The sequence below is a fragment of the Sceloporus occidentalis genome, unplaced genomic scaffold (genome assembly GCF_023333645.1).
Source record: "Sceloporus occidentalis isolate IW3139 unplaced genomic scaffold, rSceOcc1.0.p SCAF_2, whole genome shotgun sequence".
NCBI lineage: Eukaryota > Metazoa > Chordata > Lepidosauria > Squamata > Phrynosomatidae > Sceloporus > Sceloporus occidentalis.
Window position 1 is genome coordinate 75,973,513 of NW_028316982.1, and position 239,840 is coordinate 76,213,352.

At 40.2% G+C, this 239,840-nt stretch overlaps 3 protein-coding genes across 6 annotated transcripts; 2 read left to right on the forward strand and 1 right to left on the reverse strand.

Annotated features, from left to right (window-relative positions):
- The first annotated feature begins 40,747 nt into the window (after nucleotides 1-40,747).
- Nucleotides 40,748-109,833, forward strand: INPP5F (inositol polyphosphate-5-phosphatase F). Its single transcript, XM_089510047.1, has 20 exons — nucleotides 40,748-40,924; nucleotides 55,508-55,588; nucleotides 80,520-80,656; nucleotides 83,004-83,132; nucleotides 84,091-84,258; nucleotides 84,451-84,507; nucleotides 85,330-85,528; nucleotides 87,790-87,969; nucleotides 89,439-89,506; nucleotides 91,030-91,154; nucleotides 91,548-91,625; nucleotides 92,014-92,134; nucleotides 94,734-94,862; nucleotides 95,640-95,757; nucleotides 102,163-102,361; nucleotides 103,398-103,469; nucleotides 103,624-103,697; nucleotides 104,466-104,594; nucleotides 106,185-106,272; nucleotides 107,210-109,833. Exons 1-20 carry the CDS (start codon nucleotides 40,828-40,830, stop codon nucleotides 108,357-108,359), a joined length of 3,399 nt encoding a protein of 1,132 aa, XP_089366173.1. The 5' UTR covers nucleotides 40,748-40,827; the 3' UTR covers nucleotides 108,360-109,833.
- A 1,327-nt stretch (nucleotides 109,834-111,160) lies between these two features.
- On the reverse strand, nucleotides 111,161-138,738 carry MCMBP (minichromosome maintenance complex binding protein). 3 transcript variants are annotated; one of them, XR_016280065.1, is made up of 17 exons: nucleotides 138,105-138,738; nucleotides 136,038-136,123; nucleotides 133,634-133,774; nucleotides 131,592-131,633; nucleotides 130,090-130,191; nucleotides 128,865-128,994; nucleotides 126,343-126,494; nucleotides 124,847-124,947; nucleotides 121,421-121,596; nucleotides 120,191-120,314; nucleotides 118,497-118,614; nucleotides 116,878-117,043; nucleotides 114,745-114,878; nucleotides 114,081-114,245; nucleotides 113,280-113,368; nucleotides 113,014-113,144; nucleotides 111,446-111,530 (listed from the first exon to the last, which is right to left on the reverse strand). XR_016280065.1 is itself a non-coding variant. In XM_089510050.1 (16 exons), the coding sequence occupies exons 1-16, from the start codon at nucleotides 138,370-138,372 to the stop codon at nucleotides 111,404-111,406; spliced, it is 2,121 nt and encodes a 706-aa protein (XP_089366176.1). In that variant the 5' UTR covers nucleotides 138,373-138,734; the 3' UTR covers nucleotides 111,161-111,403. The 3 variants fall into 3 exon arrangements, 1 of the variants encoding a protein (XP_089366176.1); XR_016280066.1 differs by having other exon boundaries at nucleotides 111,464-111,530; nucleotides 113,062-113,144; XM_089510050.1 differs by lacking the exon at nucleotides 113,014-113,144 and having other exon boundaries at nucleotides 111,161-111,530; nucleotides 138,105-138,734.
- On the forward strand, nucleotides 138,725-180,470 carry SEC23IP (SEC23 interacting protein). 2 transcript variants are annotated; one of them, XM_089510049.1, is made up of 19 exons: nucleotides 138,725-139,000; nucleotides 142,998-143,533; nucleotides 144,642-144,843; nucleotides 146,861-147,054; nucleotides 148,072-148,161; nucleotides 149,766-149,886; nucleotides 150,260-150,349; nucleotides 151,574-151,715; nucleotides 155,878-156,086; nucleotides 156,195-156,316; nucleotides 157,022-157,192; nucleotides 158,644-158,739; nucleotides 159,703-159,918; nucleotides 161,719-161,874; nucleotides 163,160-163,262; nucleotides 164,882-165,067; nucleotides 166,206-166,365; nucleotides 171,663-171,771; nucleotides 178,234-180,470. In XM_089510049.1, exons 1-18 carry the CDS (start codon nucleotides 138,820-138,822, stop codon nucleotides 171,742-171,744), a joined length of 3,057 nt encoding a protein of 1,018 aa, XP_089366175.1. In that variant the 5' UTR covers nucleotides 138,725-138,819; the 3' UTR covers nucleotides 171,745-171,771; nucleotides 178,234-180,470. The 2 variants fall into 2 exon arrangements, with proteins under 2 accessions (XP_089366175.1, XP_089366174.1); XM_089510048.1 differs by having other exon boundaries at nucleotides 138,727-139,000; nucleotides 178,206-180,470.
- The last annotated feature ends 59,370 nt before the right edge of the window (nucleotides 180,471-239,840 follow it).

The following is a 239,840-nucleotide window of genomic DNA, read 5'->3' on the forward strand; positions in this document are numbered from 1 at the left end:
TTTATTTTAGTTTCACTTTGAGAATCAACAAGGTTATATTCAGAGCACTACACTTTCTTTGGCAATATGTCCATCATTCCAATATAAATGTCTCTACATAGTTTTTGTATGAACTCACCAGTCACATACTCCTGCAGATTCCATTTTGATTGAAGACATACAGCTGACACCAGGCAATAAGAATACTTATTTAAAAAGAGAGTCAGCCATAGTGACTTCCTGTATTCAAGATATAAACAGAAGCACTCTCACTTTCTCTTTCTGACTTAACAGGCTTTTTTTTAATGTTATGCTAAAATAATTTGTCCTGGGCTAATGAAGATAACAATCACTGTGTTGCTACTGTCTCTGAAACTTAGATGCCCAATGAAGCAACAGCTATTTGTTCACTAATTCTTGGCACAGGCCATAATGACCAGTTTAGTTCAATCAAAACTGAGTGCTATGTGGGTCACTAACAGTATTGACTCATAGCCCTCTTGCTGCTCACCATGGGACTCTATCTAGGTGTCTGTTTACTGGAAGAATGGAAGCTGTTGACAGAATGAATTCCCCCTTCCACCAGCAGCCCCTCTAGACCAGGATGGGAGACATGCCAAGAACAAAGAGAGCAAGAGAAAACCATGCTGTGAGAGTAGGAGTCTGTTCACAACATACTGGCTTTAGCCCAATGTGTGTTTGTGTCATTGTATGGCCTCACCTGATGGTACTTGATGCAATGGACTCAATGGAGTTGGGTTCCCTCTGTCTATTCTGTTCTTGTGTAAGAAAGAAAATTCTTGTTGAGCTTCCTGAATGACAAATCCTCTAAGCCAATATTACACAAAGTGGTGTCTCTTGACTGGTGCCAGTCTCCAAATTATTTCTGTGCTGGCCTGGCAAATATCCAAGAAAACAAAGCAGCTGTGGTCAGTGGGCACAGATTTAGTAACAGTCCCTAGAACATTGGGGAAAAAGAATCATTGCCAGTCCTCACACATCAGATGGCCTGAGACGCACTGCTGAAAAGCTTCAGTGCCACCCCACAAAATGTAGGGTGTAAACATGGAAAATGCCTCTGGAAAATGCATTTAGGAATTTTATTTAAAAGTAAAGGTGAATGTTGAGCTGATTTAAAAAGCTGTCCTGTGGAGTGTGCTATATGAAGCTTTCTTGCTTTCAGCGTTGCTCATTCTTGGGTTGAAATAAACCCAATATAATTCACCACATTTTCCATTTATTAAGCACTAAATTATGCACTTAGATTTGGGAGTAGAAGAATTAAAGACAACAGCTAGAGATATTTTAAAACCATGCTGTGTGGGGATATATAACTCTCCCACGAAGGCTATGCATTAATGTGTGCTTTCAAAGACAAAGGATTTTTAAAAGTGTGTAAATTTTAGTCATTTTTCTTGGTTACCTGGCAATGTCTTTACAGTGTTTGTAACTTTTGTCTACTACATTTCATGTAGTCCCTTCAGATTGGTTCTGACTTATGATAACCCTAAGGTGAGTTTATCACAGGATGAGAGGACTTATCTTTGCCTTCCTATTATATAAAAAAAAAAACCAATTAAATGGAAGAATCCTTCTCACAAATACTACAATAGAGAACAATTTTCTTTGTAACTGACATTAAGACTCCAAAATAATAGGTTTTATTTTATTTTAAAAGGCTATATGGTGTCCTGCAGCAATTTTTCAAGTTGGTTCATATCCATCAACAAACGACAATTATAAAAACAATAAAACAACAAAGTGTAGCAGTAAAACAATAAAGGGTCATCAGAAAATTCAGTTGCTTTGCCAGGGGCTTTGTCTGTTCTGACAGCCAACTGATCCTTGCCTGAAAGGGGTAAGATGAACTTCTGTTGTTCAGCAGACATGCTTGTGTTTTAAAAAAATCACAGGATGAGAAGGACATGCAGGATTGCAGAATTTCATTGGCAGAGATGCATAAGCATGTGATGGTAGAGAGATAACTCTGAAGAAGCAATGACTGTATGCTTTGATCTGTTAACTCAATTGCTTGGAGCAGTTACCCTGATTGACTCTCCAAGCTGAGGCAAGCTGGAGATCTAATCTATTTGGTCAAACATTTACAGTTTTTGACTATTTGTTGATGAATGAATGAATCAGGCTTGAACAAGCAATTCTAATGGGAGGTGGGGAGGTGTCATTTGTACCTAATCTCCAAAAGCATGAGGGATGGGGCTGTAACAAGATATGAGCAAACTAACTGGTGTATAGGTTGGCTGCTTGCACCCAGGATATTTTTTAACAAGGGACTGTGTTTCTTATACAACAAACCCCACAGGCCCAATCTTACTGCTACAATTTGGAATCAGCCTTTTCTTGTCTTCAGCAGCTTCTATAGCAGGTAAGCATTATGTGGAACAATCCACCTCACAGATAGGATTCTGGCTTGTGTTGTTTTTCTTTCCTGTGCTTGATACAGAATTCCTGAAAGCTATCGCAAGCTTTCGCTTCAGCTGTGTTCTTATCAGCAATGATAACAATGGTGCTGTACAGAACGGTGCAAAGCGCCAGCCTGCACACATACTAGGGTTGCCTTGGGGCATCCTTTCCAGACACCTCACAACCCTAGTACGTTGCCGTGGCATTGTAATGGCGGTGCCCTTTCTACATGGGCGTTGCCATTACGACGTCACGGCTGCACCGCCTCCAAATGGGGCGGTGCGGACGTGACGTCTTGGTGCCACTGAAGGGCGCTTGTGCATGAAGCCCCACGGACACCCCTTTCCAGGCTGCGGGGAAGCGGCATTTTTCCGCTTCCCCACGGCCTGGAAAAGTGGTGGATTGGGGCCTCGGGGCTGCCACTGTGGCAGCTGAGGCCCCAATCCGTTGGGGGAAGGGGTGGGTGCAGACCGCCCCAAAGGGGCTGTCTGTATCCCGCCAAAGCCAGTGTAGTGTAATGGTTTCAGTGTTGGACTGCTCAGTTATGGAAACCCACTGGGTGAACATGGGTAAGCCATTTTCTCTCAGCCTCTGAACAAATCTTGCCAATAAAACCCCATGATAGGTCCACCTTAGGGTCACCAAAAGTTGAACATGATGTGAAGGTACGCAACAACAATACACCAGAAACCAGATAGCTCCTCTTTAGCAGAAGCAGGATTGCGAAAATCCGTTCCTGTCCTGTGCCATTGAAGAAGGAAGTTTGGGGACAGAGGGCTTGAAGGTTTTTGGTGGGGGGTATACTTTTGGGATACAGAAATAGAAGAATTCAGAACAATTCATGTCATTGACAGGATTGAAAGAGATGGTGGTGTTGGTCATAATTATGCTAGAAATCACATTACTGCAATACCATTATTAGGCCAAACAGTGGGGTCATAAAAATGTTGATGTACTCAACATCTCCAGAAATCTTTGTTAAGGAAGATGCTACAAAAAAGTGGAGGGGGAATAAGTAGTGACAAGAGAGGCTGATGATGCTGAAGCTCAGGTGTCTGGGTGACTCTTGAGAGGAAAGGAATAAGAGGTCAATATCCATTCAAATTAAACTCAGGTGGAGTTTGTTTCAGGTTGCATCTGGAGCTGCTCCTGGACCTGATAGGATAAAGAAAGGAAACACATTCCTCATTTTTATGTATCCAAATCCAACTATTACCATACTTTCCCACTGTCCCAATTTGGCAAGAACAACCCCTATTGATCCTCTGTCATCCTACTTTTTCAGCTGTTTAAAAAAAAATCCTGGTTTTTTTCTCCTCCTACTTCCCTCTTCATCTTACCGCTGTTGATGCAAACAGTTTGCATTCATTTAATTCAGTGTGGGAGAGGAATCTTGCCTTTCCCAGTATAGTCAAGAAAAGCAAACCACTATAGCCTCTCCTAGCTTATCTGTTCATTCTCATTAATAACTTTTACCATCTTGACCACACTGTGATGTTGCTTGGTCATGTTATGTCCCAGTTTTCACCTGAAATATTGGATGTTATTGGAAATATTAGAACTGAATTTATGTTAGTTGAAGCACAGAGCCTCTTTTATTCCATGAACATTTTACATTTTAATATAGTTTTAAAATCCTAGAAATAGAACGTGGTCAGTGGAGCATAATAGTCCTGCTTGCAGCTGATTTCTAGATATGGGCTTAGAGAATTTCAGAGGAGGTGTTTTAACTGCATTAATCTTTGCTGCAAGAGCCAGCGTGGTTAGTGATTTGAGCATTGGACTACAGCCCTAGAGATCAGGATTCAATTCCCAGCTCAGGCATGGAAACTCCTTGGGTGACCCTGGGTAAGTCACACACTCTCAGCCCCAGAGGACACCATGATAGGCTCGCTTTAGGATCGCCATAAGTCGGAAATGACTTGAAAGCACACAACAACAGATCTCTGGTGTATTCTTGAGGGTAGCATTATGGAGGAGATAAGATTGGCTAAAAACCAGACCCACCCTGAACTACAGCACTGTAACATTTTGAATTTCTTAACTGATTTTTATAGGTAGTCCTCACATCCTCAGGGGAAGGAGGAAAAAAGTTACCAAACATAAAGTTCAAGCTTTATCTATGTTTTTTCTGCCTCTCTGCAGCTGGGAGGATCTTTTGTGGTTGGAAAATGACTGGTCAAGTTGCTTCAGCTTCCTTGTTGTTGTTTTTAATTGCAGCAAGCTGAACATTCCTCATCCTGTTCCCACTCTTAATTTGCCACTCCCAGGCTTCCTACCTTGTCCTGGACTTCAAGGGCTGTAACTCCTCTGCGTCAGTGTTTTGCGTGCTTTGGACACTCCACATGTGTATCTAAAAGCACCAAATAAAGACATAAATGCAAAATTGTACCTCAAGCAATATTCCATGTCCAAAATAATAAAAGGATTAAAAGCCATAATCTTGATCAGAACTCTGGTAAATTATTTAATGAACTCTGGCAAACTGGGGGGGGGGGGGGGGTCTTTTTTTTTTTTAAAGGAAAGAATGGGGATAATTTTTTTAAAAAATATTACAACAGGAAGCTGATGACTTAATAATGTAGATATAGGTCAAATAATACCTAGAGAGAATCTGTGGTGAGGTATGGTAATGTAATGCTACAGTTCTATGCATACTTGGGAATAAGATGAATTGAACTCAGTGGGGTTTACCTCTTGGAAGAGATCACAAGGGCTGTCCAGTTCAATCCCTGGGCATGCAGGATCCTATGCATGCATATATAGGATTACACTGTAGGTGGCTCAGATTACCACTTATGCCAGGTAAATCTGAAAACTAGGCTGGCAAATGTGCCAGTCAGTGGCCATGAGATAGTAAAGAAAAGTAATCTTGACTTCAGCAATAGAAGGTCATGCCCAAACTGGTAAAATTTGTGAAAATCCTGACAGCTAAATATAGCTATATGAACTAGGGATTAGAATGTGTCTCAACTGCCAGCAAACAGGCATGGGGGAAAAATCAGCATTGGAATGGGAGCAGTTTAAAAAGAAGCAAAAGTAAAGATTCAATTGATTTTTTTCTCTGGTGGAAAGATGTAACAGTAGCTCTCTTATATTTATGCACTAGGATTGGTGCCATGTAATCAATGTTAATAAAGGCAAAGATATGCACAATAAGAAACTAATGCTTCTGACTGTATATACTTAGAGATGTTGATTGGTTGCATTTGCTCAAGACATGGCTAATAGATGTATCTGAAAACATTAGCAGAGTAGGCAACTACAACCAGATGCAAAAAACAAAACAAAACAAAAATGTAAAAAGAGGCTATTTAACTCTGAGAGTGCATACACACACACTTTTTTATCCACTGATTAAAATATATGAAAATATCTTTATGGTTACAGTTCCAAAGAGCACATAATATCTTGACAAGGCTAAATAAATATGTCTCTGACTCATGTGGAATTAAATGTTAGCTCTGCAAACAAATACTGGTGCCTAGATACGGCAGCTGTAGGTGTAGGTGTGTGGGAAACATTTAAGATGCAACAGACACAAGATGCGACACATAAATGCAGAGACCTGGTTATTTGAAGGGAGGATATGGTACTTAGTTGGAATACAGCAGTTGACAGTACTAATTATATTAGTAGCAATTATATTGTTTACTGCATTAATACCTGGAAGTTTCAGGCCTTCTTTGTACCATGTTCTATAAAACTATCCATGATGTCAAAATCTTTTTATTTTACAGAAAAAGGCAGAACAAATATTTAGCACCAAACTGAGGCCTATAGTTCTGGAGGAATAAATACATATTGGTATCAGTAGGAGAAAGTCATCAAGAGCATTGAGTTGCAGTCCAAACTGATTGAAGTTTATAAACTTTTTAGTTTAACTGTGAAGAGACTGTTAGATATATTAACAACAGTGAAGTGTAGTATGTTAGGTTAATTTATACTATTGCCCTATCTAACCCACTACCAGTACTCTGTTATTTCGGGACTGTAACTCCTACAATTCCTGCAATATGTTGGCTAGAGCTGCTGGGACTTGGGAGTCCAAAAACATCTAGAGGACTGCATAATTCCTAGCCCTCAATGTGATGCTCTATTAAACTACCACCATTTTATAAAATTGTATTTTGCTTAATATGTCCCTCACTCACCTGATTAATGAAAGAATCTGTGCTAGATGCCACCTAAATAAATAATAATAAATAAATAAAGTTTTTATTTGTATACCGCCCTTCCTTCAGATCAGGGCGGTTTACAGCAATTTAAAATACAATACAATGTAATAAAAGCATAGCACAAGTACAAAAACAAAAAAACAAAAACAAAAGGCCCCAGGGTTAGCCAGTCCCATTGCCAGTGCGGCGGAGGAGGCTTATAGGACCTTATTCAGGGACCTACACCTTTGTTCCTTCAAAACTGGTTTTTATTGGGCTTTATAAGCAACAGCAACAGAACTGTTTAGAAGTACTACTGGATACTTTTAACATTTCAGGTATACTTGAGTTAACAGAGTAGATGTGTCCCTGGGCATGACTTCTTCAACAGAAAATTTGGTTCCAGAGGCAGAAATAACATGGAACGAATAGGTATAGTTTCCTAAGGCACGGCACAGAGCGCCAAAAAGAGGTGCCGGGGAGGTGGCTCTCTTTGCTCTGCAGCAGCGCCGCAGCAACCAAACTGTGCGACACTGCTGCACAGCAAGAAAGGAGCACCCGGAAATGGCTCCTTTTTGCGGTGCAGCTATGCTGCTGCAAACCACCAGAGATGGCGCAATGGCAATGCAGCTGTGCAGCACTGTTTGGACACTGTGCTGCTGTGACGTCATAGCTGTGCACGTCATGTGGATGGTGCTACGCAGCTGTGACGTCCTCATCACATGTTAGTGTTCTGGGGCATGTGCACGTGCCGCCCCGAGGCAACCCTAGCACGTCGCCATGATGCCACAAAGGGACCATCTGTCCAGGGCCTAAGACACACACAAAAAAGGAGTTCAACATGTTTTAGCACTTTTTATCCAAAACCAACAATATGCACATGTGAAATTAAGCAACTAGGTCAAGTTAGCCTTCTATAAGTAGAGATAAACTTTTCGAATTTTCGAGAGACCACTTGAAAAGTTCTTCCTAAAAGCATCCAGCAATTATTTTATTCTTTAATTCACCTCCACTTCTTTTTAGATTTCCATTTTAGTGGCCAGGCTTTCAGATCTATGCTTCTTTGACAGGATGAAGTAGCTGGTAATGCAGTTTGTCTGCTTTCCCCTTTTCTCTGTGCTTTGGTATTCAGCATGGTTTGTAAAGGATTCTGGAGACAGCTCTTGTTTATCTTGCCAGTTGTAGGCAGGCACACACAGTTACATTAAGAGCAGCTGGAGCAGAATCTCTTTATTACCCAGCTCAAACGTTTATTGCATTGTTTACTGCAAACACACTGTTGTAATCTGACACCAAAAGCCTATGTTTCTCCAGCCCTCATTCATCATCCTCCCAATGCTGATGCTACTAAAAACTTTCAGAGAGTCAGAGGAACAGGAAGAAAAAGGGAGGCTGGGAGGACATTAAAAGATTTTGTAAAAAGAAGTTGCTTTGTCTGAGGCTTTGTTAACTGAAGGACCATTCAGACTACCTTTTGTACCAATTTGTAACCTGGATTAAAAATCGGAAGTTCCCATTGGCACTGGTTTAAACACATCAGAATTAGGGTCTTTCACACTTGATCCAGGGCAAATCCCCTTGGAGCGGTTTTTCTGAAAGTGGATTATTTCGCATGTCTTTTAAGAAAACCCGTTTCTTCCCTACTGCCAGCAAATGTGAACTTGGCCCCGGTTATGATCAGGTCAAGTACAGGGGAGGGATTTAGGGCAGAGGGAGGGCAGAGGGCAGAACATGCCTCCACTCTCGCAGGCAGCATTCTCTCTCTCTCTCTCTCTCTCTCTCTCTTTTGTAATTTTATTTTTCACAGATTATGCAAATGCTTGTTCTACAGGTTGATACATATTGATAGAATGTGTCTGCTTGTGCTACATTTCCTTTGCGTTTGCTTGTTGCTGGCATGTCACTTTGCAAGTGGCATTTTAAAAAAAATTATTTTTGTGTGTGTAATATGCGAATGCTACAATGCAAATGTTTCAAATGTTTCCCTTTCAATTTGGCAAATTGATACAATGTGTGAATGCTTGTGCTACATGTGTGTATGTAAGGAAAGGTGGCATTCTGGGGTGGCAGAGATGGCATTCAGGTGGTCTTCCCTGCAAGCGACATTTGTTGTTGTTGTTGTTATTATTTTTATTATTATTGTGACAGATTATGAGAATGCTTTGGGCTGGAAGGAAAGGGAAGGGAAGTGGTTCCAAAGAGGAGGAAATGCTGGTCTGGAAGCAAAGGGGAAGCTAGAGGCTGGTATTCAGAGGGAAGGTTGTGGAAACCCATGACTTTGGGGAGTCACACACTCTCAGCCTCAGGGGAAAGGCAATAGCAAATCTCCTCGGAACCAATCTTGCCAAGAAAACCCCAGGATGGGGTCGTTTTAGGGTTGCCATAATCTGTAATGACCCAAATACACACAACACACACACACACAAGATTTTTTAAAAGAATTGACATGTTGACAGAATATGCGTACACTGTCACCAGTTTTTAAAAAAAAAAAAAGGAGGGGGAAAAGCACCCATTCGGTTGGCCAGTGGCTGTAGGATATGTCACATTTGACAAAAGCGGAAGTGAATTTGATTGAGAACAAAGGAGGCTCCATTTTAAAGCGGTACTACAAATGTGAACTTCAGAGCGGCAAATTGCAACAATCAAGGTAAAGGGTAGTGGGCACTTGTAACTGAGCTGATTCTGTATGGGGGTAACTGGATCTACCCAGTTCTATCGAGAGCAAATGGGCTAGTGAGAATGGGGCCTGAGATATGCTTGTTGTGCCTTCAAGGATGTATAGAATAAAGTGTGTTTATTGCAAAAAAGTCTCCTTTTACTTTGTTTATTCATTAATTTCTGAAAAACTTTTAGAATATTGCAAAATATGAATACCTTTGCACTGGAAATGCAATTACAATCAGTTCAAATTAAATTCAGTTTAGGTGATCTCAAGCAGGCTTTGGGGTAATAAACATACAGCTGGCCTTCAATATACATGGGTTCTTTATCCAAGGATTCAATTACTTGAAAATGTTTTTTGAAAATATTAAAAAATTATATAAATTCCAAAAAACAAACCTTGATTTTGCCATTTTATATAAGCGACACCGTTTTACTAAGCCACTGTATTTAATGGTTGTTGAACATCCATGGATTTTGGTCCTGGAACCAAATCAAGGACTCACACAAGCAGTTCAGTAATAGAGGCAAGGTAATATTTTCAATTGAGCAGCACAAGGTAGACAGGTTTGATATTGCTTCTTGGTGGCTGGGTCAGTGATCTGGGTGCTCTCTTGGCACCCTCAGATGGGAGCTGAATAAGACATATGACTTAGGACTTCTAAATTACTGTCCATGCACAATACTGGAGTGCTGCAGTCTTTCAACCATGAAGAGCCTCAAGACATCTGGGAGGCTTTGAAGGGTGCTTAATCATTATGGGACTTCTAACATATAGATAGTAAGTGTAATACCATTGCTGTAGTGTAAATAAAATGTATCTTGTGCTAGGAAAATTTGATATTCCTGGGAAGCAAAAAGATCTTGTAGTCATGTCTACATGGAGCAAATGAACCAGTTTTCCCCGCACTCATGGAACCCTGTCTTCATGGCATTGGGCCAAAGCTCCAATTTGAGTACAGGCTGTTTTCCTGACATGAGCCAGTTCCATACTGAATCTGACCCATCTTTCCCTTCAACTGGATTAAAAAGGTTTACCTTTTGCTCTGCATTTTCCTGGGAAATCTGGGGAACTCCAGAGCAACACCAGGCAGCTGTTCATACATGTTCCACTGTTCTGCTGAGTGCTGCTGCTGTGAGTTGCACCCTCTCTGAGGTCACAACAAGGTGCCCCGCCGCTTCTGGGTGCCTAATTTTTGACCTCAGAAGGATCAGCTCATGCCTGTAACAGTGGGGACAGGTGGCACAGTGGGACGTGTGTATAGACAGTGCCTGGTGTTGCTTAGGAGTGCAGAGATAATGGAACTGGAAGCAGATGCAGGGCTAGAAAATTCCAGGAGCAGCCTGGAGTTTTCTGGCCATCTAGGCCCACCCTAATTGTGCCATTAAAATCTGATGGTCCTGTGTTTTGAGATGGTTGACTCCTACCTAGTGCTACCAGTAAAATGCATGGTGCAGCTATTCCATCTTTTCCCCTGAATGGATTGTTGTATGGTAAGAAGTTGAAAAACATGGACAAAGAGGAGACAAAGAGATTGGTAAATTCTGTATTTATACATTTAAAAAACTAGTTGGAAGCCACTGTGGTGTTTGAGTGTTGGACTACAACCCTGGAGAACAGGGTGCAAATCCCCACTTAGCCATGGATATCTACTATGTGATCTTGAGCATGTCATACTCTCTTGGTCTCAGAAGAAGGCATGGACAAACCCCTTCTGAACAAATCTTGCCATGGGAACCCCATTATAGGTTTGCCTAAAGGTCACTAGAAGCCAGAAATGGCTTGCACACAACAACAAAAACAAGAACAACAACTGGAATTATCCTAACAAAATTGTGGATAGAAATCCTGGCTGAGTTCATTGAAACCATCTCATTCCTTTCTATCCCTCATTTATAATGAGTCATGCCTTGAAAAGCCTTCTGGACTTTAGGTATGGGACAGTCACCCTCACAAATAAGAGCTTCCAATATATTGAAGGCTCCTAAGAGGCCAGAAATCCTTTTTGAGGCATTGAACTTTCAGAAAGCACATGGAAACAGGTGAGTAGCTTTTGACATAGAAAATTGAACAGATCCTTCACAATTATGTAGAAACATTTGGAGGGTATCCCAGGTACTCAGCAGTCTTTTAACAACCGGAACACTTCTGTGGGCAGGTACGTAAGTGGAGATTAAAATGTAACTCTAGATGTTGGCATCTTACTTGGAAAATTCTAACCTCGCCCAGTCTCCTTTCAGCTTGCCTCCACTAATGAGAATGACAATGCTTACATCATAGAGATAATGCGGCTTAATTGACACTTGGAAAAATGCTTTAAGATGAATGAATGAATGAATGAGTGCAAGATGCTGTAGAAGATAAGCCTTATTAATTCCCTCTAAAGTAACACCTACCCCTGGGGTCTAAACCCATCATATCTAAGGCAATGTTCCTTTGAATCCATTGGCCTAATAGGTTTCCTTGGGATACAATTATACAGTGTTATATTCTCCTGTTATCAGATTTCCTATCAGTGGAAACTCCCCAACCCTGAGCAGTCAGCATAGTGCATGCCATTAATACCCTGACAAAACAGTAATGGGAGGCAGAGACACTCATGTTGGAAGAAGTGTTCTTAATTGGTGGCTGCAGAAAAGAACAAAGTTGAGAAGACACTAGAAAATCTGCGTGATTGCACACTTTGCAACAATCATTGCTTTTTTCCCATTTGCTTGGTGCAGGAGCTACAGGAAATGTGTATGTTTTCATAGTTTGACAAATAGATACTATCAACCCTACAGCTATAGTATCATCTACTTTATACTCTTGCTAGGTTAGTGATATGACCCCCAGTGGCATCACTAGAGGGATGCGGGTGTGTGGCCTGCACTAGGTGGCACCCTAAGGGTGGGTGATACCACTGCTCTGCAAATATCTGTATTTTGACAGAAATGAGCTGTGGCATTCACCTGTTTCTGTTTAAAATACAGTAAGAGATGAAGTGAATGGGGTGAGGCTCAGTGGGAGGAGAAAGGAGAGGCTGCAGGTTGTTTTTTTAAAATAAAATTTCAATTTTAAATATATATATATTTAAAAAAATAATTGTTTTATGCTTTTAAAAATTTCTTTTAAAAAAATCACATTTTCCCAAATTTCGCTTTAACCACATGTAACTATGTATATGCAAATACACATGTGTGTATGATACTGTAATTTAAAGGTATAATTTTAATTTTGCTAGTTGTTTATGTCACAACTATTACCATTAGATTCATTAATATACGATTTATGAGTAATATTAGTACAGTGGACCCTTGTTATACGCTGGGGTTTGGTTCCAAGATCCCCTGTGTATAACAAAATCCATGTATGCTCAAGTCCCATTACATATAATGACATAGCAAAATGGTGTCCCTTATAACAAATGGAAAATCAAGGTAAATGTATACTTTTTTGGTACATTTTCAAACCGTGTATGTTTAAATCCGTGTATAAAAAATCCATGTATAAGAAGGGTCGACTGTACAAAAAACATGACTAAAGATTCTGTATATTTTTTATGGGAGGTGGTCAGGTGAGGGGGGGTGACACCATGAGTTACCATACTAGATGACGCCAACCCTAGTGACTACTACTGATGATCTCTATACTTAATTGCTGATATTCTGCCCTTTCTGCAAAATGTGTATTCAAAGTTATAAATTAAAACAAGAACATAATAGCTAAAAACATTAAAAAGTGAACATTAAAATAGAATCAAAAACAATTGAAAATGGTTCCATTTCAAATAATATCACATACTTTTAAAGGCCCTTTGTTTAATCATAGAATCATAGAATAATAGAGTTGGAAGAGACCGCAAGGGCCATCTAGTCCAACCCCCTGCCATGCAGAAAATCCAAATCAAATCATCCCCAATAGATGGCCATCTAGCCTCTGTTTAAAGACCTCCAAGGAGGTTTAAAAACCTTCTGTTTTAAAAGCCTGTTGGAATAAAAAAGTCTTTGCCTGATGATGGAAGGAGATCAAAGAGGGGGCTTTTCTGACCTCCCCAAGAAGAGAGTTCCAGAGTTAAGGGCAGCTACTGGGAAGGCCCTCTCTCATATTCCTTCCAACTGTCCCTGTTATGTGGAAACTAGAGACTAGATTGAAATGGATCTAGATAATCCATTTCATCCAGGACCCCCTGGAGCTGGGAGGCCACCACATACTCCAATACCTCTTCACTCCCAGATGGTATGTTGGCAGTAACATACTAGTAAAAATTTTAAAGTTGGCTAATCTCAGATTTTAAAAAATCACAAGCTTTGTTGTATCATTGGCGTAAACATATTAGCACAGCAAATTTTACATCTGTCTCACACCAAAAGTAAAATTTTCAAAATAAGTTATTTACAAAAAAAAAAAAAGCTTTAAATTAATTTTTAGTTGTTTTAAATTGGACATAGACCTTATAAATTCTTGAATTTTGACAAGTTGCCTGGGGGGGGACTACAATCAGTCTTTGGAAGCATGCACTCTTTTAGCTGGATAAAGTACTGTCCAGTCTTGGGAAATTTTAAAAGTAGACCCACTGAAATCAATGAAACTTAATTTAGCATGATGAATACTGCAGTCCTAACTAAACCATGTGCTGTATTTAGGGCTTTAGAATTAGAAACATTCCTTTGCTGGCAAAAATGCCCTTCTGCCAGCTGAAGATTTTTCCACCAGCTGAGTGCCAAAATCTGCCAGTTAAGAAAATGCTCTACTGGCAAAGACTGCTTGCAGAAGAGCCCCCCAAAAGGTAAGGGAAAAATTAAGGGAAGACCTGAGTTTTACCAGCTCCAAATCTCCTCCAGTCCAGGGATGTTTGTGTGTGCACCTCCAAGTCTCCTGTTGACTTATGCTGACCCCTTGAATTTCATATGGTTTTCTTAGGCGAGGAATACTCAGAAATGGTTTTACCAGTTCCTTCTTCTGAATTTAAGTTTGGTGTGAAGTTAGGCCAGGGTAAGGGAAGGTCTGAGTAATTTCCAACACTCCTAGGGTGGGAAGGGTTTGGATTCCACACAGCTTCAGCTAACCTTGTGTTGGCTCAGACGTTCTTGGTCATCCTGGCCGGTTAGGGTTTCATGAATCTAGTCTACTGACTGGCTGAAGCAAACTGAACACTTGATCTACCGAAAGATCAAATGTATGCAAGCCAATAAATTCTCAGGTGAGGATGTTGCTATTGGGAGGGCAAGCAGATTTTGGTGAATGTGAAATTAGCTGTGTCAGTGCTTGTACTTGTAGCTTTCCCTGGCAGGGTTCCTAGGGAAATTAAGCTGGAGTGTAAAGATTCTCTTAAAGAGTGCTGGATAAAGTTGATGACTATGAAGATTATCACACAGAGTAAGAAGGGATTGGTCCCATCCTTAACTCGTCCTTATTGCATCTGAGCTTATCCAGTCTTAGTCCTGTCCGTGGCCCTGTCATTGTATTAACATGAGTTTCCGTTAAAAGAAAATGATGGGGCCATGCCACTTCGGGGCGGGAGAAAGATGGGATAAGCACGACATTGCACAATTGCACAATACGAACATATCACAGATGTAATAATGACTGTGTTTTGTGATAATCTTCGTGTGATTGCATGGGAAGGACAGGACAGGGATGGGATAAGGACATCCCGTTCCCATGTGATAATCTCCTATGCTGTTCCCTGCACTATTTTTGCAATGGATTTATATTTAAGTATGATTCTCTCCAACATTTCACAGATAAAACTGGGACATGTGGCAAAGTCACATCAGAGTATGGTCAAGATGGCAAAGGTTATTAATGGAGAAGGAGTCTCCCTCTCAAAACAGCTGCTGGTTCCCTTTTTTTAAAAAAAAAACTAAAATGGCTTTAGCCATCCTAAGTTGTCCTCAGGTGTTTCTTAGTTATTCTGCTTAGTTTCCCTAACAAAGGAGATACCTGAAGGCTTTGCCATGGCCATTATAACAACAATACTTGGGACCTCTTAACCCTTTCCTGTCTAACTCCTAATCTTGCAACAATAGTCTGTATGTTTGTGTGGCTTCAGTTTGCCTGTCAAGCTTTGGTGACCCCATAAATTTCATAGGGGTTTCTTAGGCAAGGAATACTCGGAAGTTCTTTTGTCAGTTCCTTCCTCTGAAATATAGCCTACAGCACCTGGCATTCTTTGATGGTCTCCCATCCAAGTACTGCCCTGACCTTGCTTAGCATTATCTTATTTAGGGTATTTAGGCCAGACAACAATACCATAGCTAACAGTTTACAGGGAAATAGCAGTGTTCATCTGTTTAAGAATAAGAAAGAAAGGGGCAGGTCTAGTAGCATGTTTGAGACTAAATAATATATTTCAGCATAACCTTACATGTAATGAAATGAACTAGAATCAAACAAAGCTTATGCTGAAATGTATTAGTTAATCTCAGAGTTGCTTCTAGATTCATCTTCCTTGTTTTACTCTTATATTCACCAATTTCAGGAGCAACCATGTTGGTCATAAAACAAAAACATCATCTCCATAGGTATGAATACAGAAACTTTGCAAAGAGACTAAATGCATTCTACTGGTATGCCATGGGAGTGGGGGCAGGACTCATTTTTTCATTTACATACACTTCCAATAACATCTAAAGCAGAATGTAAATGCCAAGACCACAACATCATCAGCAAAGATAGTAAAATGCTAACAAATCACAGTGGAAAGACAGAAATGTTCAACACCTATTTTGTTTCAGGCTTCTCCCAAAAATAGAACTGGGTGCATCAGCAGAGAATTTGGCAAGGAATCCGTATTGCAAACCATGACTGATAAAGAGATACTCGGGAATCACTTAGTTAATCTAAATGAGCTCAAATCTACAGAACCAGATGAACTGCATCCCAAAATACTGAAGGAATGTGCTGATAGTACTCTCTGAAAAACTTGCCATCATTTTTTTTAGAAATCTTGGGGAATAGGTGAAGTGCCAGAGGACTGCCCCTCTCTTCAAAAAGGGTGAGGAGGAGGAGGAGGAGGAGGAGAAAGAGAAGAAGGGGAAGAAGGGCCAGGAAACTATAGGACAGTTAGCCTAATCTCAATACCAGGAAAAATATTACAACAGATTATACAGGAGTCTGCAAGTATCTTGATGACAAAACAGTGATTCATAGGAGCTAGAATGAGTCTGTTAAGAACAAATCTGCCAAACTGACCTTATAATTTCTTTTGATCAGTAAATGGCAAGAATGCAGTGGTTGTCATTTATCTGGATTTCAGCAACATATTTAATAAGGTTCCCCATGATACTTTGATCAACAAGTTGACTAAATATGGAATAAGTGGAAACACCATTAGATGGATCCATAATCCCATAATTGGTTGGAAAACTGTGTTCAAAAAGTTGTCATCACTGTCTGTGCTTAGAACTGGAAGAAGGCCTCAGGTGGAGTGCATCACAGGTTTTCCCTAGGGCCAATGTTTTTCAGTGATTTATATGATGGAGTGGAGAGAAGCTTTATCAAACTGTGGATTATACAAATCTGGGAGAGGTTGCTAACACATCAGAAGATAGGAACAAAATTCAAAAGGACTTTGATAAACTAGAAAACTAGGCTGAAATCAATGAAATGAAATTCACCTGAGACGAATTCAAAATTCTACATTTAGTCCACAAAAAATTGAAAAATTGGAACAAAATTCAAAAGGACTTTGATAAACTAGAAAGCTAGGATGGCATTAATAAATATAGGATGAAGGATACTTGCCTCAGTAGTACTACATGTGAAAATGACCTTGGAATTACTGTTGGTGATACATTGAACAGGAGCCAGCAGTATGGTGCTGCAGCAAAGAAAGCAAATATTATCTTAGACTGTATTAAAAGAACCATTATTTCCAAGTCAAGGGAAGTAACAGTCCCACTATATTTTGCACTGGCAGGCCTCATCTGGAGTACAGTATTCAGTTCTGGGTATTTCATTTTAATATGGATATAGACAACTTGAAACAGTTTCAGAGAAGGGCATGAGGATGATAGTTGGTATGGAGAACAAGACATAAGGAGAGGTTGAGGAAGCTGGGCATGTTGTGGAAAGAAGACTTGGGCAACATGATCACACTTTTTAAATACCTCCAGGGTTGCCACAGTGAGGAAGGTGCAGGCTTGTTCTCTGCTGCCTCAGAGGTAGAACTAGGTGTAATGGTTTTAAGCTACAAGAGGGTAGATTTTAATTTAACATTAGAACGAATTTTTTTGACAGTGAGAGTAGTTTGGCAAAGGAACAAATTGCCTTAAAAAGTGGTGGGTCTCCTTCTCTGAATGTCTTCAGAAAGAGGCTGGACAGCAACCTGCTGGGGATGCTCTAGAAGTTGAACCTTATGGTCCATGGGGCTCCTTCCAGCTCTATGATTCTGTGATCATCATTTTATTTTTGCTCTATTTTACAGTCTCTACCAGATGAAGAAGCCTATGAAGCTTCAACAGCAACAACAACATTTATTTGTACCTTGCTTTCCACCCAAAATTAGGACTCAAAGCATCTTTTTTTAGGATTATTCTTTTTTAGGATTATGCGTTTTGTGCTTCTTATTTGGCTGGCCCAAAGAAGATTTTACCACAAGATGAATGGAGAATTGTATACCTCCCCCACCACTGCAAATGTCTATATGTCTGTATTGAGCCAACAGGTAGACATTGCTACCTGGATAACAAGGATTCCTCCTAAATCTCATACTTCACTTTCAGTAGTATTCCTCCATTAAACAGTACATTGCTAATTTGTGTCATATTTCACGTTTTTGTTGTTTCTGTGGTGTTTTTTGGTGTAAAAACTGCTGAAAGAATCAAATAACCATGGCAACGCAAAGGTGAGTGCTGATCTGTCCCATGGGTCCTCTCTCATGGATGCTCTATCCTGCAGCATACAGACAGGCTCCACGACATCTGAGGCTTATTCACTTGGCACTGACTTATTCAGGAACTCTACCATTTGCAGATTTCCTGCATGATAGAATTTCTCTTCATTGGTAATGAGAAGACCTGAGAGTGGAGTAAAAAACATAAAAGACTGGAGCTGGTGACTCATGTCTGTGGAGCAATGACTCTGCTTTGGATTGTAGTCCAAATGGTAAAGGAACTATCCATGCTGCTGAATATTGCCTCCCAAATTGGTTCAGCACCCTGTATAGCTCCTTTAAAGATTAGATTATTATGTGGAGCTTTTTTTGGCCAAAAGGTTTGAGGCTGCCAGACTAAAGATCAAACTAAGTCCTGGAGTAAGGCCACAAAGTCAGTACTGGAATTGATTTTGTATCTCAAAGTCACCCCAGCCCTCACATCAGTACCTTGTATAAGATTTCAGGATTAGGGCAAATCTTTTTATTTTTATTTGCTTTCCCCTTACTGTTTTTTTAAAAAGAGGGACATTGTGAAAAAGGAAGGTAAATATTCTTTGCCTAAGAAAAACTTATGAAATTCATTGGGTTGCCATAAGTTGACAGGCAACCTGAAGGCCGTACACTGTTTCTCTCTCTCAAATAGTGGCTAGTCTATGGCTGATGTTGTAGTATTTCATTATATTCACCAGCAGAGGGCATTTAACTACCACTTATATTTAGAATAAGCCCCCCTTCTCTCTGTGTGTCTCTCCACCCTATTTTTAAGATTGCTCTTTCCTGAGTCGTCATCTTCCCCTTTTCTTGTATAGAAACAACTACTTCTTTGTAAAAAATGAAGCCATATGGTTTCATTATTTCATTATTAAATTATAGGAGAAAACATGCATTTCCTCCCCCGGCCTTGGGACATACAGAATTAAGAGTGCACATGATCTGTTAGACTGTTTCAAAGCTTTATATCCTGTGTAGTCCAAAGCAGCAAAATATTGATGCCTCAGTTCCTACTTGCATAAAAGGTTGCCTTCCACTTTCCACTGTAGCCACTCAAACTAATCTCCTCCTGCCCAAGATCCTATAATGTAACATGAGTTTGCATTCGTTTCCAAGAATGTATGATGTATGGTGAAGACACAGAGCAGTCAAAGACACCCAAAGAAGCTAAAGACATGTGGGTAATGCAGAGTCAGAATCCTTGGCTATTGTTCCTATCCAGGCATACTATGAGATAATAACCATGAAGCTAGCAAAAAGCAAACTTCAGTGTTAAGGCAAAAGCTGAAACTACTGAAAAATTCAAAACAAATGCAGTCTTGTTAAGCACTCTGTCAGCTGGTTCTGCTCACCTTGTCAGAAGTAAAATCTTGAATGAAGCTAAAAGAAAATTGGAAACATTTCAAAAACTGACATTTCAAACTTTGAAATTCAGATCTTGGGTTCATCATTTTACCTCAGCAGTACAAATGTGTTTTAGATGTTTGACTGACTGCCTTTTTTGCAGATAATCAAAAAGCCATACATTTTCAGCTGTTGGATACTTCTTGTTCATACACGTCAGCTTTCAAATACTGTCAACTATTAAATAGTACTGAATATCAGTTATTAAAAATTGTAAGACTGAAGTTGTCATATGCTGTCAGGTAACAAATAATGAAAGCAAATGTTAAATATCATATATTAAAGACAAGCAAAATTGTTGTTTGGGATCAAAACCAGATGGAGAATATTCAGTGAACATTCAACATCAAAATTTGCAGAAAAGAAGGTATGATGGCTGAGTCATTTCCATTTAGTCTACCTTGACTTCTGCAGTTCAGATTGCTTAGCATGAACGTCTCTAGGGATGTATTAGTCTTCCTTGTCTTTAAAAGATAATGCTTGAGCCATATAAGCTAGATCTGTTTTTCTTTTAAGTTCTTGAGATACATAGGAACTGTGACCTCAAAGAGCTCCAAACAAAATTTGGTGTGTGTATGTGTGTACAGGTATGATACTACTCACAGGGAAAAAAAGAGATGCTAATAAAATATATGCAAAATTAATCAGCATCCTACATGACAGTACCTATAGCAACACTGATATCACTGGTGGAAAGAATCTAAGTTTGTTTGTATTTATTTTTACTATCTCCCTTGACACCTCCCTCTTCTTCCCAGTAACTACTTGGGAATAAACATTCTCCTGTGGACTGTGACAAACCCACTCATTTCTAGGACTGCCTTAAAAATGATTTGGAGAAACACAACAACTAGAAATAATAATAATAATAATAATAATAATAATAATAATAATAATATATTTATATTTATATTCCGCTTTTTCACAGAGGAATTAAAGCGGATTCCAATAGTTTGATAACCACAAACCCAAGGGAACTGGCACATTCTAATATTCAAATAACTACTTCTATTCCATTTTACCAGCCTCACCCTTTCATTATTACTGTTTGATACCAATTTTCATCAAAAGGTTTGTGGGTAATATTGGTTATTCCAGCCCCGTGTTACAAAATCCAGTGAATTAGACCCCTGTTCTATTTGTAAAGGAAATAAAATAGGAGTCTAATTCATTAATCACTGTCACTGATTTGAATCTGGATTGCCAAAGTCATAATCTGAACTCTGTCATGTTGGCTATTGGGTCAGTTAACTTTAAATAAATTGTGTTGTACCAGACTTACTGAGGAGTGAGAAGGATGCTTCACAACAAATTTTAGAGAGAATACAAAGACTGATTATACTTCTGTAGCAGGGTAGCAGCATCTACCAAGGTCACTCGGACAAGAAGTTTTTTTTAAACTGATAAGTCCTTTTTGATAAATATAAAGCTATCTCCCTCTGCCAAGGTTGTAGGAATGACCTAAATGTAAAATAACATGCAAAGGCTGCAGGATACATTTTTAGCTTCCATGTGACAGCAATCAGTGATTCCAGTTTCATGAGTATAATAAAATAATTTCAGAGAGACCCACTGTTCTTTTAATCTTTCCAGTTACCTCTTGTGAGGACCAGAAACATTTAACTGAGAATGTGTTGTATCACTATACAGAAAATATTTAAAAATTGTCAGCTGATAGAAAAGCAACAAGGGATGAACCAGCAAGGACAGACGATGCTGGCTGATGCTGGCTTTGAACTTACATTGTAGATCTACTGTTCTGTACTTAGAATACAGTTTCCCAAGGTGCAGTTCTTAAAAGATGATGCAAAAACTGGATGTTTTAAGTCAGTCCTTTTCAACTAGCAGTACACTTTCCATTGGCAAAATACTGGTGTAGGTGTTCTACAGCAAGATTTCATAATAATTGCTAAGAATTCACTCTTCTTCTGTCTCCTGCCAATCTGTGGATTTCTGACATTTTAGTAATATCTTTGGACCAAAATGGAAGGTTTTGTTCTGTCATGGTGGTACACAATTCTTTGAAAGAGGGATTGGTGGGACATGTGGGTCTCCCAAACCTTTGCAAAACAGGTATGTGCTATATGGTACAGAACACATTTCCTGTGTGTTTTTGCATTACTAATTAAATAATCTTCAGATTTGTTTAAGCCTCTTCTAAAGCCAGTAACTTCTCCTTAAATCATTCCCTAACACTAATTGAAATTCCCCCAGTGCAGTGGAATTAACTGAACAAGTTTCAGTTGAAATACTCATTTATTAATTAAATCTATTTATTAAACCCTATGTAGAAGACTTACACTTGGGATTAAGTATAGACAGTTGATCCTTGTGTAGAAGCACTGAACCAATATTCAAATTCTAATTGCTGGAATTTATAATCCTTCCATGCAAGGATCCATTTTGATTAATGTCTTTATTTCAAATGATGATGATGATGATATAATCCCACCTTTCCCCAAGATTGAACCTTAAGGTGGCTTACACATAAAAAATAATAATATTAAAAACATACAATCAGTATTAAAACAGAATTAATCATATAAAAATATTACACTCTAAAAAGATTTTTGAAAGTTAAATAATACATTTTAAAAGAATACAACAATTACAGCCATTTTGTTAAAAGCTTTCAATTCTAAAAGCGTGTCCAACTAAAAAAGAAGGTTTTGCTTGCTGAAGGAAGGAAAGCAAAGAGGCAACCATGTCATCTTCTCTAGGGAGGGAGTTCAGAGTCTAAGGGCAGCCACTAAGAAGGTCCTCTCTTATGTTCCTACCAAGTGTACCTGTCCAGGTGGGGACTGAGGGAAGGACCTGAAGGAAAGACCTTCTGTGGATCTCAGGGCAAAATATAGGTGGCCCATTTTGTTGTTGCACTCGGAAACCTTTGTTAATCTACTGTAAGTCCCTCAGTGATTTGGCACTAGGTCCAGCACAGGAAAAATCTTAACATGCCAGCATAGCGTAGTGGTTTGAGCAGTGGACTATGGAGACCAGGGTTCAATTCTCGCTAGGCATGAAAACCACTGAGTCACTTTGAGCAAGTCACATGCTCTCAGCTTCAGGGAAGGCAATGGCAAACCTCCTCTGATCAAATCCTGCCAAATCCTACCTTAAATTGGAAATGGCTTGAAGGCACACATCACACAATATTAATTTCTCTCGCCTTTTAAAAATGTATCCCACTTTATCCCAGTATGGGACCCATGGCAACTCACAAAGTAAGTTAAAATGATAGTTAAAACAATGAATAATACAAAAAAGTAACTAAGCAGACAGTAATATTAAAACTGCTAATTAAAGCAGTTTAAAAAGGGAGTGAAAATAAAATGATTATGATAAAATTATAGCACACCGCAGATACAAGACCATCCGCAACAGACAGTTAACAGTCAAAGGCCTGAGTAAACAAAAATATCTTTGCCTATTAGCAGAGAGAAACCAGAGAGGGAACCAGGCTAGACTCATCTTGGAAGGGAATTCCACAATTGAGCACAGCCACCAAGAAGACCCTCTCCTGTGTCCTCCTTACTTGGGGCTGTGATGGTGGTGGAACTGAGATAAAGCCCTCCAGCAATGATCATAAGACTCTGGCAGGTTCATAAATGCAATCTGCATCTTATGCAAATGTGCTTGGGGGAAAGCCCCATTTTATTCAACATACCTATCTCCAAGTAAACAAGTTTAGGATTGCACCACTTGGGTGTAAAAGAGTATGCAGCCTAATCCTATTTATGCTTAGTAAGTTCAATGAGATGTATCCCTAGATTAGTGTGCATAGGGTGGAAGACTTTCATTTGACTTTAGATTTGCTACTTTAAGATTGGAATTTCTCTAATCTCAAGGACTCAGGAGTCAGAGTGAACATTAATTAAGCAACAGTACAGTGGACCACCCTGTAGATAGCAAAATCCATGGGTGCTCAAGTCTCATTGGATACAGTGGCATAGTAAAATTGTGTCTATTAAATAAAATGGGGGGGGGGGGTCAAGGTTTGCTTTTTAGAATACACACACACACACAAGCTGTTGATGCTTGAATCTGTGGATAAGAAAAGCTGTGGATATGGAGGGCTGACTATACATTCCTCCAGACATTTTGTCCTTGTTTCAGAATATGGCAGGAGAAGAAAGATGTGACTAGTTTACACATTCATTCCCAGAAATATAACAAGTTAGAAAAATATGTCATCTTATATATAGTTAAAATGACAAAATTGCCTGTGGACTGAGTAGAAAAGCAAGGAAGAATGCCAGAGAAAGGAAGGAAATGGATGGTCAGAATCTTGAGAATGCTGAACCTGTTATTCTTGCGGAGATTTTTGCAATGATTAGGTCATCTATCTTGTTGCTACCCACCAGCCAACAGCAGTGTAAACACCTAATAAAAGAGGTGTAATCATGCTTCAGCTTTTGGCAAGTCTTCTTCCCGTTTGTGAAAGATTGGTGCCAGCTCCTGCAGCCTTAAAACACTGTTTTTCTGCCAAGAAAAGGAAAACACACACATCATTTTCTCCTTATGCCCTGTTGTTTGACCCTGTGGTTCTTCTGCAAGAAGAGTGATTCACAGCTTAAGGGGCTGGAAACAATTTTATCAATCCTAACTGAACAGACTTAAACAATACAGTTCAAAGCAAATAACTGAAAAGATAAAGTAGCACCATCTCCCAAGGACAAGTTCAAACATAGCCTTATATTTGCTTGAATAGAAAGGGTAATCCAAAAAGCTATTCTGTGCCCCAACCCTCTCCAGCTGAATAGCTGTTATATGAGAGAAAATCCAATTTGGTGAAATAATGTGCCACTTCCATTCTGCTCTGTTTGTTGTGCCAACTCCCCAGGATAAGCTGCTCATGTGTTCTGTGTTGTTTATTTAACAGGGTGTTTTAGGTGAACACCCTCTGCGGAGATTAATTAGTTGCCTTGAAAGCATATTTCTCATTTTAGAAAGGGTTTTTTTTAATGTGATCAGATAGATCAGCTTTAGTTACTTTTCCCCACTGTCACCCTATTTCTAGAAAGAGAAGTAAAAGTATTCAACTGCTATGCTCTATTTGCCACAATCTCTTACCCCCCCCCCCTCGGGTTCTTCAATAGCTAGACTTCAATGTGTGTCTCTATAGTTTTTCTGGGTTATAAAGGCCATTACAAAAGTGGCACAGGTAGTAAGGTCTGGGTTCAAGAGAAAATAATAATAGTAGTGTTATTACAACTGGGATGTTTGTTGTTGTTATTTTATTAGATATTACATGATCCCCCTCCCCCCAACAAATGGGTATCTTGAACGTCTAATATTTTCCTGATGCCATCTTTATGGGTGCTTAGGGTTGTCAGATCTCAGGACACTGTTCTGAGGTCCCAATTTTCATGGGTTACTTCTGGAAACTAAGAACAGTGAAGGGGTTCAAATTCTCGAGTTTTCATGGGATTAATTTTGGATGACAGATAAGACTGAGCACAAATGCCCAGTCAGACAGAGAGCTTTCTAGCTATGTATATAGGTTGCAAATGCTGTTTGATTTAAATCAAGAGTTGCAATTGGCAAAGGCACTTAATTGCTAATCAGGAAAATGTGTTCTGTCTATATATGTATGTCGTTGTGAGCAATAGCTTTTGCTGCTTTTTCTACCTTTAAAACCCTATTCAGTTCAGAACCAGATTATCTGAAGGACCATATTATCCCATATAAACCTGATTGTGTTTTGAGATATTCTGGAGTGATTCTTCTCTCTGTCCTTCTACCCTAAGAGATATTGTTATTACAACTGTGATGTTTGCTTCATGGGAACACGGAGGAAGACCTTTTCCATGGCTGCTCCCAGGCTCTGGAACTGGCACCTTTCTTACCATCTTTCACCATCAAAGTGAAGGCCTTATTTTTTTGGCAGGCCTTTGAGACTTGCTTTTTAGGGGATGTGGGCTGTGTGATACCCAAAGCTTTTGGGAACCTGATTTAACCTGCATATTTTATATCAAAATGGCAATGAATGACATTTTTGGGTCCAAATATTGGCCCTAAACTGGCTGGTGTTTGGCTTAGCCCAGTAGCAGGCAGAAACTCTGTCGGTTTACTAGGCTAAGCACCTCAGTACACTCGCCAATCCCATGTGCCATGGGAGCTATTGAGCCCTCTCTCCTCATCCCGGACCCTCAGCGATTAGAACCAAGATCCGTCTAGGTGAAGTATCACCGTTAGTGAAGTCTAATCTCTATTCCAACCTCCCATCTTTGATTTCCTGAATCTTTTTGTGCATGTATGGTCACTTGCATGAATTATTTCTTATTTAAAAATGCGTCTGGGGTTCTGTGTGAATTTGGACCCTGTAAAGCTGGAATAGATTCCCCAAGGCTGTGTTACCCCAGCCAGTTAACACTCTCTATCTGAGCTGATTATAAATTTCCCTAAATAAAATATTCATTTTGGGCTGTCTTCCCTGCACCTTGAGCACATAGGGTAACATGCATATAAAATACTGGGTTTTTATTTGATGTCCTTTCTGTTTTAACTGTTATAATTTTAATTTTTTGATAGTTTGATTACTTTTAAACTTTGTATACTGGGAATTTTAACTATATTTGTTTTAGCCACTGAAAGCTGCCTTAGGTCCCAAACTGTGAAAACAGTGGTATATAATTAAAGTTACCAGTTCAGGATCATCCCAGGCCCTGAGGTTTCTGAGCCAAAACCTGAGACCTTGGGATTGCTCCTGGTGATGGCTTTAAATACTGTACAATAAGTACCACCTACAGTTACTCCCAATCTGTCATTCAAACACACACACACATAAGGAGAACATATGTTCCTATTTGGAAATAAGAACAGAAATTCGTAACCAAGGGGGCTGTTCTCAGATCAAGGTGAGGGGATTATTCTTTCTCACTTAGTTAAGGAGACAAGATTTAATCCAGCTTCCTTGTTTCTAGCCAGAAGGTGGACATGGTGCTGAGCAGAAGGTGAGCAGAATGAAGAATGAGACATACTCTTTCTGACATCCTATGCAATTTGCTCTGTGGTAAAGTAATCTGATAGGGATCTAGGACTGGAGGAAAACCTATAATATCTGAATGATGGAACCCCACCTTGTTTCTGCAATAGCATGAGAGGTACGAGGCAATGGCAACATCAGGACACTTGATTCCCTCTCACTATTCCTTTTGCCATCACAGTAAATGACATAACCTATCCAGCAGCCATTGAATGACGGTTTGCTCTAGCCCAGGGTTCTCTCTCTCTTCATGCAACATTAGATCACATTCTGGGTCACACCTTTCTCCCATTCAACTGTTACATGCTAGTTTGAGCCCTGTGCTTCAAGACTAAGTGCTCAGAAGCTGTCCATGTCTATCAACTTATGGTGACCACATGAATTTCATAGGAGTTTTCTTAGGCAAAGAATGCTCAGAAGTGGTTTGCCAGTTCCTTCCTTTGAAATATAACCTTTAGCACCTGTTATTCATTGTGGGCTCCCATCCAAGTACTAATCAGGGCTGATTCTGCTTAGCTTCCAAGATCAGATTGGATTTGGTGCCTTTGGGGTATTTACTTGTTCAGAATCTATTTGTTCCAACTCTTCACTTAGACTCCTACGGTGGTGCCATTCTTTGTTACTGCATTCTGATCTACACCTTTACCAGCAATTTGTTGTGCATGTTATTAGCAGGTGATAATGGTTATATCCATGCTGGAAAAAATGTTTAATTCCTAATGAATGCATTCTGAACTGTTAAAAGCAAAGGGGAGACTAAACATACCAGCAAAATATGCCGGCTTCCGGGCAGCTTGGGGGAAAGGCATCCGCATGGTGCAAGCCCTGACTCTGCCAGTGTCACCCCACCCACCCGACCACATGATTGGCAGCATTGCAGCAAAACACAGAAAAACTGCCACTGCCCCAGCAAAAGTGCCTTTTTCCCGGTGCAAAAAGGAGCAGCCTTCTGCTGCTTCTTTTTGCTCTTTATAATGCCAGATTGAGGCTGAAGCGTGCGATTGCCATGGCCTTGATCTGGCACTCAAGGGGACAGCCAGAAGCCGCTCCTTTGGGGTGGTCAGTTTCATGCCTTAGGCAGCCGGTATTTTGTGGCCATTTAACAACTTGAAAACAATGTAAGATCTCACTCCTGCTCAGTGATAATAATATTAAAACGCACAGCTGCATAGTTTAATAAGGATGCTTCGGTCTTCCCTGAAGGGAAAATATGCTTTTTGCTCATTTGCACATAATCTATTTAATTACATGCACCTTTCATATTTACATACTGACTAACACTGAAATTGAACTAGTTTACAGCCATCCATGGAAGGCCCCTTCTGCTTTCTTTTTGCCAATAGGCAAAGACCTTTCTATTCAAAGAGTGATTAATTGGTTGCAGGGAACCATTTTCTGCACAAAGTTAGGATGTAAAACAAAACCAATGATAATCCTGCCAAAGATAATTTAAAGAAGGATTTCCGTGTGTGTGTGTGTGTGAGCTAGCCATACAAACACTAGAACAACATCCATACCCTTAGGGCTAAAAGAAATAGTGACTTTTAGGAATCTGCCACAGAGGTCAGCTGTACTACTTTTGTTGTCTTAGATAGTGGCAACCTCCCCCAACAAAATTAATATAAGAATAGCAAAAAAATGAAAGTGCATAACAAAACTGATTTACATGAAATATGCAATCAACTAAATGGTATTTCTACTCATGAATAATGAAACATCTGAGGTATTTGATAATAGAAACAAAAAGAATCATGGAATGGTTGGAAGTGTCCTCCTGGGTCACTGAGTCCATACCCTGCTCTATGCAGGATCTCCAGCTATACTATCCCCAGCATGTAGCTGTCCAACCTCTTTTGAAAATATCCAGTAGAGACTCCACCGCCTCTCTAGGCAATTGGTTCCATTGCCAAACTGTTTTACTGTCAAAACGTTCCTTCTGATATTCAGTTGAAATCTACTCTTCTGTAACTTCAAACCATAAGACCTGGCCCTATCCTTTGGGGCCCCTTTTCTCTGTGATAGCCGTTGAGGTATTTAAAGACTGCAATCATGTCATCTCTCAGTCTTTCCTTCGCCAAGCTAAACTTGCTCAGCTCTTTCAACCTTTCCTCATATCTTTTATTCTCCATATCTCTTATTATCCTTGTTCCCCTTCTCTGAACCTGCTCCAACTTGTCTATGTCCTTTTTAAAGTGAGGTGCCCAGAAATGAATGCAGTACTCCAGATGAGACCTGACCAGTGCAGAATATAGTGGGGCTATTAATTCCCTTGATTTGGAAACTTAGGCGGGTTACAGACCGCCCGTTTGGGGCGGCCTGCACCTGCCCTTTCCCCGCTGTATCGGGGCCTCAGCTGACAGACTGGCAGCCTCCAAGGCCCCGATCCGCCGCTTTGTAGGCCGCGGGGAAGCGGCAAAAGGCCACTTCCCCGCGGCCTGGAAAGGGGTGTCCTTGGGGCTTCAAGCCCCAAGGACACCCCGCGATGGCGGGGAAGAGGAGAAAGGGGCCGCTTGGCTCCTTTCTCCTCTGTGTCGCTGGGCGCAGCCATCTAAAGGCTGCGCCTAGTGACGCAAACCCCAGAAGGAGCTCCGTTTTGGAGCTCCTTGCACCACGGAAAGGGCACTCGTTTGAGGCGGCGCAGTTGTGACGTCGTAATGGCGGCGGCTGTGTGGAACGGCCGCCGCCATTTTGTGCACGCTCCGTGCGTGCTAGGGTTGGGGGCATCCGGAAAGGACGCCCCTTTCTAACCCTAGTATGCGCGGAGCGTGTACTTATAGGCCCATATTTAACGGGCCTATGTTTCTATTAATGCAAACTAAAATAGCATTCACCTTCTTTTCTGGAGCATCACATTCATGTTCAATGGTCAACAATAATCCCAAGATCCTTTTTACATGTACAGTGCGCCCGCGTCATACATGGGTGCGCTTGATGCGGCTTTCAGCATACACTGAAAGCGACATGGGGAGGAAGGGGCAGCGTGTCCTATAGGGAGTAATGAGACATGCGCCTGTGGAGCGCATGCGCCGCTGTGCCACCACATGCACAAGCCCCATTCATTTAAATGGGGCTCAAGCATTCACAGAATTTGCTTTATGCAGGGGAGTCCAGAACGGATCCCATGCGTAAAGCAAGGGTGCACTGTAGTTTTGTGGCCTAAATGTAGAATTTTGTATTTGTCACTACTGAGTTTCATTTTAGGGGTTCAGTATCCAGAATTTAGAAATCCAAAAATACTCTAAAATCCAAAATTGTCCACATGGGTGGCTGAGATAGTGACACCTTTGCTTTCTGATGGTTCAGTGTACACAAATTTTCATTTTTTGCACAAAATTATTAAAAATATTTTGTAAAAATTATCTCCAGGGTATGTATATAAAGTATACATAAAACATAAATGAATTTCATGTTTTGACTTGAGTGCCATCTCCAAGATATCTCATTAAGTATATGCAGATACCCACCCACCCTCCAAAAAATCAAATCCCAAAAATGCCTGGTCCCAAGCATTTCAAATAAGAGAGTCTGAACCTGTATTCATTTCTGCCCAGACTTCTAGTTCACCTAGGTCAGGGTGACTACATGTCTTCCTTTTCCAGGACGTGTCCTATATTTCAACCTTCTGTCCAGGAGGAATTTCAAAATGGCCTCCATTTTGAACATGACTAAGAAGCATGAATTTATATTTATATTAGCATTTTTAGCTTTTATTTTGTAATGTGCTACATTTTGCAGTGCTTTGTTCTCCTTTGTGGTTAGGACATCTAGTCACCGTGATCTAGGTCCTTTACTAGTTACATTGAAATGTACGGTATATTATGGACATATATACATAGATTGCCTAAGGCTTGACTAACTAAAGTGGGGTTTCAAGTGAAGGAGCAACTCAAGAACTGACCATCTTGAGGGAAGAAGGTGAGAGAGTCATATAGGAAGAGTGGGAGGAAACTTTTATGTGACCACACACACACCTGGAAGGTCCTGTGGTCTCATGGCGTAGCTATTTAGATGCATGGACACACTGATCACCATGCACTGCAAATGGCAATTGGGCGAATGAGGAGAGTTCTAGAGATGCAGCATGTATAGGATAGAACCATGCAGGAAACTCTTACTGTCTAAAGCCCCTTGCCCTGATAGCCGATAGAAGAAGGGGGTATAAAGACAATAATTCACTGAGCAATATTTTCCAACATGAATAACAGTTTCTCTCAGGTCTAATTTGCAGTACAGATATAATGCAGTTTCACACCATTTTAACGACCATGGCTCAATACTATGGAATTCGGGGACTTGTAGATTTGTAATCAAAGAGCTAACTCCTGTGACTTTGTTTTTGCTTTCCTCTGTCTCATACACAGTGTCCTTCAGGCAGGTGTTCAAGTTAGAATACTGAGCCAGGATATAGAATAGACTCTCAGTGAAGGGCATTGTTGGACAAAGTGACCTGGCCTCTCAGTTTACCCGGTGGTTTTAGGTTTCTTGTAAAAAAAAGACTGCTGACTATTGAGAATAAGCCCTGGAGGGCAATGGACACCTAGAAGCATTTATAATTGTTATGGGCCAGCTGCCCAGTACTGTAAACTCATAAAAGAGATAGGAAAATTAACCACACTTGATAATAATGCACCATGATATCTATGACTGACTTATGAGTACCATGTACTTTTACATGCATTGAATAACACCCCCCCACCCACCCAATGAGATTCTACTGAGGCAAAACCATTTACTTTTAGAGGTAATTTAAGGGTATGTAGATTATTTAGTTTGTCGTCACATTTGGAGAGTGAACTGAACTAACCTTCCACTCTCTGGCAGCTGTTCCTACTGAATCCACAGAATGAAATTACTGTAGTTCCATAGTCTCTTCCATTGGTTCCATAAAGGGTTCCATAATTTTGTGACACTGGGAGTTGTGACTGCAAGATAAAATGGTGCTCTATACTGCTATACACTTATGTGAAAAAATATCTAGTTTTCAAGCTTCAAAGAAGTCTTTAGTGGGATTACCAGATTTATTGTATTGGCCCTGGTGCTATGTCTTTAAAGCAGCTGGGCATACAGAGGTACCCAAAATGAAAAATGTGTTATTTATACCATTTTTACTCTGCATTGTTCATCATAATTTAAAAGGGGACTGCAGTGAAGTTTGAAAATTAAGATAATAAAAACAGTTAATTGGTTTCAAAATTATAAAATCACAGCTTTTATTGGAATAAAAAGGTAAGAAGATTAATCTAAGGAGACTGAACATGTATGCCTGTTTATGAGAAAGTAAGCCCCATTGAATTAACTTCCCATCTGAAGAGACACACATAGAATGGTGCTGATAATCACTGAAGACTGGAGTTCTTTCACAGTACACAGTTATAGAGCTATAATTCCACTTTAATTGCCATGGTTCCATCCTATGGAATACTGGGATTTTCAGATTTTCAGATTAGGGAGGAGTACTTAGAATATTCAGTTAGAGAGCCCTAGTGCCTCACAATACGACAAATCCTATGAATCCATAGGATGCAGGATAGCATGCAGCCAAGTGGAATCAAGAAGCTATATTTGTGTAGTGTGAAAGAAAGGGTCCCAGGTTTTTTCCACCTCATAGAAACCATGAAAGCTGTTGGGTTTTGGTTTCAGCAAACAACCACAGCCTCAGAAAGGAATGCAAGATTGCCAGTCTGAAAAATGGAGAGGAGAGGATTCCTGTGCCTTTAGCAGTGGTATACAAAATTTAAGCAATGCTGCATGTTACCTAGTTGCATGATGAGTAACATTGGCTGGCATTCCCTCTTCTACACATAGGTCAGGCTGACCAAAACATGTTCTATTCAACACCACTTTAAAACAACAACCCAACTGCTTAAAGTTAAGCAGAAAGATTGTCAAAAGGAGGTAGAAATGAATGGTAAATGACTTGCCCTCTGCACTTCTTGTGTTACATCAGCCCACACATTTCCTTCTGGCCAGCAGCTGGCAATGAATCTTTTAAAAAATGCAAAATTCATTATATTGCAGACAGGACTGAGAAATCCTCCTGTGACGGTGAATTCAAGGACAAAATAGTCAATGAGAACAAATTCAGTGAGACTATCTGCATATGGAAAGAATAGCATGAAAACAGATTAGTGAAGGTCAAAATAAACCATGCCTTTGGATTTGTTCACATTACACACACACACACAAGATCATGTGCTGAACATGGAGTTGCTAGAGTTTTGGTGACAATGTCACCAGTTTTGTAAGTAAGACTCCTGTGAGAGTAATCATCTCTTTTTGTTTAAGGCATAGGAAATAAAGTTTAATCTTCAGGTTTGTAACAGCTGAAGTGGTAAGACATCCTCCACCTGTTCTTCCTCAGTAAGGAGGAAGGAAAAATAGATTAAAGAGATTGTTTCCTGTCTCCAGATAAGAAGAGCAAGAAGAATGGAATTAAAATGAAGATGGGAGAGAAAAGAAAGCTGCCTTAGTAAAATGCTACTAGCAGAGAGAGAAAGGGAAAAAAAGAAAAATAATTGCAACATTTTCTGCTGAATGATGATAATGTAATTAGATGGATCCTCATCACCAGGCAATGCACCAGCAAAACCATTATGAATACCAGCTCTGGAAGAACACCATATGCCAGGCTAGGCAGACACACTGGAACAACATTTAATATGAAGGATTAAAGGTGGTGGATAATGGAAAAGAGACAACTTTCAAGTGAAGACACAACAACTGCAGTTTATAACATGTAATATATAAATGTTACCCATGTATTCAAATCACAGGCTGTAATGTTTGGATTTTCACATACATATTATTGGGACAGAAAACAAATATTATGAAAGGGTTGCTTTTAGATTATTAATTTATATTTGTAATTTTTAAAAATATTTTTACGATTTTAATTGTACAATTTTAATTGTTGTATTTTATACATGTTGTTAGCTGCCTTGGGTCCCACTTTGGGAGAAAAGTGGGATAAAAATAAATAAATAAATAAATAAATATGTATGTATGAATGAATGAATTTTAAAAAGCTATTTGACAATAGGGCTTTTGGCAGAACATAGCTTGTTTTAAGTAGCAAGAATAAATGATGGCTTCTTTGATCTTATCATAATTACAGATACATTTGCTACTTTTGATCATTATTCTGAAGCACCAGTTTTAGTGCAGGAAAATATTTCCACTTAGTCTCCTTGTTAACACCGAACGTTACTGAGATAATGGAATAATAATAATAATAATAATAATAATAATAATAATAATAATAATATAGTGGTTTTCCCATGTAGAAAATACTTCTGCTCATAGAAACAGGGTCTCCCTCAATTCCTTAACTCCTCTCCATCCTTCTTGAAAAGATGCTCAACATAGGAAGGGAATCTTCTGCAACACCATGGCCTGTGTCCATGAGGTCTGTGTGTGTATATGTGGGTAGCAATCAGAGAAAATGATTAAATGGAAATGAAAATTGCATGCTCCAGCTTGTATAAGGTGACATCTTTTCTGCTGAGGCAAAGTGACGGATGGATACAAACTGGCATTCACAATTATAACCGAGAGGCTTTGGAAGATTAATATGACCTAGTCATTTTGTAATGAGAACATCTGTAAACTCTCATCTTTAAGGTCATGTAACAAGAAATGAGCTATTGTTTTGCAGGAAATCTTGTTCATACTGTTACCAGCCTGTATCTGAAACCAGTTACAAATAGGGCATTCTTTGTTTTTATGCAAATATGGCATGTTCAGGCAGGGTTATTTGATGTGGCCAGGATTCATCATTGTCAGCCTCCCACAGCCAGTTGCACTCATGAAATTCTGTAAACTCTGGTCTCTTCTCTGGATTTCGTCTGTGTATCTCAGGACTTGATGGCAATTTTGTTGACCTAAAATTGTATTATTGGAAATGTACATTTCTAGCTGCTGCTGACCCTGAAGTTGTTAGTTTTATTATGCAAGTAGTCTTTTGGGGTGGTCTTAGATAAGAATGAAAAGCAAGTTGTGTCAACAAACTTCACTTTTCCCTCTGAGCTTGCATTTGGAAAGAAAACCAGCAGCTCTATAAACTATAATATTAGAAGGACAGATTTCTTGGGCTACAGTTCCCATCATTGTTAGTCAGCCTGGCCATGCTGGCTGGGGATGATGGAAGAGGTAGTCAATTTTCCGTGACATCTGGAAAGCATCAAATTGGAAAAGGCTGTATCAAAATGAGAGTCCTTGAAAGAACTGAAGACAGTCATGTTGTAAGAATAGATGCAAGTCCTCTTTTGTCATTTCTTTTTGATGTACACATTTCTTTTGATGAAGTGTTTGTATGTTTTTTTTGGTAATGTTCAGTACAATCATCCACAACCTGGATTTGGCATTCATTTTTACCTTTTCCAAGTTACAAATGATTTGGTATAGAATAAAAATAGTAATTGGTTTCTTCCTAGATTGGTCAACAAGTTACATAGTGAAGACCTAGACCACCATTGTGCCTCGCAGACTGACTTTTATGCTAGCCCCACCTTGCTCCAAGGAGCTAGTGTAGTTAATACAGTTAGGAAAGACCTTGAATGGTTGGACAGATGGCACACAGGGATCTGGTAAATCTGTAGGTGAGTTCATAGTATATCAGTTATGATAGCCCTGTTTAATTATTTGAAGAAAATTAGCATGGTTTCTGCTGCTCCAAAGAATAGGACTTGGAACAATGGATGCAAGCTCCAAGAAAAGAGATTCCACCTAAATATTAAGAGGACCTTCCGGACAGTAAGAGCTGTTTGACATTGGAACACATTCTTTTGGAGTGTGGCAGGGTCATCTTCTTTGGAGGTTTTTAAACAGAAATAATAATAATAATAATAATAACAACAACAACAACAACAACATTTATTTGTATCCCGCCTCTTATGGAGAATCGAGGCGGTAACAACAGAAATCAAATACAATTAATACAAAAAAGTTATCAAAATATTCCCTCTATCCCCCAACCCTACAACCCTCCCCCCTCCTCAATTAAAATAAATAAAACTACAAATTAAAACGGAACAATAATATAATACATGCTAAAATAATAGCAGGAGCAGGTACTTTTTTGAGTGGGCAGTAATCCTATTCCAGTAGGAGATCAGTCTGGGAAGGCCTGTTGGAAGAGATTCGTTTTAATCGCTTTCTTAAAAGTGTTAAGAGATGTAATATGGAGGATCTCCTCTGGCAGGTCATTCCAAATTTTTGGAGCAGCAGCTGAGAAGGTCCTCTGGGAAGTCGCAACCCATCTGGTTTTCTTTGGTTGCAAGAGATTCTTCCCAGAGGACTTGAGTGTGCGGGAAGCTGGATGGCCATCTGTCAAGAGTGCTTTGATTGGGATTTCCTGCATGGCAGGGGGATGGACTGGATGGCCCTTGTGATCTCTTCCAACTCTATGATTCTATGAGTAACGGTTTCTAAACCCAAAAGTATATAACAATAAAAGTTACACACTCCTGTAGGCCGCTGAAAAAAGCACCTACTAAACCCCAAAATTTGATTTCTGTTTAAATGACACGTGAGCTTGCATCTGGTACTGATTAAATTTCTTCGATATCTCATAAAAAGTGCAGTAGATCCTGCAAGTCAAGCTGTAAAGCTGTTCCTTCTGTGCTTGTTGGAAGCATCTGAATGGCCACTAAATGGTTGGGGTGAATGGATGGAAACTGCATGTTGAATCCTAGACCAGACCAACCCTTTGTTTGAACACTAGAGCTATTGTTACATTCTTATGAGTACAATCTACAAAAGAGACATAGAAAAAAAATGAAAGAGAACAAGTGGAAGCAGGACAGCAAAGTCAACTCTTTTTTGTTTGTTTGTTTGTTTTCCAGAGTGGTGAAACACTTTGAAAAGGTCATGAAATATTTAATTTGAATATATATATATATATATATATATATGGAGAAAGAGAGAGAGAGACAGAGACAGAGACAGAGACAGAGAGACAGAGAATGAGAGAATACTGATATCAGTGGTTAATGTTCCTGTCTAGTTCATTTTCAGCAAACTCTAGGTTGGCATGCTCTGCACACTTTTATGCATCTCAAATACCCCATCTGTTTCATGGCACTTGCATCACTGTGATCATTGGAGTCATACTGATGTAAAATTGGCACTAAAGACTCAGGTTAGTTATAATGAAGATGTCTGCTGTGCATCCTAAAAATGTTTGGCTAGATTGCCTGTGTTAGTCCGTCTAATTTCATTGACAACTGTGTCCTTGAAAGTCTGCATAACATTATAGCATTAGATTTTGACTGCAGTCTGATGAATAAACATATGTTGGACTGGGCTGTACATAGCATATCCAAGAAACACTTAATTCAAAGCAGAGCACCAAAGTACAAGAATGAAATATTTTCAGATAACGTATGTGCAATATTGAAAGATCACAAGTTTGTCAACATTATGATCTGTCTATTGCTCTATTAGTGTGATGAGTTCGTGCTGGGAAGAGCTTTGAATTTGTTGCCAGTCACTATTTGTATAGTTTGGCTTTATTCTTTCAGCAAAAGGACTTTCAGCTGTCTGGGACATTTAATTTCGTGACCCTCTGCTATGCCACTGAAAGTATATTTTGATAAGTTGATTATATTATAGAAAAAGTGTATGATCTGAAGAGATGATGTTTGGGTGAAAGAGATTATTTTGTTGTTGTTAACTGTGTTTCTGGTCAGCATTCAAACGTTTTGGCACCCACTTGGCTGACAGGTTCTGCATAGCCAACTGCTCATGAATTATAAACCCAATGTGTTCCTGGGATATCTCTAGTGTCTCAGCAATTGTTTTAGCTGAGATTTGCCAATCTACCAAAATCAGGTTATAAACATGATCAACAATTTCAGGAAATGATATTGTTGAAGGTCTCCCAGATCTTGCTGCATCTTTGGTCTCAAAATCTCCAGCCTGAAAGATGACACATCACTTCTTCACAGCTGAGTATGATGGGAGCTGGTCACTCAGTGTTTGCATCATAGACTCATGTCGTTCCTTGGAGTTTGCTTCTGAGGAAAGAGGAACTTAATGATGTCCCAGAGTTCAGCATCTGAAAATTCCACACTTTTTGTTGACATAGTTGTATCAATGATCTGAAACAATTCAGAAAGTAGAGCTATGATCCTGCAAATTGGCAACCTACAAAAAAAATAACACTCTTTCTCGCTACAGAAACAAAATTCTGCTCAGATTTTGAGAAGTGAGTTGGGCTGAGAACTTTTCGGCATCCCTTCCTAGAAGTGTCACATGTTTACTCCCTTGAATCTTCAGACAGGCCATGGAAAGACAATACAGAGGTGCTTCTGGTCAAGAGTAAGCTGTACTGTATGGCAATATATTTTGAGAATGTGCTTGTTCCACCTAAATATATAGAAATGTCACATGATTAGTCCCTCCTGGAATCTGTGTTGTTTTTGTTGTGTGACTTTGAGTCATTTCTGACTTATAACAACCCTAAGGCTCTTGGGGTTTTCTTGGCAAGATTTGTTCAGAGGAGGTTTGCCATTGCCTTTCCCTAAGGCTGAGAGCATGTAACTTGTCCAAGATCACTCAATGGCTTTCATGACCAAGCTGGGAATCAAACCCTGTCTTCCAAATCCGTATTGCAGCGCTCAGTCCATTACACCATGCAGGCTATGCTATGAGGCAATGTGTCTTGAGAATGTGCTGGTTCCCAGGACTATTAATAATTTGAACCAAACATTTAACAGAAGTAGGAAAACCTCAGAGAGCCAATGTGGCACAGTGGATTGAATGTTGAACTGAGAGTCTAGAGACCAGGGTTTGATTCCCAGATTGGCCATGAAACCCAGTGGGTGATCTTGGGCAAGTCACAATCTCTCAGCCTCAGGGGAAGGCAATGGCAAACCTTCTCTGAACAAATCTAGCCAAGAAAACCCCATGATAGGGTTGCCATTAGTCAGAAATGACTTGAAGGCATACAACAACAACATCAGGAAAACCTCTGTATATGTTCTCTCTGCCAAAAAGTTTTGAAGGCATTATATGAATCCCTCTCCTCCCTATGTTATTCCCACAACAACCCTGTGAGGAAGGTGAGGCCGGATGTTAGTGGAGGGTGAAGGTCATCCATGGGGCCTCAAAGATGAATTAGGGGTGTAAGGACCTGTCTGACCTGTCTAGTTCTAATCTAACATTTTTTAAAAAATAAATGTTAATTAAAATAAACTCTATTAGCAAATGAGTTTGCAAAAAACTAACCTGACATTTTAACTGTTCCACCACACTTGGTCTTGCTAATGTAGGAGAAAAAAATGGAATCCCAAATGAATCATGCCAGAGAAAAGCAAAACAAGAAAAACAGATGTGAAGATGCAAAGGCAGCAACATCATTTTTTGGATGAATCAGTGTGATTTGCTTAGACCAATGGTCTCCCAGTGTGTTAACTCATGGAAGAGCCCTGGTGAGGCAGTGGTTGCATCCTTTCATAGGTTGCTAAAATGAGTACTTAGCTTGTTGGGGGCAATCAGCTTACACATTGTAAACCGCTTAGGGAGTGCTTAAGTGCACTGATAAGCGGTATAGAAATGTACTTGCTGTTGCTATTGCTGTCATGGTGTTTCCCATGCTATTGACCTATTAAACTATTAAACTGACTACATGCTGCTCTGCTTCTTCCTTCCACCAATCTTAGGGAAAATGTGGAACTCTTGGATGGTTGTGTGGAAGTGGTACTAGGATGGAAGAGGACCCAAAACCTAATAAGGCTCTGGTTTCACAGGCTAATACCTTTTAAATATCCTGTGGGACTCCCTCCTCTTTCGTGGCCAAGAGGTTGGGCTATGGGGCTTTTTACTGTTGGTTTATGTATATTTTTTAGTGTGTATTTTAACTGGATGTATTTTAACATGTTGTAAGCCGCCCTGATCGAAGGAAGGGCGGCATATAAATAAAAAGTTTATTTATTATTATTATTAAAAAATAATTTAAAATGTTTAATTTTTTAAAATTTTAAAATTTAATTTCTCTAAAAAACCCCCCTGGGGCCTCTACTTTCTCCTCCCACGGAGCCTTGTCCCACTCACAGCATCGCTTTGGCATTTTCAAGAGACACACAATATCACTCACACACACACAGCCAGAATGTATTTACACGCACATGGTTTCATGCGGTTTAAGTAAAAAATGACTAAGATGTGATGTTTTGAAAGGAAGATATAAAAGAATAAATGTTTAAAAGTTTAAAAAAATTTTTTTTAAAAATAAAATTTATAAAATTGTTTTTATAAATTTTAAATTTTAAAATTTATAAAACTATTTTCATAAAACCATTTAAAAATAAAATTAATTTTTAATGTTTTTAATTTTTAATTTTTTAAAAAGATATTTTAAAAATATTTCTTAATTTTTAATTTTTAATTTATTTTTCTAAAATTATTTTAATTAAATTATTTTTTTAGGTTTTTTAATTTGAAAATTATTCTTTCTTAAAATTAATTTGCAAAAATTATTTTTTAAATTTTTTCCCTAAAATTTAATTTTTTTAAAAAATTTAAAATTTATAAAATTATTTTAAAATTCAAAACACTGTTTTTATAAAATATTTTAAAAAATAAAATTCATGTTTTTAATTTTTTAATTTTAAAATTATTTTTTCTTAAAATTATTTTTCCTGAAAATTATATTTTATTTTTTAATTTCAAAATTATTCTTTCTTAAAAATTAAATTACAAAAATAAATTTTATTTTTATTTTTTTCCTAAACATTAATTTTTGTTTAAAATTATTTTTTAAATTATTTTAAATTTTTAAAATGTAAATAAATTTAAATTAAATAAAATGTAATTAATAATAAAAACCTTGGGTGGGAGCTCTCCCCCCTCCTCCCACTGAGCCCCTTCCAACTCACTCCATCTCTTCAGCCTCTTAAAGGGAAACGCCTCAACCCACAAACTGTTGCCTTTAAGAGATTTTGGACTTCATTTCCCAGAAGCCTCAGTCACGTTTGTTAATAGTCTGGGATTCTGGGAGCTGAAGTTCCCAATCTCCTTAAAGGGCCACGGTTTGGGGGACCACTGACGGACGCCATGACCAGGTCAAACGACTAAATGATGCGGCCCCTTTAAATTAGAAAAAAAATGGAAGAAGCCGCTTCGGCTTGACGTCACGCATAGGAACCCGCCTCTGCCGGAGGAGCACCAATGGGAGCGGCCGCCGGGCAGAGGAAGGCGGGGCGTTTAGCCGGAGGCGAGGAGTGTCGCGGGAGCGCGCGCGCGAGGCGCGCTCTGTCCATTCTCTGCCTTCCTCCTCGGAGCCGCATCCTGGAGGGTTTGTTTTGGCGGCGCTGCGTCGTCGGTTTCCGAGGCGGGCGGGCGCGCCAAACAAGGCAGGTCTCCGATGGAGCTTTTCCAAGCCAAGGACCATTACATCCTCCAGCGAGGCGAGCGGGCGCTTTGGTGCAGCCGCGCCGACGGCTCCTTCCACCTCAGACCCGGTGGGTGAGCCCCGGAGGGACGCGGAGGGAGAGGGCAGGGCAGGGCGGGAGGGCCCCTTCCCCGGACCCGTCCTCCGTGTCCCAGTCTCCTGCCCGCCACCACGTCCTCCATTTTGAGCAGGACTCAGCAGCAACGATTATACATTTCTAGGGAGTGTTCATGTTAATCTGTCCAGGTCCTCTATTTTCTCTGGAAGGTCCTACATTTTGTGGCGGTGGGGTCTTCAGGGAGACCAGATACATCTCCCATTTTCAGGACCTGTCCTCCATTTCATCCTGGAGGAATCCCAGAACGTCCTCCATTTTGAGCAGGACTAAGGAGCCACGGATTATTTATTCCTAGGAGTGTCTGTTTTAATTGGGTCAGGTCCTCCATTTGCTCTCGAAGGTCTGACATTTTGCAAGGGGGGGTTCTGCATTTCCAGGAGGGATTCCAAAACATCCTCCATTTTGAGCAGGACTAAGAGGCCATGACTTAATAGGAGCGTTTTGAGCTTTCCCCCCTCCTTGGGCCATGTCCTCCATTTTGTCTCGAAGGTCCTACAGTGGCTCCTTGCTGGGAGGAAGCTTGGATATGGGGAGTCTTGATCTCCCCTTTTGAGGCTGAGAGAGTGTGACTTGCCCAAGGTCCCCCAGCGGGGTTTCATTGCTGAGCTGGGATTCGAACCCTGGTCTCCCAGAGTCATAGTCCCAAGGTTCAAACTCTAGGCCACACTGACAGAAAATTCAGAAGAACTGTGATAGCTCAAGCAAACAACAACAACAGCCCAGTGTTTTAGTCCAGAAGGGCTATATGGTACATTACCAACTAACAATGTGCATAACATAATGCACCTGAGGATGTAGATTTAAGTCCAGGAAAGCTCATGCTGCCAACTTCTTTCTTTCAGTTAGTCTCAAAGGTGCTGCAAGGTCTCTCTACATATAATGTACCTTACAGCCTATACGGATTGGACTGTATCAACTATAGGATTGGAAGATGGCTGGCAGTGTCGCTGTCCAAAACTGATGGGGTCACAGGTCCTTCAAGTGTGAGTGGGGTTGCCACTCTTATTGTGAGTACATTTGAGCGTTGGACTAGGACTCTGGAAGACCAAGGTTCAAATCCACTCTTGCTCATGGAAACTCACTGGGTAACTTTGGGCAAGTCACACTCTCTCAGCCTCAGTTGATGGCAATGGCAAACCTCCTCTGAAGGAACTGTATAGGGTCACTATAAGTCCAAAATGACTTCAAGACAGACCAGACACAACACACACACACATGTGCCTTCAAGCTGACTTATGGTGCCCCATTGAATTCCATAGGATTTTCTTAGGCAAGACACACTCGGTTTGTTGTTGTTGCTGATTGCCTTCAAGTCGTTTCCAGTTTATGGTGATCCTAAGGTGAACCTATTGTTGGGTTTTCATGGCACATTTCTTGTTTCTTCATGGAGGGTTTGCCATTGCCTTCCCCTGAGGCTGGGGATTTGAACCCATGTCTTTATGATAGGGGACCCTGGCCAGAGAAGGTGTGGGGTAGTGGTTTGAGTGTTGGACTAGGACTCTGGAGAGAGCAGGGTTTGATTCCCAGTTCGGCCTTGGAAACCCTCTGGGTGACCTTGCACAAGTCACACTCTCTCAGCCTCAGAGGATGGCAAAGGCAAAACCCTCATAAAATCTGCCAAAAAGAAAAACCCTGTGATAGGTTTGCCTTGGAGTCACTATATGTCAGATGAACACACAGCAACAACAGCAACCGACAGTCCTAGAAAGGCATATCTGAGGTTGTTGTTGTGTGCCTTCAGTTCATATGGCAAACCTAAGGCAAACCTATTGTGGGTTTTTTTTTTGGCAACATACATTCAAACTAGGTTTGCCTGTTGCCTTCCTCTGAGGCTGAGAACATGTGACTTGCCCAAGGTCACCCAGTGGGTTTTGTGGCCAAACTGGGAATCAAATCCTGTTTTGGCAGGTGCCGCGTATTACAATGGATGGCACTGGTTTGAAGATTGGAAATCTTTTCCTTTTATATAAAGTGAATGAGATGCCGAGAATAAATAAACAATTAAAAAATCCTGTATTTCTGGAAGTGGGCCCTTCATAAAGACAGAAATGTAGGCATCGAACACTTTATGAATGTGGACAGTATGTTAAATGTACAGTGAACTACATGGCTAGATTAATTGAAGTTAACACTTCAGTTTGATATTTTAGTAGAACACAAACTTGTTAGTAATTACTTCCTGATTGTCAACCCTGTATGTCACGGATTTATTCTACTCATCACTGAAGGCGATGGGAGTTGTAATCAAATACATCTCAAGGGCACTGGTTGGGGAAGATTTGTCCCATCACATCCATCTGCTGGAGGAGCATTTTGTGTTCTGGGTGGCTAAAAGACCTGTTTTGTTCCTGTTGGAGGTCTTGTATTTTCCCTCCTTAAGCACTTTTTGAAGTGTACACAGTGTTTTGCAATGCAAGTCAGTGGGGTGAGTTTTGGTGCTGCTGATTATGAAGCAGCAGTGTCCATAGTTCACTCTCCCCCTTCGTGTAAAATGACACTGGTTTTGCATGCCTTTCATTGTCTGGAGTGCATTTCTCTCACAGAATATCCAGTGGCTTGCTTTGCCAGGTTATTGGAGGATGAATGAAGGTTGTTATCAGGTGCTTTGTAGCTACTGAGCCCAAAACTGGTGTGTCAGATGCTTTTTCAAAGTGTCCTTATGGGTAAAGGGTCAAGTATGCACTTCTACATCAGAAGGTGAAACACATACAGTGCGCCCGTGTTATATGTGCGTGCGCTATACGCGGCTTTGAGCATACGTTGAAAGCCGTGTGGGGCACAAGGAGCGGCGCGTCCCATTCAGATGAATGGGGCGTGTGCTGCCACGCCACATGCTGCCGCATGCACAAGCCCCATTCACTTGAAAGGGGCTTGAGCATGTGCAGTATTTGGCTTACGCGGGGGGTGGGGTCCAGAACAGATCCTCCGCGTAAGCCAAGGGCAGACTGTACTGAAATGACCATATATTCGTATTTCATGTTATCCCTGTGTCAATGAAAAGTTCTGCTCATGCTCATTTGTTGTTCAGATTTTGATAAACACACACATAGAATTCTGTATTTCTCACTGATCTCTGAGGATTAGTACAACAAGAACAAAGTTCCATATCTTTCTTGTAGCCTGAGCTCCTTTAATCATCTGAACCCATCTCTAATATTGACGGCAAGGGAGAAAGTATGGGAGAGTTCTTGTGGGAAAATTTCTTGGCTGGTCAGCAAAATTATCTGGAATTTGTGAACTACTTAAATGAGAACAAAGTAATAACTTGAGTTGTGTGATTTTATACCGTTCATCAAAGTTCATCATGTTGCCCAGAGTGATGGTTGAATAAAGCTGCAGAGGGATAGAGGCTCATTTTCTTATGTTTCCATTTTTCATATAATTGGTATGGGAATATAGCAAATAAAGTATACTGGTGTATCTGCACATTATTGTATAGAGACATTTTCTACAGCCTGCTGCCCTCCAGATGTCTTCCACTGTACCTCACATTATTTAATTTATGATTTCTCTCCCGTTTAGGAGAGAACACTCAGGGTAACTAATGCCATGAAAAACAAATTGACCAATAAAATCATTAAAATTACTAATAATAAATCAAAAGAAATGAAACAAATGCAATAAAACAAAGGTAGTCATTTTCATAACTTGCTCTGAGGAACTGGATTCAGAGGATTCAGAACTAGAGGAGCCTGCCCCAGAACTTGAGCAACTAGACACTTAAAGCTATCACAGATTTTCTGCGCATCTCAGTCAAAGCAGATAGATGGCAAGGACATGCCACTCTCACTTCTAGAATGATAGCAAGACAAACCAAAGTGTAGAAAATCCACTGCCTCTTGCAAAGGTTTAAATAGGAAATGAATTAAGGAGCCCTGGTGGCGCAGTGGTTAAATGCCTGTACTGCAGCCATTCACTCGAAACCACAAGGTTGCGAGTTCAAGACCAGCAAAAGGGCCCAAGCTCGACTCAGGCTTGCATCCTTCCGAGGTCGCTAAAATGAGTACCCAGACTGTTGGGGGCAAATTAGCTTACTTGCTAATTAGCTTACTTGCTGTTCACCGCTATGATCTTTGGAATAGCGGTATATAAAACAACAACAACAACAACAAAAAACAAATTAACCGTATAATAATAATAATAATAATAATAATAATATTTTATGGCATGAAACAAGCTTGATTCCTCCAGTCTATCTCTTTATTTGAGGGAGTTGCAGGTCCATTGCTGTTTGTCAATTAGTCTACATCTGTTAGGAGTCCACCAGTATGATCACTGAAGCCTGTACGTTTGTGGACAACGGGGTCGTCCTAACAGGCAAGCTGACATGAATATTCCCTTTAAGTAATCTCAAGTGTTGGAATTTCAGAATATTTGACACAGGACAATAAACATGCAGCTTTGTACTATTTTAGGCCATTTATTTACATTACCAAATAGCAGATTATACTTATATGCGCTGGAGGAGGAACACAGACTTTTTGGTCTCTAGACACATAATTTATACAGACAATTTGGACTGGCTTAATTCTGCCTCTAGGCTGCATCTGCATTGGAGAAATAATGCATTTGACAAAACACTTCATCTGTCATGGCTTAATTCTATGGCATTCTGGGGTTTGTAGTGGCAAAATATCTTACAAAACTACACATTCCAGAATTCCATAGCATTGAGCCTTGAAATTGGTGTCAAACTGCATTATTTCTTCAGTGTAGATGGAGCCTTAAACATCTGTCCATTAAGGAATAAAATCTCATCTGCTGAGGAGCTGTACCTCTCTGTGGAAGAACACATTTCTATAGGCATATCTGTATGTTTGTACATATAATAATATAGAGGCATCTGTTTTATATATATTTATAACAAGCATCCAACTGGATGAGAAATGCATATTTAATATAGCCTACTTAATATCTATAAATATATACCTACATTCCTCCCCCAATCTTGGGAAGGGTATGGTACTCAGCTGAAAACAGAAAACAGCCTACTACTACTACTACTACTACTACTTATTTATTGTATTTATACCCCTCTCTTTAGAAATGCTCTCAGAGCAGCTTATAAAATTGTTATTTAGACAGTTCCCTGCCCTCAGGCTTACAATCTAAGCCACTGTTTTCTGGATGTAGCTTTGTTACCTATGCCTGTATTGTGTTATTATCTGTTAACTTGGCTAAATACCTAGAACCATATTCAAGCCTGTATACTTCATGTAGCTTTTGACGTTAACACTTGAGTTCTACTCTTGTTAACCAGTCATTTCAAAGCATTATATGTCCAGCCTAAAACAGGTATGCCATGGTCAAGTAGCTATAAATCTATTAGCAGTTTGGGGTAGTTCTCATTGCAGACAAACTGTTCTACAAACTGGTTCATGCTCTCACTTATGCATTATTTGGATTCTTGACCCCAGAACTAGCTTTAATGTGTAGATCTGTCTTACCTTCAGCCTTGTTGATTGGGACCGCTGGCTTACAGTGATTGACTGTGGGATGTTTCAGACATCTTTACTCTAGCTCCCTTCCTTTTCAAATAACTTTCTAGACTGTACATGCATGAACTCAATGGCCTGACTCTTTCTCATCCTACTAGAGACTACTAGATGCAGGTTTCCTTTAAAGTTTTATTTCTACCCTTTTAAGCACAAAGGGGCAATCCATTCCACTATAAAAGAATAAAGTGACCGTACTGCCTAACACAAGGTTTCTCTCACTCTTACAATTAAGAGTGAGAGAAACCTTATTGAGGTGTTTTGTTTTACATCTTAAAATGCATATAGGTATCTTGCATTACAGTGCACCCTTGTTTTATGTGGGGGATCCGTTCCGCCCCCCCCCCGCGTAAAACAAAAATGCTTATGCTTGAGCCCCATTAGAAGTAAGGGGGCTTGTGGTTGCGGCAGCGCATGTGCACCATCAGGCACATAGCATTGTTTCTTCCAGCGCATGGTGCCGGGAAAAGCAGCACTACTTTCAGAGTATGCTGAAAGCAGCGTATAATGCTCCCGCGTATGGCGCGGGCGCACTGTATTTTATTTAATGGGTCCTTTTTTAGGACTCTGACAGGTGTACTGTTTTTGCTATCATGAAGCTTACTTCTGTGATAACTGAATCTGTTTTGGGACAAGTAACAAATCTATTTGTGTCACACTTAGTCATCTTCAAAGCTTCATGTCAAAAGAACAACTTGCTAAAATTGTTAGGGAGGTGTCATAAAATGGCATTACAAAAATGCCAGAGAGGAAAATAGTTTTATCTCAAAGCTACCAAAAGTATTAAGAGATCCATTTAACCAGTTTGTACTCTCTTACAGTTAAAAGTCATAATTTGGGAGGGATTTTGAGAAAGTGCCTAGGAGATGTGACTAAATGCTTAGGGCAGGGCCAAAGCAGAGGGAGTGCAGCCAGGTGTAGTTCTTACCTTTCCCACCAGGCATTCAAAACACAGTTCAGTTCTTCATCTGCCTGCTCTGGGATAAGCCTCAGGACAGAGCTTTCAGGCATGCAAAACACAGCTCAGTTTTATACATGTCTGCTTTGGAAAAATGCCCTGTGCTCAGCTTCTCAAACATAGCTTAGGACCCCAAAGCGTAGGTGATTGTCATGCAGCAGCTTCCAAAATTTCACACCAGAGTTGCTTGCTTTGTTATTGCCAGACAGAGCTCCCCATCTCTGTTATCTACAGGCTAATGCCAAAAGATTCTTATGAGCCAGTTAACTTGGACTGTATTCAGCTCAAGGGCAGAACATTCTCCATTATTAATATTGATGCTGTGAGGAGGAATTGATAGTAGCAGGAACCAGGAAATAGTTTTCAAGAAGCTGGGTGCTGGCTTCAGGTGTATTCAGATGCACTGTAAAGGCCAGTATAAAACATGTAGGTACAAATGTGTGGAAGGAGGTCATTTTACATGGTGTTAAGTTGTGGGCTGGTTGTTACTTTGCAGTTCAGAGGTTCTGTCCTGAATGCGATATATGTCTGGGTTTGCTAGATAACTGGAAGCTGGGAGGTAGGTAAAAATGAATGGGATTTCCTTTCATCCTCAGGCTGGGTAGTTTTGTGTACTGTATAACATAATTTTCCATGCCCCATTGTTGATGATCAGCCACTTTTTAGACTGGTAGCAAATTTCAGAAAAAGCTCATGGGATTGTAGTTATAAGCTTTCAGGCAAAATATCATTTTATTCAGGTGTTCAGGGAGGAAATAGTTAAAAATATTAGCAGCCAGGTTTCTGTGGGGCTTAAATAAGATTGAGAGAACATTTAGGACGCTGACTCAGAACATACCGCAAATGGCTGAAAACCTCTGAGGGGGAGTGCCTGTTTTCTGCCTCATTTTTGCTGTGGTTCAGTGATATGAGAATTGGGGGGTACTAGTCTCACACTGCATTTGGAATAGGAGCCAAGTATTCACACAGCCTAGGTGGGTGGTTTGCAGTCCACAATCTAGGATTTCTTGTAGGCTGTAGCATGTAGCTGCCTCTGGAGGGTTGACAAACAATGGCTAAAACAAAATGTGGTTGAACATTACACTTGAATGTGACCATAAAATTGATGAGACTTAACATCTTTCTTGTCAAAAGCATTTAAGTGCCTAACACTGGTTTGTATCGCCTCTGTTTCTGAGCAAGCAAACAGTATCAACAAAATCGTTCAGTTTGTCTAAAAGGTGATAAATGATATAACTGGAAGCAGAAAAAAATCACTGATGTGGAATGGTGGGATTTGCAATAATTTTATAGAAGCAAACAGTTATCCCTGATCTAGAGGTTCTCAAGGATATAAGGAGAGGTTTGCTGAATCAGACCAAAGGCTCATTTCAGAAAGCGCTGTGCTTACACAGGGGCCTATTGATTGCCTGGTGGAAGCCCACAAGAATGACACAAATACAGTAGCACCTTTCTCCCTATGTTCCCCAGGAACTGGTATATAGAACACATTGTCTTTGATACTGGGGGTAATGTTTAGGCATCATGAGTAGTCTTGGTAGCCTTATTTTGCACTTAAATCATTCCAACTCTGTTAATTCCCTGTAGCTATCCTCACCCTCAAAGCATTCAGCTTTACTGAATAAAGTTCTTGTACAAAGAAGAGGGAGAAAAATGCCTTCCTGCCCTCCTTTTCCACATCATGTATCATTTTATACATATTCATCTCCATATCACATCAGATTTCCTCAGTCTTTCCAAAAGTAGTAGGTTTTAATTTTATCTTGAAATAAGGTTTTCCTGTAATAAATACACATTTTATTTTATATATTCAGTTTAAATAATATGGCTGCGTGTTCCTAGAACTTTGATAGAGTAATCTCTTAAGAATAGTTACTTTGGAGCATTTGCTTTCCTTGAAATTCAAGGATATTTAAATTATTATTATTATTATTATTAAGCTTTATTTGTAAAGCGCTGTAAATTTACACAGCGCTGTACATACAATCTTTTTAATTGGACGGTTCCCTGCCCTCGGGCTTACAATCTAAATCACAACTAATTTCCTCCCAGGAATTTGTAACTGGTTTATTAGTAATTCACTAATTCAGATCCATTACTAGATGTAAGAGGGGGAAAAAGTAAATATGGCACAAGGCCATGCTGTATACTTTTGAGAATTTGGCACTGCATCTGTAGTAGTATGTGGCCTTGCCAGCTGCTTAATTTAGTGTTGAGAACATACTCTTATTATTGCTTTCTAATAGTTCAGTTTTTTAAAAAAACAGTGATTTATAAATAAAATAGCTAGTGGTGGATATCATCAAATTACTTGAAACCATGGATATGGAAAGTGACCTGAGGCTGTATGTGGACCTCACAGACATTTTTTCTTGAAACCCCACATTCCCTAGGGGCACAGTTAGGCTTTCCATATCCCGCCTGGGGGCGGGACTTTCCCAGTTTGGGGCGGGGACACACGGTCCTGCCCCGGTTTGGCCCCTCCCCCGGGACCTCCCCCCCCAGCAAGGCCCTAGAGGCAGCTCCAGCCCTCCCCATGGCTGTGTGCCACCCTCCCCGCCTCCCTGCCTGACTTAAGCCTAGAGAGCAGGTCTTAAAGACATCTGCCACTCAGAGCTATTGCCAGCCCACTTGGTATATATACCCTGCAAGAGGCATTACTTTCAGGTTACAGTGAGCAAAGAAAAAAAGGCCATCAATCGTTCCTGTTTCCCTGGGAGTCTAAATGCCTCCTCATCTTTTAAATGTCTACCACTCAGTATTGTTGTAATTCTTTATCACAGGGTCGTTTTTGAGGCCCTAAACACCTTTCCTTGTAATATGCAAATTTCTCCCGAAGCTGACCAATGGGAAAGAAGCAATCAGCCCCCCTCCACTTGGGTTGGTTTTCAATGGCTTGGAAGGAAGAGATTTTGCCTTGCAAGTTGCTGGTAAATAATAGAAGGCTTTGGGGTAGCAAAGGCTGCAGAAATAGTTTGACTCCCCCCTTAAACATCCATGGCTCAGTGCTATGGGATTCTGGGAATTGTAGTTTCTTGTGGCACCAGAGCTCTTTTGACAAAAGGAGACTGAATGGAGGCGTTGCCTGGCTGGGGGCAGAGCCTCTTGCCAGCAGTGAGAAGGCTGCGATGATGAGGAAAAGCAGGGGCTCCTCTGGTGGTCCTGGCCACTTCCCTTGGCTCCCTCCCTCCTCCTCCTCCTCCTCTCAGAGCTCATTCACACTCCCTGGCTTTTCTCTCTCCCCCCCCCCCCCCCCCACTCTGCACTTTGAGACCCCTTTAACTGCCAAAGCTCAATGCTCTGGAATTCTGGGGTCTGTGAGGCATTTGGCCTTCTCTGTCAGAGAGCTCTGGTGCCACAATAAACTACAATTCCCAGGATTCCATAGCACTGAGCCCTGGCAGTCCAAGCAGTGTGTTTTGGACACAGAGATCCTCCAAATGAATCCAGTCCCTAGCTTTTATATCTCTCACACACACTGCAGGAATAATAATAACCCACTTTGAGACTGCTTTAACTCAGTGCTAGGGAATCCTGGGAATGCGAGTGTTTGGGAGACATTGAGACTTCTCTGTCAGTGATGGCTCTGAGGCCACAATAGACTACAATTCCCAGGATTCCCCAGCACTGAGCAGTCTCAAACTGGACCATTTCCTCAGTGTGGATGCACCTGGGGAGGCATTCTGGGCACTGCAGTTCAACTACGTTTGGAGGGTTATGGGACTCCCTGTCAGAGATAGCTCTGGGGTCACAGTGTACTACAATTCTCAGCATTCCCCAGCACTAACCCAGGACAGTTAAGTCACTCTCAAACTGGATTATTTCCTCAGTGTGGATGCAGCTTTGGTGAGGAACTCTGGGCATTTCAGTCCAGCATTGTTTTATTTCTGCAGTGTATTTTGGACCAGAGACAAGGTGACCAGGCATCCTCCTCCTTTTCCAGGACATGCCCTCTTCTGTCAAATTTCAAAATGTCCTCCATTTGGATCATGGCTAAGAAGCATGGATTTATAAGTACATGGGTGTTTTTAGCTTTTATTTACATTTTTTTGCTTGGGTGCCCTACATTTTGGGGTGAGGGCATTGGTCACCTTGGTCAGAGAGCTTTCCAGGGGTTAACTGCCATTCTGCTGTGGTGCTGGAACAAACCACCATTCCCAGAATTCCATAGCATTCAGGCAAGACAGTTAAAGTGGTCTCAAACCAGATTATTTCTCCAGTGTAGATGCAGCCCAAGCCTTTTGCCTCTCTTATGCCTGAGATTTCAAAGCCCAGCCTTGGCACCACAACAAACTACAAATCCCAGGATTCCATAGGATGGAGTGATGAGAGTGAAAGCAGTGTGGCAGCAGCCTAAGTGTGCTTAATGCAGTTCTTAACATGGTGCACCTCTTGCCTACAGAGTCTCACAAGACTTTTTTGTTTAACAACTTGTACCCATTAACTCCATTTCATGTCTCCTTTATTTAGTGGGGAGGAATACGGACAAAACAAATCAAAATGAAGAAAAACCAAAGTCCCTTGACCAAAGGGTTTGGTTGTGGAATAAGCCTCTGAAATATGCAAGAGGCAATGTTAAAATAAAGCCATGTTCAATGCCCAAATGTGCTGTTTGGAATGGGGAGAGGGGGGTGGCCAGAAAGGGAAGTACATTTCCGTGATCTGTCTACGAATAATGTCAAAATGTCCTCCATTTTGATCATGCCTAAGAAACATGCATTTATATTAACATTTCTAAAAAAGCCTCAATTTTTTTGCGTGTCCTCCATTTTTTAAAATGTGTCCTACATTTGAAAATGTTGTCCTGCATTTGTCCTACATTTGTCCCGGTTTGGAGGTCCTCACTTATGGCAACCCTAGGCACAGTTTTGCTGTATTTTGCTTTCCATCACAGCTATTTTAGGCCCAGGAGAGGCCTTTATTTAATTGAAAAGTGAACCAGAAACTCAGTTTCAGTTTATGTTAGGATGTTCAGAGTTTTAGTTAATGTTTGATTTTTTTTAAAGTGTGCTGCTGGGTTTTTGTGTGTTTGTGCAGAACTCCGGGTCTTGTAGTGTATCGATGCAACTGCCAACTCTTGGCAGTTCTCATCTCAATTCAAAACCATAGTGAGGTAAGGTGGAAAAAGTTCACAAAAAATATTTTTTTAAGCTGAAAAAAATCTATTTTAGAATTTTATTATTTTATAAATTAGTAAGATAATGACTGCTTCAACAGATTGGTAAACTGGAATGAATAAATTAAAAATCATATCTTAGCAAGGAGAGAGATTGGCACTAGTGAGTCCCCCTGGATATAGTTGGGTTTCTTCTGCTATGGCTTTTTGACAGTAGTCTGTCTGTGATAAGCACTTAAAAGGAGGGAATTGGGTTGGTTTTCAGTAGTCTGGATTCAAAGGCCCCACTTTCCCAAATATTTTCCTAGAAGGAGAACAATTACCATATATACCTAACTTTAAGTCAATCTCATATATAAGTCAATGCAGGTTTTGGGGCCACAATTATAGATTTTGATATGACCCATGGATAAATTGAGGGTAAAATTTAGGGGCTTATATTAAAGGACTTAAAGGATGGAGCAAAGCAAAACAATGTCAAAGGACTTACAAAATTCTAGCAGACATAACTCTTTGTGCTCACTCTTAAGGCCAGATGGATGAGACAGTAGAGAGGGGTTGGTGCTTCCAGGACAGATTATGTTGTTGCCATTCACCAGGGGATGGTTCCTTCTTTTAAATAAGAGTTAAGATACAGTACTTACTTTGACTCATGGATAAGTTGACTTAGGTTTTTTGGCTCAATATTTTTGACTGAAATTTCTAGACTTATACATGAGTATAGACAGTATGCCAGATCTGGAACTGGTGAAGCATTTTCATCTCATTAAAAAGAATGGAGGGGGGAGGAGCACTAAGACATGCTCTCTTTGAAAAATCAATTTCCCCTCACTTTTCTGCCCTGTCCAGCATGAATCAGATAGGATTTAAGAAACATGAACGCAGTTTTGTTGGTACTTGCTATGTAGTGTTCTGTATGTGGATTCAGATGTAACCTCCCCTCCCTGACCATGCTTACTTTTCTGTTCCTATATAGCAGCATGATCTTTACTTATTGTATATACTCATGTATAAGTCTAGACATTTTAGTCAAAAAATTGCGCCCAGAAACCTGGGTCGACTTATCCGCAGGTCAATGTAAGTAAAATATTTTAACTCATATATATACACAAAAGGAACCATTCCCTGGTGAAAGGTGAGAGTTTAATCCCTTCTTGGAGCACCTAAAAGAAGCATCAACCCGTTCTACTATCTCATCCATCCAGGGTGAGCACAAACAGTTATGCCTGCTGGAATTTTGTATGTTCTTTGGCATCGTTTCCCTTTGCTTCATCCTTTACATCCTTTGTTACACGCTGCTAAGTTTCACCCTTGACTTATCCATGGATCTTATCAAAATCCATAATTTTGGGCCCAAAACCTGCCCTCGACTTATACATGAAGTCGACTTGTAGTCAAAAATATATGGTGGCATTTAATTCTTTTGGTGATCAGGGATTTTTTTAGGCAACTGATTGAAAACGTACTAGCATCATGGTTTGGATTTCTCCAAATGTCAGTGTGTGGTTTCTTTTCCTTTCTTTCTTTCTTTCTTTCTTTCTTTCTTTCTTTCTTTCTTTTTACTTTAGGGATTGGGAACCCATGGTCCTCTTAAGACATTGTTAAATTACAACACCCATTGTGTCTGACCAATAGCTGCATTGACTGAAGGTGATGGAAGTTGGTCCCACAGTATTTGGAGGGACAGAGGTTCCTCACCCCTACTGTAGTCACAAAAAAGGAACTTGTTGTTAGGGGGCACAGCCAGATATTTGAATTAAACCAAGGTCCTTAATGTTCTTAGCATGCTTCTGGTAGTATTGTGTTATTGCAAGATGTTTCCTCCATGGAATCTTGCTGCACTTTGGTCAGAGTAAATACTTCCTTATAATCATAAAAAAGGTGAAAAGCAGTCATACTTGAGAGGTTGTAATACTTTACAGGTGTGTTATCTGTATTCTGATTTCAAACTGTTTTAAGTACTGTAACTAAGATGCCCTTTTCCTGTTGTATAGTTGGAAGGTAGGAATGTGTGTATCAAGAAGTTAAAAAAAGTGTTGAATGAAACTTTAAGGTTACAACAAGTTATGAATTAGAGTCTTTGAAGATTATCCACCCCCCCACTCCCATGTTCTCTGCTGACTGACTTTTTGAGGAAAATGTTTTTAAAAGCAACTGTTCATTTCCTTTCTGATAAAGCACTCCAACTTTCTTGGTTGCTCACCAAATTAAAAATATGTGCCCTCTCTCATTTTGGCTGTGCTGACTGAACATCCAGATTCTTTATCAGTCTCTCTTTCTCTCCATTTTAATCAGAAAGAGGCTATAAGTTAGCATAATGGTTTCTGAAGCTTCCTATAGTGAGCACAGTGTCTCTGCAGGAGCAAATGTAGTCTGGTGCAGTCATAAAAACTGACCTATTTTGATCTTGATGCTTTTGAGTGGACTGTGACTTTGTCTTTTCTATTTTGAGACATTTTTAGGGAATGGATTATGATTGTCTTTGTAATGTTGTTTCTAGAATTACTTGGCTCAACAGGGTTTGAATTATGCATTTTAATTATTAAAAGAAAGTATATTAAAATAGCATAAGCCTTCACTTAAAATTCCTAAGTTCTTTAGGTGATTTTTTTCATTACATTCGTTTATTTAGCTGGTTTGAAAATGAGAGGAAAGTAACATTCAGAATATTTCTCAACAGTCACAAATTTCCCAAATCACTTGACAGGTGACCTACTTTCTTTAGACTCTTATAAACCCTGAGCGTTTTCTAAGAAAGGTATCATTTTCACAGTGTTTGCCAAATGTTGTAGTAGTGGATTCACCTGCTATGTGAAATTCTTTGTAAAAAATTTGTAATGTAGGAAGGAATTCAATCTCCATCATTGGCTGAGCTGGCTAGAACTAATGAGAGTTGTATTGTTCATCACTGATTAAAAATGGCTTGATAATTTTCATTCTGTTGTGTGTTATGTTTTTGTTAACAGCTACTGACCTCCTTCTGGCTTGGAATCCAGTTTGCCTGGGTTTGGTTGAGGGACTTATTGGAAAAGTTCAACTTCATACAGGTATGATTTACAATTATTATTATTATTTGCCTGTTGTGTTAGTTACTCCCACTATTGAATCTTCACTATCTACAACTGATAACACTGCGGTCTTGTTGTCAGCCTGATTGATGCGACTCTTCAGTTTGTCAAACTAGTAAATGTTGGTGTCTGAATTGGAACACACAGATAAATGATTCCATTTACATGTGCAGCAATTCATGCATTTTTGATAAATTGTGTTTTCATGACTTCAGTGAAAGATGATTCAGGGGAAAGAGGCAAAGGTATCTCCCTCTAAATAGAATTTCATTAAGATAGGTAAATAAAGTTGAGATGTATAAACTCAGCTGTTGGCATTATTCTCAAATATTAATGAGAAATTTCTTGTATCTGTGGAATTGATTTTGGTTTGTTAATAAAGATGCTGAATGCAATACCGCACATAAAAGGAGGAGAAACAAACCCACAGTGCTTAAGGAAAGTTCCAATTTTCTAGAGCTTTGATTGCCAACATTCTTCAAGACCTGCCTTCTCATCTGGTTTCCTCAAACACTGTCTGGCTCATGTTGATATAGGAAATGTAGGCAGGCTTGCTTCTATTAATGGAATAGTTTTGGAAGTCCTGCCAAAAAATCAGCTTGCACGCAATTAAATGTTTGAGAAGTGAAGTCAGCATGCCTTAAATTCCTCTTGGCTTCTGCTATGGCTTTATTTACTTTTAGAAAAATCATAATGGCTGTTAAAAAGCAGTACCGTATTTCTTTGTGAAGTGATTCTTCATGATTGTTAGAGATGGATTAAAAACAAGTAGTTGCCAGAATATGGTAAGTTCAAGATACCTGTATTTAATTAATAAAAGCTACATATCTCTTTGAGAAAAGTTCCTCTGATGCATTTTTTTTTAAAAAAAGATACAGCAGTGGTATTAACTTCTATTACTGAACAAGAATGGTTTTAAAGCATCAGGGTTAAACTGGTTTTCTGAAATTTTTACTTAATCACAACAAGGCCATACAGCTTCATTTCATACTAACACCTTTAGGTGCCAGTAGTCCACCTTTTTCCATTTGTTACTTGAGTACCCCTGCAAAAGAAAAGAATATTGATTTGCTGGCCTACACATGTATGCACTAATGTATGGGATAATAACATTGAAAATCTGATGCCTTCTGTGATGAGCAATTAGTTCAGTAAGTGCTTTCCTGTTGGGAGCTTGTTTCAAATAAACATGCTGTGGCGGGTTACATACCGCCATTAAAGTACGTGCAGAGCGCGTACTAGGGTTAGGGAGGTGCGGTGCTTCCACACCTCCCTAACCCTAATACGCGCTCTGCGCGTAAAAAATGATGGTGGTCGTTCCACACGGCCGCTGTCATGAGGGCATCACGGCCGCGCCGCCTCTACACGGGGCGGGGTGGACATGACGTCCTCGCTCTGCGCCAGGGCGCCTAGGGCGCCCTTAGCACGAACCAGGAAGGAGCTCCGTTTCAGAGCTCCTTCCTGGTTTGCAGCGCCGCTTTGCTTCGCTGGGTGCAGCCTTCAGACGGCTGCGCCCAGCGAAGCAAGGGAGAAAGGGGCCAAGCGGCCCCTTTCTCCTTCTCCCTGCCACCACGGGGTGTCCTTGGGGCTTGAAGTCCCAAGGACACCCCTTTTCAGGCTGCGGGGAAGCAGCATTTTGCCGCTTCCCTGCAGCCTGAAAAGCGGCGGATCAGGGCCTCAGCGGCTGCCGTTCTCACCGCTGAGGCCCCGATACACCGGGGAAAGGGGCAGGTACAGCCCGCCCCAAATAGGCGGTCTGTAACCCGCCATTGAAGGTTTCCAGTATTCCTCAGATAAATTCTCATGAGCATTCTTACAGATGGCTACAAACAGACTACTATTATATTCCTAAATGGTAGCCCTGTCAACCTGTTAGTGAGGCATATGATGAAATAGGAATATCAAAATACCAAAGACAGTGGGTTGCATTGACATAGGCAGTATGCTAACTGAATGACACTTTTGGGGTGGCTGCCTTGCTGAAGCCAATTCATAGAAACAATTTCCTGAAGGTCTTCTGGCTATTAGTATTTTAAGTGATTAGAAGAGGTTTCAGTCAGGAATTTGATGTGGCAAAGACCATTTGTGCATTTGCTGCAATCATATAGCTATGTAAATACTTTATGAGAACTATTGAATTGCCATTGTTAAAGACAAACTTATGCAGAAGGAAGAAAGATATTTTCTTTTTGAAACAGGCTTGAAAAACTAGAAAACACTGCATGTCAAATGATAAAGCTGTGCCTTAAAAAACCCACTAGATTTTTTAAGGTTGCTGTTTTGCAGTATCTCTTCCATTTGCTGCCAGAAGCAGTAGGATACATTGACAGCTGCTGTAACGAAGAGAACTGACACAATGAGAGAGACTTATATTTTGATTGTATGCTTTTATTATTTTTAGAAATATATTCTAATCTGTATAAAGAAGTTGAGTTGGCAGAGTATAAATATTTGAAATGTATCAATTGAGAAATTTATTCTAAAATTATACAATAATGTTGGATTTCAGTCCTTCTTTTCAGTATTGATACATACTGTTATCAAAGCATTGCTGGCAGATTATGCAAACACCTCAATCGAGAAGGTTTCTTTCCTTTGTCCCCATGTTTCATGGAGGAAAGAAGTAGTTTCATTATCATGAGCTCTTCATAGCTGCTTCTGCCAAAAGCTAGCTCATGGGAATGGATGAAATTCTCAGTGGAGAAGGAAGGAGAGATACTTTCCCCTCTTTTCTTACAGGGTGTTTGCAGGACAAGGAAGTGAGATACGGGTTACACTTTTTGCAATTACTCAACTTACAAGGGAAAAAAAACAATTTTTCAAGCTTGCTTCATCTTCAGTATGCTATCCCTTCAAATATTTAAACAATGGCTGTCATGTCACCTCTTAACCTTCTCTTCCTCAGCTAAACATGGCCAGCTCCCTAAGCTGCTCCTCACAGGGAATGGTTTATTTGTAAGAATAAAGTGATTTTAGAAGGAAGAATGATAGGCTTCTTCTCCAGTAATGTCCTCAGAGTTCTTCAAAGCTCTTTAAGAACAGTTACATAACACAGAATAGAAGTCATCAGAAGAAATCTCTTATCTGAAGTTATCAGATTAGTTGTGAGGGTAAAGCCATTCAACACATTGCACAAAAATAGATGAAAATGCTGTGCTGTATACATCTATGAGGATTAATTCTTACTTCCTTTGAATGAGGGGTTTTAGTGATGTCTTTTTCCTGGCATGTTAGATCTGCTACATGCTGGGAGTGTTTACATGCTGGCTGTGCTAAAATTATGACATCCACCTCCTCCACTCTGAAACAGAACAGTCCAAGATGCTGCGATGTTATTATTTATAAACATAGAATGGCCCTTATTTTAAAAAGCAAAAAATGTATAGTAATATACTGGTGGCAGTGTACTTGTTGAGGCTTCCTCCTTATCTTTTGTTTCTCAAATCCTAGTGTTAATAAGATAAACACAATGATTTTGTTTTGTCTTCCATTTAGTAGTTGATAACAAGTGAGTATAGATATTGTTTCTTCTGGATTTGTTTGTGATACATGCAAATATATTACATACCCATTCTCTTCTTAGCGATTTGGGTTGTTACTTCATAATGCATATTATCCTTCTTGGCTATCCATAATCTAACCTGGATGAACCCTCAGTTTTATGAGTGTGTTGAACACTTCTGTTAAACCCAGAACTGTTGAGATTAAGCTCTTAACATTGGATAAACAACTGCTGTTGGTTGATATCTAGCTGAATTAAATGTAGTGTCTGATTAAATTTTTATCAGTAGGCTCACTGTGATGTGTCCAAGTTAACAAGAATGCTGCAGCGCGACTCTTGAAAGTAGACTGGTAGTTATTGATTCTTTGAGGAGCTGAGCTGGAAACATTGTTTTATTTCCTTGCCACATGGAGCCCTTTGGTAATTTTGACTTAAACATGTTGTAGAGCTTTGGCACCATGCTTGGTACATTGATTAAGAACACAAGTCTTGAATAAATGAAAAGGCTTCTTGTCAGCCTGGAACTGCAGAAGAGAGAATTGCTTCCAGGACACGGAATGCACTTTATATTTGAGACCTTAATATCAGGGTGCTGCATCTGAAGAAGTGCATTTACATCCATGAAAACTCATGCAAAAATAAAAACCAGTTGGTCTTAAAAGGTTCTGTCACATTTTTTCCTCTCCCTTCCAATCTGTTCCCCTGTTTGTTATGAAAAACAGCTTGTCAATATGTTGAGGTCAATATAGAAGAGTGTGCCAGTAGAGCTACCTGTTTCACATAATTGTGAAGTGAGAATGCTGATGTTTGTTTTTAAAACTTGATGTTGGAACATCATACCATTTCCCCAGGTACTCAGTACACAATGTTTTTAGACCACTGCATTTTCTGTTGTTGCTTAGAGACTCATTATAACCAAATGATTTTGCTGATGTTCCATAGAATTTGTCTTCTCTTCCTTTCTTCAGTTTTGAATGGAAGCTATGGAGTATTGGGAAGTTCACAATGTTACTTGCCAGTTTCTTCAGAAAACCTTGAAAATTTACCAGCAGATCATGCAAAAAGTATACATAATAAAGAGGGGAGAGAGCTGCATTTCTCTTCACTGAAAGCTGTCCATGGACTTCACACATTCTTTCCTCTCTGGAATTTTTTTTTCTCAACACAATGTAATATGTTCAGTATTGGATAGAAGTGAGGTTTACCTTGCTGATACATTCAGAAGTATGTCTTTGTATTCCATTTATATAAACTTACAAAAAAGAGATAAAAGAGATTGCCTTTTGGCAAAAAAAGAAAAGAAAAGCTGAACTCAGTTGTATGTCTTGATGATAGGTATTTCTGCTTTAATATCTGTGATGTTTATCACACTATACTCTTAAAGTGCTACTATTCCACTTTGACTCCCCTAGCTGCCTCCTGTTGCATTCTGGGATTTGCAGTTTTAAGGAGGGGTATTTAGAATTCTCAGGCAGAGAACTTCTCCGCCTGAGAATTCTAAATACCCCTCCTTAAAACTGCCAATCCCAGAATGCAACAGGAGGCAGCTAGAGGAGTCAAAGTGGAATTGTAGCACTTTAAGAGTATAGTGTGATAAACATCTGTGTCTTCATTCTGTGTTTGAGGCAACTCTGCATTACACTATATGGCATTTGCATCTCAGTTATATCTGGTAGTTCTCTAAAGTATTTTAATATTTGATGCATTGACTTGTGTTTTCCAAAATTTATAGAAGCATTAACAGCCACATAACATGAGACACTGTTAGCTTATAACTCTTACAGATCTATATAGAATATGGAGATCTGTGTTCCAGTTGCCTCAGCTGCCTTGTTATTGGCACTGTAAAAAGTGTCAAGCAAGTCACGCTTAATTCCTTCTGTTTCACAGAAAACTGACATACACTTAATAGGAAGAATTGTCCCTTGTTGTAAGTGTCAGACCCAACTGGAAATCCCACTATATTTTGCAGTTGATAGCAAAGTGCTGGTGCTTTTGGTGCCAAAATATTTTCTGGTTGTTTTCGGCCATCCACAATTTTTTTTTCTTGGCAGCTTCAGAATCTGGCATTAGTTTTGGAAGCATATTGTATGTACAGCCTTGACTTTGGAACTGTGGTGGTAAACTGGCTATGCTTCAGCTATTGTTATCTGATTTTTGTTTTGGTTAAAAAATGATGAGCTTGTGTCATTTTTTGGCTGTTTTTTCTCTACTTACTTGTGTGTTATGCTTTCAGCATGGCTTCTTACTGTTCTCCCTAATACTTAATAAGAACACCTTTAATGGCATAGAATGCGTTATGCTGTGACTATGTTGACTTTTGTGAAGCCAGTTTTTGAATGCACCTTCCTTATGCCATTCATCATTAAAACTACATGAACACCTCTTCTTCTTGTTTTAACTATGACACTGTTTAAAGGTCCTACACAACTACCATTTTCTATAATTATTTAAATTGGCTTTTTGTTTTGTTTTGTTTACCATTAAGGGAGCCAGATTATATGATTGACTAGCATAGTGCAGAAATGTCTTCTCTTGAGCCAACAGGCAGCTGCAACATGCTTACCTACAGAGAGATAACAGGGAACTGTTTTTGAATACTCAACTTCACATTACTGTTTTTCATGGCTGTTTCAACGCTTCTACCAGTCTTCCACCTTGCTTGTGCAAAATTTATCCTGGATCATCTTTCACATTTTCCCTTTCTCTTTATTAATACCCGTCTACCCATATTTGTATGTCCTTCACTATTGTGCACAGGCCTTAGTGAGACCACATTGGCACCTGTCACATCTTTACTATTAGTCCAGTAAGGTCTTTGAGATGGAAGTTATTTCATGTACTATGGAGGAATGGCAGTTTTCTTGGAGACAGAGCTGGATTCCTGGTCATTCCAGGCCAAATCAAGTGGGTTGGGAATGTTCCCCTACCCTTGTGAAACAATTTCTTGAATCTTAGTGAAATCATAGTCTGTTTGGGATTGTTTCTTAATGAGAGCTTCAGTAGTTTATCTGTACACATTCTTAAAATAATACAAGGGGAAGAGTAGAGCAGTGCATGCTAACTATGCTCCTGACTAGAATATTGCTGTCCAGATTGGTCTGGAAGAGACTACATTTGTAGGGCTATAAACATAAAACCTCCCCTTTAGGCAGTTACCAAATATGTGGAAGTCTAGTGGTTGGAGCTGACAGTTGTCCCATTTCCACTGCATTCAGAGATGGCCATGAAGGCAAACAACTGAAGAAGGCTGCATTGTATACTCAGCTACGATGTACTAGATGTGTGCTGTTAGTTAAAACAAGGAAGTTTTGGTGGAAACAGTAAGGTGAGTAAGGTTTTTATCTTGTGTTTTGGCCCCATAATTGTTTGTTCTAGAAATTACAAAATAAACAAAATTGTTGTCACTTGTTGACATGAAAACAATTGTTGTCAATTGTTTGAATAGTGTATGCAAACAATTGCTATAACAGTAATGGTTTGCCTTGTTCTGCCCAGCATGATAGCTAGATTATAAACTTGTAATAGTTGCCTCTGAAAGGTGACTTCAGGTTTTACTGAAAACAAAATGTATACCCAGTGAATGCATATTGGCTTGTGGGGTGGAAAATAATTTCATTTTTTTATACTTTATATTGTGAAGGTAAAATGTGGCGTGCTTGAGTATGAGTAATATCAAGATTTAAATACACTAAAAAAGCTTTGCTACTTAAATTGAATGCTGATGTTTTTAAGATGGTGAAGGAAAAAACAGTGGGTCACTGAAGATGGATCTTATCTCCACATTGGCATGTCTTGATTGTTTGCTTGCATAGATGAAACATGTATCCCCACTAGTTTGGCTAGGCCACGCTATTTTGTGTGATGCAGTGTTCAGTTTCTGTGGCTTAGCTCTGTGGCTCAGCTATGCTAGTTTCAGCTAAAAAGCTGCATTCCTTCCTTTCCATGAAGCTCTTTACTAAAATTGTTTGGAGAATTGAACTGCAAAGTTATTAATATGCAGTCTCTACACCATCTTTCTAATTCTGGGGAAACAATTGAAGTCTTGAACTGGTTGGTCAGGTGAAACTGAATCCTCTTAGCAGAAAGACCTTTCTCTTGGTAGTGAGCTATATGACTCAGAGTTGGGCATTTAACCAGTCTAGGGACTTTATCACATGGGGAAAATCTGGGGGTTTAATGAGGCATATTTCTGGGACAGTAGTGTGAATGCAGCGAAGATTTTCACATGACATTGTGATTAGAGAGGACTTATCCTGGGAATAACCAGTATGACAGCCCTGGCCACCCCCTCACCTCCTCCTCTTTCTCTCTTAGTGACCCCCTCCTCCGCCTCCTGCTGGTCTCTTCCGCCGAGGCTGGCCTCCTTGCTTTTCCTATGGTACTATAATTTTATGCAGTGGTGTCACTGTGGTTGGTGTCACCCAGTGTGCATGTCTGGAAAGGGCTGGGGTGGGGATGGCAACTCTCTTCCTCCTGCTGCCTTTGTCGTGTGCATTCCAAATGGCTGGCCAGTGGTTGGCCAGTGGCTGGCCAGACAGCTATTGGAAGGCAGTGCTCTGCCCTCTGGACAGCCTGTTCAAGGTCTGGCACAGCTGTGGGGCGAGCAAGAAAGGTAGGTGACACCCTTTGTCACTAGCCCAGCAGCTGGACCATCCCATTGGGTGTATTGCCCACTGTCACCTGGTACGGTCTGCACCCCCCAGTGACACCCTTGCTTTGTGGCTTAGCGTATTTGCTTCCACATCTTGTTATTACTTTGCAGTGTACCAGTTCATTGTCAGCTTTTTACTTGTGTACCATATAAGAAATAACCTTTTAATGTTAAGTTTTTAATAATAGTTTGTGGAAGATTTTCAGTCTCTCTGCTTCTTTGTATTTGCTGTTCCTTTCTGGCTTTTTTATTCCTTGCTACCAGTTTAAGATTAGAAAGAGCAGGTCAGCAAACAGTGCCATGCATCCAGTTCCCCGGGGCCTACAAACTCATTAAGGCTAGAAGAAATAGGAGTGCAGCATATGGAGCAAGTAATTTGTCCTAATGCATATAGGTATGGAGGCTTTTGCACATCATCTCGGAGTAAAGTACATAGTTGACTTGGATTTATTTGTTGTGCTTAATAATATTGGAAGATACTGCACTGTTCTGCATTACAAATTGGTATTAAATCTTTGTTTTCATTCTGTGATACCACTTCAGTTGTGATGTTAGTGACTGCTTTATGCCATTAAAATGGTTGCTTCAGATGCAAGGAATGTAGTAACCACAGAAAAACAAAATGGTTAATACATGTTTTCTGTTCATTAGATGATTTATTGGCTTTATAGTATATACTGAGAAACAAACTTTAATAAATAACATTTCAATTTTTGTTTGCAGAACAGCTTTGTGCTGTTGTTTCAAGCAAGTACTTGGCTACAATTGAACTATCAGTGTAGCCTCTTAAATGATATATAAAGAGGGTTTTCAAAGTAGTAGTCATACCAAGGTAATTGCATTAAAACATTAATTTTGCTATGTTTTCCCAAATGTTTATAAAACAAAAGATCTCTGTCTATAGTTACCTGTACAAGGTAGTTTTCAAGCTAGTGTTGAAAACCCTCCCACCTTCTTTTGAGCTCTCTTTGAAAGTTGCTTGAAACTTCACAAAGGTGTAATTTGAGTTAAGGTTATGCTATACCATTTCATGCTTTGTGTAATTTTTAGGCACATCATTTCCCCAGTTGCTCTTCTCTTGTTCACTCCTTTCTTTTTTTATTTGTACTTGGAAGTAAAAAGGCAAAATGTTAATTCATCTAATTAAGTTTGAAGGGGGAAAGTATTGTTATAAAATGTATATATTACGGCTGTAAAATAATCTCTGAAGAAAACATAGTGGGAACTTATTTCTGAATATAAAAATTCATAGGATTGCATGGAAAGTCAAAATTAGAGAATTGTTAAGAGTATTTCAATACTGTTCCTGCCTTAACAATAAAGTCCATGTTTTACTGGAAAATTTGTGAAGAGTAGTACAGCTAGAATTCTGTGAGATCTTGTTATGAAAAGATTCCCTTTTCTTTCCTCCTCTCTGTCTTAACTCGATGTGTGTGTGTATGTATGAATTAGTTGTAAATCTTTCTTTAAGACCACACTTGCTTCCCTTTTAATTTAATGTTGCAGTTCTTTATGATGTTTTTGGCTTCAGTCCCTGTTTGCTATGATGAAGATAATCTTTTACTTTACAAACACCATATTTATATCAGATGAGTTCTCATGGCATATGTTCAAGAACTACAGACTCTGTACTGAAGGCATGACATAACAGTTTGGGTCAGGACCATATTGCTGTGTGCCTTCTAGTCATTTGCAACTCATGGGCGACCCTGTGATGGGGTTTTCTTGGCAAATTTCTTCATAGGGGGTTTGCTATTGCCATACTCTGAGGCTGAGAGAGAGTGACTTGTCCAAGGTTTCCCAGTGGGGTTACATGGCTGAGCCAGGATTCAAACCCTGGTCTCCAGAGTCATAGTCTTAAAGGCTGTAAGCCACTTAAAGGACCGCCTCTCTCCGTACAATCCGCCCCGCACACTCAGATCCACCGGGCAGCACTTGTTAAGAGTTCCGGAGGCTAGATTAGTTAATACCACCAGAAGGGCCTTTTCCACCTCGGCCCCTACCCTCTGGAACTCGCTGCCCATTGAGCTCCATTCTGCAACCTCCCTGGTCCAATTTAAGAAGGGGCTGAAAACGTTCTTCTTCAAGCAGGCTTACCCCTGATTCTTTGCCCTGAGAGCCCCCTCCCCCCCCCCCCCCTGTTAGTAGTTTGTGATTTGGCACAAGTTCTTTTATTGTCGCCTTCCAGCTTCAGTCGATCTTGGACGACACCGATTTTCTGGACCCATTTCAAACTGGCTTCCGGGCGGGCTATGGAGTTGAGACCGCCATGGTCGCCTTAGTTGAGGATCTCCGTCTGGGCATGGACAGGGGGAGCGTGTCCCTGTTAGTGCTCTTGGACATCTCAGCGGCCTTCGATACCATCGACCATGGTATCCTTCTGGGACGCCTGAGGGAGTTGGGAATTGGGGGCACTGCTTTGCAGTGGTTCCGTTCCTACCTCTCAGGTAGGTCCCAGATGGTGGAGCTGGGGGACTGTCGCTCCGACAGGAGGGCCCTGACATCTGGTGTCCCTCAGGGAGCGATTTTGTCCCCTATGCTATTCAACATTTACATGAAGCCGCTGGGAGAGATCATCCGGAGACATGGGGCGCGGTGTTATCAGTACGCTGATGACACCCAGATAATTTTCTCTATGTCTCCGACTGATGCAGTAACTAAGGATGGCATCTCTCCTCTAGATGCCTGCTTGGCGTCAGTAATGGGCTGGATGAGGGAGAACAAACTCAGTGTGAATCCAGGGAAAACAGAAGTACTGGTGATAGGTTCCCCGGTTTCTGGTGGTGAGATCTGTCACCCGGCCCTGAACGGGGTCACGCTCCCCCTGAAGGACTCGGTGCGCAGCTTGGGAGTACTCCTCGATTCGTCGCTCCAGCTGACTTCTCAGGTGGATGCGACGGTCAGGAGTGCCTGTTATCAGCTTCGGCTGATACGCCAGCTGCGTCCCTACCTGGACCGAAAGGACCTAGAATCTGTTGTACATGCTTTGGTAACCTCTCGATTGGATTTCTGCAACGCGCTCTACATGGGGCAACCCTTGTACCAAACTCGGAAGCTGCAATTAGTGCAGAATATGGCAGCCAGATTGGTCGCTGGTAGCTCCAGGTCGGACCATATAACACCTATCTTAAAAGACCTTCACTGGCTGCCTATTCGCTTCCGAGCTCAATACAAGGTGTTGGTTTTGACCTATAAAGCCCTAAATGGCTTGGGCCCAGGGTACTTGGAGGACCGCCTCTCCCCACATAATCCACCCCGCACACTCAGAACATCTGGGACTAAATTGTTGGAGGTCCCTAGGTCTAATCTTACTCGGACCACACAGAGGGCTTTTACTACTGCTGCCCCTTTACTTTGGAATAAGCTCCCTGCAGAGCTTCGCTCCGCCGCCTCATTAGCTGTTTTTAAAAAACAGCTGAAAACATATCTATTCCGGCTGGCCTTCCCACCTTAATTTGTTTGTCTATCTTTCCTGCCCCCTTTTTTCCTTTCTGACCCTGGATCGATGGAACGTTTTGCATTTTTCTTCTGCCCCTGATATATGTATCTCTTATTTTATTGTTTCCTGTTCCTGTTTTTGTAGTAATGGTTTTAATTGCTTATTGAATTTTTAACCTGTATTGTAATGTTTTTATAATTTTGTAAGCCGCCCTGATCATTTCTATGGAAGGGCGGGGTAGAAATAAAATTTATTATTATTATTATTATTATTATTATTATTATTATTGTTTTAATTGCATTGTTTTTAATCTATATTGGATGTATGTTGTTATTGTTGTTAACCGCCCTGATGTTTCGAAGGGTGGTATATAAATAAAGTTTTTATTATTTATTATAGTCATAGTCCAATGCTGAAACCGCTGCCTCATTCAGGGCCCTAGTATGAGAATTTAATTCTTTTCCTCCTGCTGTAGTCACAGATCACACTCCCATGCCTACCTAGTTGTAGCTGGGAGGGGGGATATGCTGTGGAATTACTGTATTTATGATTACTATATTTAAAGGGGCTTTCTAAAAGTAGTAACACTGCAGTATTTTCATGTATAGCTAGGAAGGTAATAAAGAATGTTTTTGATTTTAGCATATTAGAATATTATTTTAGTATTTTAGCATTTTAAACAAGTGGTGTTTTATCACTTGTTTTTGATTGTATATGTTGTAATGTACCACTCTTTGGTGAAAATGACATTATAAATAAACTATTATTATTATTAATGTCTAATTAAGTCAGACTCTTAGTAATCTGTCATGTAAACCATATGGCTGAAACCTCTAAAAGGATGTACAGTACTTCTCAAATTGTGACAGAATAGTGTTGTAGTAAATGAATTCTATCCAGTTAAGCATCTTTGGTAGTCATCTGGTTTAAGACAAGCCAAAGTGCACAAACCTTGGAAAAAATATTTGTGAGTTTATAAGGAGTTCAGTACAAAGCAAATGGTAATATTTAAAATAGGAGTGGGTAAACCTGTTCACTCCAACAACTGAATTGCAGTTTAGCAAAAGTGTAAAGGATTGTATTCCATCTATAGATAGAGAGGCATTGTAAAAAGAGCTTGTTTCAGTACTCTGCCTGGAAAGGTCTTTCTGCTGCTGGTTGGGGATAAGAGCTTTCCTCTGCTTGGAAGTGGGCAAGTCCTGGGGAAAAAGCTAGTAGATTGGATAGAGAACCCTTATGGGCAGCATTTAGCAGATCAGAGATTACTGTATGAAATCAGTGTGCTGGGCACCTGCTGTGCATTTTAATTTCTCTCTGTGCTGTTACTGCATGGCATTGTGTTTATTTATGAATCCATGGTGTTCCTCCCATCTGCAAATTAAAAGCCGCCTTCCATTTTTGAAAGGGAGTGAGATCCTGCTGGAGGAATTAGCAGATTCTGTTCTCCTGACTCCCATGCTGTTGTAATAATTGCTTCAACAGTCAAATACCTGTACAGTGGTGTGGGCCCTTGGTATTCACTGGGGTTTGGTTCCAAGACACCCCCCCCCATGGATACTAAAATCTGTGGATACTCAAGTCCCATTAAATAAAATGAGATAGTAAGATGGTGCTCCTTATTCCATGGAATGTCCCATAAAATAGCAAAACCAAGCTTTGCTTTTTGGAATTTATATATAGTTTTGAAAATATTCAAGCTGTGGATTCTTGAATTTCTGGGTAAAGTAGCTGTGGATATGGAGGGCCAACTGTAGTAGCTTTTTAGGAGACATGGAACTTCAGTAGAGAGAGGGATTTTAGAAATTCTTTCCTTTAACAGGGGCATTTAGCAGCAGAGAAGGGGCCGAGCATCCTGATCTTGGGTGGCTCCGCCCGCTTGGCTCCTGGTAGGCAGGTAGGAAAACAAAGAGACAAAGGTATGACCGGGGCCCTGGCCCCCCGCCCCTGCGGGCGGAGCTACCCAGGGACCTCAGTCTTCTTCCTGCCTTGCACCTGGTAGGACGTCTTTCATCCTTCTTTGGATTTTTTTTTCATCGCTGGCTCCCCAGACTCGCCTGGCTCCCTTTCCTTCTCTCTCCTTCTTTCACTCTCTCCAAAAAAAAAAAAAAAAAAAGAGAACACCTTCTTTCCTATCTTCTGTCCTTGTTTCATCTCAGCCTCCCACTCCCTCACCCCCCCCCTCCAATGGCTACCGATAGGGAGACCAGAGCCACAGGGGAGCTCGCTTCCACTCTGCCCGGGCCAGCCCCGGCTTTGCCGGCTGCTCGCCGAGCGGCATCACCAGCAGCGACCCTGCAAGTGGAAGCGCGTCCACAGCGGCCGGAGGAACCCCTCCCTTCCGCTGTTGGAACGAGGGACTCCCAGACGACCCGGGTTCAGGATGGGTGGTCTGAAGAGGGAGACCCCTCACCGGCGGACGGCGAGGAGGACGTGAGTAACTCCCCCCCACCGCCACAGTTATTGAGGTGGTTCAAGGCCTTCCTGCAGCAGGAGGCTTCCTCCACCACCGGGATACCCCAGGGACGGGACGAAGGCGCCGGCTCGCGCGCGCGCGAGGCCAGCGCTTCGGCTTGGGGGGCGGCTGCTTTCCCGGGAGGGGGGCCGCTCCTCATGTGGCCGGGGCCCATGCCCCCACAGGCCTTTCTTCCCGGCGACTCCGTTCCAGGGTGGGGGATGGCACCGGGCTTCCCCCTGGCCAGCGCGGGCCCCATACATGGGGCGCTTGAAGGCCGCCATGTTGACCGGCCGACGCTCCTCCCACTTCCGGATGACCCGGAAGTGCCCCACCGGCACCACGCGGCCGCTCATGGGCGCCGCCATCTTGGCCATGCGGCCGCCCATGGGCGCCGCCATCTTGGCCGCGCGGACGCCCATGGCCGCCGCCAGCCTCCCCAGCCGGAGGCCTATGCCCACCGGCTCCTTACCCGTGCGGAGATCGCACCAACCACAGCGGGGCGGGCAGGCATTTTCGCCAAAGAGGCCCCCGCCACCACCAGCCAACCCCAGCCCACAGGAGAGGGTCTAGGGCGAAAGGCTCCCAGAAAGCGGAGCTCCCCGACCAGGGATACAGCCACCACCGAGCCCTCCCCCAATCGGTCTCCTTTAAGCCAGACAGGAGCCGGCGAATCAGAGGGGGATGATGAAGGGGCCCCATGTTCCTCTGATTCTGAACGCTCTTATCTTCCACCTCCCAAGCGCACGCGATACACCAGGCCCTCTGGTCGCAAGCGCCCGCGCGATATGCTGCCCCCCGAGGATGAAACCTCGGACGACACTCATAACCTCTCAGGCTCGGAGGCAGAGGAGGGCGAGCTGTCGCATGATGAGACAGATAGCAAGTCAGACCCCCAATTGTCCTCTCGCCTATTTAGACAGGAGGACTATGTGACACTTATAAAAAAGACGACCAAGACCTTAGGCCTTGCCTCTCCTTCGGATCAGGCAGCTCCCAACCCCGACTCAGACCTCCCCAAGGTGAGCGAGGATTTGTTCCCAGTGCCGGTCTCGTCAGTCCAGCAAATCCCATGCCCTCAAAACATCATGCAGATTATTAGAGATGAGTGGTCTAAACCAGCTTCTGCCAGGTCCAACCACGGCATCACCCGCAAGTACTACGTACTTCAGCCAGCCGTCATGGACAGACTCAGGGTCCCATCCGTGGATGCCCCTGTGTCGGCACTCGTCTCATCAGCCGTTTTCAGCAGGGACGGTGAGGACACACTCAGAAACCCAGAGGACCGTAGGGCGGACGGAGCACTAAAAAAGGCCCATGAGGCCTTATCCATTGCCATAAGGGCCGCGACCACCGTCTCGATGGTTATGCGAGCCACCCTCCAGTGGTCCCGTCAACTCCTCGACCTTCTGCCCAACCCAGATACCAGGGTCAAACAGACAGTTAACAAAATTGCCAGAGCGGCGGCCTTTGCAGCCGACGGCACCTTAGATACCATCCAGCAGTGCGCTAGAGCCCAAGCAGCAGCCGTGGCAGTTCGCAGGCAGTTCTGGCTTAAGAGTTGGAATGTGGATTCGAAATCCAAGCAGAACTTGGCCTTTACCCCATTCCTTGGCTCCAAGCTGTTCGGAGAATCCTTAGAGCCAGTGCTAGTAGAGGGAAAGGACAAGAAGAAAGCCCTTCCCACCTCCAAAAAAAGGGACGATAAGAGGCAATACAGAAACCGCTCTTCCTTTCGCCCCTCCCAATCCTCCTACCCTTCTTCATCCAATTCCTTTCGAGCCAGGGAGTTCAGGCCCAACAGACCAGGTTGGGGGGACACAAGAGCCAACAAGCAGGCTAAGCCCTCTTTCTCCTCCAAGTAAGGAGCGGGGTCCAAACAACCCCGCAAAAACAACCCCCAATGACGGTGCTCCCCCAGTAGGGGGCAGGCTGCAGGGGTTCGGCCACATCTGGGAGACTACCACCTCGGACAAATGGGTCCTGGATACCATCCGTCAGGGCTACAAGATAACATTTCATCATACACCAACGGACAAGTTCATACCGTCTCCCAGATCAGCCGACCCCAACAAACACCGCCTCCTACTGGAGGCCATCCAGCGCCTGCTAGACATCAAGGCCATCGAACCCGTCCCGAGTCAAGAGAGGGGACTAGGTTGTTATTCCACCTTCTTCCTTGTTCCCAAGAAGAACGGTTCCTGGAGAGCCATCTTGAACCTCAGACGGGTCAACCGGTTCGTCCTAAAGAAAAAATTCAGGATGGAGACGCTCAAGTCTATCCTAGAAAGCCTCCAGCCCGGAGACTACCTCTCATCGCTGGATCTCCAGGATGCTTACTTACACATTTTGATCCACTCTTCCTCAAGAAGATTCCTCAGGTTCAGATACGGCAATCGCCATTACCAGTACAGAGCTCTCCCCTTCGGACTAGCATCTTCCCCCAGGGTGTTCACCAAAATCATGGTGGCACTGGTTGCCTTGTGGAGGGCCCAGCGTTTACACGTCTATCCCTACCTCGACGACCTTTTAATCAGGTCACCATCCAGACTTCAGGGGACTCAAGACATCTCTCGCATCCTCAGGTCGCTACGGGACCACGGCTTTCTCCTGAACCTACAAAAGAGTTCGCTGACCCCAAGCCAGCAGATCCACCACCTGGGAGCCATAATAGACACACACAAGGGGACGGTGCGCCTGCCTCCGGATCGCATCCAGGCCATTCAGGGGGCCATCTCAAAAGCCCTAGGCTCCACGCGGCCCAGCCTCCAGCTGCTGGCCCACCTCCAGGGTCTCATGATAGCATCTATCCAGTGCCTCCCCTGGGCGAGATTCCACTCCAGGCCACTACAATGGCTCCTTCTCCCACACCAACGAGCCATCACACTCAAGAGACACAAGACGATCCGCCTCTCCACCGAGGCAAGGCGGTCATTTCGCTGGTGGATGTCCGAATCAGTCCATCGAGGTCGCCAAATTTGGAGGCCCCCGAGTGTCCAGATTACAACGGATGCCAGCCTACACGGCTGGGGAGCAGTTTGCGGGACACAGCTGGCCCAGGGCAAATGGAGCCCAGAGGAATTAAATCACAGCATCAACTGGCTGGAGCTTCGTGCAATTCGCTTTGCTCTTCTGGCCTTCAGACAGTCGATCCGGCACAAGTCAGTCCTGATCAGGACCGACAACACCACAGCCAAGGCTCATGTCAACCGACAGGGGGGAACCAGATCCAGGTCTCTGATGGTCGAGGCTCAATCCCTGCTACGATGGGCGGAGACCAACCTCTTAGCCTTGGAGGCAGAATACCTTCAAGGATCCCTAAACTCAAAAGCCGACTGGCTGAGCAGAACGGACATAGATCAGGGAGAGTGGAGCCTCCACCCTCAGGTCTTCCAGATCATCACCGACAGACTCAGTCAACCAGTACTAGACCTGTTCGCTTCACCAGCCAACGCCAAGACTCACAGGTTTTTCTCCAGGTTCCTAACGGAAGGAGCCGAAGGAATGGACGCCCTCAACTGCCCTTGGCCGCCGGGCCTCCTCTACGCATTCCCTCCGACTCCTCTGCTGACCAAGCTCCTGGCCAGAATACGCAAGTCCAACTCACAGGTTATCCTGGTTGCTCCAGCATGGCCGCGGCGACCCTGGTTCTCAGAGATCCTAGACATGGCGTCTCAGAGCTTCGCCCTTCCACTCAGGCCAGACCTCCTCGCACAAGGCCAGATCCATCATCCGGACCCAGCCTGGCTGCGGCTTCACGCCTGGAAATTGAACGCCACATGCTGACCAGCTACGGCTACTCCCCAGAAGTGGTTGACTCCATTCTGGCATCGAGACGCCAATCTACAAATAGGATCTACGAATACACCTTCAGGACATTCAGGAGGTGGTGCAAGCGCAAGAACAAGGACTTCATCAAGGTTTCTGTTCCAACGGTGCTACAGTTCCTACACGAGGGGTTTCTCCAGGGCCTGAGGCCCAACACCATCAAGAGACAACTGCCAGCCATCACTTCCATCCTGCCCCATAAGGAAGCAGCCAGGATATCTCACCACCCTCATGTCCGCAGACTGCTAAAAGGGGTCGCCAACAAAGCGCCCCCGACCAAGCATAGGTTCCCCTCATGGGACCTTCATCAAGTCCTAAAGGCTTTGACCATCTCTCCTTTCGAGCCACTGAGAGAGGTGGCCCTCAAGTTCCTGACCTTCAAGACGCTCATGCTGACGGCACTAGCTTCGGCGAGGCGTGTGTCCGAGATCGGCGCCCTCTCCGTCCGCAAGGAACTGCTGATCATCAGGCCGGACTCCATTCTCCTGCGGCCGGATCCAACTTTTATCCCCAAAGTCAACTCCGTCTTCCACTCCACTCAGGACATTGTCCTCCCGTCCTTCTGTCCTCGTCCAACAACTGAGTTAGAAAAGCGTTGGCATACTCTAGATGTTCGCAGAGCCATAAAAGTTTACCTCAAGAGAACGGCCTCATTCAGAAAGTCTGAGGCGCTGTTCGTTTCCTTTCGACCTGGCTCAAAGGGCAAGAAAGTGTCAGTATCTACTTTGGCAAGGTGGATCAAGCAGTGCATAGTCCAGTGCTACAGCTCACTCAAACTACAGCCGCCGGGGGACATCACCGCTCACTCGACAAGGAGTGCAGCTACTTCAGCGGCCCTGTCTACCAACGCCCCGCTGGCTGAGATTTGCAGAGCAGCCACTTGGAAGTCCCCGTCTACCTTCACCAGACATTATAAGCTCGATCTCTTCCAATCGGCAGAGGCGGCCTTTGGCCGGAGGGTTTTACAACACATAGTGTCAGATCCGCCCTCCGCGCCAGCCAGCCCTCCCTAGTGTCTGGTCTGCTTTTGTAAATCCCAAGATCAGGATGCTCGGCCCCTTCTCTGCTGCTAAATGGAACGTTGGACTTACCTGAGAGACGTCCCTTTACAGCAGAGAAGGCCCGAGCATCCTCCCCACCCTATCTGCCTACTGGCGCGGGTGGGCGGGATCCAAGTTTCTCTACACCTCATTAGTTTCTGGGGTGTGTTAGGCTTGAAATCGACTGAGGTCCCTGGGTAGCTCCGCCCGCAGGGGCGGGGGGCCAGGGCCCCGGTCATACCTTTGTCTCTTTGTTTTCCTACCTGCCTACCAGGAGCCAAGCGGGCGGAGCCACCCAAGATCAGGATGCTCGGGCCTTCTCTGCTGTAAAGGGACGTCTCTCAGGTAAGTCCAACGTTCCATACTGTTGGTGAAGTCCAATTCCCTAGAAGTCTGGATCCAAGTCGTTGAATGTATGTGTCTCTCTGTCTTTCACTTTGCTGCCTAGGTCACCCAAGGATAACATTTCGAAGTGTTTTACCTCCAGGCTGACTTATTGTGTAAGCTCAGAATTGTATTCAGCACAGAAATGCAGAACTTGTTTTCTTTCTGTTTCTGAAAGGAAGCCACTGTTGATAATGACCAAAGCAAATATAATGATAGCATGAAAATAATGCTTTAACGGGACTGAATTTCGCTGTTCTGTGATTCTGTGCCAGATGTCTAATCTGAATGTCCTCTCTCTTGGGCTTTTGTTGTCCTCACATCCATATGTTCAGATAATTGTATATGTTGGTAGGACAACAAAGAAAATAAAGTCTATGTTTCCAAGAAAATAAAGCCCATTTAAAAACCTTTTAAATCAAAGTGAGTCAAGCTGCTGTACTTGAATAATAGCTTTTATTTTTGATGAAGCTGCTTTTTTGGGGGGGTCACATGTAATATGATTACACTGGTGAGGATTAATTTGAAGTATTGGTCTGTGATGTCAGAACATGTTCTTGTGTGCCTTCAAGTCCTTTCCAACTTACGGGAACCCTAAGGTGAATCACTCATGGGATTTTCTTGGCAAGATTTGTTCAGAAGAGGTTTGCCATTTCCTTCTCCAGAGGTTGAGAGCATGTGGCTTTCCCAAAATCAACCAGTGAGTTTCATGGCCAAATTACAGATTATGAAGTTGAGTTGCTGAAAAACTGCTGCTGATTTTTTTAAACAAGACATTCTGGCTTCTTGCTAGCACATTCATTTGATTTTTGTTTGTCTTGATTTTCCCTAGTATGGAACGTTGTTTGCACTTCCAGGCTGTGTTTTGACAATATTTTTATGTACTAATACTAAACTAGGGCCTGCCAACCAACCAGAAAAAAACTGGTTGGGTGAGTTCTATTTCCTCTTTGGTCTATTGTTATTAAAGAAAAGAAAAGAACTCTTCTCTCTCCTTCTCCACCAAATCACTTGAAATATGAATCTCCTTTGCTCCTCTTTTCTTCTCTCATAAAATCATACTGTGTAGCACCCAGGGCCTGCAGGAACAGCTGATATATCCAATAGAGGTGATACTTTTTAAAAGACTGTTGTTGGGACAGGGAAAAGAAAGAAAGGGTGTTTGCTGTGGTACTTAATTTGGAGAAAGAGGTGACTGATGACCCAAACAGGAAATGGGACTTGCATCATAATTGGTAGACAGACTGCAGGTTGTTATTTGAAGTGTTATTCCTCAACTCCTCAAAGCACTGCTGTTGTCCAGCCCAAGGTGAGCATACTGTTGCAGACAAGAAGATAAGAAACAACTAGCAAGAGCTATCTTAACACACAGAAATGACAAGAAAACATGTAAGAAATGGTATATATAAGTTTAATCTTGGCTGCATTATGTTGCCTAAAAGGTTAGTTCCGTAAAAGACTACAACAAATACATAGACAAAAAGCTGTTAAAGAAATAAATAAAAATTAAAATTAAAAAGAAGCAGTAGTAGAAGAAGAATGGCATTTACAGCCAATATGGATACAAATGAATAGTAATATAGCAGTACAGAACTAGGTGGCATACCACAAATTGGAAACAAAAAGAAAATGTGCATAGAGCACTACCAACAGTAATATTAATAATAGTTCTCTATGCATGTTTTCTTTCTTTCTTTCTTTCTTTTTTTTTTTTTTGTTCTAAGTTTTGGCATTTTTATGGTTTATGCACCTGTGGTTGAGACTCTTTATACATTTTCATCACTTTGAAACAAAGCTTTTTTTATTCAGTTTTAACAGTGTGTTTAAGCCCCTAACAGTGCAGTGCTATTGATTACAAACTTTGATTCTTCAGCTAACAGTGCAGTCCTGTGATTACTTATGTAGGAGTAAGCTTCATTGAACTTGGCAAGGATTGCTTCTGAATAAGCATGTTTAGAGTCAGGCTGTAAACCACTGAGCAACATTTAATAGGCTTTTCTTGCCATTCTAATGCAGCTTTTGCATTTGTAACAGGCTGATTGATCTTATAAAAATTACCTACCTTTCATAGTACTTGCTATCAGGTTTTAAGCCGTAGGAATCTATCATACAGATGAAGTACCAATCTCTGCACTTTTAAAAGCCAAGCATTATTATTACAGTATTTGTTTAATGATAAAGCACATTAAAAAAAAAGATAAAGCAAGTAGATAAGATCAAGGTAACATATTCTAAAAGGCTTTAATTAAAACATGTTGGGTTAAACCAGGGGTAGGCAACCTTTTTGAGCCGGGGGCCGGGTTGCTGTCCCTCAAACAACTGGGGGGCCGAAGCTGGGGGGTGGAGCTTCCACCCCCGGGGGCGGGGCCGCATGCCGGGGGTGGAGCCTCCACCCCCCAGGGGCGGGGCTTCCACCCCCAGGGGCAGGACTTCCACCCCCAGGGGCCAGGCCACCTCCTCTTTGCCGGCCCCTGACGGGGCCCCAGGCCCTGTCAGAGGCCAGGAAAGAGCCGGTGGGGACCGCCAGCGCTGGAGGCCTCCCCGTCTTTGCTGGCCCCTGACGCCAGGGGCCCGCTGCCGCTGTTGGAGCCCTCCTGGAGGGCCCCAGCGATGGCAACTGGCCTCCCAGGGGCCCGCTGCCGCCGGCGGAGCCCTCCTGGAGGCCCCAGCGAAGGCAACGGGCCTCTGGGAGGCCCACTGCTGTCGCAGGAGCCCTCCTGGAGGGCCCAAGGGACAGCAACTGGCCTCCCAGGGGCCCGCTGCCGCCGCCGGAGCCCTCCTGGACGACCCCAGCGAAGGCAACGGGCCTCCCAGGGGCCCGCTGCCGCCATCGGAGCCCTCCTGGAGGACCCCAGTGAAGGCAACAGGTCTCCCAGGGGCCCGCTGCCGCCATCGGAGCCCTCCTGGAGGACCCCAGTGAAGGCAACAGGTCTCCCAGGGGCCCGCTGCCTCCGCCAGAGCCCTCCTGGAGGACCCCAGCGAAGGCAACGGGCCTCCCAGGGGCCCGCTGCCGCCGTCGGAGCCCTCCTGGAGGACCCCAGCGAAGGCAACGGGCCTCCCAGGGGCCCCCTGCCACCGTCAGAGCCCTCCTGGAGGACCCCAGTGAAGGCAGCGGGCGTCCCAGAGGCCCGGTGCGGCCCCTGAAGCCCCGTTCCAGGGCCCCGGAGGCCGCAGCGGGCGTCCCAGAGGCCCGGTGCGGCCCCTGAAGCCCCGTTCCAGGGCCCCTGAAGCCCCGTTCCAGGGCTCCGGAGGCTGCAGCGGGCCTCTTAATGGGAGCCGCCATTTTGCCCTTCAAAATGGTGGCTGAAGCGGCCGAAATCGGCGGCGATTTCGGCGGCAGGAGGGACCGGGGGCCGGCGGAAAGGCGTCCGCGGGCCGGAGGTTGCCAACCCCTGGGTTAAACTATCTGGAATGCCAACTAAAATCTGACAAAGGACACTGATACTGATTGAGTTTCTGAATTGTCTTTTAGGGCAACCTAACATAGAGTACAGTTTAGCCATTTAACCTGAAGTAACCAAATTGTAAATGATTGTGGCAAGTCATGGCTTCTCAAGGAGATGATGCAGTTCACACAAATGTCCTCACATCCAAAAGCAGGGAGGAATCCAGGAGTGCCCAAATGTGTGAAGTTGTTGTTTTGGGAGAAATGTGGCTCTGTACAAAAAGGGCTGGACCCTTTTCTGAACATTGGCAGAAAACCAGGCAGTACTTTTATCAAGTTTGGACACTGAAATATGATTTGGCTGCAACTCTTACATTTCATGAACTCTTCTAATTTTTGCTAATAAGTTAACAGCATATTATTGAAATAAGTGGTCACTTGATCAGTCCTGTTCTGCACGTGGTGTATTTTGTTCTCTCTCTCACCCCTGCTACCTTGACATTCTCTGGGTGGAAACATAGAGGTAATTGACTACAGAATTTGGAAAAATATATTCATCATTTCCAAATATAATTGGAATACATAGTAATTTTCTTTCTAGCCCACAATACAGGGTGAAAGATCTAACAAATCACACTCGTGTACTTTAAAAACAAAAAATGATCATTACCCAGAAGATCTGCCTATCTGTGAGGGTGAGGGATGTGTGCAAAGCTGAATTTCCCCAGCATTTTTTCTCCTGCAGCCACACTAATAAATTCAGCTGAAAAACATACGCATCAGTAGGTGGTTGTAAGGAATCTAAATGGATGTGTCACAAGTTAAGTTAGTCTTACTGTGAACAGGAAGTTACTACCTGTAGGCCCAGTGTCAGTACAAGGAATGGTGGGGCAAACATTGGAGTCTCAAGAGAGTCTATTGTCACAGACACTGATAACAGTTTTAAACAAAAATACCTGTTGCTGGGTGATGAACTGAGTGTTTGTAGCAGCTACCTTCTCTTTTCTTCAAATGCTGCTGCCAGAAGCCTTCTGAATCTTTGGATAGCATTCAAAGGGCGCTACTTGGGAGTGGGCCCAAGAGGCTTTAAAAATAGAAAGGGTTAACAGGAAAGGAGGATGTATTAGTATTGTGGTCTTGCCATTGATGGGGTGCTGGTGAATGTCTTGCCCAAAATCCCTTCAAACCCGGCACCAGGTCTGTAAACATCTGGTTTACAGCAGAACACATGAAAATTGATATTAAAATATAAATTTGTATTCTTACAGAATAGCAACAGTTGTTTTTTCATCAAAGCATGAATGACTTAATAATGTCTTTTTTTTAAGAAATGAAAGTTTGCTATTTGCAAATAAAGCTGGAATGTTGTAATTCAGTTAGTAAACTATATAAAATGGCTTCCTGGTACTTTTAAATACTTGGTGTAGTTTTTAGTTTTCCCCTTTCAGTAATAATAAAATCTTGTAGCCAGTGTGTTGCTGCCTTTGAAAATGAATACATCTCCCACACCATCCATATTTTTCTCCTTGTTTTATCTTCCCTTGTAGAAATGACAGCATGTTCATCATCATCATCATCATCATCATCATAATAATAATAATAATAATTTTTATTTATATTTCCCGCTTTTCCCAAGGATCGAAGCTGAATTACATCTTTAAAATTATACAATACAGTTCAGAAAAAACTATCTAAAAATACTAACATTGAATTACACATTCCTATTCATAGTAGCAAAGCCTCATGTGCTCGCTCTTTAAATGGTTTTCTCTCTCTACTGCATTTCAGTACAGGTTCAGATGTACAATGTCTGCGGAGAAAAGGTGAAACAGAAAGACTTCATCATAGATTTTAACTTTGTCTATGAGAGAGGACAATTCTGCTATTTAGTTAGCCAGCAGCCTTTATGTTTAGTGTTTTGACTTAACACATGTGCTAATTACTCTCACCTTGGCCGATTTTCCATGTTGTCTAATTGTTCTGTAGAGCTAGAGTCATGTATATTTGTTGTTATTTTTATTGTTATGACCTGAGCTTGGTGTTGTTTAACATCTTTATGAGTGACTTAGATGGTACAATAAAAAGCATGCTTAATAAATTTGCACATAACACTAATCTGGGGAAATGGGGTAGCTAATACATCTGGAAAGGATATAACCAAATGTACTCAGCATTCTTTTTTTTTTCTTTTGATGAATGAATACATTTTGATTTTTTAAAAAATAGATTTGCCGTGGTGGCTGCTCCTGATTCGCCAAAAAATAGTGGTTGGAAAACTTCCAGGAGATCATGAAATATGTAAGGTGACAAAGATTGCAGCAGTACCACTCTCTGATGCAGAACCTCAGGATCTGGATCTGGAAGTAAGGTTAAGACCTGCTCAAAAATGTGTGTGTGTTTGTGTGCTTTCAAGTTACTGGCATTCAAGTTGCTGGCTTTTGGCGACCCCATGAATTTCATAGGTTTTTCTTAGGCAAGAAAAAAGAGGTGGTTTTACTATAAGTTTTCCTATTCTCTGTACCCAGCTCCTTACTCTGAAATATAGCCTACAGTACATGGCATTCATTGGTGATATCTCATAGAATCATATAATCGTAGAGTTGGAAGAGACCACAAGGGCCATCCAGTCCAACCCCCTGCCATGCAGGAATTCCCAATCAAAGCATACTTGACAGGTGGCCATCCAGCCTCTGCTTAAAGACCTCCAAAGAAAGAGACTCCACTACACTCCAAGGGAGTGTGTTCTACTGTACATCCAAGTACTAACCAGGGCTGACCCTCTTTAGCTCCAGAATGCACTATTGAGCATGTGTGAGAGCTGGTATTTATAGGGCATTAATTGTTCAGAATTTATTTGCCTTAGCCTATCACTGCAGATGCCATTCTTACTGCTTTCTGATCTGTGTGCCTTTAGTGTATTTAGGCCCTTGCTCAGAAATTGAGGAGTTGATAAAAGAAGGGCTTTTATGCACAGGAGCCTCTTGCTCCAGTATTAAACATTCAGCTTGCACTACTCCTTATATGGGTCTATTGTGCTAGAAACTAACAGCAAAATAGAGGGATATGTTTTGGGTTTTATAAATAAAGGTTGGAGATGATTGTCAATCATTGTAATTTGTCTCTTGCTGGAGTATGTGATTCTGAGTTTGATCCACTAAGAAATTTCTCATGCTTATACTTCTTCAGTAACAACTTTAACAGTTTTGTGGTCAAAGGTGGTCCTTAGAAGGTGATTTTGAGTAACCCTCCATTTCCACCCCTCTATTACACTATTATTGCATTGTTTATTGAATGTTCAAAAGACAAACATAATCTCACATTGTTGTTCTCTGACCATTTTCATTTTGTACAATATATGTGATGGGTTTCTATCGTGCCTCCTACCCTTGAGTAGAAGAGAGGGACCATAGGTCTTTACTAGCTGCTATTACAGTGTGCCTGCATCATACGTGGATACACCATATGATAGGGAGCCCGCGGAAGTACACAGGGCGCAAGGGTTGGCGCATCCCATTAAAAATAATGGGGTGTGCGCCACCCTGCCATGCACGAGCCCCATTGTTTTCAATGGGGCTTGAGATACGCATTTTTTAATGTGGGGAATCCCCCGCGTAAAAAAAGGGCACACTGTACTACCCTCATATCCTTTTCAGAAACACCTACAAAAGTCAGTAGCAGACACTTGTTGTTGAGGGCTTGTTTATCAGTCTCTGGCTTCCCTCTCCGTCAGATAGGGAGTAAGAGCTTTAAACACTTGCACACTGAGCACATGCATGCAAGAAGGTAGAAGAAGGAATCTTATAGGGAAACTTCATTCTAAGCAATTAACTGTCACATTGACATAAGTTATTACACACATGAAAAGCTTTCTCTTGTCAGATACAACATGGAAAGTTACAAAATTACCAGTTAGTCAGGGAAGGATAAAAAAGTTGGGAATCTGGAGACTTAGTCCAGCTTCCAGCTATGCTTCCCAAAGGATGGTGAGATAGCTGGCTCCGTTGTCTACTCCTCCATTAGTCCAAATAAAAATCCTCTTGCTCATGGTGCTGTGTTTTTATAACCTCTCACCTTTGAAGGATCTGGAAACATTCATAGTTTCTCATAAAGAGATAGTCCCTCTTTATAAGTCCTTATGATTGGGTGAGTCTTGTTTCTTTTGATACTCTGTTAATTCTGTGCAAGGTTATTCTTAAATTCTATGTGCTAACCCTTTGATTACCTGGAATTGAGCCCACACCACTACAAATACATTGCCCCAGATAACATCCCACAGACCAGAGGAAAGGGTATGGAGGGGAGGAATCTAATAGCATCTTTTACCGTCTAAGCATAAGGGGAAGCCTTGTTCTATTGGCTCTGTAATAGTATTTGATCACTCTTTTGTGGGATTTGTTCCACCTTTAATTAGATGCTTGTTCTCAAATGTTTCTTTCTGGTTTGTGCTATTGGTTATTACCATTGTAGGCTATGTTTACTGAATTGTGGTTTATTATTTTATTGTTAATGACTTTTAATCACAATCATGAAGTATATATGAAAGCCTAAAAATTTGAGAAAGTTCTTTATTTTCACACAGATGCAGATATTACTAACATTTATTTAAGCTCTTCGAAAAGATTAAATATATTTAACATTTACTTGAGAAGATTTTTTTATATAATGTCATTTATCTTTTATGTAATTAGTGTTTTCTGCATTTGTTTTCAGCTCTGCAAAAAGCATCATTTTGGAATATACAAACCAGAGAAGATCACACAGTCTCCAGATGACTCTAAATTTCTGCTCAAGACCTTCACTCAAATTAAATCAAATGTTTCTGCTTCTAATAAAAGGAAGGTGGGGATTACTTGTGGTATTTCAAAGGGTTTAGAATCTTTCATATGTGCTTTATGTTAGCCATGGTTTCCCTTTGCCAGACTCTCAACTGAGGCTAATCTTAAGCAAGTTCCAAACTATAATTTAGAACGCTAACTTGTTTCTATTAACTACAATTTAGAGTAACCATAGTTTAGGAATCAGATGACATGATAAATTAATCTTGAATTAAAATAGGAGCTTGCAGTTTTGCGACCTTTCCTGGAAATGGCAGGGCTCAATGGTTAATGGGCCGATTTACTTTGCATTGAAGCTGGGGTATGTCTTTCTTGACATGTAAAATATAACTACATTAGTTATATGCTCAGATTTCTGACTTAATTTAATATTTGGTTCAATAAGGATGTCTTGTTCTACTGTAATACCTGTCAATCAGATTAAGAGCAGCAAGATGTTATTTTAGGAATCTACTTTCATGGCTCATTCAGTTGTTTGACAGTATAGTTCTAATACTGAGGAAAGATGGGAAGATTACTTTTTTGAGGTGGACATGTAGCAGGAAAGTGGTGGTGAATTTTGGGATGGAGGCTGTTATGACACTCTAGGTAATTTCTGACAGCTCTGTCCCTTCTAAATGTGCTCCTTTGATGGGGCATTTGTATGCACAATTTGAGTTAGGGTTAGGATAAAGCGCCACTTTAGGGCCGGTCTGGCGGCGCTGCATTTAGACATACAAGCGAAGGTGCACATTTTTGGGGAAGAAATGGGAAAATCCAGCTCCTTTTTAGTCTAGCTTTTCCTCTCCTTAGGGCAGCTTGTGAGCAGTTTCTGGCCTACTTTAAGGCTTGCGTCATCTAAACACCCTGCCTGGAAGCTGGATGGAAACCTGCATATTTTGACTGACTGTTTTGCCCCAAAGTGACATTTCCCCACTTGGTCAACATTAATAATAGCAATTTTGGTATTCTGGTATTTGCAGGTTAAAGAAAGTAAAGAGAAGGAAAGACTGGAGAGGCGACTGCTAGAAGAACTCTTCAAAATGTTTATGGATTCAGAGTCCTTTTATTACAGTTTGACTTATGACCTAACGAATTCTGTGCAAAGGCAAAGTGCGTGTGAGAAGGCTACCTTGCCACTTTGGAAGAAGGTAGGAGTATGTATGTTACTTGTACTTTGAATGAATATTTAGATACATATGTGTATTTATTTGGCCTTTACACTTGTAAAACAATGCTAAATGTGCTTTAGAATGTATTCTGATAAAGGCAAGTTTAATAAGGAACAGTTTTGTTCAGTAGTTTTAAGGAAGAAAAGGGTTATGTTGCATTTTATTTTTCAGGTTGATGACAGATTCTTTTGGAACAAACACATGGTCGAAGACCTGATAAATATTGGGGTGAGTAATTTTTATATAGATATTAATTTTCTTTAGAATCCTGGTGTGTTCTACTTCACTCCTCTTCTACTTCCTTGTTAGTACATTATAATAATCTGTTTTGTTCTTTTCTGCAATCTTGTCGTGTTCCTCCAAGTTGTTTTTGACTTATGGTGATCTCATCACAGGGTTTTCTTGGCAAGATTTGTTCAGAGGAGTTTTGTCACTGCCTTCCTTCGAGGCTGAGAGAGTGTGGCTTACCCAAGTTCACATAAAGGGTATCCATGGCTGAATGGAGTTTTGAAACCTGGTCTTTAGTCATAGTCTAATGCTCAAACCACTACACCACACTGCCTTTCTGCAATCTACCACAGATACAATGGAAATTCTCTGCAAAACATGGCTTACAAATTAGAACCAGCCTTGTGAATGCATGTCCCTTGGTCCTCCCCCACTGATATGATTACCACCCTTTCTTTTCTGGTATGAACATGGGCTTTGTATTTCACATGTCAACAAGTGGCTAATTTCGGGTAGCAGAACATGTGTTCAGATTCTGTGGAAATTATTACAGTCTCTGCAGATGGCTCTAGGGAAAAGGTAGTAGGGATCCTGTTCAGTTGGGTCACTCCACTTAGCTTCCTGAGCTACTGGGTTAACCCAGGTAAATTGATTTAGTTGTTTTACTATCTTTAAATGCAATTTTTAAATGTTACAATGAGAATAGTGAATGAAGCTGATGTAGATATTTTGTGCTCTTCCTTTAACTATTGAAATTGCAAATTGCACTACCTTTTTACTGGTTTTGAAATATTTATTTATTTTTAAAATTTAATTTTGCAGAAATCTGAAGTGGACTTTTGGATTATCCCAGTAATCCAGGGATTTGTTCAGATTGAAGAGCTTGTAGTGAATTATAATGAAGCATCAGATGAGGAGAAAAGCAGTCCAGAGACACCACCTCAGGAGCCCATCTGTGTAGATGATATTCACCCAAGTTTTCTTGTGGCCCTTATCTCACGCCGCAGCCGACACAGAGCTGGTAAATGCATCCATCCTAATGAACTTAAAATAGCAGTAATAACACACCACAAAAATTTAACTTGTTGTTTTCTTGCTGAGAAGCAGAAATGTAAAAAAAAAAAAAATCTTCCACATGGGAGATGGTGTGCCATCTTCATGTTGTGGATTGAACAACTGGGGAGCTATTATAAGAGGTTGTGTTGCTTATTGCTGCGATAGGTTCCATGGGCTATTAAATAATGTAAAAGTATTGATCTGGTTAAGACTGTATGTAGTACTTGAGAAACTTGCACAAAAAGAGCAAGGAAATTCTTCAGAGATACTACTTCTGTTCAGATAATGTTCCTTTGCTCCAACCAACCATACCCAGAGAGCAAGATCCCACTCTCCTAATTGTTTTTTAATGGCATGGAAAAGTGAATCTTTATAATTCGAAGATGAAAAATAGCAAATACTATATTTTTATTGTCTTGTACACAGTAAGGTGTTAAGAACTTCCATTATCTGCAGTCTCAGTGAATTAAATCTCAGATATATTTAAAGGTCATTTCTTGTAAAACCAGTGTAGGAACAACTGAAGAATTTCTACTTAAGACAAAGCACTGCACTTTGTAGACTGGAAAGATAATTTAGCAAGAAAGAATGTGTCTCATTTTCTCTTGAGCGGTTTTGGCTTACTGTCTTTCTCCTGAAGCAGATGCCGCTTCTCTTTTTCTCTTGGCGATTCCAAGTGCTTGTGCCTCTGTCCAGGCCTTCAAGGTCACTTCAAGTCTTCCCATGTGAAATTGTTTAGGCTGTTAGGAGTTAGCTGTGTGCCCTTTACTGAGGAGTTCAGCCTTTTGTGTGGGCATCTGACCAAACAAGGTTATTTGGGACAAAAAAAGATAAAACACACTCACCCTGCCTTTACCCATGCTTCTTGCTTTTCACATGTTGCCTGCATTCATGCTGTGTGAGTTTTAGACATCTGTGCTGGCTTGGTGTGCTGAGCATTGCACTTGGTATATACTCATCTCTCTGGGGTCTGAAGCACTTGCCTTAGTATTGGTATTTATAGCAAGGCAAGCCATGCTTTGTTATTTCTGTGTCCGTGAAAACAATTCTCAAAGAAGATTCTTGTTTGTAAACCACTAGCTGCTTCCCCACAATGTTATGTAAGCGATTCACCTCTTCCAGTTTGGTCTGGAATCTTTTATTCTAGAAGTTGCCTTGGTACTAAGTCCAGTCTTTGCCATTTGGTTATATGGTTCTGGCTCTGATTTTGTTTCTAAGGTTTTAAGGATGGACATTTTACTCTAGTTTTTAAACTAGGATCTCATGTTGGTCTTGGTTACTCCAGGTTCAGACTGAGTGGGCATGTTGGGATGGTGACAGTCTGTTCTTATATATGGTTGTGTGCAGGTCCAGGGAGGATCTACAAAAATATGTGTCCCCATCCTAGTGCTGTGTAGGTATTTTTAGCTGCAGCACTTGAAATCTGATAAAGCTGGTGGAAAAGGTTCTGTCTGAAATATCTGAAATTCAATTCAATTTTCTTGAATTTGAGTAGGATTAACATTCTTTGTTTCAGAAGTTTGTTTCACAATTTTTAATTTTCTTAAATTTCCCAGTACTTCTGTCTGTTTTTGGGACAGTACTATATATGAATTATATTTTAAGCTACAGTGCTTACATTCTTCTGGTCCTTAGTTTCTTGGGCAAGGGATAAAATGTGCACTGCCCAAGCTATTAAATAGCCCTGAGCCCTACCAAACTTTTTGGATCACCATTTTCCTGCCTCCCTACCAAGAAACAGAAAAGAAAAAGAAAACCACCTTTTAAAGTAATGCTGTTCACTGAGCTTCCTTTAGCTATAGCTATAGAATCAGAAATAAGCCATGCTAAAAATAGTCTCCCCCCCGCCCCCACGAATTAGCTTAATTTATTTTTCTCTCAGTGGGAATATTTATTTTATAAATTTTATAATAAATTACATTTGATCCACAATGCCTTTTGAATGTACAAAACTGATACCTTTTATCTAAGTCCTTTAATCCTTCCCTTCTTCCCATCTAGTGCAAGGCAAATCTATTGGTAGCAGTTTCACTCTTAATTTTCAGAGTAGCTATGTTGGGCTATTACTCAGAACTTCATAATTTGAGGTTTAATTTCTTTTAGAAAATCTTTGGGCTGTCATGAAGTAATCTTGTTTAGCATTTGAGAATTTTGCGGATAAATACTATTTGAGGATTACCATTCAAATCCTACATCTTTTCTGAGATTTCTGTGCTCATTTTCTAGGGATGCGTTACAAACGAAGAGGTGTTGATAAAAATGGGAATGTGGCAAATTATGTGGAGACAGAACAACTGATTCATGTCCATAACCATACCCTGTCTTTCGTTCAGACAAGAGGCTCTGTGCCTGTGTTTTGGAGTCAGGTTGGTTATAGATACAATCCCCGGCCACGGCTTGACAAATGTAAGTCTTGATACAATATCAGTAGCTTTTGCTGTTATCGGATGGACTTAAATTTTATTGTTGACTTTGGGCTACATTTCATGCAGCACTAGAGCTGGTCATACAGATCCACTTTACACATGCTTGGAACAGTTACTACCACCTCCTTGATCAGTCCCCGTTGCTTCTAGTCATTGTATTCTCTGTCCATATGGTTCAGCGTTTAATGTGTTACCCAAATGCCACATATGTGTTGCACATAAAAACTGCAAAGCTGAATTATATGGATGGAAGTGTCATGCATTCTAAATGACTTGTTAGTAACCATGGTGTTCCTATCATGACAGGAAGAGTTTTAGCTGAAACACTTGACCCTGGTGTTGTGAAGTTAACAGCCTTCTGTGGAAGGAAATCGCCCTACAAACTAAATCTGTGATGTCATCTTTTAATTTAAATAAGAGACATTAGCATTCGCCTGTACTCCTGTTTCTATACTCTTCCATATTTGTAGTTTGTAATACACATCATTTCAATTCATTTAAGTTATAAACAGAGTCAAGTCTCATGTTGTCTCAACTGACAAGCCACTTGTTTTGTGGGAGATTACCTTTTTTTGGAGACAGACCAGTGGCCCATTTATTATGGTAAAATCAAATTTAACATACAGAAAATTTTGAATATTACTGTGGAGCTGGATTAGTTAAACCCTGTTCCGTGGGATCTTGTAGTTGACGTGAAGTGCTGGGATTGAAATCTATGCTGTCATTCAGAACTGACATTTTATTTCCCATAACACACAGTTTTGTAACCAAAGAATAGAAGAAGCTAATTACATTCTTCCATTTGCTGCATTTTGGTGTGCTTATATTCTTATAGGTATTTCTTAATATAGTGCAAGGATACAAGTGCACAGAGTTTTCTTTTAGATCAGTGTTTCTCAGGCTATCTCATGTCCATAATCCTCCCTCCAATATTTCAGGTGCCAGTATTGTATTTGTGGCATATTATTCCTGTTTCTACCACAATTACCTGTAAACCTGTTGCAAATTGGCAGCTAATAAGTACTACTATTTTAGATTATTAGGTGCATTTTATATTGCAGCTGAGTGTTGCCATTTCCACTTTACTGAAGATGCATTTTTATCAGCTGGGACAGTAGCAGGGAGCATCATTGTTTATAGAATCAGATGTGGAGCTCTATATGTATTGGAGCTGTGCATTGTCATAAGAACTTGTAGTAAGGTTCTTTAGAAGTTCTGGACTGGCATAGTGTGGGAAGTAGAAGTTCCCAAGGAAAGATGTCCTGATATTTAGTTATAATTTCATCAGAATTTCTTACCTCACTTAATAATAATTTGTTCTTTCTACTTAAAATTGCTTTCCAAAGAAATATGCACATGTATGGTACCACAGTAGTATTCCGATACTATACTTTTAAATGTGACCATTACATTCCCCAAGTGTTATTCAGTGTTTTCTGTGCTTTTCAGGTGAAAAGGAAACAGTCCCTTATTTCTCTGCACATTTTGAAGAACAATTAAAAATATATACAAAACAGGTGGGTTTTCCTTAATTCTTACAAGATTAAAGTTTGAAACCATGGTTACTTAAGGTGTAGGTTTTAATTTTTGAAAAAAAAAGTATATTGGAAACCCCTGACATGGCAATTAATGACACTGACAAGGCAATAGATTTGACAAGAATTGCCCAAAAAGTGCTCTTCAGTACATAGCAGTTGCATGCCCCAGAACATTTCATGTATTACTGCTGCTCAAGAGAGGTACAAGTGTCTGGGTGATTGTGTATGCCCATGTATGTATTTAGATGCATGTGCATACATGCTCTTTTTTGCTCAATCCTAAAAGTTTTAGCTATTATGTAGGAAAAAAGAGAACTATGTGATAGGTGTGAAGACTTTAATTGTATCCAGTGGTAGCTTTTAGAAAGTGTTCCTACTTATGCTAGGAAAGGCACCTGGATTTTGCCAACTTCCCCTGCCCCTACTGTAGCTCTCCACAATATATTTCGCATTGTGTAAGAAGATGTCTTCAATCCTTGGAGGCATCTAGAAGGGCTATCTCATGGTAAAAAAGTTAAAAAGGGTATGACATGCTGCTTTATGTGAAGAATGAACTTCTAACCTGAGAACATAGCAAACAAAAAAAATAACTTTGTTAAAATTTGGTATTCTTTTGTTATTTTTACAAACAAAGATACCTTGCCATACCAACCACCATTACAAATGTGCAAATTTTGGCTTAATGCCTTCTGATGGTATGCTCCTTTTACTCATACAAAATACCCCTACCCCACCGAAATGGCCATCTAACAGTTACGATGGTTCTTTATTCTGTTTTAGGAATGTGCTACACTGTATTGGCCAATGTACTCATTTTAGTTCTACTTTGTTTGATTTTATTTTAATGTTACTTATTTTAATGTTACTGCATTTTGCAAATAATTTGTTACTTACCATTTTTGTATTGTTTCATATTTAAAACGTATTAATAAGAATTACAATTAAAAGAGAAAAACAGGTAGAAGAGGGAAGCACACAAAGCACTAAAAGGCAGGGCCAAAAAAGAACGAACATCCAAATTACATCACAGTAATATGTGCAGCCTTAAGAAAAATGTGGGGACCCCCCCCCTCCCCCCAAAAAAAGTCTCAGCATGAGAGAGAACTTGTGGGACAGGATGGGAAACTGCAGTGGATAGAAAAGGAATACCCTGCCTCATGCAAGCAGAAATGTTTTCCCTTACAGAAAAACAATAATTGAATTTCCATACCGGAGTGTGGAATTATATGTCACAATAATATGATGGCACTGCAATGGAGACAACATACTGTTAACACTGATTGCAAAAAGATTTAGCAATTGCTTAGAAAGAGAAAACTGGGAACTAACAATGTTGGGCACTTGGATGAAACAAGAATCCTGAATTTCCCATACTTGAATCTTTTATGCAAACAAGTATATTTTGGTCCAAGACCGTAACTAAATTCATTCAACAAGTGCACAATTGTTTGCTTTCCTTTATTTTTATACATTTATCTTTTTATTCTACTCAATTCAAACAGATTATTATTAATTTGGTGGACCAGGCTGGACGAGAAAAAATTATTGGCGATGCATATCTTAAACAAGTTTTACTATACAACAATCCAAGCCTTACTTATGTTTCATTTGACTTCCATGAACACTGGTAAGACTGTCAAAAACTCTCTTGAGCAATTTAATATTCAAATCCTGAACCATAACATTCTGTTGTTGTTTTACATCTATCATATACAGTATGACAAATGTTCTTCAGTTCTTCTGTTGTTAGCTGCTTGTATTGGCAAAAGATTTCTTGGTTTTTGTAAAATGTCATTTTGAAAAAAAAGTCCTTATAAAATGTTTGAATAAGTGTGTTCTTTGTCTTTAAGACTAAGCTAATAAGAATTTGGAGCATCAGTTCCTAAATTTTGAGTGCCCCTCTCCCATTCTTCATGTGAATAAAAGTAGATATAATTTGATGTTACTTACTTTGCAACAGATGGTAAAAGGTACTTTGTAATAAAATTTCAGGAAGTTTTGTTTTCTTTGTACTTTTTAGCCGTGGGATGAAATTTGAAAATGTTCAGACGCTAACGGATGCTATTTCAGACATCATCACTGATGTGAAGTGGTGCTGGTTGGTATTAGCTTGATTTCCTTTCTCTGAAAACAGAAAATAGCTTGTCCCTTCTACATGTGTTGTAATGCTTATGTGAGTAGAGGGCCCCAGGGGGATGGGGCAAAAATGACATCTACTAAGTGCAGTATAACTTTTTACTATAATGTATGACGTAGTTATGTAACATGGACAATGTTTTATGCAGTAATTACTTTTTTTGTATAAGGATAAGATGAGAGATTATTTAACAATGTTAAGCACTGTCCCTTGACATGGAAAAACATTCCTGCACATTGCTGAATACAGGGAGACATGCTTGTTCTATTAAGAACAAATTTTCTTCTATAAGTAATATAGGAGAGTTGTATTGTAATGTTCCTAATCGTTTTACTTTGCTTGTTGGAAGGGTGGATCAGGCTGGTGTGATCTGTAAACAGGAAGGAATTTTCCGAGTTAACTGTATGGATTGCCTGGATCGGACTAATGTTGTCCAAGCTGCTATTGCCCGTGTAATTATGGAACAACAGGTATTATAGCTATTGCAACTTGAATAATTATAAACCCTTAATGATAACAATGTGAAATTTGCTTGATGATCCTTAACTGTATTAGGCTAGTATGGAAATGTCTATGTAGTTTATTCATGTTAAGTTGCTTTAGAATAATTTTGGTAATGCAAATCATGAGGTTAGTGGAGGACACATCGAAATGATTTCCTTTGTTTTGATTGAATTGGTAATGTTTAGATGCAAGTTTTAAAGTTAAATTCTCAAATTCCTCCTACTCTTATTAGTAGCTTTGATTTAGAAGAATGACTTATGACCAAAACAGATGGCCCTAAAGGGCTGCCTTTTTGTGCGCTGGATTGGGGCGGCGGTAACTGCACGCTGTGGTCCCGATCCAGCATTTTTCTGCCCTGAAAAGAAGTGGCAAAATGCCACTCCTTTTTGGGGTAGGAAAAGGGTGTCCTTACCATCACCACTGTGGCGTTTTGGCACGTGTAAATGAAACACTGTGAAGCCGCTGCATGTGCAGCTAGCCGGGTGGCTTCCTGGCAGCATGGGGGGCATCAGAGCATGTGGCATCTAAACACTACACTCAGATGCCGCCTCCCCCATAACCTGGTTCTTACTGCTGGTCTGTTTTGCCCCTTAGAAAGAGCGTTTTTGAAACCTTGACTGGATAAGGTTTTAGTCCTAGTATAGAGTATGCAGGCAAGATAAGTGGTATTTATAATGTTCTGACAAATCCCCACCTCCTGGAGGACAATACAAACATGGGCTTGTATTCTGTATCAGCTACTTTGCTGTGTGTAAGTTAAGTATACTTCATTAAGGAACCTCTCCTGGTCCAACCCCCTCTCCTACACCTGACAGAAACATCATTGATCCATGCATCTATTATCCACAGAATTGGTCTTCTTCTTTCCACTTAGTTGATGTCCAGTAAAGTAGATTGGGGGTGGGAGAGTTACAGTCATGGTAATAGTGTCACAGTCATGACTAAGTAGCAATCATGAATATGGAACAATTATTGTAATCTGTAACTGTTTTGTATTCATAATCACTACTTAATCACAATTGTGACACTATTGCCACGATCCTAACTCCCCGCCAATCTACTTACAAGGCATTAGCTGCATGTAGAGAAATAATAATAATAATAATAATAATAATAATAATAATAATAATAATAGGATTTATTTATATGCCGCCCAATCACTGGGAATCCGGGTGGCTTACAACAGAGGGGATAATAGATGGTTCCCTGCCCTCAGGCTTACAATCTAAAAAGACATGACACAAAAGGAGAAGGGAATGATAGTGGGGAAGGGGGTCAGGTCCAGCATTCTTCTCTCCCTCTGAGGCCTGGACCAAGGCAGAAGGACTACAGGGAGGGCCCTTCTTCTTCAGGCTAGCCCTGATGGAGCTGGGCCTGCCTGGTCAACTCCCTCGCAGGCCGGAAGATGACAGTTATGGAGGGAGGAGTCTCTTCTTCCAGACTAGCCTTGATGGAGCTGGGCCTGCCTGGTCAACATCCTCATAGGCCAGAAGATGACAGTTATGGAGGGAGGAGTCTCTTCTTCCAGGCTAGCCCTGATGGAGCTGGGCCTGCCTGGTCAACTCCTTCATAGGTCGGAAGATGACAATTATGCATGACAGAATGTCATTCTGCTGGCAATAAGAGAACAAGTACATGACATTTCCATCAGTTTTCCACTGCTTGTACGACTCTGACTTCCATGCTTAGTTGTATGTCATTGCTCTTTAGAATCTTTTCTAGTTCTTTCATCTCTGCCTTCCCCATTCTTTGTTGTCTTCTGATTTCTTGACTGCAGTCCTCTACCTGATCAATGTTTGATCTAAAGTATAGGAATTCTTTTACTATTTCTATTTCCTCATTGCCTAGGTTGAAATTATGAATATCTTCCATGTACATTATTTTTATTTACATTATGTTCAACATAAGTAAGCCTGCCTTTGCATTTTCCTCCTTGACTTTCCTCAGTAGTGGCTCTAGGTCAGTGATGTTTTCTGCTAATAATATAGTTTCATCTGTATATCTTAGTTTGTTGATATTCCTTCCTCCTATTTTTGTACCTCTCACTTCTGTGTCCAAGCCTGCTTTTCTTATACAGTCGGCCCTTCTTATACATGGATTTTTTATACACGGATTCAAGCATACACAGTTTGAAAATGTCCAAAAACAGTATACATTTCAAATATCAAACCATTTTCCATTTTTTATAAGGGATGCCATTTTGCTATGTCATTATATTTAGTGGGACTTGAGCATCTATGGATTTTGTTATATATGGGGGATCCTGGAACCAAACTCCAGCATATAACAAGGGTCCAGTGTAATATTATATAAATAATATAATATTATTTGGCATATTTATCCCCTGCTCTTCAGCCACAAAGGCTCTCAGAGTGGCTTACAATTTTTTTTGATTAGACAGTTTCTTGCCCTCAGGCTTACAATCTTAAAAGACATGACACAAAAGGAGAAGGGAATGTTCCAGAACAAGGATATTATTGCCTTATTACTGCACTCTTAAAGTAATAAACAAACAAATAAAAAACCCCTGCTATGATCTGTAATGAAAATCACATTTTATTGCAGTTGAAAAAGTTGGGTGTGATGCCACCAGAACAACCATTGCCAGTGAAATGCAACCGAATCTACCAGATCATATGGGCTAATAATGGTGATGCCATAAGCCGACAGTATGCTGGAACTGCAGCTTTAAAGGTAGTAATGCTAATGGAATTAATATGGTGTAAATGCAAGTTAGAGTTGCTGTTTAGTCAATTAAATTGTCCCTAACATTCATAATAATCCTTCCCAACGGGAGATGTTTCTGCTTTGAGAAGCACTGCTCACAAGACTAAGGTCTTCAATATGTTCCTCTACTAAAAATATTCCTAAAGTTTTCTGAATATTTTTATTGCCTTTTTCAAATGTTCAGGTAACAGTTATTTTGGCTCTGTTAAGCTTTTCAGTGCCAAGCTTCTATGTTTTGTATGGTATTTATAGTCATTGGCTGTTATTTTGATACAAGATTGCATGATGCTGATACGATGGTTTTGAATTGAATGTGCTGTTATATATTAAACATAGCACTGACTGATGATTTAGTGGTTTGAGTATTGAACTATGATCCCTGCTTAGTAATGGAAGCCCACTTGGTGAACCTAGGCAAGTTACACTCTCAGCCTTAGAGGAAGAAAAAGGCAAACTCCCTCTGAAACAATCTTGCAAAGAAAATTCTGTGATAGGTTCTCCTTAGGTTCACTAAAAGTTGGAAACCACTTGAAGACGTAGAAAAACATAATACATATTGTTACTGTTGATCCTGTAAAACATATATTTAGAAAAGAAAATTTGTCTCCAAAAGGTTATTTTGAATGTACAGAATGTAATTCTGTAAAGGTACATGTTCCTCAAAACATGGCCTTCCTTGAAAGTCAAGAACTGTTATTTAAGATGTCAGACTTGTGAATAACCAGCAGACTGAATACTCAACAGGGTGACTTCACGAGGACTGGTGAAAGGAAGCTGGCAGGTGTCATGAAAGATGGTGTTAACTCTGCAAATAGGTACTACTTAAACCGCTTCAGGGATGCTTATAGGCAAGCAGTCATAGGTGAGTATAGTTTAATTTAGTTTCATATTGAGTAATTGTTAAATGTATATTTTTTGAATTTTCTTCTCTTCTAACTTGCTTTTTAAAAAGTTTGAGCATATGTGAGTTTGTTATTTAGATTTAGATGCATTATGGTGGGAAAATATTTTCTTCTTCGTGGTCTCTGCGAATCATACAAATGGGTTGTACTGCGCCTGCGCAGTGCCTTCGGAAACTTCTGGAATCACTAGGCAAAGTACTCTTTGCAACATATAGAAACTTTTTGGCGGTAGCTCCGCCCATCCCTTATAAAGCCCCTGTTTTCCCGCTCTTTCCCCAGTTCCTTTTTTCCGCCGCGTTAGCTGCTTAGGGAACTTCGCTCTTGAGATCTCAGATCGGAATCACTAATCTTGACCACGGACCGTTGTTTGACTACTCTTTGCTTGACCCCTTGATTGGAATTTGGTTTGACCATTGGACTGTAACGACCTCGCGCTTGCTTCCCTCTGATTTGGCAATCTTTATGGAACGGTATTGACCTCGGACTGTCTGACCACGCACCGTAAGTCGTAAGTGGACCATGCCATCAGTTCCCTTCAAAAAGTGCTCCGTTTGTGGGGGAAAAATTCCCGGCCAAGACCCTCATTCGGCTTGCCTCCTGTGTTTGGGTGAGGCGCACATTCCTGCATCCTGCGCCTTGTGCAAGTCACTCACTCCCCAAGCCAGGAAGAACCGGGAAACCAGGCTGAAAGCCGCGATTTACACTAAAGTGTTCACTGCGGGCGCGATGTCCTCTCTGGCTGCTTCTTCCTCCACTGCGACTCCGCTGCCGACCCTCTCCGAGGCTCCGGCTCAGCCTGTGCCCACCGAGCCTTTGATGACCATGGAGTCCGCCCCGACCTCTCTCGATGTCCTGGAGGCTGAGGCCCCGTCAGAAGGCGCCTCTCGACCCCCTAAGAAGGACAAGCAGGATAAGCGCAAGAAGAGCTCTAAGGAGAGCCGTGCTGCCGACAAGGACTCGAGCTCCCATAAGGGTTCCGCCTCGAGGTCCTCTGTCCCGAAGGCATCGGCATCAACGCACTCCGTTTCTGGATCCTCGGCTACCAAGGCCCTAAAGTCTCCAGACTCGGCCAAGGTCCTGGCCACGACACCCGCGGCACCTTTGGCCTCTAAAAGGCCCCATGCACGATCCCCGGAGGAAGAGCAATTGGCTGCGAAGCGCCAACGCTCTGATAAATGGGGTTTGGAGGTGTCGAGGCGCAAGGAAGCCGCTCGAGACCCCTCGGACGCCGACTGCAGGCCCTCCGATCCTCGCTCCGCAGCAAAGACACATAGGATCTCGACTTCTAAGGACTCCGAGACCACCGACGTCTGTCCTGGGCACCGGCATAGTTCCCCAGAGGGGACTCGGGCTCTTCCTACATTCCGTCACGCACCGAATGACACCATCGACGTCCTCTCCGAGCCAGCGTCGCCAGCCAGCCCCAGGGACGACCATCGGTCTCCCACCCCGATGCCCAGATCAGTTGTTCATCGGGCTCTTGTACATCGTGCTGCCTCTCCATCTCCTCCCTGGGTCTCGGAGCCCGACTACTTCTATGATAGTGAGACTGGCAGATACTATATGGCGGTATCCCATGACTCCATTAGGTCTCGCACCGGGTCTCCCATCCAAAGAACCAAGCCGCTTGCGTCCTCCACTCATTCCCGGACCTCCGCAGTCCTTCCTCGCCTGGACACTGTCACTGACTTGGACATTGTGGACCTCGAATCAAGGGATGAGACAGCCTCTCAGGCCCGTTATCCTAGAGACGACTCCGAATCTTCGATGGACGACGACTATCAACGGTCCAACCAGGAGTTCTCCAGCCTGGAGCAGTCTCCCCCTCTGACGATGTCCGAACCTTCGCAGAGCATGTGATCAAGATGGGCAATGCTCTCGACATCCAAATCTCTCAAGCGGAGGACGAAGCCTCAGACCCTATTGAGAGGCAGATTCATGGGAAGCTGCCCACACCACCCGCGATTCCCTTGCTCCCCTCCCTGGAAAAGTTGGCGAGATGCTCATGGGGAGCCCCCGCGTCGACGGCCGCCAACAACAGGAAAATAGAGTCACTCTACAGGATCGTGCCGAACCCCACATGGCTGTTTGAACATCCACGGCAGAATTCAGCAATCGTAGAGGGCTCGCAACGTGCCTCCACTCTAAAGGCCTCCCTAATGCCGTCAGACAGGGAGGTGAAGAAAATAGATGCCCTCGCTAAGAAGGCCTACTTTTCTTTGGCTTTAGGGATGAGAGTGGCCAATTACAACGCATGTATGGGCGCATACATACAGTGGCTAATGGAAAAGATCTCTCCTCTAAGGTAAGGTATCCCTCACAATCCTCTTCTTCCTCGGGCCGCCGCTCCGGCTCGAAGTATAAGAAGAACTACAGGAGGCAGGACTCCGACCAGAACAAGAAGAGAAACTGAGGGGATGCAGCGTACTCCGTCGTCTCCTCCTCTCCTTGTTTCCACCATCTGGTCCTCAATCTCTACCGATTCTTGGGCTCTCACCATCGTCCATAGGGGTTATGCCCTTGAATTCGAAGAGCTACCCCCAACTGGAGCTATCCTTTCCACTTCCCCCTCGGACACCCTTCTCGATGAAGTACGCACCCTTCTTGCCAAAGGTGCCATCTCTGCAGTCGACGCCATGGACATTTCCAGATGTTTTTTCTCTCGTTACTTTACAGTCCCGAAATCCGATGGGGGCATCAGACCCATATTGGACTTGAGAGCGCTGAACACTTATTTGTCCTATCGCCGCTTTCGAATGGTAATGCTTGCCTCTATTTTACCTTTGTTGCACCAGGGCCTGTGGTTTGCGACGATCGACTTAAAGGACGCCTACTTCCACGTGAGCATCCGGGAGAGTCATCGCAGGTTCCTGACCTTCGCCGTCGGGATGGACGTTTACAGATACAACGTCCTTCCGTTCAGTCTGTCCACAGCTCCTCGGGTCTTCACCAAGTGCATGGCGCCGGTTGTGTCCCATCTGCATCGTCGCGGCATCAGAGTATTCCCGTACCTGGACGATTGGCTGATAGTTGCCCCGTCAAGCCGGGAGCTCCGTTAGCACACCGCCGAGACCCTAGAGCTCCTACAAAGTTTGGGGTTGGTGGTCAACTTTGAAAAGTCTCAACTGCTCCCCACCAAGCAAATAAGGTTCATCGGGTCGACCCTCGACTCGGAGACCTGCATAGCATCCCTGCCCTCCGACCGCTTCTGAGCGCTCTGTCGAGCCGTCGGCCAATGCATCGGCCGGAGACGGATCACCGCCAGGGACATCCAAGTGGCCCTCGGACACATGGCATCGACAACGTTCGTCACGCCGTGGGCAAGGCTTTGATCTCGGCCCCTCCAGTCCTGGTTCCTGTCCGTTTTCGACCCGGAGACAGACTCTCCATCGCGTCGCCTCGCCATTCCAAGACCGGTTGCCCGTTCCCTCCACTGGTGGCTCGACTCCCAAAACGTTTGCGCCGGCATGCCTTTTTCGCAGCCCCAGCCGGAGGTGGTCCTGACCACCGACGCATCAGAGGACGGATGGGGAGCGCATACTCTGGACTTGTGGGCCAAGGGCCAGTGGTCCCGTGACGAAAGAATGCTGCACATCAACTCCCTGGAGCTACTGGCAGTACAAAAGGCCCTAAGGGCGTTCGAGTCCTCCCTTTCCAGCAAGGTTGTTCAGCTCAGGACGGACAACACCACCGTAATGTGTTACCTGAACAAGCAGGGAGGGACCAGATCACGCACTCTCCTCGACATCACCCTCGAGGTGTTGGACTGGTGCATAGCTCGAAACATCCTGCTCCAAGCGGTACACCTGCCGGGAACACAGAACGACCTGGCGAATCTTCTCAGCAGGTCTCCGTCGCAATGTCACGAATGGAGACTTCACCCAGAGACGGTGTTCGACCTCTTCAGTCGGTGGGGAACCCCGCAGATAGACTTGTTTGCGACTGTCCACAACACCCATTGTCCCCAGTTCTGCTCCCGGACGCGGAGCGAGGACTCCCTCGGAGATGCGTTCAGTTTCCGATGGTCGGGAGTGATGCTCTACGCCTTTCCCCCCTTTCCTCTGATCACCAGGACAGTGTCCAAAATGACATCGGATACCACCGACGGGATCTTGATCACCCCGTGGTGGCCGGGTCAGCCTTGGTTCCCTTGCCTTCTCCATCTCTCCCAGGGCAACTTTCTCCATCTCGAGCACAGACCGGATCTTCTCACAGTTCAGGGAGGCCGTGTCCGACATCCCGACATCGACACCCTTCCTCTGGTGGCGTGGAGAATCCATCCCTAGCACGACTCCCAGCCCCGGTGCGCAGGGTCATCCTAGCCGCCCAGAAACCAGCCACTCAAAAGTCCTACACACTGAAATGGAACTCCTCCGTTTCCTGGCTGACAGACACCTCTCTCCGGCCCAAGTAACGACACCGGTGGTTCTGGATTTCCTGATGTCTTTGGTCGACTCTGGTCTCTGCCTCACATCTGTTAAGTGCTACTTGTCGGCCATCTGTTCCTTTTTTCAGTTCGAGGGCAGACCCTCTTTCTTCAAAGACCCCTTGGTCAGAAGTTTCTTGAGGGGATGCAACAACCTACGTCCTCTGGCATCCCTACTGCCCCCGGCTTGGAGCCTCGAGGTGGTACTGGGAGCTTTGCAGACTAGACCCTTTGAGCCCTTAGCCACCACGGACATCAGGCTCCTGACTTGGAAGACGGTTTTTTTGGTGGCCATTACCTCTGCTCGCCGCGTGGGCGAACTCTGTGCCCTGCGTCGGGACCAACTCTTCCTCAGGTTTCACTTGGACAAGGTAGTCCTTAGGACGGACATTACCTTTTTGCCCAAGGTTGTTTCTATGTTTCACATGTGTCAGGACACCCTAGCTCCGAGCCCGACCACCGATGCTGAAAGGGCTCTCCACACACTTGACGTCCGTAGGGCCCTAGCCTTTTACCTTGATAGGACTAGAGACTCTAGCCGCTCCGAGAGGCTGTTTCAGTGCTACTCGGAGCCCAAGAAAGGACTGCCTGTATCGGCGCAGAGACTCTCGAAGTGGGTGTGTAACACCATCTGCTTATCCTATGAACTCTTGGGTAAGCCTCTGCTGGCTAGGGTCCGCTCTCACACCACTAGAGTGGTAGCAGCATTTTCAGCCTTCCTGTCTGGTGTACCCTTAGACGATATCTGCAAGGCTGCAGTGTGGTCACAGCCCTTAACCGTTATTAGACATTACAGGTTGGATACCAGGGCCAAGAGAGATGCGGCCTTTGGTAGGGCTGTCTTGGTATCGGGGCTACACTAGACTATGGTTGATGGGTGTTGAGTTTGCTTTTCATGATTATTCATTGTACTGATGTTATCCAAAGTGCAAGAGCTCACTAGGCTCGCTGTTAAAGGTGCCTTTTCGACATCCCATGGGATGTGTGTTCAAAGAGTTACGATGCAAGTATCAAACAAAGAAATCATGGACACTGTGTTGTTCTCTCATTTATTGGTATCCAATAAACAGGTGTCATGACACTCCCTCCGCCGTCAACCTCAGCTTGCTAGTCTCAACCCATTTTTATGATTCGCAGAGACCACGAAGAAGGAGGACAGGTTGCTTACCTGTAACGGTATTTCTTCGAGTGATCATCTGCGAATACATACAAATCCCGCCCATCCTCCCCTCAGTGTCCTGCTCTAATTGGCTCATTTCTTGTCGCCCACACGGCGGAAAAATTGCGGAACTGGGGAAAGAGCGGGAAAACGGGCTTTATAAGGGATGGGCGGAGCTACCGCCAAAAAGTTTCTATATGTTGCAAAGAGTACTTTGCCTAGTGATTCCAGAGGTTTCCAAAGGCACTGCGCAGGCGCAGTACAACCCATTTGTATGTATTCGCAGATGACCACTCGAAGAAATACCGTTACAGGTAAGCAACCTGTCCATTTTGAGATTCATTGACACTGTTACAAAGAAGGATGTGTGGGCTGGCCCATTTCAGCTTTTTCCAGAAGTGTAGTAGAATTTTCCCCTAGAGGTTTTCAGTTCAAGAAATTTATTCTTTTAACATTTTGACTGTAATGATGATACTTTTATTGTTTTCAGAAAAAGGAGCATTTTGATCCACTATAATTATGGTATACAAAGTAAATGGGGACCTTAGAAAAATATATAAACTTTGCTCCCTGACCCCTTTCCCCCATTTTAGCCAAATTGTCTACTTTCTAGGTTAAATACCATCTCAAAAAGTATTAGGACCTGGTAAATCTTCTTCACCAGCATCCTTAGCTCTTCTTTTGTTATAATGCATCTTGTTGCCAGATTTTTTTTTCTTTTAACCCTCTGATGTTTTACTTTTGGACTCTCATTATATATTCTGTGTTACTTTGTTCCAGATTTAATGCAGGGTATTCCTGTGACAGAGGATCTGTATTCCATATTTACAAAAGAGAAAGAACACGAAGCTCTGCACAAGGAAAACTTGAGAAGTCATCAGGAACTGATTAGCCAGTTACTGCAAAGTTACATGAAGCTGCTTTTACCTGATGATGAAAAATTCCATGGAGGGTGGGCACTTATTGATTGTGATCCAAGGTATGCAAAGTATGAATTGTATAATACTGTTGTGTTCTTCACAAATACTAAACCTGTCATGACATTATCGTAGAATGGAGGGGGAGATGTCTCTTAACAGTTGTTCTTCATCTCATGAATATGTTACCACCCCTTCCCCAATTTGATATGCTCCATAAGTATTTGACCCTTGGTAACTCACACTCATAGAGATAACATAAATTAGTCTTTAGGTTTCAAAGCCCCATATCATAAATGCAGTGAAGACATGATATCACTGTCTGAAAGTTATGTATCCAGCACAGGTAACCGGTCTTGATTTGAGGCATGTTCTTTTAAAGGAGTTATTCCTGATGCTTTGTTGTCCTTTTGGTACTAGGTGAAGAGCTCTTTTATTTCTACTTGTTTTGCCTTATTAATGTTTTATGCCATTTTTAGATTCTGCTGCTATTGCTTTATTGTTTTTAATTGGTTTTGTGTATATTCTTTCTTAACTGCTCTGGGAACATGCTTGAAGGGTAGTGTAAAAATATCATTATAGCAAACGCTACAGCATTGATGGCTAAAATTGATTACCATGCAGAATGATTGGCTTCAGAGGAATCTTGGAGTGATGCAATTCCCTGGTGCTGCTACAGGTAGCATGATAATGTGCCCTTTTTATATGATCACAACACTTAAGACATCACTATTGTGGTATGGGATCTGGTCATAGAAAAAGGTGACATCACATTATAATATAATGACAAGTCTTATCAAATCTGATTTGAAAGGTTTGCTTTTACTGGTATCTGTTGTTTCAGCAGGTTAATGTATTTTGAAATGTACTGTAGTTGAGAAATTTATTCTTGATAGCAACATTTTGAAGTAGGTGGTTGATGTCTGGAATTATTGACAGGCGTGCATACAAAGCCATGCATCAGCTTGAATTGTATTCATGATTGCATAACTTATGATTGAGGCATTAATAGCTGTGGGGTGTAGAAGAGTTGAGAAGTGTCTTACATTCTCAGTACATCACTAACATGATTGTATATTGTGGTTCATTTTTGTTTAGCCTTATTGATGCCACCCACAAAGATGTTGATGTTCTCCTTCTGCTTTCTAACTGTGCCTACTATGTAGCCTAGTAAGTAAGATTTCCCCCCCCCCCCTATTTTATGTGTTAAAAATAAAGATGTTAGAACATCTTATAGTAGCTGCTTTTTTTTACTGCATTATAATGGGATTTAGGTACAAGTAAATCCAGATCTAACTCTAGGCATTGATGTTTCTTTGTCTAGTTATGATGATGAAGTAGATAAAGTAAATCAGTACCAAAGGCTGAGCCTTGAAGATTTGGAGAGGATAGAAATAGGTAAGACTCAAAAGCCACTGAATTTTAGTTCATTCTCTTTCCTGCCGACATTATTGTGTATTTGTCACATTTTTGAAAAAAAACAAAAACCAAATAGCTGTTTGAAAGACTATTTCCTCACTTCTCTATCTATTGAACATTTAGGATTTTTATAGCCTTTCTACCAAAGCAATGTGTAGAAATGTGTGCAGCCATGTGACTACAGTTGAAAAGAAAAAGTAATAAGTGGAATATCCAAGGCAAAGTGATATCTTTGTATATTACATTTATATTCTACTTTTCTCCCAAGGATTTCAAAGTGGTGGGTGCTGTTCTCTCTTTTCTCACTTTTATCCTTGTGGTGACCTTCTAACAAATTTAGTCTCAGGTTAGACTGAGGGATTGTAGCTAGCCCAGGCTGAGACAGTGAGCTTCATAGTTGGAGGGAAATTTGAACTTGAGCATCGGCAGTTCTGATCCATAACTCTAGCAATAACATCACACTGGTGTTGGGTGAGAAAAGGGAATGCAGTCAAATCCGTTATTTCATGATACATCAATGAAGCTACATAATAAAACTGTTAAAGATAGTTTGGGGAGGGGCAGTACTAAAAAGGAGCTGGCCCTAACTGAAGGTCTGTGGGGGTGGTAGCTCACTGTTCCATCTTTTCTTCTGATGCAGCCGGGTGGAATGGCTGTTAACGGAAAGAGATGACAGGTTCTTGACATTGTTCTTTGGAAATTCCTTCTGTGTTTCTAAAATGTGATTATTATTATTTTTTTAAAAAGGGCCTGAACCAACTCTTTTTGGGAAACCAAAGTTCTCATGCATGCGGCTCCATTATAAATATCAAGACACAAGTGGATATTTCCATACCCTTAGAGCTGTGATGCGCAACCCTGAAGAGGATGGAAAAGGTAACACATTGCCTTTTAGAAAAGGAGCATATTATTCTTTTGGTTGTTTCTGTGCATTTTACATCTGGGATAGAATTTGATGTTAAGAGCTTTGATGGCTATAAAAAGTGAAAAATAAAATAATTTCAGCAATAACGAAAGGGAGAATAATGTTTTTGAGTCCAAAAACCATGTATGCATTGTAGTTTGGTTTTACTGAGTTAACTCAGTTAATTATCAAGATTAGATCCATTCTGTATACTTGTATATAAGTTGATCTAATGTCTAAGTTGAGGGCAGGTTTTGGGGCTACACTATGGATTTTAATATGACCTGTGGATAAGTCAAGGGTAAAACTTAGGGGCACATAACAAAGGATGTAAAGGATGAAGTAAAGGAAAACGATGCCAGTGAACTTACAATGAAAATTCCTGCAGGCGTAACTGTTTGTGCTCACCCTAAATGCTGGATAGATGAGGATGAAACTATAATAAATGGTGCGTGTGTGTGATGTGGCAGGTAGGGGAGGCAACCAGGAGTGGGAAGGGCTAAGAAAACGCACACATGTCAAAAACGATGTAAAGGCAGGAGTTAAAGTACAGTATTAACCTTTATCTTGGGAGAACCTAAAAGAATCACTGGCCCTGTCAGTGCTCTGTTGAGAAGTGCCAAAGAGCTGCTGCCACCATTATTTTTCTGCCCAGACATTCAAAAAGGCCAGAAGCTACTCTGGCAGGGAGACTAGAAGGGGATTGGTCCTTCTTTTAGGCTCTCCTGGGACAGACTAAGCTCTCACATTTTGCCACTCAGTGAAGGGGATGATTCTTCTTTTTTTTTTTGGGGGGGGGTAAGAGTTAAGGTACAGTACTTACATTGACCCATGGGTAAGTCAACCCAGTATTTTTTAGTCAATTTTTAAACTCATTTTTAAGGCATACATGAGTATATACAGTATTACACAATCAGACGTGCTTACTTGTGTCCCATCTAGTTTTTCTCCATAGTTTCAGTCCCTTTGTCTGTTGCATGCTTTCTTCCATTACCAGCTTTACACTTGGAAGAAAAATGGTTGGAAGAACAAACTACAGGGGTGAGAGGAGGATATGGATTTAATACCCCTTGTGGGTCTTTCTCTTTTACCATTTTCAGTTGCACCCCTACCACCTGCTGTATATATGAATGGGGCAAGTTAGTGGAACATGTAGGCTTTCTAGCCAGTGTCACAATTAAGGCAGTCTTAGTCGTGCTAGTTTCATGTAGACAGGGATTTTGATTTTTATATTTAATACTGTACATGCCTTCCTGTAATCTGAAATGTTCTTTCTTAGACACATATTTACTTTTTAGTGATATATAAACGGAAGGCAGTAGTAAAAATTTAGTAGGGATAATGGAGACTAATGGTATAGTCCTAGTGCCTTTGGGTTTTGCTCACTTGTATAGTTGTGTTGTTGGAAGATGGTTTGATCTGTCGTCACTTTCCTTGATAAATAGTTAAGACAGACCTGTTCAAAGCTCTGAAAAACAGCTCAGATCTCCCCTTCCCTTCAATATAGAATTAAAAAGTAATATGTTCTATTCAGGAAAATTATGTATTACTTTGTATTTCAGACACTCTTCAGTGTATTGCAGAGATGCTGAGAATCACAAAACAAGCTCTGGGATTAGATGTGCCCATTATTGAGAAAAAACTGGAGAGGTGAGTTTTTACTGGTGTTAACTGTTCATTCACAGAGCCCCAGTTCTGTTGAGCTTTAACAGATGTAGTTTTTGCTTGCAAGTCATCTGTTTACCTGAGTAAGCAAGAGGTTGTCTGCATATACAACACATAGTACTCATCTGCAGATTTTTTTTGGTACTGTGCGTTTTGCGAGTATGTTTGGCTCTAGATTTATTTCACACAGGTGGTAAAAGAGTGTGGATTGTAAGTCCCCAAGCAGTTTTGTGACCTTGTACATATTTTTTTCTTTCCATCATGGGAAAAAAATTCCACTCACTTGAAAAGCAAGGAAGTAGATGCTCTATAGAAGAATGTGGGAGGGTAAAGGTACTCCCCCACCAAGAACCCTGCTGCCCCAAGGTCCTTGGTTGGGGGGGTCTGTTGGAGTAACTCTTCCTTTAACAACAGGAAAAATATTTTGAGAGACAGGTGAAATGGGACAATCACAAATAGCTGAGTCAGAAGCACATGGCATGAGGCAAGTTGCAGCAAGGTTGCATCATGCTATGTGGCTGAGTGATGACTCAGAGCCAACACTCTATATAAGTGGACCAAGAGACTGGTCATATGTGGGCAGTTATGGGTTAGTCTGAAGCTGTTAGTTGAGTTGTTTGGAACAGATGTTGGATTTAGTTGGTGTAGATATCTTGTATCATATTGTACACATTGCAACAGAAGATAAAGCCTCCAGAACTTTGGATAAATCAACTGTCTCCGAGTGTCTTCTTGTGTAAGCGAAAAGTGGTTAGTGCTTTACCAATATCAATAGAGGAGCTTGGTAGTGTCCCAGACCTATTTTGTTTGGTGACTAGTGGCTCTGAGCTCCACATTGGCAATCCAAGAAGTAATTATTGGAGGTATGTTTGTATAAGAATGTCTGTATAAGAGGATATTTTTATTTTCTCCAAATCTGCAGGAAAAGCAGTAAACCTCATGAAGATATCATTGGTATTAGAAGCCAGAACCGAGGCTCCTTGGCCCAGGGAAAGAATTACTTAATGAGCAAGTTCTCCTCTCTAAATCAGAAAGTGAAACAAACCAAATCCAATGTAAATATGAGCAACCTTAGGAAGTTGGGGAGCTTTACAAAGCCTGAAATGAAAGTCAACTTCTTAAAGCCCAATCTGAAAGTCAATCTTTGGAAATCTGATAGCAGTCTTGAAACCATGGACAATCCCATGATAGAAACAAAAGTCAGTGCAGAATCGGACATCGAGATTTCCTCAGACAATGATTCATTCCATTCAGATGATTTCCTTACAAATTCTAAATCTGACGATGACCAGCAGTTCATGGACTCCTTGGAGAACATAGATTATGTCTTACCTAGTTGTGGTATCATTGCCTCTGCTCCTCGACTAGGCAGTCGGTCTCAGTCTGTAAGTAGTACGGACATCAACATTAGCATCCCTGTTCCTTCAGAAATCCATGTGTCACAGTATGGAGACCAAACAAAAAAGACTGAATCTGAAGACAAACCACGGCAGGAAGCTTCTTCCACTGACAATACAGCTATGGAATTCACTAAGCCAATTGATGCTTACTGCCACAGGTTTGTACAGGATGCTCAGGTCAAGATGGCCAGTGTGACAGAAATGGAGGTTGGTTCTCATGAATTCCAGCAAGCAAATTATGCCAGCAATAATGCTTCTAAGAAAACTGGACCTTGTTTTGGAAGAACTAGTGAGGCTCCTTCTAGACCATCTAAATTGGACGTTCCATTTTCAGAGACAGAATCACAATTCTTAGCAGTTGAACAGACAAATTCTTCCAAGTCTCATAGCCCAGGTTCCTCCACCAATGCTCTTGAAGTTGAGCCAGGGTTTCACATGACTCCTTCACCAGTGGAGAGTAATGGTAGTAGGGCAGTCTCTCCTTTTGCAAAAATCCGTAGTTCTATGGCCCAGATGGCTAACATGACACAAGCTGGTTTGACCCAAGGAATCAACTTTGCAGTGGCTAAAGTCCAGAAGAGCCCAGCGGAAGCAGAATGTATAAATGAAATCCAGCAAAATGAACTGAGAGAAATGTTTACACAGTGTCAGACACGGATAATTCAGATCTAGAGCTCAAGCTCTCCAGCTCCAGTTGTATATACTGCTAAACAAAAGGTTTGTAATGCAACCCTGGGGAAGAGGGGCAAACTGCCACCTAGTATTGGTATCAGAATACCAGTAATTATGTTTACAGAGAGACGTGGGAGAAGTTAAGTGGGTTCTGAACAGGTTTCAGAAGTATTCTGTGGCAGCTGAGCTGGTGAAGGTTAACCATACTAAAAAGGTAGCTCATACACCATTAATTGATGTGCATGCTGTTAGTTTGAGTGATCAGTTGCACAATTATTTCTTGAAACCAAGTTTTATAGGTTTTCTGATTTATGTAGAATGTTTATATTGAAAGTCTGGTACTGACACCTGTTACCTTATTAATCTTGCACTGTACCAGTGAACATTTTATTGACAAGATAACAACTTATTTATTTCTCAGGCTTTTAAATTTAATTTTTAAAATTTGTGTTTGTTAACTTAGTTACATTCCTAAGGAACTGATCTCTGCTGAGAAAGTATTTAAATATGTATGCCTAGGAGCTCCTTACCGAATTCATTCCATTTTCCTACCTCTGCTAACTGGTAGCTGTGGTACCTTGGAGCATAACACAGTAATGCGTAAAGACTGCTGAGTTTTTCTTTCTAGAAAAAATAAACCCTTATTGTTTGTCTGGAAGGTATTATGTGTCTTTGGTTAACAGAATTGGTTCTTTACTCTTATGCTCCTTTTTGTAAAAAGGAAAAACAAAAGTATTTAACTACAAAAATAATTGCTGAATGTTGGATATGTGATGTAGCATTCATATGCGATACTATAACTTCTTTAAAGTCAAACAAGGAAGCACCAAAAATAACATAACCCACAAACACAACCATAAAGTTATACTGCTGATATTTACAACCAGATCAATGCAAAGTATTTCAATACAGTTAACGTAGTTGTAATTGGTTGAGTTCAGTTCTGGTTTTGTCAAGCTACTGCTTAGGAAATGAAGATGTAGCAAAGTAATTGTTCTTGGGATCCGATCCAAAAAGCCTAATGTGCACAGGGACAGTTCCTATAAGTCACACTATTTCCTAAAGCACTTTTGTGGCTGAGTCTATAGCAGAATGTAGTTAGAAAAAACAACAGTGGATACTAATATCTTGTGGTTCATAGCCTCAATAATCCTCATTCTACAGCCAGGGTCTCCTTATGTTAGTACCTGTGTACTATAGCTAGGCTGCACGTACTGTTCTAAGCAATTAATGAGTGTCATGATGGTAGTATGATGTCTTTGCATTTCTCTACTATAACAGAAGTGATCATAAACTTAACTTGATTGTCTTTTTTTTGCCTGATACTTTTGATACTGTTTCCATTTTGTTATTTATTTCTTAATACTGTAATGTATGTTTTTGGTGTGTCTATATAAATTTGTGAGTATTTAAAATAAAACTGTATTGTTTTAATGTGGGAGACCTATATGAGAAATATTTTAATAAAAAAATGGATTGTCTGCATTTTGGTGTACATGGTTGAAATGAAAGGGATTTTAAAAATTCTTCTTAAACAGATACAGGCTTCGCCTAAAGTAATGGGTTGAAACTCTCCAATATCCAGTATATACCTGCATGCTCTTCATTCCTCTTAGATGTATTTTATAGCTACATGTGGTATACAGCAGGTATTAACTATTTCTCCATTTTAAAAATCTTAGACAGTATAACCAGCCACTTTAAGGAAGCCATCTTGCTCTTTTTCTTCGTTCTGAGATAAGATGGAATTGCTGATTGTTTTTCTTAAGACAAAACAAATTGATAATTCTTGAAGAAAATACCACACACTGATCACACATTAATGGCATATCTAAATAGATACTATGAGTAAATGGGGACAGTTTGCCTCAGGTTAGATGTAGGGGCTGGAAAATAACAAACAATGGAGCTGTCTCCTGTAGACATACTGAAATATACCGATGAATGGAAAAACATACTCTGCTTAGGCAAAACATGTACATCAGGTAGCAGCTGAGAGAATTTTTACCTTAAGAAATGGAAAGCCTGTAATAGTATCTGGCACGTTTTTAATCACTTGAACTTTTTCTGTTTAAAAAAAACAAAACACTCTTGAATGAGATGGTGCACTTAAGTGTGATTAAATGAGATATTGTGGATTTTGGACATAGCCTCAAGATCAACATTATAGAAAATGCCATATTGTCTTCAAAACCTCGGTAAATTATCACTATCTCTATTACTTTAGGATGGTGGATTCCTGAATGGAATCAATAACAGAATTCACATTTCCTTGGGAAAAAAAGCCCTCTCACTCTTACCCGTGTTTCCATGCAATGTGCGTTTCTTTCATTCTAAGGCCCAAGAAATCTGGCCACCATAATAGTGTGTATGAATGTACCTGTAGTGCACAAGAATTCTGCAGCATAAAACAGTCAACATTGTGCAGAATGATTCTGCTGGCACTAGAAAGTAAAATATATACAGTATTAATTGGTCCCTCCAATAGCTTATATTATTTATAATATACTATCAAAGGAATAGCATGATAGTAACAGACCATGCTACCAAATGATCATGATACTGGTTAACCTACCAACATCATCCTTGTGTATTTCAGATGAATAGTAAACACCACATCTGCTATAAAATTAGTGTTTCCTTAGGACATACCCATACTACAAAGGAACTGGTGTATCAGTTATTGCATGTAGGATGTTACTTATCAGCAAGGGAGGCATTCCCACTTGAAGTGCCACTCCAACCCACTCATGCCAAGGTCCCCTATCCCCTACCTATAGTATAGGAAAAGTAAGACAGCATTTTTATAATATATCTTTAATATCAAACAGTTTGTCTATAGTTGCTAGTTCCGTTAAAAAATGAGCTTCAAAAAATTAATCAGTGTTAATCTACTGAACACCATAAATTGTGTTCAACTTTGAGAAAAGAGCCATAATTTTCTGGTATAAATTATCTACAAAACCCAATATAAACATAAGCTCTCTTCAGACTAGCTTGACATATTAGGCAAAAATTGCAGTCATGTAAGCAACGTAGGTGCTCTAGAGTTCATTTCCATTTACACATTGCTGCTCCTGTAGCCTGGCCTTGCGCAGTGTTTCCAATTGTTTTGCTCTTAGCCACCTCTCTCGTGAAAGAGTTGTTTGCCCAGCACTTAGAGAAAGGAACCTGCAGGCAAGAAGCACAAATGAGAAAGATTCCTTGTAGTAGGAGAGGCTATAAATTTTTCTAGCTGCCTAATATTTCTTACTGTGTAACTGTAATTATCAAAACCTCTTTTGTATTCTAATGAAAACATTATAAAAACAAAATGAGAAATTAAAGCCACAAACAAAATAAAGCTATACAGTGGTACCCCGGGATACGAATGCGCCAGGATACGAAATTTCCGGGTTACGAAATAAATTTACTTAAAAAAACTGTTCCGCGTTGCGAAAGTTTTTTCGGGTTACGAAAAAACTTTTGGTGCTTTTCGGCGCGATTTCGCACCAAAAAGCGGCTTTCACTATTAGCGCCTATGGGCATTTCGGCTAGCGAAAGTTTCCGGGTTACGAAAGCGGCGGCGGAACGAATTAATTTCGTAACCCGGGGGACCACTGTACTAGAAATTACAGACCAATAAAGCAGGGGTGAGAAGCTGTAAATTGCCACATTTGTGCACAGTTTTCAGGCACAAATCACACCCAAAATATTTGTACAATTTTGGGGGGAGGTGGGGGGGCAGGTTATTTCCACAAAGAATTTAAATAACAAATAATGTAAACCTTCAGACAAACTATCAAATACCTGCTATTTGTGCATACTAATGTTTAAAGTGTCTGAATTCCTAACATTGGCGGCAGAGGGGGAGGGCAACTCTATAATTAATGCCACTAAATAAAAATAATGTTCTAAGCAGCCACTGAGCCAGAATCTGAACAGGGAAACTAATTTCTTTGTTATGTGACTTCATATTGACTCTAACATATGGTGACCAAATCATAGGCTTTTCTTGGCAAGATTCATTTAGAGGTGGTTTGCTACTGCCATCCTTTAATGAAGAGAATGTGATTTGCCCATGGCAACCCTAACTAGCTACAGGTCAAAGGGGAAGAAAGATAGAGGAGGAACAGCATTTCCTAAGGTATGTTGGACCCATTTAAGGCTTTACAATCAATACTCCAGCTTGAATAAGGTAGGCATTGCAATATAAAACCATTCCTACTTCATATATAATGCAGTGAGCACTGCATTTTAGTACCATTTTCAGGACATGGTGCAGAGAGCAGCAGTATGTCCAGCCAGTTGTTGGAATACAACTCACATCAGCACCAGTGAGTCTGGCCAATGGAAGGGAATCATACTTTGGCCAATCTTGGCACAAAGAATACAAACAAGGCATCTCCTGCCACAAAAGAAATAATGTGGAAAAGGGACTTCTTGATATACATATCTGCAACCTGAACATCCAACACAAAATTTTGGTTCAGGTGTACTGCTATAATCCTTTAATGAAACTAAGTCTGTACACCACAGAATTTTACTGAGTTCAAGCACTTAATAGTACAGCTGGCTTACTGAACTCAGTCATTCTAAACAAAACTTGCTTGTAAGTAAGGTCAGGTAGAATAACTCAGTTTTCATTTAACAGATTCCACGAAAGTGTATTCACCAGATGTCCCTTTAATTTAGTTCTGTGCAGCAGCCATAACCTGCTCACCATCTAGTTTACAAACAGAATCCAGCTGTCTGCCAAAGAAGAAACCCTCATGCTCAAAAGGTGGAAAAGACATGAACGACTACCTAAAAGGAAATAGAGGGAAATAAATACACCATATGGGGAAGAAGGTCCATGAAGAGACACTTAAAGGCCTGACATGATCTCTGGGGTAAGTGATTCTTATGTTCAGTCTATTAATCTGCATTTGCACTTCTTACCTTGCTACAAGGAGAGTTCGGTGAAGATCATCTGCTGTGATACTCTCAGGGTCATTTTTACGCATTTCCACAAAATCATCTTCTACTGCCTGTACCAAGATTGGTTTCATTAACTACTCAGATAAGTTTAAACTATCTCAACAGAGGCTACAATGCAAGTTACTTTACTTGTTTAATCACAGTTTTTGAGCATGTTTAAAAAAAACATACCCTTTCCCAAGTACAACAACCTTTTAGGACTTTACCATTGGTTGGAATGCTGTGCTATATATATATAAAGAAAAAAACCTACTGAGAGATTATAGGTTCTAGTCTATACACTGGAACAATGTTTTACTTCCACATATCTTAACAGCTCCTTTAATGTCTAAGGGAGGATTTTATAAGGAACTTCGCTTTCTGGAGAACATTATTGCAAATTGCATTCTCCCCACTACAAGAAGATTACACCAATTTCATTTCATTTCTCAATAGATACTGCCTACTTACTCCAGGTGGTACAGTGCATTTTCTCCTAATACTGAACAAAAACCTAACTGGTTCTAAGCAAGTACTCTTTTTTTAAAGAGAGGCATAGGCAGAACTAGTGGCCATTTGAAATTCAGTATAAGAGCATATAGTATTAAAAATCTAAATAATCAATCTGGACCATCTCTTATGGTTAGATAAAGGAACTAATTAAGTTTAGAGGTGTTTTACAAAATGCCACTATTTATGAGAAATGACAGTTTACAGCAATGGTTATTCCCAACCTGAATTCTGAGTCATAGCATGGATACTAGCAAGGAAGACTCTATGTACCTTTGTCACTTCGTCAGATATACTGTAATCAAGCAGTCTCAGCAAACTTAAGTAAATCCGGAATTTGTTGAGAACGGATGGCAGCACTGCTGTGAGAAGGCTGTTCATGTATTCCTCCATGTTAGGGGGAATGAGCTGTGGCTGCAGCTGAACCTGACAGTCTGACTGTGGAAAGAAATTACAGACCATCATTCATCTTTTCACTTAATTATCTCTATGCAGAAGAGATATACATGGCTTGTGTACAGCAACAAAACACAAAGAGGATGAAGAATTTTTTTTTATCAGGCCCCCAACAGTGTATTGTTCCAGGGTTCTGTCTCAAACCTCAAATCTCTGTACAAGAGGAGGGACCAAAGGACTCGAGTCTAAATTTTGTAGCAGAAATGGTTTTGTTTCTTCTCTATCTCCAAATGCAACAGCATATGTAGCAACAATAGATAAGAACATAAAGATATCTTAAAATTTATGCACTCCTACTCATATACTGCTCCAGCATTTCCCTTTCATTTTAAAAGTAAAATGTCAAGTCATAAAAATTGTAATAATTAATTAAAGGCTGTAACAAATTAACATACAGCACGCTAGTAGGATACTGTGCTATTTTTTAATTACAAAGTTATAACGTAAATGAGGCCTCTCTCCAAGTTCAGCATTGCCGTACCGGTAGGAGTGATCTGCCCTCTGATGTGATAAGGACATTAATGTTGCATGGGAATTCCATCTGGTGGTAACTAAAGTCATAATCCACCTTCTGCCAAGTTATCAGGTGACCCAGTGCTGTCACATTGTGCACACCTAAGGAGACAAAGAGAAGAAATATTTTGATTTCAGAGCAAGACCGTCAGTTTTTATAAGATGAAAACATAAAATTATCCGCTAACAGGGATAGTTCTTTATGCACAGTGTATTAGTATCTATGCAGAAACCCTCTCCTTAAAACTACAAGAAAAACACAAAAATCTTATTTGGGATATCAAATGAAATTAGGAAGGTGTCCCAATATCACTCTAAACTGAAAAAAGACACTACAGAGTTATTTTCAGTTGTAGGAACTAGTTATCTAAAAAAGTGCTGAAATGTATGTAAGTCAAAATCTTAATGGGAGGTTAAGGTTAGTTTAATTTAGATAACATGCAGGTTTCCCACAGCAGCTCACACACCGAATACTGTAAATCAACTTATCAAAATATGACATTTAGGGAAAAAAGGGTTTTATGCAAAAGAAACACATTAAATACATTCAAATAAGACAAACTCTTCAACAAACAAAGGTGAATTCTTACAATTAGAAAATCTTGTTTTGTTCCCGTAATGTATTACGTCTACACAATGTCACAGGGCCAAAAACTAAACCCCACTGCTAGCACTAATCTTATCATCCTTCAAAGGGTTTACAGCAGCCAACTTTAAATACAGTTCACATGGGACAAGGACTTTTCGCCAGGCAAGGTGATTCACATGTATCTTCCTTTGGCAGTAAAAAAATGCTGCAGAGTGAAAATGATGACAAATTTTCTACCTTGCCTTACCCTGAATGCTCATCACTACTAAAAGCCTTGCTGCAGGGTTCTATGTACATTCTTCTCCAGGTGTTTATTGCTAAAAATCCCAATGTCTTGTGCCCCATTTTTTTCCCATGTGAAAAGAAATTAAGCTGAAGTGCTGTGCTATTCATTTGCTGGACAAAAAGTGTACATACTAGGTGCTACTGTATCAGTCCTATCACCTGGAAGAGACAACAGTAACAGTGCTGCAGCACTCATTATGATCTCAGAAATGAACGTACTATTGTCTGTATGCAAAGGGATCTTATAGTACCTTTGAGACTAACTGAAATAAAGGAGCTGGTAGCATGAGCTTTCAGACTTCAGGCTTCTTCCTCAAATGCATGAGGAGAATGAGCCATCATTTAGTAGCAAACTGCATATAAATGGCTCTGAGATGCATGATAAAAATTCCATAAAGAAGCAAAGCACATCATTTCCTGAGAACCCCCAAACCCTCTAGAGCAGATTTTCAAGGGAGCAGATGAGGTTGTAAAGTAGGAAGCCACATTCCATCAATGTCAACTGTGTTCCGTTCATGGAAGGAAAGTTAGGATCGAGGCCAATGGAGGGAACAGTGGTCTCATTGACATCTCAGGGAAAAAAATCCAAATAGAATTGTTGACTTCAGAAAATATACATGGTAAAAAATGCACCAGGCAGGATTTTAATTTTTCCTTTTAATTTAAGGTATGAATGTTTTTATAGTGTCAAGTTGCCACCTGTGTGAAGAAGCAGTGAGGATGGGCATCAACTGCATATATCACTTAAAACAAAACTAAAGACTAACAAGAAACAAAAAATCAATTCAGTTGGGACTATCAAACTGGCAGTGAAATGACAGGCTGGTACCAGTTAATTAAATGTTCAGTAACAGCACCCCAACTGTGAAGTGTCCTCCTGAGGGAGGTGAGATTGACTCCTTACTTATTTAATTTTTGATGGTCAGCATAGACTTAGATTTTCTTCTCTTTTAATGAATGTCATTGCCATATCATACTGTATAGTTTAGAAATTTAATGTTACTTGTGTTTTTTTATTTTATGAGTAATTCTGGGGTCCTGGTAAATATTTAAAAGTGAGACTTATAATGAACTAAATACTAAATTGAGAATCTCCAGTCTGATGAGAAAAATGTGTCAACAGTGAAATAATTAAACAGTACAACAGGCACAACCATCATTTTATTTTCTCTTTTAAACATACTTTAACAGAAAAGTCTTGTACTGGGATAATGCATAAATACTAACCTCTCGTGTCAAGCTGTCCTTGCTCAAGCAAAGTCTCATCTATGACAAGCGAGGTATTGCTTGCCAGCTGTAGCACTCCACTAACCAAACGATTAGCTGTGTAGTCCTTGTGTGGGTTAAATTGCAATTGGTTCATGTTCTCTATGGTCATTTGCAGGCGATAGGACTGCCAAGAAAAATGAAAGTTTTGAGTTATCAGCTAGAAAATGCCCCAACAGACAATGAGCCTATTATATTTCACTAAACCAACAGAGATAACTGATGTGTGAAAAAGCTATTCCAAAAGAGAGGATCAAATAGCTGCAAACAGCCATTTTGTAGCCACTCCTTCATTATTTTGGGAAAACAAATCTCTATTCTAATATTAGTAATTAGTAAACAAAATCTGAATGTTAATATATCAAGATTTTGTGCCAGCAATGTGTAATGGTTTAAGTGTGGGACTAGGACTCCAGGAGACGAGGATCTGAATCCCTGCTTAGCCATGAAACTGCATGGGAGACCTTGGGCAAGTCATACTCTCAGTCTCAGTGGAAGATAAAGACAAACCCTCTCTGAAAAATCTTGCCAAGACACTCCATGATTGATTCTCCTTAGGGTTATGATAGGTCAGAAATGCCTTAAAGGGACAGACAACAATAACAACTGTTTGGGCAATGTTTTAAATTAGTTTTTTGTGGGTTTTTAGGGCTATGTGGCCATGTTCTAGAAGAGTTTCTGCCTGACATTTCACCAGCAGGAAGAAACTCTTCTAGAACATGGCCACATAGCCCCAAAACCCCACAAAAAACTATGGATGCTGGCCATGAAAGCCTTCGACTTCACAATGTTTAAAAAGACAGAAAGCTCTGTAAACTTAACCAGTTTGAGACATACATGCTCTGTTGTACTCAAGATGTCACATTGTTCAAGGACAGTTATACTGTTATGTAATTAATTGTATTACTCCCAAACATGTTATAAAATTCTTTAGACACTAACTTTTGCCTCTCTATAGTGGTGTAGCCCCCTTACCATGATCTAGAAATTAAAAATAGTGTCCTAGAAGCCAGATATATGGAGTAGTAACAGGTAGCAAAACCTTAAAATGGTGACTGTTCCCTTGGGGGGGGGGAGGCAATTTTGCCATGTTTTTGTCCCCAGCTGGTTATTCTACAGCCAAGAGGGCTTTTTTCAAGACTAGAAATAATTCCTGCTTACTTTGTTTTGTGAAAAGGCTTCTCTCTTGGGCCTAGAACATGGCAAAATGACCTCCTCATTTTGAGTAATTAGCAGAAAAGGCTAGTGGGCTATATGTCTGTGCATACATGCATGTGTGCAGCCCATGGACCTCAGCCCATTCTCCTCTACACCCATGTACCCAATCACCATGGAAGCGGGGTACAAATAATTGATTTATTTATTAACTTATATCTTGCCTTTCTCCTGGTATGGGGCCCAGCTAAGTTTCATGCACTAGAACAGAAATGTTGTAGGGAAGCAGATATCTGTCCTTTTTAGGTATGCGTCCAGCATCTTCAGCAAAATATCCAGTATAGGTAACTAATATAGAAAAAATATATACAGCTGAACTAGTGCATAATAATTTATATTAATAATCATAGAATTGCAATTCTTACTGCAGGAACAAGTTGTTGAATAATACGGTATATATGCTCTGTGAAGACACTGTTTCTTGGACAGCCACTTAAATTGACTGTGAATTTTCCCAGAGGAAGGACATCTCTTCTTGCATAGCTAGATAATAAACAAAAAAGAAGTTCAGCACCCAAGGGCTGTTAACAGTGATCATTAAAAGTTACTGGCACCTTCATGATTTTTTCATGTTTTTGGCTGCTATCCAAATACCTCAAAGCCACAGAATATTTAAAAACTAAACTCAACTCTGAAAACTTAACCAGTTTGAGACTTCTGTATATTATTAATGTTTTCAGCTTTATATAAGGATTACGTGGGTCAATTATCTCTACAAAGGCAAAAGACATTCCAGCTATGGAAATACAAAATCCCTACTAAAATTGCCCACTCTCTTTTTATACTGAATACAGAAGGGAAAACGCTCCTTGTCTCACAGCCCGCTTTGTTACTTTGCAGAAGATAGGAAATGAATGGGACATTCCATACCTTCTGTGACAGCTTGATTGCCATCAGGTAAATGCTTCAAAAGAAGGCTGATTTTAAAAATATTTCAATCATATTCCCAGTGTTTTCAAATAATTAGGAAATTTAAGATGTATCTGAAAAGCTGCTGGGAAACTACATCACAACTCTATGCACTTGAAATGCTTAACGTATGTGGAAAGTAATATAAAATACTTCTCACACAGAAAATGATCTATTGTGAAGTTAAAATTTACATTTATATGTTACCATCAAACATTTCAACCTACAGCTAGATTACTTAGAAACAACAGCATTCAAGTATAAAGTACTAAACAGTGTTGCTTGCTTGCATTTTTTTTACCCAAAGAATTTCATCTTTCTGTATAGTAAAACGAAATCAAATAAGAACACACTGTAGCACTTATGAGATCGAGTGAAAAGCATTTGTAGTGTAAGCTTTTATAAACTCAGTCATTGATGTAATGAATCTGATGAAGTAGACACAATCTATGAAAGCTTATGCCAGTACTGCAGCCACTCATAAACCACAAGGGTCTACTCAGCCTTGCATCCTTCTGAGGCTGCTAAAATGAGTAAAATGATGGGGGCAATTAGCTTACAGTTGTAAACCACTTAGAGACTGCTCAGTGCGGTAAGAAGCAGTATATAAATAAAGCTGCTATTGCATTATGCTACAAATTTCTTGCAGTTACTCTCAAGGTGGTACAAGACTCCTTTGTATGTTTTTACAAGAATCTGCGTAACACATATGACATTCAGACCTGCAAGACTGGAACAGCCTGATGATGAGGTAATTGCCATTTTGGACTCCTGAAAAGAACATCCAATTTGCTAAATGCACTATACATATTGCACTTTAACATGCTGGTGTAACTATCTTTGATTGAAAAACAAGATGGATTAGGAATTTAGTCTTCAGAAAGTGCAGGGGTGGTTTTCACCAATTTCCTCCTCCTGATGCAGTCCCCACTGCCACCTTCTCCATTGTTCTTCACGGTCCACCAGTCTTCCAAAGACTACTTGGTGGGGGCGGGGCACATAGTAGATTGCAAGGGGTGGGGGAATTAGCAAAGATCACCTCTCTTCTACTTGTGGAAATGCTCCCCTTAATTCAAAACCTTATGTAGTCAGAAAGCCCCTCTCAATTTACAGAATGTCTGGAAATATTATCAACATATGACTTTCTTACACTGTGGAGATGAGATGCAATATAAGGTATTCAGCAGCCAGGCTGTCTCCTAAGAAGGCATGAGTGAGGAATCCAAGTAACTCTGCTCTGACTGGTGACAGTTCAGACATAAAGCTAGAAATGACTAACAAAGATAAGAATAGGCAGGAGTCAGAACCATCATATCATTGGTATTAAATATGACTCTTTAATGCAGTTAAATGTACTCAGCAGAAAAGCAAGTAGTCTTACTCCAGATTTGCCTACTTGAGTCTTGAAACAATGTTCTTTGTTCACAGTTGGAGCAAATTTTCTCAGCATAGGACATTACTATTCCCATCATAGCTTCAAGCATAATCTCTTATTATATACTTCATATTATGACATAAACAAGGAATAGTGTAAGGATGCCACAAGGTACAAATATAGCTTGTAGTCAGCCATATATATGGCCCCATAAACACCTCTGAAATCCACTGCTGCTGTCAAAAGAAAAATATTGCTTGTTCAGATCTAGATATAAATCACTATCCAATATGTTCACAATTAGCTATGTGAAACAAACTCACACATGAAAGATATTCTAGATGCATCTAACTTCCTTGCACATAGCATTGTTGAAGAAAAAGAGCTGTGTGGCACCTGCAAATGCACCTCTCAATTCTATGCCACTGTTTTAAGTTAGGAATACAATTCAGCATCAATTGTTTTTAATGTCATATGAAATGAAGTATGCAGGAAGATGTCTGAAGGAGAGTGACGTAAGATGCTGAACAGTCTGGAAACCAAATACTGGGAGGAACAGCTGTGGGTGTTGGGTATATTTTAACAGCAATGTATCTTTTTAGGGTTTTGTGCACCATGTGTACATACACACAAACACCTCTTTGCACATTTCAATTCATTTGTTCATTTGAAAAACGAGAGTTGTTGATCAGAATCTCAGCTGTTGATCCATAGGATGGGTAATGCTTGTGCTTTTATACAGGCAAAGGCTTTATAGGGAAAAAAGACAAATGCAGCTTAGGTCACAGCTCTTAAATAAGCAAGCAATCATAATGCAATTTGTCAATAGAAAATGTGAGAGTCAAAAACAAAATAATAAAAATATTTAAAGGCATAGTTTTGTGTGTGAAATATAGATGCCCTCAAGGACTGATTTTTTGTGCAAGAGGAATTGGGAACAATAAACTCCAGTTAAACATTCAATTGTAATGAGCTAATCTTCCTCTTAATAGGTTAAATACTTACAGTTCTTGCTTTCCTCTTCATTAAGGCAGGCAGGCACCAATGGATTTATGTGCTGAAGTTTCTGTGCTAAAATCACATGGATTCTGGGAACTAATGAAGCTGGCGGACTATGAACTCTCTGTTCTTCCACTGTGTCCATACAATCCATAGATTCCACTGGAGATGATGAATTCTCTCTAGAAAATAAAAAGGCAAGCTTAGATATATTGTGTGCAATTTATACGGCCATCGATGATTATGTATTAGATCCACAGAGTAAGATTAAAACAAAATAAAAACCAAAAACCAAAATAAAATGCATCATGCAATTCAGAAGGGGGGAATCCTGTAGGCTTCAACCATGCAATGTCAAGCCAGGCTTGTCAGAAGCAAACTTTGTACTTCCCAGAATTACTATATTTGGGAGGAAAACCCAAGGAATGTAGGGGAAGATGATGTCTCCTGAACACCAGGCTACAGTACTTGGAGCCAAGGTGGAACACCAAGTGCCTGAAATGAAAACAGGAAAACTTGACTAGAAATTTTCCTCATGTTGCTGACAAACAACACAGCCAGGCTTCTAAAACAGTGAAGACACAATCATGCTTCATAAGGAACACTACATCTATTGAGAAAGTTGGTATCTTAGCAGCATGGTTTGTAATTAGGTTATAAAGAAAAGATGCTAATGCTCCTTGACAATATTTTACTGAAGTATAACATTTCAGAGTTGAAGTCTTAAAATAATTTCTGTATTTTAAAAATAACTAAATGAATTCACAACAGAACATTTAATCAGTATAATAGGAGATGGCCAAATTTTTATTTCCGTTTCATAAGGCACATCACAGAAGACAACCTTTTCCTGTGGCCTACTTAGCTTCTTACAATTTCATAAACAACAAATGAAAGCATTTCACTTAGGCAACAGCTGTCTCTCAGTAGATGCGGCATTGATGCTTGAAGCTCAATATGTCCAAAATAGAGCTTCTCCTTTTCCCACCTAAGTCTACTCTTCAATACTCCTTTTCTGTTTCTGTTGATGACATCTCTATTTGACCAATCCAGGAATCCCATAGTCTTGGTTTTATTTTTGACTCTTCTCTGTTGTGTATCCCCCAGATCCAGGCCACAGGCAAGGCCTGTGGATTCTTTCTCTACAATATTCCTAAAATTCATCCATTTCTCTCAGCCCCTACTGCTCTGGTCCATGCCCTAGTGGTCTCGCGATTAGATTATTGTAACCTCCTTCTAGCAGGGCTTCCTCTCTCACCTCGGTCCGTTGATTTCTGTCCTGCATTCACCTGCATGCATTATTACATCCGCTCGCCGCTTTGACCATGTTACTCCTCTATTATCATCCCTTCACTGGCTTCCCTTCCCCTTCCGTATTCAGTATAGGCTTTTGTTGTTGACTTTTAAGCTCTCCATGGGCTGGCCCCTCCTTATTTATTAGAACTTCTTTCTCCTGACATCCCTACTTGTACCTTCCGTTCTGGTAGTCAAGGTCTGCTATCCCAGCCTCGGATTTCCATCCCCCTGTCCCGGATTTGTCCCTTCTTGCTTGCTGCCCCTCACTCCTGGAACCTCCTTCCCCCATGAAAATGGGTCTTCACTTCTTTAACCAGTTTTAAAACTGAGTTGGAGACTATATTGTTCAGGAAAGCGTTCCCAGGCATTGTGTGATTGTTTATCCGTTTGTTATCTGATATTTGATTTGATATTTGATCTTTTTCATTTGTTGTCTGCTTATTTTTATCTAATTCTATCTTGTATTATTATCTATTGTTTTATATGTATTTTTAGAATGTATGCCATTGGCGGTTTCATTTTTACTGATTTTATTGTTTGTATGTACAGCACTGTGTAAATCTACAGAACTATATAAAGTATAATAATAATAGTAATGATGAATATATAAGAATCAAATAAAACAGATATAGCAGATTATGATAATTTTAATTTGATTCTTATTTGTGTAATGCCAGAAGAATTTTATCAGTACTATAAAAATGCTCTTTAATTTACATAATTGGCACTATTCTATTTGAAAATAATTTGCATTATGACTTCAAAACATATTTTATTTCCTTATAGTATAGCTATCAAAGCTAAATCCTACAATACTTTCCCTCTGTGTTACCCTGTGTTAACAGCAAGTACACAGCAAGATGCATACTGAAAGCTGATCTCACCAAATGGAAAGATGCCAAACCTGTTTGAGGTAGAGGGTAATGTTTGTTTTTAGCACTAGAACTTTTGTGCCAGCCAGCATCTTTGTGTTATGTATGTAAAGAAGTAGAGTGCAACTGCCCTGCATATCCAGTTAGTAAAATTAGAGTTTAGTTCACAACTGATCCTTCTAGTAATGACCTTTTCTATCATTCTATGAAGTAGTGCAAAATAATTTCATAAATGGAAACAGAGATACTGCTGTGGAAGCCCTGTCTCTAAGCAATTTTCAACACACACACACAAAAAGTAAAACACCCCAAATCTACCCACCAAATGCTTCATGGAGCAGCATTATCTATTAAGTCCCCACCTCCTTTATTTGTTTTCTCATTCATTCACTCAATTTGTACCCCACCTTTCTCCTGTCTGGGGATCCAAGGCAGTTTACAATAATTTAAAAGATAAGTTATAATGCCAAAAATTGCTCCACAATTATCCAAAATTCTTGGCAGTGAAAACAATGTTTAGGTTGGATTTTTGATTTGGCTGAAAGTCTAAGAGTAGGGCTCATCATATGGATAAAAATTAAGCCAAATGTTGGTTACCTACCCCTCGCCCCAATCTACACATGAGCCTACTAAAGAAGAAGAATTTAAGCCCAGACTTCCCAGACCAAAATCCAACTCCCCATCCATTATATTACAACATACCATATATACTTGACTATAAGTCAACCTCATGTATGTCAAGAACAGGTTTTGGAGCCAAAATTATGGATTTTGATAAGACCCATGGAAAAGTCGGGAGTAAAATTCAGGGGCAAGTAACAAAGGATGCATAGGATGAAGTAAAGGAAAACAATGCCAAAGAATTTACAAAATTCTGGCAGGCATAACTATTTGTGCTTATCCACAATGCTAGATGGATGAGAGAGTAGAGGGGGTCGGTGCTTATTTTAAATGCTCCCAGAAAAAAACTACATCCTTGCCTTTCACCACTCAAAGAGGGGGATGGTTGTGTAAATACTTACATACCTATATCCTCATGTACATGTACATATGTACTTATATACATTAATCTATGGATAAGTCTTTTGTGTCAATTTTTAACTAAAATTTCTAGACTTATACATGAGTATAGTCAGTAAATAAAGCTGGAACAATTAACTTACTTGGCCCCACTAATTTGTGGATTAACCCTAACTTTTACTTACACACACACACACATTTACAAATGCTTGTAAATTGGGATCTTACAACACTCAAATGTTACCTTTCATCGTTGTTCACTATGTTCAGAACAGGATCAACAGATAAAATCCCATACACCTCAAGAACATCATTCAACTTGAAGCTATCCCCGTTTTCATATATCTATCACAAAAAATAATATATATAAAGAGAAAAAATAGGTTATTGTAACATTTGCTTTATTACTCTGGTAATGATAATAATAATAATAATAACAATAATAATAATTTGTATCCCGCCTCTCCCTGTATTGGATGGCAATGAGCTTCAGGGACACATGCTACTTCCTGTGTTGTGTTTGAATAGAGACTGGAGTCACCTACTTTCTGATTACATCTACATCTTGGATAAACTGCTATTAAGCTTAACTATAGTTTATGGATATAAATTATAAAACCTCATACTTATTTTCTAATGTAACTCAAAAATGGCCCATAAAGAATCTATAATGTGGGACACGAAAGCAGCCTGAGCATACCAATTTTGTTATCTACAACGTCTATGTTCTAAAGCCCAAGGGTTCAGTAAATGTGGATGATTAGCTACCAAACATGTGATACCCTAAATTATTCCCCACAGATAAGACTGCCTGCAAAGCTATCCCTTGTGTTAATCCACAAAGTCTTGTTAAGCTTTTTTTTGTTTTATTTTTTAAAAGATTTAAGCAAACAGGTTGTAAAGCAAACCTTTTATTATCTTCCTCATGCCCCACCAACTGGGTTAAAGGGATGGACCTCTGGCAAATGGACTTAGAATTCCCCAGCTGGGCATATTAAGATGTTCATGCAAGCATGGTGGGCATGTGGGGCAACAAGTCAGCACTGCCCTTCCTTGCAGTTTAGGATAACATGTAAATATCATTCACTACTACGCTAACTTACTATGTATTAGATTAATCACATATAGAACCTTGTATGATGACCAGGAGAAAGAGGATTAAGCCAGGAATGAAAACAGGTACCTATTTTTGGGCCCTTCCCCAATTCAGTGGTGGGGCAGCAACCCCCCCAAACAAAAATCAGTGGAAGAAAAATATTTTACTTCTAAAACAAAACAAAACAAAACTTTTCCATTAAAAAAAAAAAAAGCATGCTCCTTACATGCAATGTTTTAAAGTAGAAGTCCTTGTTTAAAGGTCTTTTTTCTACCCTGGCATTGAATTTCAGCCGCAGAACAGTAGGCTGTGAAGCCCCCAGTGGGCACTGCAGGTGATTTTAATTCTGAAGTGTCTGTGTATGTGAATACAATTGCAGTTACACAGAATAATTATTTCTTAGTGTCCTGAACTGTAATGATACAAACTTGAGTGATAAGATTTAAGGATCTGATAAAGCTGTTTTGTATCTCATTTATCTATCAGCTTTGTAATGTAGATATGTATAAGAGAAAGAAGTTGGTAGCATGAAGAAGTAGGATCTATTCTACGAAAGCTCATGCTACCAACTTCTTCTTTCAGTTAGTCTCAAAGATGCTGCAAGATCCTATTGCATATTGGATATTAATAGTTATGTTTATTACCTTCACAAGACATGCAGGGCCTTTTTCTCCTGGCAGTGGAAAATTTAAGTCTAGTGGAGGTGAACAGTTTAAGGAGATCATCTGATGTCTCACCGAAGCTTCTGTTTCTAATCGCTTTGGCTCTCCATTACCATGGATATCAGGGACATTTCCTACAAGAAGAAGAACAAAAAAAATTCAAAAATCTGCAAACCTAAATGTTGCAATGAAAGCTTCCTGATTTCGAAATAAGTTTTAATAATACATTTAACGACAAAAGACTTAAGCAAAACAAAGTAAATGTGTAGCAAGTGAAGGTTTGGACTTATTTTTCTTTTAAGGGACAGAAATAGGCTTTACTTTCAAGAATGTTAAATATCACACATGAAGGTTAAAACATGTGGTAGGCATAAATTGTATAGCAGAAAACCCTGTAGTATGAAATTTTGATGCATATACACATCCTTTACAGTTGAGTGTCATTGCCTTGTATTATCAAATTAGTACTCGTCCATCAGCTACAGTGTTAATATTGCAATGCAATAATTATGGAGTTGACCCCAAACTTAAGTAAAACACAATCTCAAAAAGTATCCCAAAAGAGAAATTTTGAGGACTGGCTTGAATATAAAGCACTAGCAGAAGGTAAATTAAAGGGTGAAGGGCGGGGCATAAATACCATAAAAAATAAAAATAAAAATTTCATCATCATCACCTCCTCCTCCTCTACTACCACCACTAGGCATTACTTCCTAAGTCTCTCCTGAGTGTTAGGCAAACCCCTGAATGAACTGAGTTGGTACAGTTCAATCTATTGCAGGCCCAACAGGAGAGGTTTTTGAAAGTCTGCTGCAGAGAAGACTTTTTTCTGCTATTGCTTCTCATGATTCAATGAACATGAAATATATTTGTAAACTAACTCTCCATCTGGTAAATAAAACCTTATGCATAGGCATGAATACCAGACAGCCAGTTTTCACCTCATAGTTCAGTTATGAAGCAAACGACACAACAGATTAAACAATTCACATGTATAGCATAGCTGAAGACCATCAAATTCAGTGTTCTATTTTCATCTGTCGTTGGCCAGATGCCTACAGGAAAACTAGGAGCAGGTCATAAAGGTGATAGCCTCAGTTCTTTCTCTCTCTGCAGCATCCAATGCTCAATGCTATCCTCCCTCCATTTAACTTTAATTGCTAATTAAAAAGTCCATCTTCCATGAATTTGTCTAACTTAATCTCCTTCTGACTCTTAAGAATCTTTGGTTTTGCACAGAATATGATAACATTTCACAGAAAACCAGGCAAAATGTGCCTGAGAATAATAAAATTGCAAATTAAGTCCTACAAGTCCTACCCTATTACTTTTGGGCCAATCTTGTGGCTGCGGCTGAAGTTTTATCCAAGCACATTTGCAATACCTTCAGGCTAACAGCACATCTAAACTATTGAAGTCACAGTCCTTATGTGGTACAGAATCCCTGTGCTGATTTCACTCTAATCATTCTCAAAATCAAGGAAAGGAAAACAGCACAGCTGAGCTAATAGTTTAAAGTATAGAGGTCAGAATTCTCTATCAGCTACTTAGTAGTTAAGTATACTCAATGCAGTAACCTCTCCGGGCCTGACCTACCTCCCAAACCTGATGGAATTGTCATTCACCTGTATTTCTACTTCTCTTTCCCATGAAGCTGATTCCTGGTAAAGTAGGTTGGAGGGCTGAGGTTGTTACCATCATGGCAAGAGTGTCACAATTGTGACTAAGGTTGGATCCACACTGCAGAAATAATCTGGTTCAACACTGCTTTAACTGCCCTAGCTCAAGGCTATGGAATTCTGGGAATTGTAGTTTGTTGTGGCCCCAGAGCACAGCCACAACAAACTACAATTCCCAGATTTCCATAGCCTTGAGCCAAGTTGTTGGATTATTTTTGCAGTGTGGATCCAGCCTAAGTAGCCATCATGAATACAGATCAGTTATCTAGAGCTACTCATCTGTAACTGTTCTGTATTCACAACTGTTGCTTGGTCACAACTGTGAAACTTTTTCCACTATTGTAACCTCTCCAACCTACTGTATCAGCTGCACTGGGGAGCAAGAAGTCCAAACTGCTGGTGATCAGAGCATGGATGAATGATATTTATGTCAGGTTTTGGGAGGATGGGGCTGCACAGGTTATTTAAGTATACCTAACTAGCTGATAAGAGAATGGCGGCTAGACTTTTCTAAGTTCCCAAAGCATACCACTTCAGTACATTTGGATGTACTGTCCAGGGGTTCCCAATCCTTTTGACTTGCAGAGCCCTTATTTTTTTGCAGAGCCCCTAAGAGACCTACCCTAAGTCTGACAAGTTTTGGAGTACATATAAGAATATATTCTTTAATTTCATTCAGTTTCTATTTCTTTCATTTTTTGGAGTGGCCGCAGAGCACCTTGAAAGCGCCTAAGGACTCCTCAGAGCACAGGCTGGAAACCCCTGCAGTGTATACTAATCCTAGAAAATGTTTTTAAAAAGAAATACATCATTGTTAATTGATACCCAGATTTTCTCCTCTCTGTTTAGATGGGTGCAATTCCATATCTTCATCTTCCTCATAACTCCTTTTGTGGCGACTTGGTGTATAAGATGTCGAAGGACAAACCCGAGCTTGACTTGCACTGGTATAGGCGTAAATTTTAAGTTAAGAATAATAGCATATTTACTAATATAATAATGATAATGATAATAATATGATCATTCACAATATGATGGGCTATTTTGATTGGATTTAAATTTTTAAAGCAACAGATTGAACAACACTCTTTTTTCAAGAGAATTATGTGAAGGAAGTAAGAAAAGGCAACAGATCTTTATCATATATCCTTCAGCACAAGGTAAAAGTACATACTGTCTTTTCATGTAAAATAATATTTTTTTTCTTTTGAGTGGTTTTGCAGAAAAGAGGATTCAACAAAAGAAAAGGTGTACACAAATCAAGATAGACCCTAACCACGTGAATGGGGAGGGAACATGAGTTAGCCCCCATGATTTACGATTCTCCATCCCTGAATTAAAATTTTAAACAGATAATGCAGAATGTATCATCATTTACACTCCATATCTAAAAGGTTAACAGAAGCCCTTTGTAACGGTTGCTAAACTGCCTCACATGAATTCATTTCTCTACTAAGTACCTTCTCTAACTTACTGACATAATTCTTTTCATTTGCTTTTATCTATTTTTTGCATAATTCTTTCGTCTTCTGCAGGGCAACATCATCTAGCTGGATCAAAAACTTCAACTTGAGAAATGAACTGCAACTATAGCATCCATTCCACACCAGGATAATTAGTAATTACTCTACATGCTTTCATGAGCATGTCTTGGACCTGAGAATGTTATTCAAAACTGCTTTCTTCCTCAAGAACTTTGGTCTACATTGTACAATAAATTATACAGAATTCACCAAAGAAACAGTGATTGTTCTTGGACAACCACCGGGTAGAACTCTAATTTTCAGATGACGTAATCAAAACTATTTGGAAATGAAAGGTTTAATTAAAATAGAAAGGTGTACTGTACACAAATACTTTGCAGCGGTATTCAAGGGAGAATAATTCTGCCCTTACACAACTCAGAAGAAACAATCTCAGACTTTGTTTCATCACCAGTATGGCACATTCTAACCCACAAATGATAAAGGATGTGTATTGCTATCACCTTCACTCTCTTTTTAAAAATATACTAGTATATTACATAGGGAAAAAATGCCAAAAAGGATATTTCTTTCACCCATGCTGATTCTCCAGGCACTGGAACACAGTAAAAAGTCTGTCTGTCTGCAGTGACTATTTGTTTAGGGTTTAGGTCTATTTCTTGGTGAGGCTAGAATAGAGTAAGTGATGTTATACAATATTAGACTACATTAAAATGTTTATAAGAAGTACTTCAAAAGGTAAATATGTTAAGTTCCTATAACAAAGAACAATAACATGAAACATCTAAGATCCACAGGCCATTCCCTCCTTGAACCTATTCCAAGGAAATAATCTCTGTCTAATGAGAAATCTCTTATTCGGTTCCTGTAGATATTTATATGATAATAATTAGATTATATTTTGAATTCTTCTTGGTGTAGTTTTGCTTCAGTAGGGAAAATGTATATAGTGACATTCCATTTTGCAATTTAGAAGCAATAAATCCTGGTCTTTCAGTAATAATCGTCAAGCCATGGTAGATGCTCGTGATCATTGTAAATAATAAAACAAAATATAGTTTTCTCTTACGGTGATTCTAATTTTAAAAACCCACAAAAAGGTCTTATGACACCTTAAATAGCAAGGTTTAAATCCAGCAAGGGTTATCTGTTGGCAGAACTGCTTCCATCAATGGCTGTGACAGTGAGGCCCCTACTACAACCCTCACTGTACCTCAAAGAACCATCCCAGAGGTATGGGAAACCCTCTAGATCCAGCGTTTGGATAGCTGCAACAGATGGAGAGGAAAGGAAGGGGAAGAATGTTTTGTTGCACGAGAACAGCAAAAGACTGGATTTAGACTTAACTAGTTCATTTAGCTTCATAGGTAAAAGCCTACTTCAGACATCTTACAAAGCATGCTTTTGTCCATGAAAGCTTACGCCACTAGGAGCTTTTCGATTTTGTAGTTAACAGATCAGCAATGCTGCTCTTCTAGAATGTAGACATCAACAAGACTTTTCTATGGAGGAAAAGTGGAAATAGATTTACTACTAGAGACACCAAGAGGGAGCTGCAACTGGAATCCCTGACAGATAGTCTGATTTCTCTCTCACATGAACACTGGGTTATCTAATACAGGGTACAGGCACAACCAAGTACACTGCTAAGTATTGTAGGTATTACCTGGAACCAACCTTTTTGCCACTGACACACTTGGCTAAAGGAAGGTTGTTAATATTCACAATGACACAGACGTTCTCTGGAGTGAGCAGAGGACATTTTGTTAAGGGACTGTTGTGAAGAACAGTCCACTAGCAGGATGTCCTCTGCCCCTACAGAAGTCATCTTTCATATTATTGTTTGAATGAATGTCTTTCAAAAGGTTGTTTCTTTAAAGCATGGAAAGGCACACACTAGGGGTAAATTTCTTATGAGATCTATTTCTTTTAAATTTTTAATGAAAATATTAACAAATATCTATATTTTTAAAATCTGCTATATATTAACTCAGATATCAATGTATAAAATAACAAAAATAATGAAAACTCTATTTGATTTATAGCCATGAGTTTCATATCTACTTACTGAACATTCTGCTATATCTCTATATTTTCCAAAATGCAAAACCTGATAAAAAAGAAAATTCAAGATTACTGATGTATTCTCGACATACCAATTTCTATACTTATAATAGCCTATAGTGTCTCTTTTATGCTTGTGCTCAAACTAGTGTTTAATTAGCAGTATGATACATATCTCAAAATCCAAATCCAAGTAAATTTGTCAAAAATTTAATATCTCTTCTCTCTGTCCCCACAGCAATTTAATATGGAAAAAATGTGGCCTGTGCTTCCATTATTATTATTATTATTATTATTATTATTATTATTATTATTATTATTAAAAAACCATTCTTATGGCTAAAACAGTGTTGTGATTGTCCAGTTAATAATGATGGTTTGTAGCCATACTGAACTCAAAGGTCAAGGAGTGTAAAGAGGCTACATCACAATCTTCAAATATATTTATAATATTTCTTTATCATCTCCCAGCCCACAAATACCCTAGAGGCAGTGCAGATGTAAAAACCAATTAAAATAATACAAACAAACATTTTAAAAACACATTAAATACTTTTCAAACATTTAATGCCATGCAGGATAGCACTGTTTGGCTTCCTGTAAGAAATTTAAGAGAGATGGGGCCAGCCTATCTTCCTTCAGTACACAGTTGAGGTTCAGCTACACAGAAAGCCCTGTTACATGTACCCACCAACCCAACTTCATGATGCATTGGGGCACTCAACAGGGCTTCTTCAGAAGATCTCAAATTTCTGGCAGGCCCATATGGAAGTAAGCAATCTGTCATATATCCTGGCCCTGAGTCATTTAGGGCTTTGGGAGTCAACACTAGCACCTTGAATTGAGCTCAGAAGCAAATTGGAAGTCAGTGCATTCTTGCATGAAAACCTGACATCCGTCTGGCTGCTGCATTTTGCAGTAGTGGCAGCTTCTGAAAACTTTCATGGGCAGTCCCACATCGAGTGCATTACAGTAGTCTAATTGAGAGGTAACTAAAGTATGAACCACTCTCCAAGAAAGAGCACAACTAGCAGACAAGCCAAAGCTGAGCAAAAGCACTCTTGGCCACCTCAGCAACCTGGCTTTCCAGGAGCAGCACTGGGTCCAAGAGCACCCCCAAGCTATAAATCTGATCTTTCAGAGAAGACCAATCCCATCCAGAATTGATTGCAATTCCAATCCCAAATTGGTTTCCCTACTGACCAGCAGCACTTCCATCTTGTCTGGATTAAGCCTGTCTATTCACCCATATCCAATCCTTTACTGTATCCAGACAAGATTCAGTATTACCCTGGCTTCCTTGGTATCAGTTGTAAAGGAGACATAAAGCTTGGTATTATCAGCATACTGATAACACACAATCTCAAAGCTCCAGAAGACTTCTGAAAGCAGCTTCATGTAGTTGTTGGAAAACACAGGGACAGTATTGACTCCTAAGGAACTCATAGGCTAATGGTAGTAGGAGGGAATCTATAACAGTGACATGACAAGATCAGTGAAATTTCAAATTGACCGTACTCCAATTTTTCGCTCAGTCCCCAGAATATAACTCTTTCCCTCACTGCCATCTTCTCCTGTGTTAGCTTCCCTTATGTTCTCTTCCAAGAACATGGTTTTATACGTATAACATCTTATTTTGAGCTCATTGCTTTCCATCTAACATCTTGGTACTTTGTTTAAAGATCAGAGTATAAATATTATCTTTGTGCTAGCCAAAGAACAAGGGGTTGATGGGTGGCTTCATGGATTGCAAAAGTGGATTTGAGGGTTATAGTTTCCCATGGCTGCTGTACATGCAAGAGGGTTTCGGGGCAAGAGGAGAAACACTGAGCTTTTGCAAAAGCAGTGACATGTTGCTCCTGTAAAAGCCTCATGTAAAATGAGAGCAATAAGCAACGACCTGGGAGAGAGTGTAGATGGTGCCACCTACAAATAATATCTAACTAGTGCAGGCACCTGTGGAATACAGACACTATAAACATACATAAGTGTAGACAACTATGAAAGAGAAGGTAGAAAGGACTGTAATCAAGAAAGCCCACTCACACGGGATTTAGTCTGGATGTCAACTGTTTCATAAACATTCATATAAAATTCAGGATCAAACATATCTTGAACCATACAGCGGAATTTCACTAAACTATTGGGCTTTAGATAATGTAGAGGGACATCATTCAATGAAGGTACCTATAAAAAAAGAAGAAAGAATAAACAAACAAACAAACAAACAAACAACCCATTTGAATCAAACAGAATTCACCTGCTATTCAGTAATTTATGCAATATTCAATGGAGATTTATATATGAAAAAAACCTGTGATAGCTAATTTACACTGCTTTGGAGCCAGATTTAGGAAATTATCAGACAGGGAAAAGGACGTCCTTGTTCTGTCCTTATGGCGCAATTGCGAAGGTTTTCATACAACATCATGCTTATCCTGTCATTGTCCTGTTATTGAAGTGGAATTGTCTTGTCATTTTGTATGGGAGTTTGCGTTAATACAATTCTACTTCAATGACAGAGAAATGACAGAATAAGTGTGACATCTACGAAATGCTTTTGTGCGATTGTGATAAGGACAGGATAAAGATCCCGTCTCCGTCTGATAATCTCCTTAGTGAGACAGAATATACTCACTGATTTATACTGCTAATGTGGCCTATATTCTATTGTAGGTCTCAATTAAAGTAGAACTAATGAATTAGTGGGAACTTCGTAAGTCATCATTTATGTAAATGTCACTGATATAAAGGAGCTTTAGTTTTAGGACTCACAACTGGATTCAAAAAACCATCATTTAATAAATCAGATACTTCCTTTCTAGATTTAGACCACTGACATATTGTGACACCTGGGGCAAGTCACATGGACTAATTTAACTCTGCTTTGATCTGTATAAGTTATGTGTTAGAATTGCAGAAGAACACTGCTTCAGCTATCATGCAATGCACTAAAACTATATTAATACAGTACAAATACTCCATCCTCTAATTCAATGTATGTCTTCCATTACAAGGGTCTAAATGTCCATTACTCAAATAATCTCCCAGACTACCAGGACACATGAAGCTGTGTTGTAACTACATTTGAGATGAATGTTTACTCATCAGAAAACTTGGATATTAAAATATTTTATTCTAAGATGTCATCAAATTATGTTCAAACAAACTGAATGCATCGAAAACACAGCTGTTGGGGGGTGGGGTGTAGTTATGACTACTTTTCTAAAATCTTTCTATGGTTTCATGCCTACTACCACCTACAGCATGCTTTATTCTAAACACGCAATTGCATATGACATCGTGTCTTATGTTTATCTTAGGGGATGAACTTAAGATATACATGTAGTAAATTTATTGCAATATATAAACACCAAGGATGAGCATCTGCACTAGGGCAGGGGACCATATTTTCTCCTGTGCCCTTTGCCACATCTTGACTGATCAGAAATGATATCACATCACTTCAAGTTTCATTTCTAGGCTGAAAAACGGCAGATTCTATTGGCTTTTTTTGTGTGGCATATGAGGCCATTGTGTACCTTCCCAACCCTTGGTATAGACCATTATGTATGCTACCTACACTCCACAGAGCAAGATCTCCACTGCTCAAGCTACAACCTGCTCAGGATACATTTGCACATATGCAGCTAACCTGCAGCTCTATTGCAAATAATAGGAAAGACTTGTAGGGAATTAAAGTACTCATCACCAACGTAATTTTACTTTCTCTGCTCCTCCCCCAAACATCTCCAATAGGGCTGACAAAAAACCTTACTAAGCACCATGTCTAATCCCACTTGAAATATCCTATTTACATTTCTGTGTCTATCGTTTGACCCACAATATAAGAAAGTCCTGTGACAGCTTGAGATCTCAGTCAACTTACTCTGGCTTCAGTGGAGCTAGATACAATTGTTTTTCTTTTCCCCTTCTCCTAACAAATATTTTTCAATACCTGCTATGGTTAAATTTCTTAGGTGTCTTAAAACCATTTCAGTAGTCTTTCCCAGACAATTTATTCAGTTTGTGAATTGCAATGTACAAGGATTTGGATAAGCTAGACTACGAAAGCATACCTGTGCGACTGAACTGAAAGTGCTCCCACTAATTAACTGAGGGGTGAGAGAGGACTATGTCCCTTGGCTTCCAAGGTTACTGCGTTCTCAACATTACTAATAGTAGGAAAACCGCAATCTTAGTGAACGTTGCTGAGAGATGTGAAGACACATTTATTTTCACATCCCCCACCTAACAACCTTCAGTCTCAGAAGGCAAGGAAGAGGAGTCTGAACTTTTCTACTGATGAGAGGTGTGTGTATGTGCAGAAACATATATCCTTCCTCCACTGATACTGTGGATCTGCACAGCTGTGCACACTGAACCACACTGTTATCGCCAAAGCAAAAGGACAGGACCACAAGATGTATATAAGCAAATTCAGTCTTACCCAATTAGTTGCATTGTTTTCTTTTAGCTTCTCTCTGAAATATTCAATTACTTTTCTTTCCCATTCAGGGTTTGGACTATCCTGAGCTAAAACAAAACAGAGAAAGTGAGCTGAAATGATGTGAAGTATACCAGCAGAACAACAACAGGGTTTAAACACCAATAATATGCAAATTCACTTGTTGCCTAATATAAAAAGAAAATGGACATAAAGCTCATCTTCTATTGGGATGCTCCACTACAGGATTAGATCTTGTGAGGCTTTGTTAGGATAGGATCGAATGTCTGCAAGACTAGCCAGTAATCTGACAACATTTTGAGTTGGTAGGCAGGTAGATAGGGGCTATATGGCAAAGTGGCAGTTATACCATATTGTGCCAAATACTAAACTTGCTTGCCCATCAGTAACTGTCTTCTCATTAGAAAAAGAACTGCGCATGTAGGACATCTACATCAAATTCCATATCCCTCTATGCTCTTTCATTTGTTCACAGGTAGTAGCATTTTCTGACCAATCTGCAATTCTGACATCTCTCTGTTTCTGCTGATCTGCTCTCCATTTTTGTAGTGATTAGGCTACTCTTAGGCAAGGAAGCCTTTGTAAACAGAAAAATTACTTCCCCATTCAAACCATCAGTAGGCTATAATAAAGCGTGCGCTCGGGCTGGACTTAGACATGTAATTATCCGTCCTAGTTATATTGGTATGAGGAAGAGAGTGCAAATAATTTGGAAAGCATTTAACCAAGAACATCTAATGGCAACGTTGGGAACGGTAACAACTTACATTTCTGGATGAAGGAACAGTACTGAAAATGTTGATTTTAAGCTATGCTTGGCACAAGCATCCTGAATACACATTTTAATATTTAGATATTGAATGGTTGTACTATCAGTAAACCCCAAGGGAAGGTTGCCGTAAATCAGAAATTACTTGAAGGCACACAGCAACAATAATATTTTTACCGAACTATATAAGTGACACTCCCAAATATGATCAATGTTTAGGTTGTATTTGCTGCCACACAGACACACAGTTAAAGCCAAAGAGGAAACAAGGAAAGAAATCACATTCTCCGATACACCGGGGGGGGGGGGGGGGCTCAGTGAATGTGGAAAACCCCCAAAACAAAACCCGCCAAGGCTATTCTTTTCCCTAAGTAAATTAACAGAGTAGAGCGATTGCTGTGTTGTCTCTAGTGTCCTCTGGGGGTAAATAACTTCTGTTTCATGGGGAAATATTTTACTCTGGGGACAGGCAGGCCCTGCACTTTCTCTCAGAGGCCGCCTTAACTGCCCTGGCTCAGTGCTAGGGAATCCTGGGAGTTGGAGTTTATTGTGGCACCAGAGCTCTCTCTGACAGAGAAGGCTGAATGGCTCACAAAACTACAGTTCCCAGGATTCCTAGCACTGAGCCAGGGCAGTTAAGGCGGTTTCAAACTGGAATATTTATTCCTGCACTTTAGGCTGCGACGTCCACACTGCAGAAACAATCCAGTTTTACCCCATTTTAACTGCCCTGGCTCAATGCTTCTAGGGAATCCTGGGAATTGTACTTTTATTGTGGCACCAGAGCTCTCTCTGACAGAGAAGGCTAAATGCGTGTACAGCACTGGGTAAATTTACAGCGCTTCATAAATAAAGGTTAATAATAATAATAATAATAATAATTGTGCCCCCCAAAACTACATTTCCCAGAATTCCCTAGCGTCGAGCTATTTTTTAAATCAATGCTATGGAATTCTGGGAATTACATTTTATTATTGCACCAGAGCTTTCTCCGAAAGAGAAGGCTCAATGCCTCCCAAAACTATATTTCCCAGAATTCCCTAACACTGAGCCAATTTTTTACTCAATGCTATGGAATTCTGGGAATTGCAGTTTACTGTGGCACCGGAGTTCTCTCTCTGACAGAGAAGAAAGCTAAATCTCTCACAAAACTATACAAGTTCCCATAGCATTGAGCCAGGGCAGTTAAAGCGGTGCAAAAGCGGGTTATTTCTGCAGTGTGGATGCAGCCCTGAGGCTTTAATCCCTTCCAGCCACGAAGCCCCCCTTTCCCTGCTCACCGAAGACGCCCTGGACGATGCTGAGGGGGCAGTTCAGCCAGTCCGCCACGCACGGCATCCTCGGGCCCTGGAAGGAGAGACAGAGCGGGGCTAAGCCTTGGTTCCCTGGGGCCTCTTCCTCTTCTCTCCTCAGCGAGGCTTGGCGGGAAAAAGGGAGCGGCAGTGACGCCACCGGCGCCATCTTAGCTCCGGGCGGAAAAAGGGGGCCGGGTGGAGGCTCGGAGGGACATGAAGCCAGGAAACGCGGAGCAGACTCCGTCGGCGCCATCTTAGCTCAAGGCAGAAAAGGGGGGCTGATGGAGACTGTCAGGGACACTAGGCGCTAGGAACGAAAAGCAAGAAGCGGCGATGATTCTGTCGGCGCCATCTTAACTCCGGGCAGAGGCTTTGGGGGACATTGGGCCAGGCAACGAGGAGCCGGAGGGGGAAGAAGCGGGGAAATGACTCCGTCGGCGCCATCTTAGCTCCGGGCAGAACAAGGGTGGGGTGGATGCTGTGAGGGACATTAAGCCAGGGAACGCGGAGTGGACTCCGGCGGCGCCATCTTAGTTCCGGGCGAAGGCTTCGAGGTTCTTTAGTCCAGGGAAAACGGAGCGGGAAGCGGAGGGTGATTCCGTCGGCGCCATCTTAGCTCCGGGCGGAAGGGGGCGAGTGGTGCCGGCGAGGGACATTAGGCTGGGAAACGCGGATCGGGAGACGTGGAGCTGAGGCCGTCATGGCTGCCTCCTCCTCGTCGACGTCCTCCTCCAGCGGCGGCACCAACCTGCTCTTCTCCTCGTCGGCCACGGAGTTCAACTTCACGGTGCCCTTCATCCCCGTCAGCCAGGCGCCTCCGCCGCCTCCCCCTGCCCCTGCCGCCGCCGGCTCCTCTGGGCCCCAGGGCCTCCTTCCCTCAGGTGAGAGCAACGGGGGCCTTCCAGTCTCTCTCCCCGAGGGCAAGGCTTCCTCCTCAGGGAAGGGTCTGCCATGGGGGCCGTCCTCTGGGGCTGAGAGAGAGTGACTACCCCAAGGCTCCCAGAGGGATTCCCTGGCAGAGCCAGCATTCGCCCCAGGCTTTCTGCTAGTACTATGGGGCCATCTGCATGTCCAGACAGTTGATATTCCTCCCTCCTTCTTCCGTCTCCAACCTTGCTTTCCTTACAATGGTCTGTTACAGACTGCCAAAATAAAGCTGCTTCGGGTCTCTTTGGAGGTATGCTGTTTAAATTATGCATGCGTCCTAAGAATCCAGAAGCTGCACCAAAGCTGCACTCCAGTGCTTAGGAATGGTGTGTGGCTTTGGCGCGACCTCTGGACTCTGCATCATTTAAATAGTATACCTCCAAAGAGACCCGAAGCAGCTTTATTTTGGCAGTCTGTAACAGGCCAATATGTTCTGCTGCTAGGCTCCATTAGCCATTTGTAACTCAGTCCCTGGTGGGATCTTCCTTTCCTGAGCCCTGCTTGGTTGGACCTTTGGGGTTTCTCTCTCCATTTTGGGAGACATAATAGCCCTGTTTAAACATTGGAAGGGGTTGCAAAGAAAACCCCACAATTGTTCAAGTTTCTTCTACGTTAGCATTCCAGGCTTTGGCATACAGTTCACCTTCAGATTGCCATAAGTTGGAAACGACTTGAAGGCACGCGCCAGAGAACAGGACACGGGGCAATGGATGCAAGCTCCAGGAAAAGAGATTCCAGCTCAACATTAGGAGGAACTTCCTGACAGAAAGGGCTGTTCGACAGTAAAATAAACTCCCTTGGAGTGTAGTGGAGCCTCCTTCCTTGGAGGTCTTTAAGCAGAGGCTGGATGGGCATCTGTCAATGGGGATGCTTTGATGGAGAGTTCCTGCATGGCAGAATGGGGTTGGACTGGATGGCCCTTGGGGTCTCTTCCAACTCTATGGCCCCATACAGACAGGCCAAAATAATGCTGCTTCAGGTCACTTTTGAGGTATGCTGTTTAAATGACACACGTGTCCTAAGGGGCTGGAAACCACACCAAAGCCACGTTCTGGTCCTAAGAACTGGAGCATGGCTTTGGCACAGCTTCTGGACTCTTAGGACGCTTGCATCATTTAAACAGCATACCTCCAAAGTGACCTGAAGCAGCTTTATTTTGGCAGTCTGTATGGGGCCTATGATTCTATGAAGTGTGGCCAGGAGATAAAGAGGGCTCAGTCCAGACTGCTGTACTTTTAGTGCAGGTTCTTCAACATGGAATCTCTAGCCTTGGAATGACCACTAGCAAGCAGTAGGTTGTTTTTATTGTTGTTGTCATCATTTTTCCTCAAGTTGAAGTCAACTTAATGGTGACCCTCCATGCCATCCTGTTGAGAGAGCACCACATCATCCTGTTATCCACAGTCCTCCTCAGGTCTTGCAAATCCAGGGCCTGTGGCTTCCTCAATTAAGTCCCTTAAAGACCACACTTTTGGGACCACTGGTCTAAAGTATGACAGTCTCACTTTAGTCTTAGGAGAGTGGTTTGCTTTTGGATCCATTATTTGTCTTTTTGGCAGTCCACGGTATCCATTCTCCCCAGCACCACATTTGAAGTGAGTTGATTCTCTTCCTGACAGCTTTCTTCACTGTTCAGCTTTCACAGCCATACATAGAAAATGGAAACAGAGGCCTGTTACAGACAGCCAAAATAAAGCTGCTTTGAGTCACAGTGGAGGTATGGTGTTTCAATGATGCATGCGTCCTAAGAGTCCAGAAGTCGCACCAAAGCCACGCTCCAGCCCTAAGGACTGGAGCGTGGCTTTGGTGTGGCTTCTGGACTCAAAGGACGCGTGCATCATTGAAACACCATACCTCCACTGTGACTCGAAGCAGCTTTATTTTGGCTGTCTGTAACAGGCCACAATGACATGGACAATCCTGACTTTAGTTGTTGTTGTATGCCTTCAAGTCATTCCAGACTTATGTCAATCCTAAAACAATGCTATTACAAGCCTTTATAGGCAAGAGTTCTTCAGAAGGGGTTTGCCCTTGCTTTCCTCTGAGGCTGAGAGACTCACTTGCCATGGTCATCTAGTGGATTTCCATGCCCAGATGGGGATTTGAACCCTGGTCTCCTAGATTCCTAGTCCAACACTCAAAGCACTACACCACACTGGCTCTCCCTTACTTTAGTATTCAGTAATATATTTTTACACTTGAGGATCTTGTCTAGTTCCTTCAGGAAGGTAGGTGGTGAGTGGAAGAATGTATTGCTGATGTGTCTCTTGGGATGGAGCCAGATGGTGAAAGATTTGCAGAAGTAACAAACACTGGGAAACAGGACATGGAAGAAAACCACTGATACGATGATGATGATGATGATATTTTTATTAGTTTCACATCTGAAATTTACATGCTATGTTCATACTGTACAAATGAGTAATTATTTTCCAATAAGTACTTCCTTCCTGGGGCCAGTTTGGAGTAGTAGTTTGAGTGATGGACTATAACTCTGGAAACCAGGGTTCAATCCCCTCTCTGCCATGACTTTGGGCAAGTCACACTCTCTCAGCCTCAGGGAAAGGCAATGGCCAACCTCCTCCAAACAAATCATGCCAAGAAAACCCCATGATAGGTTCATCTTAAGTCGGAAATGACTTGAAGGCACACAACAAATACACTACTTTCCTCCAGAAACTTGATACTACCTAACTTAAACTGACTTTCTGTCAACTCTTTTCATCCTTTAGCTCTGACAGAGCTGACAGAAAGGAGCTCTGAGAGGTCAAAAGAAGGTGTAATAGCTGAATTTCAGTGAATGCCAATAACATAAGATAAAAGAGATAATACAGCTTTTCTGGAGATTCAGCTGGCTTGTTCATTGGCTTTTCTAGGAACAGCATTTTTGGAGAACGTTTTCCTAGGAATTTTTAAAGGCTCATGACATACTTCAGTCACTCTTTGAGAAAGACCTTGGGGTGTTGCTGCCAGAGTATAGTATTGGAGTTTATTGCCCAAGAGTAGCCTGAGGGTGCTTGACACAAAGGTTGAGTTTGCATGTCAGAATGGGAATCCTGGCATGTTTGGTGCATGCTGCACAATTATTTCTGCTTCCATTGTGAACAGTTAAAAATGTGACTCTTTGGATGTGACACTTGTTTAGTGTGATGTCCAAATTAATTCCGAACTATCCTTTAAGGATACAACAGCTATGGTCTGTTGTAATGGACAGAAACAAGCCAGAGTGCCAGTTCTTGCCAGGTTTGGACACCACACTAAGCACACCATGGATCTGCTGCAAGTGAAAATGATTGTGCAACATGTGGCAACACTGGTTTGTGTGTGATAAGCTTGAATTCTTCATATGTCCAGCTTTTATGACACGTGGATATGTTCAGATTCTTGTACAAATATGTAAACTTTACTGTTTCAGAATTAACAAATAAAGGTAATATAAAACACCTGCTTCTTCATGGACTCTCTCCCCCATGGGTTTAGGCGTGCATGTGCGTACGTATAAAAACATGAACAAAATTTTAAAATGCAGAAAACAAACCTACTTAGTTCTAATCAGTAAACATGTATCCAAATAAAAATCTACCCTCTAAGAAATTCTGAGTCTCATCCTTTTTAAATATCAGTGGAAAGGAAGTTCTGAGGTTGCTTCTCTCTGTATTATTGTAATCCAGAAGCCTAAATCTAGTTGTTAGTCCCACACAAAAATAAACCCACTGAATCAATGGCAACTTGGTAAGCCCACTTTTATGTAAATTATGTTGAATCAATGGGTCTGCTTTAAATTATGGCTAAATATGTTTAAAATGTTTTTCTGAGTTACTCTCAGGAATCAGGATGGGACATAAGGGAAGATACCATCTCTTCATAAGCTTAACTCACTAAAAGCAGTAGTGAAGAGAACAAATTTGTGTAAGCTTACTTGTATTTTAATCAACATGTTCTGTGTTGCAGATGATGCCCCTGATGTTGGTGAAGAAGATAGCTTCCTGGGCCAGACTTCTGCAACTCCAAATCCCCCACCAACATTCAGTTATTTCTCCCAAGTTCCTAGCAGTAGCGATCCCTTTGGAAGCATTGGGCAGCCCCCCTTAGGAATGACATCCCCACCACAAACTGGGGCGTCTGTTTTCTCTAAGCCTTCAGTTTCTCTTCCACTTCTGCCTGGATCACAGGATGGGCCAAGTGCTTTCTCAACAGCTTTTTCCAAATCACAGTCTCTTAACACGCCACCGACTTCACTACAAGGAATTAGTTCGTACCAAGCACCCCAACAGAGTGGACCCCCACCAACTGGCTTTTCAACTCCTCATGGCACGCCACAGCAAGGCTACAACCCATATCGTCATACTACTTTGAGCAGTAGAGCCAATCCTTATATCACTCCCCCACAGCTCCAGCAGAGTCAGCCACCGACCCAGAGTGTTCAGCCATCACCACCTGTACCACCTGTCCAAATGTTCCCAACTCCTGCAGGGCCACTGCCACCAGTATGATTTTTTTCTTTTAACTTTTTGGAAACTGAAAGGGGTGAATAAAGTTTAGAAAGAATTAATGGATACAATATATTTACTCCTATGTTAAGTGTATAATAATAATAATAATAGGTTTTAATAGTATAATAATAGCTGTATGCTCCAGCCTATCGTGGTAGTCAGGGTTGCTTGCATGAGAGGGATGGAAACATCAGTCAGCTATGATTGCAGCTGCTGCTGCTGCTGGTGAGTGACTACTGTGAGATTTTCACAGTATACATATTCCCCAAACTGAGGGATACATAGCTAGCTTGAATAGAAATCAGTCATGAATGCATAACTAGGTTATGCATTCATAACTGCCTTAGTGAATGACAAAATTTCATTAATTGAGTGATCGGTGGACCAGTCTACAATTATCAATGGATCAGTGCCCTCAAAATTCTGAGACTAATTGTGATTGCAGGGCTCAAGTTCTTGCTAACTTTGAAAACTTACATAGAGTAGAATTGTGATGAAGGGCTCAAGTGTAGATGTCCACAGATCTTAAACCAATTTAGCTTGGATATATTTAGTGATCAAGGATATGGAATAAAGGAAACCAGAACCATCTTGTTAGACCTAAGATTTGATTCTAGAAGTTACTTGAAGAAATGTATAATAAGCTGAGTCTCCCTTATCCGGAATTCTGAATTCTGAAACATTCCAGAAAACAAAACATTTTTCATGTGTGGCTGAGATAGTGACACTTTTGTTTTCTAGGGTATATAATACACACAAGCTTTGTTTCATTCCCAAAATTATTTTTTAAAATATTGTATAAAAATACTTTCAGGCTATGTGTATAAGGTTTATATGAAACATAAATGAATTTTGTGTTTAAACTTGTGTCCCATCTCTAAGATACCTCCTTAATTATGTATAGCAAATACAGGTATTCCAAAATCCAAAAGAATTCTGAAATCACAAACATTTTTGGTCTCAAGCATTTTGGATAAGGGAGACTCAACCTGTATGGTCCAGAGGGCAAATAGATTTTGTGGATGGCCTAATGAGGAATTAAAAAGAGTACCGTAAATCTTTAAGGAAATCTCTGTAAACATTTAATTTGTTTTATTTTCAGTTTTCTTCACCACAGTCAGCAATGTCACCTCAGGCCTCCATGCCAGCAGGTGCATTGGTGAAAGCACCTCCCACCTTTTTGCAAAACCAGTATGAACCAGTTCAGCCCCATTGGTTTTATTGCAAGGAGGTAGAAAACAAGGAGCTGTGGATGCCATTCAGTCTTCTAGATTCTGCAGCTCTAGAGGAAGTTTATAATTCTGGTAAGATTTGGGAATGCCTTTGCATCATCTTTTTTCTGTTATTGCCCTTTGGCTTTGAACATATAACAGTTTGGTATTTTTTTCAATGGGAATGTGGTAGCTGACAAGATCAGTCTTTCAGAGACAAACATGACTTACAAATTTTTAATTTTGGTTTCTCAGTAAGCATGTTAAATTTCTGGAAATTTTGAAGCAGTGGTGGTGGGGAATTCTGTTCTTTGGCAGGGGTGGCGGGTGAGTGGGGGATAGAAATAGGGAAAATTTCAAATATTCATGTCAAACTTGAACTTACTTTACTACTTTAGTCATAACATATTTCTTTCCTAAAGCAGGTAGCAGATAAAATGGTATTAGTTGGCATATTTATGTAATATAAAAACCTTGAGGCTGTAAAAGCAAAATTATGAGAATACTGTGTTCTAAAAAGAGCTGTAAATTGCTGTACTGTAGGCTACATGCATAAATTGTAGTTTTTGCTTTCTGAAAAGGGAGGAAAACTAAAAACAGAAGCCATACATTTTATAATAAAATTGAATTGTTTGGACAGAGACACTTTGATATGTTCACATTTTAAGGTCTATGTTAGCAGCATATTTGGATGTTAAGTTTAATTGAGCATTAAAAATAATAAATTTTTCAATGGCGTATTCTCATCACAAGCAGTGGATGGCACCCTGTATGTTATTGTCATGAATTAGAAGGGGTGGTAAGTGACGGACGGACACCCCCCCTGCTGTTTTCTCCCTGGTTCTTCACATTTCTATTTCATATACAGTTTTGTTTCATTTTTGTTTACACCTTTTGTCTAGATAAATAAACGTACAGCTTGCTGGCCAAGAGACTAAAGAAGAGCAGAGCAGGCTGTCCCACCACATACATACACTTCAAAAATATTGATTGGAATAACTTTGAGCATTGATTTGTCATTAAATGAAGATAAATGTCAATGTCTTCTTAGTGGTATAGGAAGATTAAGTAGAAACACATGTATAATATCTCATGCAGGGCATTTCTGACAGTTGTAATACAGAACATGATATTAAGTGAAACATCATAATGGTTTTTAAGGGAGAAATAGGCCTGGTACACATGAGCCATTAGCAGTGATATTAGGGCTCGATGCTGCTCAGCGTCCATATGCGCTGAGCTCTAATATTGCTGTGCTTATGTCACAAGGCTGCAGTCCTATCCACATGGGGTGCAGCCTTGTGAAGTAAGGTTATCCGAACGCCCAAACGCTTCTGGGCGGAAGAGATGTCATAGGGTTGCGTCACAGCATTTATGATGCCTCTTTTGGAGAGCACGTCTGTGCTGCTCGTGCGGATGCTGCAGCACAAACGCGGGGCTTACAGGGACAGTTTCTAGCTGCCCGTCTGTGCTGCCCCTTACTTGTGAATGATTATTGGTACAGAAGGAGAGATAAATGAAATAAGAAGTGGTTGCACTGGAATACATTTTACTTAAAATGCAATTTTATATGACATAAACAATGAACACTGACCTGTTATAATTTTAAATTTTTTTTGTTGAGTACTTGTTAAAAGCATTACAAAGAGAAAACAAGCCCACAAGTCACTTTCTTTTTCTAGTTTTCATGTTATTTTTCCTGTCTCCTCTTCCTTCTGTTTGGTATCTACTGAACTTTCCTGTACTGTTCATTTCCTGGTAGTTTTGGTGCTGTCCTTTCCTACAGACTCCACTCTTTACTGGTAACCAATTGAAACTGATTGGAATTCTTGTCTGTGAGAATGCTAGTGTATTTCACATAGGCTGCATTTTGATCACCACCAGTGAACAAAGTGGAACTACTGGGGAATGAGACATGCAATAGTTAGTCCGGAAATGTTACCAGAATGCCCTTTTTCCCAATAAGTAGTATTTGTTCATCGTCAAAATTTCACTATTAAACTTGAAAAATAAGGTACTTTTCACTCCTGTCTCATATGTATAGGTAAATTATTTGGAAGAGGAAGAGGCATTTTACCAAAATAACAAAATAACTATTTTATATTTCTAGTGCAACCTGATCCAGAGAATGTGGTCTTGAGTACTGATGGAGGTCGTTATGATGTTTATCTCTATGACCGAGTAAGGAAAGCTGTGTATTGGGAAGAAGAGCATTCTGAAGTGAGACGATGTACTTGGTTTTATAAAGGAGACAATGACAGCAGGTTTGTTCCTTATACGGAGGATTTCAGTGAAAAGCTGGAGGTGAGTTTTCTTACCCGGATAGAATAATAAAATAATGTTGGATGGCAACTCACTAAAGATTAGGGCTTTAAATAAAGATGCAAAATACTACACTGTGAGCTAGTGGCCATATGTGACAAGACCTGAGAACCAATTGCCCAGTGTAGCAGTGACAAAAATTACTGGTGCTAACATTTTAGAAAGTGCTAAATAAATAATTTAGTGTCTAAAATGCTCATTGTGTTCACATTAGTGATCATGTACATGCCCCTGGTTATTTGCTCATTTCTTTAAAACACATTTTGTTGTTGTTGTGTGTCTTTAAGTCATTTCCAAATTATGGCAGACCTATGGAGTTTTCTGAGATTAAGAGTGTGCGACTTGCCCAAGGTCACCCAGTGGATTTCCATGGCTGAATGGGGATTCAAACCCTGATCTTCAGAATCATAGTCCATCACTCAAACCACTATGCCATAGTGGCTCCAAAATACAGTACACATGTAATGTCATTAACTCTAAATTGTAGTGGGCAGTTGTACAGGGAGTGGGGGTATTCTCTTTCCCCTGTGAGATGAACCAATATGTCCAAATGCATCAGAATTGACATCGTGTCACTTCTCATTCACTTTTTTGCCTGTTTTCAGTCTTTTTATATTATGGGAAGAGGAGGTTCCTGGTGTGAGTAAAGTAAATTGCATTAGCAGGGCATTTGAGAATTTGGGGATGTTTTCAGGCATAAATCATCTTAAAATCAGTGTTTATTTTTTTTTAAATGAGGGGTGTTGTAGATGGGCTTTGTGGGCTAAAGAAGTAAGAGTGCAGGGGCTGCATACAGGCCACACTTCCATCATGCCTGCTGAAAATAGAACATTATTATGTTGATATGTGGTGATCCAAGGATCCAGCAGAAAGATCGCAGTTAGAACAGCTGAGGCTTGGTGGGAAAATATTTTGAGCTTGTTAGTAATTGAGAATTCTCTTTTGATATAATAGTATTGTGCTTAAAATTTGATTGCTTTAACTCACTTTCTTTTGCAGGCAGAATATAAGAAAGCTGTTACCACAAATCAGTGGCATCGACGACTGGAATTTCCGGGTGGCGAAACTATTGTAATGCATAATCCTAAGGTAATGAGGATTCTGATTGAAACATAGTGTTGCATGGTTGGATTCAGGGATGTGTCAAACTCAACACAACTTGTTCGCAAGCCATCTAGTTTTGATCCTGAAATGAGCACTACAAGTGCTTTCTATTTGGAAGTGAACAGGGCAATCCTAAACTTTCTCTTCAAGAGTTCTCATGTCAGAGTCTCTGAGATGAGTAGCACACATGCTGGCAGTGTGGAAATGAGACAGGAGCAGCAGTTTTTTCAGTTGTCCCCCCCTTCCTAGCAACTTTTTCTTTTTAACCACATGCCCTCAAACAGGGCTACTCCTGTTTGCTGACTGAAGGAGATGCAGAAGGAGTGAAGCTGGCTTGGGACTTAGGCATAATTCCTTTACACATTGGCCACATAATCTTTGCTCTTCATGAAATGTAGTACATTGAGTAGTTGCTCCATCTGTGTCATTTTGTCCATTGCTCGCTATGTTGAGTGGGATGACAAAGTCAAGTGAAGGTGGTACTCCTGCAAGCACTATCCATGCAGAGACAATGGGTCAGATAATGTGAAGGGAGTGAGACTTCAAGGGAGTGGTCTGACCCTTATATTTTGACTTCAGAATTAGTTCTCAAGAGGACATCTGGCTTACAGGGCCATTTTTGTTTCCAGTCCCTGGTTTCATTGTAACCAATGTGGGGCAGAATTAATTTGCATGAGATCCAGAACTGGTATTGATTCCAGCTGGGTTGTATGTTTGTCTGAGGACTAGAAAAATGGTCAGTTTTTTAAATCCACCCCACCCACCCTCCAGCATGCCTGCATGTTTTCCTTCCTCTCCAACACTGGGTACAGACAAGCTATAGAGGATTCCTCAAAAACAGGGATGGAAAATGGAAGGTCAGATGGTCTCAGAGGACAGGCACTTCCATCCACCCTTGCAGACCACAATTGCATAAATCCTATAGCCCCCTGGGATGCTGTCTGGGAAACCACAGAATTGCAGTGTAGGAGACATTAAATCAATAGTTTATGCATTCTCTGTACTCCACATATATTCTGCATAGAGATCATATATTTTCCTTTAAGTAGAAGGAACATTTCAGTGGAGAATTCTTCCTTTCTCTCAGATTTTTTACTTTTGATGGAACCTTGATTGAATGAATACATTTTCACCAACATCGCAATTTTAGTTTCTAAACTATAGAATTGAATGTCATTGAAATATTTATCAACACAAACTTTAAACAGTTTTTTTGGTTACAATTTCCAAAGTGATTTGGTTCAAGTTATGTGCCAAGGAAAACTGCCTCTTTTACTTGGAATTTTATTTGTATTGTATGAAACTTAATCTACATCAGTGGTCTCCAAACTGTGCCCTTTAAGAGATTTTGAACTTCAGCTCCCAAAAGTCTCAGCCATGTTGGCCAGTAATCTGGGATTCTGGGAGCTGAAGTCCAACATTCTTTATAGAGCACAGTTTGAGGACCACTGTTCTATACAAATATTCATAGGGTTGCAGTCTTCATTATGTTCCCTTTATACAGCTTAGATGATAGTGTATTACATGTTGTGTACCTTTAAATTAAAATACATATAAATGTGTTGTGTTGTCACATATTAACTTTGCAGGTTATAGTTCAGTTCCAGCCTTCTGCTATACCAGATGAATGGGGTACCACACAAGATGGTCAGACCAGACCAAGAGTGGTGAAACGCGGGATTGATGATGATCATGAGGAAATTCCAAATGGTGAGTGGACTAGGATTTGTTACAAAGGCCCTCCATACCTCTTTCTTTATTTCCCCATTCTTTTCATATGTCTTCATAGATAAGAGTATAGCCTTAACTTGTTCATGTTTCAATCAGTGTAAAACACTTTGATCTGTCTCTTTCTATAGTGAGTTGGAAAACGATTCTGTGAGACCTAATGGTCTTTTCATGTATTTCTTATTTATATATGTCAAATTGAGAAGCTGCCTTTCTTTCCCAGAAGACCCGTAAAGCAGATACAAAAAAGCCTAAGAGTTTAGGAAGATAAAAAATAGACAAACAGATATGGTGTAAAAATAAATGTTGATTTAGTGGCTGTATGAGGGTATACTAACATTTGTTATTCTTACAGGTGAAGGTTCTCAAATTGACCATTTGGTATTTATGGTCCATGGGATTGGCCCTGTCTGTGATCTCCGATTCAGAAGCATAGTTGAATGTGGTAAGTTTTTGAATATGAGGTGGTGAAGGGGCAGTTGGAGAATTTGTGGATTTAATTATTTATTTCTTTGGCTGATACCATGTTTGCATTCTGATTTACGTCTCTCAAATCTTTATATACAGCTGATAAGATACATCATTGTTTATTACTCTAGTCTGTAGTGGTATATTGTCATGCACGCACAGGTTTTTAGGCAAGACTGTTGTATTAGATGTCACATAGAAGTATATTACTTCCACAGAGTTGTGTAACAGAAAGGCAGTTTTCAGTCTGAATTGAAAATTAATGTTGGTGGGAGGAGCAAGGGAGGAATATTTTCACAGGGGGTGAGTTCTAGATCTATAAATTAATAAACTGTCACTGAAAGAAAACACAGAAACTACTTTTGAAGTTACTTTATACAAAAAAGCAGTGACTGTCCTAGTAGTCAGGAAGAATGAAGATGTAATGTAAAAGGGAACTGCTTCTGAAACATTTCCCCAGCTTTCTATTTATTTATTTTTTAATGGGCAGCACTCCAAAACATTCTGTGATTTTTAAAAACCAAAATATGGTTGAATAAATGCAAAACAGGCATTATTAACCTACATGCTTTAGGGAGTCTCTGAAGTGGACACATTTTTTCCTCCATTTCCTTTCTGTTACTTTGAAAATCATGTTAAAACATATTTTTCTATGAATGAGATCTACTGTATACTGTTTGGCCAATTCTGACAAGTGTACATAATCTAAAGAAGATTTAAGAGCTACTGATTGGAAGGCTTCTGGTTTATGTTGTACTCATACAAATCTATATATTTGTATGGAGTATGGATTGACAAGTCATGGCAAATTTAGGGCCAAAACAGACCGGCCCAAAAAGAGCCTGGTGGGTGCCACGGCAACCACATGCCACAACCCACTCTGGTGTTTTGCTACTGCAAAAAAGAAGCAACAAATTGCAGCTCTTTTTTGTGGTGGCTTTTCCTGTCCTGCCAGGGTTTTGTGGCGCTATGTTGGGACGCTGTGTCTAAATGCCATGTTGCCGCAGCGCTGTGAAGCCAGCGCGCATGCAGTCAGCCATATGGCTTCCTGGCGGCGTGGCAGCATATGCCATCTGAACACCATGCCGCCATGAAGCTGCCGTATTGTGCTGGTCTGTACCGGCCCATACTTGAGAAAACATAGAAGTTTTAAATTTGTTCAGTTAATGCTATTTTCTCCTAATTTTGTCCCCTTGTAAAGTGGATGATTTTCGGACAGTGTCACTGAAACTGTTGCAGACACATTTCAGGAAGTCATTGGAGGAGCATAAAATGAATAGGACTGAGTTCTTGCCCGTTCATTGGCATAGCGCTTTGCATGGAGATGCAACAGGGGTGGATAGGTAGGTGTGTCATTTTAAAATTATTGCACTAAATGCCACTCTTGTCCAAACCATGTCTAATATACTTCAGCAGTGTTGGCTTATGACAGGGGTAGGCAACCTTTTTGAGCTGGGGGCCAGGTTGCTGTCCCTCAGACAACTGGGGGGCCGAAGTCGGGGGTGGAGCTTCCACCCTCTGGGGGCGGAGCTTCCACCGAAGCATCATCATCATCATCATCATCATCACCACTACTATCATTGTTACAGCAGACCTTTCAGCAATAAATGCACCAAAAATACACAGAAATGCACTTTGGAAAGTCACACTTCTCCTCCTCCTCTTTCTCATTGAGAGGGAATTTTGCAGAAAGTACACCAAGGGCAAGTAAATCATAATAATCATAATAATCATAATAATTAAAGTTACAGGCATGGAAATTGCTAAAATGCAATTCAAAATTAAAGGCAGCAAGCATGCACTGGCTCAACCCAGAAAAGCACAAGGTGCTGAGAAGGAATTTTGCAGAAAGTACACCAAGGGCAAGTAAATAATAATAATCATAATATTATTAAAGTTACAGGTATGGAAATTGCTAAAATGCAATTCAAAATTAAAGGCAGCAAGCATGCACTGGCTCAACCCAGAAAGCCACAAGTAGTTGGTGTAGCTTCAGCTAACCCCCTCCCCCAATGAACCAACCTCTCTTGCCTCGCTGCGGCTGTGGCTCCCTGGCTCCCTGGCTCCCTTTCTCCCTCGCTCTGCACTCCTTCTGCCTCTCCTCCTTTCCCTGCTCTTAGGGAGGAGGAGGAGGGCGGAGGGCGAGGTGGAGCCTGCTGCAGGCCTGCTGCAGCCCCTGGAGCCCTGTTGGAGTGCTCCAGGGGCTGCTCTGGGCCTCCTAGATGGGTGCCGCCATTTTGTTTTTCAAAATGGCGACGAAGTCTCGCGTGACCTTTGCCATCCTGAGATCACGCGAGACTTCGACCGCCATTTTGAAAAACAAAATGGCGTCCGGAGCGGTGGAAAAACGGGGCGATCGGCGGCAATCGGCAGCAGGACTGCGCAGGGGGCGGTGGAAAGGCCTTGGCGGGCCGGATCCAGCCCGCGGGCCGTAGGTTGCCTACCCCTGGCTTATGACTTGAAAATTGGTCACTGTTCAAGACCTGAACAAATGAAATTGTAAATGACCTGTGGCGACTGCAAATTTTTGATAATACAGTACTACTAACATTAACTTAGAGCTTCCTAAATGTTTATTGCAGCCTATGAATGAGTTATCACAATCTGATTTGCTGATTGCTGCTGTTACATCTTCTGGTTTCATTGAGTTAAAGAAAATATAAATTACTTTAGATGATATTGTTTGGAAGTGATCTTAAACTAATTGTCTTAAGAATGATTGGGTGGATTTGAAAAGCTTCACTTTCGTTTTTTGATTAACTACATCTTGTTTTCAGATATATAGCTGTGTTAGGCCTGTTACAGACGGGCTCTTCCGGCGCCCCCGTCACGTGCTAGGGGTTGGCCGAGGACCTAGCGTCCACACCGGCCTCACCCCTAGCACGTGATGATGGTGTAAAGATGGTGGCGCCCTATACACATGGGCGCCGCCATCTTTACATGCTGGATGCATAGCATCCGCACGTTGCACACTGGATGTGACGCCATGAGTGCGCGAGTAGCGCCTCGCGGCGTCTCATCCGGGGCGGAAGAAGAAGCGCCATTTCGGCATTTCTTCTTTGCTGCGTCCGGGAACCGCACGGTTCCCGGACGCAGCAACCAGCAGTGGCGCGAGACTGCCCCTTCTAGGCGGTCTGTAATGCGCCATAGTCTGTAGAATCAGTATGTAGAGAAATCTTGTAGCACCTTTGAGACTAACTGAAATAAAAAAGTTGGCAGCATGAGCTTTTGTAGACTTTTGTAGACTTAAGTCAACTTCTTCAGATGCATGTGTTCCTCGAGGAAGTAGACTTAAGTCTATGAAAGATCATGCTGCCAACTTCTTTCTTTCAGTTAGTCTCAAAGGTGCTACAAGATCTCTCTACATACATCTTGTTTTGTCTGAATTCAGTAAACTGGAGCAGATGAATGTAGTTATGAAGCTATTTTGATTCAGCAAAGTACAGTTTAGGACTGTATATAATGTTAATGTGGTTAATTAAAAGTTACTGTAGTTAATAAATTTTCTGATTTCATTATGTCCATGCTTCAGGACAGGTAAGGAAGAACATATATTCCTGATATTTTCTGTTGTGTGCCTTCAAGTTGTTTCTGATTTATGGGGATCCTAAGGTGAACCTATCACGGGGGTTTCTTGGCAAGATTTGTTCAGAAAGTGTTTGCGTTTGCTTTCTTCTAAGGCTTAGAGAATGTGACTTGCTCAAGGTCACCCTGTAGGTTTCTATGCCAAATAGGGATTTGAACTCTGATCATCAGAGTTGTAGTCCAACACTCAAACCACTAACCATTCTGGCTCTTTCCTGATACGTAAAGCAGTTCATTCAGTCATGTTGGTCCATGGTTTTTATCTTATCTGAATATACCCTGTGTAGTCCTGTGAATACATACAACTGCCTCTGTAGAATGCCAGGCTTTAATTTAATGCTGTATTAATTGGTTGCTCTGGGGCAATTCATTCTTTGTTCCTTATGAAAAAGAAGATAATAATGACTTTATCTGAGAGTTATGCTGAGGTGGGTTTGATTAAAGCAGCTTTTTATAATACTCATAATGCATTCGTATATACCTAAAATTATGGGAAACTTACTTGTTATACTGTATATCCTATGGGTATGTGTCATACGCATGTGCTGCACATAATATGTCCATGCCATGACTCTAACCTGATAGGGAGACAAGGGGCAGGCACAGCTACCAGGCCTAGCCCAGAGACAGAAGAAGGGCCCTCCCTCCAATGTATCTGCCATGGCCCTGGCCTCAGAGGGAGAGAAGAACCACTGGAGTTGATCACCTTCCTCATTGCCATTCCCTTCTCCTTTTGTGTCATGTCTTTTTAGATTGTAAGCCCAAGGGCAGGGGACTGACTAAGTAACAATCTGAGAGCATTTCTAAAGAGCAGGGTATAAATATAATACAAAATTTTAAAAAATGCAAAATGGAGTATGTATTGACAACCAGTGTGGTGTAGTGGTTTGAGCGTTGGATGACTGTGGAGTTCAGGGTTCAATTCTACTGCTCAGCCATGGAAACCCACTGGGTGATGTTGGGCAAGTCACACACTCTCAGCTCCAGAAGGCCCCATGATGGGTTTGCCTTAGGGTCTCCATAAGTCAGAAACGACTTGAAAGTACACAGTAATAAATGTATTGGATGAAGATTTTATTCTCTTTAAGCACTCTTTGGCGGGTTACAGACCGCCCGTTTAGGGTGGGCTGCACCGCCCCTTTCCCCGGGGTATCGGGGCCTCAGAGTCCAGAGCAGCAGCCGCTGAGGCCCCGATCCGCCGCTTTTCAGGCTGCGGGAAAGCGGCAAAAGGCCCCTTTCCCGCAGCCTGGAAAGGGGTGTCTTTGGGGCTTCAAGCCCCAAGGACACCCCGCAGCGGCGGGGAGGAGAAAGGGGCCGCTTGGCCCCTTTCTCCTTTGGTCCGCTGGGCGCAGCCGTGTGAAGGCTGCGTCCAGCGGACCAAACCAGGTAGGAGCTCCGAAACTGAGCTCCTTCCTGCTCCGCGCTAGGGGCGCACTAAGCGCCCTGGCGCGGAGCGAGGATGTCACGTCCGCCCCGCCCCGTATAGAGGCGGCGCGGTTGTGATGTTGTCATGACGGTGGCCATGTGGAACGGCCGCCGCCATTTTGTGCGTGTGGAGCGTGCACTAGGGTTAGGGGTGTGTGGAAGCACCACCCCTTTCTAACCCTAGTACACGCTCTGCGCGTACTTTCTGGCCCATTTGTAACGGGCCTTTATTATACCTGCTGTACAGACTGAAGAGGGCTTCTTAAAGTGTACCAGGAAGTGGGTTGGTGTCAGCAGTCAGTTATTTAAACAACCAGGTAGGTATAGAGGTCTTGAGGAAGATATCTTTATATTTCAGCAGGCTGGAGTTACTTTGAAAGCTTGAAAGGTTATCTAAGAAAACACCTGTGGCAATTGTTACTAGAATCCTCTTCTAGCAAAGAGTATTAAAATTATACACTCCCAAAATCTATTCTTTTATTTTTATTTTTTCAGGAATATAAAAAAAATAACATTGCCAACTATTGGACGACTGCGTCACTTCACCAATGAGACTCTACTTGATATTTTGTTTTACAATAGCCCCACCTACTGTCAAACAATTGTGGATAAAGTAGGATTGGAGATGAACCGTCTGTATGCACTTTTCATGAGCAGAAACCCTGACTTTAAAGGAGGAATCTCTGTTGCTGGTCATAGTTTAGGTAATTCTATGATTTTCAAACAAGAATAAAATGATTAGCTGCTACTCTACCATGATTTGCATACAGGAAATAAAGGTCATCCTATAAAAACTTGTTTTGTCTCTCCAGGTTCTTTAGTATTATTTGACATTCTGTCCAACCAAAAAGATTGGTTGGGTTCTGTGGTTAATTCTGTGACTCCTGTTGCTGCCAATGGTGTTTTGATGGATGTGGCTGAGAATGAACCTCAGGTATTTGTTTTAGTAAGCAATTTCCATAAAACAATTATGATTGTAATGATTATTCAAGACCTTTGAACATTCTTCAGGTATTGGAAATATGCAGCCAGTTAAGTTTGCATCACCTTCATTCTTGAAATGTTGCCTTATTCCGTTCCATTTCATTCTATTCTAAGTGTGTGTGTGTGGGGGGGAGGGTACACAGATCAGACAGCCCTCTACCCATACATTTGTATTAACTCAAGGGTGAATTACAAACATGGGAGAGCATTTTTCTCACACAGTCATGCTTATAAGCTGAAGTTATATGGGTATAGTAGATGGATGGAAGTATCTCCTCATGGCACTCCCATTTTCCTCTTCATTTAAGCAGACCTGTTTTCCAGATATCAGAATTTCTATCTGAGGATGATGAACAATGAACAGAGTCTGCATCTGATGTGGTTGGTTGGGCTTCCTGTAACACCACATCTCAGATACAAGGGCCTGAACTTGCAATCCTCTGGGTGCAAAGGATATGGTCTATAGCTGTAGTATCGCTTTTTACTATGGTGGATTGACATTCGTACTAAAGTTTATACTCTCACTCTGTTGCATTTGAATGTTGAGCTATGACCAAAATGTGAAGTAGCTGATTATTTAGTAAGATGAGCTACATGCACTCATATGTTTTTATGAATTACCTTTTATGCTAATGTAGTTTTTCTTTCTTTGAAGATGACGTTGGATTCTAATTCTGCTGGTACTGTGCCATCTCTTTCAAATGATGAATGTGGTGATCATGCTATGGAAGATGACATTCCAACCTTGCAGAGAACTCTGGAAATGCTTAGCTTATCTGAGTATATAAGCACATTTGAAAAGGAGAAGATTGATGCAGAATCTCTGGTATAGCAAACAGTTTAAATCAGCATTAAGGCACAGCAAGTTAATACTGCATGTTGATTTCATGTTGAGAATCTAAAGTTGAGATGGAAGCACTTAAGGGTATGGGTTTTTAAAAAATCAGATGTTTGATAATAGAAACATGAGACTACATTTTGACAGGAGTGAAGTGCAGAACCCATACAGACAAGTGTGGGTATGCATATGTATGCTCCTCCTCCTCCTTTTTTTTTGTCTCAGAGAATGCATGAGAGGCTTTGTGGTAGATATGGCAAGTTATCAGAAAATAAATTATCATGATTACATGGACATATCCTAGAATGGTATGGCCCAAGATGAAATGGATGTCAACATAACACATTTACTCTGGAGCAGCATTTCAGGATATAAGATCATATGTTTTCCTTTGGAATTCAGTGGACTTCCACTGTCTCACCTTTTGGCATGAGGGACTGGGTGGGGAGATCTTCCTGTATCTATTTATATGCATAAGATCTTCCTTTGTCTAGCTATTTGGGCATCCTATGTAACTCCCTGCATTCACCCGCACGTTTGGCTTCTCCTCAGGCTCAAGAGTCTATATGAACTTCAAGAAATGGTGGTCTCTACAAGGCACATGTGACATGGATTAGGGTCTTCTACAGGGGTGTCTTTCCTATGAAATATGTTCTGCACCCATTAATTATCAATAAATCTTACATGCCAGTGGCTTTGTCTGACTCTGAATATTCTGGGATTTATTTCAATGTGATGGTCTGGATGAAGCTTCTAGATTAACACAGGATTGCATTTAGAACATTTCCATACAAGGGCAGATCCCAATTGGACCAGGAACCTTCCTCATGTGGAAGATTTCTGCCTGCCTTGGCAATGGAATACAGAGTAGCCTACATGATCCCACAGTGCATGAGTGTCTCTGTCTTTTTGAGAATCTCCAAGGGTCTTTGGACAATATCTGAAATGAAGATCTATGAGCAAGGTGTGCATAAATGCAGTATCCTGTACAAAGGTTATCAAACTGCCAGATTTTCCTCTGGTCACACTCTTCCAAGAACTATTCAGTAGCTCTATAGGGAGATTCATCTCAAGATGAAGGTGATGTATAGCATTCTTCTCAAGTGGTCTTAATGCTGAGACTTTCCTTGTTCACCTGTCTGAATTTAGTACTTATCTTTAATTCTCTGTATAGAGGTGTGCAAGGTACAGTGCTTTATTGGGGCTTACAAGCTAGAAATATCCTCAGGGGAAGTAAATAGAGGCAAATATTAATGTGGTAATAATATGGTGTGATCAATTACACACATTTAGGTTTAGTTACACTAGATTATTCTGGTACACTTTGTATTTTACTAGGCATTATATTGTAAAAGTATGGAAGTAGGAAGAAATTATCTCTGTCACTTTAAAGAGACAATAATATTATAATGTTATGTTCTTCATTCTGTTTTTCAAAGCTGATGTGTACAATTGATGACCTAAAGGAAATGGGAATACCTCTTGGGCCACGAAAGAAAATTGCGAACTTTGTGAAAGACAGAGCAGCCAAACAGGTAGGGACTGTTTTGCAAATCAGACTTATCTCTATAAATCTGTTTCTGGCAATAAGATTTCATTGTCTCAGAATAGCTGAGAGGAATGCAAGACAGACATTCCAACACTTCTTTTGTTTTTCCTGCATTTGTTTTTCCTATCTTAAAGAACAACTTTCTCCCAAGTTGCTATAGATTATATCAAGGCTTTAGCTTCTAATAGAAACTTTTTATATGTAGCCCAGTTATCTGTAATGGAAACACTTTTGTTTGGTTTCTTCAGTGTTGCAAAGGCAAACTAGCACAATCGGAAGTGATTGGGACTGTCATTGAAGTCCCTTATCCTACTTACTAGAGATTGGCATGTTGTGTTTTTCAACAGTCCTGAAAGAGTAAAACTAAATATCATGTCTTTCCTACCAACAGTGCAAGTTATTTGTGAAAACCATTCAGAATGCTTGTTGGGAACAGTCAAGTGCTAAATGATTTGGGACCAGAGTTTTTGAAAAACTGTTTGTTCCTTGTGAACCTTATTTGTATATTAAGTGCCTCCATGTTCTGAAGGGAGAAGTGTGGCTTTGAAGGAAATCTTTGGGACCAAAGCAATGTTGTAGGATTGACTCCTTAGTGATTTTTCTCAGGCACCTTAACTTTGCTTTTCTTTAGGCGCCTGTTGAAAATTAAGTTGTATGCCCAAGCTCTCAGTAGATTTGACTCACTTTAGTGTGTATGCAATTTTAAGTTGAGGTAACTGTTTTGAAGTTATTATTGTGCTTTATTAAGTGATTATAAGCTGCTGTGAGAACTAAAATATAATTGGAAGATGAGTGTGTGTGTGTTTGTGTGTGTATGAGAGAGAGAGAATTGGATAATAAGAAAATGCACTTTGAATTTGTGGAGACTAATTATTTAACAAAATCCATTAGAACAAAGTTTGATAGATTTGATTTCATTCCCAAGTCTTTACATCTTTTGATTCAATAGGAACAGAAAAAAGCAGCACTGGAGAAAAAAGCAGCAATGGATGCCTTGATACGGAACCAAGAAAAAGCTGCTCAAACCACAAAGAAAATGGCTAGTTTTGCTCCATCTCCAGAAACTGGTATACCTCAAGATCCATCCAAGAAGAAACTTCCAGTTGGAGCTTCAGTTTCATCTGCAAATATAGACTATGAATATTTTGAAGTGGGTACTGGTCAGGTAAGTTTCATGAAACAATCCACTTTATTGCTAACTGGTAGAACTGCTCCGATTTTTTTGCACATTGGCCTTGCCCTAGTCAATGATGCAATGCTGACAAGATAACACAAAGGGTAAGGGAAAGGCTTTTGTTCCAGTGAATAGTGTAGAACAGGTGTAGGCATCCTGGTTCTCCATATGTTTGTGGTGTTCTCATCAGCCCTACCCATTATTATTATTATTATTATTATTATTATTACCCATCATAGCCGATAGTGAGAAAGTAAGGAATTTGTAAAGCAAAACATCTCGATGCCCACAATTGCCCATCTTTCATGTTAAAGTCACATAATAATAACAACAACAACAACAACAACAACAACATTTATTTTTCCCACCTCTCTTCAAGGCTCAAGATGTGATACAACATTTTAAACTACAAAGCACAATTAAAAACACATAACACCAGCAGTTAAAATAAAATACATTCATATAATACATTCTTTAAAATATACCAATTGAAAAGTCCTGATTTAAAATTGACTGGGTAGGCCTGCCAGAAGAGATACAGTGGCCTGTTACAGACTGCCAAAATAAAGCTGCTTCGGGTCTCTTTGGAGGTATGCTGTTTAAATGATGCATGCATCCTAAGAATCTGGAAGCTGCACCAAAGCTGCACTCCGGTGCTTAGGAATGGAGTGTGGCTTTGGCGCGACCTCCAGACTCTTAGGACCCATGCATCATTTAAATAGCATACCTCCAAAGATACCCGAAGCAGCTTTATTTTGGCAGTCTGTAACAGGCCAGTATTTCACATGATATGCTTGTGTTGCTGAGTACCGTATATATTTGACTAAAAGTCGACCTCGTGTAATCTAGTGCTCAAACCACTACACAACACTGTGCTTTAATTGGGCAGTATTTGTAAGGGTGCAGACTATTTGAATTGTGTTACATTTATTGGTCAATAGCAAACATTCTAGCACGGCTGACTGGTGGGCATTGTGCAGCTGAGGGTGGGTGGACCAGGAATGCTGGCCTCCTCAAATTTTATTGGACACTTGTGTGTTGGGGGGGGGGGAGGAGTTTGGCAGGATGCAGAAGAGGAAAAAATGGCAGATGGAGAATGAGCTGTAGAGATCTGAGAAGTCTGGGGAATAGAAGAGCTGAGAAAGAAGGAACAGAACTGATTATGAACTGAGGCAGTTACAGTAGATCGTTGAAGATGGCAGGCCTCCCATTCGCAACAGAACAATACACATGCAAATTACTCCTGCCTTCCCAGGTCACACAATATATATACCCAACTCCTTTCCAGGCAAGCATTCTCTGATGATGCCAGTCACAGATGCTGGCAAAACGTCAGGAAGAAACTCTTCTAGAACATGGCCACAGAGCCCAACCCCCCCCCCCCCCCCACAAAAATCTATAGCAGTAATAGAACTTATTAAAATCTGTGGCATGTTAGGAAGTTTATTAGAAAGTTAGGTAACAATTGAGAAATACACACAATTGCTTGTTTTTAAACATTTCTTTGTTTTAAATATGTAGGCACACTACTTAAGACACAGTTAAGGGTTTACGGTAGGAGTGGCGTAGCGATGTAGAGTGGCTATGTATTGGGAAAAGGCCAGTATATAAGACTGATTTGAGACATCTTGATGGTAGTGGCAGGGTCTTATAAGGGCGGCACATCACAGGGACACAATATATTTATATCTATTTAAATTTAAATCATGTAAGCAATTTAAGTTAAAACCAATAGCATTAAAATGGACTGGCTGGGAACTGTTACTAACATTTTTGCTTTTTTGCTTCTAGGTCTCTGTGGTGTACAGTTCACTTGACTTTGAGCCAGAAATTTTTTTTGCCTTGGGTTCCCCAATTGGTGTATTTCTCACTGTAAGAGGAGTGGAAAAAATTGATGAAAACTACAGACTTCCCACCTGCAAGGGATTTTTCAACATTTATCATCCGGTTAGTGGCAAATACATTGTTTCAATCTCTTGAAGTAGAAGGGCTACAGATTAGCTACTCATTTAATTCCTGACTGCATCTTTTTAAAAGCTTTGTAACCCTAAGGGGATTTTCATGGTCAGATCTCTTCAGAGGAAGTTCGTCATTGCCTTTTTCTGAGAGATGTCTTACCCAAGGTCATCCAGTGGGTTTCTATGGCTGATGAGAGATTCAAACCCTGGGCTCTAGAGTCATATGAGAGCTAATGTGGCATAGTGGTTTGAGTGTTGGACTATGTCTCTGAAGAACAGAGTTCAATTCCCACCTCACCCATGAAACTCTGGGTGACTTTGGGGAAGTCACATGCTCTCAACCGCTGAACAAATCCTGCTAAGAAAACCCCATGATAGGCTCACCTTAGGGTCACCATAACTACTTGAAGGCACTCAACAACAACAACCCTAGAGTAATAGTCCAGTGCTAAAACCATTACACCATGCTGGTTCTTTCAAAAATTTAGGGAAACAACTTGTTAGATTAAAATTGATTTTTGGTACTTTTCCCAGGAACAAGAAAGAACTTTGCTTTCTATGAACTGCTGTTCATTGAAATAACTTTTATAAGTTTCAATCACAGCTAGGAAGTTGGGGTGATTTCAACCTGAATTTAGGATTTTAATGGTATTTACTCAATATTATTTATATTCTTGTTTTAGTTGAGTCTTGTACTTGTGAGATTATACTGTGTGCCAGGTGTACATGTTAATACAAAAATCCTGTTCCCATCTCTCATGAGACTCCTTTCATTACTGAACTTCATGAAGCTGGGGATTGTCCTCAGAGGGCATTTTCTAAACCCTGAGTAACACTGATGTACTTACATGAGAACTTGGCCTATTGAATTAGGGATTATGTTCTATAGCAGAATTGAGTAATTAGTTCTTAACTATACTGTATTAGAAATGTTAATTTGCAAATTATTGGAAGTAAGAGCATTCCACAGTGTGTATCTGTAGCTGTAGACAGATCAGATATGAGAGTTATACATATAATTTGAGCTAATAGAAGATCTTGGATATGTCCAGTAGAAAGGTTGCCTTTAAATGGCAGCTCACCCACCCCAGCTCTGTCTGTAACACCTTGTTTTAGAGTCCCTTCAGTACCAAGACCTGATTGCAATATTTCAGTGACACATGTTGGGGGGGAAAAAACAGAGCACCTTTGGTTGTGCAGTTCTTTAGACAATGAATGTATATATTGGGCATAAAGAATTACAATTATTATTTTCTCTGTTCTTGTTTTTCCAGCTTGATCCTGTGGCTTACAGGCTAGAACCAATGATTATTCCTGACTTCGACATAAAACCTGTTCTCATTCCACATCATAAAGGCAGAAAAAGACTTCATCTTGGTAAACAAAGTGTATTCAAATATTTTCTTCTACTTGAGAATTATAGAAGTAGTATTCAGAGTTTTTATGCACAATTGGAGGAAACTGAAAAAAAGATTATGCATGCTTGGAGTAGAATATTTTTGTTATGCAGTTTGTATGATTTGACTTCCCATTCTCAAACAGAAAATATTTCTTAAACCATTTCTGCCAAGCTATTAATTTTTGCAGACTGAGTCTTGGGGAGAGATTATATTTTTAGGACTGTTGCATGTCTTAATATGGTGGGTAAAAACTTACCATATGTCCTTACATACATGTTTATAGCTGTGGCTGCATGTACCATCTAATACATCTATTATAGCTCCCAGGAACCTTTAGCTACTTTACATGCTGCCTGCAAAATCTTAGATGGCTGTACTCTTTTAATCCTGCTGTTCACATGATCAGATGTTAGCTGGGCTGCAGGGAGACAGGTCCAGAACAAGGATCTCAGGGGCTTTTGCTAGCATGTGGCTTTTATTCTGCTGGTTTCCCAGTGATCTTGACACTGCCACAATTTTCTATGTTGCTGATAGAGGTAGGGAAGTAGCAGTCTCAGTGGGAAATTGCTTTAGTCCTGACATGGAAACAGCTTGCCCACTCTCTGTGCAATTCAGATCACCAGGAAGTGGGGAGGCTTACATTTTCCCTAGCAGTGCCTGTGCATCCTTGTCAAATGTTATAGGGTTAATTATTTAGGGGCATGCCTATGATGTGTAGATTTCCCTATGGGCCATTTTCTTCCCAATTTCCAAACAAAACAAGACAGACTTCACAACCATAGATCAAATACCTGTACCTACAGAATGTGTCCAGTTCTGCCTGGAATTAAAAGTTATAGATGTTCCATCCAAAAGCAAACTCAAATAATACTTCAGTATTATGAACTGAAATTTTTACATGCAAGGACACCTTTCTAACCTTTGGTTTAACAGAAGAGTTTCTCCCTAAAATACAAAAAAAAAAATATGTGGGTGGTATCTAAAATACTAGGAGGACCTGAGTTTCCTTGCTGTGGGTGGTGAGTGCATGATACAGGAGATAACATTTTTAGTATTGATATAGTCTTTATGATTATTACTAGGACATCACAGTTTCTGTAACTAAATTATGCTATATATACAAAAAGGTGAAAAATCAGAGTGGCATTTCATCTCTTAATATTTTCATGAATACGTATCACTCTTAAAAGTACTAGTTGTCATTTTATATCCTGACCTTTATCTAGTACTGACCAAAGTTTATGAAATTGTTTCTATTTCTGAGAATTCATGCATGAGAAAGTATTTCAAACTTCTGTCCTGAATCAGCATGCTTACATTGATTTTTGAATATAAAGAACAATGCTGCAAATTGTGTTTTTCCTGAAGATGGCAGGATAGCTTATTTTTTAAACAGATATTTGCTCTCTCTCTTCCTCTTTCTCGCCCTGTGGGTATGTGCCTTGAAGTTGCCTATTGATTTATGGTGACTCCATGAATTTCATAGTTTTTTGTGTTTCTGTCTAAATGTGCTGTAAAGCTCATAATGCAGCAAACAGGTGCCTCTTGACTAATATATATGTCCGTATAATTTTTGTGGAATTATCCTTTTTTCAGAATTGAAAGATTCTCTCTCTCGTATGGGATCAGACCTGAAACAGGGTTTCATCAGTTCTTTGAAAAGTGCTTGGCAGACACTTAATGAATTTGCACGTGCTCATACCTCCTCTACTCAACTCCAGGAAGAACTGGAGAAGGTGGCTCATCAAATTAAAGAAGAAGAAGAAAAAGATGAGACAGAAGGTTGGTGGTACATAGCTCTTATTCTCCTCAATAATTTATCTTTATTAAAACTAGAATGTGTTGCATTCATATTATTATTATTATTATTATTATTATTAATTTATTTATATCCTGCCTTTCTCCCGATATAGGGACTCAAGGCAGCTAACAACAAATTTAAAAATATTGTTGCCTTCAGAACTTAAGCATGGCTTTTTTTTTTAACTTACTTTAGATGCTCAACTTACTTTAGATGCTCACTTCTCAATTCTGACTCAATTCTAGCTTTGAATCTTCCCAAACAACATAGTATTATTTATTTATTTTTTAAAAAAAACCTTTACTTCAAACATTTTGTTGGAAGGATAGTTTTGTATAATATTTCTTGTTTCTGTCATTTAGAACTTTTACTGGTCAAACAGAATGTACTTGCTAATTCTGTATGTGACCATGTAATGATGGAGTATTTCTATTAAAATGAATGGCCTTTGTCAATGATTGGAGTCCAGTGCCTAGAATACTAATATTTACAGAAGATGTCAGGAAGTTTACCTGCTTCATCTTGTCTGTCATTGCATATCGCTTACGATTGTTTTCTTTGATTTTATGATCTACCAAAAGGTTTTCTGTCAAAATAATGTACTTCTGTTGGCAAGGTCCAAAGACCTATACCTGGAATGCGCTGTGGAAATCAAACTTTTATCTTTGCCTCAAATCCAGTTGATGGTCTCAATTAGAGACCAAATTAGAGTACACCTATTTAATTAGTGGTATTTCTACACTTATGTAAGTACTAAAGCAATGTAATTGATTTAGTGGGTCTTCTATAGTTGAGTCTGTCTGTTGAATTTAGGCTGTTGAACAACAAATCACAGCATGTCTTACCACATCTGCTTTCAAGAGTGGTTTGGCAAATAGTATAAGGGACCTCTGTTTGGGAAACACATATTCTGGGCCCTTCGAGTATCAGGTAGAAGTCCTGCAGTTTAATGTGGATTTGGCTATGGGGATTCCTTTTATTGTGGCGGGAGGGGGGGCAATAAAGGCATTCCTTTATTTGTTGCATAATATAGTGATACTGTAGTTGTAGTAAGCAGAGAAGAAATGCAGAATCAAGAACTGATTACTTCTTATTCTCACTTTCTTTCATCTGTTGCAGAAAAGATGGTTGAGAGTCCAGATCTTTCAAAAGATGAAGACTTGAATATAAAAGTTGGTTTGCTAAATGGTGGCCGTCGTATTGATTATGTTCTTCAAGAAAAGCCCATAGAAAGTTTTAATGAATACCTGTTTGCTTTGCAGAGTCATTTGTGCTATTGGTAAGCATTTTTTCCTGATATTTGATACAAACTTTTGTGATCTAATATATACTTACTAATATATATTTTAGCTGTTCGTTTCCTGGTCTTACATGGACTCATAAAAAATTTCAGTTGCATTTTACCTTTTATATTAAGAAGCAGGATAAAAAAAATCATTTTCATTTTACCTTTTACATTAAGAAGCAGTGTTAATAACAGTAGGCCAAGCTCTTGTCTCATCATAATTACACCACCAATTACAAAAAAAAGCCACAGGCACAGCACTGTGAGGACAAAGAGGCAGAATCTTCATGGCTGTTTGGAAAAGCATGCTGCTGGCTTCAAACAGCCTGCTTTTCCAATGCCAGCATGGGGTGTGGAGTAGAGGTCCTTGCAAGCATGAGAATTTTTGTAGGTCACCTTTGCCAGGACATTCAGGATTCCCAGCCCCATGAAGTGTTGTAGAAACAGACTGCAGTGTTGGAGAAACAGGCTGCTTGAACCCAGAAGCCTTCTTTTCTAGATGATGATCACAAAGAATCTTCTTTCTGTCATTCTGAGTGACTGAGGATAAAATGCATGGAAGTTAAGCAAGCATACTTCACCAAAAGGATTCAAGCCATTTAATAGCGTTATGTACACATTTACATAATGAAACACATTTTAAATGTGTAAAAGCTCATCAGTTGCAGTCACTTTTCGTCATTCAAAATGGGATTCTCTCTCTACTTGGTAAGGTAATATTTTTATCTGTCACTTCTTATTCTGACCTGGGGTTTCTTCATGTAAATGGCAGAAAGTTCATAGGTTCTGTGCAAGAGTCCTTGCAACAGTCCAGTGTTATGGATATTGATGCAAACCATTTATGTGGCTCCACCAGTTTAAGGGATCATCTCCTAGTACAGAGTTGTCAAGCACAAAACCTAAAGTACCAAGTGTTGGAGTCCAGATAAGCCAGCTTCTTGCAGCCTGCAAGATTAGGGTATTAGCAATAGTGCAGCGCTGCTGCGCAGCAAAAAAGGACTGCCCAGAAGTGGCTCCTTTTTGTGGCGATGCTGCAAAGCGCCAGAGACGGCACGATGTCATCATTACGCACCCCATCTGTATGGTGCTGCACAACTGTGGCGCGCCCATGACGTGCTAGGGTTGCGGGGTGTGTGCACGCCCCACCCTCGAGCAACCCTAGCATGTCATGGGTGCGCCGCAAAGGGCCGTCTGTACCGGGCTTTAGTGAATAATGCAAGGACTTGGAGTCTGTGACTGTGCTAATATTTTGCTGAAAGTCTAGTGTGCAAGAGCTGTGCCTGATCTTCAAATGAAGCTTTCTTCTGAATAGCTTTCTCAGGGAGAAACAAATTTATGTTGTTGCATGGGATATATCGATTTGTAAGTTATATGTAGGTGGGTTGGATGGAGTATTTTTCTAAGAAGCATCAAATATGGATACTTCTAGCTTGTCAATAAAAACAATAGATGTAGACTACCAAAAGTTATTTTAAGTTCAAAATTTGGGTTGTGTATTTTGAATTGTCTCGTTACAAGAAAATAAGTTGCCCAGGTTGTTCTCCATATGTTTTTTCTATGAACCTGTATATTGTTCACCATAAGATGGCATACTTGAGTTTTTTTCAAAATATGTTTTGAGAGAGAGAAAGATTGAGAGAGAAAATAATAAGTTATGAAATCAGTATTCTTGAAAGTACTTTCTGATATTAAAAGTAGGCTAGGGCTAAATGATTGACTGTTTAAGCATATCCACCCCTTATCCTTGAAGTAATAGAATAATGAGCCAGCATGCCATAGTGGCATGTGGCATAGTGGTTTGAGTGTTGGGCTACGACTCTGGAGATCAGGTTTTAATTCCCAGCTTGGGCATGAACTCCACTGGTTGGCCTTGGGTAAGTCACATGCTTCTAGCCTCATGTGAAGGCAATGGGAAACCTCCTCTGAACAAATCTTGCCACGAAAACCAAGCCTTAGGGTTGCCATGAGTTGGGAACAACTTAAAGGCACACAACAGCAATAACAGTAGAATGACATATTTTTACAGGATTTTTTGTATCTGGAGGTATAAGGTCAAATACTACTAAAGTTTATCTTGCACTTTTTCTGTTATTCCATGAGAGATTATAGGCCTCTACAAGATTATAAGACTTTGAGCAGAAAATGTGTTGTGTTCTTAGGCTTTGTACATGTTGTGCTCCTTCAAGTCATTTGCAATGTATGGTTACTCTTTTCTTGGCAAGATTTGTTCAGAGGAGGGTTCCCTTTGCCTTCCTCTGAGACGGAGAGAATGCGACTTGCTCAAGATCACACATTAGGTTTCAGTGGTCGAGTGGGGATTTGAACCTTAGGCTTCAGAGTCCAGTACTCTAACTTCCACACTATGCTGGCTCTACAGTCGGCCCTTCTTATATGTGGATTTGCCTTCCGTGGATTTGAGCATCCGCGGAAGGCAAGCCCGGAAGTTGTCCCCAATGGCGGCGCACGTGCACGCGCGCCGCCATTGGGGACAAAAGTCCCTGGCTTACCCTCCCCTTTCCTTCCCTCCCTCCCTGCATCCCTCCTTCCCTCCCTGCCTCCCCCCTTCCCTCCCTCCCTTTCCCCACTTACCTTGCTCGTCGCCGCTGCCTCCAAGTCGCCGTTACCGGCGGTGGCGGCGAGGAGGCATGGCCCTCGGCCTCCGCGGGAAGGCTGGGCAGCGCTGGAGGCCAAAGGGCCTCTAGGCAGCCACCCGGCCCTTCTGCGGAGCCGGCGGCCACGAAGCCCTTTGGCCTCCAGCGCCGCCCAGCCTTCCCGTGGAGGCCGAGGGCCATGCCTCCTCGCCGCCACCGCCGCCGCCGGTAACGGCGACTTGGAGGCGGTGGCGGCGGCGACGAGCAAGGTAAGTGGGGAAAGGGAGGGAGGGAAGGGGGGAGGCAGGGAGGGAGGGAAGGAGGGAGGCAGGAAGGGATGGAAGGAAAGGGGAGGGTAAGCCAGGGACTTTTGTCCCTAATGGTGGCGTGTGTGCATGCGCGCCGCCATTGGGGACAATAGGGACTTGAGCATACGCGGATTTTGGTATACGCGGGGGGGTCCAGAACGGATCCCCTGCGTATACCAAGGACCCACTGTACTTAGTTTTAAATAACAGGGACATTAGGATCCTGGCAGATACATCTGACTGAATGGTTAATGGATTTAAAATCCATTCTCTGTTCTATCTTGTAAAACTGGTGATTATTTGTTAACGAACTAACCACAGATAAATTAAAAGAAAAAGATTCATAGAATCATAGAGTTGGAAGAGACCACAATGGTCATCCAGTCCAACTCCCTGCTATGCAGGAATACAGAATCAAAGCACCCCCAACAGATGGCCATCCATCTGTTTAAAAACCTTAGGAACACAGTAACAGCAAAGTGTACAAACTCAGTGATAGGCATCACTGCTCTGTCACTAGACATATGTTTGTAGCACACTAGTTAAGTTGAGACTATCAGGATGTATATCTGGCTGATTTACAGACAAGATGTCAAAATGAATAGGACAAATTTTAATGAATTCAGGTGACTACTCATACCCCCCCCCCCCCCCACTTGCTGTAAGGGGTTCTCTTATAAATCAAGACAGTCTGGAAGGCGAATTAAATGAGCACCAGTTTGGTCTATATACCATTGAAACCCAGCGTGAGCAATTGTGGAAGGCCAGGGGACCACAATAGCTCCCAAGAGACCTCAGGGGGCCAACCCCCTGCAAACCCCCCTCCCCCATCACCATTGAGGGAACATAGGGGCCTTTATGTCTTGGGACCTTCCTGGGCTGTCTTAGGCCTTAGAGCCCCCCCCCCCCTTAACAGCCTGCTGTTCCAAGGGGGAAAAAAGCCTCCACAGGCCTAAATTTGCCCTGAGGGGCCAAAACTTGGTGGAAATTCTTTCCACATCCCCAGAGGGTATTTTGGTGCAAAACTATTTGGGGGGGAATATTTGCAGTTTTTTACCTTTATAGGGGGTTTCCAAACATTGTGGAAACACCTGTCACACCTCCTAAAAGGGCATTTTAGAGCATTTTTTTCTGGGGGGGGAGGGGGAGGACACAGATTGATAATGCTAAGTTGATGTCATGGAATATAAAGTAATATCCAAGCTACAGAGAAAATTAAATTGTCAGCAGCGTGTCTTCATTTCTCATGTCTTGCAGGGAATGGACAATGTTGGATTGACTGTGATTAAAACCTACAGAAGCTTTAGGAAGAACTGAGAAATCCAGCTAAGAATGGGAAAACCAAACCTGATAGTACTTCATAAGACAAGGAGCTTTTTAAGGATAGGGCCCCTAAAATAGAATGTGGTTTAAGGAATGAGTAAACTTAGATTAGAATGAACTACTGGAACCTTTGAGAAGTGAGTGGAATACACAGGTATTAGAAGGCTGGAGAAGATTGTAAAAGAAGTGTTGAGTGAATTAGAATTTCGTACTTAATATCAACATTTTGGCTAGAAACTTTTATATGTAATAACCTGAATAAACAATGGTGGGTTACACACCGCCATGAAAGTATGGAGTCAGTCCGTACTAGGGTTAGGAAGGTGCAGTGCTTCCGCACCCCCCTAACCCTAGTACGGACTGAGTCTGTACAAAATGGCGGCTCCCCTTCCACATGGGGGCCGCCATGATGATGTCACGACCGCGCCGCCTCTATATGGGGCGGCGCGGACGTGACGTCGTCGGTCTGCGCCAGGGCGCTTAGTGCGTCCTTTCCGCGGACCAGGAAGGAGCTCCGTTTCGGAGCTCCTTCCTAGTTTGTGTCGTCGCTTTGCGTTGCTGGGCACAGCCTTCAGACGGCTGCGCACAGAGAAGCAAGGGAGAAAGGGGCCAAGCGGCCCCTTTCTCCTCCTCCCCGCCGCCGCGGGGTGTCCTTGGGGCTTGAAGCCCCAAGGACACCCCTTTTCAGGCTGCGGGGAAGCGGCATTTTGCCGCTTCCCCGCAGCCTGAAAAGCGGCGGATCGGGGCCTCAGCGGCTGCCGTTCTGGCAGCTGAGGCCCCGATACACCAGGGAAAGGGGCGGGTACAGCCTGCCCCAAATGGGTGGTCTGTAACGCGCCAATGATGAGGCTGAAGGAGAAGCAAACACTTGAGATGTGTGAGAGGGTTGGATTTCAAAGCAGGAAAAGAAACCACAAAAAGAATCAAGAGAGTAGTCTTTAAAACATTGTGAATGACTGGTTAGCTACTTGTTTTGTTGAATTTACAGAGCACAATTTTTAAATTCTTTAATTTTAAAACCTTGAAGTAGACAATTCTTTGCTGAATGAGCAAGTATTTTTATTTGCAGGGAATCAGAAGACACTGCTTTGCTTCTCCTGAAAGAAATATATAGAACTATGGACATCTATCCTGAACAGCCACAACATTGATGTATGGACATCTGTCTTTCAGAATCTGTAAGTAATCCTTAGTATAAATGCAACAGAAAGTTGTCTCTGCTTTTGAGGACTAAACCACAAGTAGAATAGGGAAGTCACAGAGCTCCTTTTGGACTGTGTATGAAAAGTTTAAAACGACTCAGTGTTTCTTATGGTAAAGAGTTGCCAACATATTTTAAGTGTATTTGGACAAACTGTATGCTTTTCATTTAAAAACTTACATATGTCTGAACATATGGCACTACCTTGTATGCTGTATTTTTAATCTTTTGTTGTAAATGATTTTACATTTTAAAAAATTAATGGCATTTTAATATGGTAGCTTGTTCAACTGTTTTTTTAACCATCAGAATTTAGTTATGTTTTATTATAGTCTACCTTTGGTCCCATACCAGGAGAAAAGTGTAATATAACAGAAATAAATAAATAAATAAATGCCCCTTTTTTCTGGTGTCAATGTATGTATTTTCTGCTTGCAGTTCAGTAAATTCCTTTCTAGTAAGATAAATGAACATGATACTACAAATAGTATCTTCCCTACTTTTTTCTTTTCTCCTTGAATGTGGTTTAAGAACATAAGGGAAATAGGCTACCAGTTATACATTTCATGTTAGTTTGAATGTTAGGCATACGAGGAAATAATGAAATTCAAATATTTTGCACTTCCAGTGCTTTGTGTTTCAGTGGGCCCTTGGTATCTGCTGGGGTTTGGTTTCAGGACTCCCTGTAGATATTAAAGTGCATGGATGCTCAGGTCCTGTTATATACAGTGGAGTAGTAAAATGGTGTCTCTGACATCAAATGGCAAAATTAATGTTTACTTTTTGGAATATTTTAAGAAGTATTTTCAAGCCGTGGATGATTGAACCTGTGGATACAGAGTCTGTGAATACAGAGGACCAACTATATTTTGTAATATTCAAAGTAGAATGTTTCCATCCTTGTGGCTGGTTTCAAAACCAACTCCTAAAGCCACTGTCAATGGAATTTTCTAACTTTGTACAAGCCTAATGAAATTCACCTCCCAGTTATTGAAATTAACAGTATCGCCTAAGTTTGGAATTGTTAAAATACTTCCAATTTTGATAGGGCAGCAAGGGTTTTTCAGCAGTTATGAAAACATGAGCAAGTAAAATGGATCAGTTCATTAACATAACAAAATCATAGAATCATAGAGTTGGAAGAGACTACAAAGAAAGGTATCTTACTGCAGTTTAGTGGGTATGAATGATATGTTCCTAATCTTTGGCTGACTTACAAGTCCATCGGTGTTAGCCTGTGTGCATGAATGGTACGAAGAAAAACATTTGCTTTCCTTCTCTCTCTTTTTAAATGGCTCTTCTGTCTGGTGCCTGAGGCAGGAGGGAAACATCACAGAAAACAATCCCTAGTGTATCTATATCCTTGCAGGATTTAATTCTGAAACACTGGTCTTGGTTTTAATTTTTATTCAATGGATTACCAAGTATTTCAGTTCTTCTAACAGCAGTCTGCTTTTCTTAGTTGTCATAGTAACATTTCTAGGTAGAGAAGTGTGTCTTGCAGGGAGTTTGGTTGAAGTGTACATTTGTGTAGGCTTAAAGGATTTGAATTTATACCAGTTTTTAGTTTTGCACTGTTTAATTAGGTGTGCCTACCAGTTTCCCCAACTGCTATGGGTCCAGCATATATAAAATACTGGGTACCAACATTCTTAGCATTCTGTCCTGGGCCCAGTGCTATTCAACATATTTATCAGTGACTTGAATGAAGGAATAGAAGGCATGCTTATCAAATTTGCAGATGAGACCAAATTAGGAGGAGTAGCTAATACCCCAGAGGACAGGATCAAAATTCAAAAAGACCTGAATAGATTAGAAAGGTTGTCGAAAGATAACAGAATGAATTTCAACACAGAGAAAGGTACAGTACTGCACTTATGGAGGAAAAATGAAATGCATATATATAGAATGAGGGACATCTGGCTTAACAAGGCTCCATGTCAAAGGGATCTAGGAGTCCTAGTAGACCAGAGGTTCAACATGAGTCAACAGTGTGATGTGGCAGCTAAAAAGGCCAATGCGATTTTCTGTATCAATAGAAGTGTAGTGTCCAGATCAAGGGAAGTAATAGTGCCACTCTATTCTGCTTTGGTCAGGCTACACCTGGAATCCTGTGTCTAGTTTTGACCACCACAATTCAAAAAGGATGTTGACAAATTGGAGTATGTCCAGAGGAGGGCGACCAAAGTGGTGAAAGGTGTGGAAACCATGCCTTATGTGGAAAGACTTAGGTAGCTGGGTATGTTTAGTCTGGAGAAGAGATGGTTAAGGGGTGATATGATAGCCATGTTTAAGTATTTGAAGGGTGTTACATTGAGGATGGAGCAAGCTTGTTTTCTGCTGCTACAGAGACTAAAACACGAAACAATAGGTGCAAGCTACAGGATTAGAGATTCCACCTGAACAATAGGAGCAACTTCTTGACAGTAAGAGCTGTTTGACAGTGGAAAGCACTCCTTCATCGTGTGACGGAGTCTCCTTCCTTGGAGGTCTTTAAACAGAGACTAGATGGCCATCTATGGGGATATTTTGATTGTGATTTCCTGCAGGGGATTGGACTGGATGGCCCTTGTGGTCTCTTCCAACTCTATGATTCTATGATTCATTTTGTTACATAAATCACCTGTTGCAGTTGTAGTAAACAAATAAAACACCTCTCTGGTAATTATTGTGATTACTCCCAGAATTCAGTGATACATACAATTTGGCTTATACCATGCTGTTCATGACATATTCATGCTTTGCTTATTAAGCAAGCTTAGTTTTAAAATATGCAGATAAATGCCTGTAATCTTAAGCACTACAGGACTTCTGACTTAACTGTAAACTCTTGAACTTAGTGCTCCACAGAGACAAGAATGGGGAAAGGAGTTCTGTATCCTCAGATTGCAGTTACCAAGAGAATTTACAGGTTAACAGTGTAAGCATGGGGGAACATTTTAATTCCCTGCTGATGTTGCACTGTTTCTATCAACAGTGTATTCTGCTTAAGGTTTATTCTTGTGTAGCCCTTTTAAATAAGTATGTATTGTACTCTGACATTTTGCTGAAATACCCTTTTGGAATAACTTCATTCTTCACATAATTCTGCCAAATGGAAATATACACATAGTGCATGATAAAGGCCAACAGAAGTACACATCATTTTCAGAGGATGTTCAGAGGCAAACTATAGCAGTTCAGTAACTAGAGAAACTACAGTTACCCCTCCACATTTATGGGGGTTAAGGGCCAAGGATCCCCATGAAATGGAAAAAAACTATGAAAATGTATCCCCCCCAACATGAATGATAAAGAGTCCTCTCCCACCAAGAGCACCACCCGTAACTCTCTTTCAGCCTTGATACACATAGCCTCATCCCACCACTTCTAAAGTGCTTCTACTTTGATGTTAGTAGTCATGGCTGCAAATGATCCACCTTCTCTCCAACAGCTCCTTCCCCTCCCTCCTGGCTAGACAAAAGCATCACCGTATCTTCCCCATTTTGACAAACTTTGAATTCTCTTCATTTCTAAAGTCTCTCAATTTGATGTTTGAAGCCATCACCGCAAAGGGACGGTACATTGTTGCTTTCGTCTGTCTGAGAGGGAAGGGAGGGAGGAGGAGAGCAGTTGGATCCTCCCGCGCTTGGCTGTGAACATATTCAAAGAGAAGGTTTTTGGAAATGAGGAGGATGCAAAGTTTGGTAAAGCAAGGGAATGTACAGTGTTGGATTTGACTGGCTGGGAGTGAAGAGATTGATATTGTTAAGCATCAGCTACAAAATGGCAATTGACAGAGTTTAAATCTCCATTAGGGCAGCTACAACAGTGATCCAGGGAGCAATAGTTTATTTTTCCTCAAGGGTTAAGGTGCAGCCAGAGTCTCCCAAATGCACCCCCCTCAGCCTTTGTTTGTTTAATATGCCACATTTATTCATTTATTTAATATGCCACATTTCTCCCTGGCCAAGACTCACAGATGTGTACCCATGACCTGTCCAGCTGTCCTTGTTTATCTGGGGAAAATGTTTCCCTCCTAGACAGGGTTTGGATGCTGCACAGGTGCTGGATGGATAACCTCTGGATAACCCACCACTATAGTCACCAGGTGGGGGGCACAGTTGCAGCTAAGAGCCTCTCCCCACCTTTCGATACCTGATGCAAAGACATGCTACTTTACATTATGGATAAAAAGCCTGAGGTCTCTAAGGCAAATCCACAGATTTCCTGGGCATATAATTCTCAGAGGATTGCTTTGATGTACACACTGTGTGTCTTTTCAAATATGGTAATCTTGTAGCTTCAGAAAGAGAATAAAGTGAGAGATGTAAATAGATTCCTGCACTGGGGTGAGAAAAAAGTATCATGGATCTGTCCCCCCCTCCCCCCAAATCTTGGCAGTGGGTGTAAACCAAATTAGATTTATGGGGACATTTTTAAGAGGAATAACCAAGTGAAGAAAAGTATATTTGCTTTGATGTAAGTTGAGCCACACTTCTGAGTTGTTGCATAAACCTTTCTGTGGGATATAGTGGAAATTTCAAAAAGCAAAATATGTAGTACAGTATTTAAATTACTGCCATAAATTTTTCTTTGGGTATCCTTCGGTGTCTATCTTTTCATAAGTGTGTAAGAAGAGTAACTGTATTGTGTGTATTTAATATGAATTGTTTTCTTGTGGCAAACCTCTATAGTGTATAAACATGTATACATTTTTATAGTCTATAAATTTATAAATTATGTACTTTTATATCATATAAATCTGGGTGAACGCACTTTTGTTCAGTGGTTACATAACTGATTGGGCATTGTCTGGTGGCATGCATGTAATCATTCATGTATTTCGTGCAGCTTTCATGGGACAGGGGCTACTTTTCAGGCTGTAGAAATGCTTGAGAGGGGCATCCCTTGGAGGTGTGATCTAAAGGAAAAGATTGAAGTTTAGTAGATATATTGAGGAAAACTATACAGAATCAATAAAAATAGATTTCATTTTACTTTTTTGATTTTTGAATTTCATTATTAACTGATAGATTCCCCCTCCCACTTTAATGTCCCCAGGCTTTACACAGGCTTGCAAATGTGAGGCTCTTATTTTTTTAAAAAATAAAAGTATGCTGGTTTTATAGGAATTTGGTGTTCTAAGTCCAAAAACGATCCCAGATTTTCTCCATCACATCCTTTTTTAAAATTACCTACTTTGACATTTCTGTGTTGTACTGTGTGACAGAATGAAAATGATCCTGCAAAGTATTCTAATATGTAGTTTTTTGTGGGTTTTTTTCAGGCTATGTGGCCATGTTCCAGAAAAGTTTCTTCCTGACATTTCGCCAGCATCTATGGCTGGCATCTTCAGAGAATGTCTGAAGATGCCAGCCACAGATGCTGGCGAAACGTCAGGAAGAAACTTTTCTGGAACATGGCCACATAGCCTGAAAAACCCACAAAAAACTATGGATGCCGGCCTTGAAAGCTTTCGGCTTCATATTCTAATATGCTTTCAAAACACTTTAATATGCTAATATGAAACACAAAAATCCATTCAAAGCACTAAAAGAAATTGCACCAAAACATCAGCATCTGCACTTAATCAAAGTCAGTAACAACTGACTTGATAAAAATATTGAATTTGTGGAAAAAATTGTGTGTGGTACACCATTTTTATTGTGTTTTCTGAATTCAGCACCCAAAAATATATTAAAATGCTGCAGTATTAAAAAAAAGTTTTTTTCATCACAGACATATTATTAACAGTTAAATCTCCTCACTTACTGTATTATTATTATTATTGCATTTTTATATAAATGAATATTAAATGTACTTAAATTGACAAGATTAACAGTTCCATTCAGTGTAGTGTGTTTTAAGCTGCTGCCAACCATTTTTAGTGAAAAATGGCAATCACTTAAAAAGAAAAGAAAAAGAAAAGAGCACAAAAAAGGGCTAGGGGCGATCTTTTGGATTCTTACTATGCATTTTAGAAAGCCTCTTGGCAGAGTGACTTACAAAGTTGCAAGAGTGAGAACGACAGTAATATGTAAATAACTTTTAAAATTACAACTAAGGAATTAAGCAAGTCAGCATGTACAGCTTAAAAATCACATACAGATGTAATCATTTTCTTTTCTCCTCAGATATGTATGTGTGCTGTCTTTCCATTTTCCAACAGTACTGCTTAGGACAAAAAGTATAGTGGGAATTAAATGAATGTAGATATTCATATTTGTTTCTCATGCTACTTTATCATATGTTGAACCCCATTTGACTAATAAGGGCTAAGTGTTTGACAGGGCTAAAGGCAATTGGGCTGATGCTGTAATTGTAGGGATATGAGTGCAGGAGAAAGGGTCTGATTTTCCCAGCCTCTGATGCAAACTGCAAGATTAATCAGGTTTGTCATAACTTACCCAGTCTTCTTTTTTGTAACAGCATTTCTTGTCGTCTGGCTTGCCAACAGTCTTTTCAGGAGGCAGCACCAATTCCCTAGTTGCATATGGCAGAAGTCGTTTCAGTCTACAGCCTTCAGAGTCTCTACTGCCTCTTTTTGTCAATTAAAAAAACAAACCATGACAAACCTGGGGTGGATGGAAAGAAAATCAAGTCTGCTCTTCAGAGTCTTCATATGCTTTCCCCAACCTTGAATCATTTTTGGAATCATTGCCAAGCATAATTGACTGAGAAATGTGTGGCATGCAAAATAATCTTTCTGATATGTTTTATTCAGTCGATTTATCAGATTGGTATCTTTTGGCAGGGCTCTATGTTTTAGGTTTATTTTCTTTAGACATACTATTGGTAATCAGCAATAATAATCTCTAGATTCAATAAAAAAGCCATTTTGTCTGACTTCTTCTAAATGCAGACCTACATCCAAACTGCTTTAATAAAGTTGATATCAAACTGTTTATATTTGTTGGAATGAACAATTCGAGCCAATTGTTAAAGCTGGTAAATTTAAAACAGAGATTTTATAAAAACAAAACAAAAATAAACCTCCTGAGCCTCTGAGAATGTGCTTATGTTTTTGATATTTTGGGGAGGTAATTCCCCCCCCCCCCCAAGATAGTGTTGAGCTGCTGCAAAGTGGTTTAGTACTTAAACATCTTGGTCTATGTGTCTCTGGATAGAAAGGCGAGAAAGATGAGCTAAATTAATCTTGACTTGGTACAAATGAATACCGATAGGTTGAGAAGCACGAGTCTTACATATTATATGAGGACTGGATATACAGAAGACGAGAACATTTATGGCCCTGCAACAGAAGATTGTTTTGAGGATCAGATTCAGAAAAAAATTCAGCATTGCCAAGCATACTTCACACTTTCTTCTATGAAATATATGACAGCTTACGAGATACATTTCAAAACACTGGACTGCTGTAGCTTCTTTGCTGCTGTTGCTGGTTGTTCCCCATGGACACTGTCCCTTTTAAAAAGGCTAAAAGTGGTATTGTGTCAGTTTTTATTTGTGTCTATTGTACATTGGGGATTTTCATGGATCAGTAGCATTTTTCTTAAATATATGATTTTGGGGAGTGTACCTATATTTTTGATACAGATTTTATTGCTGTGTTTATCTTGAAGGAGATCTAGAATAGGTGAGGTGATGCTGTAATTAAACTTCTCCCTTTTGTAAGATTTATGCAGTAAAAAGGTTTGCATAAATCTTAGAATAACAAGAATGGATATATTACAGTAGATCAGTTAACTATTTTACATCTCTTTATAATTATAATAATCATAATTATAATATTGTGGCAAACATTAAAACATATTACAATACCAATTTGCCTTTCTAGCAAATGTTTATGCTCTTTCAGCTGTGATACTCTCTTTGTTTCAGAAAGCAACAGGACATTTTCCATTGCTTTTTTCCCCACTCTGATTGTTTGGGCTCTATTCTTCTCAATGAAGATTCTCTTCAGTCATTTGTTAAATTAGAACAAATTCTGTCAGAGAAAGGGTAGGAGAAAAGGCATCTTGTCAACTGGAATAACAAGTGAAAAAGCCCTTCAATAAATCCTAGATTAAAGTTGTCAACAAACAGTTTCAGAATTGTACAGTTGGTATTCAGATTCTCAGTCAGTCATCCTGGGTGAAATACCAAAGAATGATAAATGTGCACAAGTTTTCAAGAACTGACAAAGTATTAAATGTACAGTATGTGGTTTGCTGAAGTGAATGTGTAAAATGTAATGTGTGCTACAAGGAAACATACAAGGATGTCATTACTTACAGTTTAAAGGAATTTGCGTTGTCTTTCATTTGTTCATTATTTCTGAGTGCTCTAAAAGGAAATAGCTATTGAAAAATGTTTATACTGGCTTAATTGGTGGTATAAAGCATAGCATTTTTCTTTGGTGTTGCATATTTTAAATTAATCAGGAAGATCTAATTTCAGCATACATGTACTATTTATTCATCTTAGCAGATGGAGAAATATTAAAATAGGTAGAATGTGATAATAGAAAGAAGGGTGTTTTAGGTTAATTAGAAAGGTTGTGATAAGAGCTATGTATGACTGTTGATACTCAGATTGGAAATAGTTTTCTTTTTTCTATTCTATATTTTCTCTTTTTTGTTCCATTGGAAGATATTTCTAAATTTTAGTTATGGAAAAGCTTGTTTTTCTTATCTGTTCAATTGTCTAATTGTATTTTCTGTTTGAATTTAATAAAAAGTATTTAAAAATAAACAGATGGAGAAATTAATCTTTTCTGATTTTGGCCTAGAGGTTATTGAGGCCGCAGACAGATTGAATATTGGTTTTTAAACAATTTATTAGTAGAAACATTAATATCTGTCTTCTGCATGCATTGTCATCCCATTTCTGCTCCTGTCTTTTCAATTTTGTTGGCTCTCTTCTGTTGTGGAACTGATTTATAACACTAGGTTTCCATGAAAATACTCTGGAGTTATTACTCCAGTCCTGTGAAAACACACACATGCTAGGCCATCCATAGTTCTATGCCGGGGTGGAGACAGTGTAACCAATAGGTCATAATCAGGCCCCAAGTCCCCCATTATTTCTTTTTAAATTGAAAATGCCCCCTCCTTTGCCTTGTTTACACTTCCACACCCCCAAACTATTCTAGAGCAGATCAGGTTGAGGAGGGAGCAAGCTTATTTTCTGTTGCTCCAGAGAACAGAACCCGGAACAATGGATGCAAGCTACAGGAAAAGAGATTCCACCTCAACATTAGGAGGAACTTCCTGACAGTAAGGGCTGTTCGACAGTGGAATGCACTCCCTCGGAGGGTGATAGAGTCTCCTGCCTTGGAGGTCTTTAAACAGAGGCTGGATGGCCATCTGTCAGGGATGCTTTGATTTGGATTTCCTGCATGGCAGGGGGTTGGACTGGATGGCCCTAGTGGTCTCTTCCAACTCTACGATTCTATGATTCTATGATTAAACACAGAATCTGTGTGCATTTAGAAGGGAATGCCATAATAGCAAAAAGTCACCATGAGTTTTTTTTTTCAAAAACAAGGCATGCCAGACCAATCTTATTTCTTTTTTTTATAAAATTACGAGCTTGGTAGATGAAGAGAATGCTGTGGATGTAGCATATCTTGATTACAGTAGGGTTTTCAAAAGGTCTCCCACAATATTCTTGCAAACAAGCTAGTAAAATGTGGATTAGACAAGGCTACTGTTAGGTGGATTTGTATTTGGTTGACCAGCCGAACCCAAAGAGTGCTCAGCAATGGTTCCTCTTCATCTTGGAGAGAAGTGACTGGTGTGGTGCTACAGGGTTCTATCCTGGGCCCAGTGCTATACAACATCTTTGACAATGAGTTGGATAAAGGAATAGAGGGCATGCTTATGAAATTTGCAGATGACACCAAATGCTAACACTCTAGCTAACACTCTAGAGGACAGAATCAAAATTCAAAATGATCTTAACAGATTATAAAGGTGGGCCAAAACTAATAAAATTACAGTCCGTCCTCGCCTTACGTGGGGGATCTGTTCCGGATCCCTCCGCGTAAGGCGAATTCCGCCTATGCTCGAGCCCCATTGGAAACAATGGGGCTCGGGCGCGGCGGCGCAGCGGTGCAGCAGCGCGGGCGCGCACGGGGCGCAACGGGCGCACGCGCCCATTCAATTGAATGGGACGTGCCGCCCGGTGTGCGCGCCACGGCTTGAGCGCATACGCTCAAGTCTGCGTATGGCGCGCCCGCATATGGCGTAGGCGCACTGTATTTTCAACAGGGAGAAATGTAAAATACTACATTTAGGCAGAAAAAATGAAATGCACAGATATAGGATGAGTGACACCTGGCTTGACAATAGCATAGGTGAAAGGGATCTAGAAGTCCTAGGAGTAGACCACAAATTGAACATGAGTCAACAGTGTGATGTGGCAGCTGAAAAGGCCAATGCAATTCTAGGCTGCATCAATAGAAGTATAGTGTCTAGATCAAGGGAAGTAATAATACCATTCTATCCTGCTTTGGTCAGGCCTCACCTGAAATACTGCGTCCAGTTCTGGGCACCACAATTCAAAAAGGATATTGACAAGCTGGAGCGTGTTTTTGCTGCTCCAGAGCAGCACACAGAACAATGGATTGAAACTACAGGAAAAGAGACTCCACCTCAATATTAGGAAGAACTTCCTAACAGTAAGAGCTATTCAACAGTGGAAGACACTCCCTCAGAGTGTGGTGGAGCTTTCTTTGGAGGCTTTTAAACAGAGGCTGGATAGCCATCTGTCAGGGGTGCTTTGATTGTGTGTTTATGCATGGCACAGGGTTGGGCTGAATGGCGCCTGGGGTCTCTTTGAATTCTATGATTCTATTTTAGATGGGGGAGCATGTTTCAGAAAAAAGTGTCTTGGGCATAAAATGATAAGGAGACAAGCTCTAAGACAACTAAATTTTTATACTTAATGTTCAGCTCCAGTGAATTCTGCTGAAGGACTCTCAATAAGACCTTTTCTCATTGAGGCACAAATGCTTTAGGCTTTTTAAACAGATAAACAGTTGGCTATCTCAAAGCACGTGGAGCTTGTATCCTTACTATTTTTTGCTTTCACGTGCACTCTCTTCACTGTCCTGGGCATAAAACAGACCAGGGGAAGGGGATATATAGCTAAATTGATCCCCATACCCCACAGAGAGTCCAGACAGACAATCATGTTTTTTAAGTTCAAAAAAATTGCAGGACACAACTCTCCAAGGTCTGGTGTGAAAAGTACAGCTTTGGAAATTTTTTGTTCTTTCTCTATGCAGTGTGTTACCAGCCAAAGAAATAGAGATGGATATAGATGGACAGTGTGGCAGCTGAATCTGAACTTGGCAGAAGCACTAAGGGGGTTGGATTTTTGCTGTTGTGTCTATGTTCTCTCTCCTTTTCCTTCTAGTGGCAGAAAAAAGAAGGAACAGATACTAGGTTTGAAAAAAAAGAAGAAAATCAGCCCCAGCAGCTGCTCTCAGTATCTCCAGGGCTACTGCTACAGGGCTACTAGCACCACTTTCTGCATTAGCACTGCAGAAATAATCCAGTTTGACACTGCTTTAACTGTCATGGCTCAGTGCTATGGAATCCTGGGATTTGACAGACAAGTCTAAAGAGCTCACAAAAATACAGTTCCCAGAATTCCTGAGCATTGAGCCATGACAGCTAACATAGCCTCAAACTGGATTATTTCTACAGTGCAGCTACAGCCACTGAAACCTATCTTGAAAACCAGCTACAGCCTTTCCCGTGTGCAGTAGCCATTAATAGTTATTCATATTTCCCACCAAGCCTTGATTAGAACTGTATCTGGAGCATTGTGAAAAATGGAAATGGATGTCTCCAGCTGCCAAATAAGCTCACATCTAGGGGCCTAACAGCACATTTTGCCAAGAATCAGGCTTTGGCCTTCACCCTCATTAATTTCCCAAACCTTATTTGCAATAAAATTTGACTTCATTGTATCTTGTTTTATTTTGAGCTTTATGTTAACAGCGGGAGGTATACCAAGGTGTTGAAGAGCCTTTGCTTTGTGTATGCAGTTAATTCTGATATCTCTAATACTGGCTCTCATCCCATGCTGTCATCTTGGACTCTAGTTCGACGTTGTGATAGAGGAACTGTAATTGTAATTCAAATTCCTTCTAGGCCTATTCCTTTGACTTTACTTTGTTCTCTACTGCCTATCATGTTTAGGGTTGTTTTTTACTGGTGCTCCTGACAACAGCCCTATGATTTGCATCTCAGTGAAGTTTCTTGTCATTGTAGCATGCTTTAATGAATACTTCAGTAGCTGGTGATAAGAGTGTCTCTTGATAAAATGGTGAAAATTTAATATTGAGATTAACAATTTACCATGTACTTTTCAGTTAGGGCTCATTTAAGTTTTGCTCTCTTTTCTGTGAGTATATGATGCGTTTCAACATGGTCATTAAGAAGCTACCAAGTCATTCTTTGGAGCCCAGTAACAAGAGTCTATTAAATTGATATATAAGACTATGGCCTGTTACAGACTGCCAAAATAAAGCTGCTTCGGGCCTCTTTGGAGGTATGCTGTTCAAATGATGCATGCATCCTAAGAATCCAGAAGCTGCACCAAAGCTGCACTCCAGTGCTTAGGAATGGAGTGTGGCTTTGGCGCGACCTCCGGACTCTTAGGACCCATACATCATTTAAATAGCATACCTCCAAAGAGACCCGAAGCAGCTTTATTTTGGCAGTCTGTAACAGGCCTTAGTATTGCTTTTAAGTAGTTACTCTTGGGGAAATACATTCCTACCAAGATATGAGACTTCTGCCACAAAAGACTATGTAGAAAGATAGATTACGCTACTTGCTAACTCACTGAATTATTTTTAAAGAGATGCTACAAGCACAGACTTGTTTCACAGTATCATCTTGGGCAATTCACAATATCTCAGCGTTAGACGAGGGCAGTGGCAAACCTCTATCAATTTTGTCAAGAAATCCTTTCTATGATACGGTCACGATAAGTCAGAGTTGACTGGAAGGCTCATGACAACAGCAAAATATTAGATTTGCAATGATAAGATTGGAAATAGATCTGTGCATGTGTTCACCAACATCCAGAGAACAGAAAATTAGTAGATAAGTTATAATAAATTACCTTAATGTTGAGAAGTTTATTACATGTAATTCAACACTGGCTCTTATAGGCATGAAAGATTTGTCACTAAAAAACTTTTCAGGGGATGAAGAATACTATCCACTATTTTAATCATTTTTTAAAAACTTGTTGCTCTCTTTTTGAGTTTATCTTCTGGCCATTTTTGAGCTTAGGAGAGAAGGAAACACCTGCATGAATTATTCAACACTGACCCACCCACTGAAAAGGATGAGTGAAGTTAAATACACACAAACAGAAATAATGCAAGAAACACAACTGTATCAAAGAAATGATAAACCAGATTCACACCTTTCCCCACTAACACCCCATAATACAGATGTTTTATCCAGAAACAGTCCACCAATTGCTTTCCTGAAATGCCTGTCTCCAGTGTCCAGCAAGAACAATTTTCTTAGTCTTAGAAATAATTTTGAGAAATGAACAGTTTGGAAGTTGCACTGCTTCTCAGGAGTAAGGATAAGATTTCACTTTTCTGCCATTCAGATCCTGCTAACATTCCCTTTCTTCATCATTTCTTTCCATTTTTCAAAATGTGCTCTCTGAAAAAACAAAAAAAAACAAAAAAGGAGGAAAATCTGAATTACTTTGTGGAAAAAAGGAGGAAAATCTGAAGAAATAATTGGAAAGATTTCAAAATTGTAACATTCACAACTCCTAACATCCCTTTTTATGCTCAGAATAACATAGTAAGACAATCACTCTGAGCAATGCTTACCTTAAACTGTTCCTTCACATTGGATGCAGAATCTATCTTGGAGTTATGACTGTTTTTATTGGATGGTGGCAGTAGTTGCACTTCACCACCTATTTTCATCTTTTCCGATTAGAACTGTTACACAAAACAATTGGAGGGAAAGTGTTTCAAACTATTAATAGGATACCTCATTGCTGAAGACCACAGTGGGGGTGCCTCTACCACTTCTTTGGTGCCTTGATCTGCAGCAGCTATTACAGCACCAGCACCTGGAGGATACTAGATAAGCCACTTACATTTTCAATTTAAATTGATTTATTTTTTAAAAAAGTATAAGCTACCAGTAGTCTAATCATTGCCTTAAATACAATTCCTGTTTCCATTTGCACTTCTTAAAACACTTGATGTTGAAGTTAATAATCAGGTACAGTCACATGTATGATTTCTTAAATGGATTGTTAATATTTTAACATCCTCATTTGGATGGAGCGGAATTCATCCAAATAGGGGTTTGGATTTAATTAATATGAATAGAAATCCTTAAGTTGCTGTGTGAGAGGGACAAACCTTTGAAGAAAAAAAACACTTGTATTTTTATCCCCTTTTTTTTTTTTTTGCTCCAGTAACTTTAAGGATCAGAGCACATGGTTCTCTACACTGTTATCCTCAGAGCACACAATCTTGTGATATGAATCAGAATGAGTATCTGGCCCAAGACCACCCAGTGAATTCCATGGCTTAGGGAAACCTGAACGTACATCTCTCAAGTCCCCCAAACCCATCATCCAGATAACCAGTTTTCACTGCAACTAGTTTACCACCAGCTTAGTAATAGTCATTGGGTATCTGGAATGGTTTCAAGAACCTTTAGGAACAACAGTTCTCTTCCTTAGAAATGCATTTCTTTTAAAATCATGCAAGCTAGAGCTGTAACAATTTAAAAAATACATTTGGCCCTCCAGACCCACTGATTCTTTATCCACGGATTCAACCATCCATGGCTTGAAAATACTAAAAAATTCACATACATTCCAAAAGCAAACCTTAATGTTGTCATTTTATGTAAGGAAAACCATTTTACTATGCCACTGTATTTAATTGGACCTGACCATCCATGGAGTTTTGTATCCTTGGGGGGTCTTGGAACCAAACCCCAGTGGATATCAAGGCCCCACTGTATACCATCCTTATTTCTGGCAAACCCCCTCCCACTTAAATCACCAGGTTATGGAAAAATTCTTGTATATAGATTCTGACTTTGTGATTCTGGTATTGTTTGCTTGGGTCTCCTTTGGGTAGCTTGATATGTTTGCTAATTTCAAAGACGAATCATTCATTATTATGAAACAGTGACCTAAGACCAATTACTAGTCCCAATGAGAGCACGCCCATTGAACAAACTACTAGACATATCTCCTTGATTCAGTAGGCCTGCTCTAGGTGGGTCTAGCAATTGGATTTAGGCTAATGACATTAAGTTAGTACATAACAAGAATTATGTTAGGTAATATATTTTTTCCTTTGTCTCAGTGATTCACATATATGCGTCAACTGCACCTCTGCAGTGCTCATCTTGGAGACCTGAGTGATCTTTTTGGTGAGAACCCTGCCTACCTCAGCATATGCATATGCCAGCACAACTCCCTCCTGCTCCTCAGTTTGTTTTTGTCCACTGCAAAAGCATTTGAAACATTCTTCCCTGAGTTTTATTTGAGTCTCTCCATCAATCTTCTTTTTTATTATTCTTTGCCAATCTCTTCAGCTCTGCTGGTTCTTTGTTTGATGTAAGTCATCACAATGGTCTATTGGAGAGCCATGTTCAGGAGCCTTTATGATCCTGTAAAGGAAAAAATACATCTTTTGAATGGTTACTTTTAGTGCCATGTGGGAGGATGCTAGGAGGTACACAACACCTAGTACAGTGAGGTGCTAGTGGTGGTGAGAATTAGTCATACTCAATAAAGAAGTGAATATAAATATAATGCACCAAATAGGAGAGTTTTTAACAACCAAAGTCAATAAATAAACAATGTAACTGAAACACACGAAAATATACCAGACAACTATATAGTAAACCTGAATGTAATATACAGAGTAATGCACAGAAAGTAAACATTAAATATATGAATGAAACTTAAGTCTTTCAATAATGAGAATAAGCAGCTTGAAGGGTTGTAAATGCTGAAAGGCTGTTGAAATGTTTCACATGGAATCTTGTAAATCTAAAAAGCGGGGGAGAGGATTAAGGAAAGCAGAAAACTCATTCTGCAGATCTAGTACTGATAAAACATCCTCAGATTACAGAGGAGGCTGTGGCCTTGATCACAGCCTCAGTAGAATATTTCATTATAATCAACTGGCTTGGGATGGGCAAAACCTAGGTCTGGGCCCCTTGCACACCATTCTCTGGGTCTTCAGAAGACAACAGCTGCATCCCCAATATTTTTAATGTTTTTTTAAACTCAAAATGCTCCCCATGGCTTATAGGGGAATGAGATAAATTTTCCACGTTTTCTATCTTCCCATGGCATGTTTTAGGTCCAGAAGGTTTTTCTTACAGCACAAATTAATTACTGACTTTTAAAAGCAACTCCTGGGCCGAAAACAGCCTGGAGTGTCGCCAAAACATGCCACAGGGAGCATTGTAATTTAAAAATTAAATATTAAATATGGGAATGGGACCTCAAAATTGTTTTGGGGAAAGATGACTTATAGCCTGTGGCTGCACTTTCTCTACCACAAACTCAATGGTCAGTAAGCTGTAGACTCGTCTTTGGACTGGACTTGCCATATGCTTACCTAACCTCCTAGTCCTTACATTTGTCTTCTGTATTTGTAATTCTCATCTCTTGTGTTAGATGTGTGATTATACCTTAGTGCACCATCCCATGCTCCTTTTGGATAGCCAAGCTGTTCACAACAAGAATATCCATTGTACCTGAAAGTGGGTATAATTAACAATTCAATACTTATATACACAGAGTGTAGTTGATCGTGCTCATCATTGATATTATGCATATTTTCTGGTTAGAAGCATCGGGGTATCAGTTACTGCTGGTTACTGGGTTTGCAAATTGTTGATTTACAAACTTACATTGCCCCTAATTAGAGTTCCAGAGTTCATTGCAACCTATGTTTTCAGTACATTAATGCTGTTTATCAGATACAATTTTAATTCTTAATATGGTGCTTTTTAGGGACAGGTGTGCTTCTGGTTAGACTAGTTGGGCAACTATAGCTTTTCTCATGTGTTTGGACAATAGTTCTGATACTTCTCCATTGGGTATATTGGCTAGGACATGTAGGCCAAAAATATCTGGAGTATCACAGGAGTGTTACAGACCGCCGCTTTGCGGTGGTCTGCCGGCGCTGCTATTTGCTCCGCGAGGGAGCCGCAGCAGCCAAACCGCGCGACTCCCTTGCGGAGCAAAAAAGAAGCTCCAAAATGGAGCTTCTTCCTGCGGCGCGGTTATGACGCTGCGAGGCGGCAATAGCGCACTCGCGACGTCATAAGCGCCGCGTGATGTACGGACGCACAGCGTCCGCTACGTAAATATGACGGCGGCCGTGTGGAACGTATTATATTATACTATTATTATATTATATTATTATATATAATAATATATTATATATTATTATATTATATTATATTATTATATTATTATATTATACGTATTGACTATGTACTAGGGTTAGGGGGGTGCGGAAGCACCGCCCCTTCCTAACCCTAATACATAGTCAATACGTATTTTATGGCGGTTTGTAACCTGCCACAGTTACCCAAACTCGAATTAGATCTAATTAGAAGGAAAATAGTGTTATGCAAATCTCACTTCAGTTTTTTTTTAAAAAAACCTGCAATTTGGCAGTGCCTCCTCCCCACATGTTGCTCTGCTTTCTATTTAACAAATATCCTGAAGAAAAGCTATGGTAAACAGCTATTTTAATTCATCTCAATAAAGTATGGTGTTGTTTTGTATTTTCTCTGTTGAACCAACACAGCAACCTGCAAATTGTTGGTGTTTCTACAGCATTCTTAGTTCTCTAGGTTATCTGAAATGTGTCTAGGTTATCTGAAAAAGATTCCTTTTAAATTAGGCAACAATTTTTACAAGTTTTAATGGTTTATTGACTTCTAACTTTCTTGATTGCCTTAGCCTGTTACCTTTAAATCCCTTCTCTTTACACTCCAAAATAGGTTTTTCATCACAATACTGTCTTAACTGTGCATGAACTTTTTTCTTTTAAAAAGTAACCATGAGATGGCTATTCTCAAGTATGGAGGCCAGAGGAAAAGCTGAAAATGCTCCTTAAACTGCTTCTGCCATTGTGAGATTTTGCAGCTATGCACAAAATGATTTAATGAATACAATAATCCAATTTTAATGAATACAATAATGCAAAACTTTGAACTCTGTACTTTCTGAAGCCTGTAGCTCAAAGTTTTGGACGAACAATTTCCCCAACGATTTGATGTTTAATCGTATCATTAATTTCCTACATCTATTCTGGTATCTTTATTTATTTGTTTATTACCTTTGCTCCAGTAAGCTCAACATGGAATACATTGTTTTCCTCTTTCCTCCTTTATACTTGCAACAACCTTGTCAGATCAGATTGAGAGAATGATTGATCTACAGTCACCCGGTCAGCTGCATGATTCAGTAGGGTCTGTATGTTGGACCTGATACAACACTTCAACCATTACTCAGTACTGCATTTTCAGGATGCACTGATAGTGTTGCATGTACTATTAATTTCACAAGTGCCTATGTGCTATGAATTATAGTAGAAATTCAACTTAGACTGCTGATGTAGAAAATCCCAATACTCTCTCAAATATTTCTGAAACTGAGGTGACATACCTAGAAGTCAGAATCTGTAGTATAATTTGAAAAATGCTCAAAATCTCAAGTGCTAAATCTCTTATCTAATTGTCCTTTATTTCATAATACCTGATGTAGAAATAGACTAGTGGTGGAGAGGATGACCTTGGAATAGACCTTTAAATACCTTTTGATATTTAGGCACACTTACAAGATTCTATCCACCCTCCTTTACTCTTACAATGGAGACACTACTTACTAAATCTGCACCCACATCTCCTTGTTGTTTTTTCAGTTTGCATTTTAGATCTGGCACCATGAATCCATCTCTTCTGTAATGCTTTCTCTTCTTGTTTCTTCTGTCTAACTTTTCTCTTTCTCTTTGAACCGAGTTCCAGTTCAGAAATGACTAGAGATAGAACATTTTCTTATAGACTTACTTCTTAGGTAATAATAAACTTCCAAAAGAGAATTTAGCATTCATAGCAAACTCATGGTATGAAGGATCTTTGATACCTGCTGAGTACTCTCTGATGATAAATGCCTCAAGTGCTGAATCTTAGGGTTTCAAGATGAACACCTACCAGATTAGACTTCTAACAGGCTGAAAAATATACATATTCTCTGTAGATAATAAACATATGATCATGCACAAACCCATCCACTCCTTTACACACTCCCTATGGATTTAGAAATTACTATGACCCAGTGAACGGATGATCGTTGGATAGTATGAATGCCCATGGTCTTGGCATAGAAGCTCAGTTAATCAGTCTGTAGCAGCAGGGTGCCTACTGGCCCTTTAAGAAACCTTTGATAGGCATCAAATAGAGATTGGTGAAATAAAAGTTAAAAAAGAATTTCCAATCACTGTGAATCCTCCTGGGATGAGAACTCAGGTGGTATCATGTGGTTTTAACTACAAACGGGCAAGAAAGTAGAGAGCTAAGATGAGAAAAATGTAAAGAGGGGGAAAAGGGCAGATGTGAAAGTTGCAGTTAATGTAGCTGGGCTAGTTTTTACAGAGCTGAAAAAACATTGTATGGTAAAAAGCCAATTAGCATTTCCCATGTAAAATGCAAGCACCAGAATAAAAGAAAGATATCAGAGACAGCTGTGGTACAAGTGGCATTGGTGTGCAGAAGAAATAAAAAAATAAGGTGTAGAGAAGGAAGAGCAATTTTTTTTGGTAGGATGTCAAATCTAAAGCTGAATAAATAAAACCAGTAGGAACATACATGGAGGTTTAATGGGAATGTGTAAAGGAAATTAATACCTGTATCATATCCTATTGTGTTTCAGATGATGCAAGGTTGAGTCACATGAAGCTGTACTGCAAAAATATACTAAGATGAAGGAGCAAAGAGTTATGCCAAAATGAAGAAATCAAAACAGGAGACAACATATGAATCTGGAGCCGTTTGTTGCTAACTTAATTTTAAAAGATGTATGCCACAAGACATTCCAAAGGGACACCTATAGGGTGTAATGTAATAGATAGAACCTGCTAATTAAAGTGCCCCAGTATGCTCCCAGATCATCTTGACACTGTTAATATACCCTGCATACCCAAAGTTATAATTAGGGGTCTCCATATTTTCATATCTGGAGACAGCATGTTCTTAACAAAGATGTTTACAACACCTGTTTGTTTTTCTATGAGACTGGAGCACAGTCCTGAGTATAGATGCAAGACCCAGGTGATAAAAAAAAAAAAGCCACAATCAAAGCTAAATGGGTATACCAATTGCTCCTTTCTCCCCTAGGACCTCTGCATTTCCTCTTGCACAAAGAAAGGAGGTCTCATTATACCAAAGCAGTAAAATAGTGCTTCCTACCTTCCCTTGTGCTGGGCTCCCAGCCAGCTTCCCTATCCTTTCACCCTGGGATTGTCTTAATCCAATCCCTGTTTTTGTAATCCTAAAGTTAATGCCAACAACTAGTCTGAAATCCTATTGTTGATTCCTGGAAAGACATCAGGTCTTCGTTACCTTGCAAGTTAGCATACCCCTTGAGATTAGGATCTCATATATGAATATTGGTCCCAAACCTAGCTCTCAGAGCCCATGAACAGAATATGCACAGAGAGATACTTCCACTCCTTGTGTGTCCCTCAGACCTTAGTCTGAGCCACCCCGGCTTTCCATGGTCTACTTTTCTGGACAGGTAATTATCACCTCTCTGCACCCTCCAACTCTGCTATCCAATTTCCATACCTTTATTTTGGTTAGTTCTGAATGCTATGTCTGTTTAAATTACTACTGTTTGTATGATTGTAGTCCATCACATTTCTAAATGAAATTTATTTCACCCAGACTTGGAGTCTTCCTCAGTGAGTACTGGTATACACAAGTGGAAACAATCCTAAAGTTACCCAGCCTCTTACAACTAATTTCTCCAGCATATACACAATTGGTGGGGACCCCCCATTCCTCCCCCCACCTTTCTTTGGGTAACACCACCATAAGAAGTAATCTTGTGGGTTGGTTTGGATTAAATGCTGTATCACAGAGTTCAGTGCTTCTTATTCTTCTATTAACAGATGTCAGACTACAGTTTCGATAATCTCCAGACAGCCTAGCCAATGGTCAGTGATAACTGGAGGATAAGTTTAGGAAATACTTTAATGTTACGGGAGTGGATTTACATGCTCCTCCATCATATTGCTGAGAGAATTTTGAGCTTCCATTTTTATTAAGTACAGCTTGCCATGTTGTCTAAACCCAGACAAACAGGTTAATCTTTAGCCACACTTAGTGAAAATAAGGGGCGATACAGATGGGCTCCTCCATGGGGCTCGTTTTTGCCCCTTGTCAGTGCCGCACCAACCTCACAGCGTGGCACCAATGTGCGCCTTGAAAAGAAGCCACCTAGAGTGGCTTCTTTTTAGAAGCATCATAATGGCACTTGCGCGCATCGATGCCACCACTTCCATTTGGGCGCATGGATGTCCGTGCATCATCGTCACACGGGGTGCCGGCAAGATGGTGCATTGGCTCCACTGGAAGGGCTGGGCGCGTATGGACACCCAGCCCTCTGGAGCCCTAAAATTGGCCCCATGACGGCGCTTTTGGCCGTCTGTACTGGGCCTAAGTTACCTTCAAAATATGATTTATGATACTGGTTTCATAATTCTGGGAATTGTAGTTTGGGAGACATTTAGCTTTCTCTGTTAGAGAGATCTGGTGCCACAACAAACTACAGTTCCCAGAATTCCATAGCACGGAACCATGACAGTTAAAGTGGTGTCAATCTGAATTATTTAGGCAGTGTGGATACAGCCCGGATGGCACATGTGATATTCTGAAAAGTGTAATTATAGGTGCCACTGGCATATCTATCAACAAAATTCCTATTTGAAAGTCAGCTTCTCTGTTACAATTGTGTTTCAGAGTCACTTATGATAATAATGTACTATCTTTCTGACACTGTAGTTTTACAAGGGAATCAATCAGAATATTCAGAAAAAGGAAGCAAGCTGAAAAAGTGTAGTGATGCTTTCAAAACCATTTCCCCTCAATCTTGTGAGGTTATGATAAATTCTTTTTGCAGTTTTTCTATTCTCTACCAGTAAACTATTCAGTAAAAAATCAACATATTTTAATATTCAGGGATAAGCAGCTACAAAAATGGAAACTGCCTTGGGAAAATAGAAACATTTTGTGCCTGCGATTCCTTTGATATGCTACTCTGTACATACTAACAAATAGCTTTCAACATAAGCCAACATTGTTAAAATAAGGATCCATAGCTACACAGAGGTAAAGCAGAAGAAGTTTTCTTTTTGTTTTGTTTTGACTACACATAGTAATAAAAGCATCCCATTGTATTTCCCCCTTTTGATTGTTGCCATAGTGGATCTCTTGATACTCCCAAATACAGACATGATTGCATGAAGTAAAGTTTATTATCAAAGTGGACAGTTCTTCTGCTACTGCTCAGGGAGGAGCATGTATGTGTGGCATATGGATTAACTGTGGTGCCAACCACATTTTTTGCAGCCACACGTCACCCCAGGGCACCCCCCCAATACCTCCTTCTCCTATTTATTTACTTCTATGTATTTACTCCTATATATTTACTTTATTTACTCATCTTTTCCACAGTTTGGAACTCAAGACAGCTTACAACAGTTAAAACAGATGAAGTTAAAAATTCAAAAAAGATTTAAATGTGTCTCTGTGTGCAGGGGTGCAGAGAAGTGATAATTACCTGTCCAGAAGAGTAGACCATGAAAAGCAGGGGTGGCTCAGACTAAGGTCTCAGTCAGAGATGTAGCCAGGATTTTGGGAAGGGGGGGTCCACCCTAAATGTCACCATTATAATGGGGCTTGGGTGCGGCGGCACGGCAGCACGCAGCATTCATTTTATCTAACGGAAGGGGGGGTCCAGACCCCAAGGACCCCCCCCCCCCTTGGCTACGTCCCTGTCTCAGGGACACACAGGGAGTGGAAGAATCTCTCTGTGCATATTCTGCTCACTGAGCTCAGAGAGCTAGATTTGGGACCAATATTTATATATGAGATCCTAGTCTCAAGGGATATGCTATCTTGCAAGGTAACAGAGACCTGGTGATCTTTCCAGGAATCGACAATAGGATTCCAGCTAGTTGTTGGCATTAACTTTAGGGTTACAAAAACAGGGATTGGATTGCCTTCAAGTTGCCTGTCATTTCATGGCAATCCCATGAATCCGATAAGGTTTTCTTAGGCAAGAAATTCTCAGAGATAGTTTTGCCAATTCCTTCCTCTGAAATATAACCTATCTGTTATTTGTTGGTGGTCTCCCATCCAGGTATTAAACAGAGATCAGAAGAAAGATAAAGGTAGTCCCTCAACATGAATGTCTAGTTGTCACCGACTGTAGGGGGCGGTGCTCATCTCCATTACAAAGCTGAAGAGCCAGCATTGTCCAAAGACTGCTCTGGTGGTCACGTGACCATGCTGTTACTTTCCCACTGAGGTGGTACCTATTTATCTACTTGCATTTGAATGCTTTGGAACGGCTAGGTTGGCAGAAGCTGGGACTAATCACAGGAGCTCACCCCATCATACGACACTCAGGCCTCGTACTGCCTACATTCTGATCTTATGATTGTCAGAACTGATGTCTTAGCCACTAAGCCACTGCATCCTCCCCAAAAATGTTTTCAAATTCTTTTTAGGCTAAAATTCACCCACAAATAAGCCAAATTACTGCAGAATTTTGCCACTGTACCTGTTTGGTTCAATTTGCCTGCCTTACACCACTCCTTAAAAATGGGCAATGTCCAGCCAAAAATGAAACTGGAATTAACGTCACATCACTTCCAGTCCACTGGGAACTCATCAAGTGGTCTGCTAAAGGAGAGTATGAAGGTGAAAACTGGCTCAATCCCAGTGCACTTGCCCACCAAAGAGTGGATAGTTTAAGGAAAGTCGTGGGTTGAAATACTTGTTTTTCCTCTTCACTGCACCATCCCCTGGCAGTCAAACAGGACCTCTGACAAACATCTCTGGAAGGAGTGGGGAAACCGTGGATGGACTGCAAAGGAAAGAGGAGGCAGAAGACTATCCTTTTGTGAACTTCCTTTAGGCAGAGTTGACAGCCTCAGAAGGTGATGGGCTCTTCTTCTTTGGAGGTCTTTAAACAGAGGTTGGATGGGCAACCTTCAGGAGTTTTTTAGTTGTGTATAGCTGCATGCCAGGAGATTGGACTATATGGCTCTTGTGATCTATTCCGGCTTTACGATTCTGTGAGTCTATAGATAACCTAAACATCTAGGCATAATCTGTCATTTCACTGCAGAAGTACACTTGAATAAATTTATTCTGGAGAAAGCCATCAGAAAGTAACTGCATCTAGGCATGCACATTAACACATATGATCAGCTGCAAAACATAATATAAATTTGCTGTTTATGTAGAATAAGCTTTCGGGACACAAGTGATCTTACTGTTAGGAAGACAGTTTCTGTCTAGACTTCCAGACAGTATAATCTTTACTCTCTCTGGTATTAAAGTTTCTATAATTTATGGAACAAATAAAATTCTGAGCAGATGGCTTGGTGGAGATGGTGGTTAAGATTGAATTTTTTCTGTCTCAGAAAGGCTGATGCCAGTCATATATTTTTGTTTCAATATTCTCAAAGCAGATGATATCTAGTTACTTTCCATTGTGCTGTCACAGTGGTATCCATAACATGTTGACATCCAGCTCTCCCTCCTTTCAACTAATCTGAAAAGGCCATTTATAAATCAAATAAAATATGTTAACAATATTGTTCAAACTTGGGACGAAACTGCAGGCCACAGCGAGAGGAAAATTGAAGTTTTAAAAACCTTCAAACATATTTAGGGTTCCTTAGACATTTTAGATTCCAAGCACCTGATTTAATTTTCTCTGCCATTGAAACCTTGAAGGGAAACTTGTGACTCATACTGCTGACATGAGTGGCAAAAGAGTTCATTTATTGCTTATTCATTTTTTAAAAAGAGATTCACACAACTTGCCAGTATAGCAATTAATGCCAACCATGTTGACTGGGACTGAGGAGAGTTGTAGGTTGCATCTGCACTGAAGAAATAATGTAGTTTGATACCACTTTAACAGCCATGGCTCATCAGTTTTAAAGGACAAGTATTGAGGCATTACAGCATTCTTTAGTTAATTTGTTCCATAAGATGTAGTAGGTAATATACTTTCTCAGCTGCACAGCCACATTGGCTTTGCATTTGCTCCTCATGAGAAGCCTGCTGCACTAAAACCTGTACTGGCTTGCCCAGAATTTCAAATGATATTTCAAAACAATCAATGTACCATCAGAATTTGTGCAAAGCATCAAATGTTCCCCCTGTGTGTATGGTGCTACGAACACAGCTGATACAACTGAATTACAGTATTTTACTTTCTTGCCAAAATGTGCATAGTAATTTGGAACTATTTCAGATTATAACTCCCATGATTTCCTAGCCAGCAGGGCCACTGCTTGAGGGATTATAGGAATTCTGTTTTCTTTCTTCTAGAGGGACTTCTGCATTTTTCATGTTGTTTAGTCACCTTCTGCTCAGTCTGAGCAGTACATGTTTTAGCCTCTCCATTTTTTAAACAATTAAGGTACTTCTCGGTGACAGCTTCTTAGTATCAGTACCTGTAAATAGCAGTTCATTGGAATCATAGGCTTGCCCTCAAAGGCTGAGTTTAATCCTTCAACCACCTTAAAGATCCATATATGTGGAAGGAAATATACTATTTTTAAAGGCACACAACTGAGATGGCAATCCTGTAATCCTTGGTGTAGTCTAAAATAGATGGGAAATCCTCCTTTGATGTTGGAGACAAATGTTGGAGGCCTTGGATCTTTTCTCCTGTACTTGTACCATTCTGCAGATCTCATTTCTCTGGTGTCAGAGATAGGGACTAGTCAGAAGTTAGGGGGATTCTGGATACAATGTCAACTATTCTTGCTCCCAGCGCTATGGCCCCCATATGAGGATTTGGGGGATATTGGTACCCTTTCCCCCATTGCTTGCATAGTTTATGAAATGTCGGAGTGCCTCAAGCTTGATAGTGGTTCTTTTTGCAAGCTATTCGTTATTTATGGCAAAATGGATAATAATTTTGTTGGAGTCCTAGGCTATCTAATAAAAGACACCGTCATTAATCTTTCAGATTGATACTGACCATCCCTTCTTGCTCACAGATGAAGAAACAGACGCTCAGTGTCTTTTAAGTTATTCCTAATCTTTTGGTTAAATACCTATAGTGCATTCCTATACTTTTCCATTGAAAGTTTGATCCACTGAGTTCAAGTGGATTTTTCTCCCAGACTACATCCACTCTGCAAAAATAATCCAGTTTGACACCACTTAAACTGCATTGGCTCTATGCTATGAAATCCTGGGAATCTCTAGTCTCTCCCTGTCGAACAGGTGAATGCAGAGAGGTTCAGAATAGTATACTGGCCTATCAAACATAACAGATGAATATTACCTGTAGTAATAAATTATTTTTTAAAAATCCAGCTCTTCCCTCAGTCCATACGTAATATACAATGTAACTTCCCTTAGTTTGCCAGGTACATGCTTTCCTGAATTTGTGCAAAATACTATGTCATGGTTCAGGTACATAGAGTCTCAGTTCTTTGGAAAAACCTGAAAATTTTGCTTTCTGACGATTCATTCAGCATTCTGGTTTGATATAGTTTAACACACAATTTACTGTCAGATATCTCCAGAGTGAGCGTTTAATGCACAACCACTTAATACTGACAGTTCTATATTGCTAATTTCCTATCCTTGACAGTTTCCTGGAATACAGGTTAGAAGCTCTAAATATTAACCACACTTGAAAATAAATTCAATGTTGTAATTAGGATTACTTTCAACTAGGTGCCAAAACCTGTAGTTCAACCACTCAATTGTGAGTTCCAATTCCAATAATGTTGATGGGATGGCTCATAAATCAGTGAAGTCTTCAGCTAAAATATAATAGGTTGCTAATTAGTATTTAAAGTTGAACAAACACTTGAAAGTGTAAATAGCCCAAAAGACAGTTAGAGCCTTATCACATGAGAAAAGAAAGCCAAAAAGGAGTGGGAGAGAACTATCAGGTCAGAATGCACAGGGAAGCCATTGAAATCTATAAACACCTGGACAACTTCAACAGGAAAGAAGAAACCCTTAAAGTAAATAAAGTTTGGCTACCAGTCCTGAAAAACACCAAAATCAGGACCCAGCAAATGCAAATGAAAACCACCCAGGGTGAGAGGGATTCCCAGCAGACAATGGATCATTAAGTAAATGGACACCTTGTAGGCCTTGCCATTCAACAACATAACAATACACAGATTAACATGCAAATAACCTCTTCTCAACCAACAGTATATATACTCCACTCTCTTCCATTTCAGCATTCTCTGAAGATGCCAGCCACAGCTGCTGACGAAATGTCTGGGATAAACCTCTTCTAGAACATGGTCTCATAGCCCAAAAAACCTACAATTTCCCCCCAAATGTTAACGTTATTGCCTCCTCTTCATTTTCTTCTAAATGCCTATGTTCACCTTGCATCTTCTCTTTTCATCTAGATTGGCATATGGAGAAATGGGCAATTTAGGTAACTGTAATGAACAGTCATAGCAAAAAAATAATTTCAACCCCATTTCCTCCTTCCTGTGGCATAATTGGTTGCTTTTGATTGGAAATGTAAAGAATACTCTCAAATTTTCTTGCCTTCAACAAGAAAAGATGTCTTGACACACCCTGTCAAGAAAAGGGTCACCTGTCATGAGATTCTTCATAATTCAGGATTTCTTTTGTGAAGAATTCATTTGTGCAAATATTTTTTCTTTTGGCACAAAGAATTTGTTTTTACAGTGTATTGGTGCAAATATACTGTTTTGTATATAAAAAAAGTTGGTTTTGCACAAAACTCTGAATGTTTTTGTACAAAAAAGCAAATTTTGCATACAATTTTTTTTGCAAAAAAGTCCTCAAGTGCAAAACATAACTGAAAAATGAACAAAAGCTCTTATAATTTTACCTAGCAGAAAGAAAATGTTTAAAATCTTTAGGATTATTCATTTTTGCATGCAAGCATGAAAAAATGAAGCTTTATATCTGAACATTTGATACTACTTTGTAGAGATATATACCTGTAAAGAAATCTATACTGGTTGGGATGTATAATTCAGTATTTCCCAACATTCTGGGAAATATTACTGTTCCCTGTGAGCAAGAATGAAAGACCTACTTTCACTTTTATTATCTACTAACAGACATTCAAGGCCAGAGATGAGGTCCTGATAATTAGGTGGGAGTCGTGTAAAGATGAGAACATCAACATTGTTGGTCATTACAACAAATAGAAACCCACCTTTCAGACTTAGAAGTTAAGAAGGGGTAGACCAGTTCACTAATTGTATAGGAAACCCACAGATGTGAACACATATTTACCTCATTATATCTCTCATTCCAGGTCTCTTAGATGCCATGTCTCTTATAGGTAGTTTTAAAGATTCAAGTGAAATGACTCAACTGAAATTTATTTCAGACATGAAGCACACACATTAACCAGTCACCTGTCACAATGGTTGTCTCCACATAAAAAGTGCCCCAAAGTTACTTTAAAAATTCTCAGATGACACAATTTAGCTTTCTAAAATAGCATATCAGTGCATCATCTAATTGTTTGAGTTGCAGTCTATTTACTCATATAATTGTAATGGGCACTACATTATCCAGAGACCCAAAGACTTCTCAGGCACTTATTTATTTATTTATTTATTTATTTATTTATTTATTTATTTATTTATTTATTTATTTAACTGTTTCCAGGATTTATATCCCACCTTTCTCCACAATAGGATTCAGTTATTCCCATTATCCAGGGACCCAAAGGGAAAAGTTTTAATAAAGCATTACAAACAATGGCCTATAAGCTAACACAAACTAAGATGGCAAGAAAATTCAGTGACTTAATTCAAAAGGACAAGAAGCAAGAGGTGCATGTTGGTGAAGAGCGAATGTAAAGAACACAGACATCGCAAAACACACATGGGCACTATGTCTATTGGATCCTGGGAGAAAGGCAGGGTATACATTCAATAAAACAAAATAAAATAAAACAAATGGCAGATACTACATTTCAAAAACAGTAGAACCTGTAGAGGATCTCAGCTTTGGATAATATGCTTTGTATCAATTTACTATGCATAATAAAATGTTTGACATTTATGTTATCTATTGCAATTACAAAAAAACAACACAAAAAACTATGTGGGGAAAACAATAAAGTCTCTTAACAAAGGATAGCAGAAAGCTTTTGCAGCTCCAGGTGTTTAAGGGGGTCATAGAGAGCCTCCGTTTTACAATGTAGGTATTCTGCAACAGACATGAAATTATGGGCATTAGAGAAGGTAAACCAAGAAAAGAGACTTTGAGGAATCAAAAACTAAAAACTCTTGTCATTTCAGGCTTCAGTGTTTGTTTGGAATTTCTGCTACTCCTTTCAAGAAAGATCTGGACTTTTCAGGAACTACACTCTGCTCTCCTTAACAGAAGACTTGCCATCTGTGGATTTAACCTTCTGAGGATGAGAAGCCCCCTGTTTTGCTTAATGGGGGCACATGACCATGCTCTTATCCGCTTGTATAAAAAAGAGGCCTGTTTGTCAAGTGTGAGAGTGCAGAAGGGCACTGTTGACAAAGAGTGTCCACAACTATTTTAATGCTTACTTTTGTATGCTTTTAAATGTATTATTACTTTATTTTGTAAGCTACTTTGTGTCCTACTTTTGGGGAAAAAGTGGAATATAAATAAATATGATGATGTTGATGAGAATGATGATGGAGGAAACTTATGTGTCAAAGTCAGGAATCTGGGAGCAGTGATGAAGCTTTGGCCAGTCTTCCTTTGTTTTCTCTTTGCATGGGGATGTTGCAAGGAGAAAACAGCAAGACACTCAATTGGAAGGAAAAAGGCTACAAACTTTATTGAGTACAGTTGACAGGTAAGCATGGGTCCAGATCTGGCATCGACCAACCTGCCTGTCAATTGATGAACCTCGTTACCCAGTCTCAGCTGTATCTCGGGATGACAAGAGGGGTAACTGACTGATCACATGTTCGCATCTCTGCTCCTTGTCACCGGGGGATGCTGATCAGGAGTTGCCCCTGTAATGGCAAGACCTCATTGCTCCTGGTACCCCTGGGTCCCCATGGGACTCCCAGTGCTCCGCAGCCCAGGTAGCCACACCCACCAGCTCCACAACCCATGCTACCATCCCTAGAAAGTTGTGACAACGAACCACGACCCCCCTGCAAAACAAACAAGGGTGGGAGGATGGGGAGATCCAAGTTGGAATGGTGCCAATTTCATTTGCTATGTGGCCTATTATAGGCCTTTAGGTGAATCAGATGAAGGGAAGGCCAGAAGTCCCAACCCCTGGCTACACAGGCCAACCGGTGAGGCTGGAAGTTAATGCCTCTTCTGGTGGCTGGGCCAATGGGAGGCACTTCTGGCTTGCAATGCATGCTGGGAATAATAGTTCCTGGCCCTTCTCAGAAGTCCTGCCCGCCCGAGGCCCCAAACAGCCAATCAGGGACATCCAAAAGGCCAGGGCCTGGGCCGAGCAGAGATGCTGGCACACACCTGATGCCTCCCCCCCCCCAACTGGGCCAGCCTGGTGAGTCATGCGGCCCTATAATTCCCATCCTTGAGGTTCCACAACATTAGAACATTTTGACCTAAGATGTATTCAAGTGGCATCCAGGAATGTCTGTTTCCCTTGTGACATATTCAGTAAGTATTCACAAGAGGGACCAGCTGAACATGAGCTGCAGCAATGGACTATATAATCTTATTATTTAATGTCAGTTGCAAAATCTCTGCTTTTAAAAAATGGATGCAGGCCTGAGGCGAGTCTGTTGTTACACTGTATGTAAGATACAGCATGATTTTCTTGTCTGCCTAATTTTGCACAGTCACCAGTTCTGAAAATGTGACCTCTGCTCATGTCCTGAGTGAACTACAGGGTGCCTAGAAATTTTTATAGCTGTCTCATCGAAAAAGTGGCTCTGCAGAGCAGAGTGTTAGGACTGCTCCATATGTTATGCTGGGCTGGCATAAATCACTCTCGATGCCAGCTGTCTCCCTGTGGCAGCTATTTTCACATGGTAAGCCATTTGCTGCAAGGTACTTGTTTTCCTGCTGAGCCAGAAAATTTCTCCAGACTTCTGTCTGTCTATATGTAGACTTTTTATATTGCTCTTAATCAGAGATTCCAGGGCAGCCTCCAAAAACAAAAATGCAGTATACCATGTGGTGAGCTTTGTACATTAAAAGCCTAGTAATTTTCAACTGCAGAATGATTTTAAAAAGCTGGCCATTGTAACTTGCTCAGAATGTTCATGGCCTGTATGCCAAGCAGAATCGACCAACTCCTTTGAGTGTACAACTGGAGAGGGCAACCTCTAGGGGTTACAGCAGAACTTGGAAGTAACTAGTTGCACACAATGAGTTACTTGTAAGTAACTCCCTTTTGCAGTAACATTGGCCAGGGTGGGAATCATATGCAGTCCAGATTTTACCAGATTGCAAGTCCCAGCAGCCCTAGGCAAGCAGAGGCCAATGGTGAAAGATAATGGAAATTGCAACTGGGAGGGACACAAAGTTCCCACACCTGAACTAAGACATAACAAAGGGCCAAAACAGACTGGCAAAAACGCCGGCTTTGGGGTAGCGTGGGGGCATGGCGTATGCATGCCACATGCCCCAATGCCACCCCAAGCTGATGTCATGCCACCCTGCTGACCACATAGCAGGGAGTGTCATGAGGTTTCTGTGGCACGACATTTACATGAGCCACACAACAGAAACTTGGAAAAACTGCTGCTGTGGTGGAAATAGCACCTTTTTTCCGCCCCCAAAAAGAGTGGCATTTTGCCGTTTCTTTTTGGGCTGGAAAAATGCTAGATTGGGACTGTGGCATGCAGTTGCTGCAACCCCTATCCAGCGCTCAAAGGGGTGCTGTAGAGCCGCCCCTTTACAGCTATCTGTTTTGGCCCTAAATTACTTTATGGCTGAATTAGTATTGCTGTCTCAACTAGAGTAGCCTCATTAATTGCTAAATGGTAAACCAGTACCTATGTAAATTCTTCCTTTGCCTCATTTTGCACTCCCATGTTGTGCTCTTCACTTGTGCATTCACTTGAAAATTGTGAACATAGATGAATTTTATATCTGGATCATTTTAAAACATGTATACCTCATTTGTCCTTTTAAACTGTTGCATGTTTTAATTTATGTGTTTTTAACTGATGTTGTGCATTTTTAATTTGTTTTTGTTCCCCACTTTGATCCATGGGGATAGGGATGTAAAAAAGAACAACAATAATAACAATGATAATCATCACCTTGTTTTTGCCCGCCACTGCTCTCACTATTCTCTTTCACTTCTCTCACACCTGAAATTCCTGAATGTTTATTGAAGAACATTTGACAGAAGTGTATCTCTATGTACTGCCCCATATCTCGGCTCCACAAAAGCTAAAGAGTCACTTAAAAAAAACAAAAAACAAAGCTTGGAATCCGAGCCAAACAATGGTCCAAACATGCCTAAAATCTGGGCAAAACCTGGTTAGCTGGGTGATATGGCAACTCTAGTCAGAAATTACTTTAAATTTTGAAAGTTAAGGCTTTAGAGGGTAGTGATAGCTCAACAGTAAGTTGAATCAAGTGTCTAATACTCAAAGCCAGCCACATTATTTTGGCATATCAGGCAGAAAATTCCAAAAGGATTTCTTCTCATTTCTTGTATTAGACCACATTAATAACAGATCTGATACAATCATCTGCTTCCATTTCTTGACACCCAGTTGCTGCCTGAAGCTGCTGTCTCATTCTGCCTTATTGTAGTGGTCACCCTGATATTAATTTGTTTCTTTATTCTTTCAGTCTCTGAATAGGCTGCAAAATTTTGTTGCTCATATCAGCTCTTAGCCTTCTCTTCTCCAGGCTAAACATCCCCAGCTCCCTAAGTCGTTTCTCATAGGGCATGGTTTCCAGACCTTTCACCATTTTAGTCACTCTCCTTTGGACACGCTCCAGTTTCTCAATGTCCTTTTTTAATTGTGGTGCCCAGAACTGGACACAGTATTCAAGGTGGGGCCTGACCAAAGCAGAATAGAATGGCACTATTACTTCACTGGATCTAGACACTATACTTCTATTGATGCAGCCTAAAATCGCATAGGCCTTGTTAGCTGCCACATCACACTGTTGACTCATGTTCAACTTGTGGTCTACTTGGACTCCTAGATCCCTTTCACACGTAGTTTCATTCAGCCAGGTGTCCCCCATCCTATATCTGTGCTTTTCATTTTTCTGCCCTAAGTGCAGTACCTTACATTTCTCTGTGTTGAATTTCATTTTGTTAGCTTTGGCCCAGCTTTCTAGTCTGTTCAGGTCATTTTGAATCTTGATCCTGTCCTCTGGAGTATTAGCTACTCCTCCTATTTTGGTATCATCTGCAAATTTGATAAGTATTCCCCCAATTTTGTCCTCCAAGTCATTGATAAAGATGTTGAATAGAACTGGCCCGAGGACAGAGCCTTGTGAGACCCCACTGGTCACTTCTCTCCAGGATGAAAAGGAGCCATTGTTGAGCACCCTTTGCGTTCGGTCGGTCAACTAATTACAAATCCATGTAACAGTTGCCTTGTCTAGCCCACATTTTACAAGCTTGTTTGTAAGAATATCGTGGGGAACTTTGTCAAAGGCCTTACTGAAATCAAGATATACAATATCCACAGCATTCCCTTCATCTAACAAGCTGGTAATTTTATCAAAAAAAGAGACGAGATTTGCCTGGCATGACTTGTTTCTCTGAAACCCATGTTGACTTTTTGTGATTATGGCATTGCCTTCTAGATGTTCACAGACTCTCTGTTTAATGATCTGCTCCAGAATTTTTCCTGGTATTGATGTCAGACTAACTGGACGATAATTGTTTGGATCCTCTTTTTTCCCCTTTTTGAAGATGGGGACAATGTTTGCCCTCCTCCAGTCTGCAGAGGCCTGGCCTGGAAAGACAAAGAGCCCTCCTTCCGACCACCATCTTGAGGGGGAGAGAGGCAGGCCAGCAACAACAGGCTTCGCCTGGAAGACAACATTCTTATATACAATACATGTATTGTATATTGTCCATTGTATTTTTATATTGTATTGTATACTGAATTTCTTGTACACCGCTATGATCTATTTGGAATAGCGGTTTATAAATAAAACGTATTATTAACATGTGACAAGGCCTTGAATTACAACATTTTATGAGAACTTCAGTTTACTGCATGAGCTGGTGGGCCATAACAATAATAAAAACAGTGCAGTGTACAAAAAGTTTATTAGTAATGTCTAACTCACTCCCATTAATTATGCAATTTCAATGTCACTAAATTATGGCCTAGTAAATCAAACAAACTAATATAATAGGTAAAAAAAACATATTCTAATCTGTATTCATATCCTGAAGGAAAAATTAAGATGTGGCATACTGTTCAGCTCTACTATTAGCAGTGGGATCTTGTTCTATTTATTTTTTTAAATTAAATCTATCTATCTATCTATCTATCTATCTATCTATCTATCTATCTATCTATCTGCCTTTCTGTCCATCTGTCTTTTTTTTAAAAAAAACTGTGATTTTATTCTGCTTACTGTACAAAATATTTGACACAAATTGGTCCAAGAATATCTAATATTCCAGGATCTAACCAGCAATAATATTTTGTCATTCTGACTGCTCTGAAAAGAGGTGGGTTGTAAAGCAGACTTGAAAAAATAGATATAGTTATTGTTCCAAGACTTCAGGCTGATAAGTTACTATTGTAACTTATCAGAAAGAGCAGATTTTATCCATATTTCTCTCCCAAAAATAAATAAAATAACAAAAAGATTGCTAGGTTTAAAAAAAGATGCTACAAGGTGCTGGTTTGTGGTACAAAGCACAGTTGCCTCTTATCCATTTTATCACTGCCTTAATATTTACAAATGAGCATGAGACACACTTAAACCATATGATTTTCCTCCCCTGCCATTTACCAAAATCACTTTCCTCAGCTCTAAAATAACAAAAAAGTTATTTACTTTAGAAAAGAAATTTATTCCTTATTAAGTTAGAATTTTAATTTAATTATAGTTCTTCTTTTATACATACAAATTAACATATGAACATTTCATGTAAAACTGTATCTTCTTTTGTCATCTTTTTAAATAATGCATTTCTTCTTTTTTGGAAATGTGTGACTGATCACTCTGTGGATATGATAGATACTTCTGGATTCACAAGATGCTTACATAAAGAAAACTAGTAGCCTGGGAGAAGGCTGAGCTTTATTAACAGCTGGTTTATTTTACTTGATTGAGTCTAGCAGGAAAATGATGCTAATTTTATGCCAAGCTTGGTGAATGACAATGGAAATAGGAGATGGAGAGAGAGAGAGAGAGAGAGAGAGAGAGAGAGAGAGAGAGAGAGCTCTCTTAGTGTTAATCTGCTCTAACGTCTTACTCTCTCTATAGGATCAGTGATCAGAATCTGGGATAACAGCAGTAAATTCAAATGATAGCACAATGATGGCAACCATAGCATTCGTATTAAGGCTAATTAGGACATCTATTTATATGCAAGTTAGAGACAACCAAGTAGAAAATGGAGGCAATGTTAAAAAAAAAACCAACCCCAGAGATTTAATATGAGTCAGAATCTGGGCTCGATCTTTTGTATCTAGTTTCTGTGGTGACACTCTTCAGTTTACTGCATTTTCTCCATTATCCTTGATGTTGGTCTTTTCATGAAAGTGCTAAAGAAAATTGTAGCTTTATATCAAACTAGGCTGCCCATTGTATATTAAATCTCCTTTCACAGACCGTTGTATTTAATTATTTGTCTGTCTGTTCAGACTTTAAAAAAAGGGTCTCTCTCTCTCTCACTTGTGTTGTGAATAGCAATGTTATGAAGAGCAATAGTAGCAGCTTTTTCTGATGATATAATCACCCTGAAGGAAGGGAGAAGGGAGTAGGAGAGGCCTGTTGACATTGTTCTTTGCCTCTTGTACCATCCCCAGGGGAAATGTGCTTGGCATCTTTGTGAATATTGGTTTGGCAGCAGGCAGAAGCCATTTTATTTTGCCAAGCTGTTTAATCTCACTTGTTTGCTCTCTGTGAAGTTCTTAATAATATTATAACAACAACAGCAACAACAACATTTTTTTTATAAAATCCTTTCCACCAAAGAGCAGAACATCAGACATATATAATCAAAAACAAATGATAAGAACACTAAGAAGTATTAAAATGTTATTTTATACCAAATATACCAAAACCAAAATCCTCCGTCCTTTTCCAAATTAGATCTGTTACACAAATTGCTCCACAATTGACTTTGATGAGGGAATTAATTAACTCAATGGGAGATATGAGAGGGCTCTTCGGTAATGTTTACCTTTTTATACCAGGATCAAACACTAGAACTCCAGAATGCAAGGTCCAAATGTAGTTTTGTTTGTTTGTTTGTTTGTTTCATTTTTATGCAGCCTTTCCCCAAAAAAGGACCGAAGGTGGCTCACAAGATAAAAAACACTTTAAAAAACAATAAAAAACCCAATTAAAATAACCTAGTTAAAACAGTGTAAAATTAAGATTAAAAACATACAAAAGTTTTTTTAAAATCTAAATCACATGCCCCATATAAAAGCCACCCTGTCATGATTTTAAAAAAGCTGCCTGAATAACATTATTAACAATAATTTATTGATACAGTAAAAGGATTTCAACACCTACACAAGGCACAAACTCACACACTCATACAAGAGGTAATGAAGCGAAGTAGATTATATGGGGTAACAATTAGAAGGATGGGTTCATACTTTACCAGATCAAAGGCCAGGGTCCAAATCAGAGTAATGGCTGCAGAGTGGACTGAACTCAGATCACTACCTGGAAAGTGAGGGTAGCTAGCGATTTGAATAGTTTCAACTGAAAACTGCCAGCATGTTTGCCTGATTCCAACTGAGATTGCAGTGTAATGACCCAAACAACCTTTTTTATACAGAAGGGGAGGTTCTCAAAAATCTTTGGTGCCATTTTCCAGGAGGAAGAAATATCAGAACTCTTGAAACAACAGGGCAATAAAATGTAGCCATCCCAAAACAAAGAGGTGACACTTCCAGATGGACCATCTCTTTGATGTCCAAATGTTTGACAAATGCTAGACCCAACCACGCCTCCAAGGTCGAAAGAAGTAGATTTAAATTTCAAAGGATACTTTTCTTTCTATGTGTCCTTAGCACTTCCTGGATAAATTGCCCCGAGGCACCTCTGTGACTAGGCACTCCTTCCAGCATGGAGTTTGATATCTAAGTTCAATCCAATGCAAAGGGGGCCATCGGGCTAGTAACAGATCCTGCTACTTCCAGTCATATCATGTTCTGATGTTTTAAAATGCCATTTTATTGTGCTGCTTTTTTGCAATGTAAGCTGCCCTGGGAATTTATTGGAATGGTTGCCTATGAATTCAAATGATAAATATAGGAAGTTATCAGCCATTTTGGGAACTCTGCTTTTTCCCTAAGGGCTTTAGGCTTGTATACTGTATATACTATAAGTCAACCTCATGCATAAGTCGAGAGCAGGTTTTCGGGCCAAAGTTATGGATTTTTATATAACCTGTGTATAAGGTGAGGGTAAAACTTAGGGGCGTGTAACAAAGGATGCAAAGGATGAAGGAAGGCTGCTAAAGCACACTGCTATTTTCCCACTCAGACATTCAAAAAGACCAGATGTGGCACCGCAGTGGAGGAAATAGAGAAGAGTGGTGCTTCTTTTAGTTTCTTGCAGAATGGACTAAGCTCTGGCCTTTTGCCACTCTATTCAGAGAAGGGGATGGTTTCTTTTTTGATAAGTGTTAAGGCACAGTACTTGCAGTACTTACACTGACCCATGGATAAATCGATCCAGGCTTTGAGGTCAATTTTTTGACTAACATTTCTAGACTTATATATGAGTATATACAGTAGTTGTATACTGGTAGGTTCTCTCTAGGCCTGCTATCACAGTGTACACAATATAAATCAAAAATGGCACATGGCATTTTGGTGTTTGACCTAAAGAACAAGATGGTGTCACTCTCCTATTCCATCTCCAGAAATTGGCCAGAGAGGTAAAGGGGGAAAGTCAGAAAATGACCATAAGGCTTAAATGATATAGAGCTGTAGTGAAGAAACAAACAAACAAAAAACAGGTTGCTTAGATGTATGTAGAAAATGCTGTAAATTCCTAATGATTTTAAGTTAAACATTTATAAAACATTTGGAGCCATGTTCCAAAACATCTTGACATATTCTGCTGGTAACAGCAAGAATACTGGAATAAGAAACGAAGAACAAGTGTGGTGTACATCGTTTGGGAATAATGCTTGCTCCCTATTGTATGTATGTCATAGCCTGAGTTTTTATGTATCTCATAGCCTTTTGTTGCTCAGTTGCTGCCACTGCAATTGCAAATGAAACTTTTGCAGTTTTTGTAAGAATCCTGTATATCCTATATGAAGTTTGTTTAATTGCTTACTTGGTGCTGTCTTTTAAAAGAGATGACCTTCTTTCTGAATTCTTCAGATTTTTTTTACTGATAAATGGTAAAATAAAGCCTGCTTTGAAGCCAAGTGGTTTCTTTATGCAGATTTGAAGGAACTGGTGCAAGACATGTGTATTTTCACTGATTTAATAGTATGCTATTCTGCTTTAAATGACTGCAGTGGGGCATACTGAATATGAAGAACTTAGATGGAATTGCAGAAACTGAACTTAAAATGAACTATCACTGATGGGCTGTACATCACTAAAAGTGCAGCAAACATGTTAGGAAAAGTTTATAGCAGTCTCTCGCTGCATTTTTTTCTAGGGATTTTCATCAGCACCATGATCCAGAGAAGACTGTCTCCCATCCCCACAAATCCTCCCTCTTAATCTGTGGCACTGAGGCAGTAGAGCTGATCTTCATTTTATTATTTTAATTTGTTTTATTTGTTGTTGTGATTGTTGTGTGCCTTCAATTTTTTTCAGACTTATGGTGACCCTATTATGAGGCTTTCTTGGCAAGATTTGTTTGAAGAGGGGCCTTTGCCTTCCTCTGAGTATGAGAGAGTGTGACTTGACTAAAGTTATCTGGTGGCCTTCTATGGCTGAGCGAGGATCTGAATCCTAGTCTCCAGAGTTGTAGTCCAGTGCTCAAACCACTACACCCTGAGAGGGCCAAAGGTATACAGCTGCTTATTTCTGAGGCAAACGGGGAAAAAATAGCTGCATGATTTTATTGTTTTGTATGAAATTGTTCCTAGGTGACAAATCAGTGAAGATATTATGTCAGAGAAAATCTTAGAGACAAATGGCTTCTTGTTGGAAACTGAGGTAGTGAGGTCATCAGATGAAAAATCCTCCCCATAATACATATCTGTATTGGCCTGAGCTCTTTTAAACTTGCTCAGCATTTCACTGATAAGAATTATATTGAAAGAAGCTATCTTCATTGTACTTATGAAAGATGGTATTTCACCACATAAGAATACTTACAGAAGAATAATAAGGAAGTTCTATGTGAGAGATGTACAGAATTCCTAACATTCTGCTAGAAGATTTCTAAAATCAGCAACAGACATATTTGGGTCAGTTTAAAAAGTACCATACCTTTTCAAGATGAATATATTAACTATTACTTCTACATAAAGCAGTTGCTTTTTTACATCAGGAAAATGAAATTTAACAGCATATCAAATTATATTGAGGTGCTCTGACTAGAGAAGTGGCACATTCAGAACAGAAATTCACAGTGTGAAGCTGATGGAACTATAATAAATTCCCATAGTACCATTACTACCATTAGCCATAATGAAACCAGAATCCTATGTTTTTCTTGCAGAAAAAACTGCTGATGACTTATCAATAGGCCCCTTCCCATTTTTCAGCCCATGTCAATGAATGGGAATGTCAGAATCAGTTACTTTTTTGAACTAGAAAGCCCTGATTACCATACCTGGTATAGCAAATGAAATCTAAGTTTACATTATATATCTGTGTCCCCACTTGATCCAATGGTTAACTAAAGAAATACAAAAGAGGTTAATACCTGCTTTGGTTTGTGCTGGGCATGTATACCTAGTAAGTCTCCTTTCAGTAATTTTTTGGGTGTGGTCCATACACTGAAGGAATTACTTTCTGTCTACTTATACTCACCATGCCCTCCAACTGTTCCAGTTTCGCAGATGCTGATTAATCCTCTGTCATTCCACTTTTTTTCAGATGCTTTAAAAATATTCCAGTTTCTCTTTTCTCCTTTTACTTTCCCCTTTGTCCTCAGCTTACTTTGAAATTTTGTTCAAAGTGCAAAGGTAGTTTGCATTCAGTTAATTTAGCAAAAGAGAGAGGAGGGATGGAATCTTGCTGTTCCCAATAGACTTAGTCAAAACCAAACTGTTGCAGCCTCTTCTATCTTCTATCAAGAATTTTTACCAGGAATAGGCATTTTCTTTTAGTCCCCCCCCTCAATATTCTTTTCCCCGCATACACAAATTTCTTCAGATTAAAAATGAAAAGAACTTTAGACAGATTCATTCATTCATGGAACAGGACTTTGAATGCTTAACTTTTACAAGCCTGGGTCTGAAGCCCTGTGAATTAAGAATTATGATTGTTGTTGTTTGCCTTTGCTTCCTCATTTTTCTAAGAGGATCCTAACAGGCAGGTACATTGCATTCTTCATTCTGCTGAAAACAGCGGTAATTACTTTATCTGAATGGTGCAGATAGGTCAACATTCATTTCAGTTCATTTTTTGGGAGGAGGAAGAAATTGCCAAAAAATAAATAAATCCCTAAATCACATATTCAGAAAATAAAAACAAGGGCTGGAATACTCTATAGGATTTATAGATCCAGTGAATTCTGGTCTGATTCCCACTTATCCGGAAGCAGTACTGCAATTAATGTTCCCCTATCACTTGGGATGTAGTTGCCTGTCATTCCCAATCCCTCCTGTGAGCGATCTCTGGTGCCACAAGAAGACCCAGGACACCTACCACAATTCAGCCATATGCCAGAGATGGCTTATGGGGTGGGTGGGTGATTTTAGGACCATCTGCTAACTGTTTACAGGTCAACAGGTGAACAGACTTCTGTCAGTTGCAAGTGCTGCTTCCCAGTAAATGGAGTATTTCAGGATCCCTATGTAGCTGGTAAAGGGGATGCGGTGGCTCACGTGGTTAAGACACTGACTCTGCTGATTGCAATATCGGCAGATTGGCAGTTCGAGGCCTGAGTACTGCATGATGGGGTGTGCTCCTGTCACCAGTCCCAGCTACTGCTAACCTAGCAGTTTGAATGCATGCAGTTGCAAGTAGATAAATAGGTACCATCTAAGTGGGAAGGTAACAGTGTTTGGTGCAGTCATGCTGGCCATATGACCACCAGAGCAGTCTTCAGATAACACTGGCTCTTTGGCTTAGAAACAGAGATGAGCACTGCCCCCTACAGTTGGTTACAACTAGACATTTATGTCAAGTCACTACCTTTACCTTACTTTTATGTAGCTGGTAACTAGGGATTGAGAATACATAATAGCCATAAATCTAGATTACACATTCATAACGGCTATAGGGGATACCAGTCTAGAGTTTTACAATATTTTATTTATTTATTTCATTTTGATGCTGCCTTTCTCCCAGAATGGGACTCAAGGTGGCTCACAGGATAAAAACATTTTAAAAACTTATAGTAAGAATTTAAAAATTGTTAAAATCAATTATTTAAAGCAGTATAAAATTAACATTAAAAAGATATGACTGTGGAGGGAAGTAAAGATGAAAAATTTTCCCTTCCCTAGTTAGGTATGCCAGCTCTTCCAGTTAATGGGTGTTCAACCTTATATCTTGGTTCGCATTTTGTAAATGGCCGAAACAGATAAGTATGCAACTTCCAGCTCTAGGTACAGTTTTAAATACAGTCTAGGTAGAGCTTAGAAAAGTCACATTTTGAACTACCATTCCCAGTATTTTCCAGTTATCTTGAACTGTGGCTAGGCTTGCTGGCTAATCCTGGTAGTTGTATTAAAAGAAAAAGGTGATTTCTGAGCTCTGGTTCTTGGAAATGAAAAAAAAATCCAATTGGACACCTTGGGATTTAGTTAGCAAATACAGTATGTATAAGAAAACTCTAAAATTTTGACTGAACTTTCAAAACATAGCATCACATATGCAAGCATCTCCTTTAAAGATAATTACACTTGTCATTTTAAATATAAACAGCTGTGTTTTTGACACAGTAGTCTGACTGAAACTTAGTTTAATTGCATTTTTCTTCGATAAGTTTCAACAATTCAACTTAAAACTTGTAAGATAATGGAACTGTCAGATTTTTCATTGTTTTGCATCAGATATAAATGAAACCATGGTACAATATTCCATATCTGACACTAAGCATATAATACTGGAGAGCAAGAAGAGAAATCAAGAAATGAAGAAGGAATCATAGATGAATATAATTGAACTTATTGAATAATATTATTTTGATAATATGTTGAAAAAATGCAGGTCAGATTTCAAAGTTGGAACATTTGACTAATCAACACAAGAAGATATATTATCTCACTAAAACCAGACCATTCATATTTTTGGTAGATAGAGCTTCATCTAATGGTCTCTTAGCTGTTGCACAAAGCATTCATGTAAAGCAGGCATGTCCCTTCAAGGCCCTTCTAAAATTTCTGCCATTGGTGGTGTACAGACCGCCCCTTTTGGGCGACCTGCACCCACCCCTTTCCCTGATGGATCTGGGCCTCAGCTGCCACAGCGGCAGCCCTGAGGCCCCGATCTGCTGCTTTTCCAGGCCACGGGGAAGCAGCAAAAGGTCACTTTCCTGCGGCCTGGAAAGGGGTGTCCTTGGGGCTTCATTCCCCAAGGACACCTGACAGTCGCGGGGAAAAAGAGAAAGGGCCACTCGGCCCCTTTCTCTTTTGTGTTGCTGGTGCAGCTGTGTAAAGGCTGCACCAGCTCCAAAATGGAGCTCCTTCCGGAGTCGCAGAAAGGGCGCCACAGGCACCCTTCCACGGCACCAAGACATCATGTCTGCGCTGCCCCGTTTGGAGGCGGCGCGGCTGTGACGTCGTAATGGAGGCGACTATGTAGAATGGGCGCCGCCATTACAATGTACTAGGGTTGCGGGGCATCTGGAAAGGACGTCCCGAGGCAACCCTAGTACATGTGCAGGCCGGCGCAATTGTGTCCATCTATTGTCTTGAAGCATGTCACATACTTCAGAGGTAGGGAAAGTAAAGGCCATTCCTTCACAATGTAACCCTGCTTGTACTCCATGTCATGTACCTCTTGTTCTCCTGTCTCTTTTAATCCCTCCATTGTTTTGCCTTGTATCCTCGTGGTGGACTCTCCCGGTGCATGTTGCACTCCACTGATCTCACCAATTGGTCTCTTTCCTCTTGCCAAAAATTCCTAAATGGACTTTTTTTTACAGAACAATTTGAGTACATGTGCCTTCATATTTTCCCCACTATCTTGGCTTCTAAAAGAGGTAGAGGCTTGCTGTTTTTCAAAAAGGAAGTCTGGAATTTGGGTCAGATGGTGGGCCAAATAGACACCAGGAAGCCTGTCTAGAATCCAAAAAACCCCGCCAAATGGGGCAAATGGTAACTCTACACTGAGGCCCAATGTAGTCCCTTCAACCCTTGGCAATTGTTTACTTTGGCATAATGTTTCAGAAAGTTTCCCTCTCTCCAGGATTAGCTTTTAGGGGCTACAGGACACTATAAGAATTGGGGGGGGGGGGGGGAATGGCAAAAATGAGATGGCTAATTGTGCATCTGTGGCTACCATTAGATACCTGTTTGAATATTCACCACCTAATCCATTACTTTCCCACCAGGTATGAGGCTCTGCCTAAAGCTCCACTGACACCAAATGTGAATACTGCTAAAAATTCACTGTTGTCATAATGAGTGAGGGTGTTTCCTTGTCCACACCTGCCACAAACATAAGGACGTTCTTCTTTCCTAGTGCTGAGGCCATCAACTGGGGGACCTCCTAGAAGCCCTCAAGGTACCTGTGAGAAATGTTATATTAAAAATATATTATATACTTTTGTCCTCACCAAACAGCACCCCTCTTTATTCACTGCTACCACATTTTAAATATATAGTGTTCCCATAGGCCAAAAGCGTATAAACACAAAAATAATACTTGATCAACAGAAGCTGAAACAGATTAATTATTTACTACATTCAAAACACATCTCACACACTCACATTCTACTCCTAGCTAATTCAGACTCTTAAACATTAATTCCTAAACCTGACTGACTGATTCACTTAACCTTCATCCTCATTTTACTCACTTTTTTTTCTTTCTAATTCTACCCTAGCTATTCTTAACAATAGTGGTGTCTGAATGGGCCAGGATACTTCCAGAGTTGCTCTGAGTATTCTGATCCTGGAGCTGCCCTGATCTTTCTCCATTACCTGGGGCCCTCTGTTTGGATGGCAGGCAGCTGTTTGCATGTGTGTCCTGCAGTGCTGCCCGGTGCAGCTGCAGCTGTGGTGCATTGCTTGCTCTGAGGTCAGAATGAGGTGCCTAGCATCGATCGCATGGTTGGACACCTTGTTGTAATGTCAGAACAAATGACTCACTATGGTGGCAGCAGTGCTAGGTGGCACAGCGGGACATGCATGCAAACAGATGCTCCACATCCCAATAGAAGGCTCTTGATCTTCTTGGAAAATCCAGAACAATATTAAGAGGTTTTTTTAAACTCAATTTTAAGAGAGCTTTGCCCTAGTTTTGAAGTTGAATGAGCTGGACATCATCCAGACTATTTGCACCAGACTCTAGGATTAGGCCCTGTGTTATCCAGATTCCCCAGCAAGTGGGCAGGGCAGGGTGACCAGATGCCCTCCTTTTCCAGGACATGTCTTACATTTCAGCCTTCTGTCCAGGAGGATTTCCAAAACATCTTCCATTTTGAGCATGACTGAGAAGCATGGGGAAGGAGGAGCCAGACAGAGGATATAACAACTGGCATCCCAACTGGCATTCACCAACCTATTCAATTCTCCTCTGACATCCTACCACTCACTCTCAACATTTCATTCTCTCATGCCGTCCTGGCAGCTCCTTACTGTATTATCTCTAATATGCAGCATATACATAAACAAATTACCTACAACATTTTACACCAAAAGTTAGTGATATCACAACCTGCCAATTCTGCCATTTAAAAGAACTGTAAAAATGCAGTCCTAACCTTCATTTTGGCAACCTGTGACATCATAGCCTCCATGATCTCCAAAGCCTTGCCAAGCAGATGAAATCAGAGAAGTTTTTTAAAAGTTGTTTTCCTTAAAGCCAGGGGAGCACATTGTATCCTTCCAACCCCTTGAAGCTGACTGCTGTTGTGCCACCAAAAAAACAAAACAAAACAAAACAAAAAAGCATGGTCCTTAAAAAATAAAATAAAAATCCAAGATGCTCAGCAAGTGTGCTGTTTGTATTGTAATAGATTGGTGCTTCCTAGTGAGTGTGCAAGCTCAATTTCATGCCTGTTGCATCAAAGTCTAATTTGTGATATCCAAACACAATTAGTGAGCTTTTAGAAGCATGTTTCATTCTCCTTACAATGATGTTTTACCTACTTGAAAATGACTTGTGTGCTTTTCTTTAGTGAAACAAATCTAGGTTAGAGAAAAATGTTTTTCTTTTAACCATTTCCAACCAGGAGTTAAATTCTAAACCTTCCCCCTCTTCTGTTATCTCAGCTAAATACACCTCTTTTTTGCAGCTTTCTTTTCCAAAGGCTAATGCTCAGGAGCAAGCATAACACTTTAGCATACTTGGATTTTCAACTGCAATTCCAACAAGAAATTTGAACATGAAGGTAATCTTCTGTTTACTCCATAATCTTTCCAAGTAGAATTGTGGAATGGCAGGCTATTATATGGGCTCAATGGCTGGAGAGAGATAATAAATGTTTTACTTTCTTTCATTCACCACTTTAAAACACACTTTGAATAAATCTTTAGGCTTTTTGCTAGGGGATTTAAAAGCAATGGGGAGAAAACAAGACAAAATAGGCTGACATTTCCTTATTATGCTCAAAATCAAGGTCACCATCAAATCTATTTTTTCTTCTAAGGATTATATGCACTTGCTCATGATTCATCCATGTTTTGGTTCATCACTTTTTCTTTCAAAGGATTAAGTGGTCTTCATGTCTCCTCCAGAAATATGGGAAAGGCTGATTGCACCAGGATGACAAGAAGGATGACTGAATTGAATTTCGACATGTTTTTTGCCTCCACTTCTTGCTCATGTGCTTTCCAATAGGGATAAGATAACCCGCTGCTGTCAAGTCAAATAGGCATGGAAGAGTGACGGTATTTGTCAGGATATCTTACTCTTTCTTTAACAAAAAATGGCTGGGGCTTAGATGGTATGACATTGGCAGATGCGACTTGTCAATCATGAAAATAAAACTGTACGGCCTGAAATGCTCTCTTATGTGTAGGAAGCTTCTTTGCATTTGCCAGTTGATCATCCTGGCATTCTGAGAAGACTCTGTACAACCAGTGAATGAAAGGGGTTTCTGGCAATTATTTCCTTGTATAATCACCAGCCTTATTCATAGTTTAGGAGGCAGGCATGCACACAATGTCCTCTCTAACTTGCAACCCTTTCTCACTGGTTTTTCTGACTTTTATCTTATGATAAAAATATGCTAAAGAGTTAAAAACAGAATAGCTACATGGTCATGGGAAGACAGCAAAGATGACCTAACAAGGGTGTTATAACTGTGGGAAATATAGTAAGAACTGTCTGCTGTTACCACTTCTGTCATATCCTTGGCACAAAATGAAATCAGACGAGAGCAAAATGTCACGCAGCCACTGCTTTGATGGGAGCAAGTGAATATTCTGCTGCTGTCTATCCTTGAGAACTAACTCCTCTTATTTGTACTTAAAAGAAAAAGCTACTGAAAAATCTGAAGAAATGTATTAACCCACATGGAACTAGTTTCTGTTAGTTTAATATTTATGAGTGTATCTTTGGCATTGCATGCCTTTTAGATCCTGTGATTTGTTCATGTATGTGACGTTCTTTTTGATTCACACATATACATCTAGACACATGTATTAGCACATTTAAATTTTATACAGAGCCGGGCCCTCTTTTTTTTATTATTATGCATTTCTTTATTGGGAATGTATTAATGATCACTGTAGCATAAACACTAATGTGCTTAAAATGTTCCAGTGTTCTGCTTTGTTGCCTGTATAGGGGTTACTGTTGGTCCTCTGGGTTCTGAGTTGAAAATTCAGGAAGAGAATCTTCAATAAACAGTTAAAGTAGCTACAGAGTGATTCTGGCACAAATTAGAGCGGAGGAAAAAAAAAGAAAGCTAAGAAATATATATTTATTGTTTGCCTTCAAGTCTTTTCTAATTTATAGCAACCCTAAGGCAACTGTATTATAGGATTTTCTCAGAAAGATTTGTTCAGAGGGGTTTTTCCTTTGCCTTTTTCTGAAACTGAAAAAGTGTGACTTGTCCAAGATCACCCAGTGGGTTTCCATGTCTGAGCAGGGATTTGATCCATGGTCTCCAGAGTTGTAGTCCAATGCTGAAACGACTACAACATATTGGTGCTCTCTCTCTCTCCCCCCCTCCCCCCCTCTCTGTATGGTCAAATGCTATGAACAGAGTCTTAATCATGACTGGCGAGAGAAACTGTGATGTATGTGACAGGTTTCATAGCTGTATGGTAATATTGTAATTTAGAAAGCATATGAGAGTGAGATTTTGAAGCTGGTTGAAGAGAATGCATAAAGACATTGTATACCATTGAATGTGGCAAGACAAATATCAAAAGATCTGTTTAGGAAGGGCTAAAATGAAACCAAGCCATTGATCATAATTGTATGATGCAGGAATAATGCATCAGATGTAAACACAGAATTTGTAGGTGGAATCCTTTGGACCACGCTACCATAAGAGATTGTGATTTCTTAGAGCTGATATAAGTGTGATCCATAGTCTTTCCACAAGCACACATACTTCTCTCTCACACTTTTTACTTGGCAGGTAATTGACTGTTATGTTATGGGTGGGTTCAAGACTTTTTATTTTTTACCTATTTCACAATTGGTTGTACAACTGTGGGATCCAGTGTAACATATATTTATGCTTTGCTCTGCTAGAAGAGTTTAGGATGTTGGTCATAAAAAGCAGAAGCAATATTAGCTGGGAGACTGATTTCAGACAACGTACCTAAGAATCAGAGCTTTTCTGAAATGACACTGCTGAAAAGAAAGGTGAAAAATTGATTTGCAGGCTTACAGGCCTCTAGGCATGCCAGGATTGTGCATGTTCCCAGTGCTTAGCATGCATACACTGCAATATTTAAAGTAGATAATGTTGGATGAATCTGATATACCAACTTCCCATCAACCAAAACCCCTACCACCATTGTAAACATCATGTCATCTATTGTGGTATCAGAGCTCTCTGACAGAGAAGGCTGAGTGTCTCACAATACTATAATTCCCAGAATTCCATAGCATTGAGCCATGGCTGTTAAAGTGGTGTCAAACTGTATTATTTTTGCAGTGCAGATGCAATCCTTGCTACTGCACACTTCCTAAAACCATAGTTACACTTTAAAACAAGGCACATGGGAAGTGTGCACCTTGTTTTTAAACCAAAATGTTTGCCTTGAAGACTTCTTCCCATACTATTTGGATGAAAATCAAGCTGTGCTGTGTCTCCTTATGCTTTATTTTAAATGATACTCTGATGGGAGGCAGTTTAATATTGCTCCACTGAAATTAAATAGCAAATTCAGTAGGGTTTCATCAGGATAGCACAGGTTTGGAGAGCAGTAAGTTTCTCCCTTGCCCAGCATTTCCTCCTCTGTATTAAAGAGTTGCTTAGTGCTTTACTCCCATCCTACAACACTGCAGTATTACTTGTTAAAGTGGAAAATAATATGCACCCTATGTAGCCTTGGACTAGCTTGTCACATCAAGTTGCCAGATGAATGTTGTGTTTCTATGTTCTCCCCTTAAATAACAGCTCTGTGGGGCAATCTGTACTGGGAAACTGGTGCAGAGTAGAAAATGAAATCCCTTTCTCCAGTGCTGTGTCTTAACTATATTATCTTTGCATTTTTAAAAACAAAAAGTCAAAGCGAAACCCAAACATGAATTTCCCATGTCATAGTTAATTTAGCCCATGCGTAGAGTGATATTTATTCCCCTTCTCCGGGGAAACATGGGATTTCTAATTTTATGTATGGAGGAGGGGGAGCAGAGACGACATCTAATGCAAAATGCTCCATCTTTGACTGAACTGTTATCTTCATGATTCTTTGGGAAAAGAAAAATAGTTCAAGTGATATATCAGTAATGTAGCCTGAGCATAAATCGATGGATTAAATGTGTAACATCATTTGGGCCTAATAAAGCAGCAGCCATCCATCTTCTTCTACAATAATAAAAAAGATTGTGTGTTTATCTGTTAGAACCATAGCCATAAGGCAATCTTAAATTTGATATACATTTTAATATGTCCTTTGAGGTTTTAACCTCATTTGGCATTTAACACATTTAATTTTAATCAATTTAAGTGTGCCCATTTATTGGAAACCTGATGAATAATCTTCAGCCACTAGATGGCAGACTTTCCTAACTACTGCATAGATATGCTTTTGACATCGTTTGACGCAGGGGGCAGGTTTTGCAATAGACAGACATCTAAAGCTGCACTTTACAGCAACCCCCCCGCCAATTGTGGAGTTGACATATCCCATTGTAAGGCGGTGTAAAAGTGCACCATGGTCATGGCTTCACTCAAATGAGGTGTTCAAAATATTCCCAACTCAGATACTAACCATTTAAAAAAATTATTATTAAAGGCTTTGAAATATTGAACTAAGGGTTAGGCAAGTCATATGTGATTGGCTGCTTGCATGAGTACTGGATTAAAAAAAAAGATAGCTGTGCTGATATCCAATTTAGGATTCTCTTCAGTTATCCTTATCCATATGCTTTTCATTCTTCTTTCTACATACTCTCTTCCAATTTAAATGCATAATATCTGGCACAGAACAGAAATGATCATAGGGGGCATAATTGCTGCACACAGATCTCTCGTCTTTGGAAATAGATTGAAGAGTTTGGAAAGATTTGTATACTCCTTTTTCAAGCCATTTCCCTATTTTCCATTTCTACTAAAACAGCATCTCTATACAAACTGACCAGCTGTGACCCTTTTTCCTCACTTAGGCTCCTGCCAACTTGTTTCATACAGGAGAAAATAAATTGTTGTTTTTCTTAGCTCGGTAGATTTTATTTTTAGATATTTATTCTGCCTAGTTATATATAAAGTGGAAAGACAATGAATTATAAAAAAAAGTATTTGCTTTTGACAAAAAATTAGTCTTCCAGTTTTCCTGATAGCTGTGAATTGTCAACAATGACTTCTTAATTATTTTTCTAAGAATATTTTAATAATTCTGAACAGCAAATATTAAAGTGGGGATCATGAAAACTTTACCAGATACAGCCCCCCCCCCCTTTTCAATAGTAAGTACGAAAGTAGAAACACGAAGTCTTGTCAAGATAAACCTCTATTTTTCCAAAAGATTTAAACAGGACAAAAATCCACTTTTATTTAATTATATGCATAAAGAGAATTTAAAGCTAGGTATATGTCTACCTTATAATCATTCTAGAGGGTTTTATGTTGTAAATTAAGAGTTAACATTATTGCTTCAGCTGCAAAGGTTTTCATCATACTGGACATTGAGGCAAAATCCTTGTATCAGAGAACAACATACTGTGCAAGTTGGTCAAACACCATGAGTTAGAGAATATCCATCCATTTTGATCCCACTAACTGGCACAGCTCTATCCTGTGGAAACCTGGGATTTGTACCTTTGATGAGGCACTTAGAATTCTCTAGTGCTATAGTTTCTGGAGTTCTCTGGCAGGAAATTCTAGGTACCTCATAAAAGTACAAATCCCAGGGTTCTATAAGATGAAGGCAGAAGTGGCAAAGTGAGATCAAACTGCTATAATTGCATAGTATGGATACACTCTTCGATCCTGCATTCAATATATAACTGCACCTCCCTTTTGGAGTCTTCCTGATTTTTGAAATCCTAAGTGACGTGCTTTTTCTCAATGCCACAACCATAATGGGTGCACCTAGTGAAGCATGTGAGAGGGCCTTCTCAGTGGCTGCTCATAGAATCATAGAAGTTTATCGCACCAGGGTTAAAATGTTCCCCAGTGCGTTCTAACGTGTCCGCGCGCGGGTGCGCACAGAACATGACGGGAATGCAATGGGGCCAAGAACCCCATTTTACTGCACACTGGAACGCCGCCTTTTCCGCCGGGCGTTCCAATCGCATTCCCGTTGAATTCCAGGGGACTCAATTTCTGAGAACACTTTTAACCCTGGTGCGATAAACTTCATAGAGTTGGAAGAGACCACAAAGGTCATCTACTCTAGCCCCCTGCCATGCAGGAATACACAACCAAAGCACTCCCGACAGCCGGCCATCCAGACTCTGTTTAAAAACCCGCAAAGAGGGAGGCTCCTCCACATTCTCCACTGTCAAACAGTGCTTCTGCTCCAAGAGAATGGAACTCTATTCCATTGTAAGCACTCTGGTTCCCTCTCTGTTCCCTTTTTGCTAGCAGGCAAAGACCTTTGCTATTGCAGAAGAGACTTTTTATGGTATGTGTGTGTGTATTATTATCTTTTAAATGTATTAAAACTGTGTTAAATTATTCCTGTTTTTAATTATATTAGTTTAATTGATCTTTAACATTTCCCCTATAATTACTGTTGTTTTTTTAAAAAAATTGTTGTGACTTGCTTTGGGTCTTATGTGGGGAGTAACCTGGAACATTAAATAAATACATAAGAAACATGCTGGGAGAGTATATTCTTTGTATATAGAAGGTTTCAGGCCTACCCACCACCATCTCTAGTTTAAACAATGCTGGGTGGTGGACTTTGCGACATTGGAGGTCTTAAAGATGTGGTTGGACAGGTATCTGCTGGGCAAGTTCCAACTCTTAGATCCCTGCATTAATGATGGAGTTGGACAAGATGACCTACACAAATTCCTCCAACTCTATAATTCTGCAATTCTAAGAATTGCAGGTAGCAGATCTGATAAAACCCAACATCAGGCAGAAAATATAGGGCTAGATGAGATGACCGAAAGGTCTGACCCAGGATAAAAAAGTATTTTCTTATGTTCATAGACTAGTCCTCCTGTTTAATTTAGAAGACTTGCATCAATACTGATTTTTTTTCTGGCATTGTTCAACCTACAGTGTACACTTTTATGTATGCATGATCATATTTAGCTTACGAAACAGTGCCACAGACTTTGTGAAGTGTGTGTTTGTGTGTATGTGAGAGAGAGAATATTGCTCAGCTGGGAGGGGAGTGTTGGGGTCTAACTGTTTGACCACTGGTTATGGAAACAGCATAAAATTCCAATAGGTAAAAGTGAACAAAGTGAAACAGAGCTATTATGCAGAGAGTGTGGCTGATAATCACTCCTTCATTTTGCTGATTTAAACCAAGATGTTTCTCAGTGCTGTTGTTGTTTTAGGTTTATTTCAAGAATCTTGTATGTTTTGCTTTGTTTCCATACGATCAAACTGTTTATAACATCAGTTACATTTTAGGTTTGATTTGCTCACTTAAAAAAATAAATGTAAGGCAGGAAGGGAGATGACAGCATGGATGGCTACTGACAACTTTTGCTATAGAGGATGAAATGTGAGGGGAAAGAAACATTTCTTAAAAATATGGAAGGATCTAGACATTCAGAGAGAGAAAGGCAGGTAAAGCTGGGAAGAAAAGGATCCTGAGAAAGCATGTGGAAAGATAATCTAGTGACTGGAAAAGCAATGATACGTCCCTTCCCAGGAACTCCCTTCCTAAGAAGGCCAGAATGGCTCTCTCCTTGTTCTTCCACTGGCAGGCTAAGGCCTTTCTGTTCAGACAGGTGTTTAAAACAGAACATTTTTAAAGAATGCCCTGGGGGTGTATTTTAAAGTGTATGGTTTTAAAATGCTTTTACATTCTTTAAATTGTATTTTATTTTTAAACAAACGATCTGTTCTAATATGGTATTAGTTTAATTCCATTTTAATTGTCACTTTTGTTAGTTTTTAATTGTACTGTGTTTTTAGACTGTAAGCCGATTTGAGTCCCAATTTTTTGGGGAAAAGCAGGTACAAATAATAATAATAATAATAATAATAATAATAATAGATGTCTCATTAGCCAATTGTCTATAGCATTACGAAATCTGAATGTGTATTGGCCAAATTGCCTAGCCAATTTCCTTCATTCCCTTCCCTTAGCTCGAAGGGTCTGTGTGTCTTGAAAAGTGAGTGGGAAATGAAGCTTTTTGTAGCAAGTTGTGTTGGTTTTCAAAAACAGTTTGGACAGGCCCCAACTTGCAAGGACTTGAGTGTCAACATGTTACATAAGCAGAAAATCCATACTGTGAAAGCAATACACATAAAGAAAACTAGTTTAAAATTGTTCACCCCTAGGCGTTTCTTCTGGTTTTGCCTTCTTTTTTTCATATTATCATTGCTTTGTGGTTTTGCAGTTGGCAGGGCAGGATCGCAGCAAATTGAGAAAGGCTTCTGGGAGTCATGTGGTGGATAGCATTGGGCTTTGATAAGAGAAAACTGGATTTAAATCTCTCAACACTCAGTCAGGCAGGTCATTGGTAACTTAATCTATTCCATGGAGTTACTGTGGAGGCTAAAATGAGGCTAAAATGAGATACAGATATGCGGAAATCATTGTGATAGGATCTTAAAAGAAAGCTTGAAAGAGGATAAAATTAATACGACCAGTACATTCCATGAAACAGCTGAGATCCGCTTTACAGGCAGCATATTTAAGACTTCATTGTATGCTATCTTATTAACCATACTTTGGTATGGTTCCAAACCCAGTCATACTTAAACTAAGCCCACTGAAATCAGTTGGACTTGTTTATCATAATTAACTAAAAACTCAAGTACTTTCAATGCGTCTATGCTAATTATGAATGAGTCTTAATTCAACCCAATGCCTATTATTGAGGCAACATTTCCATATATCCTGGAAGAAATTTAGACAGTTTTTAGACATTACTTTTGAAGCAATGGTCTATGCACAACTTAGTCTTTGATAGTTTACTGGAAACAAGTCTGTAAAGCTCTTTGGAGGTTATTCTTGTAATCAAAGGTAAAGCTTTATCAGTCAGGTCCAGTACTCACAGAACTGCTGGTTTAATTGCCTGCTATTTTATGACCAAAGACTTTGCCCTTTATGTTTCCTGTGCAGTGCCTTGAGAGATTATACTTATCTTTAATTAGCCAGGATTTTAATTGTGCTGTGGCTGCTAAAAGCACGGAAAAGCCAAATACATCTAAACAGAAACATATACTAAGCCCATTGCATGTTTAACATATAAATGCAATCGGAAAGTACTTTTTGTTTTGTATATTAAAGGCCACTTAACATTTTGTTGTAGCATTGAAATGATTCCTAGAAAATGAAATCTCATGTGCTGTATATCGTTGCTGGGACCTCTCTGCTATGAGACTAGAGAGTAAGTAGGAGGACTAGTTAAAAATGCAGTTACAAGGCCCCCACCATTTCAAATATAGCTTCAGATTGTTTTCCTTACACCTTTTTCCTAACCCGAATGCCAACCCCAGAGCTGCTGTTGGCCTTATGGCAGCAAAATATAGGGGTAGCAACATTAAGTTTGCCTTCTGTTTAGTCACACTGTATCCTCCTCTCCTGTGGCTGCATTTACCCTTAAAAATAAAAAGAGAAATGGGAGATTCTGTCATGGATTTTGTATTGTCTTGTCTAGATTGGCTCTATCTTGTATATAGTTGGCCCTCCATATCCACGGATTCTGGAACCAAACTCCAATGGATTCCAAAGGCCTACTGTACAAAAGTAGGTAATAAAGGGCCTGAACAGACAGGCCAAAATAAAGTTGTTTCGGGTAACTTTGGAGGTATGCTGTTTAAACAAAACACACATCTTCAAAGGCCAGAAGCTGCACCAAAGCTGCACACACTAGTCCTTAGGACTGGAGTGTGGCTTTGGCATGGCTTCTGGCCTCTTAGGAAGCATGTAGCATTTAAACAGTATACCTCCAAAGTGATTCGAAGGAGCTTTATTTTGGCCTGTCTGTTTGGGCCCAAACGAAGCTTGGAAATGCTATTTTTTAAAGTACAGTTCCCAGAATCCCCTAGCTGCCATGCCCAGTGGATGTGTTGCCCAGGGAATTCTGGGTATTATTGTAACTTTCCAAAGCTCTGATAACAATCAAATTCACTGACCAGCAGTGCAGAGTTTGGGGGAGGAAGCAGAGATTAAATTTTCTTTGGAAAATTTCCAATATACTGTCTCTTTAAAAGTGAATTAAGAGCCCTTTAAGGTCAAGGCAAATAGACACCATAGCAAAGGCAGCATGCACTATAAACAAAAGCAAATTACTTCATCTATTCTTTGGACTCTCTCCTTGAATTATGCTGCATGAGATCAATGAATTTCTGCATGCCTTGTTTAGGATTGAATATAATATCTAGCAAAGACATTGCATCAAGGAGATATTAAACATGATAGTGTGGAGATATGTTGCTTTAATTTGCTTGAATTCTGTAAATGGAGTTTTTCACCATGAGGCTAGATTTGCTGCAGGGGGATTCATTGTTCTATGAATAAGGATAAGAAAGAGTAAAAATCTGCACACTTTTAACCATCTAGCTTTAATGAGGCTCTGTGCTGTTTGTGCCAGCTTTGCCCAGATGACTGAGCTCAGTATCACTTGAGATCTGAAATGCAGACAGTTCTACTTCAGTTCCCACTTGAAGAATCAAATTGTTCAGTGTACTATGGATATAATTGGTTTCAGTTGTAGGTCTTATTATGTAATCTCTCAGTACAGAGAGAAAAGTCATTGGCAGATCAAAGAAAAAAAAACCCTCTTGTAACAATAAGAGTGTTACTAGTAGATTCTTGTAAACCATGATATGAAGCATCAAGACTGCAATTTCCTCTTAACCATTTACCATATTTTATATTGTTGTATGGCAAAATTGTAGTATTTCATACAAGTCAGCCTCTGACAACCTAGGACTATGATGTTTTCTCAGTATTGATCTATGTAGAGCATAGCTAATTCCACTGAATCACTCATAATAAGTAGCTTAAGTTTGTTATTCTTTACCCATGTAAGTGTAATTGAACTCAGCAGGAGATGTAAGTAGACATCATAGGACTGTGCAGTTATGGTGCATTTTTTAAAATTCCAATGCTCCTATAGCAAATGAAGTTTCACAGAAGCTTTACAGGATGCGGATATGGTTCATTCTCCCTATCCGTATCTATCTTTTCCATAATTGTTCTTGCACCACAGTAAGCCAGAGTGGGAAACCTTTGGTTCTCAGATATATTCATCTATCATTCCTACAGTTTCTTACCTTTGGCCATGCTAGGTAGTGCTAATGAGTAACAGAACAAAACGTCTGGAAGTCCAGGGCTTCTCTACTCCTGTTGCAAGACAGTGTCAGCGTAATAATCAGTTTTAAAGGCAGGAGTTTTCTGCCTGTGTACTGTATGTCTCGGCACCTCTATATTGTTAAAGGTTATGGAGTAGTGAAAAAAACTGAAGAGGTATCACAGACCTCTAAAAACACCTGCCTGTCTTCTGAAATTTCAGATTCCAGGCAAGATCTAAAGATTTCAAAGGGATGTAAAATAATGAAAAACAAGAGCAACATTGATTACAATGTTCACATTGTTCATGAAAATAGATGGGAGGCTAGACTACATAGAAAGCGTTACAAAAAAAAACAACCCTAGTGTAATCTTGTATTGCCCATGTTCCATACTAAGCATGAACCTGTGATGTGAAGTGATGGTTGCCTGACAGGTTAATGGCAATCATAGATGAAAAGCCAGTAAGTGCAAGAAAATCACATATTAAAGCTTTAACCTGCCTCTCTTCTGAAATTTCAGATTGCAGGCAAGATCTAAAGATTTCAAAAGGGATGTAAAATAATAAAAAACAAGAGCAACATTGAATACAATGTTCACACTGTCCATGAAAATAGATGGGAGGCTACATAGGAAAGCCTTACAAAAATAAGTACAGGCATACTTCAGGTAACTAAGGACTGAGCTTTACTTCTTTAACAAAAATTTTGATACAAGAGGTAGAAATAACTGGGAAGAATAGGGAGAGCTTCCTCCATCATCACAAAAAGAAGAAGAAGAAGAGCAGTTATATTTCAGCAAACTTTTTATTAAAAACTAACATTATGCACATGTGAAACCTACCAACCAACCAACCAACCAACCAACCAACCAACCAACCAACCAACCAACCAACCAACCAACCAAGTCAGGAAAGCCTTGCAGAAATAAACAAAATATTTTGAATTCCCTAGGAACAACTTGAAGCTTGAAAGCTTCTTCCAAAATGCAATCCAATTATTTTTTCCTTTTTTTTCAGCCTCCAATTTTCAAAAGATTTTTCAATTTGGTGGCAACACTTATTTCAAAATGCCAGGGTAGCTGGTGAGGCAGGCTAATCAGTTTTCTTCCTTACTTTTTCTTTTGTTCTTCACAGATGCTCCCTAAGCGATTCTGGAGGCAGCTGTTTGCCTTGCCTGTTGTACATAAGCATACAAAGCTACAGTAGGATTACTTAGGGTAGAATGCCATTCTTCCCCATAGAGCTGTATTCCATTGCTGAGTGCAGATGCACTGCTGCAACCCAACACTAAAAGCATTTTTCCAGTCCTCCTTTATTAACCTCCCAATGCTTTTGCTATAAGAAAACTTCCAGCTAGACAGAAGGCAAGAAAGGAGAAAGGGCTAGACTGCACTTCTATAAAAAGACTTTGTAAAAAAGAGCTTCTTTGTAAAAGTCTTTGTTAACTGAAGCATGCCCCCATATGTTGACATCAGGTCATGCGAGGGATGTGAAAGATGCAGCTTTCTCTCATTTTGTCAACGTTGCCTTCATGTTGCAAAAACTGGGTTGGAAGATTCAACATGAAAGATTAGGTTGTTTACCAAATTACTTTCAGTGCAATTTGTGCATGTTCCTTATCATGGCTTGCCTCTGTAGCCCAAACTCTACTAAATATATATTTTCCAAACTAAATAACATCTTGGGATTCAATGTATAAATAATTTCCAGAGCAGTTGGCAATGTGCTAAAACCCCAGACTTCTCAGGTTTGAGTTTGTGTGCGTGAGAGAGAAAGAGGGAGAAGAAGCAAAGAAAATTCAAAATAGAATTTTTCTCTTTGGGAAGATCAGAGTTTATTCAGAGTTTGCTTTCACCAGTTATATTTTTACTTGTATTATGTAATTTCTTTAATTCAACAATTGAATCCACTTTAGAACAATTTCTGTTGTAGCCAAACGATTCCTAAATACTTGGACTATAGAATGATAAAACTAAATTGAGTTCATAGAAACATATAACAATATATGAGAAAATGAAGAGAAAGAAGTCTAACAAAAATTCTAAATATGGAAACTTGAATTGTTTAAAGCTTATATGCTTATTATACTTTGATAAACATTTTTTTTTTTCATTTTGGCGATTAAGCCTCTTCAATTCATGGGCTCAACAATTTGATTCACTCATTCCTGTGACTGAGGATCTGGAAAATGAGAATCTACTTGCAGAGGAGTGGATTTTTTTCTTTCAGTTTCATCAGCCATCCTCCTTTTCCTCATTATTGTCATCACCATCATTACCACAAATGCTACAATATGAAAATGAGGGCATTTTAGATGCACTCAGAATTTGCTTCCCATGCACACTTTTGAGTAATCCACTCCTTTTGATGTAGATGTGAACAAACAATGTGTTTTTTTTTCTGAGCTTCCTCCCCAATATAGTAGACATGCAAAGAAGCTCTTTTCAAAATGCTTTGATGATATGATTGTGTCCAAAACCTTACTTTGGCTTTACTTTTGATCTCATTAGACAAAACATCTAATCTAGTGACTCTGTCATCAAGCATATGGATTGGAAAAGCATAACAGACAGACAGACAGACAGACACTTCAAGTTATGCTATACATGTTGTCAGATGCAGAAATAATGCAGTTTGACACCACTTTAACTGCCATGGCACCATCCTACAGAATCCTGGAATATGTAGCTTTGTGAGGTGACAATACTTTTTGACAGAGAAGGCTGAAGACCTTGTAGAACTACAAATCCCAAGATTCCATAGGATGGTGCTACAGCACTTAAAGTGGAGTCAAACTGCATTATTTCTACAGTGTAGATGCACCCTTAGATGGCAAAGGTGTGTTTTGTGTCAAAGATCAGAAACCTGTAGCATTCAGATTTCTGAACTAACAAATTTAGTTACTTTTGAGAAATAGGAAAGTTAAAAAAATGCATTTAAACATGCAACTACTATGGTAATACCTACTTTGGGGGATCAGAATTATAATGGAAAATAATTACTTTTCAAAACTAACTTTAAAAGCTCTGCATTGCACTGTATAGGCAAATATATGATTTGCCCTCCTCCCCCCAGTGTTTCTCTTGAAGTTGAAAGTGATGTCCAGCCTTGACAAATATCCATATTTGTAACTGCCTTTGCACTCATGCATGTAATACTTCTATAGTTTACTGCCCTTCAGTTACAAGAATATACTTTAATAAGCTTCTCATAAATGTTATATTAGGATTTTTACAGAACAGAGAGAGCTACAAGGTCAATGGGTAAAATTTTCTTTCCCCAGAATGCTGTTCAGTGTTTATAGCCCTTTGAGCTCTTCTAAGAAGACACATTTCACTGCTTACATTGTATGGAACTGTTTCTTGGCGTATTTGTTTCTTCTTTTTGTTTCCTTAACCTTTATATAGAAAGAAAGCCTGGGGAGTCTGAGACTTTGAATGTCATTGAGCGTTGAACCACACATTTTAGGTATAGTAAAGGAACCAGGGTTTGAACTTATGGATGTTTGTTGCCAGTTTTCTCATATCCTCTGAGCAATTTTTACAGTATGTGGATTATATGTGCCCTAAACATCTATGATTGCAGAAGCTTGCTAAAAAGTATTGGCTGCAATCCATTTTGGCAGTTATAAATGTATAACCACAATAGTTATGTGACTACACAATGTCTCCTGGCTTGACCCCCATCCTGATTACTACTTAGTGGGCAGCAGCCACTTGCAACTGATGGGGATCCATTTCTTGTCAGTTGAGAAGCAACTGATTGATGTTCCCAGAGCTTCTATGGATGCACCTGCTAGACCCCTGTCATTCAGATACCAACATATAATAATAATAATAATAATAATAATAATAATAATAATAATAATAATAATAATATTTCCCGCTTCTCCCAAAGGATCGAAGTGAGATTACAACAAAGAATACAATAATACAGTGTCTAAAATACATGTCTAAAATACAATCTCTAAAACTACAGCAATCAATGTGAAGAAGGACATGTCCCTGCAAACTGATAGTTCTGAAAGGGATCTTACCAATATATGGGGCTATTCATGAAGACATGAACCACGATTGGAAGGTTACATCACTGAAGAGGGCCATATGTGCTTAAAGTTGTGTCCACATGGACCAAATAACACCCCACCCCCCACCCATCTTCACAGCTATCAATCCAGATGATGCAGGCCCAATCCCTGATTTTGGTGTGAATTGTCCTCATGATGGATGGCCAGTTCCGCACCGAATATGCAGTATACCACCGTCAAATTGAATTTTAAAAACTCACCTTTTGCACTGGATCTTCCCAGAAAATTTAGAGCTCTCTGGAGTGACACCAGATGGCTATTTACAACATGTCCCACTGTACCACTCACTGCTGCTGGTGCGAGTTGCTCTTTCTAAGGTCAGAATAAGGTGCTCAGCCATGTGATAGATACTTGGGCATCTCATTTTTGGCCTCAGGGGGAGTGACTGAACTCATGGCAGGTGGATGAGTGGGACATGAATGCTAACAACTGCTTGGCATCAGTGCCTAGTTTACGGGGGATTTTAGGGAAACTTTGGGGTCAGAGTACTCTGGGCTGCTCATAGAGTATTCTGGTCCATACAGACATGGCCTCAGTCCCCTTTCACTGCCACTGATTCCATATTGCCAGGAAGTGATCAGATTAGTTGACCACATTCTCAGAAATTCCTTTTTACCTTCAGTACTAACACATTCTGGATTCCTGAACATGCTATAAAGACTAGTTGCACTGAAAAGTACTATGATTGTTATTCAATTAGCTCTGTGGGTGAACAGGATTTTAACCCATATGAAACTGTTTTGATCTGATTATTCAGCAGTCCACTATAATATGCTTATTCACAATATACCATATCACCCAGTATACATTGGTTGACACTTAACATTTCTGTTTGGCAGAACTAAAAGAACTGGGATAGCTGACTAGCTGAGCCAGACATCACTATTCTAATTCATTCCCTTTGGGTTTGTATCAGCCCCCTTCCAATTAAAACTCACCTTGGCCAACATTCAACAGCTAGAAGTTAAGAGTTGTTGCTAAACTTCAAACTATGCAGTAGAATCAAAGGACCAAAATATTTTTTGGCTTTTAAATTTCCTAGGTACAATATGCTGCTAGAAAGTAGGGTCTAAAAACAGTCTTGCCCAAAGGGGGGAAAAAAAGCAAAATATATTCTTCAAAACAGTAAAGTGAAAAAGTATTGCACAATACAGGAATCTTGTCAGTTACAATATGTAACAACAAAACCTGCTTTTAGGGGTAGAGCCCAGTGTTTGTACATCAGATCTATAATATGACAGAAACAGAGGAAGGTTTTAACCCAATAAAGTTTTATATCTTTGAAACTCTAAAAGGTATAAAAGCTTATCCATAAAACAGGCAGCTATTCAAGCAAATCCAAGCATTGGCCTCAGCTCTTGAGTAAATATAAAGCAAGACTTGTCCTAATGGAAAAAGAAACATCCTTGAGATAATGAATAATTGCTTAACAGGGGCCTCATTCCCACTTACACATAAATCAGTTTGCAATCCAAATTGATGGATCGATTCAACAGTGGAGCGTGGTTCACACTGCATTTGCCCCAATCACATTTTCTTGTTGTAAAATAACCCACTTCTCATTCACATTGTCCAATGATTCGATTCCAAAGGGGCCCTCTTCAGAGGACGATCATCTGATGATGTCATTAAAAAAATCAATTCGAATCCGCATCTCATTTATCCTTGCACTGAACTGATTTATTGCAAAAGACATGGAAAAAATGAGTGTCAGAAAGAAGTGCGTTAAATGGGTCTAGCACATGGCCCACTTCTCCAAACCACTTCAGCAATTCGGCTCAAATGTGAACAAGAGTCATTTAAACCACTTCAAACTGGTTTGCAAACCAGTTTAAAACATAGTGGGAATGGGGCTAGGGGCTCCTAGTTTTTCACCTGAGTTCTTATGAACCTTTCCGCTATCTCTTCATGTTTCCTTTCTCTACCATCATCTCTTTTAAGGCTCCCCTTCACATTTTACATTTGTTCATTTATACAAAACCAGAATGACAATTTTTGAAAGGTTGCATGAATTACAGGAAATAAAAGGAGGCAGTCTGAACCATAAAAAAATATCAGTAGCCTTAGACAATGGCCACTTCATTTGTCTTTCAAATTCAGTGTTGCTTGCATCAATTAAAAGCCACCTCACGTTCTCAAGCCATTACTAAAGTGCTCTAATCCAAAATCATTTTAGTTTTTAATTTTCACGAATCTGCCACAGCATTAAGTTAATATGCCAAGGGGATGGAGAGATGTCCCTGGCAAACACATGAAAAATAAATAAAATAGCTGAAAACCATCTGATGCCACTGTATTTTTCTGTATCAAATATTCTGCTGTTTTAATAATCCCATTGTGCTGAGTTGCATTCTGTTTTATTGCAGACAGGATGTGATGCTGTAACAAAAGACGTTTCTCTTCTTTATTTGTAATCTTTTTAATGGGATGAATCTTTTCACACATACTCCTCCCACAGAAGACCTATGATTATACTTCCAAAAATGATACTTTTAAATGTAAACAGCCCCACATGTAACTCATTTTTTTCTGAGTAGATATTTGAGTTGTCTCTGAGCTTACTGTTCTTTTCTAAAACCATTGACATTCTCATTCTTCTACTCTGAAGTAGAATTCAGGTCTATACCACATGAGTAACGCCATATAAAAAGGCAGGCAAGAGAAAAGGTTTCAGGAATGTTTGCTGAAAACACGGGTTGCATTATTTTCACCATATTAGTGAGTAAGGATGTAGATTCTTGACTATTTCCTCCTCATATGCAAGGAAGAATAATTATAGTTTTCTCCCTGCTGTGGAGAAAATGAATATGCCTCCACAATAGTCTTCCTGCATCAGAATGTCTCCAAGCATTGTGGAAGAATTATTCTCTGGAGAAAAACATGTGATTTGTGCAAAACATGTATTCAGTACAGAAGAGAAGTTTCCACTGCACAAAATAGTGGGTTTGTATGTGCAGGAAACCAATTTTAGTGCAAAAAAGGGATGGAATGCACAAAAATCCATGTGTTTTTCTCTGCAGGATAATGATTCTACAGCACTTTGGGATGTTCAAATAACCAGGAGAAAATTATGTACAATTGTCAATGGTCTGTTATTTCCCCCAAAAGAATTTCCCAACTATTGACAAACACATTTTTCAGCCTGGACATGAATGATTACAGAGATTCCTTCCATCTCTATTAGTGAAAGATAGCTAGTGTGGAGGAGTGGTTTGAGTGTTGAAGGAGGACTCCAGGAGACGAGGGTTCAAATCCCTTCTCAGCCGTGGAAACCCACAGGGTTACCATGAGCGAGTGACACCCTCTAACCCTTGCCAAGAAAATCCTAGGATAGGGTTACCACAAGTCAGAGTTGACTTGGAGGCACATAACAACAAAAAGTAGGGAGTGAATTAGAATTGTAACATTAGTGATGTGAGATCTTTAGTGATGTGAGACCCTTTATTCAAATGACATTTGTACCAACAACTACAAGCTTGAGATGAGAGTCCTCCTCCACCACCATTTTCATTACCATCACCTAGTTTGTCTTGTAATATTTAGCATCATCTAGATTGCTTGCAATATCTTGCTATATGAGTGCATGTGTTTTGTGCTGTGTGCCAGCATCCTCTACCCTCGCAGCACTGCTTGAGAACTCTACGTTAAGGGTGGACATGCAGCAATGTGTTTCCTAAGCAACCACACAATGCTCCTGTTCATGTCAGCCCTGGCCCCTGACTGACTGTTTCAAAATAGAGAAGGGGAAAGAATCTACAGTTATGTGTCACTGAAGGCATTAAGGCTCATGTTCCAGACAGCAAGGTCATTAAAACAAGTGTGGTTCCAGTGGACATGTTCTATTCGTCTTTCCTCCTCTCCATGTTGACATGGAGCCTGATGCAAGATAGATTCCTAGTATAACATGGAGTATAGGAGTTTAGCAGTGAGATCTGAAAACCAAGAAGCTATGAGGAATGAAAGATAATTTCTCATTCAGATCAAATAAGTGATTATAATAATCAAGATCTGAGAATGCGCTAAGGGCAAGTATTGGTTTTGTCTGAAAGTTTTGATGGATTCCAACCATGTAGATATTAAAACAAAGCATCAGTCTGAAGCATATATTCATGTAAATTAGAAATGGAGTAAGAATTCCAAGTAAGAGTACCATATTGTAAAAAAATAATAATATATGTATTATAGTTAGTGAAAATTTGTATTATGAGTTGGTTATTATTTGTGTGAACCCCCATCAGCATTACTAGTGCTCCACAGGTTCATCATATCTTTCCCCTTTTAATGATTCCAGGTTCTTTTTCCTAGGCAGCATGCATGAGCTTTTATTTAATTGCAAGTAGCAATAACAACAAAAATCTGCACACACCTTGCTTTGATTGAAGTGAACAGCATATATTATCCACAGCAAATTGATAAAGCACTGAGTTGTCAGGTGGGTACATGTACTGAGCATTAATGTTCCTCTTGGTTGTCTCTATGCTAGAAAGAGCACAAGATTCAGAATTTCCTCAGAGATTCTGATAAGGTGGGGTCTCTAGTGTCAACTGTGAATATGTCACAAAGATCTTTGAATCACCACTAAGATCAGCTGGTGTAGTGAGATGTTTACAGAAATCTTGCCTCCTCTCTTACTGTCTCACATTATAACTCCTGATATTGTATTTACTTCTAATGATAGTGAATATGAATGCCATTCATAGAACAGGGCTTGCCATCCGCATATCCTGGATTTCAGCAGAGCATTTGGTAAGTTTTCCTGTGATATTTCCATTAGCAAATTGATTAAATGTGGAATATATGGAAACATTGTCAGATGGATCCATAATTAGTTGGTAAACCATGCTCAAAGAGTCATAATCTAGGGCTGTAATTTAAATTGGGAGTGCCTCAGGGTTCTATCCTAGAGCCATTACTCTTCATCATTTTCCTCAATGACTTAGGTGACAGGATAGAAGGAATCCTTATCTAGTTTGCAGATGAAACAATGTTTGCAGATGACACAATAAGGCATCAGAACATAGGAGCCAAAAAGACCTAGATAAACTAGAAATCTGGGTAGAAATTAATACAATCAAATTCAATGGAGAGAAATGCACAATTCTACATTTAGGTCACAAAAACCAAATACAGAAATGTACAGGATGGGGGATACATGGCTCAACAGTGCTACACCTGAAAAGAACCTTGGGATAATTGTTGATTACAAGTTGACCATGAGCCAGCAGTGTGATGCTGCAGCAAAAAATGAATGCTATTTTAGATTGCATTAATTGAAGCATAGTTTCCAAGTTGAAAGAAATACAGTGGGTTGGCCCTTGATATCTGCTGGGGTTTGGTTCCAGGACTCCCTGTGGATAACAAAATCTGTGGATACTCAAGTCCCATTAAATAAAACGACAAAGCAAAATGGTGTCCTTTATATAAAATGGCAAAGTCAAGGTTTGCTTTTTGGAATTCATACATTTTTAGATATATTCAAACTATGGATGCTTGAATCTGTGGATAAAAAAATCAGTGGATATGGAGAGATGACTGTAATAATCTCACTATATCCTGCACTGGTAATGCCTCATCTGGAGTACTGCACGCAGTTCTGGGCACCTCATTTTAAGAAGGATAAAGAGAAGTTGGAGCAGGTTCAGAGAAGGGCAATGAGAATGATAAGCAGTATGGAGAACAAAACGTATGAAGAAATATTGGAGCTGGGCATGTTCAGCTTGCTAAAGGGAAGACTAAGGGGTGATATGATTGCACTTTTTAAATACCTCAACGGCTGTCACAGAGAAAAATGTGCAGGCCTGTTTTTTGCTGCCCAAGAGGGTAGGACCAGATACAATGGTTTGAAGTTACAGGAGAGTAGATTTCAACTGAGCATTAAAGAAACTAAAACAGTAAGAGTATTTTAGCAGTAGAACCAATTGTCTAGAGAGATAGTGGGATCTCCTCCATTAGACATGTTCAAAAGGAGGCTGGACAGCTACCTGCTGGGGCTGTTTTAGCTGAAGGTCCTGCATTGATCAGGGGGCTGAATATGATGGCCCATAAGGCCCCTTCCAGCTCCATGATTCTATGACTCTATGACTGTGACTGTAGAAATACAATCATGGAAAGCTACAGATTCTCTCCATTTGGAATTTATGAAACAAGTTCATCTTGTTTCTTCTGGGAAGAAAAGGTTACAGAAAAGGCAATGGGATAGAACATTTCTCATATGAAGAAAGGCTTAAAAATGCTGAGATTTTTTTCAACCTCAATTTTATAATTTTGTAATATAACGAGTTATAAAATGATTAGCAGAACAAAAAAGAATGAATAGAGAATAATTATTCTTGGCCTCAAAACATTGGGAATTTGGTTATCATTCAATAAAATTGACAACAGTTTCAAGAGGAACAAAATGAAGCACTGCTTCAGATAGCACATTGCCTAATAGAATTCATTGACCTAAATTAAATTGTTAGTTCCAACTAGGGGAAACTCATTGAATCAGTTGAACTTATGTAAGGACTGACTTACCAAGTTTCCCATTGATTTAATTGGTCCAGGCTAGCTAGAACTAAAAATTCGATTTATTTAAGCCATTGCCACAGCATGTGGTGATGGCTTCCAACCTGGATAGATTTAAAATCAGATTAGGCAAATTCATGAAGGGTAATCTATCAATGGCTGTTTACCAGAGATACTTCAAATAGACACAGCTCTGTGTGTTTGTAAATCATTGTAAAGCTGCAAATGGAATTGCAATTGACTTTCCATGATGCTAGGGTACTGCCTGCTGATGTTTTTGGTGTGTACATTGCAGTCTATATTGTTCACATTAGTGCCCTTAGTGTGCTATTCTTCCATCTGTTTTAAGGAACACAGTTCTGGTTTTTATCACCAAATGCATTATTTTTTTTAAAAAAACTATCTTTACTGACACTAAAACATTTTCTGTGTATATGCATCTATTTAAGTTAAAAATAACTGTGATATACAATTCAGATGAAAGAGTAAATCCATAAAATAATAGTAAAAACAAAAATCTCCACATTTTTAATATGGGGTCACATCATATTCCATTAACCAACATTTTAGTGTTATGGATAATGGTGGTAAGACTTGTCAAAATGATTTTTGGTAATAAGTATGATAGTAATTAAAGATCCATATGAAGAGACTGGAAAAACCTGAATGTCTCTGGTTTTGTTCCCATCCTGATTTTTTTTTTGGGGGG

Bases quoted from the DNA above. Each gene is read 5' to 3' on its own strand.
- INPP5F (XM_089510047.1), top strand. From the start codon at position 40,828: ATGGAGCTTTTCCAAGCCAAGGACCATTACATCCTCCAGCGAGGCGAG. The intron at 83,133-84,090 runs GTGGGGATTACT...TGGTATTTGCAG, and splicing joins CTGCTTCTAATAAAAGGAAG to GTTAAAGAAAGTAAAGAGAA. The intron at 94,863-95,639 runs GTAGTAATGCTA...AATACTCAACAG, and splicing joins CTGGAACTGCAGCTTTAAAG to GGTGACTTCACGAGGACTGG.
- MCMBP (XM_089510050.1), bottom strand. From the start codon at position 138,372: ATGGCGCCGACGGAGTCTGCTCCGCGTTTCCTGGCTTCATGTCCCTCC. The intron at 130,192-131,591 runs GTAAGTAGATAT...ACTCTATTCTAG, and splicing joins GAGATATAGCAGAATGTTCA to CCTCACCAAGAAATAGACCT. The intron at 126,495-128,864 runs GTATCAATTAAC...TTCTTCTTGTAG, and splicing joins ACAGAGAGGAGAAAATCTGG to GAAATGTCCCTGATATCCAT.
- SEC23IP (XM_089510049.1), top strand. From the start codon at position 138,820: ATGGCTGCCTCCTCCTCGTCGACGTCCTCCTCCAGCGGCGGCACCAAC. The intron at 156,087-156,194 runs GTAATTCTATGA...TTGTCTCTCCAG, and splicing joins TGTTGCTGGTCATAGTTTAG to GTTCTTTAGTATTATTTGAC. The intron at 156,317-157,021 runs GTATTTGTTTTA...CTTTCTTTGAAG, and splicing joins TGGCTGAGAATGAACCTCAG to ATGACGTTGGATTCTAATTC.